The sequence below is a fragment of the Canis aureus genome, chromosome X, assembly GCF_053574225.1.
Source record: "Canis aureus isolate CA01 chromosome X, VMU_Caureus_v.1.0, whole genome shotgun sequence".
NCBI lineage: Eukaryota > Metazoa > Chordata > Mammalia > Carnivora > Canidae > Canis > Canis aureus.
The window spans coordinates 33,064,874-33,318,150 of record NC_135649.1 but is presented as its reverse complement, the minus strand read 5'-3'; the positions used below and the strand labels follow the sequence as shown (position 1 = coordinate 33,318,150).

Below are 253,277 nucleotides of genomic sequence, written 5' to 3'. Positions count from 1 at the left end.
GTGGCTGTGGACCTAGAAATGCCCCTTCTCACCCTAACCCCTGTCTGTTCTGCCCTTCCTGGTAACTCATCGCAGCCACTTGATCTCAGGCCAATCTTTGTTCATCTAATATTACAAGCAGCAAGGATAATATGGGTAACAGAGTTTATAAGTAAGCCAGAGTAAGGCAGAGAAAATGGAGTACTCTCCATGGTGACATTTTCCCTGGTCTCTGGTCCTTTCCTCCCAGCCTGAAATCTTTGTCTTATTCCCCAAAAAATCTTAACTGTCTTCTTTGGGTTAACTCCAGCTTAATAGACACCCCCCCCCTCAACTGCTGTCCTGTTGCCTTCAGTTCTGAAGCTTTGCCTGTTTTGTTCTCTAGATTTGAGTCCGCCATGCTACTGGGGAACTCAGGCTCCCCTTATTAACCACAGCCACTTTTCTGGTATAGATTTATGCACATGAAATACATTCAGGTTGGTGGAGCAGGGCCGATGTGAGGGGATTAAGGGAGATGGGATATAGACTTGAAGGGAAAAAGATCTATCACAGAGTCCCAAACAAATCAAATGCCATCGTGTAAGTTAGCTAGGGTGTTCCAAGCAGATAGTTTGCTCCTATATCCAGCTACCCTGCATTACATTTTTTAAATAAAATTTTCATTTTAAAGTAACTAGATGAACAGAAAGTTGCAAAGAATATATGGGGATCCTATATAGGATTCCCTCAGTTTCTCCTAATGTTAACATCTTATATTACCATGGTGCATTAGTCAAAACTAAGAAACCAACTCTGGTACATTATTATTAAGTAAATTCCAGACTATTCAAATTGTACCAGTTTTTCCACTTAGTGTCTTTTTCAGTTCTAAGATCCAACCCAGAATACCATATTGCATTTAGGCCTATTATGCTTTCTTAATTTAAATACACATTTTATATTAGAATATTAAGGGGCAACTGAGTGACTCAGTAGGTTAAGCATCTGACTGGATTTTTGCCTCAGGTCATGATCCTCAGGCTCGTGGGATTGAGCCTGACATTGGGCTCTGCTGTCCTCAGCGTGGAGTCTGCTGTAGATTCTCTCTCTGACCCTTCCCTCCTCCCAAATATATACATCTTTTTCTTTAAAAAATAGTTTTAGGGGATCCCTGGGTGGCTCAGCGGTTTAGCGCCTGTCTTTGGCCCAGGGCGTGATCCTGGAGACCCGGGATCGAGTTCCGTGTCGGGTTCCCGGCATGGAGCCTGCTTCTCCCTCCTGTGTCTCTGCCTCTCTCTATATATATATGTCTCTCATAAATAAGTTTAAAAAAATAGTTTTAAGTTTTCAGAAAAGTTGGCAAAGAGTTCGTGTAACTCCTGTACCACTTTCTCTGTTAACATCTTACGTTACTGTGGTACATTTTTCACATTAAAAAACCAACATTTGGTACATTATTACTAACTAAACTATATGCTTTCTTCAGATTTCACTGGTTTTTAACCTAATGTCTTTGTTCTGGGATCTAATCCAGGATATGATATTACATGTGGTTGTCAGGTCTCTTTAGGTTCCTCTTAGCCATTATGGTTTTTCAGATTTTTCATGCTTTTGATAACCTCAACAGTTTTGAGAAGTATTGGTCAAGTATTTTGTTGAATGTCCCTGGGTTTGGGTTTGTCTGGTGTTTTCTCATGATTTGACTGGGTTTATGGACTTTTGGAAGGAAGACCACAGAGGTAAATTGCTCTTTTCATTTCATCCTACTAAGGATACATACTATCAACATGACTTAAAACCTGGCTGAGGTAGTAGTGTTTTTCAGGTTTCTCTACTATAGAGTTAATTTTTTCTTTTTTTCTATAAATCTACCCTTTGGAAATGAATCACTAAGCACAGCCCAAACCTCCTTTGGGGCAAGTAACTATACAACTTATTTGGTATTGTTAAGTGTGGGTGATAGGTCTCTTCTCATTCATTCATTCATTCATTTATTTATTTATTTATTTATTTATTTATTTAACTCAACCCTTTATTTACGTTAGCATGGGTTTGTGGGTATTTATTTTATGCTTTGACTTGTAAACCAATACTGTATTATTTTGTTGTTCAGCTTGTTCCAGCCTTGTATTTAGGAATTCTTTCAAGCTGGCTTCTGTGTCCAGTTGGCATCCCCATTTTTTTTTTTTTTTAGCATTTCCTTACTTTCTGTCACTCCAAGATGCTCTAGGATCATCTTGTATCTTTCCTGCCCCAGCCATTTAATCGAGGAGCCCTGGTTCCCTTTATTGGAGAAGGATATTAGAAACCAAGATCTGGGTGTTAGATGTGCTCGTTTCTCCCAGGTGTCATTTCTCTTAGACTTTCTCATCTGGCAGAGCAAAGAAATAAATGTGTGTATGCTAATATATATATATATATATATATATATATATATATAAATATCTAGAAACATTTCTATGTAACCATCAATATTATAAGTTCTTATTGACGTCTCTAATCCATTAATACGTGGATCATTCTAGTTTCCTCTTGCTTATTAATAACCTCCTTCTCCAACAGAGAAACCTGGCTCCCACCATTTACTATCCATTTACTTATTTATTCAATCCCAGCACAACACATTCAATGGTTTTAGAATTGGTAACCTATATCCCCATGAGAAACAACTTTACCAACAGGAGTCCAGTTTTTCTGTATAGTCTTTATCTTTGGTGTCATAGTTCTGGTCACAGAACTGTTTTCCAAAGTTACTTAGGTGAGCACCTTTTCCCCCACCCATATTATCTTTTTAATAATTAGATTATATTATTCTGTCCCTCTAATTAAAATAATTTGGGATTTGATTATGTACATAGCCATCCTTATTTAATAAGCAAGCTGTGGCAGTTTTCTGTAGACCACTTCCTGCGTTGCTTTCAGATGCTAAGCATTTTCTTAAAGCAGTTTTACAGTTCTGTCCTGGTATTGCATGGAGGTTTCACTCATTCAGCAAACATCAAGTGCTTAATCTGTGTCAAGGTCTTGCCAGGAGTCTTAATAGAAACAGGAAAGTGATAATTTTGTTAAGACTATGTTTATATGATTAAAGGGGTCATCTTCTCTTACCTCAGTGCCGAACCATTTATGGGAAGAGAGGGGGGATATATTTATATTCACATATAAATAAGGTAAAAAAAAGAATTTATATATATAAAGTATATAAATCCATATTTATGTATAAAGAATGGTTAGTAAAAAACCCACTTATCTAATTCAACATGCAAACAGGTATTGATTACACTCTGCTTATATATAAGCAGTATTCTGAATTGTCAAAAAACAAATATTTGAGAATACACAGTTTAGTGACATAAAGAATTAGTAATTCATTAGAAGATAGGAAAGCCATTCTTTCAAAGATAGTCATTTCTTAGTTATGAATAATTTAATCATAAATAATTTAATCCTCTCTTAATGAGAGAGGATGCTTTTTTAAAAGTTGAGTATATTGGTGGTTGGGATTCATGCTGTGGATCTTCATAGAGGCTAACCCGACAGCCCATAACTGAGTTGCAAATGAGTCTGCCTGCATTCATTTGCTAGTTCTGTCATAACAAAATACCGCACCCTGAGTGACTTAACACAAATTTGTTTTCTTACAGTTCTGGAAGTTAAAAGTCTAAGATCAAGATGCTGGCAACTTTTGTTTTTTCTGAGGCCTCTCTCCTTGGCTTGCAGATGGCTGCCCTCATGCTGCCTCTTCACATGGGCATCCCTGTGTGCACATGTGCCCCTGATGCCTTTCTTTATGTCCTTATCTCCACTTCTTAAAAGGACACCAATAAAATTGCATTAATCTCACCTTAAGACCTCACTTTAACTTAATCACCTCTTTAAAGGCCCTATCTCCAAATATAGTCATATTCCGTGGTATTAGGGATTAGGGTTTCAACCTATAAATTTGGGAGCAATATAAATCAGTCCATAACATGGTCTCAACAGTCATTTTATTTAAAATCTTAAAAATGATAAAACTATACTAAAAAGAGGAAAAGGGAAATTAGAAATATTAATCAGACTCTGGCTATGTTTTTTTCAGGCCATGCACATAAAGTTATACCTGAAAATCATCTAAAACAAAATCAGGGGCCACCTGGGGTGGCTCAGTGGTTGAGTGTCTGCCTTTGGCTCGGGTCATGGTCCCGGAGTCCTGGGATTGAGTCCTGCATCAGGCTCCCCACAGGGAACCTGCCTCTCCCTCTGCCTATGTTTCTGCCTCTCTCTGTGTGTCTCTCATGAATGGATAAATAAAATCTTTAAAAAATAATAAAACAATCACAAACATGAAACAAACTGATGGTGTAGAATAGAATGTCAAGGCTTATAAGTTTATTTTTTTTTAATTTATTTATTTATGATAGTCACAGAGAGAGGGAGAGAGAGAGAGAGACAGGCAGAGGGAGAAGCAGGCTCCATGCACCGGGAGCCCGATGTGGGATTCGATCCCGGGTCTCCAGGATCGCGCCCTGGGCCAAAGGCAGGCGCCAAACCGCTGCGCCACCCAGGGATCCCGGCTTATAAGTTTATATATATGTGTGTGTATACATTATATATACATGTACATTAATGTACATGTACATTATTATATATACATACACATACATATAATTGGCTCTTAACATGGGAACACAAGTTTGAACTGTGCAGGTCCACATACAAGATTTTCTTTTTTTAAGATTTTATTTATTAATTCATAAGAGACAGAGAGAGAGGCAGGCTCCCTGCAAGGGGCCTGATGTGGGACTCTATCCCAGGACCCTGGGATCAGAACCTGAGCCAAAGGTAGACGTTCAACCACTGAGCTACTCAGGTGCCCCTAGATTTTTTTTTCTTTAAAAACTTTGTTTTTATGTAATCTCTACACCCAGTGTGGGGCTTGAACTCACAACCCTGAAATCAAGAGTCACATGCTCTACCGACCAAGCCAGCCAGGTGCCCCTGTAAGCACAGTAAATACAGTACTATAAATGTATTTTCCTTATGATTTTTATTTTGTTTTTTTCTTCCTGTTTCCATCCTATTTTATAAAAATATATATGTTTATATATTTATTTATTGGTGTTCGATTTGCCAACTTAATAGCACCCAGTGCTCATCCTGTCAAGTGCCTGCCTCAGTGCCCATCACCCAGTCACCCCTTCCCCCCGCCTGCCTCCCCTTCCACTGCCCCTTGTTTGTTTCCCAGAGTTTACCCCAAAGACTGTAATAAGAGATGAAGAGGGACACTATATCATACTTAAAGGGTCTATCCAACAAGAAGACCTAACAACCATGGATATTTATGCCCCTAATGTGAGAGCTGCCAAGTATATCAATTAATAACCAAAGTAAAGAGATACTCAGATAATAATCCTTATGATTTTCTTAACATTTTCTTTTTCCTTTATTGTAAGAAAGTGTAATATATGCAACATAGAAATTGTGTTAATCAACTATTTATTTGATTAACAACTGTATTTATCTTATTAGTAAGGCTTCCAGCCAACAGTGGGCTATTAGTAGTTAAATTTTTAGGGAGTCAAAAATTATAAGTGGATTTTTGACTGCATGGGGGTTCAGCACCCCTAAGCCCTGCATTGTTCAAGGGTCAGGTGTGTGTGTGTATATGTGTGTGGTGTTTAGTCATGTCTAAAATCAAAAGTCATTCTTTCTCATGAACTTTTATTTTTTAAGATTTTATTTATTTACTTGAGAGAAAGAGAGCGAGCACAAGCAGGAGGAGGCAAAGGGAGCTAAGCAGGGAGCCTGATGCAGGGCTCGATCTCAGGATCCTGGGATCATGACCTGAGCTGAAGGCAGTCACTTAATCAACTGAGCCACCCAGGTTCCCCTCGTCTCATGCACTTTTAAACATCTTTATTGATATATAATTCACATACCATAAAATACACCCATTTAGTGTATAACTCAATAGTCTTGGTGGTGGAACCATCACCACCAAGTCTAGAGTATTGTCATCACCCCAATAAAAAATCCTGTACCCATAGCAATCACTTGCCAGTTCCATTCACCAGCTCCAGCTCCACTAATCTACTTCTATTTCTGTGATTTGCTTATTCTAGACATTTTACATAAATGATTAAATATGTGTTCTTTTGTCTCTGGCTTTTTTTAGTTAATATCTTCATCCATGCTGTATCATATATCAGGACTTTATTCCATTTCATTTCTACAACTCCATTGTGCATTTATCTGGATATTTGTTTTCAATTCTCTTGGGTATAAAGCTAGGAATAAAATTGCTGGTCATATGGTAACTTTTTAATTTTTGAGGAACTGCCAAGCTGTTTTCTTCAATGGCTGCACCATTTTGCATTTCCATTAGCAGCGTGTGAGAGTTCCAGTTTCTCCACAACCTTATGAACACTGGTTATTGTCAATTTTTTTATTATAGCTATACTAGTGGGTGTGAAGTCCATTTTCATTATGGTTTTGATCTGCCTTTCTCTAATGACTAATAATGATGAGCATCTTTTCATGTGCCTGCTCAGCATTTGTACATCTTTGGGAAAATTTCTATTCAAATGTTCTGCCCATTTTTAAATTGAGTTATTTTTCTTTTTGTTATTGACTTGTTAGAGGACTTTATTTTTTTTCTTTTTTTTATTGGAGTTCAATTTGCCAACATATAGCATAACACCCAGTGCTCATCCCATCAAGTGCCCCCCTCAGTGCCCGTCACCCAGTCACCCCCACCCCCCACCCACCTCCCTTTCCACCACCCCTTGTTTGTTTCCCAGAGTTAGGAGTCTCTCATGTTCTGTCTCCCTTTCTGATATTTCCTACTCATTTTTTGTTAGAGGACTTTAAAATATTCTGGATACATCGGGATCCCTAGGTGGCTCAGCGGTTTAGCGCCTGCCTTCGGCCCAGGGTGTGATCCTGGAGTCCTGGGATTGAGTCCCACATCGGGCTCCTTGCATGGAGCCTGCTTCTCCCTCTGCCTGTGTCTGTCTGTGTGTCTGTCTGTCTCTCCCTCATGAACAAATAAATAAAATCTTAAAAAATATAAAAATATAAGGTATTCTGGATACAAATCCCTTATCAGATATATGATTTGAAAATATTTTTACCGGGATCCCTGGGTGGTGCAGCGGTTTAGCGCCTGCCTTTGGCCCAGGGCGCGATCCTGGAGACCCAGAATCGAATCCCACATCGGGCTCCCGGTGCATGGAGCCTGCTTCTCCCTCTGCCTATGCCTCTGCCTCTGTGTGTGTGTGTGTGTGTGTGTGTGTGTGTGTGTGTGTGTGACTATATAAATAAATAAATATTTTTAAAAAAAGAAAATATTTTTACCTTGATGTGTCCTTTGAAGCAAAAGTCTTTTTAATTTTGATATTTCAAGGGACGCCTGGGTGGCTCAGTGGTTGAGCGTCTGCTTCGGCTCAGGGCGTGATCCCAGGGTCCGGGGATCAATTCCACATCAAGCTCCATGCGAGGATCCTGCTTCTCCCTCTGCCTGTGTCTCTGCCATTCTCTCTCTCTCTCTCTCTCTCTCTGATGAATAAATAAATAATCTTTAAAAAATTTTTTGATATATCGATTTTTTCTTTTGTCGTTGTTTTTGATGTCATATCTAGCAAACCACTGCTGAATTCGAGATTTATTCCTAAGATTTCTCATTAAAGTCTTATGGTTTTACCTCTTACACTTAGGTCCATGATCTGTTTTGAGTTAATTTTTATGTATGTTGTACATATATTCTCTTGCATATGGATATTCAGTTTTCCCGGCATCATTTCTTGAAAAGATTCTTTCCCCATTGAATTGTTTTGGCATCCTTGTCGAAAGTTACTTGACCATAATGTAAAGGTTAATTCTATTCCATTGATCTATATGCCTATCCATATTTCAGTGCCAAACTGCCTTGATTACTCTACCTTTGTACTAACTTTTGAAACTGGGAACTATAAGTCTTCTATCTTTGTTTCTCCTTTTCAAAATTGTTTTAGCTGTTCTGGGCCAGTTGCATTTCCATGGGAATTTGAAGATCAGCTTGCTGATTTCTGTAAAAACTTTTGGTATTTAATGGCAAACGTAACCCTAATTTCTCTGACAAAATATATTTTTGATGTACTTTTGAAGAGCTCACCAGAATTTCAAAACTGCGTGAACCAAGTTTGAAGCAGCTGGTTGAGGCTAAAACAACACGGGAAAATTTCAAAGCAAATAATTTTCAGATAATCACCTAGGTTGCCTTGAACCATCTATAATATGTATGCTTTGGATCTCAGATACTCATGAAAGAGTTACAATTACAATTTCAGTCATTTTATTGCTTATTTTCTGGGTTCCTACTATACCAGGTACTGGAAAGGATAGAAAGATAATAAGCCACAGCCCTTTCCTTCAAAAGTCACAGTCAGAACACCCTTAATAGAAAGCTTTCCCACTATTAGAATTGATAGTAAAGCCTCTTCAGGTCAATGCAACGACATAAACGACATGAAGATCTGTGACACGTATACTCAACTTTCAGTTTTGTGAGAAACCTAAATCTTAAGAGGATTTGGTAAAAATCTATAAAGAAGCCATGATTTAAGGGCTATTTACATGCAAAATATTACCCTTGGGGCAGCATTTGTGGGAGCAGAGTTGGGTTATATATGCTGATATGCTGGGACTAGTAGCAAGGCTTAGACATTAGAGAGGATTCAGTTGCTGGTGTACCAGATGTATAGGCTGACACAAATTCATAAGAAATCCCTTTTAACTTAAAATTATATTTATTTTACTTTAATACTTTCTCATCATAGAAAACTTGACATATACCAAACAGTATAAATAATCCCCGATAATACTGTAATTCAGAGATAACCAATACTAATATTTTAGTATATTTACTTTATGCATATATATTCTTAAGAGCTAATACAATTATACAAGGTAATTTGAATGATATGCTACATATGTGCAGTTTCCATTTTCTAATGGTATATAAATGTTCCATCATATGGACACAGTTTAAGCAATCTATGGAACATTCAAGATGTACCTGTATTTTATTACTGTAAGTAACAATGGTAGATATAGACATAAATATCTTTGTCAGAATTTCTAATTAGAAAAATGGGGCACTGGAAAATGTTGGAAGAAAGGGAAGCAGATATGGGAGATAGAAATTGCTTCTGGAGGGGTGCCTGGGTGGTTCAGTCAGTTAAGTGTCTGCCTTCAGCTCACGTCATGATCCCAGGGTCGTGGGATCCAGCTCCACTTCGGGCTCCTTGCTCAGTGGGGAGCATGCTTCTCTTCTCCCTCTGCCTGCTGCTCCCCCTGCTTGTGCTCTCTCTCTCTGTCAAATAAATAACTAAAACCCTTAAAAAAAAAAAGGAAAGAAATTGCTTCTGGGGCTGGCTATGCTGGGTCCATAGCAACTAGGAACCCCAATTGAGCCAACCAAACCTGTCACCTACCTGACCCAGCTGCCAGGACAGGTCAGGCTTTGTGCTATTAATGGCTTCTTTGTGTGTGTGGGGGGTATAGCTGACACAGTGTTACATTAGATTTAAGTATACAAGTTAGTGATTTGACAAGTTAATATATTATGCTCTGCTCACAAGTGTAGCTCCCTTCTGTCACCATACAATGCTATTACAATATCATTGACTATATCCCTGTGCTGTGCCTTTTATTCCCATGACTTGTTCATTCCATAAGTGGAAGCTTGTATCTCCTGCTCCCCTTCAACCATTTTATCCATCCGTCTCCCCTCTGGCAACCATCACTTTGTATTTTATAGGTCTGGTCTGCTTTTGTTGGTTTATTCATTTGTTTTTGTTCTTAATGTCTTTATGTTCCTGCTGACATTATAACTTCTTTTTTTTAAGATTTATTTATTTATTCATTCAGAGAGACAGAGAGAGAGAGGCAGAGACACAGGCAGAGGGAGAAGCAGGCTCCATGCAGGGAGCCCAATGTGGGACTTGATCCCAGGTCTCCAGGATCACACCCTAGGCTGAAGGCGGCACTAAACCGCTGCACCACCGGGGCTGCCCGACATTATAACTTCTGACCTGTGGCACCAGAATGGCACAATCAGTGACTGAGTTCTACCCCTAGAATTTCTAATTCAACTGATCATGATCCAAATCAGTATATCGAAAAGCATTTTCTCTAATTTTTTTCCCCAAACATGCATCAGCAGAATCAATAAATAGTCTCCCTAGGTGGTACTCACCATTGCAGTGTATATTATTCATTATCTGGATAAGAAGACCAAAAGCATGACTTAAAATTCCTAGAAGAAAAAAAAAAAATTCCTAGAAGAACAAAGGCTTAGATTTTCACCATCCCTAGTTGAGGGGAATGGGGAGGAATATTGCAGCAGATGGCAGATAGCAATACTGTGCTTCTCCTGGGACCAGACCAAACAGAGGGAGCCAAAATACAGGAATGAACTGTATTAATCTGCTGAACCCCAAAACAAATTTTACATATATTTTAGTGGACCATGAAACTAATCTAAGTTACTTACAAAACGAAGTGTTTAGTAAAGCAGTGCTTTGTAAAAAGAATAAGAACTAAACCTATTTTCTTAAACTGTTGAATATAAGTAAAATTTATTAAAATAATGGCCAAAGACAGCTTAAATTGAATCTCACTTAGGTAAGTCAGAGTCCATACTTAGGAGACTCTTCTAAAGGGTAAGTTTTGGATGAGGCTAAAAATAAAAGTATAGTTGGTCTTAATGAAGCTCTGTGTGTAATAAGAGTGAACCTCCAATAATGAGGCCAGTGGGATGCAGACTGCACAGGCTGCAACACCTGGGACAGACACAGGTGGCAATGGGACTGGAAGGTGGTGAAAAGCCTTAAAACCTGGGAGAAAAAAATAACCCTGGGAGTTGAGGTGAAATAAATACAGAAGACAATGGGGATCCCTGGATGGCTCAGTGGTTTAGTATCTGCCTTTGGCCCACGGCCTGATCCTGGAGTCCTGGTATCGAGTCCCACATTGGGCTCCTGCATGGAGCCTGCTTCTCTGTCTGCCTGTGTCTCTGCCTCCCTCTCTCTGTGTCTCTCATGAATAAATAAATAAAATGTTTTTTAAAAATACAGAAGACAAGAGATCATTCCTCTTCCTTGTTGATTATTATGGATTGACCCCTAGAATGTGTATGAAAATTGATCACAGGGCCTTATAAGTATGAGGTGCTCAACAAATATTCCATCTGATTTTATCTGCTGCATTGCGCAGTACAATGTGGAAAAGGTTGGAATAATAGAAGAGAGATGGGAAATTATGTGTGACTATATTGGTTTGATTTTTGCCTTGACATGAGCATTCACTAAATGAAAGGAATAAACCATTAGAGGCAGGGTTCAGTCAGCCAGGCTCTCATGCATCTCCATTAGGGAAAGGGTTTATTTTAAGCTTATAAACAATTACATGAAAGCATTTTGCTCTCATGCAATCATGTCAAGAACAGGACATTTTGTTTCTCCTTTTTCCTGTTCCTCTTCCTCCAGTCTGATGGGGCAGCGCTTCTCAAATTATGGTCTGTCTGCTTAGTCCATCTTCCTCTGAAGCACCCAGGAGCTTGTTAAATACGCAGACTCCTGGGTCACACTGAAACAGAAATGGGGGCAGGGGTGGATCAGGAATCTATTTTGAAAAACTTTCTACAAGATTGTTTGGACCTTCAAGTTTAAAAATCCCTGAGCTAGGAATGAAAGTTCGACCAGCTAACTCATTTGGGCAAAGGCTAAGAGGCAGACAAGTAAGGCCGTGGATTTTCCCAAGTCCAACAACCAGAGGTGAGTGGCCAGATAAGTGCTTTAACAGAGAGCTCTCTAAAAGAAAGCCAGATTTGTAGCATTTGCCATTTTTGTTGTGCAAATAATGTTCACCATGGCCACTTTCAAGCTATCAGCGTGACTTAACATTAATGGGGACCTGAGGCACAGAGCAGTGCACTTTTCTATGGTATTTCCACCATACAGAGGTAAGAGATATAAATGATCACAAGATCATGACTGACAGTAAAAGGTAAGAAAATAATTAGTGATATGTTTTGAGTATTTTTACCTTTGCTTTTATTATATTTTTATTTGTTGCCGTTTAAATTTTATTTGTTATTTTTGTTCTTTGCAATTTAAATTAGAATTCTTTAACAAATAGCTTGTAAATTTAAGGATGGGCTCTCATAGGTATTATAGGCTGACACCAGCATAACATGGTCCACAGCCATTCCTGAAAGACACACAACCTGACGTTAGCCTGCGGACCCATCATAGCACACTGAGTAATCTCAGAGAAGCTACCATCTGCCCAGTGAGGAAGGAGCAAAGTGTGGGGAGGGTAGAGGATGGGCTATTTAGGGATAGATATTGCCAGTAGCCAACATCCATGAATTGCTATTGGCTTGTCCACTCTCCTGGGGCTTATGTGGCCACACAGAACCCACTAGGTGGCTATTTTAGCCTCATTCAGTGGCCTGCCCTAGACCCTGAGCTGAGAAAAAGAGGCCACAGGTGGTTGGGTATGTGTATATGCCTGCAGCCAAAAGGCAAACTGTCCCTCTGCATCTTATACTATACTCTAGCCCAGGATATCCTGAGTGTCAAGCACAGACAACCTGCACCATTTGGGAAGGAGGAAACGGAGTGTGCTTAGAATGCAGAGTCCTGGGCCCTACCCCAAACCTCCTGAATCAGCATCACAAGCAACTCGCCCCAGAATTTGCTTATTTGCAAACTCGCCAAACAATTCCAATAAGCTAAAATGTGAGAACTCCTGGGTTGCACCTGCTGTAAAGATAAGTACACCTACGTCTGAGGGTACATGAAGATTCTCCAAGGCATGTATAGGCACAGAGTGTTAAAGGAATCAATTTCCATTTTCTCTATTTCCATATGTTCTCACATTTCCTAAAATCCATCTGACTGAGGAAGAGGCAACATGCAGAATCTCCTTTTCTGCCTCCCCTTTCATGAGCGCCTGTATCTCCCCTTGACAGACAAAAGAAAATCCTATTTTTCATCCATCCCAAAATTTACTACAAGGACTAGCCCGAGGATATAAAAAACTCCCTAGAGACAAAGAGAGGGACAATTCAGAATACTAGTGCTGGGGCCACTCGAGTGGTTTCTAATGCTTTGCTCAACGCAAAATTGAAGGAGTACCTCCTCTGGGGCTCCTGGCTGGCTCAGTCAGTAGGGCATGCAACTCTTGATCCCAGGGTTGTGAGTTCGACCCCATGCTGGGTGTGGAGCTTACTTAAAAAAAATAACGATAATAGATCACTGCATTCTTTATATATACTTGGAAAAGGTTCAAAGAATTGAGTGGCATTGCTCTAGCAAAATTGTCACCTACTTAAAATTGTGAATAAGGTTCCTCAGTGCTTATATCTATAAAAGGAAAGAAAAATAAGAATAAAATTGAGGCTTACCCCTGTCTCCTTTTAGCAGTAAGAAATAGTCATACACAGGGGCATCGGGGTGGCTCAGTCAGTTGAGCATCTGCTTTTGGCTCAGGTCATGATCCCAGGATCCTGGGATGGAGCCCCTTTCAGGCCCCCTGCTAAGCAGGGAGTCTGCTTCTCCCTCTGCCGCGCCCCCACAGGCCCAGCAGCTCTCTCTCCCTCTCAAGTAAATAGATAAAATCTTTTAAAAAAATTTTTAAAAGAAATAGTCATCCACAGAAATATGAGCTAATTTAAATATGGTCCCATACACCTTATTTAGAGCTGTATTTCCAATAAAAATTTTCTTTTCATGTTTATTAATTTTTTATTAAAATTGTTACATTTATGTTGATCAAGTGTGCAGCAACATAACTGTATGGCTAACTTATTCAGAAGAGAAGTGTTAAACATTTAGAGCATTAAGGTCACAGAAAATAAAAAATACAAGTTTAATGTGTGTATCTATATGTGCTGCAAGGAGGTATGACAGGATGATCAACATAAACACTTTCAAGAATAAAAATATATTGCATTAGGAGAAAAATCTGAGATAAGAGGAATGGAAGTACAGTTAGTCCCTCCTTAGCCAAGGGGAATATATCCCAAGACCCCCCAGTGGATGCCTGAAAATGCAGTTACTGAACCCTATATATACACTATATTTTCCTATACACACATACCTATGATAAGGTATAATTTATGAATTGGGATCAGTAAGAGATTAAAAACAATAACGAATAAACTAGAATAATTGGTAACAACATACTATAATAAAAGTTATATGAATGTATTCTCTCTCAAATTATCTTACTCTGCTGTACTCGCCCTTCTTGTGATGATATGAGATGATCAAATGCCTACGTGATGAGACGAAGTGAGGAGAATGATGTAGGTGTGGTGACAGCGTTAGGCTACTATTGACCTTCTGATGACCTATCAGGAGGATCATCTGCTTCTGGACTATGTTGACTGCAGGTAACCGAAACCACAGATAAGGGGGGAACTGCTGTATATATTCAAGGAGAAAAGAAAACTAATAATTTTCAACTGGTTTTTAAAAAAGATTTTATTTATTCATGAGAGACACAAACACAGGCAGAGGGGGAAGCAGGCTCCTAACAGGGAGCCCGATGTGGGACTCGATCCCCAGAGTCAGGATCACACCCTGAGCCCAAGGCAGACACTCAACTGCTGAGCCACCCAGGCACCCCATAGCTTTCAACTGTTAAAAGAGAAGCTTGTCTATGTGTTTTTGAAAGAAATGGTGGTAGCTATCAAACTGTTATGGTATGAATCTTATGGTATATGAAATATATCTTAATAAAGCTGTTATTGGGGGATCCCTGGGTAGCTCAGCGGTTTAGCATCTACCTTTGGCTCAGGGTGTGATCCCGACTCTGGGGATCAAGTCCCACGTCAGGCTCCCTGTAAGGAGCCTGCTTCTCCCTCTGCCTGTGTCTCTGCCTCTCTCTCTCTCTCTCTTTCTCTCTCTCTCTCTCCCTGTCTCTCATGAATAAATAAATAAAATCTTTTTTAAAAAGCTGTTATTGAAGAAAAAATTGGAATGGGATCAGATGTATAGTATTTTGGAATAACTACTGACTGTCCCCCCCCCCCATTCCTAAAACTGAATTTCTGGAGGCATCTGGGTGGCTCAGTCAAGTTAAGAGTCCAACTCTTGATTTCAGCTCAGATCTTGTTCTTGGGGTTGTGAGTCCAAGCCCCATGTTAAGCTCTGTGCTGGGCATGGAGCCTACGTTAAAAAAAAAAATTAAAACTGAATTTCTGAAAAATATATATTGGATGACAAAGTACTACAACATTTAAATCAATTCTGCTGGTTCCAAATGGGCTAAGTTTTTTTTTTTTTTTAATAGAAAAGTTTCAAGGATTTCTTTAAAATGATGGTGCATACGAGGAAGCAACATATATTATGGCTCTGCCATTAGCTTTTGACTGAGCAAGTAAGTAGCTTCCTCCCTCCCTGGACCTCAATTTCCCTACCTGCAAAATAAGGGATTGGATGCAGTGATATTTTAAGTCCCCCCAGGTCTAACTGATGATTGCACCACCTAGTTCACCTAGTTGGTTCTTTTTCCTCCAGCAATTGATTTTCAGGCCATTGTATCATTTCAGTTCACCTCCACTAGAGGGTAGCCAGAGAAAGGAGATGAGGCTCCAAACAGTTACTTGTATTCTTTGTGTTTAGTCCTGAGCCCACCCCAGCCCCCAAAGCAGTTGGCACAAAAAATGATCTTACACGGACAAAAACAAAATAGGGATTTCTATTGGTTTCACTTATTTTAGCTGTTGTGCTCCTATATTACACAAGGAAATTATGAGAGAGATGTTTTACATAATGTTCTTTTTATTCAAATAAGGAAATCAAGAATATACCGAATTGTCAGGGTACCTGGCTGGCTCAGTTTGGTGGAGTGGTGGTGCATGAGTCTCTTGATCTTGAGGTTGTGAGTTTGAGCCCCATGTTGGGTATAGAGATGACTTAAAAATAAACTCTTTAGAAAAATAAAAGAATATACTTGTTTGATAATGTCATGTACAGTCTATCCCCAACTTAAAAATTCAATCTTCACGAAATCAACTTTTTACATTCTTTTTACTGGGATTTCCAATTGAGAATTTTGATCGGGGACCTTCATTTATTTCCATTTGCTTACCATAAGAAGTTCCAGCTCTCTAGACAACTTTCTAATCAACTTTGTTTCCCATTACTCCCCAGAAATTATCCTGACCCCTGGAGATACATCTTTCCACAAAAATCTCACAAACATCACCTTGCTTTTGGCAGGGCTGACCCAGCTGTTGTGTGATAGAAAGAGCCACAAACAGGGGTGCCTGGGTGGCTCAGTTGGTTAAGCATCCAACTCTTGGTTTGGGCTCAGGGCATGATCTCAGGGTGGTGAGATTGAGCCCCTGTGCTCAGCAGTGAGTCTGCTTCTCTCCTTCTGCCCCTTCCCCCCCAAATAAACAAGTCAATCTTCAAAAAAAAAAAAAAAAAGGAGGGACTGCAAACTGGTGTCAAAGGGTTGTATTGCACAGAGCTCCTAGGAGAAATGGCTGATTTCAGGACTGAGCAAGGTAGGCATAAGATGAGCCTGGAACATACTGTTATGCCAGAAATTAAGGAAGTGCTCAAAATAAATGACTGGAATATGTCAAAAGGACAGGAACCAGCTTGACAGGGCCGTGGGCCAAATCTGTGACAAATTGAGAATCAAAATAATAAGTACAGTAATAAATTACAAAACATTGAAAAAATAGAAAAGCTGTGAGTCCATACCAGTAAGAAACATAACTAAATAACAACAATAAAATGGATGAGGAGGGAGAGATCTTATTTACTGTGAATATGCAGCTGGTGACGTGAAGGAGTATGGGAGTTAGAAAATCAGCATTTTGCAACCATCATGTTAAATATTAGTCAGACAAGGATCATCGATGGCTTTTGATTAGGAGTAGGAATTTTGCATGGTCTTAAAGTATTACCCTACAAAGTGCTTGTTCATTGCACAGAAAAATATTATACAGGGAAGAAATTGGACAATACTCTCACCAAGTGATCAAAATTAACATCACTAATGTGGCACAGATGGACATGTGTCTCCAGACTCGAGACCCCGAGAAGGACCCAGCATCACCGCCGTAGTATTTCAGCTGAGAACACATAACCCTAATTAATTATGAGGAAACTTCAACCAAAACCCAAATAAGGAATGTTCTGTTGAAGAGGGAAAAGGGGGGGGGGCATGAGGACAGTATTCTTCAAAAATGTCAATGTCATGCAGTGCCTGGCTGACTCAGTTGGTAGAGTATGAGAGTCTTGATCTTGGGGTCGTGAGTTCAAGCCCCATATTGGGGGTAGAGATTACTTAAAACAATTTTTAAAAGCATTAAAAAATGTCAATGTCATAAAAACAAAGAGAGTCTATGAAAATGTTTCCAGATTAAAGGAGATAAGAGAGATATGGCGATTAAATACACACCTGATCCTAGCCTGGAACCTGTATGGGAGGAGTTCTTTACAGAACATCATTGAGAGGACACCTGGGTGGCCCAGAGGTTTAGTGCCTGCCTTCGGCTCAGGTTGTAATCCTGGAGTGCCGGGATCGAGTCGCACGTCGGGCTCCCTGCTTGGCAGTTGCTTCTCCCTCTGCCTGTGTCTCTGCCTCTCTCTGTGTGTGTCTCTCATAAATAAATAAAATCTTTTTTAAAAAAGAGAACATCATTGGGTCAATTGACAAAATTGGAATACAATGACAGATTACATAAAATTGTAAAAAAAATTGTATTAATATTAAATTTACTGAAGTTGGTAACTGTACTGTGGTCAAGTAAAAAGAATATCCCTACTCTTTTTTTTAAAGTTTACTTACTTATTTATTTATTTTAGAGAGAAAGAGCAATGGGGAGAGGCAGACTCAGAACTGAGCATGGAGCCCACCCAATGCAGGGCTCAACCCTGAGATGAAACCAAGAGTTGGATGCCTCACCGACTGCGCCATCCAGGATTCTCCAATAATATCCCTATTCTTAGGAAATAAACAGTGAAGTATTTAGGGTTAATAGGTCAAAAATTATATAACTTATTCTCAAATGGCTCAGAAAAAAATATGTATACACAGAAAGAGAGCAGGTACAAATGAGCTATAACAACAATAATAGGTATTTCCATTCTTATTTTTGCAAGTTTTTGGTAATTTTGAAATTATTTCTATACTTCAAAGCTTAAAATAGAAGACGTGGTTGCCAATTCTAACCACGCACCTTAGATCTCTCTGACCACAGACAACATATATGAATTCACAGCAGAGGCAGTTACCAGCCACTGAGCACTTACCATGGGTCAGGCACTACGGCAAGCATTTTACCTGCATTATCTCAGTTCTTAAAATAGTACTTCAAGGGGTGCCGGGGTGGCTCAGTTGGTTAAGCATCTGCCTTCGGCTCAGGTCATGATCTCAGGGTCCTGGGATGGAGACCCACATGGGGCTCCCTGCTCAGTCGAGAGCCTGCTTCTCCCTCTCCCCATGCTTGTGCTCTGTCAGATAAATAAATTAAAAATCTTTAAATGAATAAACATTTTATAAAATAGCACTTCACGAGAGGTTCTATTTTGGTTGTATGGATTAGGAAACTAAGGCTCAGAGAAGTTAAACAGCTTACACAAAATCACCCAGTTATTGGGACACCTGGGTGGCTCAGTGGTTGGGTGCCTGCCTTCAGCTTGGGTCTTGATCCCCGGATCTGGGATCAGGTCCTGCCTCGGGCTCCCTGCATGGAGCCTGCTTCTCCCTCTGCCTGTGTCTGCCTCTCTCCTAGTCTTGTGTCTCTCATGAATAAGTAATTTTAAAAAAAATCACCCAGTTATTAAGTGGCAGGCTTAGATTTGAACACAGGCCTAAAACTAATACTCCATTTCCAAAGGAGGTAATCATACTTAGTCATATTTTTTTACGTAGTAATTATGATGTTCTGACATATTGTTTAATTAATTTATTAAACATGGTAATTGTTTCTTTTTTGTCTTCCCCCACTGCCCACAAGGGCAGAGATCTTCGTCTGTTTCATTCGATGATATATTCCCAAGCATCTGAAATAATGTCTGGCACATAGTAAGCGCTCAGTTAATGTTTTTCATGAAGACTTACACCTTAGCAGTACTGGGAAGATTAAATAAGATGATGTAAATAACATTTGATATTCTTTACTGTAACTTTCTTTTAAGACTTTTATTTATTTTTAGAGAGAGAAAAAAATGAGTGGGGAGAGGGGCAGAGAGAGAGGGGCAAGCAGACTCCATGCTGAGTGTAGAGCCCAACATGAGGCTTAATCCCACAATCCTCCTGAGATCATGACCTGAGCCAAAACCAAGTCAGACGGTTAAGGGATTGAGCCTCCCAGGCTCCCCTGCTATAACTCTTGAACGAGTTCACAACTTTCGAGCAGAGGCCCTATCAGTTCTATCAAAGCTTCAAGAGTAAGGAAATGTCTCCTCACAGAACAAAGGTGGGAAGGCCTCTAACTTTCATGCTTGGGATCAGCTGGAAAACAGCCAGGCCCTAGGCATACTCTGCTTCCATCATGAAACATCTTGAAGGCACTCAGTTACTGGCAAGTTTTTTACCACTTAAGACAGATTTTCCATGCCATTGGAAATGAAAATGTGAGGGTAATACCTCTGTTCTAGGAGCCCAAAGAAAGGCTAAAAAAATACTGAGGAATTGGTAGGAGGTGGAAACTCAAGACCAGACCAAAAAGCATTGGGATCTCAGGCATGTTCTTGATACATTGTGCTGGCTCCACCTTAAGGAGGAAATAAACAGAACGAATGAGAAACAAATACATGAGCCAAACAAGAGGAAGAGGGAGTTTGTGATTTTCATGAGAACATGGTCAGGTTTTGCTAACTACTTAATCCCAGCCTCTAGCCCAATGCCTGGCATATAGTAGGTACTCAGTAAATATTCATAAACTGATGGACTCTTTCCTTTGCTGCAGTAGCAAGCTCACAAATCTCAGATACTTACAAATCTTGCTCTCTTGCTTGTGGTTGTGTGGGCTGGCTGTGGGCCTCCTAGGCTTAGTGAGCCTAACTTCTTAGGCATGAGTTCAGGACTGTTCCTTGATTCAGGACCCATGCCAAAGAGCAGCAGCTACCAGTAGCCTACTCATCTTTTAGTGGATGGCAAGAACATGAGAAGGAAGCAGAAATACAAGAATACAACAGCAAAAATACAAAAATGCAACACCCCTTAAGGCCTCTGCTCAAAACTTTGAATATGGGCCAAATGGAGTCAGTGGTCAAAAAAGGTCATATGACGAAGCCCAAAGTCCATGGAAAGGGGAAATAGATTCCACTTACTCTACTGGGTGGGATGGCGCTGCAAAGTTGCACAGCAAAGGATGCACATGTATAATCCCATTGTAGGAAGAACATAGAGACAAGAATAATCCCACGTTCTGGGCACTCTTGTCGATATGACAGAGAAAAGTTGAGATGGCTGTGAAGGCCTGTTTATGTTATTCTGATGATAATTATTCATGCATTTGTGGCTTATTTAATTAAGACCTACCTCTTGCACTAGGTAAGAGCTCCTTGAGAGTTAGGTGTCAGGTTTGGCTCATCACTGAATCCCCAGCAACTAGAACAATGCCTAATACATAACAGATGCCTTTTTTTTTTTTTAGAACAACTCAGCAAAATAAAATTCTGGTTTACTTTTGGATACATAGTAGATGCTTAATAAATATTCTTACAATAATGAATGAATAAATGGAATCAATGAATGTGTGTTCCATTAAAGTTTTCACAGGACTCTGACCCTCCACTCCTAAAATCTCAGTGTTTCAGTTTAGCCAGAAATGCTCTGTAATCACTTCAGAGAACAAAGATCACCGTTAGGGTTTGGAGGAAAATATTACAAAAGGACGAAGGTTGGGCAGGCTGGGTGGCTCAGAGGTTTAGCGCCGCCTTCCGCCCAGAGCATGATCCTGGAGACCCAGGATCAAGTCCCACCTTGGGCTCCCTGCATGGAGCCTGTTCCTCCCTCTGCCTGTGTCTCTGCGTCTCTCTCTCTCTGTGTATCTCATGAATGAATAAATAAAATCTTCAAAAAAAAAAAAGGACGAAGGTTTACTTAAGACATTATCAAGAGGAACCTACAAGCTGGAGGTCTGATTCTGCAATCGTACAATGTATCTGGAAAGCCTTGATAACAAAGTCCTCTGTGGTGACACTTGATTTCTGGCACATATTGAGTAAAGTTGAAATAGAGATAACATTGTTATCCAGTCTCACACAAAATTTTAGAACATAAACCAAGTAACAAAAGAAAAACTCTGTGCAACCTTTGAGGAGGAAAAAGAAATCCTTACTATCCATTTACTCGGTTGTGTTGAATTAATCTTTTTTTCCAGTTTTATTTAAAAAAATAATTGGAGCTCCTGGCTGGCTCAGTCACTAGAGCATGCAACTCTTAATCTCCATGTCATGAGTTTGAACCCCACATTGGGCATAGAGCTTACTTTCTCTCTTTTTAAAAATATCTTATTTATTTGTTTGTTTATTTATTTATTTGAGGTGGGGAAGTAGCAGAGAGGGAGGGATGAGCTGACTTCATGCTGAGCCAGACACAGGGCTCAATCCCACAACCCTGAGATCACAACCTGAGTCAGGCACTAACCGACTGAGCCACCCAGGTGCTCTACGTATAGAGCTTACTTTAAAAAATAAAAAGAAAGCAAGAATAAATAATTGATATATGCCACTGTACAAGTTTAAGGCATACAGAATGATGGCTTCATATATATGTATTGTGAGACGATTACCACAATAGGTTCGGCTAACATCCATCTTCTCGAATAGTTACAATAAAAGAAAAGAGGGGCGGGGGCACCTGGATGGCTCAGGCAGTTAAGCATCTGTCTTTGGCTCAGGTAATGATCTCAGGGTCCTGGGATCAAGTCCCGTGTTGGGCTCCTTGCTCATCAGGGAGTCTGCTTCTCCCTCTCCCTCTGTGCTCTCTCTCTCTGTCTTTCTCTTGCTCTTGCTTACTCAGATAAATAAATAAATAAATAAATAAATAAATAAATAAATAAATAATCTTTAAAAAAAGAAGAAGAACAAAAGAGGGGCACCTGGCTGACTTAGATGGTAGAGCATGCAACTCTTGATCTCGGGTTGTAAGTTTGAGCCCCACATTAGGTGTAGAGATCACTTAAAAATTAAAAAAAAAATCTCAAAGAAGAGAATGAGGAAAAGGAAAAAGGAAAAAGAAAAGAAGTTCTACTTATGATGAGAACTCATAGGATTTACCCTTTAACTACTTTCCCATATATCACATAGCAGTGTTAGCTATTCTCATCACACTGAACTGTATCTCTAGTACTTATTTATCTTATAACTGGAAGTTTGTACCTTTTGACCACTTTTCTCCAATTCCCCCTCACCCTTGCCCCCACTTGTAATTACAAGTCTTATCTCTCTCTCTCTCTCTCTCTCTCTAAGTAAGTTCTGCACCCAATGTAGGGCTTGAACTCACGACCCTAAAATCAACAGTTGTGAATTCTACCAACTGAGCCACTCAAGCATCCCTGATCTCTTTTTTTAATTGCTGTATAATTAACAATAAATGGCATGTTAGTTTCAGGAGTGCAATATATTGATCTAACAATTCTATACAATACTCATGTGCTTACCATGATAATTGTAGTCACCATCTGTCACCATACAATGTTACTACAATATTATTTTTTTAAAGATTTATTTATTTTAGAGAGAAAGAGCACATGAGTGAGGGGAGGGACAGAGGAAGGAGAGAAAGGATCTCAAGCCCGATGTGGGGCTCGATCTCATGACCTGAGCTGAAATCAAGAATCAATCGTTTAACTGACTAAGCCACCTAGGGGCCCCTACTACAATATTATTAACTATATTCCCTATTCTATCCTTTTCATCTGATTTTTTTTCTATGAGTTTCCGTTTTCTATGAGAGTGGCACTTGAACTCACAATCCCGAGGTCAGGAGTTGCATGCTTCACTGACTGAGCCAGCCAGGTGCCCTGATGGGTTTGGGTTTGGTTTATTTTAGATTCCACGTGTGAGATCATATAGTGTTTGTCTTTTTTTGTCTGTCTTAGCACAGTGCCTTCAAGGTTTATCCATGTCACAAATGGTAGGATTTCCTCATTTTTAATGGCTGAATAATATTCCATTATATATATACTACAACATTTTTTACTCCAAATAAATCCCAAGTTGTTAAGTAAAATGAGCCTCAGTTACCATCCTTGCCCCCAGACTCCAGACTCCTTGTGGGGAAGGAAAGGGAGCTTGGAGAAAATGAGCAATTACTGGGATGTGGGTCAGTTTGTCACCTGTCACCGTCGGTGTGTTGGCCAATGATGTCGGGAAGGCGGTCCAGGCGGCAGAGAGGTTGTTCAAACTGAGACCTCCAGTTTGGTACCTCCGGTCATTAGTTCAGAACTTGTTATTAATTCAGCGCTTCAAGAAATCCATTACTGAACATTCATCCAGACAAGAATGGCTTAACTTCTGGTTAGATATGATTTTTGAGGCAACAAATGAAGCTACTAATGGATTCAGATTTCCAGTGCTGGTGATAGAACCAACCAAAGTCTACCAGCCTTCGTATGTCTCTATAAATAATGAGGCTGAGGAGAAGACAGTTTCTCTGTGGCATGTCTCACCCACAGAAATGCTCATGTCGTGATCTTGGGATCATGGGATCAGGCTCTGCACTCAGCAGGAAGTCTTCTTGAGATCCTCTGTGTCCCTCCATCCCTGACCCTGCCCCCACTGACTCTCTAAGATCTTTAAAAAAGAAAAAGAAAGGGACGCCTGGGTGGCTCAGCTGTTGAGTGCCTGCCTTTGGCTCAGGGCGTGATCCCGGAGACCTGGGATCGAGTCCCACATTGGGATCCCTGCATGGAGTCTGCTTCTCCCTCTGCCTGTGTCTCTGCCTCTGTGTGTGTGTGTGTGTGTCTCTCATGAATAAATAAATAAAATCTTTTTTTAAAAAAAGAAATTTGATAGATACTAAAGATAAATAAAATTTGAAAGCTTCCTTCCCCCCCAAAAATGTCAGTCAGTCTGCAGTCAGACAGAGATGTTCTGTGAAGAACCATATGGTTCAGATACAGTGAGAAATTGAATACCTACCTAACAGAGAAGCAAAAGTATGCCCTTCTGTCCTTCCACATTTTTCCACAGAAATATTCCAAAGTAGAGGTGTATGAATGCTGAAGCATAACATTTCATTGAAGTCTTGATTTCACTTTAAAAATCCACACAGGGGATCTCTGTGTGGCTCAGCGGTTTAACGCTGCCTTCAGCCCAGGGCGTGATCCTGGAGACCTGGGATCAAGTCCCACATCGGGCTCCCTGCGTGGAGCCTGCTTCTCCCTCTGTCTGTGTCTCTGCCTCTCTCTCTCTCTCTCTGTGTCTCTCATGAATAAATAAAATCTTTAAAAAATCCACACAAATTTTGCTCTTTACTACATAATATATCCAAGTTTGCTATAATATAAAAATGTCATTTGGGGTACCTGGCTGGCTCAGTTAACTGAGCATATGACTCTTGATCTTGGGGTTGTGAGTTCGAACACCATTGCTGGGTATAGAGATTACTTAAAAATAAAATCTTTTTCGAAAAATGCCATTTAGGTGTGCCTGGTTGGCTCAGTGGGTAGAACATGCAACTCTTGATCTCTGAGTCATGAGTTTGAGCCCCAGATTGGGTGTAGAGATTACTTAAAAATAAAATCCTAAAAAATTGTTTTTAAATACCATTTAAAGTTACTCATTATCTAGTAAAAATGTACACTCCAAAAAGATGCATTTTGTTGAAAATGTTAACCAGATTATAATATTTAGATCTGCTTGGCTAGATTTTTCCACGTCGTACAGGAGGGATTCCCAAAAATGATGCCAGAAGGGAGTTAGGGTCCCTCCTAAGCAAATGAAAAAGCAAACAATGAGAATCCATCAAAGTAAGATATTACTTTAAAGGGCTTGGGAGGTATTTCTCCAGAAGTTCTGTTGTTAATGGCATTGAAAGAAGCAGTGAGCTCTTTTATTATTCTTTTCTCATGGCCTGACTTGAGATGTCACTCTAAAATCCCATTCCTACAGGGGCGCCTGGGTGGCAGTCTGTTGAACATCTGCTCTTGTTTTCCATTTGGGTTGCTATCTCAGGGTTGTGGGATTGTCTGCTTCAGATTCTCTCTCCCTCTCCTTCTGCCCCTCTCACTTGGGCTCTCTTTCTAAAATAAATAAATCTTCAAACAAAATAAACAACAAACAAAAAAAAAGTCCCATTCCTATGGAATCCCCACCCCCACAGAAATCACCCAGTTTGTTTGCACAATGTAAATGTGTCTGCCTGGTAGGATATAGATGGTCCAATAGGTTTAGAGAAGAGATTTCTTTTTATGACCACAGCAGCAAACTTATTTATTTATTTACTTACTTATTTATTTATTCATGAGAGACACTGAAAGAGAGGCAGACACACAGGCAGAGGGAAAAGCAGGCTCCCTGCAGGGAGCTCGATGTGGGACTTGATGCCGGGACTGGGATCATGCCCTGAGCCGAAGGCAGATGCTCAACCTCTGAGCCACCCAGGCATCCCAAGAGCAATTTTTAAAAATTTATTTATTAAGTAATCTCTACGCCAAACATGGAGCTCGAACTCACAACCCTGAGATGGAGTCGCAGGCTCCAGCGCTGACCCAGCCAGGCACTCCTACAAGAGTAATTCTTATTCATTGTATAACAAATCAAAAAGTATAAAAGAGCAGGAAAAAAAAGAAGCTGATAACCCAGAGCAATCCCGTTTTGGTATATTTTCTTCCAGCTTTTTTTCCTGCCTTTGTTTCTTTGTTTTCACACAATAAAGATAATTCGACATATGTAAATTTTTATCTTTTGTCCCTTATTATTATAGCATTTTTCCATGTTCTTAAATATTCCTCTAACAATTCCATTTAATGACTGCACAGAGTCCCGATTTCTAAAACTAGATATTATAGGTTTAGATTGTTTCCAGTTTTTTTCAGATTTCTCAAAAACACTTAGATGAACACTCTCGTGCGCAAATTTTCATCCACAGTACAGAGTGCACACTTAAATAAATGTCTTAGGATGGGGACTTAACATGCATTTTTTTAAAGATTGTATTATTTATTTGACAGAAAAAATGTAGGCGCGCGTGCACACAAGCACGGGGAGCTGCGGAGGGAGAGGCAGAGGCAAGGAGTGGGATGTGGGGTTCAGTCCCAGGACCCTGGGATCACATTTCAAGGGGGAGGCGGACACTTAACTGAGCTACCCAGGTGCCCTGTTTATGCATTTTTTAAAAAGATTTTATTTATTTGTTCATGAGAAACACACACACACAGAGAGAGAGAGAGAGAGAGAGAGAGAGAGAGGCAGATGGAGAAGCAGCCTCCATGCAGGGAGCCCGACGTGGGACTCTATCCCGGGTCTCCAGGACCAGGCCCTGGGCTGAGGGCTGCGCTAAACCGCTGAGCCACCCCGGCTGCCCTATGCATGTTTTTAAGGCTCTTGATACATACAGTCTATCAGGCAGGATTTGGGCTTTCTTTAAGACTTTATTTTTAGATAATCTATACATCCAACATGGGGCTAGAATCCACGTCGCACGCTCCACTGCCTGAGCCAGGAAGGCGCCCCAGTCAGCCAGGATTCTTAATCAAGAGCAGTAGATGCTGTCTCTGGAAGGGTAAGCAGAAAAGGAGTTTGCTAAAGAACTTGGAGTTTTTCACAGAATTGTTGGCAGGACTGGATAATCGAGTCCAAACTGCCAGAAATGATGCTCCAAACCAGGTCACTGAACAAGCTTAATGTAAAAGATCATGGCCTAAGTAAATGGCACATCCTAGAATTGTACGTACACAGTGGCTTTGAACCTCACTATAAAAAAACCCCACTGCCCTACACTGTCGCCAGCACCAGAAAAAAGCAGGATCTCTCCTTTCATCATCTATGTCAGCAAAAAGAGAAGCTCCATGCAGAGCCTGGTTTAATTACCACCCTCACTGTCAAGTCTAAGTCTCCTGAAAGCAAAGCTGAGGTCACCCTCTTGCGGGCTAGCTGCAAGATACACTGAGAATCTGAGCTGGGGCCTGTAAGCTTGGAATTTCCACAAATATAAAAATGAAAGTTGCCAGATAAAATACAGGATACCTGGTTAAGTTCAAATTTCAGGTAAGTTATGAATAATATTTAATATAAGTATATCCCAATTACTTATGGGACATAATTACACCTAAAAATTATTCGTTGTTTATCTGAAACTCCCAAGTTAACCGGGTGTCCTATATTTGTATGTGCTAAATCTGGCAACCCTAACAGAAATGCTGTTCAAAAGGTGATGGACCCACAAATGAGTGTTTCAAACGCCCGCTGCACTATCACATTGTTTTACTAAAAAGCTAAAAAGAAGCATCAACAATGAACAGGAGTTTCTAACTCGCCAATGGTCTCACTTCAAAAAAATGTTTGCCAATTTGCTAGGCAAGAAATGAGATTTAATTATTGTTTTATTTTACCTTTCTGGAATTTTGAGTGGGGCTGAACAACTTCTCAAACCTTCATTATTTTTGTCTCCCCCTTTGCGGACAGATCAGTCTTGTGCTCATCATTTCTCTGTTGGGGTCTTTCTGTGTTCATTATCAGCTCTTCATGTAATAAGTACATTATTCCTGTGCCTGGCTTATTGTTCTCTTTTAATTCATGATCCTTTGATTTACAGAGGTTTACATGATCAATCTCTTGCTTCCCCACCCCCATACACAGAACAATTTTCCTCTTCTAGAGATCAGATAAATATTACTTATGCTGTCTTCTAGATTTTTATGGTTTTACTGATTTATTTTTATCCTTTAATGTGCCTGGAGTGGGGTGATAATAAATAGACTTTTTTTCTAAATAGTTAACCAGTGGGTGTGCCTGGTTGGCTCAGTTGGAGCATGTGACTCTTGATCTCAGGGTCGTGAGTTCAAGTCCTACATTGGACCTAGGGCTTACTTTAAAATATATATATATTTAATAATATATAATAAAATAATAAATATATTATTAAAAATAAAAATATATATGTTCAAAAAATATATATGTTCAATTGGATTCTATATAATAAGGATGACTAATCAAAAAATAAAATAGAAAAAAAATCATACTCATAATAGGACAAAAGCTATTAAACAACTAGCTTTTTGTTAAGCAAATTGAATAAAAGATATTTAAAAACTTTTTAGTGAAAATTAGAAGATGACATTACCGAAGAGAGGAGTACACTACATTCAATAGTGGGAAGACACAGTATCATGAAGAGATCAGTTGTCCCCCAACTGATCTGTAAATTCAAGACAATTCCAATAAAAACCCCATAGGTTTGTGTGTGTGTGTGTGTGCATGAAATTTGATAAGTTGGTCCTCCAATTGTATGGAAGTGAAAAGTGTCAATAACTCACACATTCTGAAGAACAGTAAGAGTGAATTTTCCTTACCAGATATGATGACTTTTATAAAAATATAGCAATGAAGACATTGTGGTATTGGACAAAGAATAGGTTAAGAGTTTTAATGGAATGGAACAGAGAAGCCAGGACAGACTCACTCATATATGGAAACTTGTTACTTGACTGAGGTGACTTTATAAATAAGAAAAGAGAGGATAGACTGTTTATTAAATGATTCTGGAAAAAATTGGTTGTCCAAATGGAATACATTGATAATGTTAGATCACTACCACACACCGTGGACAAAAATAAATCCCAGAATAATGAAATACTTAAATAGAACAGAATGTGAATGCTTTTTTAAAAATAAGAGTTTATTTATTTATTTGACAGAAGGAGAGAAAGAGAGCACAATTATCAGGGAGCTGCAGAGGGAGAGGGAGAAGCAGGCTCCCCACTGAGCAGAGAGCTTAATGTAGGGTTTGATCCCAGGACCCCAGGTTCATGACCTGATCTGAAGGCAGACTCTTAACCCACTGAACCACCCAGGTGCCTCCAGAATGTGAATGCATTTAGAAGGAAGTCTGATAATAACAATCATGAGGATGAGAAGAGAAGGGAATTTTCATAAATTGCTAGTTCATGGGAAAGGTGAGGATGGTCCTATATAAACTCCAGAGAAACCTACATGGTTGCACAAGGAAACGTGTACAAGAATGATCTTTCCCCTGCTGACTTGGGCAGCAAAGACACTGAAATTGGAACGATACAGAGAAGATTAGTATGGCCCCATGCAAGGATGACATGTAAATTCATGAAGCGTTCCATATTTTATTTTATTATGTTTTAAAAGATTTTATTTTTAAGTAATCTCTGCACCCAATGTGGAGCTTGAACTCAAACCTGCCCCTGCCCACCCCCCCGCCCCAGATCAAGGACTACATGCTCCACTGACTGAGCCAACCAGGCATCCCGTGTTCCATATTTAAAAAAAAAATGTCGGGACGCCTGGGCGGTTCAGCTGTTGAGTGTCCACCTTTGGCTCAGGGCATGATCCCAGTCCTGGGATCAAGTCCCACATAGGGATCCCTGCACGGAGCCTGCTTCTCCCTCTCCTGTGTCTCTGCCTCTCTCTGTGTGTCTCTCATGAATAAATAAATAAAATCTTTAAAAAAAAAACAAAAGGTCATTCCAGTATGACTAGTGATGGTGAAAACTTGGAAAAACAATTGTACATCAGTAAGATAATGGGTAAATAAATTACAGCATATTCATACAATGGGATTGCTTATAACAGTTCAAAGGAATGAGCTAGGTATGCATGTATTAGTATGAATAATACTCAAAATCATTATTTCGATGGACATAATACTCTGTCCCAGATATTCAATGACAGATGAATGGATAAAGAAGATGTGGCACACACACACACACACACACACACACACACTGCACTGGAATATTACTCAGCCACCAAAAAGAATTAAATCTTGCCATTTGCAATGATATGGTTGGAACTAGAGGGTATTATGCTAAGTGAAATAAGTCAGAGAAAGACAAATATGTGATTTCACTCATATGTGGAATTTAAGAAACAAAACAGGTGAACATAGGGGAAGGGAAGGAAAAATAAAATGAGATAAAAACAAAGAGGTAGACAAACCATAAGAGACTCTTAACTAAGAAACAACTTGAGGGTTGCTGGAGCAGAGGGGGTTGGGGGGATAGGGTAACTGAGTGATGGGCATTAAGGAGGGCACGTGATGTAATGAGCACTGGGTGTGACGTGCAACTGAGGAATCACTAAATTCTACCCGTGAAACTAATAATGCACTATATGTCAACTAAATTGGATTTAAATAAAAAATTTTTAAAAATCATTATGTTGAATTACAAAAGCGATTTGTAGGATGATAGGTACAATATACCATTTCTGTAAAACTTTTAAATATACAAAACAGTATTATATATTATTAATAGATAAATGTATATGTAGTAAGACTATCAAACCTTGCATGGGAAGTTATACACAGAATTCAGATAGTGGTTACCTCTAAGGGAGTGGGGAAGAGGATTGAGGAAAGGGATAGAGGATATTTCAATATATTAACAATGTTTTATTTCTTGAGAAACTCTGAAATTTTTTTTGTAACTATGTGAGGAGATGGATGTTAACTATATTTACTGTGATAATTGTTTTGCAATGTATGTACGTCAAGTCATTGTGCCCTATACTTAAATTTGTACAGAGATGTATGTCAATTATAGTTCAATAAAACTGGAACAAGGGCTCTTGGCTGGCTCAATCAGTAGACCATATGACTCCTGATCTCAGTTTTGTGGGTTTAAGCCCCATGTTGGGTGTAGAGATTATGTAAAGAAACCTAAAGTAAATAAATGAATAAAATATTTGTTCCAGTTTTTTTTTTTTAAGATTTTGTTTCTTTAAGTAATCTCTATACCCAATGCAGGGCTTGAACCCACAACCTCAAGATCGAGAGTTGCACACTCTTCCAACAGAGCCAGCCAGGTGCCCCATGGAACAAAAATTTTGAAGATTAAAGAAAAACTCTGAAGCCCATTTGGCAAAATATTTGGATTTGTCATGTCTGATCCGTGGTCAAATAGGTGTTTATGTTCCTTTCTATATATTTGAAATATTTCATAAATTCAAACTTTTTTTTTAATAATCAGCAAGACTAGATGCGTGTGGGTGTAAAGTCAAGAAAGGAGTCAAAGATGACTCAGGTTTCATGCTTGGTGATGATGTCATGGACAGAAAAAGAGAAGCTAGGGAAGCTGGCTTTGTAGAAGATAAGGAGCTGTATTTCTGGCATGTTCGGCTTAAAGAAACAGCAGAACATCCAGCTAAGAAACACACATAGGATGTGAGAAGCCAGAGATCGGGACTGGAAACTGGCCTGCAAATAGGGAGTGGCAAAGCAGGACATTGGCCCAGGACCCCATCCTTTCATGTCACAGGGACCAGGCCATACCAATCTTTTCTTTTCTTTTTTTTTTTTCATCTTCTCTCCCCCGCCCCCACCATGGGAGCCTTTAATGGAGAAGAGATTCAAGAGGGAGAAAACAAGAAACAGTGCAGAGCCAGGTAGTGAGGATTGGAGAAAGGTTATTGAATGTGGCGAGCACTTGCAGGCAAGATTGTATCAAGCAGTGAAGAGAGTCCAGCTGGCAGGTGGCTATGGACGAAGGGGCAAAGGAGGGGGAAGCAGGAGTAGCCCATTCATTTTAGAAACAGGCAATGAAATGGAGGAGAGATACTATATTTTGTCTATGGACAGGTATAGTCCATGTATATGGAGCAAAAGTAGACAAACTTGCATGGGAAGTATATACATAAACTTTATGTATATGCATACATAATAGTCGCACATACTCGTGTGTATGAATATATGTATATTTGTATGTGTGTGTGTATGCACATGTGTCTTAGTCCATTTGGGCTGCTATAACAAAATACCACAGACAGGGTGGCTCATGAACAACAGAAATTTATTGCTCGCAGTTTTGGGGGCTGGAAGTCTGAGATTAAGATGCCAGCCAGCTTGGTCAGGTGAGGGCCCTCTCCTGGGTAGCAGATCTCTCATTGTATGCTCACATGGAGAAAGGAGTTAGGATGCCTTGTGGGGGGTCTCTTTTTATAAGAACACTAATCCCATTCATGAGGGCTCCACTGTCATACCCAGTCACCCCTCAAAAGCCTCACTTTCTAATACCATCACATGGAACATTAGGATTTCAACATATGAATTTGGGACAAACATTCAGACCATAGCAATATGTATACATAATGGAATATATTTTAATCACTCACAATACTAACATACTACTCAAAATCTGCCACAGTGAACAAATATGTACAAGTATATGCATACATTTGATACATACATAATGATAGGTATATTATACATACATACATAATCTGTATACTTTTCTAGCTTGTGCAAGGAGGGTCTGAGGAAAGAATTTAACATTTAGAAGCACCCCAGCCCCGAAATTTCAAATCAACTACCAGTTAAAATGGCAGAAAAAGAAAATTTCAAGAGGCAACTGGCTGGCTAATGTGACTCTTGACCTCGGGGTTGTGAGTTTGAGTCCCATGTTGGGTGTAGAGATTACATAAATACATACATACAAAATACATACATAAACTTCTTGAAAAGGTGTTTTAAAAAAAGAAAATTCCAGAAAGCTTGTCACATAGACTACTCTGAGGAGGACAAGGAGTCAAAAATACATTAACTCCATAGACATTTTCAGCCATTTCAAGAGAAATATGAAGCCAAAGTCAATAGCCATTAAGGATTAGATACAAAAAATAAATCCTCTCAGAGGGAAAAATTGAATTGCTCCCTCTTAGTGGAAAAGCAATACAATGGCAGAGCCATTGGTGTGGAAAGATTCAGGCTTTCTTACATTGACAAATCAGGAGAGGGGTGCCCAGCTGGCTCAGTCCATGGAGTCTGCAACTCTTGATCTCAGGGTCCTGAATTGAAGCCCCGTGTTGGATGTGAAGCCTACTTAAAATTAAAAAAAATAATTTTTTTTTTAATCAGAAGAAAAACACACAACCATATGAAGTTATCAAGCTGGAGAAACTCCAGGAACTTAAGTAAAGGATCAAGGAGATGAAGTAGTTTTTTTTTTTAATTTTCTTTATTTATTAGAAAGAGGGAGAACATGAGTTGGGGGAGGGAGTGGGGGGAGAGGGAGAAGCAGAGTCCCCGCTGAGCAGGGAGCCCCACGTGGGGCTCAATCTCAGGACCCTGAGATCATGACCTGAGCCAAAGGCAGACGCTTAACCGACTGAACCACCCAGGTGCCCCCTGGAGTAGTTTCTATAATAGACCAAACAGGGGATCCCTGGGTGGCTCAGGGGTTTAGCGCCAGCCTTTGGCCCAAGGCGTGATCCTGGAATCCCGGGATCGAGTCCCACATCTGGCTCCTGGCATGGAGCCTGCTTCTCCCCCCTCCTGTGTCTCTGCCTCTCTCTCTCTCTATGTCTATCATAAATAAATAAATAAATCTTTTTAAAAAAATAGACCAAACAGAATTTTCCACACGTTATTTGAACAAGGAACACTCTTAAATTATGACATGTGGCTGGAACTCCACCAGGAGCTCAAGATATAATATACTCATTTGAATTAAAGTAGACAATCAAACAACAAAAATATTTTCTGGCAAATTAATTGCTACAAGAAAGGATTGATTATGATTTGATTCTCATGCTCTAGAAATTTTATAAGATGCCAAAATACCAATGACTGAATGTTTAGAAGATTAACTTATTTTTATTTTATCTATTATTTTTAAGGATTTTAAAGATTGTATTATTTGGGGGGACCTGGGTGGCTCAGTCAGTTGATTTCGGCTCAGGTCACAATCTCAGGGTCCTGGGAAGGAGCCCCAGATAGGGCTCCATACTCAGCAGGGAATATGCTTCAGGTCTCTCTCTTTCTGTCCCTCCCCCTGCTTGCTCACAAATTCTCTCTCTAAAATAAATAAATAAATATTTTTATAAGTAGAGATTTTATTATTTTTTAAAGTAATCTCTACACCCAACATGGGGCTCAAATTTACAACCCCCAATCAGGAGTCACATGCTCTACCAACTGAGCCAGCCAGGTGCCCCAATTTTTATTTTATTAATAACAAAATATATTAAGCTCAGATATTTTTATTTTTAAGCTTTGCTATTAAATGTGGCATATAGGAGTGTGTTGAGTGGCTCAGTCAGTTAAGTGTCTGCCTTCAGCCCAGGTCAGATCTTAGGGTCCTGGGATTGAGTTGAGACTTGCATCCGACTCCCTGCCCAGTGGGGCATCTGCTTCTCCCTCTGCCACTCTCCCTTCTCACACCCTCTCCATTCATGCTTGTTCACCCTCTGTCAAATAAATAAAATCTTTTAAAAAATGTAACATATAAAATCAATGTTTAAAAATGTTGAAATTAAAAATTTTTAATTAAAAAAGAAATTTTAAGTCTTGTTTAAATACAAGAACAGTGCAGGGTGCCTGGCTGGCTCAGTTGGCGGAGTGCAAGACTCTTGATCTTGAAATTTTAAGTTCGAGCCCCATATTGAGTGTAGAGATTACTTTTTAAAAAATCTTAAAGGGTGCCTGTGTAGCTCAGTAGTTGAGCATCTATTGGTTTCAACTCAAATCCTGATCTCAGGGTCCTGATATCGGAGTCATGGAATTGAGCCCCACATTGCACTCAGCACTTAGTGTGGAGTCCGCTTGAGTTTCTCTCTCCCTCTGCTCCTCCCCGTCCCTAAAAAAAAATAATAATAATAAATCTTAAAAAAAATCTTAAAAAAAAAACAAAACAAGAACAGTGCATTTATGCCTTTTATTGTTGTTTTATTTAAATTCAAGATAGTTAATATATAGTGCATTACTAATTTCAGGGGTAGAATTTAGTGATTCATCAGTTGCATATCACACCCAGTGCTCACTACATCATGTGCCCTCCTTAATCCCCATCACCCAGTTACCTCATCCTTCTTTCCCCTCCAGCAACCCTCAGTTTGTTCTCTATAGTTAAGTGTCTCACATTTGTGTCTTTTTATCACATACTTTCTTCATATTATGAACAATGATACTGGATAGGAATTTTACATCATTTAGTCATTCAACAAATGTTTATTGAGCACCTACCATGTGTCAAACACTGTTCTAAGTACAATGGATACAATGATGAATAAAACAGGCAAAAAACTGCTTGCACAGAGCTTATAATCTACTGGGGAGAGACAGACACAAAACAAAATATATAGATAATGAGTACTTAGGGGAGAAAACAGGAAAGAAAAAGAAAAGAAAGAGTCTGGGGGGTGGGGTGGGTTGCAATTTTAAATAGGATGTTCAGTGAAGGCCTCACTGAGAAAGTGGTGTCTGAGCAAAGCTGGAAAGGGGGGGAGGGCAGGAGCCGCGTGGAAGTCTGGGGCAACAGCATTCCAGACAGAGGAGACAGCAAATGCAAATGCCCTGAGGCTGAAGCTTGCCTGGTGTTTTTGAGAAAAGGCCAGGAAGCCAGTAGGCCTGGTGTGAGCCACCCAGAGGGAGACTACAGAGGAGCACAGAGAGGTCTCAAACTATTATCAGGACTTTAGCTCTTATGGAGTGACATAAGGAGCTGCTAGGGGTTCCGAGCAGACCTGTCTCAATCTGACTTTCATATTACAGTCGACCCTCGAATAGCATGGGTTTCAATTGCACTGGGCCACTTATACATGGATTTTTTTCAATAAACACAGTATAGTACTGTAGATGTATTATCTCTTCCTTATGATTTTCTTTTTTTTAAAAAAAGAGGTTTTATTTGTTTATTTGAGAGACAGAGTGAGAGAGAGGGAGCACATAAGCAGGGGCAGAGGGAGAGGTAGAAGGACAGGGAGAAACAGACTTCTCACAGCAGGGACCCCAATGAGGGGCTTCATCCCAGGAATCTGGGATCATGACCTGAGCCAAAGGCAGATGCTCAACTCACTGAGCCACCCAGGCACCCCTTCCTTATGATTTTCTTAATATTTCCTTTTTTCCAGCTTACATTGTTGTAAGAATATAGTATATAATACATATAACATACAAAGTATGTGTTAATTGACTATTTATGTCATCCGTCAAGCTTGTGGTGAATAGTTGACTATTGGTAGTTCAGTCCTGGGGGACTCAAAAGTTATACATGCATTTTCAACCTTGTGGGGATCAGCACCCCTGGCTTCCACGTTGCTCAAGGGTCAACTGTAACAGGGCCCCCCTGGCTGCTGTGTTATGAACAAACTGAAGGAGCCAAGGCTACCAACAAGACCGACCATTCAGGAGGCTGAGGCATTACCTAGGAAGACATGCTGGTGCTTGGGACCAGGGTAGTGACAACAGAGGTGGTGAGAAATGGTCTTAAATTTTGAAGGTAGAGCCCCCAGGATATGTCGATGCACTCACTGGATGTGGCCTGTAAGAGAGAGGAGTCTAGGCTGGCTCCAAGGTTTTGGGCCTGAACACCTGGAAAAATGGAGTTGCCATTAACTGAGATGTGTAAGCCTCCGAAATGTTTTTGGGAGAAGATGAGAGGCTTCATTTTGGACATATTAAGTTTGAAATGCCTATGCTAAATCTAGGTAGGGTGGTTGAATAGACAATTGGCTGTACTGCAGAGGTAAATTTGGAAGTTTTTAGCATATACATCTGCGCCATCAAGTACAGCAGCCACTGGCTACCTGTGGCTATTGAACCCTTGAAACATGACTGATCTGAATTGAGAAGTGCTGTAAGTGTAAAACACACTGGATTTCAAAGACAATACAGAAAAAGGAAAGTGAAATATCTCATCAATAATTATTTTATGGGCATGTGGCTCAGTCCTTAAGCATCTGCCTTCAGCTCAGGTCATGATCCCGGGGTCATGAGATGGAGCCCTGCGTGCGGCTTCCTGCTCAGCAGGGAGTCTGCTTCTCCCTCAACTTCTGTCCCTGCTCATGTGCTCTCTCTCTCTCACTCTCTCAAATAAATAAATAAAATCTTTAAAAAATTATTTTATATTGGTCACATGTTGACATTACATTTAGGATATACAAATATCTCTTGCTTTTCAAAAGGTCACATCACGCCACTTCACTTTTACTAAAGACCTACATTAGTACCTGCTTTTGCTAAACTGGAAGAAATCCAAGGAAGATTCTCACTTTTACAAAAAAAAAAAAAAAAAAAAAGCAAAAAGCGAAACTAGTGTTTGTTTTGTAGCGGGCTGTTATAGGCAGTGCACCCCAAAGAGCTAGAGCGGCCCTGCCAGCCCTCTTCCCTGGGAACTACACTCAGCATCTCAGCGTCAAGCAGCCATGGCTTTAACCTGTATCTGTGAACATCTGTGATTCATCTCTACTTATTTCTTGCACCCATTAGCAAGATGTGTCCTAAGGTATCAGAAAAGCCCAAGGCAGATTATTTTTAGGTCTGGGAACATTCAAACACTTTTCCATATAAATTAATGGTAATTGCTTCTTTGCTTTATATTATTTTGGCTTATGACAAGTTTCATGGGAATGTTCTACTTTAACATGCTGCGGGCAACCTGTGTTGGGTTAAAGAAAACATCAAAATTAATTTCGCCTATTTTTTAAATAATTTATTCATTTTAATTTATTTTTATTATTTATTTATTTATTTGATAGAGAGAGCGCAATAGAGCACAAGCAGGGGGAGAAGCAGGCTCCCCCCTGAGCAAGGAGCCCAATGCGGGGCTCGATCCAGGACCCTGAGATCATGACCTGAGCCAAGGGCAGATGCTTAACTGACTGAACCACCCGGGCACTCCAAAAGACTTTAAGTAATCTCCACACAACAACCTCAGGCTCAAACTTACAACCCTGAGATCAAGAGTCACATGCTCTACCAACTGAGCCAACCAGGTGTCCCTTGGCTAATAGAAGACTTTATTGTTTATATTTTAAAAGACTTTTATTTATTTATTCATGAAAGACAGAGGGAGAGAGAGAGGCAGAGACATAGGCAGAGAGAGAAGCAAGCTCCATGCAGGAAACCCGATGCGGGACTCGATCCTGGGACTTCAGGATCACGCCCTGAGCCAAAGGCAGATGCTCAACCGCTGAGCCACCCAGGCGACCCGAGAAGATTTTAAGTGATATATGTGGCTCACATTACATTTCTGTTGGACAGCACTGGTACAGATGGTATAAGATGGATCATCAAGGGATAGAAGAGTAGCTAGAGAAGGGGTCCAAAGAGTGAGCCTTCAGGCATGCCAACATTGATACACACACACACACAAATAAATATATAAATAAATATATGTGTGTTCTTATATAAATACATATACATGTATGTAAATATATATTGTATATCTATATACACATTCAACTTTATTGAGCTATAATTATTTTTTTTAATTTTTATTTATTTATGATAGTCACACAGAGAGAGAGAGAGAGAGGCAGAGACATAGGCAGAGGGAGAAGCAGGCTCCATGCACCAGGAGCCCGACGTGGGATTCGATTCCGGGTCTCCAGGATCACGCCCTGGGCCAAAGGCAGGCGCCAAACCGCTGCGCCACCCAGGGATCCCTTGAGCTATAATTATAAACAATAAAGCACACTTGTTATATATATATATGAATAAATATGCATATACATGTAACCATCAGCCCACTATATTTTCTTTTAATTCTAGCTTAATCTAAAGGAACCGTTTTGAGCAGATTCATTGAAGAAAAGGGAAGAACACAAATACGATGTTTTACAATACGTAGGTACTCTTTAATTCAGCTGTTTCAGAAATCATGACTATTTCACTCTAGGTAATTCAGCTTCTGAGTTTTGAGAAATCAAAGGCTCTCATTGTTTACAGTCACTTTTTTAAAAGATTTTAATTATTTATTCATGAGACACAGAAGGAGAGAGAGAGGCAGAGACACAGGCAGAGAGAGAAGCAGGCTCCATGCAGGGAGCCCAACGTGGGACTCGATCCTGGGACCCCAGGATTACTATAACTCTGCCTTGGTGAGATTCAGACCTTATGAAGCCCCATAAGTCTCTGGTTTTGGTTTATTTTGTTTGTTTGCTCATAATTTTTCTCTCAACCCTGGTATCCCTGGGGAGTGAGAAGAATGAGTGGATACAGCACAAGGCCACTTGCAGACAGCTGAACAGACTGTCCCTACATATCTCCAAGGGGGGTGCCATTCATGTGATTTAGGATGTGATTGGTATTCTCTAGAATTGCTCGGTATGGCAGCCCTGGTGGTGCATGTATTTAATAAATATTTCTGAATGTCACGAAAACTGCAGTCACCGGGGAGGACCATATATTTCAGTACGATGTTTAGTTGATAAATGCTGCCTATGCATTAATTCCCTGGCTATCGTGTTTTCATTCTCCTGGTGATCTTCCATGAACTTTCAGTAGTTTCTGGACACAGCAAGCCATTTTTAAAAGGCAGATTATCGCATAATCAGAACAACTATATGAATATGTTACCTTAGACATCATTCTTCCCAATGCTCTCTGGCTTCCTTATCAGCCTATTTATTTATTTATTTATTTAGCCATCGTGGTCACTCCAAACCAGCACACACAACTGGTTTATCAGGGTATGATTGATTTTAGACTTTCAGACTAAGGAAATTTCTGAAAACAGATAATATGTATTATATTGCTACAGTTTTGCAAGCACAATTTCTCTATTTTTAAAAAAAGATCTTATTTATTTATTTGAGAGAGAGAGAGAGAGAGAGTGTGTGTGTGTGTGTGTGTGTGTGTACAGGAGGAGGAACAGAGGCAGAGAGAGAATCCCAAGCTGACTCTGCCCTGAGCGTGGAGCCCCATGCGGGGCTCCATCTCACGACTCTGAGATCATGACCCGAGTTGAAATCAAGTCGGATGCTTAACCAACTGAGCCACCCAGGCACCCCTCAATTTCTCTATTTTTAATTATGGAAAATTTTATACACAATATGCAGAAAGGCAGAAAGAATAGTATAATGAATCCTCATGTACCCATCACCCAGCTTCAACAGATAGTGACTTTTTGCTAGTCTTGTTTCACCTGCCACTCCCCACCATCTCCTTCTCTTCCTCCTCCTCCTTCTTCTTTTTGATGTGCTATTTTTTTATTTATTTTATGTTATTTATATAACATACAATTAATCAATTTTTAAATTAAAAAAATTATTTGTGAGGGGAGCCTAGCTGGCTCAGTCAGTAGAACATGTGACTCCTTTTTTTTAAAGATTTTATTTATTTATTCATGAGAGACACACAGAGAGAGAGAGAGAGAGAGAAACAGAGAGAGGCAGAGACACAGGCAGAGGGAGAAGCAGGCTCCATGCAGGGAGCCTGACTTGGGACTCAATCCCGGGTCTCCAGGATCATGCCCTGGGCTGAAGGCAGGTGCTAAACCGCTGACTCACCCAGGGATCGCCATGACTCTTGATCTCAGGGTCATTGAGTTCAAGCCCCATGTTGGGCATGGAGCCTATTTCAGAAAAAAAAAATCAGTTGTGATAAAGGGCACATAATATAAAATTTATCCTCTTAACCATTTTTACATGTACCGTTCAGCAGTGTTAATTATATTCTCATTGTTGTGAAACAGATTTCTAGAACTTTTTCATCTAGCAAAATTGAAACTCCATACACACTGAACAACTCTCCATTTCTTCCCCCTCACTTCTCAGCCCCTGACAACCACCTTTCTACTTTTTGTTCCCAAAATTTTGACCACTATAGATGTATGTCTCAAATGAGTAGAGTCATATAGCCATTGTTTTTTTGTGGCTGGCTTATTTCACTCCACATCATGTGTTGAGGTTCATCCATATCCATTATAGCAGGTGATAGGATTCCCTTCTTTTTTAAGGTTGAATAATACCTTTTTAAACTTTTTAAAAAGATGTTATTTATTTATTCATGAGAGACACACAGAGAGAGGCAGAGACACAGGCAGAGGGAGAAGCAGCCTCTCCGCAAGGAGCCTGATGTGGGACTCGATCCCAGGACCCCAGGATCCCGACCTGAACCAAAGGCAGATGCTCAACCCCTGAGCCGCCCAGGTCTCCCAAGTTTGAATAATATTCTACAGTTAAATGTCCAATTTGGTACATTCACCACCACCTCTCTCTAGTTGCAAAACTTTTTCATCACCCCAGAAGAACACCTCATACCCACTAAGGAATTCCAACCTATTTCCTTTTCTGCCAGTCCTGGCAACCCCTACTCTCTTCTACCTCAAAAAGTTTGCCTTTTCTGGGCATTTCATATAAAAGGAATCGTATAATAGTTCATCTTTTGTGTCTGGCTTCTTTCATTTAGCACAATTTTTTCAAGGCTCATCCAAGGTATAACATGTAGCAGGAATTCATTCCTTTTTATGGCTGAAAATATTTCACGATGTGGCTATACCATATTTTTTTAGCTGTTCACCTACTGATGGACATTTGGGTTATTTCCATCCTTTGGCTATTAGAAAAAATGCTGCTCCAAACATTCTTGTACAAGTACCCATATGAGGGGATCCCTGGGTGGCTCAGCGGTTTAGCGCCTGCCTTTGGCCCGGGGCGTGATCCTGGAGACCCGAGATGGAGTACTGCATTGATCTCCCTGCATGGAGCCTGCTTCTCCCCCTGCCTGTGTCTCTGCCTCTCTTTCTCTCTGTGTCTCTCATGAATAAAGAAGTAAAATCTTTTTTTTTAAAAAAAAAAAAACAAGTATCCTTATGACATTTGCTTTTATTTCTCTTGGACATATACCTGGGATTGGAATTGCTTGAGCATATGGTAATTCTATCTGGTTGTTTTAAAAAATATTTTGTTTATTTATTTGAGAAAGAAAGTGCAAGTGAGGGAGAGAGCACGAGCAGCAGGGAAGGAAGCAGGGTGAGGGAGAAGGAGAAGGAAGCTCTGCTGAACAGGGAGCTTGATGCAGGGCTCAATCCCAGGATCATGCCCTGAGCCAAAGGCAGATGCTTAACCGCTGAGCCACCCAGGTGTCCCTTTTCTAGGAGTCTTATTGCTTTAGCTCTTATAATTAGATCATCAATTTATTTTAAGTTAATTTTTATATGTGGAGTGAGGTAGGGGACCAATTTCATTCTTTTGCATATGGAAATCTGGTTGTCCAGAACCATTTGGTAAACAGACTATTTTTTTCCCCATTGAATGGTCTTGGCACTTTCTGTGATTTTTTTTTAAAGATTTTATTTCTTTATTTTTATTTTTATTTCTTTATTTACAGAAAAGAGAAAGAGAGAAGGGGTGGTGAGAAACAGAGGGAGAAGGAGAAGCAAACTTCCCACTGAGCAGGGAGCCCAATGCAGGGCTTGATTCCAGGACCTGGAGATCATGACCTGAGCCAAAGGCAGATGCTTAACCATCTGAGCCTCCCAGGTACCCCCCGGTTTTTTTTAAAGATTTATTTATTTATTTTAGAGAGAGAGTGAGAGCACGCACTGGGGAGGGGCAGAGGAAGAGGGAGATAAAGAATCTCAAGCATACTCCTAGTGGAGCACAGAGCCCCATGCAGGGCTCAATCCCATAACCGTGAGATCAAGACCTGAGTGGAAATCAAGAGTCAGGCGCCTGAAGGACTGAACCGCTCAGGTGCCCCAAGTGTCCTACTCTTCATTTCCACTCAGGTCATGGGGCTCTGCACTCAGTGGGGAGTCTGCTTGAGATTCTCTCCCTCTCCCTCTCCTCACGTGTGTGTGTGTGTGTGTGTGTGTGTGTGTGTGTGTGTGCGTGCTCTTTCTCTCTCTCTCCCTCTCAAATAAATATATTTTTCTAAGACTCTGGCTTCTACATGCTGGTAGTCTGTCACTGTCTGGTGTGTTCACTTCGATGAAGCCAGCTGCGATGTTATGAATTGCTTAATGGAGAAGCCATGTGGTAAGGAACCGAGGTCCTCAGTCCAGCAATCTGTAAGGATCCAGATCCTGCCAACAACCACTGAGCAAGCCTGGCAGCAGATCGTGACCCACATGAACCTTGAGATGAGTGAAGTCTCAACTGAAACCCTGATTATAGCCTTGTGAGAGATCCTAGAAACCCTCCTTGATCACAACCTAGTGACAGACCCTCACCTGGAGGCCCAGCTAAGCAATACTCAGACTCCTGATCCACAGAAACCGTGGGATATGATGTGTATGTCGTTTTAAGCTGCTCAATTTCAGGGTAATCTGTTGCATGGCAAGAGATAACCAAGATTTTGGATCTCGTAGGCCATTCTAAGTACAGACTGATCAGAGGGGTTGATTAGAATCACCAACTGGTATGTTACAAATAGACTCTAGGGGGAGACTGGGAGAATGCAGAGGGGCCAGTTGAGACACTGTTAAAATAATGTAGGCAAGAGATGCTGGTAGCTGGGACTAGGGTGGTATTGGTAGAGGTGAGGACACGTGGTTGAATCTTGGATGTACTTTGAAGGCAGAGTCAACAGGATTTGCTATTGGGTTGGATTCAGGGTGTGTAAGAAATGTAAGAGATGACTCTAAGGTTTTTTGACCTAAACAACTTGTAAAGAACTATGATATACTGAGAAGAAATTATAGAAGGGGTAGATTTGTGGAGGAATAATAGGAGTTAGGCTTGGGGCATGCTCAACTTTAGATACCAATGAGACATCCAAGTTTGGATGATGAATTGGATATACAAGTCAGGTGGTTGAAGCCAGGAATACAAATTTGGGGGTCTGCAGCATTTAAATGTTTAAATGTGAAAGTCCCTTCGCCCTTTGCCCTTCACTCGCACTTTCTACCTGTGAGGCCCCCACTGTTAGCTGATGTACGGGAACATAGTTACACACGCACAGATACTATTTTTTGTAAGATTTTATTTTTAAGTAATCTCTACACCCAACTTGGGGCTAGAACTTAGCCCTGAGATCAAGAGTCACATGCTCTACTGACTGAGCCAGCCAGGCACTCCTTTGTGTATATATATTTTTTCACAAATAGAATTATTCTGTAACTTTTTAAAGTACTCTCTACACCCAATATGCGGCTCAAACTCAAGGCCCAGAGATCAAGAATCACATGCTCTATCAACTGAGCCAGCCAGGTGCCTCCTCTGCAACTTGCATTTTATAAATATTTTTGGAGCTTTTTCCATGTAAGGACATACATATATACCTCATTCTTTAGATAACTGTAGAAAATTCCTTAGTATGAATGATGTATGCCTATTCATTCACTCAACAAATATTTTTTGAGCACCTACTACATGCCAGGCACTGGTCTAGGGATTGAGGATAAAGCTGTCCCTTCCGGATGGATATTTCAGTTGTTTCTAATACTTTGCTATTACAAACACTGATACAATGAGCATCTCAGTTCACCTGTGAGAGTTTTTGGCATGAATTCATAGGTGTGGAATTTTTAGGTTAAAGGGCTCAAAGGCATTTCTAGTACTGGAATTTTGGGTTCAATTAGGATAGATAAATTTGTTTTATATTGTTTTATGATTTTATTTATTTATTTTAGAGAGAGACTGAGCGAGCTGGGGGGAGGGGCAGAAGGAGAGAATTAAGCAGACTCCCTGCTGAGCATGGAGCCCAACTGGGGTGGGGTGAGGGGGCTCCATCTCACTACCCTGAGATCATGACCTGAGCCAAAATTAAGAGTCAGACGTTTAGCTGACTGAGCCACCCAGGCGCCCCGAAACTGAAGATATTTAATAAGTTTGGAAAAGAGATCACCCAGTATAATGCCCTATTGGAAGCTTTAGGATTGCCTCTACAATTTCCCTTCACTATGTGAGTAGTTATTTCCAAATCCTCCTCATCCTCAAGGTCCAGATCAAACACCTCCTCCTTCAAGGAGCCTTCCATAGATCCTAATTGGATGTGATCTCACCTGCCTCTTTACCTCAAGCATGGTCTTTACCACATACTACCTTGTATCATAAGTACATTCTTGTTGGGATGAGCACTGGGTGGCATAGGTGAGGGATGAATCGTCAAATTCTACTCCTGAAACCAATCCTACACTATATGTTAATTAACTCGAGTTAAAAAACAAACAAACACAAACAAACAGCATTAGCCAGGATGATCTTGTACGCAACCCACTGCTTTCATATATTTCCCTCAGGAGAAGCTCTTGAGCTACAGAGCAAAATGTTCAAGTCCAGTGACAAAAAACCAGCAAAATAATGTGCTAAAAACCAAAACAAAACAACTTTTACTAGACTTTTTAAATTTAACTTGAATTCCTCCCTCGCCCTCCCTCAGTGCATAGCTCAGTGCTCAACGTTTATGTAACTCAACAGAAGCTCTGAAGCACCCGGTGAAATCTCCCGGCCTCAGGAATGGGTGTGGAGCCCGCGAGAGGACCAGATGGTGTTTGTGCACCATCGGTGTGACAAATGCTCCTGACGGCTCCACAAGGTCCTGGAGAAGCTGCCTACTTGTCATGCTGCATCTCCTAGCACTTCTCTTCCTTCAATGCTCCAGCCACGCTGGCCTTTTTTTCTGCCTTTCAATGCACTGAGTCAGCTCCCTTCTCCGGGCCTTGTACCTGTAGTCTCTTCTACCTGGAGGGCTCTACGTGCTGATCTCTGGTGGCTGCTTCTTTTCCATCAGCACTCACCTCTGTTTTCATTTCCCCAAAGAGGCCTTCCTTGACCATCTATTCTAAAGGAGCTCCCCCAACTCCCTTCCTCTCTAGCAGGTCACCTTAATCCTCGCGTACTATTCATCTCTTTCTGAAGTTCACGAGTCCATTTGCTTGCCGTAGAACAGAAGTGGCAGCAGAAGAGGGACATGGCTTATCTTTTTCAATTCTGCGCACTTTCAGTGGCTACAGCATGTAGTATTGTGGCTGAAAAGTAACAGAATTTCAACTAAAAGTTGCAACTTTTTTGAGTTTTATCGCCTACAAAGGAAATCAGGTGGTGGGCAGGATTAGGGAGGGTTAAATGGTCAGTGCCATCCAGATTGTGGATTGGCTTCTCTGCGGTCATTTTAGCCTTTCCTCTGGCCTTCCCTCAAGGTTGTAAAAAGCCTGTCAAGAGCAGATGCATTTCAAGAAAACATCCCTCAGGAAGAAAAGGGGACAGAGGTCTCCTGGCCCATCCCTTTTTATCAAGGGGGAAATACTTTCTCAGGAGCTTTCGTCTCACATCACTGCTTGCTTGCTTATTTATTATTTATTTATTTGTTTGTTTATTTAAAAAATTTTATTTATTTATTCGTGAAAGACAGAGAGAGAGAGAGAGAGAGGCAGAGACACAGGCAGAGGGAGAAGCAGGCTCCATGCAGGGAACACCATGTGGGACTGCATCCTGGTACTCCAGGATCACGCCCTGAGTTGAAGGCCACCCAGGTGTCCCTATAGGAATGGTCTTGACTCCCATTCAGTTTCGGCCAAAGGAATATAAAAGAGCAGTGTGAGGGGATCCCTGGGTGGCTCACCAGTTTGGTGCCTGCCTTCCAGCTGGGGTGTGATCCTGGAGTACCAGGATGGAGTCCCACATCGCGTTCCCTGCATGGAGCCTGCTTCTCCCTCTGCCTGAGTCTCTGCCTCTCTCTGTGTGTGTGTCTCTCATGAATAAATAAACAAAATCTTTAAAAAAAGACCATTCCTGTAGTAAAAGAAAGTGAGATGAATGTGATTTTTTTTAAACCAATCATGATTCATCAGGAGCTGGGCCTGTCTTCTCCAAGCCCTGTGACTTGGCCCTACACCCAAAGCAAAACTGGGCTTTTAGCAAAGAGAAAGTTATGGCTGTAGGGCATGACGTCCCGCTGATCTACCTGCATTCAAGAGTGAGCACATTTTATAAACATCCACTGTGGAAAGCTCAGATTGCTGATACAAAGCCTCCAGCTTTTTTAAAATAAAGATTTTATTTATTTATTTATTTATGAGGGACACACACAGAGAGAGGCAGAGACATAGGCAGAGGGAGAAGCAGGCTCCTCACAGGGAACCTGATGCAGGACTCGATCCCAGGACCCCGGGGATCACGCCCTGAGCCCAAGGCATCCCCTCGACCACTGAGCCACCAGATGTCCCCAAAGCCTCTACCTTTCTAGGCCTTCCAGGTACCAAGCCCCATTGGACCCTCAGTCTGTGCTTTATTGGGACCAATGGGATGGCTGCTGGAATAGATTTGGTGCTAAGAGACTTGGCCTATTCTGGGTTCCTGGAAACCATCATCCATGTCCTTGTTTTCATAACAAAGTCCTTTATGTAGGTGTCACTGCTTGGTCTCTGAAGTTGGGAAAAGTGAGGCAAGTGCCCCAAGGCAGTGGTAGGAACCTTCTTGGGACCTCTGCCATGGTACCCCAGAAACTGTTGGTCATTTTCAAACTCTCAACACATGAAGTAACCAAACAGAACATTGCCAAGGTCAGTGGGGCTTCTCACTTTACAGCTGGGGAGCTTTTTCCGGGTCCCTAGTATTCCGAGATTCCCATCCTTATTTGTCTTAAGCATGTTTGTTTTACGTCTAGTTAGATGTTCTTTTATTCTTGGAAAAGAATTTCTCGTTAGGTGAAGAGGATAAGGAAAGGAGTAGGAGATGGAGAGGTGACAGCTGGGCACACGTGAAGGCTTCTGGAGGACGGGTCGGTCCCCCAGACTCCAGGCGATGGCCTTCCCAATACCAACCCCACCCCACCCCAGCGCACGGCCAGTGCAGAACTAGACAACCTGCCACAGGCTCAGGCCCCGCCACCCGGCTCTCCCCAGCCCTCGTGGGGGTGGGGTGGAGGGGGTGCAGCCGCGGCGAGTTTCCAGAGTTGGAAAGCCGGCTCCTTCCTTCCTCCCGGGGTCGCCCACTCCAGGGCGCAGGACCCCTGCAGGTCAGAAAGCGGTGCGGGCGGGGAGGGGGGGGGGCGGAGGACCCAGCGGAGCGGCTCCGGCCAGAAACGCTCTCTCCCCCGCCCCCGACGGCCGCGCGACCCCTCCCGGCGGAGCACACAATAGGCGGCCGCTGCACGTTCCTTCCCAGCCCCTCGCCGCCTCGGCCCCGCGGGCTTGCGGGGGGGGGCGGGGGGCGCACGCGACAGTCCCCCGCGCTCCTGCAGGCGCCGCAGCCTCTGGGGCGGGAAAGGAGCACTGGGGTAGAACACGCCCCACACTTGGAGAGATTTCGCTACACCACCCCAGACACACACACACACACACACACACACGCGCGCGCGCGCGCGTGCGCGCGACAAATGAAGCCGCCCGATCTCCCCGATCTCCCCGAAGCAGCCTGATCTCCCCTCCCGGATGCGGCTGCACCAGCAACATCAGCTGCGGGCGGAGCCCGAGCGGTTGCCACTTCCCCCCTCTTCCCTCGTGACCCTCGCCCCCCCCGTCCGCTCGCCCTCCCCCCGCACACACCCTTGCTCGCCGGACACACCCTCCTCCTGGGGCCCGCGGGAGCCGAGCTCGGGCTCTCCAGGGGAGGGAGCGGCCCCGCGGCGGGGCAGGACGGGGAGCGCGCGGGCGAGCCGAGGAGGGAAGGAGGGGGCGAGGGAGGAGCCGCGGCCCGGAGGGAGGAGCCGCGGGAGCCGCGCCGCCGCCGAGCTGCGATGTGGCCGGTCGGCCGGCGGGTAAACAGAGGGAGCAGCCGCGGCCGTGGCCGCCCCGGCCCGGGCCAGTGAGTGAGCCCGCCGCGACCTGCCCGCCGCTGCCATGGCCGAAGTGCGCAAATTCACCAAGCGGCTCAGCAAGCCCGGCACGGCGGCTGAGCTCCGGCAGAGCGTGTCGGAGGCCGTGCGGGGCTCCGTGGTGCTGGTGAGTGGCGGGGCGCCGGGCGCCCCGGGGGACGCGCTCCGGGCGAGAGCGGCGGGGCTGGCTTTCCGCGCGCGGGGACGGGGACGGGGACGGGGACTGGAACGGCGCCGGCGGCGGTGGCGGCCCCCGCTGCGCGCCGCGCTCTCTTTCTCCGCTTCAGTAAGTTTGCGCACCAGCCGCCGCCGGCCGGGGTCCGAGTCCCGGCGCCCGCTGACAGCGCGGCGGAGGCGTGCGCCCGGCGGGACGCCCAGCTGCCCTCGGGGGCTCGGGGGGCTGCGCGGGAGGCGGGGGCTCGGAAGCGGGGCCGGGCCGGCGCTGTGAGCCGGGGAGCGGACCTCGCTGCGCTGGAGCCGGCACAAAGAGCCGGGGACCGGGGCGCGACGAGATCCCCGTTCCCTTCTGCGGGCACCTGAGGCAGCCGCGGCGGAAGGATGCGATGAGCATTTTGCGCGCACACACACACACACACGCACATGCACGCGCGCGCGCGCACACACACACACACACACACACACACACACGTTGTGTACACAAAAAAAGAACCCCACCCAAAAAGCCCCGGGCTCCCAAGCTCGGGCGGGCGGTGAGAACAGAGGAAGCAGAGCGACTTCCTCCCGCTACTGGGGAGAGGGTGGTGATGGGTGTCGAAGGGGTGCTGGGCTGCTGCGGCGGAGGGAGGGAATTGCAAACAACGGGGTTCCGGGGCGAGTGCGCGCGGGGTCGCCCGCCACGGGGCGAGGGTGTCCCCCGGGACCTAGGAGCGCTCCGGAGGCCAGGAGACGGGGCCGTGTTTGGGGGACGATGGCGTGTGCCGGGCCGGGGATGGAGGCCCTGGGGGTCAGAGCCCCTGCGCTCACGGCCGCGGGGGTGGGGGGCTGGGGGCTGGGGACTTGAGAGCGTGTTGACTCCCGGGGAGAGTCCCCCAGGAGCCCTCCACCGCACCCTCAGCCTCGTCCGGATTGTCTGGCGCTGGAGGAAAGCGGACGGTGCTAACGGGCTCTTGGCCCCTTGTGTTTTCGAGACACTCTGGTAGCCAATTTCCTGGGCTAGAGAGCAAACCCTAAATAAGCCATCAGACTGGTTAATTAGTGTTTGTTTTGTTACTTTGAGTTTTTGTTGTTGGTTCCTGTGTCTCCTTTCCCTCTACCTTAGAGTGTCTCGTCTGCTGTGTTTAAATTTCGCTGTTTAAGTGTGGGCTCTTTTTGTTAAAACAACTTATCATTGGAAGGGAACTTCACAGCTTTTCCTTGTAATTTTTCTGTTGATCTTGTAGAATCTGCGATAAAGCCAACATTAAAGGGAGGCCAGGGGCTTGATCCCTACAGTGGAGAAAGTTGACATTAGTGGGAGTTCTGGAGGAGGATCAAAGGTAAAATATGTACCTTTGAGATAAAGATCTGATCCCTAATAGCTACAACTGTGCAAAGCCAAGTGACTTTAAAGAAATCTCTCTGTCGTGGCTGGACCCTTGAAAGTTTAATCCTGCTGTTTAGCAGATCTAAAACCAGACCTTTAATGTTGTTTTAATGGACTTGGCTTATTGTACGTCTCACTGATTTTAGAAAGAGGTCCTGTTAGGGTCAAATTGGAACCTCGACTGTCATCACGGCCAGCTTAGAGAGGAAGGCAAGCTGTGTGCAGGGCATTTATACCCGGGGCTCTCATCTTGGGTGATTGCTAACAAGTGATCCAATCTGCCCAGCACAGGAAATGCTTTCCTAAATTCAGGAAAGAAAAAAACCTTGATTGAGCAGGGGTAGCTGGCCCTCTACTGCATGGTGCGAAGGGAGCCAGTGATGTGGACAGATGGTCTCAAGAGAAGAAATGGGCCTCAGCAAACCTCCCCTGGGATTTGACCAGCATTCGACCTGCCACCCTCAGCAGCAAAAACGTTAACATTAGCATTCTTGCCAAGGCTTTTAGTTTTTTTTTTTTTTATTCAATTTTTTAAAGATTTATTTATTTCAGAGAGAGAGAGAGAGAGAGAAGCAGGGAGGGGCAGAGGAAGAGAGAATCTCCAGCAGACTCCTTATTGAGCTCCCCTCCATGGGGGGACTTGATCCCATAACCCTGAAATCAGGACCTCAGCAGAAATCATGAGTCGGGTGCCTAGCGAACTGAGCCACCCAGGTGCCCCAGGCTTTTTTTTTTTTAAACAACATTTTATTTACTCATGAGAGACACAGAGAGAGGCAGAGACATAGGCAAAGAGAGAGGGAGAAGCAGGGTCTCCACGGGGTGCCAGATATGGGACTCAATCCCAGGACCCTGGGATCATGGCCTGACCCAAAGGCAGCTGCACAACCACTGAGCCACCCAGGTGCCCCAGCTTTTAGGTTTATAAAAGAATTTTGTGTAGCACAGGTGCAGCTGCGCCTTCCTTACCATTGGCTCTGTGGCAAAGCAGGAGAAACTTAGCGGGAGCAGATTTTTCTGGGAGCTGCTGCCAACCTGGTTTACTTGGGACCGAGTGCATGGATATTTACCAGGCGAGGCACAGGAATATTTATTTACTACTCTGGTATGTGATCCACATTGAGATTTTGGGAACTTGGCGGCGGGGCAGGGAGGCGGGAGGAGGACAGATTCTAGGAATCCAAACCAGTGAGTATCTATTGAGCCTCTGCTATGTTCAGGACACAGTAGGGGATCCCTGGGTGGCTCAGCGGTTTAGCACCACCTTCAGCTCAGGGCGTGATCCTGGAGTCTCGGGATTGAGTCCCACATCGGGCTTCCTGCATGGAGCACCCCCCCATGAATAAATAAAAATAAAAAAAAGACACAGTGTTAGGTGCTTACAGTTATATGTGAATGTGGCTGCCATTTTCTTCATTTGTTTTTTTTTTAATTTTTATTTATTTATGATAGTCACAGAGAGAGAGAGAGAGGCAGAGACACAGGCGGAGGGAGAAGCAGGCTCCATGCACGGGGAGCCTGATGTGGGATTCGATTCCGGGTCTCCGGGATCGCGCCCTGGGCCAAATGCAGGCGCCAAACCGCTGCGCCACCCAGGGATCCCTCTTCATTTGTTTTTATTGGTCGCAGCCCGAGTTGGGTCTTTGTTTGTTGATAGGACACCTAGATGATGGACCCAGATCGATTGTAGATTATTCATAACACCTTGGTGAATGCTATTTCTAAGCAGTTCCGTCAATTAAGAAATCAGGAAAGAGCCTTAAGTGGAGTGGATTCTCCTAGCTGGCTCTCTCTTGGCTCCTGCTTTTCTGACACAAAGAGCCAGTAACCAAAGTTAGCAAAGCCATGGGCGGCTGGAGTGCAAGTGGACCATGTTGCAGCTGCCACCATAACTTCTGATTCTTTTCTGGTTTAGCCCCAAAGTGTTTATTAGGGACAGCTGAAGTAGGATTTACACTTGCTGCTGTAAACCCACGACACTTGCATTAGGTCTTCAGTATGGAGCCACACACAGAAATCCCTCAGAGCTACTGAGGGTTCCGTTCCAGATCACCACAGGACAGTGAACCTCACAAGCGAGTCAAATGCAATTTTTGGTTTCCTGGTGCAGAGGAAAGTTATGTTTACACCATACTGTAGTCTGTTAAGTGTGCAACAGCATTGCATCTAAAAAACCTTGTAGATGCCTTAATTAAAAAATACTAAAGCACTTTTAAAAAAAAGGTGAACCATCAACTGGGCTTTCAGTGAGATGTAGTCGCTGATTACAGATCATCATAGCAAATACAACGATAATAAAAAGGTTTGAAATATTGCAGGGAGTAACCAGAACGACACAGATCCAAAATGAGCCCACGTTTTGGGGAAAGATGGTGCCAGTAGACCTGCTCGATGCAGTTGGCAACAAACCTTCAATTTGTAAACCACACTGTCATCAGCAAAGCATGATAAAGTGAAGCAGAATAAAAGGAATTATGCCTGTATTTGGAAGATTTCACTAGGGAGCCATTCCCAGGGCAGGTCACGCTTTCCTCTGGTGTATTTCTTGCCAGAACTTGGAAAACCCCCCTGACTGAACACATATACAGCAAATATACAGTATTTCCTGTTTAGATGTTTTTTTTAAATCTTTTTTTTAACTTTTATTTATTTATGATAGTCACACACACACACACAGAGAGAGAGAGAGAGAGAGAGGCAGAGACACAGGCATAGGGAGAAGCAGGCTCCATGCACCAGGAGCCCGACGTGGGACTCGATCCCGGGTCTCCAGGATCGCGCCCTGGGCCAAAGGCAGGTGCTAAACCGCTGTGCCACCCAGGGATCCCTAGATGGGGTTTTGTTTTTGTTTTGTTTTCTCGGATTATTATTGCTTTTTTTTTTTTTTTTTTTTTTTTTTTTTTTACAATTATACCCTTGTTGGCGTGTTGCTAACATCGTTCAGTTTTGCTCACCGTTTGAAAAAGTCTGAGGGCCTGGGCTGTATAAAGCATGTAGTCACGTATTCATACTTTCATTCAGTTATTACTACTTCCACGACTCCATTCACTAAATAATGAAGCAACGGGGGAAAGAGATTGTCTGGTTGTTGCATTTTCCTTTAAGTTTGGTATTTATATGAAGGTCAGTTTTAGCCGAGGGAAAGACATAATTACAGAATTAACCATTGGCAGAGATTTCCCAGGAGGGGCTTGGGGAGGAATATTATAACCCGAGAGTGTGTGTGATTAAGAGAGAAGTGTTTACATATACACACATTTAAAATGCCGAGTTTTAAAGGTGTTTTTGTTACAGTTCAGGCTCTAGCTATTGGTGCCTGGGTTGGGGGGTGGGTGGCGGTGGAAAGGCATTTGGTAAACCTGTCGCGTTCTGGCTGCCCTTCAGAGGAGGCATTGTGTCAGCCTGGGAAAGTCGCCTGGTAGGTGTTTAAATACTGTTTGCCTGCTGCTACCCAACTCACCCTCAATTCCTTGTATGCAGAAGGATCTGGAAAGAGTTGCTAGCTGTTACTGGGCTTTAGCCCCTTGAGACAGGATATTTCCCTGCCTGGCACCGGCTGGATGTCATCTAAGGACTCTGGTAGAGAGAAACTCTCCAAAAGCCTAGAATGGCTGAAGAGTGGCCACAGCTGTTAAGTCCCCCTGCCTCACCGCACATAACTATCTACCTTTGCTTGGAATGTGTGTTAGGTTCTCATTTAGGGAAGGCCTGAAAACAAACCCACAGTCCTGCTCCCTCTTCCCAGGGGAATTTGTGCAAAGTACCTAATATAGGACCAAACAACCTAACGCAGCGGAGCAAAGCTGGTTGCAATGGGCTTCTTGATCAAGCGTTTCCAGTTCTCAGACCTAGCTAGGCTCTGGATGAACTGAACTGCAGGACTGTTACCTGGAGGGTTGGTGCATCAACCAGACATAGACTCCCTGCTCCTGTGGGCTTCCCAGGTTAGGGGGCCACCAGGGCAAGCCAGTTCTATAGGATCTGTCCAAAAGCCCAGTGCAGAGTTTGCCTTGAACCCTCTTTGAAGAACCAAACAGCAGAATTTGTTTTCTAAGACAAATATGGGAAACAAATCTCTAGATTGACTCTTTTCCTATTCTAAACATCGTTAGGCCTTCCTTTAAAAAAAAAAAAACATTTATTGCATTGTTACGTAGTAAATTTATGTTTGTTGTAGAAAAGTTAAAAAACCAGACAAGAATAATCATCTCATTATTCAGAGGGGCTGTTAAAATTCTAATGTATATATGTCAAAACTCTTTCATCTCTATGTGTGTATATATCTACGAAAACATAGGGGAAACTATGGCACAAACTTGAAAATAATTTTTTTGCTTATTACTATCTTATGAACATTTGTTTCTTCACTTTAGTCAATATAAATCTACATGTTTAATGACTGCCAAAAATTCCACTAGGAGTGTACCGTAGGTAATCATACTTTATTGTGTGATATTTTGATAGTTTCTAATTTTGTGGTGTTACAAACGTGAGTTGTACAGTACAGCGGCTGCTAGACACCTGTGGCCATTTACATTTACATAGAAATGAACTTAACAGGGCAGCCTGGGTGGCTCAGCAGTTTAGTGCTGCCTTCAGCCCAGGGTGTGGTCCTGGAGATGCTGGATTGAGTCCTACATCAGGCTCCCTGCATAGAATGGAGCCTGCTTCTCCCTCTGCCTGTGTCTGTGTCCCCCCCCCTCACCGTGTCTCTCATGAATAAATAAATAAAATCTTTAAAAAAACATCTTTGGAATGGCATTGGTACAAACCTTAATTGGTGAATGTCTTTGAGCAGGCATTTTTCAAACTTGCCCTTTAAGGAGAAATTTCCAGCAATGGGATTGCTTGCTCCAACATTAGACACATTCATTCATTCATTCATTCATTTATAAGATTTATTTATTTATTTATTTAAAAGATTTATTTATTTATTTATGATAGAGAGAGAGGCAGAGACACAGGCAGAGGAACAAGCAGGCTACATGCAGGGAGCCCGACGCGGGACTCGATCCCGTGACTCCAGGATCGCGCCCTGGGCCAAAGGCAGGCGCTAAACCGCTGAGCCACCCAGGGATCCCTTAGACACATTTTTAGCATTAAAAAGCCCTCTGGAGAACAAACTGGTGATTACCAGAGGGGAGGTGGATGGGGGGCTGGGTGAAATCAGTGAATAAAGGGATCAAGAGTACAGGTATTGTGAAGAGCAGTGAGTAATGTATAGAATTGTTGAATCACTGTATTGTACATCTGAAACTAATATAATGCTGTATGGTAATTATACTGGAATTTAAAAACAAATACATTAATTAAAAGGAAAAAAAAGTCCCCTGGAACATACTGTTGAATTGCTCTGCAGAAAGTTGTTGGCATTTACTATTTTATCAGAATATGCACATGTTCATTTCCCCTCTCCCATGCCAACACTGGTTATTAATATTTTTTAATCTTTGCAATCTGATAGGAGGTAAATGGTATAGCACTGTTCTAATTTGCATTTCTTTGGTTGCTCTTGAGTTTTTCATATGTTGATTAGCCACTTGTATTTCTTCTTTTGAGGATTTGAGTGAACCTTCTTACAGACTTATTTCCTTGTTTGTAATTCTTGCAATAACGGTCTTAACCCCAAGATTCTGTTTCGATAAGTCTGGGGTGGGGCCAGGCATCCGTATTTTTAAAAACTACCCAAGGTGATTCTGATGTGCACAGAAACACTGATCTAGACCACTGGCCCACTCAAGGCAGGAATGTCCCCCACATATACCCCTGATAAATGATGATTTTAGCTTCTCCTTACACACTACTTGCCCGTTAAGAGGAGTGTGTTAGAAAATGTTCTTGAGCTGAAATCTGCTCTGTAAATCCTGCCACTGCCAGGCCTAGCTCTGCTGTTTGGAGCCACACAGAATATGTTTGCTTCCTCTTTCACATGACAACCCTTCAAATATTTGGAGACATCCACCATGTCATTTTTTTTTTAGGGGGAGGAGGGGCAGAGGGACAGGAAGAGAGAGCAACTCAAGCAGGTTTCACGCCCAGCACAAGCCTGACACGGGCTCGATCCCAGGACCCCCTGAGATCATGATCTGAGCCGAAATCAAGAGTCAGCTGTTTAACTGACTGAGCCACCCAGGCGCCCCTATACCATGTCATTTTTCACAAAAGCCAGAGACTTCATTTCTTTCCTCTATTTCTCACATGACTTGATTTCAAAATTCTTCACCATCATGGTTATCCTGTTTGGGCCCTTTTCCAGAATTTCAGCATCCTACTTCAAATGTGGGAGGCAAGAGCCCAGTCTCAAGAATCAGACCTGGCCTCTGTCATCTGCTTGCCTTGTGAACCGAGGCAAATAACCAGATCTTATTTTCCTTATCTGTGAAATGGAGATAAATAGTACCTACCTGATGTGGTTCTTATGAAGATTAAAGAGGGTGGTGTATGGATTGTCTGATGTAGAAGTGATTTATAAAGTTTTTTTTTTTTTTTTTTTTTTTTTTTTTTTTTTAAAGAGAGAGATCTGGTGAAACAAAGGTAATCTAGAGGGGTCTATCATGGAAGGGGGAGGGGGCAATGGTTCTTGCCCTTTCTAGATAATTAGCCAAGAAGTCAGGGCCTGTGCATTCATCTCTATGCCCCCACTGCCTCACACAGTGGGGCCTCAGTGGAAAATACACTGGCAGCGGCGTGCACGATGGACAAGGTGTTGGGTGAGTGGAGGCCAGGTCACTAGTTGAAATCTAGTTACATATTTCTGGAGAGAGATAAGCATGGCTTACCTGGGGCGGTGAGAATGGAGATAAGGGGGAGGATGTCTGAAGTGTTTCAGTGATAGAATCAGCAGGATTTGGGGATTCTTGAAGGGGAAGGAAGAAGTGGGAGGAAGAGAGGAGAGGAGGTGGAGTCAAGATGGGGCCGAGGCTTCGGGTGAATGGGAGGAGGAAAAGCGTGCTTGGTGTTTGGTGAAAGGGGAAAGGAAAAGAAAATGAGCAACCTTATCCTGAGACGGTTGTCAGGACAAAACCAGGTTGTAGTTAAGCCGGGCATTCTAGGGAATGACTGAGCATGTCGTGTTATGTTCTGGCAGAAGGCTAGGGTTCCTTTTTTTTAAAAAAAAAAAAAAAAGATTTTATTTTTATTTATTCATGAGAGACACACAGAGAAGCAGAGACACAGGCAGAGGGAGAAGCAGGCTCCATGCAGGGAGCTGGACATGAGACTCTACCCCGGGACCCCAGGATCAGGCCCTGGGCTGAAGGAGGCACTAAACCGCTGAGCCACGTGGGCTGCCCCAGCCTTTTTTTATTTTTTATTTTTTATTTTTATTTTTTAAATTTTTATTTATTTATGATAGTCACAGAGAGAGAGAGAGAGAGAGAGAGGCAGAGACATAGGCAGAGGGAGAAGCAGGCTCCAAGCACCGGGAGCCCGACGTGGGATTCGATCCCGGGTCTCCAGGATCGCGCCCTGGGCCAAAGGCAGGCGCCAAACCGCTGCGCCACCCAGGGATCCCTTTTTTTTTTTTTTAAATACTTATTTTTAAGTCAGCCTTCAGCCCAACATGGGGCTTGAACTCACAACTCTTGACATCAAGCGTCACATGCTCTACCGACTGAGCCAGCCGGGCACCCCAAGACCAGGGTTCTTGAGGGCAGAGACGTGTTCCACATGGGATCAGGGAGGGGAGGAAGAGCCGGGCTGAGATGAGATTGTAGGCAAGATTAGCTGATGAAAGAAGTTTGCACCTTTGGGGGTGATTAGGGAAGTGGGAGGCGGGGCACGGAGGAATGATCTGGAGGCCAGCCCCAGACTTCCAGTTAGAGATGGGAAGTTAGGTCACCCCCTGGGCAGCTCCCCCTCCCAGGGTTTGAAGGGCAGAGAAGAGGGGCTGCATAGGATGTTTCCTGCCCTGAAGGGACTCACAGGTCCTCACAGGTCCAGAAGGGAGATTAGATGTATGCAAATAACCCAAATGGAGAAGACAGAAGTTGGCAGGAGGCTAGCCATCCTGCCTCTGCCTTCGGTTAGTGACATCATCTCTGCCCTCCCCCGCCCCATGTTCTGTTTTTGTGATCCTTCACGTTTTTTCAAGAGTTGGGTCCTTTACGGGTTCAACAATGTTAGATAGGCCTTTGCTAAGGAACAGTGTTCGTGTCTATGGTATTTCCCACAGTTATTTGACTACAGAGGCCTTTTTTTTTTTTTTTTTTTTAATGAGATCGGGGAAAGTAAATGGTAACGTCTAACACTCAAATTCGTGTGTAGTATTCCTGTGTAAGTCACCTTGGCTTTTCTTTACATGACCTCCATGGGCTGAAAGAAGCGCTTGCTACCTTTCCAGATAGATCCTTCATGACTCCACCTCAAGAACACCCACTCCTCCCCACCCTTGCTTGTTTGTGGGAACCCAGTTCAAAGGAGTCATTAACCTACCTGGGTGCTACTTTCTTCTGAGATACAGAATCATTAGTAAGGCATATTGAAGAATTTTTTCGTGTTTTGTTCTGTTTTTGTTTTAAAACACAGAAAGGCAGGCCAGAAACCACAGGGTTGAGAAGGAGCTAGAACTCTTTCTCCTTTTCTGTGAATCCAGCCGTCGTTTTATGATCCACATCTCTGGGATTTAGATCTCTTGGTTTCTTTCAGCGTTTGCAGGGCGCAGAGGGGTTTATGGGTAACGTTGGCCTGCCGCTTCTATCAACCCAGAGCCAGATGCCCTTTTGATTCTCACAGGGCTCCACCCTGGAGGTTCAGGGCAAGGCCTGGGGCAAAGGGGCAATCTCCTTGAGCTCCCTAGCCTGGAAGCTGGGGCTTGTTAGAGCAGCATGATTACAGAGTGCATTGGATCTGGAAGGACGCTGCCTGAGGTTCAGAGTTCAGCTCCGCTACTTGCTGGGTGACCTTGGTTCAGTTATTTGACCTTCTTGTGTCTTGATAGCCTCTCTCATGAGCTTGTGGAAAGGCCTAAGGGAGTCGTGGCTTTTGAAGCACTTAAAACTAGGCTTGGCACAGGGCTCTGCTGAGTGCCATCAGCTCTTGATAGGCCCGGGCTGCGTGGTGGGCAAGGGGTCTTGTGTGTATGCATCACAAGTCACCAGGCCAGAGTAATCCAGCAGAAGGGAAGCTCGCACCCTGGCTTTCTTAGTTCCTTGCTCTGAACCATGCCCCTACAGGTGAGAACTACGTGGTTCAGCCAAGACTCCTGCCCTTCCTGGAAGAATAAACTGGCAGATGTGAGATGGGGCTTTGGGGCTTTGGCAGTTCTTGCCTTCAGACTAGTCTGATGAGTGAGGAGGAAGGCTGGTCTTCTAATAGAAGACCTCAGAGAGGGTCTTGCCCTCGGAGAGAGTCCTCTGGTCTGTGGAACTTGCGTGCGAGGCCTTGGGCCAAAGCACTGACCTTGATGACTGTCCCAAGTGGTTGATGCAAAAGGAGGGGTAGAGGAGGACTGAGTTCTGTATGGAAAAACAGGACTTCAGTGCTTGTTCCTTCCCCTCCCAAAACTTTACTGAGTCCCTTTTGCTCATTAATCTTCACTTTTTTATTTATTTTTTAAATATTTTATTTATTCATTTGAGACACACACAGAGGCAGAGACATAGGCAGAGGGAGAAGCAGGCTCACTTTTTTTTTTTTAAAGTCAGTATTGAAATTCAAATTCCAGTGCTTTTTTAAAGATCTCTTTTGGAAACCTGTATCTTCGTGGAAAACTGTTAGAGCCTAAATGTCTCCTAAGAAATTAATGGACTTTGTATTCAGCAATCTTTCTGGTTTTGTGGTAGCAGGATAGGTTCTGTTAGGAGTAGTGTGGACAGGTTTCCAGGATCGTTGATAAGATGGAAAATCTGGCAGCTGTTCCAGCGACACATGGTTTAGCTGTTGTCTGCGCACAGCCCTGAACAATCAGGCCTAAATTTGCTATCAACGATTTCCTGCAGTTGTTCTGCACCTTATTTTTGTTGCCCGTTGAGTTTCTCATTCCCAGGAAGTTGTAGTTTTGTGTTTCTCGACAGCTTATGTTGGATCATGTACGTTTCCGGTTGCTGAGAAATGTTTGAGGATATTCTGACTTCCCATCCTGATGCTTTCCCTAATGACTGAACTGTTTTAACCAGGTGAGGTTTAACTGAGAAAGTCACGTGTTCTTGCAGGCCTCGGAGACAGGACATCTTCATTTGGAGTGTTTCAGTGAAGTGTGTCAGGAGGCTGGGGAATGTATTTGTATTAAATGTTTTGTTTTGGTTTTAAGATTTTATTTATTCATGAGACACACAGAGAGAGAGGCAGAGACATAGGCAGAGGGAGAAGCAGGCTCCCTGCGGGGAGCCTGATGCAGGACTCGATTCCAGGACCCCGGGATCACGACCTGAGCTGAAGGCAGATGCTAAACCGCTGAGCCACCCAGACGTCCCTAACCAGGTGAGATTTAACTAAGAAAGTCACGTGTTCTTCCAGGCCTCAGACAGGACATCTTCATTTGAAGTGTTTCGGTGAAGTGTGTCAGGAGGCTGGGGAATGCATTTGTATAAAATATTTGTTTTAGATGCTGAGGCCTTGTATTTTTATAGCCCCTGTCGTATGAAGGGTTAAAAACATTGTCATACTCATGACCATGCATGTTTTGCCAGGTCACTATCGGACACTATCGCTCCCCCCTCTGTTGTAGAAGTGGGAAGAGAGAGACACAGGCTGTAGGCTGCCCATATTCACTAAATGAACGGGTGATGAACTCCAGACGTATGGTCTCCTGTGGTACAGTCAGGTAAAGCAGCACTAGCTTCTGGCCTAGATTCCCCCAATAAATCAGGTGGAGGAAGCTCTTTTTGTGTGGTGTCGGTGAGGATCTCCTCCTCTTGGGAGACCGTGTCTATTTCTGAGCGAGCTTAGGTCTCTGTAGCAGCAAGGTGGGAGGTGAGGACCAGAGAGAGAGAGAGAGGTGGGGTTGTTACTGAGAAATCTGGGCAAGATCCGTATAGATTTTCCCTTGTCAAAGTAAGCCCAAGGATTTTGAGAACTGTTTGCAATTGGTCGTTCTTCCTTTCTTTGCTATTTGAATAGCTATATGGAAAAAAAAAATCTCTAGAACATTGGCTCTGCAGAGGTACCTGGGATCATATTCATGGAACTATTAACTGTTTTTATGATTTTTTTTTTTTGGTGTGGATTAGTGCTGCCCCAAAATACCATCAGCATGTCTCTCCAGGCCTTTGATATTAGTAGCTGAGTTTCCCCACTTGAGACACTGCCCGTTTTGCACCTTGCAGGATTCGGTGTCGAAGCTCACGGTGTGCGTAGAAGAATCCTGTGGGCATAACTGGTTTATTTTCCTAGGTTAACAAGTTCCTCATGTTTCACCGCAGTAAATCGTTTCCTAGAGACCCGAAAGAGGGAATACCACCTGTGAGGTGCCTAACTTACCACCAAGAAATAACTTCGGTCCAGGGGGCCACTGAATCAACTGGTGCAAAAATTGAACCACATCAGTATTTTAAAAGCTCCTGGGATCCCTGGGTGGAGCAGCTGTTTGGCGCCTGCCTTTGGCCCAGGGCGCGATCCTGGAGACCTGGGATCGAATCCCATATCAGGCTCCTGGTGCATGGAGCCTGCTTCTCCCTCTGCCTGTGTCTCTGCCTCTCTCTCTCTCTCTCTGTGTGACTATCATAAATAAATAAAAAAAAAAAAAAAAAAAAGCTCCTTGGGGCCAGTTGCTCTCCCTCCGTCCAGCAGAGGGTTTCCATCATGCTTTGTGGCTTATAGAGCCAAGAAGGTTCTCCTGGCTAACCTGAGCCTAGGGAAGAAGTGCTTCTCCACCACTGGGGGGGCCGCCATGACTGCCTGTGGAAGAATTCTGCTTCTGTCCGCCCATTGCAAATGAGCTTTGGGGCAGAAGGCTCACCAGGAGATCTAGAACAGAATTCTGTAAGGCTCCTCACTTTGGTCCTGCATTGGAAGCCTGGCTCTCTCACTGCCTCCCTCCTTCCCTCCTGTCTCTAGAGCTACTCAGATGTCCACTTCTGGCTCAGCACTGTCCCAGGCTCAGAGACCAGCCTGGGCCTAAGCAGGGGACATTAGAGAACTTGAATCCAGAGCTCAAGTCCTGGCTATAGGGCCTCAAAGTCCTATAGGCTGCTGGCTCAGCCCTATATTTGAAATTCATTTCCAGTCACTAGGTTTTATCTTCTTCCTTGTCCCCTTGTGTCACTGTCCCAGTCACGGTGTCCTTGTCTTACCCCATCTCCTGTATCTAACCCCTCTGCCTTGGCTTTCCAGCCAGTTTCCTGAGTCCTCTAGAAGTGAGTTCCAGATTTCTTTTTTTCCTGATTTTTTATTATTATTATTATTATTATTATTAATATTTTAACCATCATTTGTTTTATTTTTATTTTTTAATTTTTATTTTTTATTGGAGTTCAATTTGCCAACATATAGCATAACACCCAGTGCTCATCCTGCCAAGTGCCCCCCTCAGTGCCCACCACCCAGTCACCCCAACCCCCCACTCACCTCCCCTACCACTACCCCTTGTTCATTTCCCAGAGTTAGGCGTCTCTCATGTTTTGTCACCCTCACTTCTTTTTTTTTAAGATTTTATTTTATTTATTTATTCATGAGAGACACACAGAGAGAGGCAGAGACACAGGCAGAGGGAGAAGCAGGCTCCATATGCAGGGAGCCCGATGTGGGACTTGATCCCCGTACTGGGATCATGCCCTGAGCCGAAGGCAGACGCTCAACCACTGAGCCACCCAGGTGTCCCAAGTTCTGGTCGTCTTGCTCATTCTGACTAGCGCTGCCCTCACCCTCATTGGGACCGTAAAACAGTTTGAGCCCAGCATGGTGGGATCAGTGGACTGAAGGGGTGAGCATCTGCTTAGAGAATGCAGGGAAGGCAGAGTGGCCAGGAGGAGGAGCAGGTCCGACCAGTGGCCCTGTTGAGGGTTGAACTAAACACATGGCCTTATTCATTTCCTATGGCTGCTGTGAAAAACTGCCCCAGATTCAGTGTCTCAAAACATACATTTATTCTCCTAGCTCTGGAGGTCAGAAGTCCAAAATGGGTTTCAGTAGCCTGATGCCCAGGTGTCTGTCAGCAGGGCCTCCCTTCCGCCAGAGGCTCCGGGGGAGAATCTGTTATCTTTCCTTTTCCAGCTTCCAGAGGCTGCCTGCATTCTTTGGCTCATGGCCCCTTCCTCTGTCTTCCTGCCAGCAATGGCTGATCAAGTCTTTTGTACATCATGTCACTCTGACGCTGCTCCTGTCATCGCATTCCCGTCTCTGATCCTGACTCTCTCCTTCATTTAGAAGCACCCTTATGATTACACTGGTCCTGCCTGGAGAGGGCAGGAGAATTTCCCATCTCAAAATCCTTAATCACACCTGCAAAGTCCCCCTTGCAATGTAAAAGTAGCACAGGCACAGGTTCCAGGGATTAAGATGTCGGACCTCTTTGGGAAAGCATTCTTCCTACCACACTGGTATTGCTGGAGGTTGAGGCTTGGTGGAATCCCGGGGTTGGGTTCTCTGCGTGGACACCTGACTTGGTGGAGGAGGAGCAGGGATCTGATGGACGGCTAAACTGTTAGCCAGGTGCACAAGTCTTCATAGAATTCAAGTGAAGAAGCACAATCCCTTTTGAGACTTTTGGCTGAAAGGAAAGCCATACCGGTCTGCAGTCTGCAATTTCAATTTGGATGTTTTCGTAAATTCTTCATGATTAAAAAAATTTTTCCCACACAAAACTCCCTCAGTCTGGAGTTCTTGTAAGTGGGCACTGCTCTCAGACTTGAGGTGTTTCAGGATACAAGCTGGCCAGACACTTAGCAGGCACTTAGCCAGCTTAGGCCTATGGAAATTTCCACCACCAGCTAAAGAAAAGAGTGGTGAGGGGTGTAGGGGTGTGTGTGTGTATCTGTGTCTGTGTGTTTTTATAGATTTTATTTATTTATGAGAGACACAGAGAGGGGCAGAGACACAGGCAGAGGGAGAAAAGCAGGCTCCCTGCAAGGAGCCTGATGTGGGACTCGATCCCAGGACCCCGGGATCATGACCTGAGCCAAAGGCAGACACTCAACCATGGAGTCACCCAGGTAGCCTTGTGTGTGTGTTTCAAAGCGAAAGAGATGGTTTCACATTACAGAGAATAAACTCTTCGGCTGACCAAGACACCTCTCATGTGCGACGTGAGAGACTCTTCACTCATCCTGAAGGTCAAGTTAGACCGGGCCTGGCCTGCCTGCGTTTCCAAGGTAACTGCAGAACCCTTTCCCAGAAATGGGAAATGGTTTCTAAAGCACATGATCAGAGAAACAGCGAGAAGGACTGGAAAAATGTCTCTGAACTCTTTCTGGTTTCATGATGATCTCAATTGAGAGGTAAATTGAAACTTCCTCTCTTCACCCAATCCAGTCACTGCCATCTTAGAATCACATCATGAAGACTCACTCACTGGCTGATCACAGGGGCAGCGGCCCTCCTCACCCTGGCGAGGGTTATAGCCCCGATGAGCTGGAGGCAGAGAGCGTTACTGCTCTGAAGGAGCGCTCCATCATAGATGCGGATTGCATTTTCTATTTTTACATCGACTCAAATTGGCCACGGCTATATTTCTCTGAGGCCCAGCCAATCTTTTTTCAGGCCCTTTGGCTCACTGACCTGGCTGTAGTGCATTGAAAATTGTGTAAAAGGCTGGGAGACCCTCCCTGCCACCACTGCCAGATTTGGTTTTAAAAATCTATAGGGACAAAGGCTTGCATTAACCATCTACACCTTTGTCCAGTTACATTTTTTCTTTCTTCCTCCCTTGGTAGGAAAACAGTTCCAGTTCTCCTTATCAGCCATCTCACTGAAAACATTTAGATGTTCTCAGTGGAATTAGCTTAAAAATTTTTTCTAGAGGAGCCTGGGTGGCTCAGTGGTGGAGCATCTGCCTTCATCTCAGAGTGTGATCCCAGGGTCCTGGGATCAAGTCCTGCATCAGGCTCCCTGCATGGAGCCTGCTTCTCCCTCTGCCTGTGTCTCTGCCCCACTCTCTGTGTCTCTCATAAATAAATAAAATAAATAAATAAAATCTTAAATTTTTTTTCTAATGTATTCACGTACTACCAATCTATACTAATCTATAAAAGATGGAAGAGTTGTTAACTGGAGTCCTGTTTAAATATTCTGTAGAAAATTGGTGTTTTCTCTGAATTATAGGCTCTTTCCCTTCAGCCTGGCTTATTGTATTTGATTTTATTTCATATTATTTTCCTGATTCACTGCTGTTTCAGGGGTTTTCGTTTTTTACTGGCCCTCATCTGAACTTCATGGCTTATGGGTGGGGTGCCTTTGATCAATGAGCTGCGTGACAGAGTCGATGCCTTAAAACTCCGGAACGTGTGGGCCTGTGGTATATACCAGAAGGAAGTAGAAACCAAGCATGTTGTTGGAGAGTGAGCTAGAGAGAGAGAGAGAGAGAGAGAGAGAGAGAGATGTGCTGAGCTGTGGAAGGTAACTGCCTTAGCTGAGAGAAAAGATAGATACTTTTAGTTTGTGCTAAAATATCAAGGAAAATGCTTTTGGAATGGATACTTGAACTGAAGCAGAGAATCTGATTCCACTGATTTCTTGTTAGAAGCTTAGATCTACTTAGGGCAAGGTTGGGTTGTGGAGGGATGGGGGAGGGCAAGACAAAGACTTAATCTGAGAAAACTAAAGGATGCAAAAGGTTCAGACCATGGGGAGGATTTTTCCCCATCATTGTAATAGACCAGGGGACCAGAGATTAAAATATTAACAGTAGTTTATGAGCGTAGCAGTATATTTTTTTATTCAGACTGGAAAAACTCAAACCCTTTTGAAACTGTACTAGGTCAATGGAATGGTTTTCTTTTGGGACTGAAGGGGTGAGTAGACGTTTATTCAGGGGATGGAGGCAGTGTACACTGTTAACTCGCATAATTCAGGACCCCAGATTCGTTAGTGAAGGAATGTAGAGGATACTGAGTCAGGGGGAAGTCTAGAGACTTGTGACCACCAGAAACCTGCAGAGGCCAGATTTCTTTCAGGAGACCAGGTTGGAGGAACTCGAGCTGCCAGGCCAGCCTGCCCTCACTTGTTCTACCCTCAGGTGGCAGAGGAACAACAGCTCATCCCCGAGTCAGACCCATGTTTCTCAAGGCAGCCAACCCTCCTTGGCAGGAATGGCAGCAATGGTGGTTGTTCCTTGGAGCCCCTGAGATTTTCTTTGAGACTGGCCCTCTGGGCCTGCCTTCCTCTAACTGGACTCCGTCCTCTCCCTACCATGGTGCTCTCTTCCCCTTTCCTCAGTGCTCTCTTCCCCTTTCCACCTTCTGGTACCCTCTCACTCTTCTTTCCCTCCCGATGATTTTCACCAAGCTGTGCCATGGGTGTTCATCTCTCTGTACTGATGCCTTCTTGGAAAATCTGTATATCTGGCTCCCTGGCCCAGCCCCAACCCCAGCACCAGAGCTCTCCCATAGCCAAGGCCTCTGCTGCTCCCATCTACCATGCTCTGGGGAGCTTCCTTCCATGGCTCCCATTCTCCATTTCTCATATTTTTCTCACCTCCTTACCCCTCTCCTCAGTGTTTGGCCACAAAGTGTCCTCCAGGGGACAGAGCCCTTTTTATTTTTTTTAACCTTTTCTTTAGCCAAGGATGGAAAATTCCAGAGGCCTGAGCTAGTGATGGCTTGGTGCCTTTTCTGGAAATCCAGTGGCCTGGATGCCAAGGAAACGTCGTGGAGCTACACATCTGGCAAGGTTGTCCCCTAAAACGTCCTAGCTTTGGCTCTGGTTCCAACCCAAAGAAGTAGACGTTCTAGCTGCAGAATTGTGGAAGAAGAATGAAGAGTTTAGGAAATGATATAATTTAAAAAAAAGAAATGATATAATTACAGATACAGAGCCCAGTTTACGTCACTTTGAGTTTTTTTTTTTTTTCCTGCTGGATTTAGTTGGGAAAGAGTGGCCTTTGGCTTAGTAGACCTTCCAAAAGTGAAGCATGACAAAGTTCCCGTGGCATAATTTCATGGAGGATTTTGCTCTTTTGGGGTAATCCTTTGGTACATTTCAAAGTGGGTTTCCCAGGTGGAGTGGGGTGGGCAGGCGCATCTTCCCAGTGGACACCAGATGGAATTGAGGACGTCCATCCTATCGTCATGTTTCTTGCTCCCTCCCTGGAGAAATCTTTTAAGCAGGATTTTGTCCACATGTCCCTAGTAGTATGACAAGTCAGAGTGGATCATCCTGACAGTAAGCAACAAAGTCATTGTCTTGAAATAGCTAGAAAGTGACCACCATTCAATGCTGCCTCTCAGGAGAATGAGGGAGAGTAACAGAAACCTCAAACCCAGAAAAATACCAACTCTATCTGCATTGGCTCCATGTTCCTCTAAGTGAAGCAAGCACCCAGATTTCCCAGTGGAGGCTTCTCTCCTCCCCTTCCTGTCTAGCAGTAAGGCCCAGCCCACCTTTGAACTCTGTTCTCTTGCTGCATCCCTTCCCACCATCTGGACATGGGCCATGCTGGGCCACTGCTGCTCCCCAGACACTTGTACCCCTTCTCACCTCCAGTGCCTTTGCATGTGCTGATTCCTCTTCCTGGAATGCCCTTCTGACCCCTTCTCTGCTCAAGAGAATCCTGTCCAGCCTGCAGAGGATAGGTCAGATCACCATCTCCCCCCATGATCCTCACCTCCCCCACTTGCAGCAAATCCCTCCTTCTGCAGGCTTATCGCCAGAAGTCTGAAATCCATCTCCCTGGGCCTCACTGCCTCCGGAGAATTTGGGGAAGGCTGCGTTCCTTGCCTCTCCCAGCTCTGGGAGCTGTCAGCACTCCGTGGCTCGTGGCTTGTGGCTCTATCACTCCTGTCTCTGCCTCTGTGACCACCTTGCCTTCTCTTCACTTGTATCAGATCTCCCTCTGCCTGTTTCCTAGAAGGTCATTTGTGATGGCATTCAGGGCCCAACCCAGGAATCCAGAATGATCTCCTCACCTCATTCATGATCTTTGACTTATGTAAGGACCCTTGTGCCAGAAGGTAACATTGCAGATTCCAAGGGTTAGGTTGGGGGCAGATCTTGGGCTGGGGGGGCATTCTTTTCATCTTCCCATGCTAATTCTTGAGTTTTAGAGAGGATTGATTTCATTCTGCCCCAGAACTACCTGTGACTACTTCTGTCCATTAGAATATAAGCGGGAGCTGGCCGGAGAGTGGGAAAGAGCTCAGGCATACTGGTCAGAGTGCCTGCAGGGCCCAGCAATTCCACTGACAATCTGTGTGGCCTTGGGCACCCAATTTAACTTTGTGGAACTTCCTTGTGCTCATTTGTAAAATGGAGATAATAGGGGGACCCCTGAGTGGCTCAGTCCATTAAGCATCTGCCTTTGGCTCAGGTCATGATCCCGGGGTCCTGGGATTGAGCCCCATGTCAGGCTCCCTGCTCAGTGAGGAGCCTGCTTCTCCTCCCTCTGTACCCCTTTTCCCTCCTCATGCTCACACACTGTCTCTCAAATAAATACATAAAATCTTTAAATAAGAATATGAACAGTACGTATCTCTAGATGGTGAGATTTTAAGTTTTATTCTTGCTTTGCTTTCTGTTTTGCAAACGCTCATTTATTTTGCATGGAGCGTGTATTATTTTTATAATCAGAAAAAATAGAATTCCAGACAAGCTCGATACTAACCTTTCAGGCTTGCTGTATTTATGTGTCCTATGTCATATATATATATATATATATATATATATATATATATATATATATGACATGTAGTAGCTGTATGATAATTAGCATGGTGCTATTAAGATAATTTCACCTCTAATCCTGCAGCTCCTTCCCCAGTGTTTTGTACATCTCGCATTCTCTCTTGTCTGTTGAATCAATAAATTGAGGATGGTCTAGAAATTAGAGACATCCAATTCCCATTTGCTTTTCATTCCTGTCTGCTTCATTATTCCCCAGTTTTTGCTCACAATGCATTCTCTACAAAGTGAGGTTTCAAAAGGTATATGTATATACACTTAAACCCACATGATATATATGCCTGTATGACTATGTATATCTATTTAATGTTTCTTTTTTTATAAAGATTTTATTTATGTATGTGAGATAGAGAAAGAGTGAGCACACAGATGGTGGGGAGGGGAGAGTCAGAGGGAGAGGGAGAAACAGACTCCCCCACTGAGCCAGGAGCCCTGGGGTGGGGGGCGCTTGATCCCAGGACCCTGAGATGGATACCTGAGCCCAAGGCAGACTGCTTAACTGACTGAGCCACCCAGATCCCTGTTTCCTATTTTTTAAATAAACTTCCAGAGGCAGAAATGTCTACCTTGAATTTTCTGAAAAGTAAATTTAAATTGCTCTCACCTTCCTTGCATGTGAAATGTGCCTCAGGTTGTTGGTAATCATAGTCATCCTTTGCTGCCATTAATAATATTAATCACTAGAGGGACTTACATGTCAAGTAAAGCTAATTAATAGGCGATATGCATTGATACTGCAGAGATTTCTGGGTGCAATCTTCCTGATTTTGCACATGCTGTATCCTTGTTCTCTTATTTAAAAATAGTCTTAGGCTTCTTGTGGCTTTAAGAGAAATGGATGGGAGAATTACTGAGAAATTGGGAGCTTTGAAATGGAAGATCTTGTCTCTGACATTTAAGATAATTAGATCACGGAAGGCAGCGTGGTGAACCGGGTCTTCTGCCCTCTGTGCCGCGTGCCTTTCTTCTAGCAGCACACACATACTTGAGTTGTCTCTTCCTTGTCCTCTCTCCCATCTTCTCCCCCTTCTATCGCTCACTTCTTTCCCACCCTCACTCCGATCATTATATGAAACCAATCGATAAGAATGGATTTGTTGTATTTCACCTGGGTTTGGAATGTTTCTTGTTCATCTGTCATAACGTTAAGAGGGTGAGAGGCATGAATAGGCTGCGCAGCGAGGCTTTCCGAGGCACCGGGACTATTTTGTATGTTCTGTAGGACACTCAGTGGTCAATACCTGCCCTTACATGTCTGTTAAAGCCCATAGATTGGCCGCACCAAGAGTGAACCCTAATTTGAACTGCGGACTTGGGGTGATGATGATGGGTGAGCGTAGGTTCGATCGTAACAAATGTACCTCTCCGATGTGGGACGGTGATAATGGGAGAGCTGCGTGCGTGTGTGTGGGCAGAGGGTACACGGGAACGGAACCCTCTGTACTTGCTGCTCAATTTTGCTTTGAACCTAAACCTGCTTGCAAAAAAACAAAACAAAACAAAACAAAAAAAACCTGTCTATTTTTAAAAAGTAAGATGCATGATGTATGGTATTTTTCTTGTTGTGAGAGATAAACTTAAATGCTGTTCTTTTGTGCTTCTGTGGGCCACTCATTTTTCTGCCTGTCAGTGGTCCTCATTTTCTCTCCCATCCCTGCTAGTTTGGAAGGTTGCTTTCCTGGCTCTCTCGCCAACTCCGTTTGGCATAATTACGAAGGCCAGCAAATGTGGATTGAACACTTTGAAGGCTTGGGATGAAAAGTGCTAGGTAAAAGCAAAGCAATTTTATTGTTAGAATGGGGGATAATGAGTCAGAAATTTTAAGGTCGGCTCCTCGCTGTATGACCCTGGAGGCGGTGCATGGCACCTTCTGAGATGGATCTTGGAAGCCGAAATCACCGTGAAGAGGTACCTGCTAATCAAATTCTGGCTTTGGTACAGCTGTGTTTGCTCTGAAGCCCACGTGCAAATCAAATCATTCCGCATACGTTAGGGGAATCTGATTTTTGAATAAACTTGATTGGAATCCTTTGGCACGGCAAAGAATCCTTTTGTCATGCAAATGAACACCCACTAATTTATATCTTTTGGAAGGTAGGATTTAATGGTTTAGGTTTCTCTAGCTCCCGTGCCATTTAAAATCAAATTGAGCCGGGGGTCTGGGAGAGAAGAATTGCTCTGGGAAGTTGCATTAACTCCTTCAGCCCTGAGGAAGCCATTCAGTCAGTTATTGCTTCTGGGAACTAAATAATACCCTTGTCACCTGAAAGATTTAAAATAGCCTTTGTAAGTGGCTCCTTAGTCTCTGAAAGAACATGACTCATTCCCTCATTGTAACCTGAAAGAAATCCAAGTGTCAGAAGACGCTGGGGAATGGACTTGAATTGTACTTGTAAACATCAATACGAGAAGTTTGAAATATTAGGAAAACAATATGATGTGGGTTAAAAGTTGATGGTTGGAATGAGTATATTAGGATGTGGCTGAAAGAGCAAGGGGTGAATTGGCAGCCCTTTCTAGAATATTCCTTGGGGAATTGCTTGCTGGCCACATTAAGGTTCTTGAGCTTTTGCTGTACTCTGGGTACCATAGGTTGTCTTTATTCTTTTGTCCAGGGAGCCCCCCCAACCTCTACCCTCTGCTCCCCAACCCTGACCCCCTGTATTTCTGACTGCCCTGTATTTATACATGGCCTCATAATGGTGCCCCTGCCAGCTTCACTGGGGGTTGCTGCCCCCCTCAAGCAGCCTTTGGATCCGTCTTTCTGCACATGACCAGTGGAAGGAAACTGAGTGTATTTGGAAGAGTCTTGCATTAGTGCTGGGAGATGGATTGTATTCCTGCACCTCTTCAAACCCACGTTCTTGACAATATAAAATGGGGCTGTAGAGGGTGCGGTTCTCCAAGCCTGGGTCAGCCTTTGCCTTTCATTGACCTCAGTGGATGCCACTTAATGGAAAAATATGATCAGGGTTCACCCTATGGAATCATTGCTTAATATTGTAGATGACTCATTGGAACTAGTGTGTTAGAAAATCACTTCCAGATGTGTAGCAGAAGCTTTTCCAAAAGGAAGAAATAAACTCTGGAAAACTGGGTTAGTTTTCTTTTTTCTTTTTATGATCTTAGGGCCAGAATCAAATCTTCCTGTATATGGCTGGCCAACATGTATTTGGAGTTCTAAGTAGCAGGATCAAGTTCACTTACTTTTAGACTGGCACCCATAGAGGTGGGGGGCTGCCTCTAGCCCACCTCCCTGCCCCAACTCAACTGTTCCCTACCCATCTCATAACCATGAATGCTCTGGTAGCCTTACCTGGTCCCTCAGGCACTGACCTCATTCTTTATCAACAGCAGCAAACACTTCTTGAGGCTTCCTGTGTGAAGGCATGTTGCAAGGTACTGGGAAGGATAGAAGGATTGTTCTCCTGTTGGAGGACTGCAGAAGCACAGGTCATGCTGCAAAGGGACTGAGCACGTGTCAGCATCTGGGGAGAAGTGTCACTTTCTGGTTGCGGAATATTGGGAAAGTTACTCAGCCTTCCTAAGCCTCAATTTCGTTGTCTATCACATGGGCGTGCCACTGATAACAATACCTACTTCGTAAGGTAAGTGTGGGCCTACATGAGATGGTCCATGGTAAACACTGGGCGTCAGCTAAGTGTCAGCCATTATTCATGTAATTTGCACCCCCCACCCCTGTGTGTTGTGTGTGTGAATGTGTGAGAGAGAACATGAAACATGAGTTAGTGACTGATGCACTCCAGGAAGAACCAGTGTTTAATTTTTTGAGACTCTCTTTAAATGGATTTCACTCCAGGGTTCTTCCTGGGTGGCTCAGTCAGTTGAGCGTCCAGCTTTTAATTTGGGCTCAGGCCAGGATCTCAGGGTCATGGGATTGCGAGCCCCCTGTCGGGCTCCACTCTGTGGGTGGAACCTGCTTGGGATCTTCTCCCTCCCTCTGCTTCCCAGCCCCCAGCCATGTGCATGGCCGTGTTCTCTCTCTCAAAAAAAAAAAAAATGGATTTCACTCCAGCAAAGAATTCACTGGCTTCTCCTATTCAATGATGTTTCAGTTGGGCCCTCTTAAAAGAGGTAATGTGTTGTCATCTCCTTAGAGGCACCAGATGACAGATCTTGCAGATCATGCCATATAGTCAAAAGGAAAATATTTGTGAGCAGCTCAGCCCAGAGCCCTTGCAAAGGCCAAGCCTGCTTCAACAAGGTGTTTTTGGGAAATACAATTTTTTTGTTTTCCATCCTGCTTATGTTTTCATAGCTTACCTCTTACAATATTATATTAGAGTACATTGCATTTATAATTTTATTAATCACAAAATGTCTTAGTATACTAGAATATGACAAAAACATTTCTGAAATTTGAGAAAGCTATCCCAAAAGGCAAAGATCATAACCGTCACTGTTCAATAGGAATATATGTCTCCATTCTTTTTGAAGAGTTAAAAATGGTTAAGAATTTGTGAAACTGCCAGAGTACGTATGCCAGAGTTAGACGGCATTGCTTGGAATCCTGACTGTGTTAGGTATTGTTTTTTAAGGGATTGCTGGGGAAGCGGGAACAGAAGGAGAATGAGAGAATCCTAAGCACACTCCCTGCAAAGCACTGAGCCCGATGCAGGGCTCCATGTCACGACCCTGAGATCATGACCTGAACTGAAACCAAGGGCCTGATGTTTAATGGTTGGCGCCACCCAGGCACCCCTGACCGTATTAGTTTTCTATTGCTGCACTGCCTATTACCACAACATGAGCAGCTTAAAATAACTTCTTATTTCATAATCTCTCTGGGTCAGAAGTATGGGCAGGGCTCAGCTGGAGTCTTTCCTCGGAGTCTCACAGGTGTTGGCAGGGCTGTCTTGTCATCTGGGAGCTCAGGGGCCTTTTCCAAGCGTGTTCAGGTTGGCACAGCTCGGTTCCTGTGGTTGTAGGACTGACTGGTCCTGCTTTCCTGCTGGCTGTTGGCTACAGGTGGAGGTGGCTGTCAGCTCATAGAAGACACTTTCAGGTCCTAGCCATGTGGGCCTCTCTTACCATGGCAGCCTGCTTCTGAAAAGCCAGCAGCTCTGGGCGCCTGGGTGGCTCAGTCAGTTGAGTGTCACTCCTGGTTTTGGCTCAGGTTGTGATCTCGGGGTTGTGAGATCGAGCCCGGTGAGGGGCTCCATGCTCAATGGGGAGTCTGCTGGAGATTCTCTCCCTTTGCCTCTCCCTCTGCCCCTCTCCTCTCTCTCTCTGTCTCGTCTCTCTCTCTCTCTCTCTCTCTCTCTCTCAATAGATAAATATTTTTTAAGAATAAAAAGCCAGCAGGCAATTTACTCTTTCCAGGAAAAACCTGGTCCCTCTTCTGGGGATCACCTGATTAGGCCAGCCCCTCCCCCCCAGGATCCCTCCCTTTTGATTGACTCAGAGTTAATATACTATTCACACAATCAGGGAAGTGCCACTTCATAATCTTCACAGTTCCACTTACATTCAAGGGGAGGGGATTTTACCAGGCAAGTAGACTGCAGGGAGGAATCTTAAGGGGCAGCTTAGTTTTGGGCCTGCCACATTGACTATATCACTCAATTGGGCAAGATGCCCAACCTCCCTTAGTCTCAGTTTTCTTGCAGATAAAATCTGAGTAATGATAGTATTTTCTACCTCATAGGATTATTGTGAGAATTAAATGAAGTGTAACACATAGCAGCGCAGTTAGCACAGCACCGGATGCTTAACAAACTTGTAGTAAGTGCTAGAATTGTGACAGAAAAGAGCTACTTTTCCTTCTCCCCTCTTACCTTTTCTCAAGAAGGTGAGGGTTCTGTTTTTCTAATGATTTAAGCACAAAGAGGGATTTCCTAAGAATAAAAGTCACTTAACACAAATTTATTTTTTTTAAGATTTTATTTATTTATTTATGAAAGACAGAGAGAGAGAGACACAGAGAGAGGCAGAGACACAGGCAGAGGGAGAAGCAGGCTCCATGCAGGGAGCCTGATGCGGGGCTCCATCCCGGGTCTCCAGGACCACGCCCTGGGCTGAAGGTGGCGCTAAACTGCTGAGCCACGTGGGCTGCCCAACACAAATTTATTATTATTATTAAATTTAATTTTCTGTTTAAAGTTTTGTTTCTTTGAGTGTGCCTGTGTGCACGAGCAGAGGGAGGGGCAGAGGAAGAGAAGAGCCGGATGCTGGGCTGGATTCCAGGACCCCATGACCCTGAGATCACGACCTGAGCTGAAATCAGGAGTTATGTGCTCAACCAACTGAGCCACCTAGGTGCCCCTATTTGTTTTTCTTTTTAAGGATTTTATATATGTATTTGACGGAGAGAGCACACAAGCATGGGGAGCAGCAGGCAGAGGGAGAGGGAGAAGGCTCCCTGCTAAGCAGGGAGCCCCATGTGGGGTTTGATCCCTGGACCTGGGGATCATGATGTGAGCTGAAGGCAGACGCTTAACCGGCTGAGCTACCCAGGCACCCCTAAAGATTTTATTTTTATTTATTTATTTTTAAAGATTTTATTTATTTATTCATGAGAGACACGGAGAGAGAGGCAAAGACACAGGCAGAAGGAGAAGCAGGCTCCCTGCAGGGAGCCCGACGTGGGACTCGATCCCGGGACTCTAGGATCATGCCCTGGGCCAAAGGCGGCGCTAAACTGCTGAGCCACCCGGGCTGCCCCAAGATTTTATTTTTAAAGTAATCTCTATATTTAACGTGGTGCTCGAACTCAACCCTGAAATCCTGAGATCAAGAGTCTCATGCTCCACCGACTGAGCCAGCCAGGCACCCCATAACCCAAATTTCTAAACCAGTTGTTTTGGAATGTCTACGTGGAGGCCTTCCTCCAGATACCCTTCTGACTTGATTCTTTGTTAAATGAATGCATGTGCACTACTGAGTTCAGGCTCTACCCTGCCCTGGGGTTTGAGGTCTGTTTCCTAGTTAAAGGAAAAGTTTCAGACATTCGTCTACTTAGGAAAAAAGCAGTGATCTATATCAGTGATCTAGTGTAGAGAATGCCTTTGATAACAAATACTCACTTTGTAGAGCAGGAAATAGCAATTTACAGGCAGGCCCCACCCTGGGTTTCTAACCTTTAGTCTGAAGCTCTTCAGCAGTTCAGCCTCTGAACAGTCCTGAAATTTAGGGTTAATTTATTGCCAGAAGCTACTGAAGCACAGCTATTTATTTCAGGGGACTCGGGGTATGGTTTCAGGGCCATTCCTAGAAGACAATATGTGTTGCTTCTTCCCCTTGCCTGTAGCAATTGATTATACTTTAGATACTTGCAAAATAAATTCCCACGAGACAAATGGTTTTTGCTTGGTGGGAGGAGGAGTTTGGGGGCGGGGGTAAAGAAACAAGGGCAGAGACCCAAGAATGGCAATACGTGCAATTTACAAACAGTGGGAATCACTTCTGAGTGATTCTTCAGGATGGAACTGAACTTGGATGTCACTTGTCGCAATGATGACTTTAATGTTCCGTTCCATTCAGTAGTAACAACTCTGCCTGTTTCGCTTCTGTGTGACAAGTTCGGAAGTTTGAATGTATGTTGTCCAGAACCAGCCAGCGGAAGGATAGCTTATGAGGTGCCTGCTGGGTGGAACTAGGGAACCTTAAAATTCTACATGGGGGGAATCCCATGTCCCCACCATCCTGCCTGCCTCCACTGGGCTTGCTTACCACACCCAGCCTGAATTCCCTTTCCACCAGGACCTAGCATACAGGTGACCTACAGCATTAGTTGCCCAGGGAGGAGCCACGTCGGAGGAGGAGTTGAGTTGTTACCTCATTGAGAAGATCTCAGGTTTTGTTCCTGTACCCGCCCAGGAATGTCTAAAAAGAGGTATAAGGATTCCCTTCCTTTTGTCTCTACTTTAGGCTGACTGCCTCCTCCCTAATAATTTTACCTGTACATTCTCTTTTTTTAAAAGATTTTTTTTTTAATTCACGAGAGAGACACACAGAGAGAGGCAGACACATAGGCAGAGGGGAGCCTAATGTGAGACTCTATCCCAGGACTCTCGGATCTCGGCCTGAGCCAAAAGCAGATGCTCAACTACTGAGCCACCCAGGCGCCCTTATCTGTGCATTCTTTAAAAAATAAAGTTGATTGAAAACTTTTGTGTGCCAGAGGACACCATCAAGAGAATCAAAGGGAACCCACAGAAAGGAAGAAAATTTTCTCAAAGCATATATCTGATAGGGATTAATACTCCGAATGTATGATTTAAAAAGCCTCAAGCTTGAATAAACATTTCTCCAAAGATGATGTGGCAAATGGCCAATAAGCATAGGAAAAGATGCTCAACATCACTAAGCATTGGATAAATGCAAATCAAAACCACAGTAAGATGCCTCCTCACACCCATCAGGATGGCTGTTATCTCAGAAAAAGAGGGGGGTGTTGCCTGGGTGGCTCAGTCGGTTTAGCATCTGATTCTTGATTTCAGCTCAGATTGTGATCTCTAGGTCCTGGGGTCAAGCTCTGAGTTGGCCTCCCTGCTTGGCAGAGAGTCTGTTTGTCTTCCTCTCCCTCTGCCCCTCCCCCTTCAAATAAATACATCTTTAAAAAATAAAATTAAAAATTAAAAAATGCCTAATAGGGATCCCTGGGTGGCACAGCGGTTTGGCGCCTGCCTTTGGCCCAGGGTGTGATCCTGGAGACCCGGGATCGAATCCCACGTCGGCTCCTGGTGCATGGAGCCTGCTTCTCCCTCTGCCTGTGTCTCTGCCTCTCTCTCTCTCTCTCTCTCTGTGTGACTATCATAAATAAATAAAAATTAAAGAGAAATGCCTAATAACAAGTGTTAGAGAAGATGTGGAGAAATTGGAATCCCTGTGCACTCCTGGTGGTGTGGCCATAGTGGAAAACAGCTTGGCAAGTTCCTCAAAAATTTAAATTTGGAATTACCATATGATTCAGCAGTTCCACTTCTAGGTATATACCCAGAAGAAATGAAAGCAGGAACTTATACAGGTACTTGCACACCCTTGTTCACAGCAGAATTCTTCACAGTAGCCCAAAGACAGAAACAACCCAGATGTCCGTCCACAGAGACATGGTATATGTACAATGGAATATTATTCAGCCTTTAAAGGAATGCAGATCCGACACACACTGCAACATGGACAAGCCTTGAAAACGTCATGCTAAGTGAAATAAGCCAGATGCAAAAGGACAAGTATTGTATGCTTCTGTTTATCTGGGGTACCCGGAACAGGCCAATTCAGAGACAGAAGGCAGATTAGCAGTTACCAGCATTGGGTGGGGTGGGGATGGTGGGAAGGAGGAGTTAGCGATCACTGCATGCAGAGTTTCTGTTTGGGATGGTGAAAAAAATTCAGAGATGGACGGTGGTGCTGTTTGCACAATAATGTGAACGTACCTAATGCTGCTCAAGTGTGCACCTGAAAGTGGTTAAAGTGGTCACTGTTGGGTCATGTATATTTTACGGTAGTAAAAAACAGAAAACAACAACCCAAAACCCTGCAATGTATAAACTTGATTATATGCTTTTGGATTATAACAGCAATACTCATTCGTGCTACAGAACCTGGGGAAAAACAGAAAAGAAAAAGGAAGAAGAAACCTCACCCATAGTTGCACCACTCAGAATTCCTAAAGTTTCCGTGTTTTCATTTGAGCATATTTACTTTCTTCCTTGTCCGCATGGATGATGGTCAAGCTCTACCGATTCCTGTATAGGTGGTTCAGGAACACCTAGTGATTCACCCCCGCCCCCATCCGTGATTTCAGGGCCTTAGGCAATCCACAACCAGAAAGGACATGAAAGAGGCCTCTGGGTGGCAGGAACATCGCTGCGGTGGCAAGCTTTCTGTGGGAAGCCGGTTGTCGGCAGGGCAGTGCATCTGGGGCCGTGACCACATTGTGGGAACAGCTGCTGGCCGGGCCACGGGGACCTCGGGTCAGCAGGTCTGGCTCCCGGCCACAGCTTTATGAAAAGCATACAGCAGGGCTTTCCAGCCAGGGCTCTTTCCCCCTGCTGCACACCAAGCCCCAGAGCGGCACCACAGTTAGACCTCCCTTCATAGAAGAAGCAGTGAGGGTTCTAATCTCTTACCCTCAGTCCTTGTGTCCACCACCTGCCCTGGGGACCTTCCAAAAGGAGCTCTGTCCTCTGGTCCCCGAGAGAGAGGAAGATGCTTGAGGCTTTAGCCAGGGTCTCCCTCTGCCTGATTGCTTGACGACCACGTCCCAGCTAGCTTGAAAGTGACTGCTCTCTGCTTGTGTTTACAAGGTAGCAGGGGCAAGCCTTCGATCTAGCCTGAGGCTGCCACGTCTACACCGCAAAAGCCGGTGTGTTCCAGAGTTCCAGGAAGCTCGCTGGGCTGGACCAGGATGGCTCCCATGGACAACCCTCTGATGGATGGTCGATGGTCGCAGGAAAGAGAAAAGGCCTTGGTGGTTTAGCAAAGGGGGAGGGGGTGACTAAGACGGACAGCTTTTTAAGCATTTCACTTGGGTGCTGTTTTGAAACCCACCAAGAGATTTATTCGCTTTCCCAGGCAAAAATGGGCTATTATTTAAACGCAGGATGGAAATGGCATTGGAGAGAATAGACTCAAATGGCGAGAATTCTTGCAATAGGCCCATCCTCTGCCTATAGATTAAAGTAGAAAAGCAGTAATCCTGTTTTGCCCGAATTGTCTTGTTGGGAAGCATGTCAGCAGTGGCAGGGAAGTAATTACACTGATCTTCCTCCTTAAACACAGTGGAACGCCACATGCAAACAGTGCTGTCCTTTGAATAGTCACCACCGTAGGAGGGCACACTCCCGAACAAACACACGGGATGCTTCTCAGAATGAGTTCATGAGTCATGTGAGACGAACCCCAGCCTTTATTCTGCAGTCCCATCTCACACGTATTTCTTTTCATCGGGTATGTCTTTTTATCATGAGATGAGAGTCTGCGTTTCGGTAAGTAAAGGAAACTTGTCGTTAAAAAAAAAACCTGACTTCGGATGGCTTAATTGTGTTTCATCAATTCTATAATTATAGCATTGTTGCTGGCTGCCCCCCCCTCCCCCCACCCCAGTTGATACAGGTCCAGTTGCTGTGAAAGGTTCCCTCCCTGGGGCACCTGGGTGGCTCAGTTGGTTGGTTGAGCGTGTGATTCTTGATTTCCACTCAGGTCGTGATCTATGGATTGTGAGATGGAGCTCTGTGCTGGGCGTGGAGCCTGCTTAAGAGTCTCTCGCTCTCCCTCTGCCCTCCCCCCACCCAGTCTCTAAATAAATAAGTAAATAAATAATTTTTTTTCTTAAAAAAGGTTCCCTCTGTAAGGCTGGAGCTTCACATTGCCTATTGAAATCCCTAGAATTCTTAACACCTTGAGTGAGAAATCTGGATAAGGATTGATCTCTTTTGGGGTAGTACCTTGTGCACATAGCAGGTGCTCAGTAAATGGTTTATGGGTGGATGTGTCTTGGGAATCAAAGGGATTTTTGAACACTAATCCCCATTTCTCTATACCCTGGGGTTTCTCTTCTGTTATTTGGAAAACCGCAGCTCTCAGAAATCGACAGTAGTAGGACTCCAATTTGGACGGAGAAAAATACAGAAAACAAGTAGAGGAGCATCAAAATGGTGATCGTGGGATTCTAAGTGACTTTTATTTTTTACATTTTTGAATTACAAATTCCTCAATGAACATGCATTGCTTTATAATTACGCAAACCAACAAATCATTTATAAAAATAATGCAACCTGTTCATATGAAGTTAGGAAGGCAGTATATCTTAACCTTTTTTGGGTTACACACTCCTTTGAGGTTCTGGAAAGCTCTGGAGCTTTTTCCCGGGAAAAAGTACATGTAACGTTTTTCCTATAATTTCAGAATATCCCATCCCATCCAAGGATCACTTAAGACCCCAGATTAGGAGCCTGTTTAGGAATGGAGAAAGTGGCACCCAAGTAGGAGTTAGCTGCTAAATAAATGTGGAATGCTGTAGAGTTATATGCGGATTACTATCAGTATGGGAACATCTCTGTAAGTGGTAGAGCCATTGAATCAGGCTATGCAAATCAATCATGATGCCTTTGTGTGAGAGAGGGGATTTCCCTTTGTAAAACCGCAAGTGTCCTGCCTGTTCCTCTATAGGTCACAGGAACTCACTGGGAGTAAGTAAAAAGCCTTCAAGGTGGGGTTGAGAGCCCGCTGAGCCTAGGGTTTGTATCCCTGTAAAGGAAGCCCCTAAACTCTCAGGCAGGATTTTCTCCAGCAGCAGCAAAGAGAAAGAAGCAGGGCGTTTGATCTAGGGCTGGGGAGTGGCCCTGAATGTGGTTCTGAATGACAAGGGGCTAGGGAGGGGGCCGTTGGCCATGGGGGTCCAGGTGGAATCGAAAATGAAAGCAAGGCAGGAAGGAACTGTCTATATTGAGAGGATGGGCAAAGGTTATGCTAGTCTAGTTGAAGAATGTACTGGGGGGAGAAGGTATATAATCTTTCCTGAGAAACCCCTAGTTTTGTCATTGTGATGGTGGTTCGGCCACCTGCTACAGGTAGAGGTCTTTGGAGGCTGTTCTAGGTCTAAAGGCTCAACGATGGCATCTGCGTGGGCTGAGGGCTGGCCGTGCAAAATGGGGGCACTTAGTGAAGAGTGTGGCAGAGTGCTTCTTGCTGGTGCTTCTGGGCATGTGTGACAGGGCATGCACTTTGGATTAGTTTTAGGGGAGGAAGCCCGAAAATAGACGTGTGGGTACACTCAGCTCACAGAGCAATTAATAAATGGGCAGTGAGGGATGGAGAGAGAGGGGTTGTTTAGGAGGAAGTTCGGCCATGGGGACACGGTTACCAGCACAAGTGGACTTTGACTTTTTTTCTTAAGATTTTATTTATTTATTCATGGGAGACACAGAGAGAGACAGAGACACAGGCAGAGGGAGAAGCAGGCTCCATGCAGGGAACCCGACGTGGGACTCGATCCCAGGTCTCCAGGATCACTCCCTGAGCCAAAGGCAGACGCTCAAGCCCTGAGCCACCCAGGTGTCCCTGGAGGCCACATCTTACAAGCGTCGCTAAACAGTTTCAGCTTTTTTTCTGCAAGCTCCGGTGAGCCGCTGAAGACTTTTAAACAAAGGAATACTGTGATCCAACTTATTTTTCATCCAAAGTTTGACCATTTTGGATCAAACTAGCCATTGAAGAGGTGTTGGAAACAAATTAAGGGCAGACTGGCAGCTTATTTTTTTCAAAAGGAAATGTTCAGGCTGATTTAATCCCTGTCACATGAGGAAGATGTAAGGATTTCTCCTTCTCTTTTTAAAAGAAAGTCTTTTCACATAAACAGAGCCCTCACTCTGTTTTTCCTCAGTAGTTTTGTGCGCAACTCTAATGACTAGTTTTCCATAATTCAGTGTATTGCTCCTGGAAAATGTAGACAACAGGGCAAATTTTCAGCCTATGCTGTCATTTTATGGATTAATTTCCATTAGCGCCGACCTTCTGGCTTTCAGTGCATAAATATGAGTAAAACATCTGTTCGTGTCATTCCCCTGCTTCAGAACCTCTGCTGGCTCCCCCTCACCTACACCAGCAAGCAGTCCAACTCATTGCCTTGGCATCCAGGGCCCTTCAAAAACGTGCCTTTCCAGCTCATCTCTGCCATTTGTCCCCTTTCTGTCCATTCCCAGACTTGCCAAACACATGCTTTTACTCCTCCATGCTCTTACTTATTAGGCTCTCTCTCCTTTGCCTCTAGGGTGTTTATCCATCTCGTCTGCCATGGGTATTTTTGCCCAGTGCTGGAGGCTGAGCGCACAGACCACCTCCTCTCTGAGCTTCCCTCCCCAGCAGGATTCATCTCTCCCTCACCTGTGTCCCCACAGCACTCTGTGTCACCCATCCTAGCCCTCACCCCATCATGTTTCAACTCTGTTTTGGGGTCTTTCCCCCAAGCCCATGAGTTAGTTGATGAAGGATAGGGCCCATATCATGCCTGTCTCTGTTTTCTGAGCTTTGTAGCCATGGTCAGGCAGCTGGTTGATGCTCAGTGACTGCTTAGAACTAAGCTGTGTGTCTCGTATTTCTGTTTCTAAGAGTACCAGAAGAGCCCTCAGGGAATGACGGGGCAGCAAGCCTCACTTTTGTAACAGGCCAGTCAGTGGAATCTATGACTGGGATGTAGGATCCTCAGGCATTAACACCTGCCCATTCTAGTGAGGAGCCACATTGTGTTTGTGTACTGGGAACTCAGGTCTTACTAAATATTGGAGGAATTTTTTTAGGTGTAAGGAAGTGAAACTGGGTATGGTATTTTTTCCTTTTTTAGCCTTCTTTTTCATTATTTTTAAAAATTTTAAGTAGCCTCCACATCCCACATGGGGCTCAAACTCCCAACTTAGAGATCAAGAGCTGCGTGCTTTACTGACAGAGCCAGCCAGGCACTCCTCTCTTTTAGCTTTCTTAATAGCTTTGTCGAGATGTAACTCACATACCATACAACTTACCCATTCGAGTGTATTTCAGGGTGGGGGTTTGGGTGGGTGAAGGGGAGTGGGAAATACAGGCTTCCAGTTACAGAATGAAGAAGTCATGGGAATAAAAGGCACAGCATAGGGAATATAGTCCATGATATTGTAATAGCAATATATGGTGACAGATGGGAGCTACGCTTTTAGTGAGCATAACATAATGTATAAACTTGTCAAATCACTATGTTGTACACCGAAAAGTAATATAATGTGGTGTGTCAACTATACTCAAGAAAATGACAAAATAAGATGGGATGCCTGGGTGGCTGAGTCAGCAAAGTGTGTGACTTTGGCTCAGGTCATGGTCTCGGGGTCCTGGAATTGAGCCCTATGTCAGGTTCTGTGCTTGACAGGGAGTCTGCTTGTCCCTATCCCTCTGCCCCTCCCTCAACTTGTGCCCTCTCTCAAATAAATAAATAAATAAATAAATAAATAAATAAATAAATAAATCTTTAAAAATTATTTATTCATTTATTTTATTTATTCGTGAGAGACACACACATACACACACAGAGAGAGAAAGGCAGAGACACAAGTGATGGAACAAATATCCAAGATTGAATATTTTACAGTTAAGAAAATTATATTTTTCAGTAATTTTAAGTGATGTGGAAAATGCTCAGGCAATAGTGTTAAGTGAAAACGTCGGACACAAATTTTACACAAAATGACTATCGTGCATATTATGGGTCACAACTATTTATAATACGCATAGGAAAAAAACAACTACAAATTTACAAACAATATCGGTAGTGAAAAAAAGTATGTATTTCCAAGGCTTTTAGTGTATTTGCAGATAATGTGGGATCATTACTACAATAAATTCTAGAATATTTTTTATCACCTCAAGGTTATTGGCTAAAGACATTCAGAAAACCTTTCATAGGGGTCATCCCCTTTGATTCTTATTGTAAATGATATCTCTGGTGACACAGAATTTGTCATAGGGAGGGAATTGGCTTAAAGAAGGAAACAAAGATTACAGATAAGGCGGGCAGATTTTATTTATTTATTTATTTATTTATTTATTTATTTATTTATTGAAGATGTATAAAACTGAATAGCAAAGGGATGTTTACCCGAGGGATGCTGATATTGACTTAATACTCTTTTCTAGGAGTTGAGAGAGGCCAAGCTTTGGGAGCTGTACAGCAGTGAGATATCCCGTAAGGCTGGACATTGTGGACAGGAAAAGGAGAGATAAATTTCAATAGCTGGGGAAATAATTGAAACATATTAATAGGAGAGTAGGTTCTGAGCTTGATTATACTCAGCTAAAGCAATATGGGAGTGACTGTAGACTGGACACTGAGAACAGTCTGCGCAGGGTATGTTAGAGACAATAGGGCCTTGGCAGCTATCTGTATACTCTTTCCTCACCTCACCAAAAGACAGACTCTAGCTAAAGAAGGTGCATCTGTTTTATCCAAGTGAGGAGAGGATAAATGTGGATCGGGTCACCATATACTGGAATATTATGCCAAGCAGTAGGGCATCTCCTGACATTATTTTATTTTTATTTTATTTTATTTTATTTTATTATTTTATTTTATTTTATTTTAAATTTTAAAGATTTATTTATTCACAAGAGACACAGAGAGAGGCAGAGACACAGGCAGAGGGAGAAGCAGGCTCCATGCAGAAGCAGGCTCCATGTGGGACTCTCCCGGGACTCCAGGACCACACCCTGGGCCGAAGGCAGGCTCTAAACCACTGAGCCACCCAGGGATCCCCTTATTTTATTTTTAAAGATTTTATTCATTCATTCACGAGAAACAGAGAGAGAGAGGCAGAGACATAGAGGGAGAAGCAGGCTCCTTGCAGGGAGTCCGATGTGGGATTCGATTCCCGGACCCTGGGATCACACCCTGAGCTCAAGGCAGACAGATGCTCAACTGCTGAGCCACACATGCATCCCATCTCCTGACGTTTTAAAGATGTAATCTTAAGAAAAAGCAAAGGAGCTATCATTTTATTTACATGAAATAGCTTTTAGAAGACATTATCTCATGAAGTGGTATAGATGGAAAATACTGGTAGGTTTCAAAAAGGCAGAGAGAATTTCAGGTAATGGATAGATCCAATATGACTGATTATGGAGAATGAAAATATTTGGAGGAACATGCAACTTTTTTCCCTTTCAAGGTTGATTATCAGAATGGGGCCTCTCAGTTTTCATTACTCCATTATCAGAAGCAAATTAATGGGATGGGTAGACCAATTGCCAGATCCGAGTCAAAAATGATGTGTGGCTGCTTTATAGATTACTGAAATTTTGTAATGAAAAAGGCTTGCACTGCTGTGTTAAATGGCACAAGCAGGACCTTTATTTTTTTTGAGGATTTTATTTATTTATTTTAGAATGTGCGTGCACACGGGAGCAGGGGGAGGGGCAGAGGGAGAGAGAATCTCAAGCAGACTCTGCACTGAGTGTGGAGCCCCACATGGGGCTCGATCTCATGACCCTGAGATCATGACCTGAGCGGAAACCAAGAGTCTGATGCTTAACTGAGTGAGCTACCCGGGCACCCCTGTATATATTATTTTTAGGTTTATATATATATATATTTTTTTATATTTTTATTGAACCTAAGTAATCTAGCTGGCTAAATCTACATACTTATAGAATATCAACGCACATGATATTTTGTTCTCAACAATGCAAGGTATGTTATAGTTCTGTTTTATGAAACTCAGGGAAAAGTCAAGGATATTTCTTTTTTGTTTTTTTTTCTAAGTTTGCAGTGGGCACCACAATCCAAGGCAGGTTATATTATTTGATGGGCATAGAATGAGGATGGTCTAATTTCTCCTTGCATGAATGATTTTTCTGCAATAATTTTGTGTGTTTATGTGGACTGGTTAAACTCTTTGATTTGTTGGAAAGCCATTATGTATAACGAAGGCACATTTTTTTCTGTCAACAATGGTTTGCTAAAGAACAGAAATAAAATATTCTTCTAGTTTTAAAAAGGTACTCTGCCATTCTCTAAATTTAATCAAGCCTTTCTCTTCATTTTTACTTCTTTTTATCTTCTCTTTGAGTCATTTACATGCTTATTAGCACAAAGTGAACACAAAAAGTCAGAGTGATTGAATTCAAATCAGTTTTCCTAACTGTCAGCCTGCCAATTGAGTCAAGTTATAAATAGTGGTTAAAATGAAGTTATGGAGGGGGCGGGATAGAGTTCATCAAAATTCTGTTTATTCATTTGCAGATAATCTAGATGATTTGCATGATATTTCAGTTGAATGAAAAACACTTGTTAACGGAGTTAACTAATCATATAGTATATATACAGGCCTGTTTATTTCATTATTAAAAATATATAAATTCTTTGTAGGTTTTTAGAAATAGTTGAGTTTACATAAATAGCTAAATAGACTTGGAAAAGGGAAGTGATTTGACATTTAACAGGTTCCTTCCTGGGGTGCCTGGCTGGCTCAATGGGTAGAGCACGGGTTATAAGTTCGAGCCCTATGTTGTGTGTAGAGCTTACTTAAAAATAAAGTCTTCGGGGAGCCTGTCTTAGGGGTGTCTGGGTAGCTTACCTGGTTGAGTGTCTGCCTTTGGCTCAGGTCATGATCCCAGGGTCCTGGGATCAAGCCCCTTGTTGGGCTCCTTGCTCTGTGGGGAGCTTCCTTCTCCCTCTCCTTCTGCCTCTCCCCCTGCTTGTGCTCTCTCTGTCAAATAAGTAAGTAAGTAAAAAAAAAAAACAAAAAACAAAAAACAAAACTTTAAAAAAAAAGTTGTTTTTTAAAAAGTACAAAAATATAAAATGGTTTCTTCCCTATATGAAAACTCTAAGGAGAAAAAAATAAGTTTTTATTTTCCCTCAGTGTTTCTAAATTGGATTAAAATACCTTTAAAATCTCACTTAATGTTAAGTTGTTCTGAAATTAAAGCCAAGATCTGAAAATTCATTCTGAAAGTGGTAGCTTTCCTTGTGTGCTGCCATTTTGGCCGAAGGCATACACATAAGGTCAGTCTCTCTATTGTTCAGCTGGTGATCCCTCCTGAACCACAGAAGCTTCTGGCTTTGTAGTTCTCACGGCTCTCTCCCAGGTTCTGTGGAGCATACTCAGATGAATTAGATATGGTCCCTTGACTACGTCTTACTGTGTGTGTGTGTGTGTGTGTGTGTGTGTGTGTGTGTTTTGTTTTGTTTTTGTAATTTGATTCTTACCCACTTGAAGTTGAACCTGCCAATTCCTTTCCCCAAAGTAAAAGACCTGAGGTGCTAATCCCTATTCATTGATGGCAAATGCTAAATTAGAAGCAGCAGCTCAGAAATGCAAAACTCTTTCTCCAGTTACATTGCCAGATCACCAAGCCAGTCATGCCCACAGCATCATCAGGGCAATGAGAAGGCAAGATCTCACTTTGGTAAAATATAATGTAGGGGCACTTGTGTGGCTCAGTTGGTTAAGTGTCTGCCTTTGGCTAAGGTCATGATCCCGGGGTGCTGGGATGGAGCCCCACATTGGGCTTCCTGCTCAGTGGGGGGAGTCTGCTTCTCCCTCTCTTTCCCTGCTCGTGCTGTCTCTCTCTTTCTCTCTCTCTCTCAAATAAATAAATAAATAAATAAATAAATAAATAAATAAATAGAATTTAAAAACATTAAAAATAGTGTAGTTTCAGTAAGCTTTAGCAAATCCTAAAATGCAAGTCTGTCTAAGGAAATGAAATGTGGTGGGGGGAATGTTTTGTTTTTGTTAAGTTCAGGGCACATAGGTTTATGTGTGTTATGGTTCTGGGCTCCATTGGATAATAGGTCTGAATCCTGTTTCACTAGTGTGAGACTAATGTGGACCTGCCTGTGCCCCAATTTCCTCATCTGTAAAATGGGCATAATAAAAGAACCTCCCTTGCATGGTCTTGGAAAGAATTCAATGAGGTAAGAAGTTGCGAAGGCTTAACTTGGTATATGGTCATGCTCAGTGTAACTGGTAGAGAAAGTACAAGGCACAGTTCCCCATTCCCGGTGTTTCTGATCTTGCTAAGGAGGCACCACAAGCAAAGCACCCACAAAGTAGTTCCGTGCTATGTGTGAGTAAATGCCACCAATGGTTGGTAAAGATCATCAGGGCTGAAGGCCAGAGAGGTCAGAGGTCAGGCTATCAGAAGAATCACGTGAGCCAAGGTGTGGATTGGGAATAAGCATGAGCCAATGATCTCATGAAAAGTAAAGATTTTTCCCTTGGTTGTTTGCTTTAAGAAAGGTTGGTGTCTTGAAAGCAATTTGTATGTGGGTTTTTGTGCCAAGATTTGCCCTGAAAAACAATCTTTGTTAAAATATGTTCATGTCTATTTTGCCAAGTTGGGCTGTATTAACTGGAAAGATGGCCATCCCTCCCCCAACATCGTTGTCAGATTATATTAACTCAAAGCTTCTTCAGCACTTGGAGTTCCTTTTGGGAAAGAAGGGAAGAAACGAACTGGTAAAAGGTAATCGTGGTTTAGAAAAGACAAGGTCATAAAAAAGTCAGCTACTCTTTATTCAAACCTTATCACATTTATTAGAGCTAGGGCTCCTTTGTTCTGTGCCTTGTGGGGCCTTTTAGAAATCTCTAGTCTACAGTGGTGGTGCAGCTGTCACTTCTCTTAGGCACAGCACAACTTTGCCTGCTCTTTGTCCTCATGCATCACCTGTCCACAGTTACCTGTTCTCCAATCTTACAGAGTCTAAAAGTAGAAGATGAGATGAAATGGTCAGGGACCACATATACCCAGACAGGGACATTTTTCTGATTGATACGAATGTGAATATACAGGCTCGCACACTTGAGCATGCAAAAACACTTGTGCAGTCACTTGGTTGGAAGATGTGGCTGTCAGAGGGTGTGGAAGCCAGATGGGGTTTAAGTTACAGTCGCATCTGCGATCACCTTGACTGTCTTGGGTTGATCTACCTCCCCTATTAAACTGTGAACTTCTCAAGGCCAGGGTCTGGTTCTTTTTCACCTCTGCATTACCAGGTGCTGGCACAGGGCCTGGACTTCAGCAGGGATTTGATGAGTGTGCCAGCACAGCAAACTCACTTTGTTTTCTGCGATGCCGGAAGTCGAATGCCCCCAGTGGCCATTTTGAGTGCAAAGTGATATTTTAAGATACTCTCTGGAGAAAGCACTCCAAACTGCTACAAATGTCTGAAACAAAAGAGAAGCTGAATATCTTGGAGAGGGGATCAAGAGAAGTACTGGAAGGAGGGCGATGGGAGGAATGATAGGAGGGAGAGACTCACTGAGTGACCCCTCTTTTGGAGTATGTTACTTCTTTCCTAAGATTATTGTTATTTTCATAGAGAATATGTTCAGGTGTAGTTGAGACAGTAGTCTGATCACAATGCTGTGGAAATGGGCTTCTGACTTTGGGGCTGAATCTATTTCCTGAACCAGGAAATCGATTTTTTTCTACTACTTGAAACTTACCTTGGAGAGTGGGGTGGTAGTGGTGGTAGCTGTGTTGGAATGAGCCCTGTGCTCCACTCCTGAGCTCTCTCTCTTCCTGCTTTCTGGTCTCCCTCCCAGTGCGTTACAGGAGGGATCCTGTGAAGCCTGTGTTCACTTTAGACTTGCAGAAGAGACATTCTTAGAATTCTTAAGGAGAACTAGTTTCTAAAGTAAAAGATTTACCAGTAAACTAATGACCTTTGGTGTAATATCTAAGCAGAAGTGACCCAGGCTGATTTCGCACCATTGCAGAAACATCATGTGATAATTATTGCTTTTTAAATGAAGTTGAAATTATGTGGTTAAGTTGCTAATGATAATATAAATAGGCTTGCTGGTAATATGAGCTTTTAAATACATGAGTGGTTGTATTTACAGAGAATAAACCGGTGGTTGCCAGAGGGCAGGCGGGTGGGGGATGGGTGAAATAGGTAAAGGGGATTAAGAAGTGCACACTTCCAGTTATGGAATAAATAAGACTTGGCGATGGAAGGTATACATTGGGAATATAGTCAATAATAGTGTAGTGCCATTGTGTGGTGACAGATGGTGATGACTGAGTGATGTATAGAATTGAATCACTGTGTTGTATACCTGAAACTAATAGAACGTTGTATGTTAATTACACCTCAATTAAAAAAAATACATGAGTGGTTGGATTGGTGAATACATACATGTGCATACATATTTACATATCTATTTTAGGATTACAAGCATGGTTTTATAATTATACATATGTAGCAAAGATGATCAAAGATCAGTCATCTTGTATAACAGATGTAGAAGAACCACCACAAAAATCATAAAGTCTAAGTATTTGATGCTGTCAGTGATTCCCAATTAGGATCCATTATTTCCTCTCTTTGGACCAAGAGGTAAACCGTAACCATATCTGTACTGATGAATTTCTTTTTTTAATCTCTGTCCTATGTTAGAAATCAAAAAGTCACCTCTTTTTTTTCTTCACTCTTCATTTCTTCACAGTTTTAGGGTTTACTCTGTGGAAGTCTATTTAGATTTGGTCCTAAGTAAACCTGGAAGAGGGTACTATGTCCCAAGCTGTAGTACAAAGATTGATATTTTAAATTTTATCTTTTTGGTGGGGCACCAGACTGGCTCAGTCAGAACATGTGACTCTTGATCTTGGGATAGTGAGTTTGAGCCCCACGTTGGGGTTTATGTTAAAAAAAACAGGAAGAAAAAAAACAGGAAGAAATAGATTTATTTCATTAAAGATTTGAAAAATATGGATTTATTTTCCTTTAGGAGGAGTTTAATGTTTTTTTAAAGACTTTATTTATTTATTTATTTATTTATTTATTTATTTGAGAGAGAGGGAGAGAGCACAAACAGGGGGAGTAGCGGCAGAGGGAGAGGGTGAAGCAGACTCCCCACTGAGCAGGGCGCACGATGGGGGACTTGATCCCAGGACCCTGGGATCATGACCTGAGCCAAAGGCAGATGCTTCGCTAGTCACCCAGGAGCTCCACAGCTTACTGTTTCAGTAAATATATTTCAATGAAGAAGAGATTTGATTTGAAGAAAAGCATGAAGCATATTATAGTGCAGAAGATACGCCAGAGCTTGGCATACAGCTTGGAACTTGTATTGTGAATTAAGTTGAGTTTGGAAAACACTGCTAAACAGAGAATCAGGAGTTGGGATCCCTGGATTTGAACCTGGTTCTACTACTAGAGGTAGACAGCTGAATTTCATCAAGCCTTTGCATCTGTTTCTTCATGTACAAAGTTGAAATGGTGTTTTCCTTGTCTACTTGGCAGGTTGTGGTAAGACACAGGTAGAATGGACATTGAAAGTATTTTCTGAAGTTTTGCCACAAAGTGATCTGCAAGTGAAACGACAAAAAAAAATCAGAAATAGGGCAGCCCGAGTGGCCCAGTGGTTTAGCGCTGCCTTCCGCCCAGGGCCTGATCCTGGAGACCCGGGATCCAGTCCCATGTCGGGCTCCCTGCATGGAGCCTGCTTCTCCTTCTGCCTGTGTCTCTGCCTCTCTCTCTCTGTGTCTCTCATGAATAAAGAAATAAATTCTTTAAAAAAATCAGAAATATTACTAGCCAGTTATTTCAAGAGAGCATCCAAATCCATGAATGAGAACTTTCAAAGGCAAACAGTTTGGGTTTTTTTTTTTTTTTTCCTTTATGGTAAAAACTGAGTAGGTTCCAAATTTAGGTTGACGGTTTTCCTGTTACTGCTTAACGAGAAGGCTAAAACATATGCTTGCTTCCCTCCAGATTGTAGAAAAGCCTTTGCCTTTTGCTGAGCGCTGCCACAGAACTGTGTGGAAGTACCCCGTGGGACGTGCTATTATTTGACTGGTTATAGATACTGTTGGCTGTAACGCAGTTTTCTTGCATTAGGAGAAAGCACCTTCCCTGGCCAGCCAGAGCGCAAAACTGGTGGGAGGGAAGCACGGCGAACCTGGGAGAGAAACCCCTTTTTGTGTGTGAGGGAAGCTTTATCGAGGGAAACCCCGCACGTCTAATAATCACATGGGAAAGCTGAAGAGCCAAGTCAGACCAGGGATGTGTTTGCAACCGCAGGGCAGAGCCACCATGAAATCCTGGTAATTCTCGGTGTCCAAGGTTTTCCTCCTCTCTAATGCCCAGAGAGTTACCACTGAATCTTCCTGGAAGAGAAACTTAGGGTGTGGTTCTTTGGGTCTGACTCCTAATGGAGCCTCTCTGCTCCACTTCCAGTGTGAATTATGCTTTAATGCCTGTGAGGCTGGGGCCTGGAGGCAGCTGGGTGGGGCAGGGTCTGTTCTTCCTCTTTTTCTTCTTGAGAGCAGGAAGCCTGCTTCCGGGGTCCAGGTCTGCTGTTAGGGTAAGCTTTCCGGGACCCGGAACAGCTGCCCCAGCTCTTTGTACAACTGAGCCACCCCTGACCAAGGGTATAGGAGTGAAGACCCAGAATGCTTAGTCGGGTCAGCTTTAAATGAAAAGTGAAACCTCGTTTTCTAGGACATGAATATATGGCCTTCAAAACAGGGAGAGCAGTAGGCTTCATCTGTAGAAGGCTTATATTTTACTGTATGTTTATTTTTTATTATTTTTATATTTTTTAAAGATTTTATTTATGAGAGAGAGAGAGACAGGCAGAGGGAGAAGCAGGCTCCACGCAGGGAGCCCGATGTGGGACTCGATCCTGGGTCTCCAGGATCAGGCCTTGGGCTGAAGGCGGAGCTAAACCTCTGAGCCACCTGGGCTGCCCTCTACTGTATGTTTAAATAAGTGATTCGTTTGGACATATGCTTTTTCCATATTCATTTGACCAACTACGTTAGGAAGCCAAAGGAAGATTTTTTTTTTCTTTTTCAGAGTTACTTGGAGCAGGCACTTGGGAAATTATTGTACAGAGAGATTAGCAGATGCTAATTCAACAGGTTAAACATTGAAATTTGAGGACTGTTTTTGCAATCTGTATTGAAAGGATAGTTGGCACCAAAAGCAAGACTTGGAAATCATTTTCAGTACCTAAGGCTTGCCTCCTTAGATGGGGCTTTATTCACTTGTCTGGAAATTGATCAGACTCTGAATGTCAGATGCAAAGAGGTAGTCAGTTTCCTTTCATTTGGGTCCCTGGAAACATGGTAGATAGAGGACAAGGGGATCTAATTTTACTATCAGAAAACCTCTGAGTTCCCCAAATAAGAATTGTTTCTCCTGCTTGAACTCATTTTGTACTAGTATTCACAGACATGATAGGGGACGATCAGTTAGATTTGATCTTACAGGCCTACAAATTCAAATTTAAGACTTGAAGTATATCTTCATTAGGATCTTTCCCTGCCCCCAAGTTTATTGAGATAAAATTTCAAAAGAAAATTGTATGTATTTAAAGTGTACACTGTGATAATTTTTTGTGATAATTTAATGTATGTTTACATTGTGAAATGACTACCACAGTCAAGTTGATGAACACATTGATCACCTCGCAGACTTTTTTATTTTTGATGAGAATGCTTAAGATCTATCATCTTCAGTAAATTTCAAGTGCACAGTACAGAATTAGTAATTATAGTCACCATGTCGTGCATTAGATCTCTGGAACTTATCTTATAAGTGAAGTTTTTGCCTTTTGACCCATTTCTCCCTATTTCTCTCATCTCCCAGCCCCAGCAAGCACCACTCTACTTTTTTTCTTTTTAGATTTCATGTATAAATGATACCATACAGTATTTTTTTTCTCAGAAGAGTATAATGAAAACCCAGATACTCATCACCCATCTTCAGCTTCAACAATTATCAAGTCTTTGTCCTCCTTTCTGGCCCTACCCCAATGGGAGTTTTTTTTTTTAATAAAAGTATAATTGACACACAACATTATATGAGTTTCAGGTATACAACATAGTGTCTGACATTTATATAAGTTATGAAATGCTCATCATGATAAGTGTAGATAACATCTGTTATTAAACAAAGTTATTACGGTGGCATTAACTGTATTCCCTGTGCTGTAGTGTTCATGCACATGACTTATTTTATAACTCAAGATACCTCTTAATCCCCTTCACCTGTTTCACCCATCCCCCCACCTTTCTCCTCCGTGGCAACCCCCAGTTTGTTCTCTGTATTTATGAATCTGTTTCCATTTTGTTTTGTTTTTTAGGTTGCACATATGAGTGACATCGTATGGTATTTGTCTCTGTCTGACTTGTTTCAATTAGCAGAATACACTCTAGATACATCCATGTTGGGGCAAGTGGCAAGATTTAATTCTTTTTTAAATAGCTGAGTAATATTCTTCCGTGTGTGTGTGTGTGTGTGTGTGTGAGAGAGAGAGAGAGAGAAAGAGAGAGAGAGAGAGAGAGAGAGAGAGATCTTCTTTATCCATGATACCATGTAGTTTTTGTCTTTCTTTGACTTATTTCACTCATAATGCCCTCCAGGTTCATCCATGTTGTTGCAAATGGCAGGATGTCCTTTCTCATGGCTGAATAATATTTCAGCATATGTATATACCACATTTTCTTTATTCATCTGTGGACACTTAAGTTGTTTCTATATCTTGGCTATTGTGAATAACATTGCTATAAATATGGGAGTGCAGGTATCTCTTTGAGATACTGATTTTGTCTTCTTTGGATATATACCCAGAAGAAGGATTGCTGGATCATATGGTAGTTCCATTTTTAATTTCACGAGGAGCTTCCATATTGTTTTTTTTAGGGTCTTTTAGATTTGTTGAATGCTGGTGTTTATTGGTTAGAGAGGTTCCGTTTTTCTAAGTAATCTTAGAGTGAGACTCTGAGATGCTTTTCAGATATAGAGCTCTGGGATATAGCTGTGACTTAATTGTGAGCCATGTATAAAAACTGTTATCATTTATAGCAGCATTATCTACAATAGCCCAATTATGGAAGCAGGCCAAGTGTCCATTGACTGATGAATGGATAAAAAAGATGGAGTATATATACACAATGGAATATTACTCAGCCATCAAAAAGAATGAAATCTTGCTATTTGTAATGATATGGATGGAGCTAGAGAGCATTTTACTTTATTTAAGTAAAATAAGTCAACCAGAGAAAGACAAATATCACATGCTTTCATTCATATATGGAATTTAAGAAACAAAACAATTGAGCTAAGGGGGAAAAAAGACGCAAACCAAGACACAGACTCTTAACTATAGAGAGCACACTGATGGTCACTAGAGGGGAGGGTGGTGGGAGGATGCGGGGGTAATAGGGGATGTGGAGGAAGGAGGGTACTGGTCATGATGAGCACAGGGTGACAAGGAAGTGTTGAATCACTGTATTGTACACCTGAAGCTAATATTACATCATATGTTAACCAACTGGATTTGAAATAAAAACTTAAAAAAAACTGTTCTCAAAGGATTGTGTGGAGACAGTGTACTGGAGACTGCCTCAAGTACTGTGTATACCGTATGACTCCAATTCTATTGTGATACCAAGTTTCAGCGTATCTTCTATTTAAGTTTTCTTTATGTTGTTTTTTTAAATAAAATTTTTAAGTAATTTTAATCTGATTTGGCAAAACACTGTTATTAGAAATCCTTAATCTATCGCCACCTTGGTTTGGAATAGTATGTTGAGACGTAGCTCTGGTTCAATCTGAGTATCTCAGCGTTTATTCAGCAGTTCATGATTGGATACCTGCTACGTGCCAGGTACTGCTCTAGGTGCTGGAGTGATAACAGTGAACAAGTAAAGGGAAAGCTCTGCCCTCAGATAGGCAGAGAGGTAAAGTAGATGGTCTATCTATCACATGGTGATAAGCTCAGTGAAGAAAAAAAGGTTAGGAAGGTAGGTGGTGGGATCCTATTCCATGTTCAGTGTCTTGCATATTAGTATCTTTGTGTAGTTCTGAGGGGAGGAAAGGCTGGATGTGGTAGAGAAAGCAGGGTTGTCATAGTCTCAGACCCAGGTTTGAATTCTAGCTCGGAAGGCAGACCAGTTACTTAGTATGAGTCGAATGCAGAGTCTCCTCATCTGTCAAATGGTGACAAAGATTAAGCCTTTTCTATTTATTTATCTGTGCATGCTCTACTGACTGAGCCAGCCAGGAACCCCAGGTCAAGCCTATTTCATAGGGTGGTTATGAGTATTACATGAGAAAATATATAGAGAGAAAGCACTTGGCACAGTGTCTGGCATATAAAAAGGGCTTGGTAAATGTTCAGTCTTGTTACTCTTATTAATAAATCATGTCCTGGATTTCTCAGACACTGACCCTGCCTCTTGTAACCTTAGCCTTGGGCTAGGGCTCTATTATTAGTGGCCAGGTCAGGGATGTGCCAAGCCTGACAGGGGTCCACTGATTTTGCCACCTAGAACCTCACCCATTTACACCCTGCCCAGTGGATCAAGTACCTTCAAGACCCATACTTGCCCTAGCTATGCCTGTACCAGGCACACGAATGTCGATACTTTCTCTGCTTCAGTTACCCAGTGCATAGAGCCAATTCTATAAAAATCAGCTGACAGGCTTCCAACTATACCACTTTTTGTTTTACCTTACAGTTTTGGAAGGCACATGGAAAAGCAGAGTACAGTGCTAACTCTCCAGAACTCTTGGCTTTAGCAGAGAGATCCGTGTGTGTATCTATATATGTTTGGTGTCTGCGTGTTTAGTTATGGAGTATTTTTCTCTTGTTTAAGTGTCCCAATGCTTACTACTGTCAACAGTTCCTTCTTTAGTGAAATAAGGTATCTTTAGCACATGGAGAGGAATTTATGTCTTATGAGTTTGACCATATTAACTTTGTTGTTTTTTTCTCTTATGAAGGAAAAGACCAAAATTGTTGAGCCCTTGGACTATGAGAATGTTATCACCCAAAGGAAAACCCAGATTTACAGCGACCCCCTCAGAGACCTCCTTATGTTTCCAATGGAAGATATATCTGTGAGTTCACAAGCACTTCTTTAAAGGAAAACACTCACACTTTCCAGGCTAGTTTTTACGGCAAGAATGTTCCCTGTCTTCTAGATCTCAGTGATAAGTCGTCAGCGCAGAACAGTGCAGTCCACCGTACCAGAGGATGCTGAGAAAAGGGCCCAAAGTCTGTTTGTCAAAGAGGTAAGACCCTCAGAGGCCGCAGAGGAACATTTTACATTAAAAAAAATATTCTTCCTTTGGACCAAAGGGGAAATAAAATTACCATAATAACTTAGCAGACCTACATAATAAGTCTAGATGACGTGGTGGAGAGGAGACAGCTTAACTACTGTGACAAATAGCATGGGTTCCTAGTTTTTCTCTTTTGGATTTTAATACTCTGAACATGGAGTCAGAGTGTTCCAAAGTGTGTATGAATTGCGATTTTTTGCTGCCAGTTGGTTTAGGGAGACCATGTTATTCCTCAAAGGAAGATCCCAGTACCAACATTTTCCGAGTGATTTTTAACAGTCTGTCAGCTTACTTGACCAGACTTTAAGAAACTGGATATATGTATACTTGTTTGGTGTTTCAAATGAAAGATTCTTGTTTTCTTTCAGTGTATTAAAACCTATAGCACAGATTGGCATGTGGTAAACTACAAGTATGAAGACTTCTCTGGGGACTTTCGAATGTTGCCATGGTAAGTGGAGAATTCAAGGGAAACCTTCAAGAGGAGAGTTATTCAACATTACATTTTACCTTTTGCTAACTACTTACGAAGCTTCTCAGTTATAGTTTATAATAAAGCAAACCCTGAAGTAACCAGCATGTTTGGTAAATGTATTTTGGACAATTGAATATGTTTTCACTTTGCTCATTGAAATTCTTTCCAACATGTATGAGTTTGCTTTTTGGTTTTGATACATCTGTATTGACCATAAAATCACCTTCTCATAGTTCTAGATAATGTAGTGAGCACTTTCTAGTGGTGTCAATGAAAATGCTAGAAGTGGGGGATGCTTAGATGGGTCAGGCGGTTAAGCATCTGACTTTGGCTCAGGTCATGATCTCATGGTGCTGGGATCAAGCCCTGTGTCCCCGGCTCCCAGCTTGACAGGGAGTCTGCTTGTCCCTCTACCCCTACCCCACTCATGCGTGCATGTGTGTGTGCTCTCTCTTTCTCTCTCTAATAGATAAATAAAATCTTCTTTAAAAAAGAAAATACTAAAAGGTACATGGTTCAGTTCGATGACCCCAGACACCCCTTGACTCACTGCCATGAGTACACTGGCCCAGGAACTAATTCAAATCTTATCTGTTGAGGTTCAAATGTTATTTCTGCCACTTACCATCTGGATGACCTTGGGCCAGTCACTCAATCTCTTTGAGCCTTCCTGTTCTCCATTTCCTCATCTATAGTACTACTCATAGGCTATCATCTGGGAAATGTTTTCGAGAAATAAGACATTGTGTAGCTTCTTGTAGTGTTCAAAAATACCTTCCTAGAGGAGAAAACAGTCCTAAAGATGTCCTTTAAAATTGAATCCCAAGATGGATGACCAAGCCAAGTTCATACAGCAAATGGATGGGAGAGCCAGAATTACACGGTGTTGCTTTCTCTTTTGGGGAAAGATACGTTCCTGCCACCACCGAGAGTCCTGGTATACATTCTTTGGTAATTCTGCCCTCCCTGCTGAAGTATCTGGGCTCAGTTGTAGCTTTGCAACTGGCCGCACATGTGGGAGTCCTTATAGAAAAGGTAATGTAGGTTTACTCAGGGGAAAATCTGACTTTAGAAAGGAAAGAATAATTTATCCTCCTCATGTCTTGGCATTTTCTTGGTTGTAAAAGAATTCTACTCATCTTGCTTGCATTTATGTATGTATGTCTGTTCTCTTCAATATCTGAGATAATTCTCTTGCATTTTCAGCAAATCTCTGCGACCAGAAAAGATTCCCAGTCATGTCTTTGAGATTGACGAGGACTGTGAGAAAGACGAGGTAAAAGTGGGGGCCACTGCATGGGCATCCTCAAGGTCGTGTCTGCTGACAGATTTCCTTAAGATGAGGGACAGAATTGTTTTTTAATGATCCGTGGCCAGCTTTCAAGCTAACGAATGTTTTGAAAAATTTTTAAGGATTGTTGCATTTCCAAATGGAGTTTAGGAAAAAATCAAGCGAAATGGGCTATGATTTATATATAAACATGTTTTCCCACCTGTGGGGCATACTTCTGGAGTTGGTTTTCTTGGTGCTGGGCATGTGGCATGGTGATTCATCTGGACCCTCCTGCCTATTAGATCCCTCTTGGGACAGATGGCCCGGGTATCTGTGACATTTTGAGAGACAGTCTGTTTACTTAATGCAGAAGACTTGCCCAGAAGACTGCCCATAGGATTCAGTAAATATTGAGTACCTACTGTGTGCATGGCACAGAGCCTCTCTTTCCCTAGTTATCAATTTCAGGTTTCCTCAGGCATCCTTGTGGGGGCAAGGGGACCTTATGCTTTAATTAGATAATGGGGCAGGGCCTAGTTCATGAACCCCAAAAGTTTGATTAGATGGCTGGCTGTTTGACTGATGGTTTTTGCCCTATTTCAGGATTCCTCTTCGCTATGTTCTCAGAAGGGTGGTGTGATAAAACAAGGCTGGTTGCATAAGGCAAATGTAAATAGCACCATCACGGTTACCATGAAGGTAAGAAGGAGTTATTATTTCATCCTTTTAAGGATATTGTCATGAGGAGCCTGTCTGGAAAAAATATTTCTTTTAAAAAAATGTTTACAGGGGTACCTAGGTGGCTCAGCTGGTTAAGCATCTGCCTTTGGCTCAGGTCATGATCTTGGGGTCCTGGGATCAAGTCCCATGTCAGTCTCCCTGCTCAGCAGTGAGTCTGCTTCTCCCTCTCCCTCTGCGCCCCACCCCCACTCATTCCCTCTCTCTCCCTCAAATAAATAAATAAATAAATAAATAATCTTAAAAAAATTTACAGTGAGTCCTAGCCAAAAAAAAATCCTTATTAACAGGATTTTCACAGATGTATAGGATTTAAAAAATCTGCAACCTCAGGATAAATTGAGAAGTGTAACTTTTTAAAGAAACATAATTTTTCTGAATCAGGAAGTTTAAAAAGGGGGCTGTCATTCAAGTATACTTCAATTAAAAATTTTAAAAAAGTTCAAAAAGGAGGCTGTCAGTTGAATGAGGAGAATGGCATTGAAACAAAAGGGCATTACAGGTTCTTATGGGGAAATGAATGTAATGAATAGAAGGAGAGGGTAATCCATTTATTTAACAAATATTAATTAGGTGCCTATTACATGCTGGTCACTGGGGCAATCTGTGGATGTCGAAGAAGCCAGGTCCCTGGCTTTCAGTGGTTTCATCTCCAGACTGGATAAGAGACATACCAAATTTACTACTATACAAAGCAGTACCTTAGTGCTGTCAGAGAATTACAGAATTTGTAGTTTGGCCAACATAGTGGGTTTGTGTATGGGGTTTGTAGGAGATAAAGGTAGAAACAGAGAGAGGGAGAAAATTGTGCAGTGTCTCATATGCCTTGGGCATGAAGTTGACTTTTGTTCCAGAGACTGCGAAGAGCCATTAAAATTCAAAGGTGAAACTAAAAAGCTACTTGAAGATTCCGAGCAGAAAAGCAAAATATTCTCATACCAAATATAACTGTTCTTTCAGATACTCAATATAAGATCATGTGGCTTTCCAAGGATGATTCACACTTCCATTAAGTATTGAAGGTCATTCTGTCTTTCAGATAGCCTGCAAGCAGAAACCATGGGTGTCTACCAAGAGAACACTCCAGTTTTATCTTAATTTAATATTTTGCCTGCTGCTTTCTATTTAGTGACTATGTCCGGTTCTCACTTTCATTTTCAAATCCTGAAAATAATGAATCCAAGTTGGAGGATGCTTCTTGCATGTCTCCTGTACCTAACCATGGGCCTTAGCACACGGCCATGAATTGATTTGTTAAAGACTTAATATGTGCCAGACACCATACTGAGTATTTTTTTATTTGGTATCTCCTTTAGTCCTTGTGGCAGCCCTATGATAGAGGGGTCCTATTTTTATTCTTCATTTACAGACATGGAAGGTGAGGCACAAAGAAACTTAATGGTTAACCCAAGGTCACTCAGCCCCGAAGTCAGAAATGGGATTTGAACGTAGGCAGGCTGATGCCCGAGCCAGTACTCTTCACCAGCAGGCCATTAGTGCTGACTAGCCGAGTGAGGGAGACTCGAGTCTTTTTTTTTTTTTTTTTAATTTTTATTTATTTATGATAGTCAGAGAGAGAGAGAGAGAGAGGAGAGAGAGGCAGAGACACAGGCAGAGGGAGAAGCAGGCTCCATGCACCGGGAGCCTGACGTGGGATCTGATCCCGGGTCTCCAGGATCGCGCCCTGGGCCAAAGGCAGGCGCCAAACCGCTGCGCCACCCAGGGATCCCTCGAGTCTTTATTATAAGTTTCCTATCAGAATTGTCAGGTTCAGAAACGCATGTGCGAAGACTAATTCTGTGTGGATTGCCAGAAAGTGGTACTATGGCTTTGAGTCCACTCCTAGCATCCTCAAAATATTGAAGTATTTTATCCATACTGATGTTGTGGCCCAACATTAACATAATGTATGGAGATCTGGATGCCTACCACAAGACATTGGGGAATTAAGGTCTTTACAAAACAATTCACCAGGGGATTCTTTTTCCATAGTGAATTACCCTAATGCCTATAAAGTAGAATTTGCCTTACAAATACAACTTTTTTGGAGCCCATATACATTATAAATCAAAATGCAGCTGCCTGTAAAAGGTACATGCTTTTGGGATGCCCGGGTGGCTCAGCGGTTGAGCAGTTGAGCGTCTGCTTCAGCTCAGGGCGTGATACTGGGGACCCGGGATCGAGTTCCACGTTGTCGGGCTCCCTGCATGGAGCCTGCTTCTCCCTCTGCCTGTGTCTCTGCCTCTCTCTCTCTGGGAGTCTCTCATGAATAAGTAAATAAAATCTTTTAAAAAAGTACATGCTTTAAAAAAAAAAAGTACATGCTTTTAATTTGCCTCCATAATTTGTGAAACAGACTGGTCGATGCAGTGGGCAGAATAATGGCCCCTCAAAGATGGCTGCGTCCTCACCCCCAGAAACTAAATGATTCCTTGCATGGCAAAGAAGAGTTAAGATTGCTAATCAGCACGCTGGGAGAGTAGCCTGGATTATCCAGCTGGGCTCAGTGTCGTCACAGGGTCCTTGTAAATGGGAGAAAGGGGCAGAGGAGGAGAGTCCGGGAAGGAGGAGGGAGGGCTGGAGCAGGGCCAGGGAGAGATGCTTCAGTTGCCGGCTTTGAGGAAGGCAGCAGAAGGAGCCACTGGCCCGGAAATGCAGGCAGCCTCTGGAAGCGGGAAAAGACAAGGAAATGGCTTCTCTTCTAGAGATTCTAGAAAGGAACACAGCTCTGCTACACCCTGGATTTTATTTTATTTTATTTTTTTTACACCCTGGATTTTAGCCCAGGGGACCCACGTTGGACTTCTGATCTGGAGAAACCGTGAGATGGTACATTTTGTTTTAAGCCAGTAAGTTTATGGTAATTTGTTCCAATGACTGTAGAAAACGAATTCAGTCAAGTAGTCAAAGATTAACTGTTTAGCTTAGGCATTGTCTGTCCCCAAGGTTGCAAACTTCATCACTCAACGGGGGCCCAGGCAGGAGCTATAGATTCATGGAGTGGTTGGTGGGGTCTGAGGCAACTTGGTGACCACATGGCCTGGCTGAAGGGGACAGCTGCTGCCTGGCTCCAGCTAATTGTCACTCTGCTGCTGCTGAGCTAGGCTCTTTGCGTTGCCTCTTTTCATCCCTAGCTGTTCATGTTTTGGTTTCTTTTCTTTTCTTTTCTTTTCTTTTCTTTTCTTTTCTTTTCTTTTCTTTTCTTTTCTTTTCTTTTCTTTTCTTCTTTCGATATAATTCAAATACCATGAAAACGCTTCTTTGTAGAACTTCTACTGAACAGTAGGCAAAGAAAGGGAAAGGAAGAATAAATCAAAGTGATCATATATGATACGCAACTCTTGAAAAAAAAAAAACACACCAAATAGGGAATAATGTGACATCGGCCATAATGAGATTTGGGAATTGTGCCTGGTCCTGGATTTCATTTATCCTCTAGCCATCCTCCATTAGGGATTATGGCTCTCCAGTTTGCATTTCTGAGAGAGGAAGCTGCATCCTACACTCTTCCGATTTTACTTCCTATGATAGAGCAGTAGTATTATATTTCAGGACTAATCACAGCTAGAATGGGCATGAGAGGAAGAAGGTTCAGCCAGACACATTTCAAGGTGTCTGAGGGGTTTTGCCAAGATATATACATTTTTGTCCTGTAGGAATTGTGTTTTACCTATTATTTAGTTCAGCATGGTGGAAGTTGGTTGAAAGCTGCAGTGTTCACTGTGCCATCTCTGTGTAAACAGAGGGCGTGTGAACATATGGAGAAGGGGCATGGCAGGGGAGCGTGTTGGGTGTGGGTAGCAGTAATGGCCCAGCCTGGAACTTGGATCGAGGGCCTTAGTGGGTGCAGGCCTATGAACTGTGGCGCACTGGGGGACTCAGGCTTGCACCCTTAGGTGGCAGATCATACATATTCTTCCTGCTGCAGGCCTGGAACTGATGCAGCCATAGGAGAGAGTCTAAATCTAAAGGTGAGGTGAGGGATCCCTGGGTGGTACAGCGGTTTGGCGCCTGCCTTTAGCCCAGGGCGCGATCCTGGAGACCCGGGATCGAATCCCACGTTGGGCTCCTGGTGCATGGAGCCTGCTTCTCCCTCTGCCTGTGTCTCTGCCTCTCTCTCTCTCTCTGTGTGACTATCATAAATAAATTAAAAAAATTAAAAAAAAAATAAAGGTGAGGTGAGCAGCTGACCCAGCTCTTGGAGAGCTGGCGAAGGGCTGACGGTTCATGAGACCATTCTGAGAGGAGAATCGCTTATGTGTTTCTTTCTTTTTGTTTTTTTTTAAAGATTTTATTTATTCATGAGAGACACAGAGAGAGAGGCAGAGACACAGGCTCCTGCAGGGAGCCTGATGCAGGACTCGATCCCAGGACCCCGGGATCACACCCTGAGCCAAAGGCAGACACTCAACCATTGAGCCACCTAGGTGCCCCATGTTTGTTTCTATCATGTTAGCCTTTGAAGTGAAGAGTATTAATGAGCCTCATAAGCAAACAGGAAGAGGAGTCGGGCATGCTATTATCTGATTCATTTTCCTGATAGTGTTGGCAGTCTCACCAGTGGTACCTCTGGAATCTCCTGCCTGCTAGGATGCCCAGTCAGTGCTGGTTAGGAGCTTTGGCAGCTTTAACAGTAAGCACTACAGGCCTAGAGCTTGCAGAATTGAGAGCAAAACCTTTTCTGTCAGAAAATTCAAGCTTTGATAGCCCCTCAAGCTCACAGTAGACTCACCAGGAAGCTACAACAGAAGGATCTCGGTATTAATCATGACTCATTAGCAAATAACAGCCTATGGGAGCCGTGTGCCTTCCCTTCTATTTTATCTGTGTCTCCTTGGTGTGCTATGGCTTGACATTGGCCTGCAGGTCCCACTGGGGTTGACAGGGATCAAAGTAGGGTAGCTAGGTACCTCTTAGAGTGGGGTGTAAATTTCAGGGTCTTTATTCACTTATGGACATCTGGATTGAAAAAATTACATAGGATCAGTCCTTTGGAAAATTTGAAATGTTGGATAGCAACTGAACTGTCTTTTATTTAAAGATGTTATTTATTTATTTGAGAGAGAGTGAGCTAGAGAGAAGGAGAAGGGGAAGGGGCAGGGGAGAGGGAGAAACAGACTCCCTGCTGAGCAGGGAGACCAGCAAGAGGCTCGATCCCTGGACCACCCCCCCATCCCAGGATCATGACCTGAGCTGAAGGCAGATGCCCAACTGACTGAGCCACCCAGGGGTCCCTTAACTGTTGTTATAAACAAGGCTGGGTCCTTCTCCTGGATTCTTTGACTGTCAGAAATAAGGGATTCTAATGGTAAGGAAGGGAGAAATGGAGTCATGGGAGAAAGGTGAGAAGAAAAAAAGCAAAGGACAGAGGATTAGAAAACACTGAGCCAAGTCCAACAGAAAGAAGGGAATCAGAAGACTCCTACTTTATAAGGTCTTTTGAGAAAGCAACCACATGATCTGTAATGTGACATAAATAAAGTAGCCACAGTAATTCATATATAGGCTGCTTTAGAAAGCTAATCCTCCCTAGCTAGCTGCCAGACAGTTTTGCAAGAACATTCAAGTTGATAGTGATGGGCTGTACGGAAAAGGGGCTGGTGAAGGAGCTAAGATGATTTCTTCGTGTGGGAAGACTACCAGATCCCATATTTATGGAATAAAAATTTGCATTTTCCCCCATATACACCTCTCCACCAGCTCCGGTCAGTTGTTAAGAGATAGTCTGTATCATTTTCTGCCATTGTCATGATTTTCCCAAAAATGCTGGCTGAGCCTCTCCATTGTTGGCTGGGAAATATGTCGTGAGGAACCCAGGCTACAGGAAAGCTGATAATGATGTGCATTCCTGCCCACGCCACAGTTCTCGGTGCCCAATCGCTTCCTTTCACCGAGGGGGATGTTGGTGTCATGCAGCTCTTGCAAAAGCTCTGTCAGTTGTCTGTGAGCAGTGACTCTTTTACTTGGAGCTTATAATTTGCTTTGTTCTTGGTGTTCATGTTAAAACAAGACAAGCCTTGTCATAGGTGATTAATTTCCTCAATTTGTATATTCTAGTTAATGAGAACACACCCCATCATCACTCTGCAATTCCCGGAAAAGTTTTGGAGAACAGTTTAAAATCTCCCTAGAGAATAAATGATCCCTTAGACAGAAATGCCAATCTTGACAGAGGCCTGTTCATTTACATTCTCTCTCATATAGCTGCTGGAAACATCTGCTTTTTTCCACTCCTTTCCATATCCATGTAGGAATTGAATGTGGACTAGATAGCTAGGATGTAGGATTGGACCCTCCCCTGGTGTTTAGAGCTATTTTTCCTAAGGGATATAATGATCTATGGAATAAGGAGGAGTCTGATCTTGAGGGTGGGTTTTCCATGAAAAAAAAAAAAAAAGTCTGTTGCAGATTCTTGGCCAAGCCCTGGGACACACACCTTTATGCCTGCCTCTTCTTGGCTCAATTTGGTCACATTCCTCTCGTTTCCTCCTCCCCCTTCCCAGCAATTAAATGTTGAAGTGTCTTGGTATGTTATCGGGGTTGTAAGTTCAACTGCTTGATGTATGACTCACTTCTGCTGCCCCCTCCCCTTTTTGTTTGCACAAAAGAGAGCCATTTGTTATATATCCAGAGTCAAAAAGTCCTCACTTATTCTTTGACTGTTATGGGAGAGTTTTTTTCCCTTCTGTGTTGGGAGAACAACAAATCAAGGAATTTCACCTAGGAAAGCACATATGATATTAAGGTAATTGCTGGGGAGTCCAAGGCCACTATGTTTACTGGAACAAAAGGAAGAGAAAAATTTTAAACATTTTTTATAGGTTAGTGCATTGTGTTCTCAAGTCTGCCAGACTGTCTCTCCCAGCTAACAAACAAGAGTATAGTGATTTCTCACTAATTTGTTTTTTGTTTTTGTTTTTTTATTGTTTGTTGTTGTTGTTTTTTAAGTAGCCCCCATGCTCAGCATGGAGCCCGACATAGGGCTTGAACTCACAACCCTGAGATCAAGACCTGAGCTGAGATCAAGAGTTGGACACTTAACTGACTGAGCCACCCAGGCGCCCCTAATTTGTTTTTTATGTTTAGTTTTTCCTCATTCATTGGTGGCTGCTTAAAACTATTTATTAGGGGGACACCTGAGTGGCTCAGTGGTTGAGCATCTGCCTTTGACTCGGGGCGTGATCCCGGAGTCCCAGGATTGAGTCCCACATCGGGCTTCCTGCATGGAGCCTGCTTCTCCCTCTGCCTCTCTCTCTGTCTCTCATGAATAAATAAAATCTTTAAAAAACCCATTTATTAGGGGCTGCTTATGTTCCAGACACTATGAGGAATCAATGAATTCATCACTCAAATATGTATTGAGTATCTTCTTAATTCAAGGTGTTAGTATTGCAAAGGGTAGGGAGAAGTTTCACATGCAGAACTTAAAACCTATCTGGGGAGATGAGACACAAAATGAAAATGGTTTAGGGATGTGCCATCCCTGTGTGTGCCTGCTGGCTGAATTGGTTGAGTGTGTGACTCTTCATTGTGTGGCCATGAGTTCAAGCCCCATGTTGGGCATACAGTTTACTTAAAAAAAAATAGTATACTGTTTAAAGATAGTACAGGGACTAAGTGCTGTATGAGTCCAGGTCACTGTGATATGAGGTCAGAGAGGCTTCTTGAAGGAGGTGGGGCTTCAAAGAGAGAAAATCAGGAGGTGAGTGTTGCAGGCAGTATGAACGGGGCATCAGGTATGTTAGATGAAGTTGAGTAGTCATGGGAGGATAAATTTGATTTGGTCCATTGGTATCTTCCTGCACCTCAGCTTCTCCTTTGTAACATGGAGATGATAATAGTAATCATCATAAGAGCTCATTATGAAGATTAAATGATATAGTATGAGGAAAGCACTTAGCCAGAGACTGTACGGTAGTAACCACGCCACAGATGCCAGTTATTTGTATTATTTTATATTATTAGTAGGATTGCGGGAGCACCTCGAATGTGGGATCAGTCATGTGAGCCCTGCCATGTGGGTAATTGAGGGTCTTTGAAAATTTGAGCAGGACCATGACATGCTGAAATAAAGCCGATAAAATAGCCTGTCATAATGAGAAGCACGGATTGTAGACCTTTCCTTCTAGATTTTGCTTCCAACTAAATAATTAAAAAGTCTCCAGTGCCCAGATATGGTGGAGTTATTTAAGAAAAGCTATTTGAGGGGTGCCCAGGGGGCTCAGTTAAGCATCCAATTCTGGGTTTTGGCTCAGGTCATGATCTCAGGGAGATCGAGCTCTACATCGGGCTCCCCACATAGAGCTTTGCACTGGGCATGGAGCTGGCTTAGGATTCTCTCTCTCCCTCTCCCCCTGCATCCTCCCCCCTCCATGCTTATGCTCTCTGTCTCTGTCTGTCTCTCAAAAAAAAAAAAAAGCTATTGATTTTTAACCAGTTTACCAGAGTGTAGACCTACATGATATAGTAAAACTTGGTAGGACTGTAAAAAGATATGGTGGAAAGAGGTGAGTGATATAGTAGGTTGCCAATGTACTGGTAGGGGTTCTTCAGCAGGATAACGTTCTTGACATTCTGGTATAATTCTAACTTGGTTTTCTGATAAATCCTGAGGTTTCCTGCTCTATTATTTCTGTCATCTTTGCTTAGAACAACTCTCAGACCCAGTGTGTCTCCTGCTCTCCTACTTTCTCCTTTTCCTTGCCCCCTCTTGTTTTCTGTTCTGAAACACGAGTCAAGTGAGTTTCTCCTGCCCCTATGCCTACATTGCTCCTGGCCCACCTACTTTGCCTGGCTACTTTTGCTAAATCCTGCAGAGCATTCTTTCATGTACTTTAGCGGTGAACACTTACCTGCTAGGTAACACACATAGGTGAACACTCTGGAGATTTGTTATATCCAATGATAAAAGGCTCTCCTAATTTGAGGATACTTGGTGCTCAGGCTTTCCTACCTTCTAACTTGGATTCAATGGAGTGACAGAAAGCCTTTGTTCTTGCTCCAGAAAGGGCCATGTGGTAAATGTTTAAAAGGTTGTCATCCAAACAACTCAGGGTTTTAAGGGGACTTGGCAAGACCTGAGCCAGAGAATTACCTCCTTTGGCTCCCTCTCAGTTTTATTCTTCTGGGTGGTCTGAGTGGGCCACTCATCAGGATCCATGCTTCTCATTGTGTAAGGTAGGGGAATTTTCAGCTGTGTCCATTATCTAGGAAAATTAATAAAGACGAGGAAGAAGGATATGGACGTTACAAAGAAATACCATTCTATTGGATGAAACCAGTGGAGAATCTGTACTGAAGAATGAATTATTCATTCCTTCATCATTTATTTTGCAAAATTTTACTGAGTCTGGGCACTGTTGTTATGTACTGGGGATATAGCAGTGGATGATACATGGACTGTCATAGTCCTAAAGGGACGGACAGCAGATAAATAGACAAATTTTATTTGGATAATGATCACTATATGAAAAAGATAAAATAGTGAGCTGTGGTAGAGGTCAAGTAGTCATAGAAGGCCTCTCAGAGGAGGTGAGATTTCAGCAAAGAGTTGAAAGCAGTAAGTCTTTGGAGGAAGAGCATTCCAGGCCAAGGAAGCAGAAAGTGCAAAGACTGGAAGGCGCTTGCTTGGGGGTGTTTGAGAAGCAGCAGGTGAGCCGGCGTAGCTGGATTAGCATGATTCAAAATACAGTCCAGGAGGTAAGCTGAGGCCAGAACATGCACAGCACCCTAGGCTATGATGGGGATTTATGGTTTTAGATGGGAAGCTGTTGGCAAGTTTGGGCAAGATTCTCTTTGTTATCCTCATCGGGTCCTGATTCTAGTTCCCTCCTTGACTTGCCTCTGTGAACTTGAGTGAGCTCTTGGTTAAGTTAAAATGTGGATAATGATGTTTATCTCCAGTGACATTAGCAGAGTTACCTGTTAGTTACAAAGGACTTGAGGCGTTTAAGATGTGAGGTATGATTCAGAGTCATTGCCATTGTTCTATACGTTCATTATTTTAACAGCTTCCCAGAAAGTGAAGCCCAATGTGTATCCTGGACTATGGGAATGAGAAGAGATCTTCTAGATCTTACAGATCTGTTGTTGGGGCAGACTCTGATTTCTATAGAAATGACCTAAAAGTCCTTAACTGTACAAATTGTGTTTCAAGCCTGTAGGAAATGGCTTGGGGAGAGTGGCCCCTAGCCTAGGAAGAAGGCTGCTGTGTCATTTGTTCAATTGCTGTAAAATTATTTGTAGATCGTGGAAAGAATGGTCTTACAGATCATCTGGCCTGATCCCCTTTTACAAGTGTGGACACAGAGAAGCAGAGTCTTGAGGACAGCTTCACTGCTGGTGGGCAGGAGGGCTGGACAAGAATCCAGATCAGATGACTTTTAGGCATCTGCTTTCTCCCCACATTCATGAGCTACCCACCTCAGTGTTCCATTTAGACATAATTGCAATGTTACAGGAAGTGATTTACTGTAATTTCAGATCCCTTTCCCTCTCTATTGTAATGATGTGCTTTGCTAATATTGGAAGTGGCGGCTGCCACAAAACATCTCTGCTTGGTGAGGCAGCTGTACATGAAAAAAATCTCACAGGCTCGAATTTGACTCTGTGCCACAAATGTTTTGCTCTGTGTTTTCCGTTCTTCTGCCACTCTCTTTGTTGCTGGCTGTGGCCTCTGCAAGTAGATCCTACTTTTATTTTAGGTTTGGTCACTGGTCAGATTCTAATGAGTTGTAACTTTTGCCTGGAAAATGTATCTTAATTTTTGCCATACTGTAATAACTTTCAAAAAGGAGTGTTCTGTTCATTTGGACACAGTATGTAATTTTAGGTCACCTGGTCCCATCATTTAAATAACATGTGAACCAGTGTCAGGAAAACAAGCAAACATATACGGTTGACCTTTGAACATTGTGGGTGTTTAGGGGCGCTGACCCCTGTGCGCAGTTGAAAATCCATATATAAGTTTTGATTCCCCCAAACCTTAATGACTAAGAACCTATTGACCGTAAGTCTTACAGATAACAGAAGCAGTCAACTAACATATTTTGTATGTTGTATGTATGATATACTGTATCCTTACAATAAAGTAAGCTAGAGAAAAAAAATGTTATTATGAAAGTCAAAATGTGGGGTGCCTGGGTGGCTCAGTCAGTTAGGCATCTGCCTTCTGCTCAGGTCAAGATCCCAGGGGCCTGGGATGGAACCCATTCTTGGGCTCCTTGCTCAGCGGGGAGTCTACTTCTACCTCTCCCTCTGCTTCTCCATCCCCTCACCCCACCAATGCTCTCTCTCTCTCTTTTAAAAATATTTTATGTATTTATTTATTTGACAGAGAATGAGGGAGCGAGAGCACAAGCAGGGGGAGTGGCAGGCAGAGGGAGAGGGAGAAACAGGCTACCTTCTGAGCATGGAGCCTGATGCAGGTCTTGATCCCAGGACCCTGGGATCATGACCTGAGCTGAAGACAGATGCTTAACCAGCTGAGCCACCCAGGTGCCCTAAATAAATAAAATCTTTTAAAAAAGAGCCATAAGAAAGAAAATACGTTTGTAGTATTATAATGGATTTTTTAAAAAAAATCCGCATGTAAGTGGACCTGTGCAATTTAAACCCATGTCATTCAGGAGTCAACTGTGTGTATGTATTTTTGTGTTTGTGTGTGTATATAATCCCCACTTTGATTAACATTTTCCTTGTTGTGTAAATCTCGATTTCTTCAGTTATAGTTCCAGTAAACTTAAATGTGGGTGAATCAAATAATGAGGAGTCTATATTCTCGTAATGTGAGATGATACACACACACACACACACACACTTTCTATACCTTTGTAGTAATATTTGCTTGGTTGACATTGCAAAACAAAGTGATATTTTCTATTTGGACTCCTTTCTGTTGATACTATACAAACCCACCCGCTCCCTGAAATAGCAGCCATAGCATTTACCAGTCTGACCTGTTAAGGTGTTCCTCACACTGGTATATTTTTGTCATTTGTTGCAAAATCTGTGATATTGAAGCAAGTCAAAAATAACTACAAGCATATTATTTGTCTTTCCTGGTTTTCCTAAAAAGAAATGCTCCTTAACACGTATATTATTTTGCTTATTCATGCTATGGAAAAATAGATTGTTGATATTTCAGGTACTTTGCCAGAAATTAAGTCATATTCAAGAATGAGCTTGCCAAATAATACTCTTTCCATAATTAAAGTTCTTAAAATAGTCCGACATCATACTGGATAATCAGATGGGTGATTGAAAGTGGCAAGCTTAAATCTTAAAGCCAACTTCTGTAAGATAAGAAGCGTAGGAAAGCACTTCCTCAGTCATCACCCAGAGCCTATGTCCTAGTCCCTTTCCATTCCCACCCTGAAACGATTTTAGATCCATCATCTGGGGGAATTTTACTATAACAGATGCTCGACACAGTCTGCAGTCTGTAGCTTATTTTTTTAAAAGATTTTATTTATTTATTTGAGAGAGAGAGAGCATGAGCAGGGGAGAGGGAATGGCAGAGGGAGAAGCAGACTCCCTGCCAAGCAGGGAGCCTGACTTGGGGCTCAGTCCCAGGACCCTGAGATTATGACCTGAATTGAAGGCAGACACTTAACCCCCTGAGCCATCCAGGTGACTCAGTCTTTGGCTTATTAGAAGCAGCATAGACTCATCAGAGAGCTCCAGATCCCCTGTTTAACCTCTTTGATCAGATCTAAGACTTTTTAGGGGAGCCTAGAAGGGCAGCATGAACGAAGTCCACTGTCTTCCTCCTTTTCCCCTTTCTTGTGGGTTTTGCTGTGAGTTGTAGCAACAGGTTCCTCCTTAACTGTTGTGAATGCCTAATTTCAAATGGATGTCACAATCCCAGGGGGCTCATGACTAAAATTTCAGCATTCAGGGCCCCCAGTAACAACTGGGAGGAAATCAGTGACTCTGGGTGTTGTCATGTGAGTATGTTATTAGCTGGACTTTCAGAAGTGGAGACATGGAACAGCATAAGTGAGTGTAGTGAGGTGTGTAGGTGAAGTGAATATATATGATGGGGGGTATGAGTATGTATATATATTTTGTATTTTTATTTAACTTTAGCTGTGTAGTTTTTTTTTCAAAATTTTAAAACATTTTTCTATTTATACTTGAAGTCGTGGGAATGGGAATGAAACGATAAGAATCCAGTCATGATGGGTGCCTGGGTGGCTCAGTTGGTGAAGTCACTGCCTTCAGCTCAGGTCATGATCCCAAGGTCCTGAGATCAAGCCCTGCATGGGGCTCCCTGCTCAGCGGGGAGCCTACTTCTCCCTCTCCCTCTGCTTGCTGCTTCCCTGCTTGTGCTTTCTCTCTGTGTCAAATAAATACAGTTAAAAACTCTTAAAGGAATCCAGTCATGATTTTGCAGTTAAGGTTTTTTTTTTTTTAATTTTTATGTATTTATGATAGTCATCAGAGAGAGAGAGAGAGAGGCAGAGACACAGGCAGAGGGAGAAGCAGGCTCCATGCACCAGGAGCCGGACGTGGGATTCGATCCCGGGTCTCCAGGATCGCGCCCTGGGCCAAAGGCAGGCGCCAAACCGCTGCGCCACCCAGGGATCCCTGATTTTGCAGTTAAATGGAAAAAGGCACTGGGTGTTATGCTATATGTTGGCAAATTGAACTCCAATAAAAAGAAATTTAAAAAAATTAATGGAAAAAGGACACTATGGTGAAACGGACAGTGATTCACATACAAAAATGCTTTATAAACCTCAAAGGGTTCAAAAGTCATCTTCTCTAGATTAGCTGAGAGGAAATCACTTGACTTCAAATTTTTCATCTTAAAAAAGTGAAGCTCCTAATGACTTCTCAGAGTTGTGTGAAGATTGTCCAGATATAACGGCTGTGGCAAACTTTTCAAGGTTTTTTAATTCAAAGACACTGTTCAAATGTTCAAATTATGTATGTAACAAATATATAACTGCTGGTCTTCCCTCTCTAGGTATTCAAGAGACGGTATTTTTACTTGACTCAGCTTCCTGATGGTTCATATATTCTCAACTCCTATAAAGATGAGAAAAACTCAAAAGAATCTAAAGGTTGCATTTACTTGGACGCCTGCATTGACGTTGTTCAGGTAGGGCTATAGAAGTCACCTTTTCTTCTCTTTTTGGAAGAGGGTTATTGATCAACCGTTAAGAACCTCTGCATTTTTCCGTGTTGGTCAATGGCATCTCCATCCACCAAAACCTTTTGTATCAGGAACATCAGAATCCTCTTCAGTGCCCTGTTCTCGCTCTGCATGAGAATTCAGGTGTTTACCCAGGCCCTTTTGGAGTCTGGCTCCAAAGTACTTCTTGATCACTTACCTTCTTTCCACTCCCACTACCCTTCCTCTGGCTCTCCCTTTCCTTCTCTCTCGCCTAGTCTTGCCTTCCTGCCCTCTGATTTGTTGTCTTGCGGTAATCCATCCTCCTAGGACAGAGATGATGTCCTTCACTTGTCTAACTTAAAGTTTTTGGCTCTTGATTGATTATCTTGCAGAGGGAGAGCCACAGCTCTTACCATGACCTCACAGGTCACGGTGATTTGGCCTTGCCCTACTTTCTACCCTCCTGCCCCGGGCACCCCATAAACGGTGTGTGCTCTAGACACTCCACAGATATTTGCCTCTCTTCCACTTGTCTCTCTGCTTGGCGTACACTTTCCTCGTCTGTTCCTCTTTGAGCCTTATCTTTCAAGACTCTGTTCAAATGGCTCTTCTACCATGAAATGTTTTTCTTTCCTCACCCTCAAGCCCACCATGTGCAATGAAGCTCCCCTTTCCCTGTGCACCACTTTGCTTTTGCCTCTGTCCTAGAACTGAAATCATACTCTAATTTGTGCTTAATTCTGCATATTCCTTTGGGGATTATAGGGACCATGTCTTACTCATGTCCATGTCCCCTGTAATAGTTAGCAGTGTTGTGCACACAGTCGACTCTTAACAGATGCTTGCTGATGTGAGTTACTGAGGGAGCGTGGACGGAGATGCAATGCAGTGAGATGCAGAGCAGAGAGGGGATCTAAACAGGAAGTCAACTGGCTAAGAGATGGAGCCATTACTACAGAGCCAGGTGGCATGGCTGACTTTAAGGAGCATTCAGCTGACGGGGAGGTGGACGGTGCTGGCTCAGTGCCCTCATCCTACCTGAATCTTACTGTTAATTCCACCGAATCCCATTTATTATTTATCCCACTCAAATAAGATTGTCATGCAGATCAAATTAAAAAACACTTAAAAATATAAAGATCTATGTGAACAAAAGAGTGCCTTCATATATATGTGTAATATAAAAATACATATTCTATAAATATATTTAATATATATTAACATATGTAATATACATTTAATATAAAAATATAATAAATATATGTAATATATTACATATATACAAAATTAAATTTATACATAACATATAAATACATATGTAAAAATATAAATAAATAAAAAATATATAAACACTTATCTTATAGAAGAAAGAAGGCACACAATTCCTAGCATTTCTCAATTAGCTCTAGTCCAGATTGCCCTTCCTTTCTCGTGTTCCCAGCCTCTGCTTTCTCCATTTATTTAGGGTTTCCCACTCCCAAATATTTTCAAATACATAAATCTTGAGGACTTGGTACAGCCGTATAATTTCATCCTTTACTATACTTTGAAGATGAGAAGGAGGAACTTTTCTTGGTTCCTTCTTGAATGATGGCCATGTAGTGGGAAATTGTGGATTCACGAGCCTTTCTTGAAATTAATGCTGAGGTATTTGGGAGAGTGGAGAGTGTGTCATTTCTTTTATCACGACAGAGAAAGCGGTAGTACAAAGAAGGTGTCATCACATTTGAGGAAAGGAGGCGGCTTTTGTTTTCCTTATGTGCTAGTGTTCAGCATAGGGCATTTCCCTATTTTTTTACTGAGAGGCACCGTGTAATGTGAACCAACTCTAGGCTTGTATGCTATGCGGATGCACTTCATATTATGCACAGTACTACGAATTAGGTATCAGTTGCGACTATTACGGTGTGATGTGAAACAAGCACCAGGTTTATTTCAAATCCCATTTGAGTTTGTTTTCCAGGACTGATTTTGAAAATCTATAAATATGCAAGAAAAACTTGAAGCATGGTGGAAATAGTTACAAACATTTGCTTATTTTTACGGTGGTAGTTGGATTCTCTGGGGGTGGAGGATGGGAAAACGCATTACATGGTAATACTTGGTCAACAAGTAGTACCTCATGCCAACTCTGTGCATGTACCATGGGCTCAGTTTTGAGGAGAATAAAAAAGATACGTTCAGCATGGTCATTCATTGTCTGGGAGTTTCTATTTCTTATTGAAAGAAGCATTTCTTCCATGACAGTATTGACATACATATGTGCTAAGCTCAGGTAAAAATAAATAAACTAATGAAATCTAATCTTGAAAGGCTAAACTAACTGAACACATGCTTTTTTTTTCTCTAGTGCCCCAAAATGCGCCGTCATGCCTTTGAACTCAAGATGTTAGATAAGTATAGCCATTATCTGGCTGCTGAAACTGAGCAGGAAATGGAGGAATGGTTGTTAACTTTGAAAAAGATTATTCAGATCAATACTGACAGTTTCGTGCAAGAGAAAAAGGAGACAGTAGAAACAACACAAGGTCAGAATTTTTAAATGATTCATTATCAAGGTAAAGCTCTTATCTTTAATCCATGGGAATGTCCTTTGTGTAGGGTGAGTACAGAACTCTTAATCTTGAAGGTTGACCTACTTCCTCATTAAAAGTAACTATGGAGGTTGATAGTTTTTTTTTTTTTTGAGAGTTGATGCTGCCTGGGTTCTGACACATGAAATATAACCAGACTAAAATGGATAGGGAATTCATGGCAGATTGTCAAAAGTCCATTAAAGTTTTCCTTGTGCTTTCATAATCAAAATTCTTTGCAGTAAATCTAGTAGGAGAGGATGGGGTGGGAGAGGTAGTTAGGATATTCTTCTTAGGTGATTAGTAATGGTCTGCATGGTTTGGAACATCTGCTTTTAATGAATTTGCAGAAGATGAAACTAGCAGCCAAGGAAAAGCCGAGAATATCATGGCCAGTTTGGAAAGGAGCATGCATCCGGAATTGATGAAGGTACATCTTTTTTATGGCAACTTGCCTTCAACTGAGACAATGCAGGATTAGCAAAGTTTTAATGCTGGATTCCATTTGGCAATGTTATTTCTAAGTTAAAAACCACAGCAAATTAGTGAAACAGGTAGAGATTGTAAGAGAAAAGTTACAATCCTAAAGTTGAACTTATATAAGGGCTGAGTAACAGTTTGAAAAATCTTGTTTTTTTTTTTTTTTCCTGGATGTCAGGAGGTACTTTTAGATTTTTGTGACTTTATTAATGTTCCTTCTTATTCTGTATAATTACCTCATGTCATTCATAAAATAAGTATTCTTCATTCAAAAGGCTATTGATACAGATGGAACATGATATTCAATCTAATGATTTGCATATGTTAACTTCATATGAAAATCACATATTCTGTCTATATGTAAATACATATGTATATGTATATGCATAATTTCATCAGATATAGGTTTTAGTGATCAGACATCATTCGTGTAAATTACTCTGCTCTTTGGAGTTTGAAATGAGCTAATTTAGAAAGTGTAGAGGCGATTATCATACCTATCTTAGCATAGGTTACATATTTTACTGTATAATAGAAGATTTTGACTCATTTATTCATTTAAATCTTCATTAAACCTATTTACATTTTTTACTTTATTCCTCTTCCTAGACTAAGTTACACAAGCTTAGAAGTTTTTTTCTGCTTTATTTACTTATTTAATCTTATTTTTTTTTCTATTTTAAATTTATCTTTCTCTTAAAAAAAATTACCCTCCTCAAACTTTACAGTTGTTTTCCAAATCTTAGGAACATACTTATGATCCCCTGATCTAGGTTTTCCTATGATTTCGTAGATTTTAACGTATCCTTTCTGAATCTTTGACATTCCAGGCTGTACAGCCCAGTATGTTTTTCCTAAAGTGATGGAATCAGAATTATATATAATATCCCATGGCTAGCACCCTGGCTATGGAAGAGATAGTGTTTTGTCATTTCTTTTTCTTTTGCATTCATATCTCTTGGATTCCTTTTTTGTACTACTGTGGGTTGAACAATATTCTTGATGTTATGGGAGGCACACAGAAAGTATAAGGACCTGATCTATAGCTTATCACGGGTCATAGTGATGGTGATTCTCACCCAGCAAGCTTTTTTAATCTATCTTAAGTAAATGGAGATGGGAGTAGTATATTTTTGAAGATCTGTCAGATGGTAGTTTCCCAGACTAGATATTTTATTTCTAAGTTATCTCTATACCCAAGGTGAGACTCAAGCTCATGATCATGAGATCAAGAGTCACATGTTCTACCAACTGAGCCAGCCAGGCGCCTCACACAAACTAGATATTTAAATGTTATTTAGTACTGCTTTGAAGAAAATGAAGTAATGTTTGGTGTGTGTATTTTTAATTTTAGTATGGCAGAGAAACTGAACAGCTAAACAAACTCAGTAGAGGAGACGGAAGACAGAATCTCTTTTCTTTTGATTCGGAGGTCCAGGTATTAATTATGTATTTTTTTAAATAACCAGAGAATTGTTGCTTATTTAAATAAACAACATCTGTGAAATGTTGAAATCACTGATTTTGTACCACTGGGTGGTGATACCTATTGCTTTATATTTGTCGTGTTCACTTTGAACACGAAGCTTAACTGACTTCCCTCAAGGGGACTGTCACATATGCAAATAGTTTGAGGTTGAATACACAGTTTTCCCCTCCATTCCCTATTTTTCTTTTCACTCCATCTCACTCCTCAAAAGAAATAAATTAAAGACCCTTTAAACTTGGTTCCTGCACTTTTAACCCTTTAAATACAAGTGTGGTCTAGTAGCAGCAAATATCTGCAGTGTAAAGAACACCGAGTCATATGAGAAATGTAGTTTATTTTCCACTCCTGATGAGGCTTTGGAACTGGGTAATGTTCACGTCTGGGTTAATCTCACTTTAAGTGGAAAGTGGTGCAAGGAAGTGCAGGCTTATGTACATTTGTGTATCTCAACCTCTTTCGTGAGAGTGAGGCACTCTTTGTACCTAAGATATATGCAGTTCATATTTAATTCCATATTTTCTGATCGAGTTGCTGATTTGTTTAAATGGAAAAATTCAACAGCATGGAAATATCACACATACTTTTCTTAACATATTTTATGAGAAAATGAAATTATTTGGGGAAAGATGAATTTTTACCCACTTTTTTTCTCCATGAGATTTATAAATAAAATTCTGGGATCTTTTTTTTGAAATAGAAAAGTTTGCATTATATAAGCATTATGTTTTTTTTTTCTCTGTGAAAATAGGTCGTAAATATATAATTGGGGGAAGACTGATTTTGTTTCTTCTTTCTGCTTTGAATGGTTTTCTAATTAAGTTTTTTTTATTTGAAATGGGAAAGTAGATAGTCTTTATATAATACAGACATTTTTCTTTAATAAAAATACCAAATAAGAAAATAAAATTATTTGGGGGAAAAACTTAAAAAAAAGTTTTATCTCCCACTTTTTTCTCATAGCAGTATGATATTGTTTGTGTAAGTTATGGGATTAAAAAAAAAGGAGTATAGCAGGCCTTGAGAGTGTTAGTTCTAAGATACTAATTATCTTAGAAACAAGGAGAAAGCTCCTTGTTCCAAGCAAGTCTGAGCCTTTTATAGAGCATTCCCCCCCATATCCCCCATGATTGGGCTCTAATTGGACATGTCAGGCTCTTTCATTGTATACAAAGAAGCCAATTGACTGTGGTTGAAACTCAATCCAGTGTCTTTAAAAAAATTTGTGGTGTAGTGTTTTTGTGGTCATGGAACTGAACTCAAACATAAAATCAGTTATCAGTGAGCTACAACAGCTAGTGAAGAATTCACAGTCCTGATGAAACTTTTAAGCACAGGACAGTTGAATTTAATGTTGATTCTGGAAGGTGATGTCTTCATGGAGAAATCTCGGCTGTATGTGTTGAGTCTCTTTTCTAAGTAAAATGCTATCCTTGGATGTATCAGCCTTCTCTTTTGACCACAGTATGATGCTTAGAGAGATTTCTCTACAACTGACTGTAGAGAATAAGGAGATGCTGGCTGACCAGAGGGGATGGCTCCAACTCAGAACTACTGAGGCAGGCCCTGTGTCCCAGCATCCCTACTCACAGGCATCAGAAGAGGAAGGATTAGGGGGCTGGAGTGGTTTAGGTCCAGTTTCTCTTCACATTCCACTGTCTGAATAAGATAGAAAGGAGAGCAGATAAATGGGCAGAAATTAGAATTGATCTCCATGGCAATGACTTGCCTCTGCTGGCTCCACAGATAAGTGTTCAAGAGGGAGCTGTCTCGGCCCACACATTTGTATTCGGTTTGTAGATAAATAGACTCGGGGTGGGGGGAATGGTGCTTTCAGGTATGAATATTATACTTAGGCCCCCATAAGGAGGATTTTGACAGTGATGCAGGCTAGGTCAGAACAGCTATAATTATCCGAGACTCTTCCGGCACAATACCTGTTTTGGCTTGAATTACTTAGGCAATTGAGAAAAATTCTTGTGTTTCTTGGCTTGAGTTTTCCATATTGGCAGTATATTCAACTCAGATTCACCTAATCATTTCCCGGCTGCCTTGTCTGAGGTCTTAAAGTACAGTAAGTTGTCCCACAATCTATACTTTTCCTCCCATTTGTGAACAAAACATAAAATCTTTTCCCATATTCAGAATGAACGGATGAACTCAGATTGCCTGAACTGTGTAAGCCGAGGAGGAGGATTTTGGGAGTTTCCTTGAGGAGGGACACATTCCTCCCTTGCTGAGAGGAATCCTTGACTCCCAATATCTGTTTTTAAAACCTAAGAAAAAAATTTAGAAATACCAAGAATTTAAAAAAATATATTTGTGGCCATCAGGGTACATCCCCCAGCTCTGTTAGAAGCTGAGCTCAGTATTTATCACTTTTTGAAGCAGATGCCTCTCCCTCTGTTCATCATTTAAATGTAGGTGGTCCCCAGGGTCCAGTTCCCGCCAACTCCCGAATTCAGATCATCAACCCAGACCTCTGCTGTTTTCCCAGCCACTTAGTAATCTCACCTCAAACTGGACACATCCTGAACTGAGCTTGCCATCTCCACTCACCCTCCTCCATATCTGCTCTGCCTTTGTATCTTGCAACTGAGTTCATAAAACCACAGTCGAATTGTCAGATTATCTAAGTTAGAGACCATCGTGTTATTCTTGATACCTCTCATGTCCATTCACGGCCGTTTTGCCTCCTGCACACCTCATAAAGACGAAATCTATACCATACTGGAACATGTATTTTGTGGAGAAGGCTGATAGCAATGAAGGATGTATGAGAGGGTCATGTTAGAAGACTTAAATCAAGGAAAGGGAGTAGACACTGTCAGAGTGCAGTCCCCTTATGGAGTTAAGGAAGGTCTCTGAGGAAATGCCAGTTGATCGGAGACCTGAATGAAATGAGGGAGTAAGCCATGCATCTGTCTCCTAGAACAGCAAGTGCAAAGGTCCTGAGTTGGGAGTGTACTTGGCATGTTGGAGAAATAACCAAGGAGGCTAGTGTGACTGGAACAGAGAGTGGGGCTGGAGGGGAGGCAAGAGTGGTGGGAGATGAGGTCAGAGGAGTTGAGGGAGGTAGGGACTCATGTCATATAAGGCTTTGTAGGCCATGATGCAGACTTATGACTTTTCCAATGCCTTAGATCAGAGTCTTATCATTTCCCTCTAGGGTTTTTCTGTCAGTGTTTGAGCGTTGGTGTAAGCTCTAGAATGACTTATTGAATGAAAACAAGGATTCAAATGAGGAATGGATAGAGAACTGTCAGATTCTGCAGTTTTTACTTATAGACCTATATTAATATGAATCCTATTTTTCTGGAAATGATTTATTATCATCTGTTTTACAGAGGTTGGACTTTTCAGGAATTGAACCTGATATAAAGCCATTTGAAGAAAAGTGCAATAAACGTTTTCTGGTGAATTGCCATGATTTAACTTTCAATATCTTGGGTCAAGTTGGAGACAATGCAAAAGGACCACTCACAAATGTATGTATGACTTTTCCTTCCACCTCTTAAACCAGTGCATTAAGGAAATGCTTTTCTTTTTTATCACTAGAAGTAATTTACAAAATTCCATTGCTACGTGCCATGATAAATTTGGCAGGAAGACATTTCATACATGCTTTTCTTTTGCCAAAATATGAATATGTTTTCATCTTGAGAGGATTCATGAACCTATTAACCTATTCAAAGTGGCAGAGTAGGCCCTTGACATTCAAAAGGGCCATGTCCCCTGAACCTGCACAATTTTCCAAGTTGCTAATTTTGCCAAAGAATATGACTTCTTCTGTGAGATTGGCTCATCACAATGAATAAGGAACACCAAAACCGGGCAGGGACACGGATGCCGTGCAGCCCGCCAGGCCCACTCCTTCTCATAGAACAAACTCATTTTGTTCTTCACGGAAAATTCAAATTATGAGTTGTCACGGATCATTTGAGTTACTCAGAAACACTTGAAACTATAAATGTGAAATCGCCGAAGAGACTGCATTTTAGGTTCATCTTTCTCTTTTGGTGCTGATTTTGTCTTTGGTGGATACCCACATTGATGATTTATTCTCTCCCCAAGTAGCTAAACTGTGCTAGCAGACTCCCTGCATGGAAAGGGTTAACCTTTATGCCATTTGGCATGAGATTTCTCTTTGTGACCAGCTTTCAAGTGCCATCTGTAGGGAGGAGGAACCATGTCTTCCGAAACTGCTGATGAGGCAGAGCTTTGTCAAGTAATTTGATGTTGACTGATATTAGCTCCTATTAAACGTATAATCTAGTAAACTGAGCCATAGCAAAGGGAAGATTTACTTCTATTCCATAATATCAGCATTATTATTATTATTATTATTATTATTATTATTTATTTTTGTGATTTCAGGAAACCTACAGGGAGTTGCATTTTATTTATAGGACAATTGGTGTTCTTTAACTGTGCCTTCTGATTCCTACTCATTAAAAAAAAGCATAACTGGGAAAATTCTTCATACCTGACAAAAGCGAACATTTGAGTGTGTGTTATTTTACAGTACGCTCTTTTACATGCAAATGAGCCCTAAGGCATTCTAGCTAAATGTCATACTCCGAAAGGAAGGAACCGCAGCGGCAGAAACTTGGAAAATGAAAACATTAATTTGATCATTTTTGCCCCTTTCCCTCCTCCCTTGCTGCCCCTCCCCCCCCAAAAGTCTCCGTTTCCAGATGTCATTTGTTTTCATTCCCAGGTTGAGCCCTTCTTTATCAATCTTGCCTTATTTGATGTAAAGAACAATTGCAAGATTTCAGCTGACTTCCACATCGACCTGAATCCCCCATCTGTCCGTGAAATGCTGTGGGGCGCCTCGGCCCAGCTGGCCAGTGACGGAAACTCGAAAAGCTCGTCCCCAGAGTCTTTTATTCATGGAATTGCTGAGTCTCAGTTACGCTACATAAAGCAGGTAAAGAGTCATCTTGTCGCCTTCTGAGCAAGAAACCAAACACCCTTGGGTTATCTCATCCATACAGCCCGACGTCTCCCCGGGCATTCTGTCTCTCATCGGCTCTGTGTCCAGGTGTCTTGCTGCTGGGCACTGGAGGAGGAGGGACAGAATGGACACCAGCACAGGCCAGTGATGGTCGGCAAAGTAACATTCTCGGTGGGGCCATGATGTGAGTCTTAGAGCAAGGATTTTGTGAGCTGGAAGGCAGGTCACACAGACATATGCAGGCACACTTCCACACTCACGTGTGTACTTGTGAGCAAGGCAGGAGGTCCCTGAAAGGCTTGTTTCTTCCAAGAAAAAAATGGATCCTGCAGGGGTACCTGGATGGGGTGGGGCTCATTCAGTTGAGCATCTGCCTTCAGCTCACTTTGTGACCCTAGGGTCCTGGGATCAAGCCCAGCATCAGGCTCCCTGCTCAGTGGGTAGCCTACTTCTCCTTCTGCCCTACCCCCCCCTTATGATCTCTATCTCACTCCCCTTCTCATAAATAAATAAATTAAATAAATAAATAAATAAATAAATAAATAAATAAATAAATAAATAAATAAATAAATAAATAAATAAATAAATAAATAAATAAATAAATAAATAAATAAATAAATAAATAAATAAATAAATAAATAAATAAATCCTTTAAAAATAAATGGACCCAGCAATAGCCTCCCATCCCTAGTTCCCAGCTCCCATTAGGAGTTGGTAACTTGGTTTGGGTTTTTGTCTTGGTGTGCAGCCTTCAGTTTTAGATCATTGGTTAAAATGCCTTTAGATTTTTCCTTAGCATAAGAGCAAAAATCAGCCCTTGCAGAAACTAGGAGCTATGTACAGAACTTTACAGAACAGAGGACAGCACTTTAGCTGAAGCTGACTGCTGACCAGAGAATGGAGTTCTGAGTGGACTCAAGGAAGAAAAGTAAATGAGGTAGGACAGGGAAAAGGGAGGTGCCTGGCTGAATGAAACTTCAGCCACCATCAGGGCAAGGCTTGTGATGGTCATGGGTTGGAGGCTCTGTTTTTGGAAGGTTAGAGTACGGTACAAGAGTTCCATGTGTCTGTTTGGTTATACTCCTGGCTGAGGTGCCATTGAGTCAATGTCCTTCAGATTCCTGGCCAGCCAAACCCCCATAGCAAAAAGTTCTACAATGATGATCAAATGCCTCCAGAAATCGTTTCTGTCAGTGGCCAAGTGGTAGATGCCCCAGAGCTAAATCTCCCATGTTTTGGGAGCTTCATTTGTGAGCAGGCGGCATTGATGCTGACCCTACATGAATAGGTAGTTTTAATCGAGCATAAAGGCTCTTTATACAAGGAGTTCTGAGTGAAAAGCAGTGGGAGGGAACGGCTTATGTCACATATGTGATGCTGCATTCTCTCCTGTCTGGTGCAAAGAAGCCCCTTTAGAAGGAGCCTGACACTTCCCTGGCATTTTGACCTCTGACCAGACAGGCAGGCTGTGAGAGGTTAGGCCGAACAGAATTGAGGGTCTCCCTTCTCGACTTTTGCAACTGAAAGGAAGCTAGACTGTGGCATAGAATTTAAAGTTGAAAGAAGCACAAGAACAAAGCAACTCATGTTGCAAGGAGATTTATCTTTCCCTAAATAAAAACATGATTCCTTTTTTCCCAATTATGAAGATAAATATATTACCATGTAGAAAATTCAAACAATACAAAAAGCATAAAGCATAGAAAGTCACCGCCCCTGTAGACAATTACTGTCAACATTTTGACGACCATCTTTCTAGACTACTCTGTAAATATATATATATAATATGTATTTTATATATACATACATAGATCTTCTATATATTCTTTTTTAAAAATGATTTTATTTATTCATTAGAGATACAGAGAGGTAGAGACATAGGCAGAGGGAGAAGCAGGCTCCTTGTGGGGAGCCTGATGCAGGACTCGATCCCAGGACCCTAGGATCATGCCCTGAGCCAAAGGCAGATGCTCAACCACTGGGCCACCCAGGCGTCCCAATCTTATGTACATTTTTATACAAACCAGATTCTAGTCATGCTGTTTTATACCTACTGTATTTACTTAATATCATGTTTATTCTACACCAGTATCTCTGGACTATATTCTTTTTTTTAATTTTTATTTTATTTATGATAGAGAGAGAGAGAGAGAGAGAGAGAGGCAGAGACACAGGCAGAGGGAGAAGCAGGCTCCATGCACCAGGAGCCGGACGTGGGATTCGATCCCGGGTCTCCAGGATCGCGCCCTGGGCCAAAGGCAGGCGCCAAACCGCTGCACCACCCAGGGATCCCTCTGGACTATATTCTTAAAGGCTAATGCAGTATTTCATCAACTTAGCTAATCGAGATATTTGTAGTTTGGGGATATCATAACACTGCATTGGACATCGTTGTGCGTGCATGTTAACTCACTTGTTATCTCCTTAGAATAAGTACCGAGCATTGGGATTTTCTGGGTTCAGGATTTTGCTCATTGGTACAGATTGCTGTGGATGGTGGGAGAAGACTTTGCATGTACAGTTACTCCCCTCTTTGGACTATGGATCTGTGGTGGCTTTATGTTGCCTTGTAGTTTGTTACTCAGATAGATTATATTTGTCACCTGTGTGAACATTCACTACTATGGCATATGCTTCTTCCTTTTTTTTTTTTTTAAGATTTTATTTATTCATGAGAGACACAGAGAGAGAGGCAGAGACATAGGCAGAGGGAGAAGCAGGCTCCCTGCAAGGAACCTGATGCGGGGCTGGATCCCAGGACCCTGGGATCATGCCCTGAGCTGAAGGCAAGAGCTCAACATCTGAACCACCCAGGCGCCCTATGGCATATGCTTCTAAAAGAGATTGAGCAAGTATAGTATAAAAGTATTTGAGAACCTGCCACTGAATTGTGTGGAAAATATCCTGCACCATATCAAATAAGCCCTTTTAAGCGAATGATGTATTTACTTTATCTCTTCAATGTACTTAGCTGTATGTTCAAGGCATGGAGTTTAAGTTGTGGTCATGGGCATCATCCCACTTGTAATCTACGTCAGGAAGAAAATCAACAGTTTTTTTTTTTTCCAGTATCTCCGGTATGCCAGAATTTTCCATCGGCATCGCAAGTGATCGTCATGGTCTTAGAAATAGTGTACTCATGGCTGTTTCAGAGGGGAAGAAAGGGCAGATTGGGAGGTGACGGAAGCCTCCCACCATTACACAGCCCATAGCAGTGACAGCAGGATTGGAACCTGGGTCTTTTGGAAAGACCTTAATCAACAATGGCTGGCAGACTGTAATTAAGTGCTGCAGCCTATAACGCAATTTTAGTGGAGGTGTTTGGAATGCAAGGGAGCCTGTAGGGGGGCAGGAGTTAACTTCGAGGGCTGCACAGAAGATGTGGGGCTTGAGAGAAGCCTGAGAAGAATAGATGTGGGGTGGGAAGGTGACCTGATGGGCAGTAACTTTGGATGGCTTTATCATCTTGTAACCCCATCTGTTCATGGGAGTCTTTCTCTCCAGTGGCTTCCTGAATAACAACCTGGTGACCACAGGAAAAGGAGGGAGTTGGGTCCATCGAGTCGTTTTGCCTCCCTGACATCAAGTAGTCACTGTGGCCAGTCACTTTATTCTCAGCTGCCTGGCACTTTCTTCCCAGATGCCCTGACGGAGCTCAGGCCCCTGTGTCTCCCAAGGTCAGACCTGATTGACTTTGGGTTGGGATTGTGGGGGAGATGCTGACTCTTGGGGGTCTGCCTCCTTGTGGCTCTGTGGGCTCCCCAATGGGGTAGTAGTTGTTGGCCTGGTGAAAGAGTACAGAGTCTCCTCACAAAGCCCTGCCATGCTGTGGGCTATGTAAGTGCTGGGTACTGGGATGAGGGGGCTTCCCTCATTCTTCAGAGGGAGAGAGACAGTGAAGTGGGTAAGAGTTACCCTGGCATTGGGAGCAGCTGCATCCGTGCCTCCTAGGTGGGAAAGGATGACCAGGCCAGAGGCCTTGTCTACAAGGGCCAAGTTCCCAGCACACATGGGGATTCCCAGGTGCTCTCTGGCTACCTACCCTTCTGTGTTCTGGGGACAGGGAGAGTGCTAGAAGCTGACTGGGACAAAAGGCAGAACAGCCCAGATAGTGTCCTCCTTGTATACACGGGAATCCCTGGTCATTAAAAGAAATGAACAATTCTATGCTCAGCATCCTCATCTATAAACGGGAGGAAACGATAGTACCTGCATCCAGGGCCAGCTGTAAGGCTCAGACAAGGTATGCCATCCCCAGAAAGCACTTGGCCCGGCAGTAGGCTGCCATGTGTGCTCATTCCGACGTGGCCAGCAGTAGAGCGGCAGTAATGGTGATCACAGATAACCAAGCGAAAAGCACCTTGCTCTTAGTCATTGTCAGAGTTTTCAAAATTACAATATTCATTACTGGCATCACTGTGGGGAAATGCTCAGAGTACTGGGAAAGGAGAGAACAGTCGGTGCTCAGTGAACGTTAGCTGTAGCAAAAATCAGTACTGCTGTTCCCATCCAGCCTCATCGTGTAAGATGTCGGGTGTGTGGGCCTCAGGGCTGAGAGGCAGCATAGCATGGCCTGTATGCATAGTCCAGAAGCCCTGGCTGTGCTCCTTCATCCACTCAGTGTGTAAACTTCTGTAAGCTTGATTTCTTCATCTGTAAAAGGGGTATGTTGTAGTGCTCACATTCGAGACAAAGGAAGATAATGCACAGAACCCATCTAGGACAGTTAGGTGACAGGAGGTGTGCGAGTGTACTTACAGTGCACTGCTCAGCATACCTTCTGCATGGTCAGCAAGGGCCTGGCTGCCAGGTGCATCTCATCACTCGAGCAGTATGTCCCTGGTAATACCAGAAATCAGGTCCTGTGGCCTTGCAGTGCTTTGGGCCCCTCAAGTAATAACTCGGTACCTAGTGTGCAGTACATGGAATCCATACAGGAAGTCTTCGGGATAGCTATTACTGTCATCATCCCCATTTCTTAGATGAGAAACTAAGGTGTAGATACAGGAAGGGACTTGCCTCCACCCCATAAATGGTGAAGCCAGTTTTTGAACCCAGGAAATTTTAACTCCAGAGCAGTTTTTAACCACTTCCTTCCCTGCTCACTGCTCGGGAATTCCACGGTGAATCAGCCATGCTGAGGGATCCTTGCAAGCTGTTGGCTTCTGGGGGGGGGGGGATTATTTGGGGTCTCACACCGAGTTCTCTTCCTTTCTGTATGCTGTGAAGCGTTTGCTCCAGAGCAGATGAGATAATGTCTGAAATGTTTTGAAAACTGGAACGCACGATCTTAACACAGTTGATAATATACCAAAGGAGAAAAATAAAACTTGGTAGAGTCCCAATGATGGATTTTTCCACTTGAATTCATTTGTGTGGTGCTCCTTTAAACAACAGATATAACCAACTAACAGGCTCTTTGGAAGATATTCTATTTGGGAAGGAACTGGACGGGGGATGACATGGCTATTTCACATGCATTCAGAGGAAACATGTAACTTCGGTTGCATCTACGTTAGTCACCCTTAAGCAGAGTGTGCAGGAAAAAAACAAATTTTGGATCCTTTGTCCCCACCTTGAAAGCGCAGGAGCTCTTAAACTGCAGTAAAGTGTTTTCTTCCTCTTAGCTGCAATTAGTATTAATCGTGAGCAAATTGCTCTGGAGTTGCACACAGCTACATTTGAAAATGCACGTCTGGTCCCACTGGAAAGATGCACACCATTTCAGCACATGCTAAGGAAGCCGAACAATACACGTTGTATTAATCAGGCTGAAAAATGCACCTTGCAGACACAGCTGAACAGAAGAGGCCAAGCTGTACCTCAGGGACTAATAGATGTGAAGTTGGGGACAAAATAGAAAATCTCTTTGGAAAGAAGCATCAGGAGTTTTAGAAACTATATGAAAGCAGAGGCCATCTATTTTCAGGATCCTGGATGCAACCCTGTGTTGGATGTCAGCATTTGATGCTAAACACACTACTAGGAATCGTTAACCACGCAACTGTATGTATGAAGTCATCTAGAAATGTCTAACGGAAGTGATTTTTTCCCCCAGGGAATTTTCTCAGTGACGAATCCACATCCTGAAATTTTCCTGGTTGCAAGAATTGAAAAGGTACTCCAGGGAAACATCGCGCATTGTGCCGAACCCTACATCAAAAATTCAGACCCAGCGAAGGTATTTATAAAACTCATTTGTGAATCTTTTGGCTTAATGTAAAATTGGCCTTTTACTGACATTTTAAATGGTACTGTTAATATACCCCTCCGAAGAGCGTTATGCTCTCAGCCTGGAGTATATTCAGAAAATACTGTGTGCTATGTGAGTATGCGGGCTACAGCTTGAGCACAACTCCCCCCCCCCCTTTTCATTTACGTTCTGTTTACACGACAGCCTGATTTCTGCTTGCTTATCAAAATAAGAGCTAAAGGCTTTTAGGCGACATCTGTTCATTGACACTGTATCCTTGGCAATAGCTACTCTTTATTTCCAGCCCTTACATCCAGCCCTAGAATGTCAGAGCTGGGAGGTCCAGCCCTGCCATTCCCAAATGCCAGTCTACACTCAAATTTCTTCCTGTCCATGATAAGAGAAGAAAGACAAGAGAATGAGCGATTCAAGGGGCTAAATGTACTCAATTCGAGGGGCCATCCTTTATTCTGATAGATTTTTGTGCTTCTTACCTTTTGAACATTTCGCCTGTGTATCTTTCTGAAATGTTGGTGTATGACATAGTAGCAACTGCGTTTCCTGTTCAAGGGCTTCGGATGGCAACGTGCAAAAAGTCAGCCACCCATATAACCATCCACGTTTCTGGATCATGAAATTCAGACTTCTGCAAATAGTGACCTGGTCCTCTCCTCTCATTTTATAAATGAGAAATCAGAGGCCCAGAGAGAAAGCATGCGTGGCACAGTTCATTAGCAGCACTCCAGCTACTGAGTACTTATGAGGAGTCAGTCTGTTGTAGGTGGCATTTAGTTATGTGTCCAAATAGTGTTTATTGAGCGAAAGATGTGGAGGAGACATGTGACTAATTTGCGTGGGAGAGAAAAGTCTCAACGATATAGATAAGAGCCTTTAGCATTCTGCATCCCTCCGGCCAAGCATCCAGCCAGCCTCTCACAGCCAGTTTAGACTCTGGGCTGTTAATCTTGTCCGCTCCTAGTCCCTGTGCAAAGAGCAGCTCCTTGCCCAACTAAACTAATTGCATTGACTCTTGGTCACTTGACTTTTTATCTTGGGAGTAAAAAGGTCAACTGTATTCAGAACAAACTTCTCCCAAGAATAACGAGTGCTTGCTTGTGTGTGACAGGAAATACACATTAAAACTGCTCACAGTTTTCCCAGTAGGGGTCTTTGGTACAAAACGTGCCCCATACCTCTTCTTGCCCATCTCTTGAAACCTTGATGAAGATTCTGTTGATGAGAAAACACAAAAATTTTAAGAAGGCTTTGGTCTTGGAAAGCGGGTAGCTGATGTGTGTCATGTTTTTACTGGCAGCTCTTTCTTTATATCTTCTGCTGGACTTTGAGGTTTTACATCGGTAAGTGGGGGGAAACCATTTTGCATGGTGAGCCTCTGGTCATTCGAACAAATATGAGCATGTCTTCTTATTTCTGACTGTAGACGGCCCAGAAGGTGCACAGGACAGCAAGGCAAGTGTGTAGCCGCCTCGGACAATACAGAATGCCCTTTGCTTGGGCTGCCAGGTTCGTACAGATACAATCCTGACCTTTCTGTTTGCTCTCATGTATAAAGTTCGGGGTTGTCGTCCTTGCCGGCAGCATTTAGCGGGCGGTCTCCGACAAGCCAGTTATATCTTGGGACCATGTGGCATGTGTCCGGGTGCATGCGGGCCGCTGTAACCAAGTGCTATAGACTGGGGGGAGGGGGAGGCTTCAACAGCAAACAACATTTCTCTCTCACAGGGCTGGAGGCTGGGAGTCCGAGATCGGGGTGCCAGTATGGCCAGGTTCTGGTGGGAAGGCTCTTTCAAGGTGCAGACACCTTGGCTGCTCCTTTATCTTCTAGGAGCTGAAAGGAAGTGAGCCTGTTCTCTGGCCTCTTCTGCGGTTGCCAGTCCCATTCATGAGGGCTCCACCCTTCTGACCTAATCAGCCCCACCCCTCCTCCTAATCCGATCACCTAGGTGTTTGGACTTCCACATAGGAACTTTGGTGGGAGGGCGCAAATGTGAAATCTGCAACAGGATGTAAGAATCCTTTCTCTTAAAATTTGCTGTGCGTCAAAGAACCTTTCATTTCTTCATACGTGTAGTGCTTCAGGGAAATTTTCTTTGGCTTCGGTTACTGATCTGACTGACACCACTTAATTTTATTGCATTTTAAAAGCAGAGCTTATTTGCTAAGGTAATGGAATTCTCCCCCCTACCCCGAAAACCTGAAATTGTAGTGAATTATGTACACGGTGCCCACTATTTCAGAGTTGGCTAGGTTTATGCTTCAAAAAGCTATCCTAGGATATTTCTGGAAAACATGCTAAAAAGTAGAAGGCAAAAGAATGCAGTGGGTAAGTGCGAGTGGGTCATTAATTAATAGACCTGCTTTCCGATGACAAATGCAGGAAAGCCTCCACCAGTAGTGTATGTGGAAGGGCATTATGTATAGCTCATATCTTATGGTAGATTACACTCCTTTTTTTTTCCCAATTCTTGCAAATGTACATACAGTGATGACTTAAAATGTGTTTCTTGCTTGCCCCCCCCCTTTGAAGTACACGTTCACTGGCTTGTTTGTGGTACAGCTTGTACAGCTCACTGGAACTTCTGGGGAAAGGGCACCATGTTCTGAATAATTCAATCAATTATGTGCAGTGGGTGGTAGGGAGTAGCATAAGGGTAGGAGATTCTAAGTGAATTAACTCTTCTGTCACTATAATCATTTCATTTTGGGGACGGTTTCAAAATGTGTCGTGTGTTGGTGGATGAAAAGGCACACTGTCCTTGTTTTGCGGATTGGTTCAAAACAATTTTATTGCATTTTAAAAGCAGAGCTTATTTGCTAAGGTAATGGAATTCTCCCCCCTACCCAGAAAACCTGAAATTGTAGTGAATTATGTACACGGTGCCCACTATTTCAGAGTTGGCTAGGTTTATGCTTCAAAAAGCTATCCTAGGATATTTCTGGAAAACATGCTAAAAAGTAGAAGGCAAAAGGATGCAGTGGGTAAGCTCAAGGTGGGGTGAATGGCGAAGAGTAGCAGAGGTTGGTCCACTTAGGCATTATAGGAGGTGAAGTATGGCTTGTCAGTGGACGCATACTTACTGCTGCTCCAGCCTGAGAAGTCAGTTGCTGCTGTTATTACTTATAGCTATGTGTTGACCCTGTACCAGGCAGTGGTTTAAGTGCTGCACGTGTACCTTCTTGAGAGATGAGTACTGTGATTCCTACCTTGAGATAAAGGAGATTCAGGCATAAAGCTAGTAGCTGTTTGGTGCTGTTTTGTCAGTAGGAGAACTGAGAAACCTTCAAAGCTAGGAGCTCTGATCCTCAATTCTGATGAGGAATTGTGTTCTTTTCTTTCCTTCCTGAATTGTTTTGGTTGCCAGCAGCAGCAACAGCTCACGCTAAAGGCTTGCCTGGGATATTTTAAAGATGTGTGATAAACCCCTATTTACTGACAATAAAGGAGGTATGCTTAGAAGTAGGAACAGTGGTTAATGCCTGGAACCACATCTTCAGAGGCTCTGCCAGGGGGAATTATGTTTTTGGCTAGAGCTGCTTCCCGTGTGTTGGGTGCTTGTGCATTACTTCCCATTTTAGCAGTAAGTAACTGCTTAAAAACGGAGGAAGGGGAAGGGGGATTGGGAATGATCCAAATTCAGATTTGGAAACTCTACGTATATCTTGTAGACTTTGTATGAATTGACCCTAATCTTATTTAAGGGTCATCAGCTTTGTGACATGCTTCACCTTTGATTCACATGCATGCATTTTATATATCCGGCTTGCTGAATTTTTACAATTTTTTCTGGTCATGTGACTACCACTCCAAGCAAGTTCTGGAACACATCTGTCACTTCAGAAAGTTTCCTCCTGCCTCTGTCCAGTCGGCCATCCCACTCCCATCAGCCAGCCACCAATCTGATGGTTATCACTACAGATGACTTTTTCTATTATGGAATCAGGCAGTGTGTACTCTTGCATTAGGTTTCTTGTGCTCAGTCTAGATTTGAGATTCACCCAAATATTTTATGTATCAGCCCTTCATTTTGAGTAGTATTCCATTGTATGAATACACCACTGTGTATCCATTCACTTGTTGATGAATGTCTGGGCCGTTTCCTTTTGGGGATATAACGTATTCGTTAGGAGTGGACTTGCAGAATCAGAGGGTAGATATGTGCTTAATTTTGTGAGAATTTACCAAACGGGTTCCCAAAGTAGTACTGCCATGTTGTATACACACCAGCACTAAGTTTGCCATAATTTGTCAATACTTCAGAATTTTAAAAAAATTTCTATTGTTCTTTTAGACCTATTTTCAAAGATATTCAAGGTTCTCTGGATCTGGATGGGAGGTTTTCTCCTTTGTATAAACAAGACAGCAGCAAGCTTTCAAATGAAGACATTCTCAAGTTGCTCTCAGAATACAAGAAGTAAGTGTGTCACTGTAGTAAATCAATATAATAGATGAATTATAATTGCTTAAAATGGTGAATGTGAGTCATATATGAGAGAAACCAAATGCTTTGGGGGCATTTTTGGATTTGGAGGCATTTGGAAGTTTGTATGCAGGGTAACCAGTGCACTCAGTAATCACAAATTTTAAGTATCAAATATTCTTATTTTACACCTAGGCCAGAGAAGACCAAATTGCAGGTTATTCCTGGGCAGCTCAACGTCACAGTAGAGTGTGTTCCTGTGGATTTATCAAGTAAGAACTCACATGCTCCAAACCTTCAAGGCCTATGTTTGAATCTCAGGGTTTTTTTTAATCTTTTCAGTGTATTTCTTGAGATTTACATGATGTATTAAGTTCCTAGAGCTGTTGAAAGGAACTAGTACCAACTGGGTGACTTAAGGTGATAGACTCATCTCTCCTGGTTCTGGAAGCTAGAAGTCAAAATCCACGTGTCAGCAGGGCTCTAAGAAAGACTCACCAGTCATTGGATTTAGGGCCTACCTCTCATGGGGTGACCTAATCATAACCAATTACACCTGCAAAGACCCTGTTTCCAACTGAGCTGGTACAGTGCCCCTGCCAAGACCCTATTTCCAAGTATAGTCACCTTCTGAGGTTCTGGGGGACACTATTCAGTCCAGTATGTGTGATGAATAGTTACAAATTAGTAAGGGTATTAAGTTGATTTTATCAGATGCTGTTTCATATCTCATATAGCCTGTTGTGAGTGTTCCCTAGTCAGTTTCTGCTGCTCTTTGCTTTTGATAAGTCCCATCAAGGGATCCAAAAGGAGAAGAGTTTCTTTTCCTTTCTAACGACAAGAATCTAAGATCCCAGATGAAGAATGGACAGAAGACAGAAAAGACACTTGGCAGGAAATAAAATGGAGTGGCAAATAAACACTTGAAAAATGTCCAAATCTTAGTAATAATGCTACTAGTGCAAATTAAAATAGCAAGATGCTTTTGCTTCTCTGTCAAATTTTTACAAAACTCTTTAAAGTGAAACTGTCTAATGCTGGCTAGGTTTAGCCAGGCACCATCACCTGTCATGAGTGAGAACACAGCGTGGCAGTCGATATCCACAGATGTCCAGAACTAAGGCATTTCAATTCTGAGATTCTATCTGCTCATTTGCTGAATAAGCTTTACAATTATGGATATTAAAGTCTAGAAGGAGTGGCAGACAGTAAATAAGATAGATGAGTGTTTTGAGTCTGGGATGGGGGTGGCCTGCTTTAAAAAGAATGGCCAAGGGAAGCCTTGCTCCAGCTCAGGAACTGAAGAGTGAGAAGGAGCTGCCACATGGTGGTTGGGATGGTACATTCCAGACCAAGGGTGTTGCCTACCAAAAGACCATGAGGGGGAGCAAGCTTGGTTCGTATGAGCCCTGAGGAAGCCAATGTGGCTCTAGCGTGGTGTGTGATGGGAACACTGTAGATGGGAATGCAGCAGAAAGAGTTCTGCAGGGAATTATATAGACCATGATAACCCTTTAAAGGGTTGGATTTTATTCTGAGTGCAAGAAGAGGTCACTAAAGGATCATAAATCAGGGAGTGGCATCCGGTTTACATGCTGAAACACCTCTAAGAGTACAGTGGATTATTTTTTCCTAAAGAAATAATTTGAAATGTAGATAGGAGCTTATGCATACTGGTGTTCTTTTCTGCGTTGTTTCTATCAGAGGGAGATTGGAAACACCCTAAGAGTCCATCACTTTCAGTGTGGTTAAGGCATTATGACACACCAGGAAACTTTACGCAGCCCTGAAAAATGATGTTTATAAAGAGCTCACAGAGTAAAACATTAGATAAAATGCCAAAAAACAAATTCCACAAAAACCCAACCCAAGATCAAGTTCTGGATATACAGTAGGAATTTTGTGTTATTATATAAAACATGCATAGAAAGGAGACAAGAAGAGAATATGCCCAAGTACTAACAGTAGTTATCTCCGGATAGTGGAACGGTCCCTTGTTCTGAATGCCTTTATACTCTGTGTCTCCAGATGTTCTATTATAAGTATTCTATTATAAGTATCACTGTAATAATCGGAGAAAACCAAACCCAACAGAGTGTCTCAGGTATGACTCTTCCTGGGTCTTCCTGTTCCATCGATACCGCTGTGCAGCAAGGACAAGTCGTGTTACAGCTCCTTCAGTGTATGAATCACTTCTGCTCTGGTGGCTGCTTCCATAACCCAGGCCGCCACACTTCTCTGAGCCTTTGTGCTTTTCACCTTCAGGAGTATTGAATTTATTCTGGTAACCCATCCTAAGATCTGTCATTTCCAAAGGCCTGCCTTGTTTTTTGGGTGCAAATCGCACCTGCGCCAACTTAGCTTTTTCAGAGTGACTATCCATGAGCTAATTGGAGGCATACATTTACTGTTCCCTGATACCAATAAAAATTTGCAGTGAAAGCTAAATTGCAGTCACAGGAGGAAAAATGTAATGGATTTCTCTGCAGAGTTTAAATTTGTCAAAATTATGATGTGTTATATTTGGCAAATCACTCAACATTGAGAACGAACTAGCAATCATGTCTGGTTTGGATGGTTCCATTAAAATCAGTACCAGGCTAAGCCATCTTGTCCTTCTGGGTTCTTAAAGTGGTTGTATGACTTTTTGTCAGTCACTGAGAATTCTGTTTGTTAAATCACTCTTTGAGAATGCAGTCCATGTATATTTTTATAAATGCAGGAATGTGTTCATGATTGCTAAATTGTATTATCTTTGCCTATTTTCTTTCTTCTGGTATAGATTGTATTACTTCTTCATATGTGCCCCTGAAGCCTTTCGAAAAGAATTGTCAAAATATTACTGTGGAGATTGAAGAGTTTTTTCCAGAAATGACAAAATACTGTTATCCATTTACTATTTACAAAAACCATCTGTATGTATATCCCTTGCAATTAAAATATGATAGCCAGAAAACATTTGCCAAGGTGAGCAGTGTAAATTATACATTTTGGGATATAAAGTGCTATTTATAATTTTCTAGTTTTAGGATTCATGTTGAGTGATTAATCATTTTTAGGCGAGGAACATTGCGGTCTGCGTGGAATTCCGGGATTCAGATGAAAGCGATGCTGGCGCTCTAAAGGTTTGTTTATGATCCTGATAAGCATACACTTTTAGTATAAAAATAAAGATTTGGGGGGGGTACCTGGGTGCTCAGTTGGTTGGGCATCTGCCTTCATTTCAGGTCATCATCCTGGGGTCCTGGGATTGAGTCCCATATCAGGCTCCCTGCTCCAAGGAGTCTGTTTCTTCCTCTCTCTCGGCCCCTCCTCCCACTTGTGCGCGCTCTCTCTCTCAAATAAATAAATAAATAAAATATTTTAAAAAAAGATAAAAATTTTGGCACTTGGTAGTTTCTTGGCTAAGTTTAATATCTTTAAGTGCCACAAAGAAAATGTACTCAAGTGGCAAAGGTAATAGTGCATTTTCTACTCTTGCACATTAAAGGATTAAATATTACAAAATAACAAAATGAGGTAGGGGCATAGGTAGCTTTAAAAATGGGTAAGCTTCACATTCCAGACTTTTTTGCTTTTGCTCTACTTTGATTTTGCACCATTCTGATGTGCAATCACAAGAGCTTTTTCTCCTATGACCTGAGAGTTTCTAATGGTATCATCAGGGGACTCTAAACTCCTGTCTCCTTGAAACCTGAACTGGGCTTTGAGCTAACAGAAGCACAGCATGACTGCTTTGATCTGAGATAGGACTTCTACGCTGGCACTGGCCAAATGGTGCCTCCAAACTTGGGTTCGTGGTGTAGGCAAAGCAGAATCTCAGGATTATCTGATAGAGTAATCCTTAAATACCTTTTCTTTCACAGTGCCTTTATCTTTTCACCCTTTAGTGCATTAATCAGAAGCCTGAAAGAGCAGTTCCGAGAACATCTAGCCATCACGAATTGTTTATCTGGTTCCCCACCTCTCCAGTTTGAGCCTAAATTGGGCAGATGGACTGCTAGTCTTCGCCTCAGACCTCCTGGGGAAAAAGCCTGGAAGCACCCCTCCCCCCCCCCGCCCCCCCCCCGCCCACTAAGTCATTCAATGTTTAATAACCCCTAGCTTTGAAAAGAGGTGTTTTGTTTTGTTTTCCACAGAGAAACCTAGGTTAAGAATTAGCTGGATCAAATTTAGTGTATTTTCAATGATGCCCCCCTCACTGGGGACGAGAATGACTCTTACTTTTTCCCTCTATGCACTATCCTTTTGTACCCTTGAAGTCTCTTAGGGTACCTCTCCGCAGGTCCTGGAAATTGCCTTCAGAACCCATATTTAAAGAGAATTGGCAGTGCATCCACATGGAACTCTCAGTTTCATTTCTCCACTGGCCTAGAGGCTGGCTCTGAAGTAACAGGGTGAGGCAATTAGTACCTTGGCATGCTGACTCCACATTTATCCTTGAGCTCTTTGGGCCCGTGGAAGCCCAGAACTCATACCAGAAATGCAATGGGATCTTTTCACGGAACCATAGACCGCCTCGCATTTATTTTATGGGTCTAACAGAAAGCCCATGACTTTTAAAATGCACCTCATAAAGTGAGCGAACAGTAAGCTTGTCTGTAGCTTAGTGGACATTCAGTTTCTAATTCCTTTAGGCTAGGAAGGTGTCTGCTGGTGTGTGCATGTTTGAGCTCCTCAGCAAATGTTGCTAACTGGCTGCAGGGGAGCTTCTCCTATGAAGAAAGGCAAATAGCATGAGAAGCAAGCTTTCCAGATCTGGTTTAAGAGTGTTCGCTTTCCAAGTGATTAGCTGTATTTGACTTCTTGCTGTCAACTAACTTGGAAGTGTGTTCTTTTGATGGCCGGAAGTCTGGAAGCATCCATGCAGCCAAGTTTGACAATGTCTGGGCTGATAGCTGGAGTGACTGTGAGTGTTTGGGAGTGTCCAAGCTCACGGTGAGAGCCCGGTGGCTTGGCCGTGGCCTTGAGCTCACAGATGCCTCGAACTGAATGTGGTTCCACTGTGTTACGTTTAAAGACCTTCGCTGAGGTGAGTGACTCTGTTTCCTTCTTTTGCAGTGTATTTATGGAAAACCCGCAGGGTCTGTTTTTACCACAAATGCTTATGCTGTTGTCTCACATCACAACCAAAATCCAGAGTTCTATGATGAGGTAAGGATGCATTTTTCTAATGTTTGTACAACGCTGTGATGGCTCTTCTTTTATCTCTTCATTTCCATCATTTTATCTACCTTTGTGATCCCTGAATGTTTTGTCCTATGAAAGTAGGAAGCATCACACCATGACAAAGAGCTTGATGCCCTTTGATGACAGTGGAATTTGCCCACAAATTGAAGGGGCCCTGGCGAGAGGTAACATTGTAGGGAATGAACATGAGACTAGAGCTAGGATTCTAGCCCTAGCTTTGACAACAGCTGGCTCTGGGGACCTTGAGCAAGTCACTTCCCCTTTTCCGAGTCTGTTACCTTAGCTTTCAATTAAGAAACTCAGAGTTTCTAAAGGCTCTTCTAGATCTTTCTTCCTGAGTCTCCCATTTCCTCAGCTTTCAAATAAAAAATTCAGGAAAGATTTTCTGAAGGCCCTTCTGGATCTTTCTTCCTGAGTCTCCCATTTCCTCAGCTTTCAAATAGGAAATTCAGAAGAGATTCTCTGAAGGTCCTTCTAGAACTTTCTTCTAGTGGTTTTACATGGAGTTGGGGGTGCAGCCGTTCTGTAGGTGAAATGCTTTGAGAGACACAGCAGCACGTGAAGGCCACCAGAATCCCATTGGCTGCTCTGACGCCTCAGTGCAGTGTAGACAAAGGGGAATGGCACCGTCTCCCAACTCCATGCTCCCCTCCCCTGCCCAAGTCTATCTCTCTGGCCCTGCCTCTCTTTCCTTCTCCATCTCTATTATCTCTATGTACTTGCCAGTGTCTCTCTTAGTCTCCGTCACAGCCTCTTCCAATTGGTATGTCCCTGGCTTATCCAACTCTGCAGACTGCTTTTGGTTCTGACATGTCTCCGCGAACCTGTATATGCATCCCAGACCAGAAGCATTGCTCTTTCTGCTTCTCAGGTTTCTCTGTCTGAAACCATCCCCACTGCTGTCATGATTTTCCCGAGGTCCACTGCTGTCATATGGAGGCTTTGTACTGCAGCTTTAGGCCTCATCCCTTTCTCTAGTGCTCTTAGTGTTGTAGGGGATGAGGAGGAGCATAGTAGTTTTGCCACCCGGGGAGAGAGCATGCCCATATTTATGTGCAGCAGAGCATTAGACACCCAGATGGTCTGGCTGCTGTGAATAGGCGTGTTCCATGGTGAAATATACCTACAACAGAGATTAGTTCTAATACCTAAACCATGCCTTGTGTGAATGATAATGAGGCCACATGTCCAACACCAAGCTGTTTTTTAAAAAATTTTATTTGTTTGTTTGTTTGTTTGTTTGTTTATTTATTTATTTATTTATTTATTTATTTATTTGAGAGAGAAAGAGAACAGGAGGGGAGGGTGAGGGGGAAGCAGACTTCCCACTAAGCAGGAAGCCTGACATGGGGCTCCATCCCAGGACCTGAGCCCAAGGCAGCCACTTAGCCCGTTGAGCCACCCAGGCGTCCCAGCACCAAGCTGTTTAATTTTTTTTTCCAAGCTGTTTTAATATGTCCCCCTCTCTCATCAACACTAGTCACTCCAGAAAACTTGATCAGGTAGTAAGTCATCCACATGATTTTTAGGATGCCAGAAAGAAAACAGGCTTTTCAGTCATTCAATCTATATTGACCAAGACAGTGAGAGCGAGAGATGGAAAGAGATTGCCTGTGTTTCTCTGCAGGTATATGCATGTGCATCAAATTGGTTAAATCTGTGATATGTCTTTTGCGTTCTTCCGGGAGACAGTAAAGACATTTGGTTGGGTCCTGATTAAAAATCACTTGAGATTGTATTAAAGTATTAATTTCTGAGATTAAGTTCATGTGTCAAGGGTGACAATGTTTATTTGTTAATTTAAGAGTAGTCTTCCATTTTTCTTCAAAAGATAAACTGTAATTGCTGGATACCATAATATCACGGTGACTTTTTGCACATTTATTTGCAGAGCTTTTTTTTTTTTTTTCCACGCAAAGGAAGGCAACAATTTAGAGTAAAAGAAACCTTTCTGGTTCAGTCTGCATTTTAGATCGATTGCATCCACTGACTTGGATTGAGTTACAGAGGATCCCTGGGCTGTGAGGCTGTGGTTTTGATCCAGTGTTTTAGAAAATCCCATTGCAAAGTTGAATCCAGGAGAACCCACTGGGCTCTCCAGTGCAAGTAATGAATCAGCCCTCACTACCCAGGAGACTGTTGTCAAATTGAAACTGACTGGAAAAGCCTTTAGAGTACATTTAAATGATATCTATGATTTGATGACTTGGCTTGTTGTTTAGAAAAATACGTCATTGGAAAAGTATGATGAAACTGAACTAAAGGTCTGACTGTCCAGCTTGACAATGAAAACAAAACAAAATGCTATGTGTAATTTTGCTGTCCTTTCAGATTAAAATTGAGCTTCCCATTCACCTGCATCAAAAACATCATTTGCTTTTTACTTTTTATCATGTAAGTTGTGAAATTAACACAAAAGGAACAACCAAAAAGCAGGACACGGTTGAAACTCCAGGTACGTGTACTCCCTTAAAAGTCTCTTTCTACAGCTATTTGAGATGGAATTGTCTAGAATGTAACCTCTTTTGCCCCAGCTACAAACCACTTCTTCCCCTTCCCCCAAAGTACATTTCTGAGTCAAAAAGTTCATCGGGAAAAGATGAATTATGCGTTCATTTGAACATCATTTCCATCACATGTCCTGTCCAAGTCCTTGCCAGTGCGCTTGGACTACTGCAAGCAACTCAAAGTAATACATACATCACAGAGTAATACTTCTCGTACAGAAACACATCCTGTGGTATATAGTATTTCTTGTAAGTAGGATGGCCCAGCAACCAGAACTTTCCAGTTGGGCTCACTAAGGGAGTGGGAAGTAAGCCCAGAACCAGGGATACATTTGAGCCTGAGGGAGATTGGGGACCACTTGGTTCTAGTGAGAACAGAGCAGATTTAATGAATTCGAATAAACTCTAGTAGTGAAGTGCCAGTCTTGGTCCCATTTGGCAAAGCTTTATTTTTTTTATTTTATTTTTATTTTTTCGGCAAAGCTTTATATATACCAGTGGAAAGCATCCTTAGAGGAACACAGAGGCCCTGTAAACATGGTGTGTACCACTGCCACTAGGTAAATGTCAGCATGCGCTGGGATTCAGATCCAAGCTAGCCCCAATCAGTCTTAAATTCATTCATTTATTCATTCATTCACTAAATACGTCTGCATGTTTATTACGTGCAAGCTGTTTTAGTAGGTACTAAGGAGAATGCAGTGGAGACTCAAACAGATCTCACCTTAAGTGAGCATATGGTCTAGCAGCAGAAATGAGATCTGTATAGACAACTCTAATATAAGATAGAAAGTAGTAGTTACCAAGAGAGTGGTGCTGTGTAATCTCAAGGAAGAGTGAGTTATTACTTTGGCTGGTTGGAGGGACCAGTGGCTGGGAATCTGGGAAGGCTTCCTGGAGGAGATGGTATTTGGGTGAGGCCTTAAAGGGGTAGGGTAGAGTTGGAGAATGCCATGATGGCAGGAAGGTAAATTCCAGGATAATGGAAGAATTTGTGCAGAGGCAGAGTACTGAGGGGTATCGACAGGGAACATGTGTGGTTCAATCCGACCAGAGCACAGGGTGCTGGGAGGGGAAGCCACGGGACGTCAGATTGAAAAGGAGACACCAGATCACAGAAAGCCTTGAACACCAGACCATGGATTTGATTGTATTCTGTGACCAATATGGAAATATTGAAGGGTTGTAAAGGCCGATAAGAGCTGTTCTGCAGGAAGTCTGTCAGACAGTGAGGTGATTACAGAGGGAGCTGGAGCAAGAAGGAAGGAAGAAAAACCAGTTAGGGGCTCCCCCAGAAGTCCAGGAGGAAAGGAGGCTACACGGCAGCAGGAGCAGGGGGACGGAGAAAAAGAGATTATAGAAGAAGAGTATAATTGGGTCTGGCAAATGGTTGGAAACTAGAGAGAGAGACTTCAAAGTTAGCACTGAGGCTTTGAAACTGGGAAGAAGGAATTTGCAAGTAGCAGAATCACAGGTGAGGACCATAGGTTTTGGACTGATGTTGAGTGTGAGTGATGCTCGCCAGGCAGCCAGACTGAAATAACTAGGAAGTTGCCCTTATGGATAGTGTGTTCTCTATGCCCTGTTCTCTAACTCCAAAGAAGTTGCAGTTCGTTCAGGGTAGGGACCTCGAGGGTGGAGAAGAAATCTGGCAGAATGATAGGAACCCAAGACCGTGCATGTCCTAAAAGACAAATTACTATTTCCTTATTTAAATCTTAGACCAGGGACGCCTGGGTGGCTCAGTGGTTGAGCGTCTCTGCCTTTGGCTCAGGGTGTGATTCTGGAGTCCCGGGATCAAGTCCCACATCGAGCTCCCTGCAGGGAGCCTGCTTCTCCCTCTGCCTATGTCTCTGCCTCTCTCTGTATCTCTCATGAATAAATAAATACAATCTTGAAAAAAAGAATAAATCCTAGACCAAACTAGGTAAAGGGCTCGGTGGAGCTTAAGAGGGTTATTCCGTGGGCCACTCATCACTTCTAACTGTCCATCCTTAAGTGGCTTCACGTTTCTGAGCCAGACGGTGTTTGCTTGCCATCATACCTTTCTGTCTTCCAAGTGCTCTATATGAGTTTTGACTGAGAGATACCCTTGGCCATGCTCTGATTTACTCACAGCACAAAAATGTTGCCTAAGCAAATCCATAGAGACAGAAAGTAGATTAGCAGTTGCCAGGGACTGGGGGAAATAGGGAGTGACTACTACTTTTCTTTTATAAGATTTTTTTAATTTGACAGAGAGACACACACAGAGAGACAGAGACAGAGACAGCACAAGCAAGGGGAGCAGCAAGCAGAGGGAGAGGGAGAAGCAGATTCCCCATTGATCAGGGAGCCTGATATGAGGCTCGATCCCAGGACCCTGGGATCATGACCCAAGCAGAAGGCAGATGCTCAACAGATTGAGCCACCGAGGCGCCCCTAGGGAGTGACTTCTAAGGGGTGTGGTGTTTGTTTTTTGGCGTGGTGGAAGAGTTTTGGAATTAGATAGTAGCAGTGGATGATGCCCAGCTTTGTGAATATGCTAAAAACCATCAAATTGTGCGCTTTAAATAGATGAAGCGTATGGTATCTGAATTATAGCTCAATAACAATGTCGACTGGGAAAAATATCACCCAAGAACAAGAAATAGACTTTCCTGTTTTCTGGGCTGGAAACCTTTGGTCGTTTGTCTAATTTTCAGTTAAGTACTTTGACAGAGTCCTTTAGAATGGTTCCTGTGCTCATGTTACTTTTCCTCTGCTCTTTATACAAGAAGAGCTCTGGGTAAAGCATTTCTGAAGTTGTACTAGTAAAGATGCCCTTCAGGCGTGTTTCAGAGTCTGAGAAAGCCATTTAGCTGACTTAGAGAAAGCAACATATTTGTCTTTAAGGAATTAAAGCATTTGCCAAATTAAACACGTGAATGAAAACATTCTAACCAGATTTGTGTTGACTTCTGTGTTCACAGTATAAACATACGCACACTCACGCAAAGAATTTTAAAGAATCTGAAGGCAGCGGCTCTAAAAAGTGCTCTCCAGCCAACACCCTCTCTCATATGCCAAAACTTGGTCCAGAGCAAGCTTTTTTACAGCTGAGTTCTAAACACTTGAAGCCCTGAGTAAGCTCCATAATGGAAATAATGATACTTCTCAACCTGAGGAACACAGATGGCTCTGGCTTTTTTAGCTAGAACATGATGAGTTTTTTAATAGAAACCCAAGAGGCTCTTTTGGGTAGAACTGTTAAGAAATACAGAGACCGGGAGGAAATCTCTCAGTGGATTCAAGTTTAAACACTATGCCCTGTCTGCATTCTGCTCCCCCACCTCTTCCTTCTGTAATCAGGAAAACTGCCCTGTTGAGCACCGCCTTGTATGAATATGGGCTGTAACCTTTACTCGTGACCTTAATTTTCCATAGTTCCTTGTCTTTGGGTTGCCAAAAGACAATTCAGAGCCTGCCAGTTGCTGGTTGAGATTATCCCAGACATGAGACTCCCATATTCTCACTAAGGATAAATGAGAGAGCCCTGAATCTTAAAAAAAAAAAAAAAAATGTCCACCACAAATTATCCCCCGAAGGGTAAAGATAATGATACTGATGAACTTCTAAAATTTTGAAGTATTTTCCTCTATTATCTCTCTTCGGTTTCCCGATAACCATTTGATGGAGACACTACCTGTTTCTGGTCCCAATTTCTGGTCCAGGGAGTGGAGGGAAGAACTCATTCATGGCTAGGCTGGGATTAGGAAGCCATTCCAAGGCAGTGTTCCTTCCCCAGGATTCAGATGCCCCACATGTGCACTCCCATGTACAGATCCCCAGAAATATCACGACCCTGCCCTGCCCCCCAGCACTCTGAGATTTGCGTGGCTAATGGCATTTCTGATTTCATTTCTCATGAGTGATTATTGTCTTGGCAGTTGGCTTTGCCTGGGTTCCTTTGCTGAAGGACGGTAGGATCATTACCTTTGAGCAACAGTTGCCAGTGTCAGCCAATCTTCCCCCGGGCTACTTGAATCTGAATGATGCAGAATCCAGAAGGGTAAGAAAATAACTGCCTTTGCTGAAGTGATCATGATGAAATGCTTAAAAAGTACAGAATTCGGCCTTCTAGTGGGTAGCCCCACAAAGTCTGGTGTGAGGACTGGCCCCCAAGAAAAAGTAGTATGGAAAATAAGCCAGAGCAGTTTGACCAAGTTACCTCGGGTCTGTGGATTCTTTTTTTTTTTTTTTAAACAGTTGACTTCTAAGGAATCCCTCCACCCAACATGGAGCTCAAATTCACAACCCCAAGACCGAGAGTCACATGCTCTTCTGACCGAGCCAGCCAGGCACCGCTCATGTCTGTTGATTCTTTTTTTTAAAAAAGATTTTATTGATTTATTCATGAGAGATAGAGAGAGGCAGAGACATAGGTAGAGGGAGAAGCAGGCTCCCTGCGGGGAGCCTGATGCAGGATTTGATCCCAGAACCCCAGGGTCATGGCCTGAGCCAAAGGCAGGTGTTCGATCACTGAGCCACCCAGGTGTTTTGTGTCTGTTGATCCTAATAACAATTTTAAGAGCTGGGGCTCAGATTCTGGGGCTTCAGATTCCTTTAAAAATGCATTTATTTAGTAATTCATTTTTATTGTAACATAAAAGTATCAGCCTGCAAAGGATAAGAAATTCAAAATGATTTAGGATCCATTTATTCTCAAGGCAGGTTATTATTTCCAATAATTCCCTATGGGTGAAACTAACATATTTGTTTTTTTTGGGGGAAAAAGTTGACATGTTTAAAGGTGTCATGTGCTACTCATCTATCCATAGCTATATTACAGAAACTCCTGTCTGTATTTTCCATTCACAGCAATCTAATGTGGATATTAAGTGGGTAGATGGTGCAAAGCCTTTGTTGAAGATTAAAAGCCACTTAGAGTCTACGATTTATACTCAAGTAAGTTGTATCACGTGAATTTTGTCAATTTTGATATTTGAATTATTTTTTTAAAGTTTATTTTTTAAAAATAAAAAATTCTTTTTTATTAAAAAAATAATTCTTTTTTAAAAAAATTTTATTAATTTATTCATGAGAGACATACAGAGAGAGGCTGAGACATAGGCAGAGGGAGAAGCAGGCTCCCTGTGGGGAGCCCAATACAGAACTCCATCCCAGGACCCCAGGATCATGCCCTGAGCCGAAAGCAGACGCTTACCACTGAGCGACTCAGGCGTTCCATAAAGCTTATTTTTTGAGTAATCTCCATACCCAGCATGGGGCTCGAACTCACAGCCCTGAGGTCAAAGTCGCATGCTCTTCTGACTGAGCCAGCTGGGCACCCCTGAATCTACTTGTTGTTTAGAATAGACTATATTTGATTCCTGCAGCCTTAGAGAAGTTGTGGCCTTAAAGACTTTCTCATTAGTAATAGCATCGTTCTTAATAGTAATAGCTCAAATTTTACAATCCCTTTCAAATCCCCAAATCCATTTATTCCCATTAATAGATTCAAGCCTCACAAAACTGAAAGGATTGTAGAGGCCCTTATCACCTCTTTGAAAAAATAAATTTTAGTTTCTGAGATTTACAGAAAAATAGGACAGTACAGAGAATTCCCATATACCCTGTGTCTAATTTCCCTGTTATTTTTTAAAAAGATTTTCTGTATTTATTTGAGAAAGAGCACAAGCAGGGGGCGGGGCAAAGGGAGAGGGAAAAGCAGGCTCCCTGCTAAGCAGGGAACCCGATGTTGGGCTCAATCCCAGGACTCTGGGATCATGACCTGAGCTGACAGCAGATGCTTAACCAACTGAGCCATCCAGGTGCCCCACCTGATTTCCCTGTTAGTAACCTCTTGCATTCATTAGTATGGCACACTTGTTACAATTAATGAACCAGTAGTGATACCTAATGACTAAGGCTTGTATTTACTCAGATTTCCTTTGTTTTTACCTATTAATGAGCTTTTTATGTTCCACAGTTCTCTCTAGGTTAGCATATTACATTTAGTCGTCACATCTTCGTAGGCTTCTCTTTGCTGAGTTCTTGGACAGTCGTTTTTTTTTTTTTTAAGATTTTATTTAGAGAGAGAGAGAGAGAGAGAGAGAGAGAGAGAAGCAGAGACATAGGCAGAGGGAGAAGTGGGCTCCATGCAGGGAGCCTGATGTGGGACTCAATCCCAGACCCTGGGATCATGCCCTGAGCCGAAGACGGGTGCTCAACCGCTGAGCCACCCAGGCGTCCCATACAATCTTTGTTTTTGATGACCTTGTCCATTTTCATGGGTAGGAATATTTTGTAGGATGCCCCTCTGTTGGAATTTGCCTGGTGTTTTTCTCATGGTTAGACTGGAGTTAAACCCAGAAATTTGAAGTCAATGGATCATGGATGACTAATACAGTTTACTCTTCACCTTATCATCCATGCAGTTAGAATCAGATGTCTGTTGGAAGGCTCAAGCACGTTTGAAAAATCACCAATGGAGAAGGCGAAGTCCACGTTCCTTGATGTGGCCTTAAAAGACCCTTCTTGGCTCACCTTGCCCACCTCACTATTTCATAGATGGAGAAACCAAAACTTGGTCGGGTTAGATGACTTACCCGTGGTCACACAGATAATAATTAGAGGAAGCAGGTCAAAATTCACATCTTATTATCCCAGTTCCTAGTAGAATACATGCTGTCCACAATGCCAGTATATGATTTGTAGATACTATATGGGACAGCTGGACACTTGTCAGCCAAGCGCCATGATAAATTGAACAAGCCTGAGACTTGTCTGGTCCCTTCCTGCTGCTACTTTTTCTTCATCTGTCAATCCAGACCTCTGTTCCTACTCACTTTATTAAAATGTAGAAGCAGTCCAACTTCAGAGGCTACACTCATCAAATAAAAGAATTAAAGAGTGAGTAGTTGCACCAGAATTGTGGCCTACCTGCTGTGCTTAGGTACATGCTCGCTTGGCATGGTTTTGCTGCTGTGTGTGGTGGTCAAGGGGACTAAGGGACATGGCCACTCATGTTGGTAGCTGTGGCTGCTGAGTCTGGGTGCTCGAAGACCCGGATAGGTAGGTTTGCAAGATGTGGGCAGAGGGGGGCACTAGAGAGCAGTGTCCAAGGGTAAGGAATCGAATTTCATGTGGCCAAGGACATCTGTTTTTCAGGATCTCCATGTGCACAAATTCTTCCATCATTGTCAGCTGATTCAGTCAGGCTCCAAAGAAGTTCCGGGGGATCTCATCAAATATTTAAAGGTAAATGAACAGCAGCTTTCTGTGAAAAGGTTTGTTTTTCGTGTCTTTCTTGTTGCCACCTTTTGATGAGGGTGGTGGGGGGGAGAATCAAACTAACCCCTTAAAATACTCTGGACTCTGTATCCTCAAGAGAATACTTTCTTTTATGTGCTCTTCTATCAAGTGCCTGTTAGGAGCAGACAGCAGAGCTACTACATTAGGAAGCAAATGTTATAGCTAGAATGTGTCGACATATTTTTGAAAATCTCGTGAAAATGTTTCTTTAGTTCCATAAATTGATTTTTTCAGGTCTTTTCTCTTCCTGCGGCCTGCCCAGTAAAGGTGTTGTAGGGAAAAGGGGCAGGAGGAATGGATTCCCTTTTGCTTCAAATAAAATGACGATTCCTGTGTCTGGGTGGAAGATGATCAAAAGGATCGACTAAAGATAGAAAAACCTAGTTTTTATGTGTTGCATGGAAAGTCTTAAGAAACACCATATTTTATCAAATGTGTTGAGACCCAAGACTCCCACCTATTCCCTAACATGGTAGGACTGAACTACACATCATGGGACCCAGCTGACAGTGACTCTTTATTTTGGTTGTCCCTTTGGTAGGTCAGCCATGGCAAGTCTGAGGAATTTTTATTTCACATGAAATCTCTACAGGATTTCCCTTTGGACATATGTTACTACTTAATGATAGTCTCAGGAAACAAAAATGTCCCTTTCTTTCAGAGAGGTAGTATGAGATGAGATAATATGTATGGGTTCTGCAATCATTAACTGAGTTTGTGTCCTGGACTTGTCACTCATTAGCTCTGTGATTGACTTTGGCCAAGTTACTAAACTACTCCAGGCCTTTTTTTCTTCATCTGTCAAAGAGGGATAGCTAGTAATACCAATGTGAAGGGTGGCTTTGGGGCTTAAGTGAGTTAGGGCATCTACTGTGTAGTATAGTAATCACTCAGTCTACACTGATTTCTTGAGTGCTTTCTAAGGGCCAGGCATCATTCTAAGCATTTGGAATAGAAATGAAGAAAACAAACACTATCCCTATTGTCAAGGAGCTTATTACTTTCTTGAGGCAGATGGACAATAAGCAAATAAATGAACATATGAATATGTATATTCACCCAGGTGGTAATAAGTGCCACAAAGAAAACCCAAACATATCAAAGAGGAATAAAGAGTGGTAAGGGGTCCCTCTTCTTGATAAAAAAAAAGATGCCAGAAAAGATCTCTGGCAAAGTGATATTTGCCAGAGACCTAAAGGAAATGAGGGCACCAGCATGGTAGACTTCTGGGGGAGCTGGGAACAGCAAACGCAGACTGAGAAGCTAGCTTGGCATGCTCGATGGACAGCGGGAATTCCAGTGCGTGTGACTGGCACACGGAATGAGACGACGTCGTATTGGAAAGGTAGCTAAGGAGCTAGTTGGGTGAGGCCTCATAAGCCATGATGACGAGTTTGAATTGTGCCTTCAGTGAAGTGGGAAGCCTTGCAGGGCTTTGAGCAGAGGAGCTACGTGATGGGATTTGGGTTTTGAAAGTCTCATTCTGCCTACCATATTGAGAAGATACTGTTGGAAGGGTAGAAGCAAGCGGACAGTTGATAAATGGTGGCTATTATTCTTAATTCTCATTAAGAAGTATAATAGTCCCCTAACATTCAAATCCTTTCCTTGGTTAACATCTAGAAAGCCCGATCTCTGTACGAATGCTTAGGCTGTTAAGATCTTTGGCTTTTCTTCCAGTGGGGAAGTTTTGTAAAAGTTTTAACAGAATGGAATGGAACAGAGCATCATTTTCAAATATACTGGTATTCTTAAAATGGAGAAAAAAAATGTACTCATTCGTATTTGTGTTCTTAAGGATGTGAAATTTGTGATATTTATGTGACCTTTGCTTGCCCTCTAGTGGCAGTAAGTGAAATGCCACTCGATTTCAGACCTACTAGCCCAGTTCTCTTAGGGACCCTTAGCACTGAAAGGGCATCTTGAGAGGTTTTTTTTTTTTTACACGTGAGTAAAATGAATGAAGCTCAAGTAGAGGGGATTTGCTTGTGGTCACTCACCTGGTTAGTAGCAGAACCAAACCTGTGACAGGTGTCTCTTGACTCCTGGTCCTGTGTTCTTTCTACCAAATCTTGCTATCTGTTGTCCCTGTAAATGACATCATTTCACCAATTCACTTACCTTTTCCTTGCTGGGCTTTTATGCATGTACTATTTTCCCAGATGCTGTGAGGCTTGCAGAGGAGAATAACTCAGGGTCATTGCCCATGGGGATCTTAAGACCAGTCGGAGAGACAGGACATATAGAAGTGGAATATAAGTGAGCAGTACCAATGAGAGTCCAAAGCAATATGTGATAGATAGCAGATGCACAATACAGGTTATAGTGCTAAGGGTTCAGGGAACTGAGGGATCCCTGAGACTAGTGGCCTCCGATCTTTTATCTTATGCTTTGGTTCCTTAGTTGGGGTAGTGAGGGTAGAAATGAGTAATTTGAGATCAAGATGAATGCCACGAAGAAAATAGAACGGATTAATGGGATCCAACATGACAGGAGTATGTTCTAGATGGAGTTGTCAGGGAAGGCTGTCTGAGGAGATGATGGATCAAGCTAAAAAAAAAAAATCGATGAGAGGAAGACGAGCGTAGGTGCTAAAGCTGTGGCAAAGGAGAACAGAATATTGCAGCGGGTGGAAACACCTTGTGATGGCATTTAAAGGACAGGAAAAAAGAAAAGACAGTATAGCTGGAAGGCAGTGAGCACCTTGGGCGAGGAGTGGGAAGTGGCATGAGGTGAGCTTGCAGAGAGAGGTGGGATACATGTAGGCACAGGAATCCCTGGACAGCCTTTTGTTTGTGATGGTTTGGTTTGTTTGTAATAAGAGGGAAAAAAAAAGAACCCTTTTGCTGTTGCATTGAGAGTGAATCCTGAGGAGCAACACTAGATCAGTTTTGCACTGAATGCCCAGCTCTCCCTTCTACCTGATATTATCCCACTTTACCTTTTACCTGCCTCCTCTCTGAAGCCTTAGTGGACACTCCCTGCCCACGGGAAGACTCAGTTGCTTTTTCCTTCATGCATTTTGTACATACCACTCCTGGGCTGTTGACCATTTGTATTGTAGATTTAGTTCCAGGTCATTCACCCCACAGACTCTGAACCACTTGATGGGAGGAAATGGGGTATTTTTTATATGCTTGGGCCTTGGAAGTTCATTAGGTATGCCTTGGTCAAATGAGTGGCTTCACCGAAGAAGGGGTTTCAACTAGACTTGGAGGGGTGGCTAGGATGTGACTAAAAACTGAGCAAATGCACAAAGGTGGGAATGCATAGCTTCTACTCCCAGAGCAGTCAAGGCACCAGTTGGACCTTGTGAAGAATGATGAGTGTTGAGGCTAGAAATCTAGGTTTGGTCCTAAGTAATCTCGGATCCTAGATAAGAGCTTCTCAACCTTGCGCTGTTGACATTTTGGACGGGTTAATTCTTTGTTGTAAGTGGCTATCTAGTACATGGTAAGGTGTTTAGCAGAAGCCCTGGCCTCTGTCCTCTACAAGTCAGTAGCACCCCTAGTTGTGACAACTCAAAATGCTCCAGACATTGTAGGATGTCCCATTGCATGGGAGGGGGCGGAGGGCAAAGCCAGCCCTGGTTGAGAGCCAATGCCCTGGGTAATGGGGAGGCATCACGGACATTTTGGCAGAAGTTGGTGTGATGGGACCCTATTGGAGGATGATGAATATGGAGATGAGAGGTGGATGTATGGGGAGTAAAGGGAACCTGTGTGGAGACCTTACCAGGAAATGATTAGACTGTTTTGGTTATAGGTTAAGAGTGGTTATGGCAGTAAGGCTAGAAGAGAGGGGACAAAAGGAAGGAAAAGCTGGAAGGATAGACCATGGGTTCCTTGAGCTTGATCTCTTGCTTTCCATCTGGTTGAAGAGAATCTGCCTGAAGGAAGATCTTAGAGGTCAGTGCTGAGATGCTTCACATATAGATGATAGCGTCCTGAGAAGGGATGGTGAGGGTAAGGATAGAGAGACAGAGCAGAAGTAAGAGAAATAGTGAGTTCCTTGTGTACAGAATCCTGTCTTCTCCATCTCTGCATTTCCTATAGCACTGAACCTTGAACTGGTATAGTAGGTGCCCAGTGACATGGCTCATTTTCACCTTTTGGTTGGCTGGCTGATTAAATGATTGAGTGAATGCCTGAGTGAATGAAGGAAGGTGGGGAGAAGGAAAGGAAGAAGAAAGAAATGTTACAGACTTTACTGCTTGGATCATTTCTACGTATATACAAACACATTTCTTTTTTGTGCTGTTGACACGCCTATGGCTAGAGACAGGGCATTAGCACTTCGAAGAAATGTACTCTGGGGATGTCTGAATGCAGTGCTGCCTCAGATTTATATAGATGGTGCCTGTATAAAACCAATTATATAGAGAAGTGCACTTTATTGAATCCCACTTACTTTCTCAGCAGATTAACTGATGGTCTGCATTCTGTAGACACTGTATGCTAGGGGGCAGTCTCCGGAACCTCTAGACACATCTGCTTTCCCACTCCAGTGGAGTGTTGGTTTACCAGGAGTCAGTTGTCTTTATTCCCAAACCCCTTTATCCCAGTTATCCTCTTTATCTTCAGTAGATAAAATATTTAATATGAAACAAAATCTGAGTGCCAAAATAAAGATGTGGATAAAGTAATTAACAAGACAAAGTCCCCTGTCATAGGAAGCTCCCATCAAAGTGGGCTTCTATTCAAATGAATGTATTTCTCATTACTTAATTTTTTTGTTGTTTCACATTTGCAAGTTATATCATATTTATGTTTGTTTTCATAACTAATAATGACTTATTTTAGTGTTTGCATGCCATGGAGATCCAAGTCATGATACAGTTTCTACCTGTAATTCTTATGCAACTCTTCCGGGTTCTCACAAATATGACCCATGAAGATGACGTTCCTATCAACTGCACCATGTGAGTTTCGGTGTTATAATTACAAAGAAGCAAATTTTGTTTCTTTTTGCATTTCTTCATTTTAACTATAAATTTCTTTTCCAAATGAGAACCCAAAAGCCAGATTATCTAATATCCATTTTCTCTTGTTTCATGCTTCTCAGACTGGGGGACTTGTAGCCCCAGGGAGAGATGGTACCAGAAACCATAGGAGAAACTTAATGTGTTTTCCTCAACCAGGGGTTCTAAAACTTGGCTGCATGTTAGAATCACCTAGGGAGCTTTTAAAGAGGTCTGTGCCCAGACCATATTCATACCAATGAAACTGGGATATCTAGGGGTGAAACTGAGCATCAGTATTTTTTTTAAGTTTTCCAGGAGATTCCATAATGCAACAGAGCTTGAGAACCATTGCCCTAGACCAGTGTTGTCTGATAGAACTTTCTCCAGTCATGGAATGTTCTATACTTGTGCTGTCCAATATGGTAGCCATTTGCCACATTTAGCTATCGAACACTTGAAATGTGGCCAGTGTAGCTGAGGAACTGAACTTTTAACTAGAGTTAATTTTAATTAAATAGCCACAAGTGCTGAGTGGCTCTCATGTTGGACAGAGTCACCCTGAGCCATGAATTTTTACTCAAAACAATGAGGGGAGTATTATTTTTATAGAAACAAACAGGGTATATTGTAGAGTAGAGGGCAAAATGCACTGATGTTTGCAATTAAAATTGGATACTTAAAAAAATTGAGAGCTCAATGCTGGATGTTTCTGGCTTTGCTGCTTCTGCTGTTGCCACAACCTCTCCCACTGGGCCTTAACCAATACCCCTGCAACTGTGTACTCATGCTCTGCTGTTGGGGATAGTCCGCTCAAAAACTGACAAAGCATTCCTCTAGCCCTGTGGTTCTCAAACGTGGCTCCTACCCCAGCAGCATCAGTATCACCTGGGAGCTGATGAAAAATGTTCATCATTTGAACTTCACCCCAGACGTCAGAAATCAGAAACTCAGGGAGAGGGGCCGAGCATTCTGTGCTCCAGGTGATTCTGATGCATGATGAAGTTTGAGAACCACTGCTAGTCTTGTATTGGAATTTTAGATTTATTGCCAACTGCAGGTCACGTCGTTATACCTGTCCTGTCTCTCTTCCTTTTGCCCATCTGTTGCCGTGCTTTTCATTTTATCTCTATATTTCCTTTCCTTTTACTCACTGGAGGGGATTTCAGTATTTACCCCACATAGTAGCTGTGACCATACTTGAAACGTGCGTGTGCAGAAATTTAGATCAGAGAAGAGACACCTGGGCTGCCCAAACACAATACCCTTCTTTTGAACCAGGCAATGTTTTTGCAAGGCCCTGAGCACGTTAGATGCTGAAATCTTTGTCAGACCATCCTATTGTATCTTCTGTAGTCCTCTCACTTTTAACACTTCAGGTAGTGTGGGAGGTATTCTTAGGGTTAGACAAACAAACGGTGGAAATTCACGGTAGCCTGACATGCTGACTTTTGCGAATGTGTTTTCAGGGTTCTCTTACACATCGTTTCGAAGTGCCATGAAGAAGGCTTGGATAATTATTTAAGATCCTTCATCAAGGTTTGTGGAGTCAGCTTTCTTTGGGGGCGGTTTCTTTTACATGAGAATTTTGACTGATGGTTAATTTTCCTTCCTTTGTAGTATAGCTTCCGACCTGAAAAACCAAGTGCTCCTCAGACCCAGCTGATACATGAAACTCTGGCTACTACGATGATTGCAATATTGAAACAGTCTGCTGACTTTTTAGCAATAAACAAACTGCTAAAGGTAAGGGAACAGGACAAAATAGGAAACAAAAGCAGCCAGAGATGTTCTCGCTGGGTACCTTCCTATCTGGATTCTGGTCTTTTTGCCATTTGCTCCCTTTCTTCACACCTCCACTCAGGTATCCTTGTCCCTCATGCTGTCCACATAACTTTCTTCATTCTCTTCACCCATCCTGCCCACCCCCTGTTCTCAGTCAAATGTGTAATAGAAAGAATTGTGTGAAAGAAGGATGTGGATTAGAATCCATCCCATAATAGTTCTGTGACCTGGAGCCTGCTATTGACCAGCTCTGAGCGTCCTAATTCCTCATTTTTAAAATATAGGTAGAGTGTTGAACACATGGTTCTGGCACATAGACACTCCAGTGATGGCTCTCATTTTTATCATGATCTTTACCATTTCTGTTAATGGTTGAATTTCAGTTTCAGGCAACTGAGGATATATCTGCTTGAGACTTTTCTCGATCCTTCAGATCTACTCGGGCAAACACCTGTGCTCCTTGGGCTGGCTTCAGGATTGTACCAAGGGCAGAGTTGGGTCCCCCACTGGCTGTAGACATGAGTAAGACTCATTGTCTGTAGAGAATTTAAAAGCAATCATTAAATAAACTAAAAGTTGGTTTGCTTTCAGCACCATGTGTAAGCAAATCAAAACAATGTCAGTGATAAAATCCTTCCCTCCCTGCCTACAACAGAGACAAACATTCCCACCACAGGCCCTTTGCACCTCAACAGCCAGCCCTGAGGTACAATATTACTTTTCTGGCGAGACAATTTGAAAGTATTTTGTGAAACTTCAGTAGTGAATTGTGATCACTTTAAAATGTTAGAGTTCAGAGATAAGATCCATATTGATTTGTCTAACTTTAGTAAGTTTTGGGATTTGGGTAACTATTCAAAATTGATTTTATTTGTTTGTTTATTTTAGTACTCATGGTTTTTCTTTGAAATTATTGCAAAGTCTATGGCCACCTACTTGTTGGAAGAGAATAAAATTAAGGTAAGTAGGCTTAAGAATGATATTTAACATAGGCAAAGAAGACTAATATTATTCACAGGTAGCAGTGACATGCAAATCCTCTTAACCTAAGGGCTCTTAGCCCTTAGCAATTTTTTAATTTTGCCTTAAAAAACAACATTGGATATGTTGCATAAATCTGAGGTCTGACAGTTCATACATTTTCAAAGTCCTCAGAGACTCATCCACATGCATTCTTTCCTATTAGTTATTTGCCATGTAAAGCGCATTTTCTTTGAAGCTTTCTCTTTATCCTGTAGCTTAAAAATGTCTATGTCAAAACATTCATTTGGAAGAACAAGCGCCAAATCAGAAATAACCTTTCTCCTAGAAAGGTCTAAGACATGTATAAAGTTAAAAACACCTTATGTTTTTTAGATATGTTTCTGGAATGTGGTTCATACATATAGTTGTATATTTACATTCTCTTAAAAGTACAGAGGAATTTTCTTAGTTATAGGAATTATAGAATTCAGATTGTGAAGTGAAAGATATTCACCTCATATTTAACTATTTTTTAAAAGATTTTATCCATTTATTTATTTATTTATTTTTGAGAGAGTGAGAGTGAGAAAGCGAGAGAGAGCGTGAGTGGAGGGGAGATGCAGAGGGAGAGAGAGAAGCAGACGCCCTGCTGAGCAGGGACCCAGGGACTATGACATGAGCTCAAGGCAGATGTTTAACTGACTGAGCCACCCAGGAGCCCCTCATATATACCATTTTTATCAGATGTTTCACAAAATGGGTTTGCCAAAACAGAGATGCATGGATATATTCTTTGTGTGTCAGGGGGAAAAAAATGGAATGAAAATCTGGGGTGTGTCTACATCTCAGGAACATAATTCCAAAATTGGTCTGTTGATGATTTCAGTCTGTTGTATTTAGAGATCCAGAGAGGTCCTATAATAATCTGAAGTGTACATTGAACTAGCGATGTCATTTTTAAGTTGGGAGAAAAGTTATACTCCAGTTAAAAAAAGCACATTCATGTCTGGAATGTGTTTGAAAATAAAAACAGCAATTGATTTAGACCTTTTGCAATTCTGACTTTTTGCTATGCCTATTTAATTTAAGCTTCCCAGAGGCCAGAGATTTCCAGAGGCGTATCATCATGTCTTACATTCATTGCTTCTTGCAATAATTCCCCACGTGACTATTCGCTATGCCGAGATTCCCGATGAGTCCCGGAATGTCAATTATAGTTTGGCTAGCTTCCTGAAGGTGAGTTAAAGGCAGCCAGAACATGGTAAGGAATTATTCTTCACCAACATGGTCTTTAAAGCCAAAGAAAAAAATTGCCCACTTTCTAGAGACTCGGCTAGGTCTTGGTAAGCCTGCTGGTGAAACCTCTGACTGAATCGATCCATCAGTTAAACAGCCTAGTCTGATTTTTTTTTTAGGCCCCCCACTGAAATGGCTAATTAATTAAATCAGAGGTCCCACACAGGGGGCGTAGCCAGAAAGCATGTTTTGCTTGTTTCACATGATGTGTTTTCAAATATGTTAATTTGAGTGCCTTTAGATGGGGCATGTACTTTCTGGGTTGCCACAGTCCCCACCACTCCTTAGTACCCCCCCCCACTCTATGTGTTTAAGTCACTTCTCTGACCCCTGCTGGCCTTTGAATTTGCAACTCTGGAACTGAAGCAGCCTGTGTGCTTACATAACCACGGCCTCCATGTTGTGAATCCATGTGAAGGAACATTGTTCATTTCGGTCCCGTGAGATGATTTTGTTTGAGAGAGACCAGAAGTTCCTATCTTGACAAGGAACTGCACGTTTATTGTCATTATGTTTTGTTACTATTTGTACGTAAGGGGCAATGCTAGAGTACAGTTTTTCTATAAAGTAGGTAACAGCAATACTTGATTTGTTGCAGAGAAGGGGTGTGGGTTCGTAATGCACTTGGTCTTTTCCTGCTCCTTAACTACTGCGCCTCTTTTCCTGGTTCTCTATCATTTCTCAACCATATGTGAAGAATCTCATGGTCAAAAATTCATCCAAGCATTTTTAATGTCTCACGTACTCTTATCTTCTTATTCAAAATTCACAACGAGGTTTCAGAACTCCAGAGTATGACTTTCTGATAGAAAGCCTCTCTTGGCCAGAATTAAAATAACATCTTAACACTAGTACAGAAATGTGTGTTTGTGTATCAAAAACCAAACATCCACCTATCTTTTTAAAGTAAACTAAGGATGACACCGTTTGAAATGTAAACTCTCAGTTTCTTCCATGAAGCTGAAGCTTGAAGCTTATTACATATGGGGACTAGAATGTAGTTGATTTCAGAGCAGTGTTTACTTATTCAGGTCAACAAAAATTGGCCTGTCTTCTCTGGGAAGATTCAGAGGTGAGAAGCTATCTCTGAAATCCCATTTCTCATGCATATTCAAGATAGAATATGATTGACTGTTTTGCTGAAAGCAGAAACAAGATCCAGTAGGGAGACCAGAGCAGGAGAGATTATGAGCTGGAACTGTGAGTAGAGCCTAGAAGAGGAATTCCCCCATGATAAGAGTTGAGGGTGCCACAGGTAGCAGATCAGTGAGCAAAAAGAGGAGGAGACAGGTGCATTCAGAAGTTGAGGGATGAAAGAGAGTCATTGTGCAGAGCATTTAGGATGTGTGGAGGTCGGGCCAGGAAGCCCATCTGGTGCCAGGTTATTGAAGGCCCTGAATGTCAGGCTAGGGAATTTTGATTTTGATCTGTATGCAATGGAGAAAGACCAGCGATTTTGGAGGATGTTTGCTGCTGGAATGATGGAAGAAGTGAGGACAGCAGAGTCAGGGTCACCAACTAGAACCTCAGTCCCATCTCCTTGTCTGCCTGGTAGAGTCCATTCATCTTTGAGGCTCAGCTCTTCCCTCACCTTTGCATGGCGTGTTGAGCACCCTTTCTGTCATTCACCTATCCTTCACATACTTCTGTGGTACTTCTTACTGTGCTGTATTTTCGTTATTTATTTGTCTTTACCATTGGACGAGAGTAAAGACCATGTCATATCCATACCTTTGTATTTCTCTAGAACATTGTCTCAATCACCTTGAGAAATGAGATGCAAAAAGCTGGTTAATCAAATATTGACTTCCTCGTATCTCACAAGAATAGTCTGGGCCCTAAGGAGGACATAAAGAGAAAGAGGGACTTCCTGTTGTCCTACCTAGGTAAAAAGACAAGGAACTAATAAAGTACAAGCTAGTGGAGAATAGAATGTTTCACAAGGGGCTTGTGGGCCAAGGTGGCTACAGAAGATGGGATTTCATCAGAACACCAAGGAATAGGTAGGATTTGGCTGAAATAGTGCTAGAATTACTAGCTAGGCCTGGCCTGAACCAAGACCCAGAGGTGGGAAGACACTGTGCATCCTGAGCGGACAATGAGCAGATGAGCTATACTGGGCAGTAAAACGGGAAAAGTAGGTTGGGATGACATTCTAAGTGTCCTTGAATGCCAGGTGAAGGGGTCTGAAATTATATTCAAGGCAATAGGGAAGTGTTGAAAGCTTTTGGGAAAGAAGGTGACATGATTAGGGCTTGCACTTACAGATGAATCTGGAAGCAGATGGATGGAGAGATGATAGGCACGCACTGGTTAGGAGGCTTCCTGTAGTTGAGTAGTGGCCTGGTAATGAGAGTCTTCCCCAGGAGGAGGACAGCGGTTAGGGCCGTCGGGGGCGGGGGGGAGGCATGTTTGAGTAGGCTGAGACTTCAAAGAACAGAGAGACAATCTTCTTTTTGGGTCTAAAACGTTGACATTGCCAAACCCCACTTTTCGTGGCTAATGGACCACCATATGCTTCACTTTGAGCGTTTAGAATTGACCAAAATGAGACAGAGTAGCCAAATAGATTACATATATGTGTATGTGCATACATATTTATTTGTGTGTGTATTTACATACATAAGTACATTTACAGATATACGTGTATGTGCATCTATCTGTCTATATATGAAAATTGTACAGCTGGAACCCGATTCCCACAATAAATCACTTTCCCTCTATCTTCTTCAAGATCACCTACAGTAAAACTCTGAAAACTATTATTCTATTACCTGTAAAATGAGAATGTCATGCCCTTCATGTGGAACAAATTTTACAACTTTAAAAAGCTATGCTTGCCTGACTTGCAGAATTGTGTCACTGTTCATTTTGTTTTGGTTTCTGTAGCGCTGTCTGACACTAATGGACAGAGGATTTGTTTTCAATTTGATAAATGACTATATATCTGGATTCAGCCCCAAAGATCCTAAGGTAAGTTATAAGGATGTAACCGTAGCGGCTGCTGTACATTAGAGCATGAGACCCAGAGTGGTATTCTCTGGAGGATTTGGAGCTGCTCTTTTTGTTTAGGTACTTTGAGTATATCTGTACCTTAAAGCAGGGGATACTGGTTAGCATTTGGGTAGTCCCCAAGATCACCCACATGGAAAGACTCCCAGGACTCAACGTATATGGTTACGGTAGCCTTAGTCACGGCTAAAACTCATTACAGTGACACAGTGAGGCTACCCAGCTGCAACAGTAAAGGAAAAACATATCCAGTGGAGTCCTTGGCAGTTCTCAAGTGGGCTTCCCAAGTGCCCGCCCTCCTTCCCTCCAGTGAAGGCCACATGGACCACACCCTTCTTGCAGCAGTGACAATGCAGCCACTTGTGTGCAACCTTTCTGTTCAGGGAAGCCCATTTGGAACTAGGAGTTTAGGATTTTTCCTGGGGGCCGCTCCTATAGTGGAGGCCAGTCAAAATTCCAGAGTTGGGAAAGGAAAAGAAAGCAGATGTTCACAATAAATCACATTGTTTATACAAAATGGTCTGAGCAGGCCGGCAGAGAAGGCACAACCTTATCATGTAGGGAGCATTTGAAAATCCAATTTCCCAAATGCCAGCCAACAACCAACCTTGCAAGCAGCCAACAACCAACCTTGCAAGTGGGCTTTCTTTAAAAGGAGAGCCTACTCTGTTAACTCTTCCCTGCATGGGTCACATCTCAAGGTATCCTTAAAACACCGAACACTTCTGTTGGGGAAATGAATGCCCTGTATGTAATCATTAAAATTAGTAAATGCCTACTAAAAAGGAGTTCATGTGTTGTTTCCTTCTATTTAGGTTCTGGCTGAATACAAGTTTGAATTTCTGCAGACAATTTGCAATCATGAACATTACATTCCTCTGAATTTACCAATGGCATTTGCAAAACCTAAGCTCCAGCGCGTTCAAGGTATGTATTTGCATTTTCCATCATTCGAAATTGTGTGGTTTTTTTTTTATGGGGGCTAGTGCTAGTGTAGTGTAATGTCTTCTAGATAAATCGTGAGTTTAAAGGTAACCTCAGAAGCATTAACTGTTGGAAGATACGTCCATTAACAGTATTCTGCACTTGTTTCATCGTGTCAGTGATAGTATTCATAGCATGGAGAAATCAGGTGTATTACACTGATGGCTGCTTTAACCAGAGGTGTCAGATACTAGTAAAATTACTTTCTGTAGTAGTGTTTGGACTCTTACTTGAGACCAAGTTAAAAAGAACAACAACAAACAAACCATAGAAATGCATTTCCACTGAAAGGAACGTCAAAAGAGAAGCATAAAGGCAGAGTGGAATTGTAATTCGTTGTATGTATTAAATGTATGAAATGCCTTCAGTTAACTCCATTGCTAGTTTAATTGAATGCTTTGTTGTGTAGCACTATTCTTATGTTACTATGTTTTTTATTTGTCCCTTTTCTTTTCATATATTAATTAGATTTTTTTTCATTTGCTGTGGACCGTTTGACTTCAGTAGGTAGGTTTAACTCGGTTCACTCTAAAGTAGTTAAACTGTCTTTAAAAACAATCTGATGAATGGCTAAGATGGACGGGGTGGGGGGGGCTTTGTTTGCTTTCCAAATCTTCCTGAGCCACAGTGACGCTTTAAGCTGACATTCTCAGACAACCAAGGAGATGGTGTAGGAGTTTTTATGATTTGTTGCCTTTTAAGATAAGCTTTAGCATTAATTGCTAGAGGAATCCACTTGAAAACAAGTTCCTGCTCCAGGCAGCATGGGAACCGGAGGGTATATCTGTTCTTTAAGTGTGTGTCCTCTCTCCCAGGCTTGTCTCCTTCTCTCTGACCCCGTCTAATGACTGCTTGGCTGCAGTTTTGGAGGTCTGGATGAAAGTACCCAATGGGATTTATTCAAATCTCTGAAGTAAAAAACTTACTGCCATTGCAGAACCTGCCCACTAACCCAGCCACCTGGGTTAGTCATTGCTAGCCCTCATGTGTGGACAGTGGTCGGGATTCACAAAAGACAATGACCCAGAGCCAGAAGAAAATCAGCTGTCTTGGTCTCCAGGGGAGTAGCTGCTGAGTGGTGGTGTTAGTCATTGAATCAGAGCCAGCGAAAGAGAAGAAAAAGTCTTTAGGAAACCAAGCATCCCTGCGCAATCACTTCCCAGTTAGATGCTGAGCGTGTGTAGCTCGAATACTTCCCTATTTTTTATTGGTAGCTGTGTGGAAGTGAGAGGAAGGAAGGCGGCATCTACAGATCATCATGATTTAGGATGAAATATGACTACTCACAGCGTTTATGGCTTCCTAACTGGATACGTAGAATTATATGAACTGTTGAAGAGGCAAAAAATAAAAAGACAAAGAAAAGAAAATATATCCTTTAGCTTTATGGCTTAATTAAATTCAAGCATAGAGGAGAGGAAATAAAGATTGTGAAAATGTGCCACAGAAATTATTAAACTTGGTTACCTTCCCTTGTGAGTAGTTACAAGGCAAGTCTCAACCAGGATGTTGTTAGCAGCTGAGATTTAAAATGGACTGAGGTCTAAAAGGGAGTGAAAGACATAGTTCGAAGTGGTGATTTTCTGAAGTCAAAGATCTATATTTGCCTGCTGATGAATTGGAGTGAGATGAGGCCATTTTTCTTACTGTTCTTGGATCCCAATGTATTGGAGCCAGTATGTGACATTTAGACAGTCAGTAGTTAATATCATTAGATTGATTCAGTTGTCCTTGTCTTCCTTTTCCTACTTAAAAAGTGTAAACAGATAAGTAATGCAAGTATTGTATAGAAGCAGTCCAGTTTGTAGTTGTGACTAAATCTTTTCAAGTGTAAAGACGTGTTAAGACACTGCCAAATGTAGTATTCTTTCATTCTGGGTTCTAGCTTAAGACTCCTAAGAGTTAAAAGGAATCTAGGATCTAGGAAAAAGAAATCTAGGAACTGTCTTACTGATTGAAATGATCATTAAGGCTATCATACAGCCCTAATTATGAGCACACCTGTCTTGTAAAAATTTTGCATGCTCATTCTACATGAAAAAAGAATTGTTCACATTAATTAATGACTAAATTATAGTTCTTGCTAGCATGATCATGTTACTAAATAATCAATGCAGTATTTTAATGTTAATGTGATTTGTGATTATTTTTATCAACGGGTTTTAAATTTCATTATGCTGCAGATTCAAATCTTGAATACAGTTTATCAGATGAATATTGCAAGCATCACTTCTTGGTTGGTTTACTTCTGAGGGAAACCTCCATTGCTCTCCAGGATAATTACGAGATCAGATATACAGCTATTTCTGTCATAAAGAATCTTTTGATAAAACATGCATTTGACACTAGATACCAGCACAAGGTAAGGATGTCCTTGTAATCAGTATCACATTAGTCAATTTCTGCTAAGATTTTCCATTAAAGACAAAAGTGTTCAGTAAGGAACATAATAGGAACATTGATGAACTTATTTTTATAAATGAGATTTGTTTCAGTATCAAATGATTCAGTTCTAAAAATACTGTTCAGTTAACTATTGGAGAAAAACACTGGTTTCTCAAATCGTGTAAAGAACAACATACCTCCTTCATGATTTGTTACATAAGCTAAGTAGGTTTTTTTTAAAAAAATCATTTATGGTTATAGCCATGTATACTCTTTCAAATATATATCTCAGTATATATCCTCTAATATATATCCCTAAATGAATTATATTGATTACATGATTAATAGTAAGACGTGTTAGCTGTGCCAAATGTGAAATACATAATACAAAGATTTTCTTCTTACTGAAAAAATTTACAAATGCTATAAACTTTATATCCATTACACATTGTGTGTGTGTGAAGGCCATAGCTGTAGTTACTGTTTGCTCTACCTTTAACATATACATTCAGATCTTATTAACATTAAGCCCTATGGACTTAAAAAAGTAGATTGCAAACTGTGGATTTAGAATAACCTAACTTATGTACCTGAAATCAAATGCCTCAAGGTAACATCATATTATTTCATAATTAATAATTTGTCCCTTGGTTTTTCCATTCAAAGATAAATAAAAATTAGGATATCATTTATTATTGTAATCACTTTGGAAAGCTGACTTGGAGATAGAGTGTATTCTTTCTCTACAGTATTCCCATTTGTCCATGATAAACAGAAGATGCCTGCCCTCTATATCCAGTCATATTTCTTTAATTCCAAAGTTTTGGTGGTTTGTTTGTTTGTTTACTTACAAATTTTGCTGGTTTTCTTCATGTGATTCTATCTTAGAGTGGATTTATTTTATGATTTTTTTAAAGATTGTATTTATTTATTTGACAGAGAACACAAGCAGATAGGGGGAGAGAGAGAAGCAGGTTTCCTGCCGAGCGGGGACCCCAACACGGGGCTGCATGAGCCAAGCCGAAAGTAGACACTTGACCCACTGAGCCACCCAGGCGCCCCTATCTTTTTTTTTTTCTTAGATTTTATTTATTTATTCACGATAGACAGAGAGAGTCAGAGACACAGGCAGAGGGAGAAGCAGGCTCCATGGAGGGAGCCTGATGTGGGACTCGATCCCGGGTCTCCAAGATCGCACCCAGGGCCAAAGGCAGGCGCCAAACCACTGCGCCACCCAGGGATCCCAGCCCCTATCTTAAAGTAGATTTAAACTCAGCTCTAGGATATCATTTGTTACTTACTGCAGTTTGCATTGGTTTTTGTCATGTTATAACTATAATAACATACTCCCTTTGCTCCATGATGTGCTGTTTCCTTCATGAATGTCAATATTGCCTTAATGCAAGTTAACCGGTATAATATATCTAAGCGAAAAGATACCTCAAAAGTCAGCCATTCCACCCAAGCTTTGTCAGACCCTTAAAAATGCCAGGTACCACTGGGTTCTGGTTAACCGCTGCTTATGCCTAGTAGTGCAGAAAAGGATCTCATGCAATGTGGAGGAAAAAGTCTCTAGCCATGATTTCAAAGGATTCATGGGAAAAGCACAAAATGAACTTCCTCTTCTAGAAGCAGGAAGCTTTGCTATTTCCCTCCTACCTCTTCAGATGAAAGTGCAGGAAAATGGGATTTCACTAGTGTCTTATCTAGAGGTGGAATTTTAAATATTTTCTATCACATATTTTGGACATTATTTCTTTTTTGAAATTCTGAGAACGGTACATGTACATACACACATATAACTCTCGTTATCTGTAAAAATTCAACACTATGCCTACTTGAGTATTTGAGGTTTTGGAGTGTGGGAAAGATTGAGATGCCAAGCTCATTATCCTGTCAGTGACTTCTCCAGCAGTAGCTACTATTATTAGCTTCATATACATACTTCTACCTTGTGTAAGCGCAAGCCTAAATGTATTTAAAATGGAAACTATTATGCATTTTTCTTTTTTTTTTAACTTAACAATGCATTCTGAAGGGGCACCTAGGTGGCTCAGTGGTTGAGTGTCTACCTTCGGCTCAGGTCATGATCCCGGGGTCCTGGGATCTAGTCTTGCATCGGGCTCCCCACAGGGAGCCTGCTTCTCCCTCTGCCTATGTCTCTGCCTCTCTGTGTCTCACATGAATAAATAAATAAATAATCTTAAATGCATCCTGAAGACTAGATCTACATTAAAAATATCTGCATATTATTCCATCATATGGATATATCACATTTTATTTTATTTATTTTTTAAGTACGCTCCACACCCAACATGGAGCTTGAACTCATACTCCTAAGATCAAGAGTCTCACACTCCACCAACTGAGCCAGCCAGGCACCCCCGGATAGTGCCTTATTTTTTTTAAGATTTTATTTATTAGAAGGGGGGGCAGAGGGAGAAGCAGGCTCCATGCAGGAAGCCCGACATGGGACTCGATCTCGGGACTCCAGGATAAGGCTGGAGCTGAAGGCGGCACCAAACCACTGGGCCATCCAGGCTGCCTTATTTTAAACCATCTTCTAGTAATAGATTCTCTTTTTTAAAAGATTTATTTATTTTATTCAGAGAGAGAGAGAGAGACTGAGAGGCAGAGACACAGGCAGAGGGAGAAGCAGGCTCCATGCAGGGAGCCCAACATGGGACTCGATCCCAGGTCCCCCGGATCACACCCCAGGCTGCAGGCGGTGCCAAACCGCTGTGCCACTGGGGCTGCCCCTAGTAATAGATTCTTACTTAGGTTGTTTTCTGTCCTTTGTGCAGGCAAAGCTTAATGTATTTTACGCTGACTATGTGTTTTCCTGTATTCCTGTTCCCCCTGAGAGAGTTGTAGTCTCTCCTTCCCTAGTGATCACTATTGAACTAAAGTGGACTCCCTTCTAGAAGCTGTAATATTAATAATAGTAGCTAAAATTTATTGAGGACTCACTACATGTAAGACACTGTATTAAGTATCATTATTATTATCCCCATTTTACAAAAGAGAAAACTGTGGTCAAGTGACTTGTTCACAATGCAGGAACTAGTAGCAGGAGACCTGGAAATCATACATGTATAAAATCCAAAATCTGTGTTCTTAGCCACTAGACTATAGTGACTGTCACATCCAAAGTGGGACACTAAAACCTAGAGAACCACCAAAAAAGGATGACAGCGATGGGGAAATGTCTTGAAACCAAAGTCATGTGAAGAATAAAGGAAAGGAATTAGGGCCATTTAGCTTTGCAAGAAATGAATTAAGCTGATTCATGTTAATGGTCTTTAAATATTTAAAGAGTTGCTGTGTAAAAGTGCTAGTAGCCTTACTCTTTGTAGTTGCAGAGGGCAGAGCTATACTTAGCAGGTAGGACTTAGAAGGAGTAAATCAGCTATAGTACCCTTCTAATGGAACCTAGGAAAAGGCTGGAGTGTTTAAGGAAGAAGTGTAAAAGGAGCCATTTGTCAGGGGTAGGTAAGGGCCATTCCTGCCTTGGGCGGGAAGTTGGACTCGAATGTTGGTTCTCAGACCTCTCTGCACATCAGCATGATATGGGGCAGATTCCCAGAAATAATGAACAGTATGAAAAATTGTTCAACCTGAATAACAAATGCAAATTCAAGCAACAATGAGATAACTATTGATCTGCTGTATTCGGTAGGTTGACTGTTGAGCCCTAGAGGCCTTCTCTAAGTCTCCAGACAAACCTCCCAAAGTCATGAAATGTGAAGGGGGCAACCTTTATGCCATTACATCCACTGTTTTTGCTGACTTGAGTGTATGTACATTTTGGATGAGGAATGTCTAGAGCTGAGAAAAGCAATAAATACATTTTCGTGTAAGAGGTACCACATTAAGACTACTAGTGGCCAGGAGATAAATAAATATATTTATTTACAAATAGATCAATCTCCCAAGTCTTAAAATTGACCCGAGGGGCCAAGATCACATTATCTTAACTGCTTTGATCAAAACAAAACAAGGGTGCCTGGGTGGCTCAGTGGTTGAGCATCTGCCTTCAGCTCAGGTCATGGTCCTGGGGTTGAGTCCCACATTGGACTTGCCACTGGGAGCCTGCTTCTCCCTCTGCCTATGTCTCTGCCTCTCTGTGTCTCTCATGAATAAATAAATACAATCTTTAAAATAAAACAAAAAAATGTTTCTTTAAGGAATAGAGTAACTCACCATTTTTCAAAAAGATTCATTTATTGGAGAGAGAAGGGAAGGGCAGAGGGAGAGAGAATCCTGAAACAGACTTCCTACTGAGTGTGGAGCTCAATGCGGGGCTCAGTCCCAGGACCCCAAGATCCTGATCTGAGCCGAAACCAAGATTCGGCCGCCCAACTGACTGAGTCACCCAGGAGCCCCAGTAACTCACCATCTTTTTTACTTCTTTCGTTTATTCATTCTTTCAGCTGATGTGTATTGACTATCTTCTCTCTGCCCAGGCACTGGGATTGAAGCAGTAAAACAAGACAGACACAATCCCTGTGCTCATGAAAACGCAACCCTCACTGGAGTTAAAGAATGGGACTGATATCTGCTTCCTAGGTCAAGTGCTATTTTTAAAAGAATGAACTTCTGCCTTTTATGTAGTTAACGTCTGAGGGATGTGATTTGACTCTGTATTGTGTCTACATTCAAATACCAAGAAGGTTCTGTGGTAACTAGTTTTGAGACTGAAAGTACAAATAGACTCGTGCTTCACTCATTTGTTGTGGTTATCAGCCTACTTAGAGTCTCAAAACAGATAGATGAGGCCAACTTTGTGATGTAGACATATTATATACCTATTAAGCTTTGGATAATTATTTTTCAGAACCAACAAGCCAAAATAGCACAATTGTACCTCCCATTTGTTGGACTGCTTTTGGAAAATATCCAGCGGTTAGCAGGTCGAGATACTTTGTATTCTTGTGCAGCCATGCCTAATTCTGTAAGTAGTTATGTGTCTCCACTGGTGCTATCCCGTTTTACTGACTTGTTTAGAATTGGGATCGTATGCTGTATGGTCTCTATCTTAATCATTACTTTTCATTCCATTTTTACAGTTAAGACTTTTTCTAGAGCAGTGCTTCTCAAACTCTACTGTGCATGCGAATCACCTGGGGATTTTGTTAAAACAGTGATTCTAATTCTGTAGGCCTGCAGTGGAGTTGGAGACCATGTGTTTCTAACACACTTTTGCCTGATTCTGGTCCAAGGACTACAATTTGAGTAACAAGGTCCAAGAGAACACCAAGAATCCCTTACACCCAGTGTTTTGTTTTTAAGATTTACTGTTGTTATTTGCCATTAATATATGTATTCAACTTGTAAACTGAATGGAAGATTCTTTGCTTCCAAAATGTGAGGCACCAGGGGCTAAGCTGTATTCCTTTGCTTCCCTTTTGCAGGACATCCTCCTTTTGGTTCTTCTTGAAAGTTGCTTTTAGCTCAGCACAATTGATCTGTGCTTTTTTTCTCCCTTTAGAAGCTTAGTGTTAAAAGCAACTTTGGAGGGTGATCAGTCTCCCATTTGGCAAAACCACTTTTTGGCATTGTAATAATTAAAACTTTCCTTCCTTATGTTAGACCTAAAAGGTTTTCTTATCTACTTGTCCTAGTTTTGCCTTCTTAGACATACATAGAACACATCTGTTCCCACCTCTGCATTATGCCCCTTATACAACTGCCTTCTAAATTTTTGTTGAGACCAGATATCTCCGCTTCATCTGCTGTCATTCCAAAACCCTTGACAATCTTGGTTACACTCTTAGATACGCCCCATTTTAGAAGTCACTCTATTAAAATGTGGTGTCCAGAATTCTACACTTTAGAGTCTGCCCAGTGGGACGAGTAAGTCCTGCCCTACCTCCCACTCCATGTTCCATATGGCCCAACATCACTTTCACACTTTCAGTAGCCATGTCATATTGTTGAGTGGCAGGTTAAACTGGGTCATTTACAGCTTCCTTTGGAAATTACCCCTATCAAATGTCGTATCCGATTTGATCAGCCTGCCTTGGGTTCCTGGGAAAGCTGCTTTTAAGCCTCCCTGATGGCTTTATTGCCCATAGCTCCTGATTACATAAATCAGCTCAATGTGGGTGCTACATTATCTACCTGGGCTTTAGGCTGGTCTCTCTTCACAAATACAGTCACTCATGCTTATCCTCACTCCACAACATTTGACAGTGATATTTGGAAGTATTTTACTTATCTGTTCTTTTTTCTGTAGTTCAAATTCATCTAGGGCTTCTGGTCACACCCCTCCTTCTAGCGTTGCACCTAGTTCCAAGGAGGAGAACTGAGCCATGATTGGGCTGCAACCAGTTGCAGCTTTTACCAGCTATCTAGAGTTCTGTTACTTGGCCAGAGGTCATGCTTGCAAAGTATACTAGTCCCCTGTTTTTAAAGAGATGTCACCTAAATACTAATAGTGATAGCTGATTTACACTTTCACAGTGAGCTTTGTTTAAAATTAGGGTACTCTCTCATTCTGTTGATTCCAATTTCTCATCCTTGTGTACAAATGTGTTGAAATGACAGAGGTATCACATTGTGTTACAGGCATCCAGGGATGAGTTTACATGTGGCTTCACTTCACCTACAAATAGAGGGAGTCTGAGCACTGACAAAGACACAGGTAATTAAGTCCTTTAAAGATTATACATTGCATGGTATGTAGAAATGCATCCTTTCTCTGCATTTTTGAAATACTTCATAATAAAAGTCATACATAGCATGTTCTCTACTAAAGTTTAATTAAAATCTGACTCTTGGGGATCCCTGGGTGGCTCAGCGGTTTAGCGCCTGCCTTCGGCCCAGGGCATGGTCCTGGAGTCCTGGGATCGAGTCCCACATCAGGCTCCCTGCGTGGAGCCTGCTTCTCCCTCTACCTGTGTCTCTGCCTCTCTCTCTCTCTGTCTCTCATGAATAAATAAAGAAAATTTAAAAAAAATACAATCTTACTCTCATTTGCAGCCTTTTTTTTTTCCTTAAGTTTCCTTATCTAAGCTTGTTTAAAACGTAGCTTTGGTATACTGACATAATAGAGGCTAATGAGAAAAACACTGGTTTCTGATCCTTTTATCTGTCTCCAGTCTTGAATAAGACACTTCCATTTCCTGGGTCCAAATTTCCTTATCTATAAAATTCTCTCTCAGATTGTGTGGCTTTCATTTATTACTTCCAAGGAACTTCTTGTAGTTTCATACATAGTAAAGTATTTCAAGAGGTTAAAAAAAATCACCCATTGTTAGGCTTTTTTTGGTGTTTTGATATTATATAGAAACTTCAAATTTTAGTTGACCAAGATCTATCCCCTAAAATCTATCTTTACTTAAATTAACCCAGTACCTACTTTTAAAAATATTTTTTGACCATTCTTTTTGTTGTTAACACAAGGACTTGGCTTTATTCCAGCTTATGGGGCTTTTCAAAATGGACATGGAATTAAGAGGGAAGATTCAAGAGGTTCCCTCATCCCAGAGGGAGCAACAGGATTTCCAGATCAGAGCGGAACTGTCGAAAATGTAAGAACCTAAATATATGGGATAACCCTAGGGATGTGTTGGGCTACAACAATCTTTCTTCTCAAAGGCTTTCTACTCTCCTATAGCCTCTCTGGATCTGTAAAAAGCATCCCATAATTCTTGGATATTGCGGTGGTTCCTTCCTATCACAGCAGCTGCTACTTGGATATTTAAAACTGTGGAGGATAAGGCATTCATCATTAAGAGTTCTAACTTTGAATACCTCCCTTAATCCTCACATACTGTAACCTGTTCTAGAGAGGGAAGGTTCAAGTTTAAAATATCTAATGCACCTTGTCATTTAAATCCCTTCATGGCAGGGTTAATTCAGCCTTTCATTCTTTTGTAATAGAATAGTTAACACGGGAGAAAAAAAAATTAGGTCTCCAAATTGATGATCTTGGTGTCTCATCATCACTTAATCAGAATATGTTCTCTAACATTAAAATTTGGGAGATGTGTGCCTTGAGACAGAAACCTCATTTTATTTTTGAGACAGAGAAGAAGCCAGCGGCAGGGGGCAGGCAGCAAGGAGGGGCAGAGGGCAAGGGAGAGAGAATCTTAAGCAGGCTCTATACCCAGTGCAGAGCCCAACGCGGGGCTTAATCTCACCACCCTGATTATCATGACCTAAGCTGAAATCAAGTCAGACACGTAATCAGCTAAGCTACCCTGGCACCTGGGAAACTTATCTTAGGCCAGTAAAGCCTTGTCACACTACTATGTAAAATCACAGTCATATAAAATTAGGGTTGGAAGGGTGCATAAATATAATAAATTCCAACTCAGTTTACAAATGAAAACTGGGTTTGTGGGATCCCTGGGTGGCGCAGCGGTTTAGCGTCTGCCTTTAGCCCAGGGCGCAATCCTGGAGATCCGGGATCGAGTCCCACGTCGGGCTCTCAGTGCATGGAGCCTGCTTCTCTCTCTCTCTCTCTCTCTCTCCCTCTCTGTGTGTGTGTGACTATCATAAAAAATTAAAAAAAAAAAAAGAAAACTGGGTTTGTGACTTAGGACAACCACACAGCTATGGCAGGCCAGACCTGAGCCCAGGTTTCCTGATTCCAGCCATATTTCTCCTTTATCATGGCATTCTTAGTGTGCACCAGAATCACCTGGGGAGGGACCTAATATAAGCAGATAGCTGGGCCCCACCCCAGAGTTTTTTATTCCATCTGGGATGGGGCTTGCTAATTTGTTTTTCTAAGTTCCCAAGTGATGCTGATGCTGCTGGTTGGGAACCACTCCTTGAGGACCACTGGAGTATACTTCATTGAGCTTGGGAGTAAATAGTAATTTATTCACAAAGGTTCCTATTTCATGTCATTTAGAATTCTGTCAACAGACATTATCATAGGTAAGGCAGATAAAGGACAAAGAAGTTAAAGAACTTGTTAATAATCATACAGCTAGCAAGCATTCAGAACCTAGGTGTTTTGCTCAAAATGAAAATTCATTCTTAGTAAATCCTAGTTTAGTAAATGCGTATCTCCAGCCCAATTTAGCTCAACTGTGGAAGTATTGGTTTTTAATAAGGAAAATTCTTTAGATTATTAATACTCTATTCATATAAATTCCCAAATAAGTCAGATCTTGGCATGCTTAATAACTGATATTTTAACAAAACTCCTTAAATAATGGGAACATCACTAGTTTGTAGATGCTCTAGTTTTGAAATATTACTGGAATCTTCATCATATTATCTTGTAATATTAGCCCTTTAAAAAATATAGATTCCCTGACCTATTATTTGTAGGTTGGATTTTAATTAATAAACTTTGAAAGATTCAAATTAAAAGAGCTTAAAATGGCTCTGTGCTTTGATATACCTTAGTTAAGTTCCTCCTCCATGTAAAAGCTATTTTTCCTGGAATAGCCACATATGGTTATATAAGGTTTTTACTACTACTAAAACACAGAACTTATGGGAATGAAACACAGTGTTCATGACTATTATCTTGGTGAAGACCCTCGGATGATTTCTAGTGATACTACTCTGTGCAATAGCAATAAAGAAAGATTCCAGCTCATTTACCTTCCAAGTATGATATAAAATTTGGATTTAGGCTTAGAATTTTCCCAAACAGGACTAATGATACAAATAGTTATTGGGTTAAAGGTTATGGGGAATTATAATATTGTTTCACAAAAGTCCTATCTTTCTATTACAGACCCGACAGAGTTCTACAAGGAGTAGCGTATCCCAGTATAACCGATTGGATCAGTATGAAATCAGAAGCCTCTTAATGTGCTACCTGTATATAGTAAAAATGATTTCTGAAGGTGAGTTACCAGCATATTAGGCCTGGTCTCTACTAGACATTTACCTTCGCAAGTTCATGCAGTAAATATTTGATCATCATTTGTATGTAGAACACGTACACATTAGAGACAAATCTTTGAAGACTCTGACCTTAAAACATTCCTATATTTCTAACTTAAAATAGGTACATTTTGGTCATAGAGGTTTGAGTCTTCTATTTTTTGAATTTAAAACTTGATTTCTAAAATGAAACAATAGTTTCCAAAGTGCTAAACGTTTTTTTTTCATGCAGAGCTTATAATTCAGTAAATGACCGATGTAAATAGGAGGAGGCAATAATAACCAGAAGTCATATTTAATATTTTAGTTTTTATTTAACCCAAGATTTGGAAAACCAGAAGCAAACAAAAAAAGACAGGAAGGGTTCTCTGAGGGTAGGGAGTGCCACTTTTATCTTCGTAGCACCACTGATGGTATTGTGTGGTATCAGATTCTTTTTCAGACTCCAGTTTTTTTCCCTTGGTGTAGAGTTGTACTATTTACTAGTATTAACACTTCTTCATATGATAGAGTAACCAAAGGGTTTTCATAAACTGCATGTCCTCTGGAAGTAAAATCAGGAGGTTATCTAATTCCCAAATACCACATTTATTTATATAATTCCCTCCCTTTTCTTCCTTTTCTCAGTATTTTTACTGAAAAACATGTATGCAGGAATAAAGAACATAAAAGGACCTCAGTTCTGATTATCATTATACATGTTATCATTATATTTTACTTATCTATTTCTTACTTTATTTTTAGTAAATGTTAAAGATTCTTTATAATAATACAGGCTATAAAAACAAAATAATTTGATAGCTAGAGACTAAAAATAGCTAGATATGAATAGTTTAGAATATATTAATAAAACAGTAGAAATATAACTATAATCTTTAAGTTCTAAGATTGTATAATTTAAAGTCAAAGACTATATTGAGACTATATGATGTACCACCCTCTTTTGGGAAAGAAAGAAATAAAGGGAGATCATTTTGAACCCTGGTGGTATTTCATTCTGAGAAATAATGGATCAGTTAACAACTATAGCCACAGCTCACTATTTTTGTCTTCCCACAAGGTGAAAAGTGGGCAGACTTGGAAAGTGATGGTTAATGTATATGGGGTTTCTTTTGAAGGTGATGAAAATATTCTAAAGCTGGGGTGATGGTCTATAACTCTTTGAAAATGCTATAAACTACCGTATTGTGCACTATTTAAATGGTTGAGTTTTATGGTACATGAAATCACTCAATAAATTTGTTTCTTTAAAAAAAGGTCTAAGGGGATCCCTGGGTGGCTCAGTGGCTTAGGGCCTGCCTTTGGCCCAGGGTGTGATGCTGGCGTCCCTGGATCAAGTCCCACGTCGGGCTCCCTGCATGGGGCCTTCTTCTCCCTCTGCCTGTGTCTCTGCCTCTCTCTCTCTCTCTCTCTCTCATGAAAAAATAAAATCTAAAAAAAAAAAAAAGGTCTAAGAGGGACACTTGAGTGGCTCAGTGGTTGAGCATCTGCCTTTGGCTCAGGTCATGATCCCAGGGTCCTGGGATCTAGTTCTTCATTGGGCTCCCCATAGGGAGCCTGCTTCTCTCTCTGCCTTTGTCTCTGCTTCTCTGTGTCTCTCATGAATAAATGACTCTTAAAAAAAAATGGCCTAAGAGACACATGAAAAAAAAACAACAACAACAACAACAACAACAACAAAAAGTAGTTGAAAAAAAAAAGTAGTTGAATACCACCATACCCCAAGGAAAGAAAGTTGGGGGCAGGCAGAGAAAAAAAAAAGGAGGGGGGAGGAAAAAAAAGGAGGGGGGAGGAGAAAAAAGGAGGGGAGGGGAAGAAGGGGAGGGGAAGGAGGAGGGGAGGGGGAGAAAAAGGAGGTGGGGGAGTTGCATTGCTGACTGCTCCTCTCTTCCACATGTGCACACGTGCACACCACACACACACACACACGTGTGCATGTGCACAACCACATACTGTGATAACCAGTGACAAGTCTCTGGCTGTTTTTTTTAGTGTCATGGATAAGACCATAACTGCTTTGTTTCTTGAGAACTTCATAGTTCCTGCTCCTCTTATAAATGTTGACCTCTCTTGCTGAATATTTGGTCTTTGTTCATTAGATTTTTCTTTCTTATGCTCTTTTTGATTTTTAAAAGCACATTTTTAAAGAACTAGTACACAGTCTGTCACATCTCTTTATCTTTTGTACATGTAAAGTCATATTCATTTTATTCTGAAAAAAATCTACTTCTGGATCTTTCTCAATGGATGTATTCTAGTTGCCTGGTCTTGTCTGGTAAATTTTTTAGTCACTCTATGTGCATTTAAATGTTGAACTCTTATAAGTCCACACTCTTCAGGTCCTCTCTTGGCTTTAATTGGTTCATAAACAGTAGCAACTTAATTTCAACAAAAAGATGGTAGACCTCTATCAATGGATGTATTCTAGTTGCCTGGTCTTGTCTGGTAAATTTTTTAGTCATTCTATGTGCATTTAAATGTTGAACTCTTATAAGTCCACACTCTTCAGGTCCTCTCTTGGCTTTAATTGGTTCATAAACAGAGCAACTTAATTTCAACAAAAAGATGGTAGACCTCTATCAATGGATGTATTCTAGTTGCTTGGTCTTGTCTGGTAAATTTTTTAGTCATTCTATGTGCATTTAAATGTTGAACTCTTATAAGTCCACACTCTTCAGGTCCTCTCTTGGCTTTAATTGGTTCATAAACAGTAGCAACTTAATTTCAACAAAAGATGGTAGACCTCTATCAATGGATGTATTCTAGTTGCCTGGTCTTGTCTGGTAAATTTTTTAGTCATTCTATGTGCATTTAAATGTTGAACTCTTATAAGTCCACACTCTTCAGGTCCTCTCTTGGCTTTAATTGGTTCATAAACAGTAGCAACTTAATTTCAACAAAAAGATGGTAGACCTCTACACTTCTGTATGGAAGTAGAGGGATTCTAAATTTCCTTCTCTATTTGTGCTATATTTTATTAACTGGCATTAAGTCATTGTTTCAAAGTCTTAGTCATTTCCCAAACCTTTTTTGTTCTTATTGTCTTGTTTATTATTTACAGAAAAACAGAATCAGAGTCAAGGGTAATCAGTTACACAGTCTGAATGGACAAGAAGACTGTCCTTTGGTAAAAGAAAAGCATTTTCCTTGAGAGGATGAGGGAAAGCTACTTCTCCCTTTTTCCTGACTGTATCTTGGCTTTTCTCTTGATTACAGACTCAAAGATCAAACTTTGGGTATCACTTGGAGGCTTATAGGCACCATACTCTGTACTTGTAGATTCATTACTATTCTTCTTAACGGATTGTTCAGTGGACAGTGTCTGGTTACTGCAATCTCTTACAGAAAACACATTGTTGCAATAAGCAGTACCAGCCTTCAATCTTCTTTTCCCATTAGATTTTAAGGTATAGTCAAAAGGAAATACAGTTAAAGGGGGCTTTTCCTTTCTCGATGTAAAAGGGGAAAGTGAACTTTTGTTATAATCAGGCATATTTTCCTCTGAAGTTTCAGATATGACTTGAGTAGTTGGGTTTTCTGCAGAAATACTGGAAAGGCTCCAAGAGAAGTCAATATGAGTTTCACACTTTTGTGTGGAGGTCTTCTGGGTGATGATATGTTTCCTTTTTGGCTGGCCAAGCTTGTCTTCATGAAGGTCTGAAACATCTTGAAATCCATCCCCACTTTGAGGATCAAGTGTAGATGTTAAAGGAAAAGCTGCAGTTGACTTCTGATTGGTACTGCTCACTGCAGCAGGCTTACTGCTATTAGAAGAAATCTCAGGAGAGATCTGTGGCTCCTCAAAGAGGTCCTGACTGTAAAATGGAATTGCAAACTTTGGACTTTGTCGTCGTTCTTTTTTTCTCCCAGATCTTATCTGTTCAGTATTTGATTGCCTCATTTGGATAGGCAGATGCATCTGAGCACTTGGGGCAGGCTCCTTGACCGAAAAAACTTGCACAGACCTTTGAGTACAGGGAATAAAGTCATCATCATCGCTATCAGAAAAAGAAAAAGAAGGCTGAAACTGTTGCTGATTCAGTCTTAGTTTTTCAGAAAGCTTTTTATTTTCTTCTCTTAACTTATTCCTTTCTGCAGTAAGCTCAGCAATAAACTGAAGATTTTGTTGCTGAATATCATAAAACTCTTGCTGTAGCGTGTTCCTGTACGTTTCATTCATTGAACAGCGGTCACATACTTTTGCGTTTAACTGATTTCGCAAGTCACGAATGGTGCTATTGAGGACTTTCTGTTGTTCGGTCAGCTCTTTAATTTTGGCTATGGAGCCTGTCCACCTCCCGTCTGCCAATCGCTCTTTCCTCAAAGTGGCTAATTTTGCCTGTAAACGGTGTAGCTCTCTATCATGGAGCTCTTTGAGTGCTAGCCAAGTTTTCTTAAACTCGTCAGACGACACATCACAGACACTGAACCGCAATTTATCTTTTACGGAAGGTTTCTTACCACTTCCCCTGTCTCCTCCACCCATGTTCCCTTTCTGCATTCTGTCTCACGGATTTGGGATTTAGAAATGGTGGAGACGGGCTAACGGCTTGACAGCGCTGCCGCCGCTGCCGACAAAGTGGCGGAGGAGCTGCTGACTAGAGCTGGGCCGCGGCAGGGATAAGGCTTTCACCCCTTTTACAGACCTTCTATGAAGCTGCCTCTGGGCACACGGCTGGCACAAGGCTGGCTCAGGGATGGATGGAAAGTCCCAACGTTTTGGCGGAAAGAGGTACGAGTCTTTCGCCAGGAAAAGCCGGTGCGCAGGAGAGGGAAGATGGCGCCTCGGCACCGCGCTTCGACGGGAGGCTGAGAGGCCGGAAACCCGGTGGCTTCTGGGAGATCTGGGCTTCTCTGAGCAAGGCAATAAAAGGCGGGGGGGGGGGGGGAGACCGGAAGTCCCTGCTCGCTTTATTTATTTATTTTTAATCTAATTTGACGCTACTTCTCATTTGTATTCTTGAGGATCAGTGTTTTAGAAAGTATCAATACTCATGGCTTTAAAAACAGTTGGAAGTAAAGTCAAAATCCCTACCTTCCTCCCTCTCCCACCCCCTCCATATAGCCAACATCGCCTAGTCTTCGCAGCCCTCGCTTGCCGGTTGTAACTGGAATGGCAGGTTTGTCATTGGACAGTTCTGTTTTACGTATAAGATGTTTACGTTGAAGAGCTACCGGCACCGCTAGCTATATCTGAGTTGCCTAAAAAGGGGATGGAGAGGGGTGCCTGTCTGACTCAGTGGGTAGAGCATGCGACAGGATCTCGGGGTTGTCAGTCTAGCCCTAACTTTGGGTGTAGAGATTAGTTAAAAATAAAATCTCTTTAAAAAATAAAGGAGCGTTAAGTGGCGGCAGTATTTTTTTTTTCTTTTCATTTTTTCCCCCCACATCTCAATAAGTCACTGTGTTGGAAGCAAAGGAACCAGTCACAAGAGAAGTATATGTGATAGATTTAAGGGACTTTTATATCTGGAATAATTCAATATGTGTGTGTGGACAAATGGTTAAAAGATAAACAGCCATATTTTTAAGAGTTTATTTGAGCAAAAATTGATCAGAATCCGGTAGCATCCAATCTAGCAGATAGAAAAAAAGGCCTGAGGAGCTGTACAAAATGAAAGACATTTAGAGGTAGAAGGGAGCTGGAACAAGGAAGTTAATACAGGGGGGAAAAAGTGGGTTGGATGTGCTTAGCATAAAGTTATTTAACATCGTTTTCGTTCAGCCTGTTGTTTTGTTTTTAACTCTGTGTGTGTTTACATAATACCAGGGCCTCAGAGTTTATAATGCAAAGGCAAAGAGAGAAAAAGAATCTCTCATAAAGTTTAAAGTTCTCAAACTTTTTGGTTCACAGAGCCCCTTGAGTAGCAGGCAAAGGTACTTGACCCTCTGTTTGGAAAAATACACATAAGCACACCATGTTGCATAAAATTTTAAGAAGTTCATTAAAAAACCCCAGGTCTGTTTCCCTTCCTCCATCTTCAGGGACGATATGAAGATTAATGTCAGCCATCCAAAAGAATATTTACAAAGTAAATAATTGTTAAAACAATCACAGATAAACCAATACATTTGGAATTAACTCAAATACAGTGTGTATTGAGCAATGAGATGGGAGAGGAGGAAATAGATGAAACAACTGGCTGTGAGTTGATGGTTGTTGAAGCTAGGTTATTGGTTATTGGTACTTTGGGGTGCACTGTGTTATTTGCTCTACTTATTTCAAGATCCACCACTTTATTCCATTTTCAGATACTCTCTTAACTTACTGGAACAAAGTATCTCCTCAGGAGCTCATAAACATTCTCATACTTCTAGAGTAAGTTATATTAATATATTTTTGTAAATTTTCTTCTTATTTGGGGGATAAAATATTACCTTTTTTCCCAACAGCTTATTTGCTAATAATGTAGGAAATATTCAACTATTTTGGTAGCATCAAGGCTAGCACATAGGTTCTTCACATAGATAGAAGGAAACATGGAGATGGAATACTTAAGATATCAGAGAAATTAGCTAATAATAGACCATCTTTCAGCCCAGCAGCAGTCTTTCTGGACTGGAAAACTAGAAGTGGCATCAGCTGTCCAAAAGCATTCATTTGGAGCAGATGCTGGCTTAATGGAGCAGCGTCAATGACTGGAATTTAGAATTTGTACTCCTCTGTAGAGCTGAGTAACCCTACCAACTTCAGAAATGCATATATATATTCATTTCCATTTCAAGGCAGTTGGGGGAAAACCCAGTCTTATTTCCTAGGTGGAGGTGGGAACTTGCCCTAGATTGTTTGCTGAGCTATTTGTACATCCTTATTGAAAGCTAGAAAAAAAAAATAGAATGAAATGTAAGAAATTTTTAAATAAATAGCACACAGGGGCTCCTGGCTGACTCAGTTGGTAGAGCATGTGACTCTTGATCTCAGGGTCATGAGTTCAAGCCCCACTTTGGGCATAGAACTTACTTTAAAAATAAATAAATAAATAAATTAATTAATTAATTAATTAATAGCACACACAAATGATGCTTTTATGTGCACGTCCTTCAAAACAAAAAGGATAACCAGTACATATTAAAGTCTTTCAAAATTTTACAGAGAGTGTCAGCAAACAAATGACAGTTAAGATATTAAAAAACTATACTGAAATATTTACTGATGAAAATATATGATGTTGGGGATTTGCTTCCAAAAAATACAAGAGATAGGGAGGGTGGAGGGAGAGCATGGAACCTGTTCAGAGTGTAGGATAAACAAGAATGGCCATAAGTTGATAACTGTTGAAGCTGGTGGGTGCTGGGTATGTGGGAGTTTAGTATGCTATTTTCTTTACTTCTGTATGTGTTTGAGATTATGAATAATGGAAGGTATCTTAATGCCATTATAGAAATACAGCAGTTGCTCCAATTTTTAAGGCTTAAGAAACTTTTTATTTAGGTATTAGTGGCTAAGCTGGAGATTTTTGCTATGAAACCTTATAGAGCACGATGTAGAATCATCATTTGCATTGACAACCTTTTTATTTTTTATTTTTAATTTTTTTCACTGACAACCTTTTTAAATGTGGCTAGAATTGTATGTGAAGACATGGAGCTTTTTGTTGCTAATGTTATAGCAAATAAATCTAGAAAGATATAATATGGCAAACCCACAAGTAGTTAATGTGTATATGTCTGTATACCAAAGCATATTATTGTAGTATGATTTAAATAAGCCATTCTTGGGATCCCTGGGTGGCGCAGTGGTTTGGCGCCTGCCTTTGGCCCAGGGCGCGATCCTGGAGATCCGGGATCGAATCCCACGTCAGGCTCCCGGTGCATGGAGCCTGCTTCTCCCTCTGCCTGTGTCTCTGCCTCTCTCTCTCTCTCTCTCTCTCTGACTATCATAAAAAATAATAATAATAAATAAAAAATTAAAAAAAATAAATAAATAAGCCATTCTTTGTAACATGTGAGTTTTCAAATATTACTTGTTAAAATGCAAAGCAAGGCAATATCTTACTAACATGCTGTTGTTTTTCTTTCTAGAGTATGTTTGTTTCACTTTAGGTATATGGGAAAAAGAAACATAGCAAGGTAATTCCCACTGCAATTTCCACTTTTTTCCTTCTCTTCCAACAGAGGGCAGTGTTGATCATGCCATATAAAACCTAGATTCTTCATTTTGTGTTAACATGAGGTTGCTTATGGTTTATTTAATATGTCTGAACTCAAATTGTAAATTAAACTAGTGTGAAATGATATATTTTTAAGTTTTCCAAAGGGTAGTGATTATCCTGATATGCAGAGTTTCTGTTCTAATCCTAGAACAGATGCTTGTCTTTTCTGAAAGAGGTGAGAAAGGGCTTAGATCCAGGAGAAGGCAGGAAATCATAAAGTGGGAACAACTGTAAGGTCTGTACTTTTATCAACAACCTGTCAATATTGACTTCAGTTGCTAAGGTAAATAGAGATCCTCAGCGGCTGGGATGTGCATTCTATATTAGCTCTTTTCTACTTTTTGCCACCTATGTCTTAATGAAATAAATACTTCAAAAATGTTTGTGGGAACCTAAGGAAAAGATTACTTATTCCAGTAAGATCTGTTTTAGGGGTAGAATTAAGGAACTCAAATAGAGTCCTTTTTATTTTAAGTTAAATTCCATGGCACTTCTAAAAACCAAAGGGGCACTTTGGATGGAGGTTATTGCTCGATGTTGGGAACATCCTAATAATGCATAATTCAGGTGACGATTTCCAGTGTCTTTCCCTGTGACTGGAACTGGCATGGTAACTACCACCACGAACCTTACTTAACCTCTACAATTCTGCTCATTCTCCCACTCTGTTCACTAGAGGAAAGACAAACTCTTCCTCAGTTCCCAGACGATCCAGCTGTAATTTTTTTTAAAGGAATCTTAAAATCGAAAGAAAACAAAAGTTGGCCCATCCTAGTAACAGACATGTTTACAGAGTAAAAATTTCTGATCCAGGACTCCAGTCCAGGACTCCAGTCCAGGAACAGATCAAATTGGCATTCTTTTTTGCACACCTAACCCCAGAAATCCTCCCCACCTCATTTTACCTCTGAGTATCCGTCTCATTCTTTCCTGGGACTCTTGCCCTGCCTCACCTTTTGAAGAAAAGCGTGAGCCTTCTGAAGTGTTGGCCACTTGACTCTGATTTTTTGAGGGGAGGGAGGGAAGTAAGAAACTTTTTCTAAATTCCTTAATTATATTCTCATAGCAAAAGCTCTTTTAAATATCCATGAAAACATCATACAATTTCCAGTGCTGCCTCATTTCAGCCAAGTAATAGTAGATAGAGTATTGAACATGGTATGCTGTTGATGTGGAAACCTAGTCATGTATTAGGTTGTTGTTTATTTTTTATTTTTTTGGTTGGTTTTTTTTCAATCTAACATTGAGATCTAGTATTAAAGTACTCCATTTCCTAACTTTAAAATTCACTTTAGGGTGCATGATGCCTGGCTGTCAAAGCACTTTGGAATAGACCGAAAATCACAAACCATGCCAGCTCTACGAAACAGATCAGGAGTAATGCAGGCCCGACTTCAGCATCTTAGTAGCCTGGAAAGTTCGTTTACACTTAATCACAGTAAGTGAAAATGTGGGTAGGATAGCCATTTGAAATATACATGTAATACCATGTAACCTTGAAGAAATTCTAGCTTAAATTGCCAATACGATTGGAAATGCTTTTGCACACGTGAATATCTTTGCATATCTCTGTGTTTATATACAGTCATTTCATCATGCATGAATATCTGACAATACATGCATGGATTTTCCAGCAATTTTTAGGTAATAGTGGTTTTTCTCTTAGTTTGGTATTAAAGAAATTAATTTTTCCCACTGAATTGCTGTTTCCATCATATTATTTTACACTGGATATCCTTCATTCCTACTGTTAAACTCCAATGCAAATAATGGCATCTTAATATAATAATATATATTTGTTTAATATATATATCTGTTCATTTGATGATTTTAAGGGATTACATCTGCTGAACTGACTGCAGAAATGAAAGAACTGTAAATACTATTTTGACCAAGGTATATTTCACATGTGTTGAAATATTGACAAGGAGAATATGACAAGGAGAGAAATGTTGACCAGCGAGGGAAGCTAGAGGGTTATATAAATGGAAGCAGTCCTCTGAAAAGCAAATATTAAAAAGTCAAAGAGAAATCTTTCATTTCCATACTGTCCTCTGGAGGTTGCAGAAAAGGAAGTCAGCCAAACTGGCTTTGTGATAAGGACTAATAATAAAAACAAATGTCTTGAGCGGATGGACCCTGAACTAATAATAGATTCAAAACCTTTTAAAAAATGCAAGTTTTATAGCTGTAGGCTTTGCTCTTGTCACTTGTAAAAAGGTAATGGAGCTACTTCCTTTGGTTGCCCCAGATGCTTTGTTTTTCTTCTGATCTAGAAACAAGTACCCTAACAGAGGCATAATTGGAAACATCTGGCCACAGGGCACCACAGAATGTGATGTCGCTGACTGTCTATGATTTCTCATTTTCGCACACATAATTTCCCATGTTATTTCCCATCCCTGAAATCTTGTCTCCAAAGAAGCAGACACCTAATTATGTGTTGCAGAGTTGTTGATATGGAGCTGAAGTAAGAATGAGTGAAACTGATTAACCAGGATCATATTTGATTAAGGAATAAATGCAAGGAAGCTCATTAGGTCTGTGGATATTGAGAGCCTCCTTTCTTCTTGCTTGTGTCTCTCTGAGTCTTTGGGGGTGGGGAATCATTCAAAACTGATACGTGAATCTCTACATTGGGCAGTTTGCATTTACTTTTTTTTTTTTTTTTTTAATCTTAGGCTCTGCGACAACTGAAGCAGACATTTTCCATCAGGCACTCCTCGAAGGCAATACTGCTACTGAAGTTTCCCTCACAGTGCTGGATACCATCTCGTTTTTCACCCAGTGTTTCAAGGTAAAAATGAAGAGTTAGAATTTAGTTGGTGTCATAAAGAAGACATTATATATAAATTAATTAGAGAAAGCATAGTGTAGGGAAAAAGTCCCTAATAAACTGTCTAGAAACTTAGATGACAGACCTCATTTGGCTACTGTGTGACCTTGGGGATCCACGGAGACTTACCTGCCACATCCATAAAGGGAGGGGTTTGGGGTCATTTGCCCTTATGCTTCCTTCTACCTCTGAACTTCCGTTGTTTGATTTTTTGTGTGTGTTTTAAAAATGTTTTCTGTCACTCTTTTATTAATATATCCAGTAACTTTCAGCTTGAATTAGGATTGAACCAGTTTGCCCAAATACTCGTGGCAATGAGATGTTTTGTCAGGCTTGATGATGTCCAGGCGGGCTGGCTGGCTTCCCCTGACCAGGCATTCAATGCTTTTTTTCTCAGATGTTTGCCTCTGGACACAAATCAGCATTGCTAGGATTTTTAAAAGAAGGTTAAAGCAATGATCTTGCAAGGTTTTTGAGGAAGCAAAATGAGATGATAGGAGGGTGCTTTGAAGAGTAAAAATTATGTTACTGTCAAATAATGTGACATTAGCAGAACTCAAAAGTAAAAAATCTTGTTTGCTTTCCCTTGAGTTACACAGGTCAATTATTTTCATCCATCTTCTCTATGTAATGCATTTAATTGCTTCAGCCCTCCAGGTTTTCCTTCTTTTTTTTTTTTTTTTTGAGAGAGCGTACCACATGTGGTGGGTGGGGGTGGGGAGCAGAGAGAGAGAGAGGGAGCTCCCACGTGGAGCCCAACTCAGGGTTCAGTCTCACAACCTTGAGATCATGACCTGAACTGAAACCCAGAGTTGGATGTGTGACCTCCTGAGCCACTCAGGTGTCCCATAGCCTTCCAGCTTTACTATGGAATCCTGATCTGGGCTTTTCAGAGGCTTATAAGGGAAAATGAAATTAGATATTAATAAGAAATAGGCTACAGAATCTCTTTATCAAGTAATAAGTTTGTTCTAATTAAAATGCAGCCTAAGTTCATTTTTACCGTGCCAATAAATAAGAAGGACATCTTAAGGCTCACATTGTATTCCTTCCTCCTATTCAGATCCTTACTTAACAAATACGTGTCTTGGCAGATGTCAGTCACTATCCCAAGTGCTTTGCAAATATTAACTCACTTTTCTATTGTGAGGCTGGGGGTGAGAAAGGGGAGTGATTGCAAATGAGCACCAGGGATCTTTCTGAGATAAGGAGAGTATACTAAAATTGGACTGTGATGGTTGAAAAACTCTGTAAATTTCATTAAAATAATTAAATCATATACATAAAATGGGTAAATCTTATGGTACACATATTATACCTCAATAAACTAACAAATATGAACTCACTTTTATTTTTAGAAAATTTTTAAAGATTTTATTTGTTTGAGAGAGACAGAGCAAGTGAGTGTATTCCCAGTGAGAGGGAGAAACAGACTCCTGCTGAGCAGGGAGCCTGACATGGGGCTTGTTCCTAGGACGTTGGGATGAAGACCTAAGCCAAAGGCAGACGCTTAACCAACTGGGCCACCCAGGCACCCCTTCACTTTTAATCCTCATAATAGCTCTTTGATACAGATACTATGATTATTCCTCTTTTAAAAATTAGGAAACTGAGGTTCACAGGGGGAAGTTATGTCACATAGCTGGCCAGTAGCAGAACCAGGATTCAGAGCTAGGCCAGTCATTAAAAGAATCCATGCTTTTTTTTAAAGGTTTATTTATTTATTTTAGAGAGAATGAGTGGGAGGAGGGACAGAGGGAGAGAGAGAATCCTCAAGCAGACTCCCTGCGAAGTACAGAGCTGGCCTCAAGGCTCCTGGGACCCAGAGATCATGACCTGAGCCAAAATCAAGAGTCAGATGCTTAACTCGCTGAGCCACCCAGGCACCTCATGAATCCATACTTGTAACCATTACACCCTGAGCCAAAGTAGACTAAAGAAAGAACCAGAAAAGTTTTATACCATTCAGGGATTCTGGGTGTTGATGCTACCATTATACCTAGTCTGTTCAATTGTGATACCTGCTATTGAGCAATATACTGCTTAATATTAATAGATTAAAAAGGGCACCTGGCTGGCTCAGTCAGTGGAGCATGCATCTCTTGATCTCAGGGTGGTATGTTTGAGCTCCATGTTGGGTGGAGAGATTACTTAAAAAGAATAAGCTTTTTGAAGAAAAATATTAATAGGTTAGTAGTGTTTTCTACTAACCTATTAGTAGGTATACTAACCTATAACTAGTTCTGCATTTGCTATGCTACATTGGAAATTTTTTTTCCATCTACTTAAAATGATGGAATTAAGTGCAGTTGGAGTTTATGCAGCGTTTTGAGATTTCCAAGTTGAAAGATGGCACAAATGTTTTTTTTTTTTTGGCACAAATGTTTTTAAGTTATATTTAACTTTTTGTTTTTCTGAAACTTTCAAGCAGTGCTTTGATAAACAGGTATGGCAAAGTTGAGTCTCTCATTTGGGGGAGTGGGGGATGGCATAAACTATTTCTGCAAGATGTATTTTTTAAAGATTTTATTTATTAATTTGAGAGAGAGTGATAGCATGAACAGGAGGCAGGGCAGAGGGAGAGGGAGAACCGGGCTCCCCACTGAGCAGAGAAACTGATGCGGGGCTTGATCCCAGGACCCCAGGATCACAACCTGAGCCGAAGGCAGAAGCTTAACCAACTGAGCCACCCTAGCGCCCCGACGTGTTGTTTGTTTTATGTTTTATAGAGTCAACTTTTAAATAATGATGGCCACAACCCATTAATGAAAAAAGTATTTGATATTCATCTGGCTTTTCTTAAAAACGGACAATCTGAAATGTCGCTGAAACATGTTTTTGCCTCCCTGCGAGCTTTCATCAGTAAGGTAAGGAGAAAATCTTTATAGCTGCTAGCAGGCTCCATCTGTAGCAGGCCGGAAAGACGGCAATGAGACCACCATGTTGATATCCATGAACCTTAGACAGCAAAGCTATTAAGTATTGCCTTTGTAATCCTGGGTACAGAAGAGCAAAAAACACAAAAGGGGCCCAGCCAGGGACCCCTTAAAGTCTAAACATGCTGTTTATTTCACCTTGCCATTCCTTCCCCTTTCCAGCAGGCTCCTTTGAAAAGTATCATTTTCAAATTACCAACTTTGCCAGTTTTACTTCTAGTTTGCTTCTCTTTTTATAAGGTTTTATTTATTTATTCATGAGAGACACAGAGATAGAGGCAGGCTCCCTGTGGGGAGCCTGATGCGGGACTCGATCCCAAGACCCCAGGATCACACCTTGAGCCAAAGGCAGATGCTCAACCACTGAGCCACCCAGGCACCCCCAGTTTGCTTCTCTTGAAAGTCTTCTCATGCTAAGGATACAAACGTTAATCAGTGCATCCATGTATAAGCCCTTGGAAAGCAGAGACCAGGTTTCTTAACCGCAGGGTCTTGTATGATATCCTGCAAATGATAGGCACTCAGTACAGGTTCAGATGAATGAATTCTGCCTCTCATTGCTAATTGTATCTGCTGGCTCTAAATTTTCAGGCTGCTTACCTCATCTCAACAAAACCTCAGACCAGGCTTTTAGGAATAAATCTGACTGAAACTGATAGCAAAAATTTATTTCTGGTCTGTTTTTGATAGCTTTTAAATGTAATAAAAAGCATTATAAACCAGGATGGAGTTAAAATTATGGAAAGCTACAGTCTAGGCCTCTACTCTGGCATGTATAACTCCAACAAGACAAATTCAATTAAATGATTTGTGTAGTGGAATAGCTAAGCATGGAAAACTTTTTTTGTCATCATTATTTGTATGGCAGCTTATTACATTTACTTGATATAGAACTTAAGTGGATTTGAAGGTTGTTTTTAATTGCCATTCCTTGATATAATTTTTGAATAAAGAAGTATGTGGAGAACTGAATTCAACACAAGCATGTTATAAGAAACTAAGGGAAATAGATTCAGAAATAATTCATCAACCAAACAGTTAAAGGGTAGGAACTTATTGGTGTTAGACAATGTGTCAGGGATACAGTCCCAGGGCTTAACGTCCAGTAGAGGGAAACCTACACACATCTGTGGACACACATCCACAAATACCACTAGAATAAGAGAAGTCTGTACAGGGATCTGAGGGTGGGCAGAAGGGGAAATGTTCTAATTTAGCAAAAGTTCCTCTATAGTGGTAGAGATAGAACTTAGTAAGGACTGAGCAAGAGATGAGACTGAAGAGGTTAATGGGGACCAGATGATTATGTACTCATCTTAGGAGTTAGACTTCATCTTTGAGGCCTCAGGGAACATGGAACCAGCAGAATTAGATTTGTATTAAGGGCAGATTGATGTGGGTGGGGGGAAACTCTCTCAAAAGTAGTGTGGAGGGACGCCTGAGCGGCTCAGTGGTTGAGAGTCTGCCTTCGAGTCCCACGTTAGGCTCCTTGCATGGAGCCTGCTTCTCCCTCTGCCTGTATCTGCCTCTCTGTGTGTGTGTCTCTCATGAATAATAAAATCTTTAAAAAAAAGTAGTGTGAAAGGTGGATGGGTGGCAATACCAAATAAAGGCAGGAAAAAGACTTAACTATAGTGAGCTGGATAAGAGATGAGAACCTAGAGTAAAAAAAAAAACAAAAAAAAAAAAACACCCAAAGTAAATGACAGTGACAGTGAAGATGGAAAGTCAAAGTCAGACATAAAACATGGTAAGAAAATTGAATCAATAGGATTTGGTCTTTGGTTCACTGACTGGATGATGGAGTATGGTAGGTAATGTGAAATACAGAGAAAATATTACATTTGGGGTAAAAGTTAATGAGTTCTGTTTTGTGGGCCTGTTGAATTTAAGATGTCTTTAGGACATTCAGTTACAGCTATTAGAATTAGCAGTTGAATATATAGATCTTTGCTTGGGGGAGAGATCTTGGTTAGAGAGCTAGACTTGGAGTCATCACCCATCCACTCATCATCCATCCATCCATTCATCCTGTATTTATTGAACACTGTTTCTCTGTCTGGCATGGTACTAGGTACTAGAGATACAGGATGGGGATACAAAAGAAACAGTCTCTGAAACTTCTCAATGCTCTCATGAAGCTTGTAGGCTAGTGGGGTTGGGGAAAAGAAAATAAACAAGTAAATAAAATAGTAATTATAAGTTCTAGGAAGGAACCAAGGTGCTGAGATAGAGAATAATGATTTTTAGGAGATACCTTAATTTGTTTTATTTTTTTAGAGAGAGCATGTGCACACAAGTGGGGGATGGGGGTGGTAGGTGGTGGCAGGGAGGGGAAGAGGGAGAGGGAGAGAGAAAATCTTAAGCAGGCTCCATGCCCAGTGCAGAGCCCAATGCTGGGCCCAATCTCACAACCCTGAGATCATGACCTGAACCAAAATCAAGAGTTGGACACTTAGCTAACTGAGCCCTCACCCGGTGCCCCAGAGATACCTTACTTTAGATAGGCTTGTACCTTTTAAAATGAAACCTGAAATATAAAAGGGGCCAACTATTTGAAAAGCTCAAGGAAGAACACTCTAGGGAGAAGGACATGCATATGCAAAGACCCAGAATTGGGAAAGAATTGAAAATTCTGGGAACTGAAAGATTCAGTGTAGCTGCAGCATAGTGAACTAGAGAGAGCATCAGCATATGAGCGGTAATTGAAGCCATGGGAGTGGTTTAATTTCCCCTGGAGAGTGTGTAGAGGAAGAACCAAAAAAAAATAAAGGTCAAGAGCAGTACATTGGAGAAAAAACAACCTAGAAGGGGCTGGAAAAGAAATCTTTGGAAATGAGAGGGGAACAGCCAAAGAAGAAAAGTTTCAACATTATGAGGAGGTACAGAGTGGTCTAATGAGATAAAGGGGAAAGGGAGTCCATTGGGATTGATAATGAGGAGGTCATTAATGATTTTGGCCATTGCCCACTCAGAAAAGTATGGTGGAGATAGAGACTAATTTTAGTGGATTAACTACACTACTCCCATGCCCTCCCTTACACCTTTATTTCCATACTAGAGTATCTTGCCCAGCAAGATTTGGTCTAATCTGGTGAATCTATTGATGAGATTTCCCAATTGCCAATCAGAAAACATTCATTATCTGCACAGCATTGCACTTGGTGTTAAGGTGATAAGGAGTGGATTCCTGGGACACTGGCTGGCTCAGTCGATAGAACATGTGACTCTTGATCTCAGGGTCATGAGTTTGAGCCCCACGCTGGGTGTTGAGATGACTACCAAAAAAAAAAAAAAAAGGTTCATGTAACATGGGTTTAAAGTCAAGATTCCCAAGGAATAATTTTGAAAGGGTGGCCCTCTAGCTTCACACTCCCTGAAAAAATCCATGATGCACACTTGAAGCAACTTACTACTTGCTTGCCTAGACAGGTAAGCATAGGCAATTGTAACAAGCCTATGTTGTACAAATAATTTATCTTTCACAAAGCAAACTAAATACATTTTCAAAGTAATAGCCCCTTGGCTGTTTTGAAGACTGAGCATCACTTTTGTACTCTCTAATGCCAAAATATATTTTACTCAACACTATTTATGAGTAGAAGACACACATGCATATGTTTGTGGGTGTACACTTCACCTCTACCTCATTTTGTTAAAAGATCAGCTCTACTTGATGAATACATTCCCACTATAATTTTATCAGCATTTAGGAGTTCATAATGTAAGAAACTGTTTAAATATAAAGCAAAAGAGTAAGCATTGCAGATCATCCCTCCCATTTTCAAAGCCCAAACTGACACCCATCAATCATTCATCATATCAGCCATTCATTGATTTAATACATATTACCAAGAACCTACTTATCTTTTCCAGACCATCGTAAACTCTTCTCAGATCTGTCACATTTATAGGCAGTACTGGACATTTTTACAGTGACCTGTATACAGACTTGAATTGTTCTCATATTTTTAAAAGATTTTATTTATTTACTTGAGAGAGAAAGCAAGCAAGAAAGCACAAGCAGGGGAGGGAGGGGCAGAGGGAGAAGGAGAAGCAGATTCCCCACTGAGTAGGAAGCCCAACAAGGAGCTGGATCCCAGGACCCCAGGATCATGACTTGAGCCAAAGGCAGAGGCTTAACTGACTGAGCCCCCCAGGCACCAGAGCACCCAATCCAGTTTTGAGTGAGAATATAGTAGGCATTTGAGAGTTGATTGATTTTTGTGGTTGGATTTTCAGATACCTATTTGTTTTTCCTATTCTTTAGTTTCCCTCAGCCTTTTTCAAAGGAAGAGTGAACATGTGTGCTGCATTTTGCTATGAGGTTTTAAAGTGCTGCACCTCGAAGATTAGCTCAACCAGGAATGAAGCATCTGCACTTTTGTATCTTCTGATGAGAAACAACTTCGAGTATACCAAAAGGAAAACCTTTTTGAGGACACATCTGCAGGTCTGTGAAAATCAAAGCTCCTTTTCCTTCTTTTTTGAAAAAAAAATATTTTATTTATTTATTTGAGAGAGAAAGAAAGATAGAACATGAGCAAGGGGAAGGGGCAGAGGGAGAAGCAGACTCCCCACTGGGCAGGGAGCCCAACGTGGGGGCTTGATCCTGGCACCCCAGGATCATGACCTGAGCTGAAGGCAGACGCTCAACTGACCGAGCCACCCAGGGGCCCCACTCCTGTTCTTTCTTCTGTTCAATCTTTAGCTTCTAGATTAAGACCTAGAGATATTTGGTCCAATACAATAGCTATTAGCCACATATGGCCAGTTAGCACTTGAAACTTGGCTAGCCCAAATTGAGACATGTTGTAAATATAGAATATACGTTGGCTTCTGACAACCAAGCACAAAAAAAGGTGAAATATCTCAATTGTTTTATATTGACTGTATGCTGAAGTGAAATTTTGGACATTTTGGGTTCAGTGAAATATATGAAATTTCACCTGTGTCTTTTTACTTTTTGATGTGGCTCCTGGAAAATTTAAAGTCACATATGTGGCTCACATCCCATTTCAGTTGGACAGCACTGCTCTAGAGCCAAGATACCAGGAGCCCAGGCTCTAGCTCAGATTCTGGGAGTATCGCTCAAGTACCACTCACTGGGTGATCTTGAGGAGCTTCCTAGTCTTTCAGTGCCTCATTCATCGTATGCAAAATAGCAGTAAATACCTGTGCCTACCTCATAGGGTTTCGTGAGGATTAAAAAAAATGATTAAATACCAAACAAAATATTTGTTAGATAGCACAGCTGGCTAGATACTGTTACCGTAACAAGTAATTTAAGTTTGTTTTTCAAGTTCTGGCCTGCCCAGTTAGCACAAAATGAGAGATGGCTCAGGGTTTAGTGGCAAGCTTGGACTTTGGAATCAGGCCTACCTGGGTTTTTTTTTAAGATTTTATTTATTTATTCATGAGAGACACATAGAGAGAGGCAGAGACATAGGTAGAGGGAGAAGCAGGCTCCCTGTGGGGAGCCTGATGCAGGACTCGATCCCAGGACCCCAGGATCACAACCTGAGCCAAAGGCAGATGCTTAACCACTGAGCCACCTAGGTGCCCGCCCCACCTGGGTTTAAATCCTAGTTCAGCTACTTATTTACCATGTAACCTTACACAAGTTACTCAGTCTGTCTCTAACTCTCTGCCTCATCTGTAAAATGAGGCCAGGTATAGTTCACCTCGCGGAGTTATTGTGAGGGTGAAACAGAAAGTGTGTGTTGTGCCAGGCACCATGCCCAGCATGGATGTAATAGATGCTTAATGTGTGCTAGTTGTCATTTAAAAACTCCATTTCTTTTGCTTGTTGGATGAAACAGTTCTGAGCCAAGACACGCATGGGACTTCTTGACTTACTAGGATCTTTGTACTATGGGAAATCCTTGGTCATATTTCTGTCTTCCCTGCTATGGTCTATTCCACTGGAGTTGTTTATTGGAGGCTGGCTTAGAAGTAGGGAAGCAACTGTAAGTGGCTTTCCAGAAACATCATGGGGAATGGGAAGATCTGATAAAGGTAGATGATAGATGCTTCCTATAAAAATCTGCCACGTACTTCCTTTGGGATACTAGGGCCAGCATTACATGCTAGGGCCTTTGCTATTTGCTTTTCTGAGGCACCATTTAAATAACCACCTTCCCCAAAACATTTCTGCAATAAACGTGCCAGTATGCTCAAAATGTCCTATGAAGGGCCATTCTTCTGGGTCAAAGCATCAGTTCTCTCAAGTCATTTATTGAAATATAAATGCATTAATAAATGTGAGGACTTAAGAGCATCTCTGTCACATAGTCAGTGCTAGTAAAGTGTTAACTAGTATTATGATTATGATCTCTTTCATTCTCATAACAATGCTATCAGGTAGTCTTACCTCCCCCATACTACACATTAGGAAAGTGGGACACAGAAGGGTGAAATAACTTTCCCAAAGCCACACAGTAAATAATTAATAAAGTCAAAAGCTGAATCTAAGGCAGTTTGACTCTAGAGCCTGTGCTCACAGCTCCCACAAAACCCTGCTTTCTGGGAGCTGGAGTGAATTGTCCAGCCATCAACACCTTAGTGTGAATCATGCAGGCAATCATCCAAGGAAGCTTGAGAGATTCCAATCACCACCAAAGGCCCTTAGGTATCCTGCCATCTGACCTGGAGAGACCCGAGTCAGAAACCAGGAAGGGAGCTGAGGGACTGCAGTTGGGAGTCCAGCATGGTGAAATTGACTAGTGAAAGGCAATGAGAAACCACCCAAGAAAAATGTCATTTATTCCCAGCTTTGCCATAGCAACTACCCAACAAGCCTAGTTGGAGTGGAGACCTGGCCACCATCATATCAGTTCATGATTTTATAAACTGTTTTAGATCTAGCTGTGCTATGAGGTTTTTTCTTTTAAAGATTTTATTTATTTATTCATGAGAGATGAGAGATGAGAGAGAGAGAGAGAGAGAGAGAGAGAGAGAGGCAGAGACACAGGCAGAGGGAGAAGCAGACTCCATGCAGGGAGCCCAATGCAGGACTCAATCCCAGGACCCCGGCCGGGAACACGACCTGAGCCAAAGGCAGACTCTCAACCACTGAGCTAACTCGGGTGCCCCTGTGCTATGAGTTTTGAACAGTTGTTCACATCTGACCAGGAAAGGCCAAATACAGTTTGTAATTGGGACCTTTGGAAGTTGCTCTTTCACTAGAAAAATTTAATTTTTTAGGATTTATTTATTTATTCATGGGAGACACACCGAGAGAGGCAGAGACACAGGCAGAGGGAGAAGCAGGCTCCCCATAGGGTACCTGATGCAGGACTCAATCCCGGCTCCTGAGATCACACCCTGAAGGCAGACACTCAACCACTGAGCCACCCAGGCGTCCTTCACTAGAAGAATTTAAAGCCTTTTGTGTATGAAGAAAACATTACGATGGAACAGGGTAGCATTTTTCAACGGAACATTTCATACGGGTGCTTATGGGGTTACACGATGATGAAAATAAGCAGCATTTGTTCAAAAGACATTCGGAAAACAATGTGTGCTTCTTCCTGCAGATCATAATTGCAGTGAGCCAGTTGATAGCTGACGTGGCCCTAAGTGGAGGATCGCGATTTCAGGAGTCTTTATTCATCATCAATAATTTTGCAAATAGTGACAGACCTATGAAGGTATGTTCTCACTCCAAGGAATAAGCTAGAACCACCTTCCCTGTCAGAGAAGTTTACACTCCTATAGTTAAACTGTCATTGGATACACAACTTTTGATAGTATAGAGCATATAGGATATGGGCTTTATCTTATACAGCACTGTGTCTCCAGCACCTAGAACACTGCCTGGTACATAGCAGATCTAAAGAATTATTTGACTGGATGGATGAATGACTATATTGTGTCTCCATAGCTGTTATAGCTAGTAGGATTGGAATTTTTTCCAAGCTTAATTTCTAAACTTTTTCAGAAAACAAATGGCTTCATTTTTGAGAGTCATTATCATTTATAATATTGGCTAATGAAGCACTGAGTTTCAGGAATCCTCTGTTAACTGGTTATGGCTTGCCATAGGTATGTATTGGCAAACCCAAGCCCAGTTGGCTGAGGCCAAGCCCAAGACCCTGATCACCATTCCTCTTTCTTATCTATGTACTCAGAACCTATAACATTATAAAAATTCATTTGTCTTGAGGCATGGGGAACAGGTTCTGATCTCCAGTGATATATGTATGCAAGGGAAGAATCTTTTGCCAGTAGAAGACTTTTCCTCCCAGAGGGATCATCCCCATTCTTGGGAAAGGTCATCCTCCAGGATAATTTGACAATATTGTGTAAAAACTGAAAGAAAAAAAAAGCTCACAGTCACAGCATACTTGATGTTTGGGATATGTAGAATCTATGTACCAAAAAATAATTCCCAGAGGAATGTTGCTTAGACTGAAAAAAAAAAACCAAAAAAACAAAAAACAAAAAACACTGAGTAGTGCCAGCCATTCTCAGGCTGGGAAAGTTTGTTTTTCAGCCAGTTCTGCTGGTTCCCTGGAAGATCAGTATATGCTCCAACTAATCCCATGAGCACAGAAACAATTTATGTCACTTAGGATCTTCTACTCTGAAATTTATTTTACCATTCTTAATTCTATATTATGTAAAAGTTGGATTAGCATCTTTTTCAAAGTAAACGAGGTCTGTTTGGGCTGACCTTGATAATAAATCTTTTTCATGACTTATTTCTTAGTTTTATTCTGGTAGAGCTGTCATTACCAATAAACCTTATTATTACAACAAATGGAATCACTACTGGGGTATAAGAAGGAACTTTATTGTAAATGGAATCACTACTGGGGTATAAGAAGGAACTTTATTGTACATAATTATTATTTTTAGAGAGATTAAGAAAGCACTTTTAATTTTTTTAAAGATTTAATTTCTTTATTTTACAGAGAGAGAGGGAGCCAGAGAGCATAAACAGGGAGAATAGTAGAGGGAGAGGGAGAAGCAGGCTCCCCCACTGAGCAGAGAGCCCAACTCAGAGCTCCATCCCAGGACCCCGGGATCATGACCGGAGCTGAAGGCAAATGCTTAACCCACTGAGCCACCCAGGTCCCCCAAGAAAGTGCTTTTAAAACCCATTTCTCCACATTTGGTTATATTTACATTGGAAAACTCCATAACCCTGTACTTGTCCCTTACTCATCTTCTCTGAATCCTACAGATGATTGTGAGAACTCTACCAGGGTTAAGAGGAAGTGATAGTACTTTCTTAATAGTGGTCAGGATAAAGAGGAAACTGTAACTTAGTGGGTTTGGAGAATAAAACAACACTTTGAGAGAAGCTAGTAAACTCTTTAGAGTGTTCTGTGATTCTTAACCCTTTAGTCATCTAAGTGAAAATGTTAGCAGTATGGTTTTTACCTTCATGGAGATGGTAATTGCTGGAGGGGATAGGTTTGTTTGAATGGAAGAGTGGCTCAGATCACTAGCTCTGGAGCCAGGATGTTGGGGTGTAAATCATGTCTCTACCATTTAACCCACGGTGACACCTGAGTCCAGCTATATTAACTGCTATATGCCTCCATTTAATTCTTGGTTAAATGAATTATAACAGTACTTATTTCAGAGGGTTGCTAGACAAATGAAAACAGGGATGGCACTTAGACTATTGCCTGGTACAGAGTAAGCTGTCAATTTTAGCCATTCCTGTAACCAGAATTACACAATAATGGCAAATAATTCTCATGGCCATAGTATTTACAGTGGACAAGCTGGAGTTCGGAGCCAGGTAGTCTAGTTCCCAAATCCATGCTTTTATGTATTGTGAGTATCCTGCCATCAAGTATAGAGTTTGAAGCCCAAGCTTCATTTTAAAAAGAATTAATTTAAAGCTCTTTGGGGGCACCTGGATGGCTCAGTCAATTAAGCATCCAGTTCTTGATCTGAGCTCAAGTCTTGATCTCAGGATCATGAGTTTAAGCCCTGTCTTGGGCTCCATGCTGTACTTGGAGTCTACTTAAGAAAAAAAAAGTCTCTTTAGACATGTAATATACTAAGAACCAAATACCAAGAACTATAGCAAGGAATATAAATCATGTTATTCTCAGGATTGGATGCCAGGGCTTAGAGCACATTGATAATATTAATGAACATGTCTTTTTTTGTTTGTTTTGAAATTAGGCAACTGCTTTTCCCACAGAAGTCAAAGACTTGACCAAGAGAATCCGTACCGTTCTTATGGCCACTGCTCAAATGAAGGAGCATGAGAAAGATCCCGAAATGCTCATTGATCTCCAGTATAGCTTAGCCAAGTCCTATGCAAGCACCCCAGAGCTCAGGAAAACCTGGCTTGATAGCATGGCCAAGATTCATATAAAAAATGGAGATTTTTCAGAGGTGATGTCTTAAGACTTTGTTCTAGACACCGTCCTGCAAAAGCCCTGGAACAGATGCTGACCATTCTTTCTTTGTCATCCTTTTGCAGGCAGCAATGTGTTATGTTCACGTGGCAGCTTTGGTTGCAGAGTTTCTTCATCGAAAAAGTAAGCTATTTCTGTTCTTAGAGCCAGGGAAGATTTCAGTTTGCACAATAGTTCTTATGTTTGTAGTTTGTGACTATGAATATGATGTAATTGAGCTCTGAAAACCATGTTCACCTTTAGCTCCATTCAGTGTTAAACAGAAATTGGCTACAAAAGAAAACTGGATTATTCATTTTGCCTTCATTATGAGTAGAAGAATAGGTTAGATGGTACAGGGCCAGGCCTGATGCCCAATGTTTATTTTCCAAGACTGTCTCCTTGGAAGACTGCCACAAATTAAATTCTTCTCAGGGCTCATGAGAAGCTCTGGTGAATATAGATCATTTGTTTTCCCCTCATCTCTCTCAACTTCACCAAAAACTGTCCACAGATTATATGCCTGTGGCCACTTTAGTGCACCAGTACCTGGGTATTAAAAGGGAGTCAGCACATCAGCAAGAAGGCCAAATAAGCTATCCCTTTTTGTATACCCCCCCTAACAATTTGGCATCAATCTGGGGGCAAAAATCCCTCTGTGGGAGCCGTGGGATCCAGCACTGTGTGCCAAGGGACCTGGTTGGAATTGGACCCACCTATGCATTGGGTAACAGGCAGACAGACCTTGATCCTGGATGCAGACTCTGTAGTGGCTCATGAACTGGCCCGAGCCCTTCTCACCTGTGTTCTGAGAGCCCCTGGAGAACACTGTCTTAGATAATCATCCACCGATGGGAGAACCTTGGTGGAAGTCAAGGAGTCCAGTTGAAAAGTTCTAGCATGTCTTTGGAGCAAAACAGATACAAGTTCAGATTCCTGGGAGAGGGTAAGAAGAACAGTTGGACTTAACTCGTGTCCCCCATTCCTCAATGTGGCACAGCCCAGTGCCAAGAGAGACCTTCTCGCCCTTGATTTCTTCTGCAGGAAAAAGTGGGAGCATGTGAATGGGCATCTGGTTTTCCCAGCAGTACAAGACCTGCCAAAGAGGCCCATTTCTCTCTCATCCCACCAGACTACTGGATCATGAGCCGCATGACTAGGGGCAGGAAGAAGCGAGGAGTGCTGCAGATAGGACTCTTACAAGGTGTTAAAAAGACACGGATCCTACTAACCAGAAGCCTGCCAACAAGGCACTAGTGACACTTAGCATATGGATCCACCCCCTATCTATCCCACAGGCATTCTCCATGCTCTGTGTATCTAAACCCCACACTCCTTTATCCTATAGTAGGCTCCCTGTGTGTGCTCCTGATAGGCGGCATGAGTAAGCTTTGGCAGATGACCAGAAGCCATCTAGAATCTGAGGGCCACCAAGCAACCACAGACTTGAGCTTTAGTGCCAGCCTTGAGAGAGCAAAAGGGAGCTGTTAGCACCTGGCCTGGTGTGTTACATGATGGAGAGAAGGCATACAAGCTGAAGAAATCTGCCACAAAAGGGAGCAAGAAGTGTGAAGCAAGTATATCCGTAGGAGGTCTAGGAAAGCCACAGACTCCCTAGTAGGGCAGATGGAAGGTACTTCTTTCCCAAAGTCAGTCAGTAAAGGTGGTTGGAGATGACTGCTCCATCAGATACAGGACTTCAGAGAACAGGAAAAACAGAGGAGACCGGACACCACCAAAGGATAACAGTCATCTTCCAGTAACCCACGCCAAAGACCTAGAGCTTTGCAATTTACCTAATCAAGGATTAAAAATAGCTGTTTTAAGGAAGCTTAATGAGCTACAGTAAAACAGAAAGACAATTCAATGAAATCAGGAAAACAATACAAGAACAAAACATGAAGCTAAACATACAAATTTTTAAGAAAACTCAAATTCTGGCATTGAAGAATATAATGAATGAAGTGAAAAATGCAACAGAGAGCATTACCAGCAGAATGGATCAAGCAGAAGAAATAATCTGTGAATTGGAAACCAGGACCTTTGATGGGGCACCTGGGTGGTTCAGTCAGTGAAGCATTCCACTCATATCACGGTAGTGAAGGTGGGCTCCATACTCAGTGGGGAGTCTGCCTGTGATTCTCCTTCTCCCTCTGCTCCTCCCCACTAAAATCAATCAATAAATCTTTAAAAAAAAAAAAAAAAAGAAGAAGCCAGGACCTTAAAAATGATCTCATCATAGGGGAACAAAGGACAAAAGAATGAAAAAGAGTGATGAAGCCTATGTGTGTGATCTTCGGGACAGCATCAAAAGACACAATCTGTGAATTCTTAGATTCCGAAAAGGGGATGGAAAGCTTTTATTTCCAGAAATAGTGGCCAAGAATGTCCCAAATCTAGGGAGAGATTGGACACCCATGTTCACGAGGCTCATAGATCCCAAAAAACACAACAGAAATAGAGCTTCTCTAAGACACATTAAACTGTCAAAAGACAATCCCAAGACAGCAAGAGAAAATAAGTTTGTAACTTACAAGGGAACCTTCATAAGTCTATCAGTGGATTTCTCCCTTGTAGATGAGGAGAGAGTGGGATGATATATTCAGAGCACTGAAAGAATAAAACTGGCAATCAAGAGCACTCTTTCCATCAAAGTTGTCCTTCACAAATGAAGGACAGAGATGTCCCCAGGCAAACAAAGGCTGAAGGATTTCATTGCCGCTAGACCTGCCTTGCAAGAAATGCCAAAAGGAGTTCTTGAAGCTGATATGAAAAGCTGCTAATCAACGTGAAAATGAATGAAATGGATCTATTCAAATGGATGAAGATGTGGCACATATATACATTAGAATGTTACCCGGCCACAAGAAAAAGGAAATCCTGCCAGTTTTAGCAAAATGGATGGACTTTGAGGGGACTAAGTGGAATGAGTCAGAAAGAGAAAGACAAACACCATATGATCTCACTTTCATGTAGCATCTAAAAAAGCCAACTTCAAAAATAAAAATAAATAAAAATAAAAAAGCCAACTTCACAGAAACAGAGAGTGGATGGTAGTTGCCAGGGGCTGGGGAAAAAGGAAGATGTTGGTCAAGGGGTAGAAACTTTCAGTTATAAGATGAATGAGTTCTGGAGATCTAATGCACAGCACAGTGATCTTAGTTAACAATATCATACACTTGAAAGTTGTGGAGAAAGTAAATCTTAAATATTTTCATCTCCCCAAAATGGTAATTATGTGTGGTGGTAATACCATTGTGGTAATCATTTTGCAATATGCACGTATCAAATCAACACACCTTATGCTTACACAATGTTACATATCAATTATGTCAATAGAGCTGGCAAGGAAGTCGGTAGCAAGGGGGAGAGAAAGAAAAAGGGAGTCAAATGGTCTTGGAGAGCTTCAGGATCCAGCAGGTCTAATTCAAGAATCTGCCTGAAAGCTTCCTTTTTTTTAAGATTTTATTTTATTTATTCATAGAGACAGAGAGAGAGAGAGAGAGAGAGGGGCAGAGACACAGGCAGAGGGAGAAGCAGGCACCACACAGAGAGCCCGACGTGGGACTCAATCTCGGGTCTCCAGGATCACGCCCTGGGCTGCAGGCGCTAAACCGCTGCACCTCCGGGGCTGCCCAAAAGCTTCCTTTTCTGAAAACAGTATTGTTAGCTGCTATTGCAAAAACTGCTTAAGTAATCGGGGTGCCTGGGTGATTCAGTCAGTGAAGCATCTGCCTTTGGCTCAGGTCCTGATCGTTAGGTCATGAGATGGAGCCCCGTATCGGGCTCTTTGCTCATCACAGAGTTCTCCTTCTGCTTCTCCCTCTCCCCCACCTCCCTCATGTCCTTGCTTTCTCATTCTCTCTCAAATAAATAATAAATAAAATATTATTTTTAAAAAACTGCTCAAGAAGTAGAAGAGTTGAGCTAGGTTTCAAAAGTGATTGGTGATGGATATTGCTAAGAAACCTTCCACTGTCTATCACAATGGCCAAGCCACTTCTTTTAAGGCAGTTAAATGAGTCACATGAGGCCAAAATGAAGCCTTGTGGGAGTCCTGTCACTCTGGCTTTGGTCTATGAGAACACAGCCATGTTTTGTTTTGTTTTTGTTTCTTAATTCCTACAGTTAACTGTATGGTTTTTATTTCACGTCTAAGGCTCAGTGTTCCATTGCCTCGTATAATACCACTCATGTGAGGAGAATCTTTCTAAAATGAGTCTTCCCAAGCATGGTTTCATGACTAAAATGTAGATTCATTACTTATATTTGAAATGAGCACTTTGTTTGATACTGAATTATTTTTTTAAACAATTCATGGGTTTGAAATTGGCATACTCTAGTTTTCTCCTTTTAGTACACGTGTGGTTTTAAAATAGAAGAATCTTACTTCTCAAAAGAAGGCCCCATTTGAGATTTTTTTTCTCCCATCACTGGTCTGCCCGTGAAATTACAGCCAAAATAAACATTGAAATTGTACACCTGCAATTCCAAATAAACTAATATGAGAACTCTAAACACAGTAATACATTTCTAAGTGTATTTTTAAGATAAGTGAGGTTAATATTATCTCCTCTTTTTTTTTAAAGATTTTATTTATTTATTCATGAGAGACAGAGAGAGGCAGAGACATAGGCAGAGGGAGGAGTAGGCTCCCCACAGGAGCCTTTTGACTTGATCCCTGGACTCCAGGATCACACCCTGGGCCACCCAGGTGTCCCTCTCCTCTTTTTAATTAGAGAAATCTCCAATAAGAGTTTCTTGTCCTTTGAAAATGGTTAAATATATTAAAATACTTCCCTAGAATTTGTTTCCACAAATCCAAAGACCTTAAAATTAAGCAAAAATCAAGAATTATTAATCTCCATTATCAATCCTTAAGCTTTACAAATGTAAAACTGGACAAAATAGCAACTAAAATAAAATATAAATATTGCCGTAGTTTTCTAGACATAGCTTGAGGCAGCTAGCCTGACACCAAACATTGTGACATCTTTCAATATGTGTAAATGGTGCTTTAAAAATTTGAGTATAGTTGACACACAATGTTGAACTATTTTCAGGTATACAGCATAGTGATTCAACTTCTCTGTATATTATGTTCTGCTCACCACAAGTGTAGCTCCCTTCCATCTGTGACCATATAACACTTACAGTACCGATGACTTGAATCCTTATGCTTTGCCTTGTATTTCTGTGACTTCTTCATTCCATAACTGGAAGCCCGTATCTCTCCACTTCCCTTCACCCATTTTGCCCATGACCCCATTTAAATATTTACTTCATAATCCCTTCGAGGTTTTTCAGAGTTTACCCTTCATAGAAATCAAGGCGCCCCTCTCTGAGTTGGAAAAAAATGTTTTGCATTTGTAACAAAAAAGAATGTTAAATTTAGGAGTTTATGTATTTATTTATAGCTGCCATCTATTTTTAAACTCGGAAAATCCTACTTGCTTCAACTTGCAAACCTTATTCTAAAGTGGTGGCAGTGTAAAATCCTCAGGGGTCCCCCTACCCTTGGCTTTAGTCATTCAGAGGATCCAGAATGTCTTCTCTTGGTGATTAGCTGATTAAACTATGCTCATTATACCAGCATGGGCTAATAATTGAAAACACAAGTTAAAAACTGAATCTGTTAACCTATTATCCAGTCTGAGAGCTTGATGATCGAGATAAGAGCTGGATATTTACCAAGTAAATAAAAGTACAGTTGAGTACAGAACTGAAAGAAAAAAAAAGTTTTATCAACAACCCTTTGTTTTCTGCTGTGAAGTGTCCTTTGATCATAAAGACTGAAGGGAAGGAGAGTTAGAATGGATTTTAAATCTCTGACTTATCATTTGCAAAAATTTTGGTTTCTCAGAATCCTGTGCCGTTTCTCTTGAAGTCATTATAAAGAACTTTTAATCAAGATGTAATGAAATACTACTACTGACCAGCTGATGTATTGGAGGCAGATGTTCTACTGTTTAGAGTTTTTAAGGGAGAAAAATTGTTTGTTCCATGGGGTGGTTGCCTAAACAAGCGAAGGCTTGGGCCCCTGCACCCCCCCATGCCGAGTCTGGTGGGGGCTGACTCCAGATCACAAGCAATGGCCTTTTTCTAGATCTTTTTTTCATGTTTCAGGCACTGAACTGAAAGGGGAAGGAGATGTGCACTGCTCCGAGCCACACCCACTGCCCCACTTCTTTCAGTCAGCCAAAGCTCTTGCTCTTCCTACCAGGGAGACCCTAAGGATTGCCATGAGCATTCGTTTACCTAACTTGCCTCTAAGTGATGATGCTTTCTGGGTGTTGGTTACTCCTACCCCCACGGATATAAAATAAAAACCAAGTCTAAATGTCCCTATTTCTCTTTTCTCTGAGAAACCCCCAAAGATTCTAGATCTCATTCTTTGAAGGCTAGACTCTATGTACCTCTCTGTCGTCTCTTCCTGAGGGCAGGCACAACTGTCTACCCACCCCCTTCACCACCACCAGCCCCGGGCAAGATAAGAATCAAGTTTCTGCATTCTTCCACCCCCACGTGGTGTCCAAGGTTCAACAAATCTTCTGTCCTAGAGGGCTCCCCCAACAGCCCAGAAAAAGGAATTTCCTTTCCCATAGAGTCTGTTCTTTTCATTCCTTATAGGGTAATGTTGTTCCCTTTCTCAAGTCTTCATACCCAGAATCTAATAGCTTAAGTTCTGCAGGCTTTTTAATTTCCTGATTACTTGCCAGTCACAGCTTTTCCCCTCTTTTGCCCTCCTCTCAGGACTTTTAATCTCTTATCCTTCTTCTGACCAGCAGTCATATTTTATCAAGGGTTGGACTGCTTCCCCATCCTGCAGACTCCTCCCCGCTTTTTTCCCTGGGATCATTTGTGCTCACGGTAATGGTCTGCCCTTGGATGGCTTGCATCTTGCTTTCACTGGGACAGCAGACAGGAATACAGAAGCTATAGCTATGAAGGGCAAGGTTAGGAATCCAGGTCATATACCAGAAGGATCAATAGCAGTCTCTCAAAAAGCTCCTTCTAGAATACTACACAGCAACTTGCTTCAACTGAAAATCCTTCCAGGACTAAGGGGAATCAGAATTTTCCCCAAGCATTTTAAAGACCCTCACAACTGAAAGGGCCCTCGTATCATTGAATAGTTTGGTGGGTGCTAATAACTTAAGCAAACAGGGGGATATAGTCTCCTCTAGGTAGAGCTATGTCATCAGGCATAAAAATCAAGGTAACAGACTTAGCAAGAATAGTGGACTGAAGCCATTACAGTAATCTTTACACCAGATGAAGCAGACAATAGTCTCCAAGTAGATGTTGACTTGTCAGTTTCTGAGAGGAAAAAAAAACTTAATTTACCCTCCTCCTACTTAAAATATATATCAGGAGACTCTCTCCCAAAGTGCTTTAGCCTCATCTGATCTCAGGCGTAAGACTCTGCCTCTTTTTGTCCTCCTCTTAAATCGCAGCATTCTAGAAAAATTCTAGATTTGGGAATCATTTAATACATCTCAGAGCAGACAAGAATTTCTTCCCTTGACATGGACCTAGCAGCCAGAGGCATTTGGGGGTTGATGCTTTTCTCTGTCGAGGACTATGCTCTACTGCGTCACTCAAATTTTAGGGCCCTCTTCCTCACTGCTCAGCTCTTGACTTCACAGAGGTGATCAAGTAGGATATTTTCTCTTCAATTTCAAAAGAGTTCTTCTAATGCACTGCTCAAAGAGTGGCGGATCGGAGACCTGTTTGTTACTGGTCCACAACAAGATATGGAGTATTGTCCTCAATATAAATCAGCAATGTCACTGGGCATGATACTCAGTTCAGTGGACTTTTTTCCCCCATAGACTCCATCAGAGAAGGAAATGATGTGTTGATTTACATTCTGGTGCAGGTTCCTTATCTTGTGGTCCAGCACTTTGAATAGAATCCTCCTAGAAGTCTATAGCAGACCATTTTAGGCATGCTTATCTTCAGAAATGAAGTGTATCATGCCCTTCAGGGTCTCTTATTACCTAATTTCTTTGAACAAAAACAGCCCTAAAGTCCATTGGGTCCAAGTAGATCTCATTTTCATTTCTGCCTCTCCTTCCTTCACAGAAATCCACTGACTGCTCCCTATGTGTTTCTCCATTCTTGAAAAAAAAAAAACAAAACTTCAGAACAACCCCATCTTCCCTCACCCAAATTCCATCTCCCTCTCTCCCTTACAAGCATGCTTCCTTGATAACTCATGCTCTCTCAAGCATCTTACCAGACAACATATGTCTAATTAGCTTTCATTTAGACAAGCGGAGTTGGCAAAATCCAAGCCCTGATACATGACCTTTTTTCTACCAGAATTCTGAGAAATCTCCTAAATCTCTGGCTCTCTTAAATCTTCCTTCTTTTTCCCCCAGCCTCTAACCTCGGGAAGCTTTCCAGCACTTTGGCTGTGAGTAGATCATGCTTTCTAAGCATCACTATTCCAGAGGTTGTATAATGATAGATTGCAACAGTTTTTGTTCGCTTGCAACCAGCTACTTTTTACTCACCAGCAGATTCTTTTATAAGGAGTCTGGATTTTCTGTGACTCTTAAATTATAGCCCACTTACATAAGGCTAAATAAAGGCAGCCACAACAGGAGTTTTTTGGATGTGTTCTCCTGTCCAGAACGTGTAGGACAGCCACGTGGCCTGCCTCCTATACCTAGACTCTTGCTTGATGGGAACCATTTGGTCTACAATCCTATAGCAGCTGTTCTCAGCTTGAGCTCACTTGCTACTTCCCAGGGGTCCAGCTGTAGACTCACTATACCAGCTGGCAACAGTTGTCCTATCTTGGAAAAGCCCATTTATTTCTTGGTAGCTTTGGTCATTAATAATTGATTCAGCCCTCCCTAAATGCGAAGGTCTGTTCTAAACACTTTGCATTCCTTTCATTCTCATGAAGTAGCCATTATCTCTATTTTACAGCCGATGAAACTTTGTACAGCTCTGGAGAGATGAGTAGGTCTAAATGCACACACTTAGTGATAGACCTGAAGCTATCCAACTGCCAGAAGCTCTGATTCTCCTGGTGCCTGGTCCCTTTTCTCCAAGGATGCTTCAGCCCTGCCATATGTTTTCTTTGTTTGCTTCTCTTACAAATCATAGGCTAGGCTTTCTCCAACAACCCACTTCCTTTTCCAGTTCTACAGTGAAGTTAGGAACTAGAAGTTGTTACAAAAGTTCATTCTCTGGTTACCTGAAAAGCGCATGCCTTCCTTGGTTAGGTACAAACCAGAAACATACAGGATCAAAGTGTTAGATGACACGAGGGGAACATTTACTATACTAGCCATTGAAGATGATGCATAGTCGCAAGTGAAACTTACTTGTTGGTTAGTTGAGCTCATTTTGGGAGGAAAAGACTGGTAAGATGTGTAGGGATGAGAATCATTTGTAAAATTCTCTACAGACTGAATATTGCACTTATGATTTCGATCTGCACAAACAAAAATATCTGTATTTGTTTTTGAGGGTAACCAGTCCCTATAGGGCTGTTATTTACGAAACACTTAAAAAAATAAATTCATTTCACTGCTTTCTATCCATACAGAATTATTCCCTAATGGATGTTCAGCCTTCAAGAAAATTACTCCCAACATAGATGAAGAAGGAGCAATGAAAGAAGATGCTGGAATGATGGATGTCCATTATAGTGAAGTAAGATTCCAGGCCCTGAAATGCCAGTTATATAAATTTAACTTCTTAAAATTTATATTAAAAAATTATTACAGCTAACTTAATTTGGAAGGTAACTAAGGACTGATGAACTGTAAGCATTAAAACTGCCCAGGGCAGAGATGTCCCTATTTGGAATGTGGAGCCCTGCCTCTGGAACTGTTCCTATTGTCTGGTATTAGAGAGGCGATATTTATCATCTTCAAATTACCATCCCAATAACCAGATCGGCGTCAACATACTTTGGGAAAAAACTCCATAAAAAAACATAGCTAACAATGTAACAGTGAAGCAGAGTATACGTAAAAGTAGTTTTAAAAATGGAAAATTTCTGCTGTGAACTTCACATGGATACCAAACAGCTTTGATTGTCAGTCAAAAAAATTTATTGACGTATGAGCAAGGCTCTGGACCTGGTGATGTAGGTGCTATAAAATAATTACCTGGGACTAAACCCTGACCTCCACTGTCTACCTGAACAGCTAATGCACTGACATGGGATGGGGTGGTGGGGAACAAGACCATACCATTTGAATAATATAAACAGTGTGTTCCATGTAGGGTCAAAGGTGAGAGAGATGCCTTTGAGCTGAGATAGAACAGCAAGCTGTGATTAGAGGGGGGTGAAGAAAGAAGACTCTGTGAAGGCAGTCTGACAGAGGAGGAGAGTATCAGGGACAAAAGCTATGAGGTGGGATAGTATAAGGCCTTGGCGCCATGGAATGGATCCTTTTGGCTAAACCCAATGGATTCACCTTAGAGAAGAGAAGTAAGTGAGGTCAGATTTTTTAGAAACTTGGAACATTTGGGCTTTATTCAGCAGAATGTTGAATTGCTCTCAAAGGTTTTGGGGCAGAATAATGGCAGGCTGAAAGCAAGGAAGAAGAGAGGGTAATTTGGTGGTAATATGGGAGACATATTGAAGGCATAGGCTAGAGAGAGTGATGCCTAGGAGTCCAGAGAAGGCAGTCAGGGCCAAAACCCACAGGCTGACAGTCACAAAACACTATGAAGAGGAAGTCCTGCTGGCTGTGGAAGGCAAAGAATCAAAGGTAGCTCTGAGCTTTGGGGTTTGGCTATTCCAGAAAAACCACAGGTGAATGATTTTCCAGGGAAAGCAACAAATTCTGTTTTTGGTGTGTGTTGAATTTGAAATAGAAACTTATCGAGATGGAAATAACCATCAGGCCATTAGAAGTTTGGAACCAAATCTGAGGAGGGAGTTCAGGGTTGGAGATCCACATCTGGAAGTTATCTGTGTGAGAGCCAAAAAGCAAAGAGTGAGGATGGGAGATAACATAGCTAGTGAAGACCAGAGAACCAAAGACTGAACCACAGAGAAGTTTGCAAAGAATAAGAAGATGAAAAAAAGAACAAAAGCAGAACTTCAAGGGGCTATAGTCCTGTTTAAATAAATTTATTTTTTTAAGTTGTGTTAAGAAACCTAAGCAATCAGGTTGAAGTGACAGAGACATACTTTATTATACTTTATGAATTGTTTTTTTTTTTTAATACAAGACAATCTCAAGTTAGCTCTGGCTCATTTAGCTAAAATGACATGCCTAGAAGCTTTGGCTACTCTTTCTATAGGGTCTCTCACCTCATCAGTAACATTAGGACAATACATCATCTCAGTCACTTCAAAATAAATGTGAAGGCTCTTTGTAACTCATTAAGTGCCACATGAACATCAGACTTGATTGCTGGCCTACTTGACAGTGACATTACCTTTTGCCCCAGAACCTAGAAGAGTAGATATTTAGGGCATGTTTGCTAAGTCAATCATAACAGATACTCAAGAAACTTGAATTTTAATTCCAGCTCAATTTTTTATTGTGAAGCTTTGCATAAGTTAATTCACTTATTTATTTATTTATTTTTGGTCCTAGTTGGACCTTGGTGATTTCCCAGAGACCTCCATTTGTTATGGGCTGACAGTGGAAGGTTTCAGGGGAGTTAGTGGAAGATAAAAGGTTCAGCACAACTGAAGTAACATTTTTGTCTTCCAAATAACAGCTTCAACTTATTCACAGAAATAGCCGTGAGCCTGACTCTTTAACTCTCAAGAACAGTAACATTTCTTATTAGTCATAGAACTATGATCTGTTTTCTATGTAAACACATTTGTTGGAATTCTTGTGTGTTCTACAGTAATAATTTAGACATTTCTTTGATACGTATACAGAGAGAATCATGTTCAAAAAGAGCCTTTGCACATTTCAGCTTATGTAAGAAGGGTTCCTCCTCATGCCCAAGCCAATGGAAAAATAACTGACACTGATTTATGAGTTTTATTGAAATGAAAATTACAAACGGTTTTCTATTTAGTGCCTATATTTAAATATGTGAATTAAACCAATGGTAATCAAATCTAATTTGCTTCTGAAACTGCATTTCTGACTTTTGATGTACAGTAGTTTTTTTAAAGATGTAATTAACATACAGTGAAATGCACATTCGTAAGTGAATAGTTTGATAAGTTTTGACAGTTGTGTGCATCCATGTAACATCCCACCAGAAGCAAAAAAAATGAATACATCCATTCTCGCAGAAACTTCTCTCGTGCCCAATCTGCAGCCAGTCTCCCCCCAGCCACTTAATTTCAAGTGCCATATATTAGTTTTGCTTGTACTGGTGTCATAAAAATGGGGTCATTCATTCCATTCAGTACATACCCTTTTGTGTCTGGCTTCTTTTGCTTAACCTAATTTTTTTCAGATACATCCATGTTGTTGAGTTATAGAAAAAGTTTGTTCTTTTTCATCACTAAACAATATACCATTGTGTTGCTAATTGATGTTTTTGAACCCATTCTCCTGTTTATGAATTTTGGATTGTTTCTATTTTGGGGCTGTTTTTAATTAGGCTGCTTTAAACATTCTTATCTGTACCCTTTTGTGGACATCTGCTTTCATTTTTCTTGGATAAATACCTAAGGAGTGAAATTACTGGATTCTAAGGAAGTTGTATATTTAATTTTCTAAGAAGTTGCCAAAGAGTTTTCAGAGTGGTTGGACCACTTTATACTTCCACCAGTAATGGATGAGAATTTCAGCTGCTCCATACCCTCACCGACATCTGATGTTGCTAATCTTTTTTTGATTTTGCCATTCTGTTAGGCATGTATTGGTATCTCATTGTGTTTTTTTTTTTAATTTATATTTTCCTTTTCTTTTTTTAAGCAGGCTCCATGCCCAGTGCAGAGCCCAACATGGGGCTTGAAATCATGACCCCGAGATCAAGACCTGAACTGAGGTCAAGAGTCGGATGCTTAACCGACTGAAGCACCCAGGAGCCCTATTATTTATGTTTTCCTAATAACTAATGACATTGAGCACTTTTTTGTGTGCTTCTTTGCCTTTCATATAGCTTCTCTTGTAAAATGTGTGTTTAAGTCTTTTGCCTAGTTTTAGAAATGACATTGTTCATTTTTTATTGTTTTTTTGCAGGCATTTTTTTTAAATTTATTGTTAAATATTTTCTGGATATCAGTTCTTTGCCAGATATATGGGCTGCAAATTTCTCTTTGATTTGTTTATTCATTTCTTAATTGAGTCTTTTATTGAACCCAAAGTTTTTATTTTGATGAAGTCCAGTTTACCACCTTTAGTGTTTTGTTCTTTTTGTGTCTGGTCTGAGAAAATTTTGCTTAGCTCAAGATTGTAAAGGTATTGTCTTACACTTTTTAAAAAAGATTTTATTCTTAATTTTTTAAAAAGATTTTATTCTTAAGTAATCTCTACACCCAATGTGGGGTTCAAACTCATGACCCCAAGATCAAGAGTCACACACTCCTCCGACTGAGCCAGCCAGGCACACCCCTTACATTTTCTTCTATAAACTTTATCAGTTTTATATTTAGGTCTATAATGTAAAATTCATTTTTGAGCATGGAATTGGATAGAGGTCAAGGCAAGGTTCAAGACAGATTTAGATGATTCACACCATATGGGGAGAAATGAAACTCTCCTTTTGTCTGATTGAATTACTTTGGCACCTTGGTCAAATTTCAGTTCTTTATATGTGTGCAGCCTATTTCTGGACTCTGTTCTGTAGCACTGACCTAGTTGTCCATCTTGATATATTAGATCTTGATTACTCTCTAAGTCTTGAGATCAGATAGTGTGAGCCCTCCAACTTTTTTTTTCAAAGTCATTTTGGCTATTCTACATCCTTTGATTTTCCATATAAAATTGAGAATCCTCTTTTCTGATTTCCTCAAAATAGCCTGCTGAAAGTTTTTTGGAGATTTTGTTAAATTTCTATATCAGCACATGCAGAATGGCGAGCTTAACAATGTTGAATCTTTCAATGAACATTTATTTGGGTCATCGTTAATTTCTCCCAGCAGCATTTTGTGATTTTCAGGGTTGAAGCCTTTCACTGGATTTCTTATTAGATAATTGATGTTCTGCTGCCACAGTAAATAGTGTTGCTTTATTTTTCAGTTTGTTGTTGTTGATATATATCACTACAGTTGATTTTTGTATGTTGGTCTTATAATCTGCAACTTTGCTAAATACGCGTATTAGTTCTAGTAGTTTGTATATTCCTTAGGTTTTTCTATACATACAATCGTGTCATCTGCACAGACAGGCAGTTTTACATTCGCCAGTCTATATGCCTTTTCTCTCTTTTTGTTGCTTTCTTGCACCGGCTAGGACCTTGAGCATAATGTCAAATTCAGGTGGTGAGAGCAGACATCTTGACTCATTCTCAGACTTAGAAGAGTGTTCAGCCCATAGGTTTCTCGTAGATGCTGTTTATCAGATTGAGGAAGGTCTCTTCTAGTTCTTGTTTCCTGAGGGTTCTTTTTTAATATCATGAAGGAATGTTGAGTTTTTTTCAAATGCTTTTTCTGCATCTATTGTTGCAGGTACCATTTTTCTCTTTTATTCTGCTTTGTTCTGTATATTACAGTGATTTTTCTTTTCCTGTTACAAACCAGCTTTATATTCCTGGGACTCACTATTTTGTGGGGAATTTTTGTTTATTTTCGGTTTTTTGTTTTGTTTTGTTTTGTTTTGTTTGAGGGGAACTCACTAATTTGTAACAGATATTTAATTCCCCCAAAGTTCTTCCTTCCCACTGTTGATAGAAATTTTAATTTGACTATTAAATGTTAATATACATTTACTCAAGTAGCAGCATTTAATGAACATCTATCCACTGCCACTGTACTAGTGACAAAAGAAACCAATATAAATGGTTTCACTCATATGTGGAATATAAGAAATAGTGAAAGGGACCATAAGGGATGGGGGGGGCAACTGAGTGGGGAAAAATTAGAGAGGAAAACAAACCATGAGAGACTCTTAACTCTAGGAAACAAACTGAGTGTTGCTGGAGGAGAGGTGGATGGGGGGCTGGGGTAACTGGGTTATGGGCATTATGAAGGGCACATGATGGGATGAGCACTGGGTGTTATAGTATATGTTGGCAAATTTTAATTTAAAAAATACCTCAATAATCATTTTAAAAAGGAAACCAATATAAATAAGATATTGTTACTACTCTTGAAGAGTCACAGCCTATTTGAAAGTCAGATACATAGGCAAGTAGAGTGATATATATCCACTCAGTGAATTCTCAGAATAGGATAAAAGGTATCTAGTGTTTTGCTAGTCTGTGCTGATTAGAAGGATCCCAGAAGAGGTGATACCTTTGCTGTCTTAGAGGGGTTAACCAAGTGAAGGAGGGTAAAGGACAGAGGGCACAGCATACAGTTAAGGCAACACTGGGGTGCTGCAGGAGAACTACTCATGGTTCATTGTTGGAAAAACAAGCACAACGCTGGGCATGATGAATAAGATTACAGAAGTGTCAGCCAGACTATTGGAAGCCTCATGAAAGAACTTGTCCTTTGCTCTATGAACAAAGGGGTAGCCAACATGAGATTTTTCAGAAGGGGAGAGGGTCATGGTCTGATTTACATTGGAATCAGAAGCCTATGGCAGAAGATAGATATTTATAAGTGCTAAGGCTGGAAGCAGGAAGATCAATTAGAAAAAAATAACGAGGTCTTAAACCTTAGCAGTGAGAGGAGAAGTGGAGAGAGAGGGTCAGATTTGAGAAATATTTAGGAAATAAAACTGGCAGAAGTTGGTGATAAGCTGATTAGAGGATGAGTGGAGAGAGTGTACATTGGTTTTCCGGAGCTGCCATAACAAAGTCTGCACATGTCTTGTCTCACAGCTCTAAGCACCTAGAAGTCTGAAATCAAGGTGTCAGTGGCACTGACACTCTGGGGGACGATCTTTTCCTCACCTCTTCTTAGCTGGTTTCTGGCACTCCTTGACTCGCTGCTTTACTCTGCCTCTGTCGTCACAGGGTGTGCTCCCTGAGTCTCTGTCTTTTCATGAGGATCCCAGCCATATTGGATTAAGGGCCTCCCCTACTCCAGTATGACTTTGCCATAACTAATTATACCCACAGTGACCATATTTCCAAAAAGTTCACATTCTGAGCTAACCGGAGGTTAGGATTTCAACGTCTCTTTTTGAGGGACACACTTCAGCCCATCCCAGGGGCTAAATCAAAGCTTCTCTTGGGTTTTCTAGCTAAGGGTTCATAGGGTGTTGCCCCTAATTGGATAGAAAACACAAGTGAAAGAACCAGTTTAGGAAGAAGTTTGAGTTCAGGATTGCCTAAATTTAGGGCACACAGGAAGAACCATTTTAGCATTTAGTTCTCTAAGTCTCGAGAACATCTCTTCAAGATAGAAACAAGCTGTTAAGATTTATGGCTAGCATCAGGAATGGGCTTCATCTTATCGTTGAGAACATGAGATGGTGGTTCATAAAATAATTTATCGCAGCTGTTAGCATTCTGGCAAGGACAGAGATCTCTATCTTGAGCTATTCTCTCACTCTCCTTAGTTTTAGGGCCAACAGTCAGGAAGGAAGCATTCTTGACCAAAATTACTTCATTTTCATAAACACCTGTATCACTAACACAACAGCTTGAAAGTTGTCAAGTCTTTTCAAGACTGTTATATTATGTATAAATATAACTTCAGTATAAAAAAGAAACAATGAACATTCCTAGGCTTAATGGGATTTACCCCATCAGACGTTCAGTCATCCTCAGTTTGGAACAAACAGTGAATCCCCTTTTAAAGATACTCCTTCTTAATGGGTGACATTTTTAAGTAAAGTTCATATCTTCATTGTGTGAGTAAAAAAATAAATAGGTACACTTCACTATTGTCAGTATTACTTTCATATTTTTAAGAAGAGTTTCAATTTCAAATATTCCAAGTATTTGATTTAGAAAATAGAGTTACACAAGCCTCCTCTTTTTTTTTATGATAGTCACAGAGAGAGAGAGAGAGAGAGAGGCAGAGACATAGGCAGAGGGAGAAGCAGGCTCCATGCACTGGGAGCCGATGTGGGATTCGATCCTGGGTCTACAGGATCGCACCCTGGGCCAAAGGCAGGCACCAAACCACTGCACCACCCAGGGATCCCCAAGCCTGCTCTTTCTGTGCACTTTCTATTTGTTCTCTGTGAACTTGAAATGGTTCAAAATTTATTTATTCAAAACTCTCAAACCATCTCTAATTCCTGATTGCATTTTGCTCTTAATGCAGGAAGTTTTGCTGGAGTTGCTAGAACAATGTGTGGATGGCTTATGGAAAGCAGAACGCTATGAAGTAATATCTGAGATTTCCAAGTTGATCATTCCAATTTATGAGAAACGTCGTGAATTTGAGGTAGGTAATTTAAATATTTGCATCATTGGCCTAAAGTGTATTTTTTAAATTAATTTATTTTATTTTATTTATTTTTTTCTAAAGTGTATTTTATTTTGGTCTTGGAAAAATAAGAACAGTCGTGTAGTTATGCCCCTATCCCTCTACCTTGTGTCCTCTGAGAATTAGAAGGTTAATTATATTATGGCATTTGTATTTTATTATAGACTATGGATACTCAGTATATTGTTTTGACACATTTGTCCAATTTGAAAGCTCATATTTTAGAAATCTTGTGAAATCCCAAAATGAGGATCCTACCTTACATTCATTTAAATTTTCCAAATGAAATTAAGGGCTAAACTCCAAAATACAAGTTTAAATTTCGATTATATAAGGGATTCTTGAAACATTTTAATCTAGCAGTCACTCCCCCACCCACCCACTGCCACTTCCCCTCAGGGCATAAAAAATTCACTGTTTTCACCAAATCTTCACTCAAAAAAGCTATTAAATTTCCATGTTGCCCTAGGAAGAGGCATAGACTTATTCTTTGCAATTTCATGGGGAGACTGAAGAGGCTGGCAGATGACAATGGCAGAGGTAATTAAGGCACTAGTAATAGTCCTACCATGACGAGTTTTTTCCAATGTAGTCTGCCAGCCAAAGCTGTTGATAAAGGGTAATTAATAAAGACCAGTACTATAATGAGCACCTGTTGCCACCCACTCTGAACAGGAATGTTTTATATTCAAGTCTCTGAGTCCATATCATAACTCCTACCCCTATTATGCTGGGAAGGGGTGATTTAGGATTCAAGCCCCCCCCCCTTTATTTAAAACATACATACATTTGATATCATCTGCAGAGTGTTCTAATCTCTGCTTCAGACTGGCTCTGATCAAACTCATTTTTTCTTCCCGGGTTCTAAGCCTTTTTCTCTTTGCCATACTTTTGGTGTATATAGGGCATGCCTAAAAAATCATAGTGGAGTTCCAGTGATTCTATTAATAAGCAGGAGTTGAACAATTAAACCTAGGTCATAGAGGTGGCAAAGAATAGCCCATGAGACAAGAAAAGAAATGGCACTGCCCCTTTTATCGAAGGATTATATCCTTAAAACCTTTGTAAAATGTCAATAGTCCCTATTTTCTTACTAACTTGAAGATCAGGCTATTAGAAACCCAGGGAGCATTTTGCTACTCAATCAACTAATAGGGAAGAAAAAATATCTTCTCTACACATGAAAGGAAGCATTTTTTTTATAGGGACACTATCCCTGTTTCCTTGTAGGCTTGTAAAGGTCTATGCAGATCCCCTGGCATTCTATATAAGGTATAGTCATTGTTTCTTTTTTTTTTTAATTTTTTATTTATTTATTTATGATAGTCACAGAGAGAGAGAGAGAGGCAGAGACACAGGCAGAGGGAGAAGCAGGCTCCATGCACCGGGAGCCCGACGTGGGATTTGATCCCGGGTCTCCAGGATCGCGCCCTGGGCCAAAGGCAGGCGCCAAACCTCTGCGCCACCCAGGGATCCCCTATAGTCATTGTTTCTAAGACACCGATGTATAATTTTTTACTCTATGGGATAGGCTGAAAAGTGTCAGAGATAGCAGCCATAAAGATAAGGAAAATTTCCCTCCAATTGAGCTCAACTGTTTCTGTGCTGCCCTTTTTTATGGAGGTGAAATTCATATAACATACAATTAACCATTTTAAAGTATACAGTTCAGGATCACTTAGTGCATTTGTGATACTCCGAACCCACCACCTCTCTCTAGTTTGAAAACATTTTCATCATCCCAGAGAAACCCTTCCTTACCCACGAAGTAATCACTCTCCACTCCACCCGTCATTCCCTGGTAACCACTAATCTGCTTTGTGTCTCTATGGATTTGCCTATTCTGGATGCGTCATAAAGAGGGATTAATAAAGATGTGACCTTTTGTGTCTGGCTTCTTTCACTTAGCATAATATTTAGAGGTTCAACCAAGTCGTAGCATGGATCAGAACTTCATTCCTTTTTATGGCTGAATGATTTTCTATTGCATGGATATGCCACAATTTGTTTATCCATTTATCCTTTGACAGACATTTGGGTTGTTTTCACCTTTTGGCTATTATGAATAGTTGCTGTTGTAGACATTTGTGTATAAGTTTTGGTGTGGCCATATGTTTTCATTTATCTTGGGTATATACCTAGCAATGGGTCATAGGATAATTCGTTAACTTTTTTTTTAAAGATTTTATTTATTTATTCATGAGAGACACAGAGAGAAAGAGAGGCAAAGACACAGGCAGAGGGAGAAGCAGGCTCCATGCAGGGAGCCTGATATGGGACACAATCCCGGGTCTCCAGGATCACACAGTGGGCTGAAGGTGGTGCTAAACTGTTGAGCCACCTGGGCTGCCCCATTGTTTAACTTTTTAAGTAACCACCAAACTGTTTTCCCTTTTCCCTTCCCACCATTCACGTATACATTCCACATTCTCAACACATTTGTTGTTTTGGGTTTTTCATTAAAGCCTTCTTATGTGGCTGTGGATGTGAAGTGTTACCACATTGTGGCATTTGATTTGTATTTCCTTGTGACCAATGATTTTGAACATCTTTTTATGTGCTTGTTAGCCATTTGCATGTCTTCTTTGGAGAAATGTCTATTCAAGACCTTTGCCCATTTTTAAGTTGGGTCGTTGGTCTTTTTGTTCTTGAATTGTGAGAGTTCTTTATTTTTTTTAAAGAATTTATCTATCTATCTATCTATCTATTTATCTATCTATTTAGAGAGAGAGGATATATGTACAAGCGCAGGGAGAGGGAGAAGGAAAGAATCTAAAGCAGACTCCCCACTGAGCAGGGATCCCCGCCACGGGCTCAATCCCACCACCCTGAAATCATGATCTGAGCCAAAATCAAGTTGGAAACCCAACCAGCTTAGCCACCCAGGCACCCCTGAGAGTTCTTTATGTTTTCTGATAGTAAATCTTTATCAAATCTGTAATAGGCAAATATTTTCTTCATTCTATAGGTTGTCTTTTCACATTCTTAATAATGTTCTTTGTACAACGTACTCCCTTTTTGTGGCTATACAGATGAATATGTTATTTGAAAACTTCTGTAAGCTTGTATAAAAGCAGTCCTCACTGAGGCATATATGCTTATTTTTGTATCTGCCTTTTTTTTTTTTTTTGGTTTCCTCTCTTGGTGGTCCACTACATTCCTGGGGCTGCCAATTGGAAGGGTCCAGATCTCTCTAGCATCACTTTGCTGAATCACTCCACCTTGCTTCTTCATCCAAAAATGGGAGAGAGAAACTATTCCCAGCTTCTGCTCTTTCTCTGAGCTTGACTTTATCTGCATTTGTTTTTATCTCCAGAAGTTTTTGCATGAATTTTTATTTCTCATCTCTGTTACAAAGACTCAAGCAAAGCATTTGGCTTCTCTTTCAGTTGAACTAATTCAGACATATAGAAAATAGTAGTCAATAATACAGTATGTTTAAAGTAGACATTACCATTGAGATATGCATGAAATGAAGCATGATATTTATAATTTAGAAATACACAGATACATATACAATAGAAATGATTATTTGACCATTTTCTGTTCTACCCTTAGACCTAATGTGGTTGAGGAATTTTGTCTAATTGTGATAAAGGGATAGGGGAGTGGAGAGTGGCTGACCCCAACAAGACCATTTTGAAAAGGAAATAGTGTTACTTCCCTCTGCCCACCAGCCCGCCACGCGTATATGTTTGCCATTTAGTAATTAACCAAAAGACAAAGCTGATTTGTATATTCTCCTTTTTCAGAAACTTACTCAAGTTTATAGAACTCTTCATGGAGCTTACACAAAAGTTCTAGAGGTTATGCATACAAAAAAGAGACTTTTAGGGACTTTCTTCAGAGTTGCCTTTTATGGCCAAGTAAGTATACTTCCATTCATAAAGTTGTTTTTCTTTTTAAACATTCACCTTTGAATTATCAGATTGCTATAGCAGCGGGTATTGGTTCTTGGAGTCTGCCTGGATAGAGTGCCTATCACAATAGCCAGAAGCCTCTGTAGGTGTAAAGTTCACTTTGGTTTCTGTATCTAGAACCATTAGGTCAGAGTACAGCATAGAAGATTTGAGTTTTTCCCTCAGTTTCACTTTCTGTTGAACTTCTTAAAGTATATATTTAATATGTAGCCCTGAAAGCTTTCAAATAAACAGGTAAGTATGACAGGGAATGAGAAAAACCTAGAGTGGAAATCTTCAGGCCAATGATATGTCCATATGCCTGTGAATATGAAAATTCTTACTTCTTTGAAGTTAAAAAAGGGAACTTTTTTATTTAAATAAAGCCCCCATGGCTTTCAGTATTATTTAAAATGTATTTCGTAAAAAAAAAAAAAACTAAATTAAAATGTATTGCATACATACTATTGCTATTTTGTACATTTTCTTTAAATGCTATGCTTGCTCAGACCATTTATATACGTGATTGTGTGTTTCACTCTATAATAGTCCTTTTTTGAAGAAGAAGATGGGAAAGAGTACATCTATAAAGAACCAAAGCTCACCGGCCTCTCGGAGATTTCCCTGAGACTCGTTAAACTTTATGGTGAAAAATTTGGTACAGAGAATGTTAAAATAATTCAAGATTCTGACAAGGTAACATATGCCCTGCATTTCAAAATCATTGTTTGTGAGTTCCAAGCATGGTATGCTGCTAACTTTTCCCTTTTTAGCTGGTGGAGGAGAAGTATGGAAATGCAGCCTGTCCATATAGTGAAAGAAAGGAATGGGGGTGGGTAGTAGGGTTTGGTGTCAGAACAGGGTTTAAATCTCCATTCTTTGGTGCCATTTGCTAGCTAGGTAACCATAGAAGTTACTTAACTTTGTGCCTCATTTTTCTCACTAGTAAAATGGAGAGGATACTAGTGCCTGTACTTCATTTCCTTCTAAGATATCCTTAGTTCAGTAGTTACATGTGCAGTGAAGCAAGTTTAGGAGAGCTCCCTCATTCTCGTTCTAAAGGCTCTCCATCCCACTAGGTCCTTACAGGGCAGGAGGGAAAAGGTTCCAGTGGGGGTGGCTCTTTCCTAGAGGTGCATCATTTCCTGTAGGCAAACTAGGGAAAGGACAGTAGGAATGCCTGACCATACTGAGTCGCCATAGGTGGGCCCAGAATGAAAGCTGGTTGTTAAGGCATGAAGGACCTACACAGTATACAGGATGTGCAGGCCACAGCAATAGTTACTGAGCGACTATGAGCCAGGCAACACATCAGCTAGTCGGCAGCACTGCCAGAGTGAAAAGCTCATGGTTATGGTAAAGACACTTCCCGGTCTACCATGAAAATGATCGCTTCACCCTGTAGACTTACTTGTCTCTCTTGGAAATGGTTCTACCTTGACCATAATGCCTTAGACATTTGAAAGTGGGCAGGCTGGCAGGTTTGAAATTCCTTACTATTTAGCAAAACCTCTCTGCTTCTTTCCTTATCAGTTTCACTGTTTTGTGTTGTTTTATTAAGACAACAGAATATGTTATCTCCTTGTAGCCAGATAGGCTTGTTGCCCATACAACTAATACTATAAATGGAAAGTTAATGGAAAGCCAGGCTTGCTGAACAAAATGCAGCTTTCTGCTTTTTTTTGTCTCTGAAAAGCCAGCTAACCAGTGCTAGTGACAAACCACCATCAGGCAGCTGGACTCCTGACATAATTTGTATGTACAATAGTTTAGTCATTCTCCATATGCAACAGATATAATAAGCAGTTGCTACTTTTAAAGTCTTTATTTCTTAATGTGTGCAAGTAAGAGTTAAAAACACTCTTTTGCCTTGCCAAAGAACAAAATCTGCTTAAGGGCACAGACAATTTGAAGAGCAGTCTGGCAATGTTTTCCAATATTTTAAACATGTTTCCTCGGACCCAATAATTTCATGCCTAAGGGTTTTTTTTTAAGGGGGGAGGGGCAGTGGGAGAGGGAGGGAGAGAGAGAGAGAGAGAATATCTTAAGCAGGCTCCATGGCCCCAGTGTGGAACCCAAACTGGGACTTGATCTGACAACCCTGAGATCATGACCTGAGCCGAGATCAAGAGTCAGATCCTTAATCTACTGAGCCACCCGGGCACCCCTAATGTTTAAGATTGTATCCTGTAGGTGTGCACTACCATAAAGATGTATAATAAAAGATGTTCATTGAGGCAAAGTTTATATGGCAACCTGGAAGCAATCTAAATGTCCGTATGGCTAAAGAAATGGTATTACCCATATAATAGACATAGTAACCTATGTGTTGAGAAAACTGACATAGATTTATAAGTGTTGATTTGAAACTATCAAGATCTATTATTGAGGGGAAAAAGGGTGAAGTGCAGGAAATCATGGATAGGATGATCACATGTGTAAAATTGATGTTCACAATAACTTGTATATGCTTAGGAAATTTCTGGAATGATACATTCACAACTGTTAACCATGCTTACCCCTGAGGAGAGGGACTAGCGGTCTTACATAGCAAGAAACTTGTTACTTTTCATGTATACTCTTGTGTACTGTTTGAACATTTTACCATATACATATTTTACTTTCATGAGGTGAAAATCAGGATTGACCTCTTTTTCATTTCTGTTCTATAATTTTTCTTAGCCTAGATAATTACCTCAACTATCTCCTGAGATCTCTTAGGAGAAATCTAGTTTTTTTCCCCTAAATACAGTTGACACACAATGTTACATTTGTTATAGGTGTACAACATAGTAATTCAACAAGTTTATACCTTATGCTCTGCTAACCACAGTGTAGCTACCACCTGTCACCATACAACCTACAACACCCACCGTTACAATATCATTGACTACATTCCCTATTTTGTGCCTTTTATTCCCATGATTTATCCATTCTACAACTAGAAGCCTGTATCTCTTGCTCCTCTTCACCCATTTGCCCCTCCCCCAATCCTTCCCCTCTGGCAACCACCAGTGTATTCTCTGTAGAGAAATCTAGCTATTTACTAGGAGAGAAAAGAAGGTTGGGGTTTCTGGATATAGGCTTTTATATTCTTACACAAGAACAAATAGAATGGGTTTGGAGAAGTTAAAAGATGCTAAGAAACTTTCTATCCTCTGGCTGTCCTATATATGTGGAGAAAAAAAAGATACATGGACTGTTCCCCAAAAGGTTTTTGTTGTCTTCTTTTGTTTGTTTCAATTTTTGTTTTCTACACTAAACACAGGAAAAGGCCTGTCATAAATTGCAATGACATTGACAGTCACCAACACCCAAGTCCCAAGTTATATTTAGTTGGGAGAAAACTGAAAGAACGGGACCTGGGCATAGTCTCACATTAATGGGAAGACTGATGGAGGGAAGGGTATCTAGGGCCCACAGATGGAAGGTCCAGCAGGGACAGTTCTAAGATTTGCCTCTAGCAGTGTAGCTTCCTAAAATGGAATTTGGTTCTTCATGAAATGGCCCATAACTACCATAATTTATGTCTCTGAAAGAGAACCATTCTATTTTCCTGTGGTCCCTTTGGAGGACCAGAGGACTTATGATAGGATTAATGTCAAGAGTGCCCACTCTTACAATGTCAATCACTTCTTGTGGATGTCCAAATTGGCAAGCTTTTCTGTAGGATAACTGTGTAATATATATATCAAAATCCGTAAAACCATGTAAATCTTTTAATAGAGCAACTTTGCTTCTAGTAATTTATGCTGAGGAATAAATTAGAAAATAATGCACATAGTTTTAAATGCAAGCATGTTCATCAGAGCATTATTTGTAATAGCAAATAATTTTCATATGTTAAACCATCCTTGCATTCCAGGAATAAATCCTACTTGGTCATGGCATATAGTCCTTTTAATAGGCTGCTGAATTCTGTTTGCCAACATTCTGTTGATGATTTTTGCATCAGTGTTCATAAGGGGTATTGGTCTGTAGTGTTTTTGGACTTTTTCTGGCTTTCAGAGTAATGCTGACATTGTAGAATGAGTCAGAAGTGCGTGGGCGGCTCAGTTGGTTAAGCATCTGTCTTCAGCTCAGGTCATGATCTCAGGGTCCTGGGATCACCCCCTGCTCAGTGGGGAGCCTGCTTCTCCCTCTCCTTCTGCCTGCTACTCCCCCTACTTGTGTTCTCTCTCTCCCTCTGTCAAATAAATCTTAAAAAATAATATGAGTCAGGGTGTGTTCCCTTTTCTTCAGTTTTTCAGAAGAGTTTGAGAAAGGTTGGGGTTACTTCTTACTTAAATGTTTTGTAGACTTCACCAATGAAGGCATCAAATCCAGAGCTTTTCTTCATCAGAAATATTCTTTAAAGATTGACTGGTTGATTGACTGATTTGAGACGGAAAATGGGGAGGGACAGAGGGAGAGAATCTAAAGCAGACTGCACTGAGCACAGAGCCTGATGAGGGACTTGATCCCATGACCCTGATTCATGACCTGAGCCCAAATCAAGAGTCAGTCGCCCAACCAACTGAGCCACCCAGGTGCCCTCATCAGAAAAATTTTGATTACTGATTCAATCTCCTTACTAGCTATAGATCTATTTAGATTTTAAATTTTTTTTTCATGGTTTAGTCTTCATAGGCTTTGTATTTCTAGGAATTTGTTCGTTTCATCTAGGTTATCTAATTTGTTGGCATAGTACTCTCCTATAATTCTTTTTATTTCTATAGAATTGGTAGTAATGTCCTCATTTTCATTTCTGATTTGAGTAATTTTGAGTGTTCTTTTTTCCCCTGGAGTCCGTCTATTTAGATATTTGTCAATTTCACTGATCTTTCCAATGAACCAACCTTTAATTTTATTGCTTTTCTCTATTTTTCTATTCTCTGTTTCATTTATCTCTGCTTAATCTATTTCTTTCCTTTTGCTAGCTTTGGGTTTAGTTCCTCTCTTTGTAATTACTTAAGTTATAAAATTATGTTGTTTTGAGATCTTTTCCGTTTTTAAATGTGTTTTTAACTATAAATCTCTTCCCTAGCATTGCTTTTGCTGTGTCCTTTAAGTTTTGATATGTTTTGATTTCTTTTTTATTAATCTCTAAGTATTTTCTAATTTCCCTTGTGATTTTTCTTGAAACATTGATTTTTTTAAGTGTTTAATTTCCACAAATTTATGAATTTTCTGATTTTATTTCTGTTATTCCTAGCTTTATCCCATTGTGGTCAGAGAAGCTACTTTGTAGGATACTTGTCTTTTTAAATCTATTGAGACTTAATTTGTGGCCTAACATGCAGTCTATCCTGGAAAATGTCCCATGTGCACTTGAGAAAAAAGCATGTTGTTCTTGGGTAGAGTATTCTGTATATGTCTGTGGGATGTAGTTGGTTTATTGTGTTCTTCAGGTCCTCTATTTCCTTACTTACCTTCTGTCTGCCTGCAGTATCTAGTATTGAGAGTGGGGTATTCAGGTCTCTAAGTATTGTAAAACTGTTACTCCTTTGAGTTCTGTCAATTTTTGCTTTATATATTTTGATGGTCTGTTATTAGGTGTGTGGTAGATGTTTATGATTGTTTTGTCTTCTTGCTGTACTGAACCTTTTATCAATATACAATGTCCTTTTTTAGTCTCTTGTCACCTTTTATAATTTTTTTTTTAAGATTTTATATATTTACTCATGAGACACACACACACACACACACACACACTGAGGCAGAGACACGGGCAAAGAGAGAAGCAGGCAGAGGGAGAAATAGGCTCCATGCAGGGAGCCCATCGTGGGACCCAGCCCTGGGTCTCCAGGATCACACCCTGGACTGAAGGCGGCGCCAAACCACTGAGCCACCTGGGCTGCCCTCTTGTGACCTTTTAAAATTATAAATCTATATTTTGTTTAATAGTAGCATATTATATTTTCTATAATAGTTAAATTTGTTTCCCATTTCCTTTTGACTATAGTCTTTAACTCTGTGATTTTCATAGGGATTATATCTAACATCATAAACTTATAACACTCCAATTTGAATTTATACCTATTTAACTTCAATAACATACAGAATATCTGCTTCTTTAACAGCTCCACCCCTGTGCCTTTCAGTTGTTGATATTATAGAATTACATCTTTATACATTGTGTGTCCAAAAAAGTAAGCTAATACTTTTTTAATACATTAGTCTTTAAAAATATGTAAAAAGCAAAAAATGGAGTTACATACAATTGTTACAATAATATTAGCTATTACAATTGCCCATGTATTTATCTTTACTGGGATCTTTATTTCTTCATACAGCTTCCAATTACTACCTGACATCCTTTCATTTCGAGCTGCAGGACTTCCTTTAGCATTTTATGTAGGGCAATTCTAGTGGTAACAGATACCCTCAGATTTTCTTTATCTAGGAGTGTCTCAATTTCTTCTTCACTTTTTTTTTTAATTTTTATTTATTTATGATAGTCACAGAGAGAGAAAGAGAGAGAGGCAGAGACACAGGCAGAGGGAGAAGCAGGCTCCATGCACTGGGAGCCCGATGTGGGATTCGATCCCGGGTCTTCAGGATCGCGCCCTGGGCCAAAGGCAGGCGCCAAACCGCTGCGCCACCCAGGGATCCCTCTTCTTCACTTTTAAGGACAGTTTTGTCAGATACAGAATTCTTGGTTGACAGATTTTTTTCTTTGGCACTTTGAATATGTCCACCCACTGCCTTCTCGCCTCCAGAGTTTCTGATAAGAAATCTGAAAGTCTTATTGAGATTTCCTTATTACATATGATGAGTTGCTTATCTCTTGATTCTTTCAGAATATTCTCTTTGTCCTTGTCTTTTGACAGTTTGATTTCAGTGTGGTTCAGTGTGGGTCCCTTTGACTTTCCATACTTGGAATCTGTTGATCTTTTTGGATGTTTAACGTCATGCCTTTTCTCAAATTTGGGAAGTTTTTACCCATTATTTCTTCAAATATTATCTCTGCCCCTTTCCATCTCTTCTCCTATCAGGAACTCCTACAATGTTTGTGTTGGTCCACAGGGTAATAGTCCACATGATTGTTATATCAAGTTCCTTGACCACTACACTTGTCTGCTCAAATCCACCTTTGAATCCCTCTAGTGAATTTTCATTTTACTTATCATAGTTTTCAGCTCCAAAAATTTGTTTGGTTTCTTTTTAGGTTTTCTACCTCTTTGTTGATATTGACATTTGTTCATACATAATTTTCTTGACTTTCTCCGCATCTCCCTTTAGTTCTTTGGTCATCACAACAGTTGTTTTAAAGTCTTTTTTAGTAGATCTGCTATCAGATCTTTGGGGGGAGGGGAGTTTCCATGGGTTACTTTTTCTCCTTTGTGCCATACTTTCCTGTTTCTTTAGATGCCTTGTGACTTGTTCTTGACAACTGGACATTTGGATCTGATTCTGTGGTCATTCTGGAAATCAGATTCTCTCTCCTTTACCATGGTTTGCTGGGTTTTGTTTTTAATTGTTTTTAATTGTTGTATATTGTCTCTGTGCCATGGATCATGCTGAAATGTAAACTTCGGGTCTTCTCAGGTCTTTTTTGGAACCCACACCTTCCCCTGGGTGTGCATAGTGGGTTTCTAATTTCTAATTTCCCTCCTATATGCAGTTTCTTTTGAGTGTCCTTGTCTTTAACATCTGGTTCTCAAGAGGGGAAAAAGAAAAATAAAGGTGTAATTTATTAATGATTAATTTTAAATCCCGTGGAAGTCACTTCAGTCAGGGGTAGAGAGGTACAACAGAAATGGCCACAGCCTCTTTGTGCCTATATGATCAGAAACAGCAGTCAGAGCACACATCCCCAGTATTTGGAGAACAAGGTATTTCTTGCCCATCCTGACTCCTGCAAGCTGTTCTAGGGACATGTGCACAGCTGCCTGCCATGGGGCCGAGGGGTGGGATATGAGAAGCTGCCATTGCGCCAAGAGCTGAAATTGACCAAAATCAAAATTAACTGCAATTTTCTTTCCAAGCCTTCCCCTACAAGTTGCAAGCTTTCAATAGACTCCAGAGTTCCAGAATAGTTAGATCAGAGAGAGTCTACCAAGATAGATATTGTCTAGGTGGAAGATAGATTTCTGGTGCTCTACCACCTTCTCAGAATCCTCCCATAATATGTTTTTATTGAGGCAGAATTCAAATGTACAGTTAGCCTTTTTAATATATTTTTAAAGAATCAGATTATAGAACAGTGTTTAATATGACCTCAGCTTTGTAAGTGTATGTACATAGAGAATAGACTGGAAGGAAATATATGAAAATGTGAATAATGGCCCTTGCTAAATGGTAGGGTTACAATTTTTATTTTCTTCCCCCATTCCTATAATTGCCAAGTGGGTTTCTGTAACTTCCTTATGATCAGAGGGACATGCTCCTTAAAAAGAGAACAAAGCTCTCCCCTAGGTGTGTATTCAGTTGGGAACACGGTCATAATGACTGTGTTCTTCAGTTGATCTCAGAAGAGTTAGTAGCTTACCTGTACCTCCTTTTTCCTTCCATTGACCAAAAAACAAAACTCTCTTACTTTATAGGTAAACGCCAAAGAACTCGATCCAAAATATGCTCATATCCAAGTCACTTACGTGAAGCCCTACTTTGATGACAAAGAACTCACAGAAAGAAAGACTGAGTTTGAAAGAAACCATAATATCAACAGATTTGTTTTTGAAGCTCCTTATACATTGTCCGGCAAAAAGCAAGGCTGCATAGAAGAACAATGCAAACGCCGTACAATCTTGACCAGTAAGAAGGACTTTGCATGATAACATTTTGTTTGACTTGGTTCTTTTTGATACACACAAGTAGCAGGTGGCCAGCAGGAAAATGCAAACTGCAATTTTAATCACTCATTGTTCTGCTGTTCAGTCACTAGCTGACACAAACATGGCAACGTATAGTTGCCCCATATGTAATTTGTGATTGCTCCAGGGTGTCTCATAAAGAGAATTTTCCCTCAATCCTGAAGTAATAAGGTGCTGTCTGATACCCTAGGGTATTTTCTAGAGAACGCATGGTGGGGGCAGTTAACATAAAGGATTTTTTTTTCTTTGATCTGACTGTTTGAACAAATGATTCTTTTTTAAAGATAACAAATCAGTGTGAACATTTTCACAGCTTCAAACTCCTTTCCATATGTGAAGAAGAGGATCCCCATAAACTATGAACAGCAGATTAATTTAAAGCCAATTGATGTTGCTACTGATGAAATCAAAGATAAGACAGTAGAGCTGAAAAAACTTTGCTCCTCTGCTGACGTGGACATGATTCAGCTTCAGCTGAAATTGCAGGGCTGTGTTTCAGTGCAGGTATGTTGGCTGCTGAATGTGTCTTAAATGGTTCTCGATGTTCTTGCTTTCTTAAGGGCACAGAGCAATCATTAATTGTAATTGTGTGTTCTGCTCTTACTAAGTGCAGAAACTTGTGCATTGTTCTTGATGAACTGAAAGACATTGTGCTCAGCGTCCATACATTTTGCATTGTGGCAGAAGACTCTAGCAGAAACCCCTGTGACGATTAGCCAAGCACTGTATTTACATAGCAGAGGTCATTAAGTAACTTATTAGAATATCGGCTTTGCAGATTATTTGCTTTGGTCATTTTTTTCACGTAAACTTCTAGTAAGAATAGTAAACATGGTCCTCAGATACAGATTTTTAATGTATTTAGGGTTTTTTTTAAAAGGAGAAATGCAGGGGCACCTGGCTAGCTCAGTCTGTGGAACATGCAACTCTTGATCTCAGGGTTGTGAGTTCCAGCCCCATGTTGGGGGTAGAGTGGACTTCAAAAAAATGAAATCTTAAAAAAATAAAAACAAAAAGAGAAAGGCAGAAATTACTTTTTTTAATTTAAAGATTTTATTTATTCATGAAAGACACAGAGAGAGAGGCAGAGATATAGGCAGAGGGAGAAGCAGGCTCCCTGCAGGGAGCACAATGCAGGACTCGATTCCAGGACCCCGGGATCATGACCTGAGCTGAAGGCAGATGCTCAACCGCTGAGCCACCCAGGCGTCCCAGAAATTACTTTTTTGATTACATTCTAACAGCTCTCTCATTTTTCTCCCTTTGTAACTTAGGTAAATGCTGGTCCATTAGCGTATGCAAGGGCTTTCTTAAATGATAGTCAAGCTAGCAAGTATCCACCTAAGAAAGTAAATGAGTTGAAAGACATGTTTAGGTAAGTGCTGTGTCCTTTTTCCTCTATCCTTTTCCTCCTTTTTTGTCATAGAAACCAAGATATTCACCAAATAATATCCCTCCAAAAAAGGACAGTCTTTGTTCTCTTTTACAATATTTAAGTGACCTTCTAATGGTACTTTAAGTAGTGAGGAAATGCATGATCTCTTTCTTGCTGCAGGACAGTAAGGATGTCCTAGTGTCCCAAGAGATTAAATATGCCAGTTTCTTATTCCTTGTGATATTGTGGCACAGATGAAAGCCGACGTTCATTATATGCTTTCCTCCTTCACCTTATCATTCGTTTTGCAGCATTTCAGACTGTTTAGGGTAGGAACAAGAGTTGCACTGGAAGGGTTGAATAGGCCTGGTTCCTATCCTGTGCTCCTAGTTCCACTTGGGATTCTGCTGGTTTAGGGCATGTGATGTCATGGCTCGAGTGAGCATCCCTGTAAGCAAAGACATGTCTGAATGTTCTTACATTAGAAAAAAAAAAAGCTGTTTAATATACAAAAAAGAGTTTACATTCCAAATAAGAGACAGTTGAGTAAAATAGACTAAGGAAAAAGATGATAACTTATCCACTCATTTGCTCCCGACTTATTTCATTTACTTCTTCCGTCTTTGTGTTATCAACAGTTCCAGGTTACAGAGTAACCAGCAGTCATTCATTCACCAATATTTATTAATGCCTGGCATGTGCAGAAAGATTCTACTAGTTGCTATGACAGGGATACCAGCCAAATGGATACTTTGTACCCTAAGACCTATGCTCTAATTATGGACATTACACACAAACCTGTGAATGATGGGGAAATATTTTTATGAAAAGTTATCAACTTTGCTGTCCCCACTTTTTTAAATTATCGAAGTACAGTTGACATACAGTGTTATTAGTTTCAGGTGTATAACATAGTGATTTGACAATTACATATATTATGCAGTGCTCACCACGGTAAGTGTGGCCATACCATCTGTCAGCATACAACATTATTACAGTATTTTTGACTATATTCCCTATGCTGTACTTTTCATCTCATGACTTATTTTATAACAAGAAGTTTGTACCTCTTAATCCCTTTCGCCAATTTCACCTATCCCTCCCCATCTTTGTCCCTACCTAACTCCTACCTATAGTACCCAGGACTGTACAGGATACGTAGTAGCCCCAAATAAATCACTTTTGAATGCACAACCCATTACCTACAGATGCAAATTAATGTTAGCACAACTTTAGCTGATTTATTATCACAAGACTGAGCAAAAGGTCTTTCTAGAAGATAGATGTTTGGAGCCAGGTTTTTTTTTTAATTTATTTTTTTTATTGGAGTTCAATTTGCTAACATATAGTATAACATCCAGTGCTCATCCCGCCAAGTGTCCCCCTCAGTGCCCATCACTCAGTCACCCCAACCCCCCGCCCACCTCCCATACCACTACCCCTTGTTCATTTCCCAGAGTTAGGTGTCTCTCATGTTTTGTCACCCTCACTGATATTTTCACTCATTATCTCTCCTTTCCCTTTTTTTCCTTTCTCACTCTCAAAAAGTCTGTCAAATTTTTATATTCCCCAAATGAATGAGACCATATAATGTTTGTCCTTTTCCGATTGACTTATTTCACTCAGCATAATACCCTCCAGGTCCATCCACGTCGAAGCAAAAGGTGGGTATTTGTCATTTCTAATGGCTGAGTAATATTCCATTGTATACACATACCACATCTTCTTTATCCATTCATCTTTCGATGGACACTGAGGCTACTTCCACAGTTTGACTATTGTGGACATTGTTTGGAGCCAGGTTTTAAAGGAGGTAAGACACCAGAGACGAAAGGTGGGAAAAAAAGGAAAGGTATTCCAGACTTAGGAAGTGGCATTAGCAAAGACATAGCAAGACAATACAGGATTCTGACCTCTCTTCTAGGCAAGCCATGGTTAAAGTGAGTATAAAATTGGTGATCAGTGAGATTTTTCTAGGAATAAATGATGAAAGCCTTATCTTTGCTCATTGTCCACAGGAAATTTATACAGGCTTGCAGCATTGCACTTGAACTAAATGAGCGGCTAATTAAAGAAGATCAAATTGAATATCATGAGGGGCTAAAGTCAAATTTCAGAGACATGGTGAAGGAATTGTCTGACATTATCCACGAGCAGGCAAGTATTGGGGTGGTTGAAAATGGGAACATGATCTGGGGCCCCTGAAGTGTTACTTAGCAGAATCTACTAGTTTGAAATGTATTACCTTGAAATTACTCCGTCTGTATTTTCAAATTTGCTCCTATTATTTTTAATCATTTAAATGATATCATGCAAATCGAATTTGAAATCATTATCTATAGCAATTGCTAAAGCAATTATCAGTAATAAGCCATTTTGTTCTTTGGGCCACGGTGCTATTAAGATAGAAATAACTAGCTGAGCAAATCTAAATTGATCTACTGTAAACATGGGTAAGAGTCTGTCAAGGAAAAAACAAAGAGTCTGTCAAGAAGGGGCCTAAAGAAATGAAATAATTGGCACAGGAGCCAAATCCCTAAAAGAATATTTCTATGTTGGCTGTAAAAAACGATAGATACTATCGTTTAGGTGAGATACCGAGGGACTTCCAAAATTTGAGAATTGTCTTAATGCCCATACAGCCTGCAAAATCTCTTCTTATATAAAATGTCTTAGTGTTTTCATCTATGACTGAGTGTTCATGACTATTGCAGCTAACTTAGTAAAGCCACAACCTGAAAAATATGAAAGCCGAGACCTGTTCACCACTTAAAACCACATTATGTCATAATTAAATAGTCAGGACTTTTATATACCTGAGCCAACCAGATGCCCCAGGACTTCTATATACCTATTTTAAACCTGAGTACTCCTAGGTTATCCTGGTAAACTTCACTTTTATGCCGGGATCCTGACCACTCTATACATGGATTGTCACTCAAGTATTTGAATGTCTTCAATGTGTTTGTAAAAGTCCTAGCACAATGGTGTAGTCCCTCACTGACTGAGCCTATTAAGTAAGCTTCATTTCCTTACTAATGAAAGCACCCAATAAGATAAATATTTGCTTCAGAAACTCTTTAAACTCTGAATTTTTAAGAAAGCAAGGCTTCTTTTTCTTTTTTTTTTAAGATTTTATTTATTTATTTGAGAGAGAGCAAGAGAGAATGTGAGCTGAGAGAGAAGGAGAGGGAGAAGCAAGTTCCCTGCGGTGAGCCTGATGTGGGACTTGATCCCAGGACTCCGGGATTACAACCTTGAGCCTAAGGCAGATGCTTAACTGACTGAGCCACTCAGGTGCCCCTAGAATGCAAGCTTTCTGAAAAGAAACAATAAATGTAGTCCTTTAGAGAACACATTCTTTTTTTAAAGATTTTATTTATTTGAGAGCAAGAACACGCAGGGGGAATAGCAGAGGGAGAGGGAGAAACAGGCTCCCTGCTGAGCAGGGAACCCAATATATGAGGCTCCATCCCAGGACCCTGGGATCATGACCTGAGCTGAAAGCAGATGCTTACCTAACTGAGGACTGAGCAGGCATCCCTAGAGAACACGTTCTTAAAGCTCATTCCAGAACCTTCTCTGTCCTGGTAGCTGTGTTTTCAGTGATTGCTTGATGGGGGCATTCCCCTGTGTGAGACTGTCACACAAAGGGCATACGTATAAATAAGCAGACAGTGGCTAGTGTCCAAAGAAACTGCATGGAAACGATAGCAGAAAGAAAAGAAGAGCCATTTCTAGGAAAACAAGCTCGTTGACTCTGACTCAAGCTCTAGGTCTCTGAATTTACTTTGTATGCTTCCACTCAGGAAAGGCTGTGGGAAATTTAGTTAACAGTTAGTGCAGGGTTGCACTGCATGACCAGGAGCCTCCTTTTCCAACCACTGTCATCTCCATATGAGGAAATCAGTCAGCCAGGCCGTCATCGTCCTATCCGTTCAGGGGAGACTGCTCACCCCAGTCTCCTATTCACCCACTCTCCACGTCCGGGAATCTTGTTGGCCTGAGGAGTCAGGGATCAGTGTTCTATTGCTTCTTTTTGCCATCTTTACTTCTATTAGCCCATTGAGGAGTGAGTGCAAACTGTTCCAAGGCATCCCTCTCCTGTTCAGTTTTTGGACGTCCTTTCTTTGTCTCCTTCCCAAAGCAGCCAGGTAACAGGGACTAGGGAGGTAGGAAATCACTCCATTTCCTTTATTCTCGGCATCTCAAGCTCAGCCCATGAGCGGTGGAGGGGTGTATACCCTTCTGTGCTGTCATGGCTCTGAGGCGAATAGACTACATAACTTGTTCCCAGGAGCTGTCCAATATATGAGATTCTGTCCCTCAGAATCTATAGAAAATCCTATAGAAAATCAGCAAAATCTCCCTCACAAAAGATACAACAATGGCACACGTGGTTTTCAGCCAATGTGCAATATATGATAATTATTCGATTTGCATGCAACTGCAGGACTTAGCCTTAAATTCTGAGTTAGTCAAATAGAAAACAAATCATTCAATCTCCTGCTATTATGCTGATCAATATATATATATATATATATTCATTCATTCATGAGAGACACAGAGAGGCAGAGACACAGGCAGAGGGAGAAGCAAGCACCCTGCGGGGAGCCCAGTGGGGGACTCAATCCCAGAACCCTGGGATCACACCCTGAGATGAAGGCAGACGCTCAACCACTGAGCCACCCCAACATCCCCACTAATCAAGATATTTAGAGCAGCCGTTTTGTAAAGTTCTTTTCCCCCCTGAAGTATGCTGTCCTGTTTCCCAACGATCTCTCTCAGTTGATTCCCATTAGCCATGGCTATTTTAGTGAATTGGAGAGACCAGTAGTATTTTAGACCTTTGATATTATATATTGATAGATAACCAAGAAAATTCTTACTTTATTTTTTAAATTTTATTTTATTTACATTCAGTGAATTAACATATAGTGTATTATTAGTTTCAGAGGTAGAGTTCAGTGATTCATCAGCTGTATATCACACTGAGTGCTTGTTACATCACATACCCTCTTTCGTGCCCTTTACCCCATTACCCCATCCCCCTACTTTCCTCCCCTCTAGCCAACCTCAGTTTGTTTCCTATGGTTAAGAATCTCTTTTGGTTTGTCTCCCTCTCTGATTTAGTCTTGCCTTATTGAAAAATCTTAAGTTTCTATATTGGTATATAGTTATACAAGCTATCCCATCATAATGCATCATATTTCGGTGTACCTTAAATGTTGACTTTATAGTGAAATTTTATAATTCAATATTTCCTATTGGATTTTCACAAAAGAGAGCCTTTATTCAGTCCTACACTTTGAGATACATTATTTCCCAAAGGAAAACAAAATAATACAAAATAAGATAAAGTGTAGCTGTGTAGTGAAACATAAATTATTCGGTTATGGCCCGTAAATGATTACTTGACAAAAGATGTATGGCCTGGATATTCTTTGTCCTTTTCAATGTAATCTGTTCTAGTATACCAAAATACACAGTTCTTTGTAAAACTTCTTCAAGCTTTTGAATTTTAAAAGGGGACTTAAAGAAAACCTTTATTTAAAACCTAAATAAAAATAGAATGGGATTTATATTACCTTAAAATTATTAACTGCAGATTTCTTAATTAGATAGAGTTAGTGGTGGCCACTGTAGGATCTGCTGTATATTTTGTTTTCTGCACAATGAGTCACATATTGTCTTGTCACATCTGACAGGTGTGGATAAACAATTAGTCATTCCTTAAACTTGTTTGGCTTCCAGATTAGTGTCATGAGTTACAATTTTTGTAAGAGGGAATTTCTCTATTATGGACTTACTATAAGACATACTTTCTAACAACACAAATGATATGACTCATTACTGTCACCCTAGACCAGTTTGTGGGCTTCATTCTGAAGTGTTTTGTTGTTGTTGTTGTTGTTGTTATCTACTTTTTTATTTTATTTTTTTTATTGGAGTTCAATTTGCAAACATATAGCATAATACCCAGTGCTCATCCCATCAAGTGCCCCCCTCAGTGCCCATCACCCAGTCACCCCTACCCCCCACCCACCTCCCTATACTGAAGTTTTAAAGCTAACTTGAGAACCAAGTACTGAAAGCTAGAGACCTAAGTTGGTATCATATAGTAAAGAGGTTGGATGTGATGTATATGATACTCTTTTTCTTCCATCTTTTTTTTTTAATTTTTATTTATTTATGATAGTCACACAGGGAGAGAGAGAGAGAGGCAGAGACACAGGCAGAGGGAGAAGCAGGCTCCATGCACCGGGAGCCCGATGTGGGACTCGATCCCGGGTCTCCAGGATCGCGCCCTGGACCAAAGGCAGGCACTAAACCGCTGCGCCACCCAGGGATCCCCCCTTTTTTTTAAGTAGACTCCACACCCAATGTGGGGCTTGAACTCACGACCCCGAGACCAAGAGTTTTATACTCTATGGACCGAGCCAGCCAAGCACCCCTTCTTTTCGTCCATTTAATCCAAGCACAAAATTTCTGTTGCTTTTGATCACACAAAATGGAAAGTTTTTAAAATCTCTATATATCAATATGAACATATATATTTATGTACTTATGGGATATAAAATTTGTATTTTGTGTGAAGTTCTTCATTTCCATGAAAAGCCTTCTGTATCAATTAGCTTATATAGTGATAGTGTGTCTTTAGAATAGAAATAGGCCCTTATGACTTTTTAAAATAATATTTTCCTGGGGCGCCTGGGTAGCTCAGTGGTTGAGCATCTGCCTTTGGCTCAGGGCGTGATCCCAGAGTCCCAGGATCAAGTCCCTTATCGGGCTCCCTACGGGGAGCCTACTTCTCCCTCTGCCTATGTCTCTGCCTCTCTCTGTGTGTCTCTCATGAATAAAAGAAATAAATATTTTTTTAAAATAATATTTTCCAAGTCTCCAGGGAAGGAGCGTGAGTATCTGTTGTTTGAAAAGCCCCACAGGTGATCCCAAGAACTACTGTTTAGAGCTCCTGTTATGATCGTTCATTTAAAAAAAAAAAGATATTTTAAAGATTGCATTGCCTCTCACTTTTTCTTGAATTTTACATTTTACCATCTCTTGTCTGTCTTAATGAGTAACCAGATCTTTTCTGCTTTTTTGCTATGCTGCCTTTGTAATACAGCTTTGAAGACTTAAGTCGGTAATGTTATTCTTTGCTCTTTCTGTTTTATGTCATTTTAAATAGCTACATGTCAGTGACAAATTGAAATATGCCTGCAATTTCATATACACATACTTTTTTGACAGGGGCTATTTTGCTTCATGATAAACATGCAGATTTTTTTTCTCTGTTTTAGATATTACAAGAAGACACAATACATTCTCCCTGGATGAGCAACACATTACATGTATTTTGTGCAATTAGCGGTACATCGAGTGATAGAGGTTATGGTTCTCCAAGATACACTGCTGAAATATGAGGACATGCAGATGCAAAGTGACAACGAGACTGACCTTTCTCAGGAATAATCAGAGCTGTGCAAATGTTGAAATTTAAAGATTTGATATACATGGAGTGTTTCTTCTGACACCAAAATTTTCATGCTTTCAAACAGGGTGCTTACATATTTGTAAATATTGAAGCAACTTGAAAGTGCCTGGAAAATTGCACCACTGTGCTTGGTTTGTACTTTTTTAGGTAACCCTATATACAGAGAAGTAGAGCTCAAAAACATTAATTGAATTTGCTTAATTATTGCTTAAAGTAATAATGGTACTATGTAAAATTGTATAATGGAACACAATAAAAGGTAAAACTTATTTGTAATTAGAAGTGAAGGAAATAATACTTTGAACTTAGCATTTTTCGTGACAGGAAGCTCAAGTCACAATCCTACTGATCTGTGGAGAGAGAAAAAATTGATAAAATTTCCATAAAACATGGATATCTCAAATTGGGGAGGTCATCCGAAATCCCGCCCTGCTAGTCAAGGCGAGGCTAAAGGAAACAAAAGGATTATTTTCAAAGGCAAACTTCACAAGGAAAGGCAATCCCTAGAAATACCAAACTTACCATTCCTTCAAATTTTGATCCTGTGATGCTGCTAGGTGATCAAGTTGATCTCTCTTTGACTTCCAGGACGAGGGATTCATATGTGACCTAGCCCTTCCCTGGGAAGTGGCACTTGGTCTCAGAGCTTCATCATCTGGGGCTCTCCAAAAAGCTAAATAAAACATTTCTGAGAATTTACAGTCAGTACATCCTGTGCAACTTCGAAGCTTTCAAAGTAGCAGAGTCAGGGAGGCAATGGCTTTGTAATGGCTATTTTTTCCCCAGTTTATGATATTAGCAAGTATTTTGATAGAACTGGATGGTTGTTGCATTTTGGGGGTCAGAATAGGTACCCACCGCAGGATTAGCAACTGCTAACTAGGGATTACATTTCTAACTATGAAGACCTCTCAGACTACTGAAATCATTCAGGAAACACCAAGATGTAAAGAACTTTTTTTGCTTGAATTATCCATATAATTTTGGCTGCCTTTCAGGTAAACTTAAGTTCCAGATGTGTTTTCCTTAGGTAGTTTAGCCTATTGTAAGGAGAAAAAAAAGACACTGAAGTGTAAATGAATTTGCATGGAGCCTAGCCTTTTTTAATGCTTTGTGATCAAGTAAATCTTAGAGATGATGCTCCTGGCTTGCCATTTTTCTTTACATGTCTTCTTTAAACTTTTAGGGAAGCATGAAATTATTTATCAAAGGTTAATTTTGTATTTTCATAGGGTATTCAGAAGTATTTCAGAAGCAGTTTGTAATTCCTTAATATCTTGGAGTAACTCTGTAGAGTTTTACCTTTCAAGTGATTAGATTTGGTATGTACGTGTAAGGAGCTGTCACCTAAACAAGTGCTGCCATCTGAGAATGAGGCATTGTGGGAAAATTTTAGTGCTCTGTAGTCAATACCTAGTCCCTCTCATGGCCCCCAGCACAGTGTTACACACTGGGGTGAAGTTTTATAAAAGTATTATAAGCGATCCCCTGTGCTCAAGGAGCTTGCAACGTAGTTGAGGAGGCAAGATAGACACAAAATTAAATAATACAAGAATTGACAACATAAGACAAGAATGGTTGTCTGTGAGCATTGCCAGGTGAATGCTACTGTCCATACCTGTATCACATCCAGGGAATGAGAGGTCACTGGATTGTAGTGTTCAGGGATGGTTCTGGGGACAAAAGGAAGCTCTGAACAGACTTTCAAAGATGAGCAGGTATTCCAGGCAGGAGGAACACAGGGTGCCAAGGCACAAAACAAATTAGCAGAAGTTCCTGGGATGGCAAGGAAATGAATTTTGTCCAAGGGAGTCGTCAATGGTATAAATCTGGAATGTAAACTTGGCCCTAGATGGTGGAAGGCCTTGAATGCCAGGCTAACCGTGTTTGGACTTTACTCAGTAAACATGGAGGAGCCAGGCAAAGGTTTTTAAACAGAGAGATCACTTGATTAAATGTTACTTTTAGGTATTCAGTCCTTTGTGTTGCTGTCAGATGCTTTTGAGGCAGAGAGCGATGGAAATATGGAAACCGATTTGCAGTAATCTAGCTAAGAGACCCAAACCCCTGGGTAAGAACAAGAATAGAGAAGAAATGACCAGTATAAGAGACATTATGTCAGAAGACTGGACCCGAGTTATTGATGACTAAGGAGAAAGAGAAAATGTTAAGACAATTTTGGGTCCTGTGGCCAGTGAGTTCTCTAGGTTGAGACGCAATTTCCCTAGGTTTATTTCTCCAACTAGAGGAAGCCAGGAAAGCCTGTTTGGAAACCTCACTGTTTATATAGTTGAATGATTTCATGAAGTGATTTAGCCTCTACCTCTTTATATTCATATCAAAGAATGCATTTCTGCTATACTGATTGTTTCACAGTTAAGCTTGGATCCAATTTCCCCAGGAGCTTCTGTCTTGGTAGTCTTTGAGCATACTGTAAAACTAGAATAAGTCACTACTGGTGGTGTTTGTTTATCACCACAGTGACAACCCAGAGAGAAAATAAGTCGATCCAAATTTTCCTAGTAACCAGCTGTCACTAGTGGCATCACGTCTATGGACGGGACTGTTATTGTTATCATATTTATGTGACCTGCCTACCTATATAAATATTGTAAACATCTCTTTAAAAACGAAATAGAAAGCAGCTGTGGTAGCAAGAGTTTTGGAACCTTGACCACCGTATCATAGAACTAGAGGTGACTCACTGGTTAATTAACAAACTAAATAGGTCAGCGTAACAACCCAAGGTTTTTATGTATAAATATAGTAGTTTTATCTGAGATAAAGAATCCAAGCAACATATTGGAAAAATAGGAATTTCTTAACTCTTCAAAATATTAATTATCAGATATATATTTTAGGTTTCTCTGACCCACAAAGTGGTGGGCTACTGTCAGCCTCCATCTTGTGCTAAAAGTACATTATTTCAGCTATCAAAACACAAAGGGAAAGGAATAGGATAAAAGTTGGTCAGGGCTGGGAAGTAGGTTTGTATAACAAGGCTCTTCCCCTAGCCTGAGAGTTGACCAATAGGAGTGTTTTGCTTTATCTGGTTCCAGTTACAATAAAGACTTTTTTTCCTACTCCCTTCCTAACTACATAATGGTTGCTCTCTAAGTGTATGTATGTTTATCCAACTCCTGGCTGAAGTCATGATGAAATTCAACAGAGTTTTGCCTCTCTGTACGGCATTTTAAAACTTAGTCCAATAGGTTTTTTTTCTGTTTTCCCTCTTTATCAAGCTATAATTCACATACCATACAAGTCACTCACTGAAAAAATGCACAATTCAGTGGTTTAGTATACCCAGAGTTGTACAACCATCACCAGGATTAATTTTGGAACATTTTATCATCCCCCAAAGAAACCCCATACATCTTAGCAGCCACTCCCCATTGCCTATCAAGCATCCCCTCCCAGTCCTTGACAACCAGTAAAATCTACTTTTCTGTAGCTCTGGCTTTGCCTATTCTGGACATTTCATATGAATGGAGTCATACAATATGTAACCTTTTTTTTTTTGACTGGCTTCTTTCATTAACACGTTTTCAAGTTTTCTTCATGTGGTAGTGTGGATCAGTCTGTCATTCCTTTTTACAGCTGTATAATACTCCTTTGTGTGGATACGCCACCTTTTATCTCTGTTCATCAGTTGATGGACATTTGGGTTATTTCCATTTGGGGGCTATTGTTCTGTGAACACTTGTGTACAAGTTTTTGGGTAGACAGGCTTTCAGGTTTCTTGGGCATATACCTAAGAGCAGAATCACTGGATCAGATGGCAACTCTACATTTAACCTTTTGAAGAACTGCCAGACTGGTTTCTCCAGCAGCAGGTGTATAAGGGTTCCAGTTTCTCATTCTCTACAACATTTGCTATTGTCTGCTGCTTTGGTTATCACTTTCCTGATGGGCGTGAAGTGGTCTCTCATTCTGGTTTTCATTCTCATTTCCCCGATGGCTGATGATATTAAGCATTCTTTCATGTGCTGATGGGCCACTTTGATGTCTTCTCTGGAGATGTGACTATTCAGATTCTTTACTGATTTTTTTTTTTTTGGAAAATTGGGTTGTCTTTTTATTGGTGAGTCATAAGGGTTCTTTATATATGTTCTAGATTCAAGTCCTTTATCGGGTCTAGGATTTCCATATAGCTCCTGTTCTTGGGGCTGCCTTCTCACTTTCATGAGGGTATGCTTTGAAGTGTAAAAGTTTTTAATTTTGATGAAGTCCAACATACCTATGTTTTCTTTGGTTCCCTATGCTTCAATGTTGTATCTAAGAAGTCTTTGCCTAATTCAAGGTCATAGAGATGTACACCTGGGTTTTCTTCTAGTTTTACGGTTTTAACTCTCACTTTCAGGTCTTTGATCCATTTCAAGTTAATTTTTATATAAGGTACGAGGTAGGGGTCCCAATTCATTACTTTGTGTGTGGATATCTGGTTGTCCTTTCACCATTTGTTGAAAAGACTATTCCCCCACTGAATTGTCTTGGCACCCTTATCAAAAATCAATTGGCCCTAAATGCATGGGTTTGCTCTGGGCTCTTAGTTTGCTCTGGGCTCTTAGTTCCAGTACCACATTGTCTTGATTACTATAGCTTTGTGGTAAGTTTTTAAATTGGGAAGTGTGAGTCTTCCAATTTTGTTTGTTTTCAAGAATGTTTTGGATATGCTGGGGCCCTTGAAATTCCATACGAACTGTAAGATCACAGCTTGTCAGTTTCTGCCCAAAAAAGTTGGGGGTGAGGGGGACTGAGATTTTGGTAGGATTTCCTGTGCATCTATAATACAGTCTGGGGAATATTGCCATTTCAACAATATTAAGCCTTTTCTTTAATATCTCTCACTAATGTTTTGGAGTTTTCAGTATACAGGTCTTAGATTTTGTTAATTTGATCCCTAAATATTTTATTCTTTTCAATGCTATTGTGAATGGAGTTGTTTTTTATCTTATTTTCAGATTGTTCACTGCTAGTTTATAGAAATACAACTGATTTGTTATATTGACCTTGTATTCTGAAATCTTGCTGAATTCATTTATTAGCTTTAATATGTTTTTGGTTTTTTTTTTTTTTTAGTGAATTCTTTAGGGCTTTCTACATAAGATCATGTCATCTGAAAATATAGTTTTATAGTCTATCTTTCCTATCTTGATTCTTTTTATTTCATTTTCTTAACTTACAACCCAGCTAGAACTTCAGTAGTATATTGAATAGCAGTGGGGAAAGCAGACAGCCTTGTCTTATTACTGATCGTTCTATGAAAGGGAGGAGGTATATGCAAAACAACCTCCAAAGGCCAAAGGAGCCCTAAGGCTACAGAAATAGGCTGAAAAATCCAGCCTGATAGGAAATGGTTTATTAAGAGGACTTATGGGGCAGCCCGGGTGCCTCAGCGGTTTAGCGCTGCCTTCAGCCCAGGGCCTGATCCTGGAGATCCAGGATCGAGTCCCACGTCAGGCTCCCTGCATGGAGCCTGCTTCTCCCTCTGCCTGTGTTTCTGCCCCCCCCCCGGCCCCCACTCTCTCTGTGTCTCTCATTAATAAGTAAATAAAACATTTAAAAAAAAAAAAAAGAGGACTTATGGTTAGGTCTCTGCAATCCCACCTTCCCATATAAGACCTGCTTTGATAGCCATAGAAGCTAAGGAGGACGTTAGGGGACCATCCAGGAGGAGTCATATCAAGAACATTATGCCCCAAGAGTGTACTTAAGGGGTATGGTTAAACAAAGAATGTAGGAGAACGGAACTTCTCAAGAAAGCTTCAGGTCACAGGTCACTGAGGCAGATTTGTCCAAGATGGCGTTAGTCTGGTTCACACACTAACTTTGAGAAAAAGCTTTCAGTCTTTAACCTTTTTTTAGTTTTTTTTTTTTTTTTTTTTTTTTTTTTAGTTTATTTTTTAGTCATCTCTACACCCATCTTAGGGCTCAAACTCACGATTCCAAAATCAAGAGTCACCTGCTTTTCTGACTGAGCCAGCCAGGTAGCCCCAGTCTTTCACTTTTAAGTATGGTGTTGGCTGTGGGTTTTTCATAGATGCTTTTTATCAGCTTGAGGAAGTTCCCTGCAGCATGATTTGCATCTTTTCTGATCCAATTTTCCCAGTAATCATATGATGTCTATATGGCATATAGGGAAATTGATGACAAATGATTAAGAAATGTACTCAAGATATCTATCAAATTAGGGATGAGGCCAAGGTAGATCATGACTCACAGTCCACAGTGTTTTCAACTATGCTATACTATTTCCTATGGTCTGCTACAACTTCTGCAACTTTCTAAAGAGACCAAAAAGTTTGTATCTTCCTTCCACTTTTTTACTGAAAAGGTAAGCTCCATAAAGGTCAGTCTGTGTCTGATTTTTACCTCTGTTTCCCCAGAACCAAAAAAGTTCCTGGCATGTAGTAAGTGCTTGATCAGCCTCAAAGAAATAAAGCCAGTTTAGATAAGCAGATACTTCTGAAGGCTTCATTATTTGTGAGGCAATGTGGACAGATATCTTAGCCCTCAGAGGGATTGTGGTTGAGGGTGATAAGACTTGGTCACATAAAAAAGATTTTATGAAGAAGTCTGATAATAGCAAATCAGTGGTAATGACAAGTGCTTGAATTAGGGGAAGACAGGTTTTGTGGGGATGCCTGGCTGGCTTCTGATCATGGGCTCACGATCTTGCGGTTGCAAGTTCAAGCCCTAGGTTGAGCATAGAGTTTTAAAAAAATGTTTTTAAAAAGACTTTGTGGAGGAGACAGGGCATGAACATGGCATTGAAGGATGAGTAGGAATTTGTGTGTGTGTGTGTGTGTGTGTGTGTGTGTGTGTGTGTGTGTGTTGAGAAAGTAGAGTGTCTAATAGGAAGCTATGAAATTCACTTCTTCATTTTCATTGTTTTTTTTTTAAAGGTTTTATTTATTTATTCATGAGAGACAGAGGCAGAGGGAGAAGCAGGCTCCATGCAGGGAGCCCGATGTGGGACTCGATCCCAGGACTCCAGGATCACACCCCGGGCTAAAGGCGGTGCTAAACTGCTGAGCCGCTGGGGCTGCCCGTTCATTTTCATTGTTTTCATTGTTATGTGAACCCTGACCATTAAAACCATTCACCACTACAAGGAACGTGCAAATAGTGCATATAAAATCGGGCAACATTCTTCATCTCATTTTTCCCAGATTCCTTTATCCTCTGTTCCGAGACTCAAACTGAACAGATCAGCCTTTTGTTGTTGCTGTTCAGAAATCTCTAGTGCTCAATTTGCATCATTCCCCATAGAGAACTTTTTTAGTCAACCTCAGTTGATTTCTCATCTGCAAGTTTCATTCTTTATGTTCCTTTAGGATTTCATAATAATCACTGCTTCAGTAAATCTCTTAGGGTTGAGTCTTAAAGGCTCTGGACTTATCCTGCATGCCAATGGCATGTGCCTTTGCTAGAAAACCAATGGAAGTTATCATATGAGCAGGTCAGGGCTGCAGTCTGGGAATTGTAGATCATTAATTCCTCACACAATGTGTTTGATAACTCATTGTGAGCCAGGCTTATGAATGATCAAGCAGGAATCCGGGGGCAGATAGGCAGATGGGATATGATGATCTAGTAGATAATCCAAGGGTCATCTTTTTCTGTCAGTAACTGGACTGAGTCTTTGAATTCTTGAAGAGAAAACATGTCTCTTGGAGGGATGTAAAGAACAGTGCCTCACGCTGACAGATTTGGGTATTTAATACAGTGAGGCAAAAACAAAGCCAATACAAATGTGGAGTTATGTTCAATGCAAAGCAGACAAGGTCCTACAGTACTCACACAGTGCATTATTTCAGGATTTTTCCATAGCCAGGTGAGGATCTGAGATGCCTCCAGAGCCACTGTAATAGCACGATAATAGCACCATGTCCTCCTCACCATGAACTAAATTTAGACACATGCACAAAAGAAGAGGGAGGGTGAGAGGAAGAAGGGCCGAGTTGACAAATCTTCCCCATCAGAACAAGTACAATGATAATGAAAAGACTTTCAGAGGGAAACCTTGCTGTACCTCGTTTCCCCACCAGCCCCAAGTAGTTACAGGGTCAGCTGAATACAATTCAAGTCACGTGTAAGAGACTACCCTCACAAGAATAATTGTGGATATTTACACAGAATGCTTTGCTTCTGAAAACAAGGTAACCCCACTACCACCACCTCCTCTTCCTGTATTATAGAAACAACTCAAAGTTCGAGCCCTGGAAAGAGAATCTTAGGGAGGGAAAAATCCCATGGGTTTAACCATCTTGAGATTTCGCTCATTTCTCTTTGAATTGCCACCACCATGATGGCCCCCAGGGATGTTTCATGATGACTGTACTTCCAGAAGAGACTCTTTGTTGGGGGTGGACTAGCTAGTCCAGGGTCCCCACAGCCTACCCTGGAGCTTTGGTTGCTCTCTAATGATGGTTCTCATTTTGAGAGAGTTGGCATTTCTTCCATATAGCACATAGTGGTTAAGTGTGTAGACTCTGAAGCCAACTGGCCAAGAATCCCAGCTTTCATTTACTGAGCTGTGGGACCTTGGACCTGTTAACCCCTCTATGCCTTCATTTTCTCCTCTCTAAAACAGAGGCATGAGTTATATCTACTTCCTAACGTGAAAATTCAACGGAGTTTGTAGGTATGTACATACTTTACAACAAAGTATGTAAAGCATAGAGAATGCTATCTGGCACATAACTGTTACATCTATATATGTGTTAGCTACAACTATAATCTACCCCAAAGCATAGCAGAATTTTGCCAGCCACTACACCTTCTGTATCTCTAGACCCATCCTTCCATTCTAAGTGGAGGTGGGGATAGGGACAATGGATGTGTCAAGGTCAGGCCATTTTTACCATTTGATATTCCACAGATCACCTCTTTCCTCACCAGACTTTGTCATATGATGGAGATCTGTGCCTTCATGCAGGGACCTTATCTCCATGGTACAGGCACCGACAAATACACACAGGTGCTGGCTGTTACCAAGTGCTGCCATATTGGTACATCCTGGCTGAATATCAGCCTTGCCCCTGTGTCCTTCTGAACAGAATCCAGTTATTTATAGGCTCCATACACATCTGAGCACTGATGAGTGGTCCCTTATGCCCCCCCAACTATAGGGCCTCTCTGTTTAGTGGCACCTCCTCCAAACTACTTCCACTATCAGAACTGCACAAAAGTGATTTTGGATTTGAAATTGAACTCATGAGATTTGCTCCCTCCATAATCCCTCTGTAGAGTCTCTAACACACAGCCTCCTTCAATTGAGTTTAATTTATATCTCTCATTTGGATTTCTGCTGTCAACACTCATACATAAATATTCTGCAGCTCTCGGGGCGCCTGGGTGACTCGGTCAGTTGAGTGTCCAACGCTTGATTTCAGCTCAGGTCACCATCTCAGGGTCGTGAGATCCAGTGCCATGTTAGGTCTGCTTGGCGTTCTTTCTCCCTCTCCCTCTGCCCCTCCCCACTGCATGCTTTCTAAATAAAGAAATAAAATCTTAAAACAACAACAAAAAACTCTTATTCTGTAGCTCTCTTGAAATAGATCAGAAAGGTTCTCAGAATTCCCTTTCTCTGTCTCCTACTCATTTCTCTGTAGCTATAGAAACCCTATAGGGGAAGATTTGCCCAACTAACCTTGTTGGAAGACATTTTATTCTCGCTTCGGGTGATGGGGCTTGGAGCTGAGGTCTACTGGTTCCTTCCTGCAATTGACTTTTTTTTTTTAAGTAATCTCAATGCCCAACGTGGGGCTCGAACTCATGGTGGGATCAAGAGCCACATGCTCTACAGACTGAGCCAAGTGCTGGCCCCTACCTCCCAATACCCTCCTCAACTCTGGCATCCCACACTCAGTCCTTTCACTTCAAAGGCACCTCCATACGCCTATGCTGCGCACTCTCTTCACACTAGATTCCCAATGTCCACTGTCTGGATGACCTCATTTCCACAACAATGACTCATAACTCAATGGGTCATAACTCGCTCAGCTCACCTAAGGGCAGTCCAGCTGCTGCAGCCCAGGGACACTGACATTGAGCCAGGATTAGCCAGGTCTTCACGAGGTAAACTTCTTGAGATGGAAATGACTATAATTTCCCTTTCTCTACCCCCAAATCTGAAGCCATTCTCAGAGATGGATACCTTTCTGCCCCCAGGATCCACCACCCACCCACTGCCAAGCATTCCCCAGCAAGGATTTCTCCCTTCCGATGGCCACGAGCAAATCTGTCTCTGCCCCTGCTCTGCTTCTTCCTCCTGCATTGATGATGGGACATCCTTAGGAAGTCAGCTACCTCGCCGTCCCACCCCCTCTACCAGGATGTGGCACAGTGGGGGCAGGCACCTTGAACTTCCCCTTTCCAGGAGGCCAACTGGTGCCTTTGCCATTGGCAGGCACCTTGCTAGCTGACCTCACTTGCTCACTTTGGTTATTAGTTTCCTTCATGGCCTCTTAGATCTTTGAGAAGTGGTTCTGAATTGGGTGTGATGGTGCTCCCCAGGAGACATTTGGCAATGTCTGGGGACATTTTTAGTTGTCATAATAGGAAGTGGGCAGGCTACTGGCATTTTAGCAGGTAGAGACCACCGAGGATGCTGCTAAACATCCTACTATGCACAGGCAGGCAGCACCCCTCCCCCCCAAACAAAAGTTTACCCGGCCCCTCAGGTCAGCAGGGCAGAAGTTGAGAAACACTGTCTGACAAGCACTGCCTGCCTCACTGGACTCCTTGATGGCCACTCCACCAGATGGTTTGTCCTCAAGGACCCTGCAGCTGCTCATCCCCAGCAAGAAGTCCAGTGGGACATCCCTTTCCTACCAGTGACTGTTCTTATCCTCAGTTGCAACCATCTGCCCCCTTGCATACTTGCAGGCCCCAAGTAGTGGCCCTACACCTCACTTTCAGGTGTAACTCTGTGCTCAGTGTGTAGGTTAGCTGTGCTTCCGGTCTGCCTCCCAATCTCTGTAGCTACCCCTTGCCCTTTCTAATGAAGCCTTTCTCGCTACTAGCAAGCCTCCAAACGGTTCCAGTTCTCCTGTGGTTGCCTCCTATGAAGCAATTTAATCCCCCTGATGAAACAAAACCCAAGACCTCTTATATTAGCCCTGAAGGAAAAGCAGTAGGTTGAGAGGACTATCTGCTGAAGGATATGAAAATAAAGTCCTGAATCAATAGAGAAACATACCTTGTTACAATTAATTATAAAGATGCGACTTCCTTCCTAAATACCTGTTGGTTCATCCAGAGCCACCCCAATCAAAATCCCAAAAGGTTTTTTTTAAACTTCACAAAATGATTCTAAAGTAGATCAGAATGAATAAAGATGTAAAAATAGCCAAGAGAATCCCCCTAAAGGAGAGGAAGGCCTATCAGATATTTAAATGAATAATATAGCTAACCAAAGCTGGGCATTTACAGAAGAACGAAGCTGGAGGATTGACATTACCCAATTTCCAGACTTACTCTGAAGTGATAGTAACCAAGACAGTGTGATATTGATGAAAGAAGAGACAAGGAGATCAATAGAACAGAAAAGGGGGCTTAGAAATAGACCCTCATAAATATAGTCAACTGGTCTTTGACAAAGGAGCAACAGTAATACAATGGAGCAAAGACAGTCTTCTCAATAAATTGTTAAGGAATAAGTGGACGTCCACATGCAAAGAAACAAATCTAAACACATACCTTATTTCACTCAGCATAATACCCTCCAGGTCAATCAGAAAAGGACAAACATTATATGGTCTCATTCATTTGGGGAATATAAAAATTAGTGAAAGGGAATAAAGGGAAAGGAGAGAAAATGAGTGAAAATATCAGTGAGGGTGACAAAACATGAGAGACACCTAACTCTGGGAAACGAACAAGGGGTAGTGGAAGGGGAGGTGGGCGGGGGGTTGGGGTGACTGGGTGATGGGCACTGAGGGGGGCACTTGGTGGGATGAGCACTGGGTGTTATGCTATATGTTGGCAAATTGAACTCCAATAAAAATTTTTTAAAAAAATAAACACATACCTTACACCCTTCATAAAAATTAACTCAAAATGGATCACAGATCTAAATTTGAAATGCAAAACTGTAAAACAAAGAAAGTTTAAAACTCTTAGGAGGTAACATAGGAGAAAACCTAGATGGCCTTCAGTAGAGTGTTGCCTTTTTAGATACACCAAGGACAAATCCATGATAGAAATAATTAATAAGCTGGACCTCATTAAAATCAAACACTTCTGCTCTTTGAAAGACAGTGTCAAGAGAATGAGAAAAGCCACTGACTAGGAGAAAATATTTGCAAAAAAAAAAGCATCTACAAAGATATTTCCACACCATATGTCAACAGTAAAATGTAAATTTCAACAGCAATGAGAGAATACTACACACCTATTAGAATGGCCAAAAATCCAGAACACTGACAACACCAAATACTGGCAAGGATGTGGAGCAGCCCGAGTTCCATTTGTTGCTGGTGGGAATGCAAAATGATATAGCCACGTTGAAAGACAGTTTGGCAGTTTCTACAAAGTACACATACTCTTACCATATGATCCAGCGATCACACTCCTTGGTATTTACCCAAAGAAATTGAAAACAAGTCCACACAAAAACCTGTACATGAATATTTTATAGAAGCTTCATTCATCATTACCAAAACTTGGAAGCAACCAAGATGCCCTTCAGTAGGTAAATGGATAAATAAACTGGGACACATCCAGACAATGGAATGTTATTTGGTGCTAAAAAGAAATGAGTTACCAAGCCATGAAAAGACATGAAGAACCTTAAATGCATATTACTAAGTGAAAGAAGCCAATCTGAAAAGGTTGCATGCTGTCCGACCCTACTATGGCATCCTGGAAAAGGCAAAACTATGGAGACAGTAAAAAGATCACTGGCTGCTAGGGGTTGTGGTTGGGGGAAGGGAGGAAGAAGCAGAGCCCAGTGGATTGTTAGGGCAATAAAAATACTCTGTATGGTATAATGATGGGCACATGTTATTATGGATTTGTCCAAACCCATAGGATGTGCAAAACCAAGAGTGAACCCTAATGTAAGCGATGGGCTTTGGGTGACGATGTGTAGGTTTAGCAGCTGTGACAAATGTACTGCTCTGGTGGGGGATGTTGATAATGGGAGAAGCTATGCATGTGTAGGGGCATGGGGTATATCAGTAATCTCTGTACCTTCTCCTCAATTTTGCTGTGAACCTTAAAGTACTCTTTTTAAAAGTAAGTCTTAATAAATGTTTTAAAAACTGGGCATTTACTAATATAGAAATAGGCAGAAGGATGTAACAGGATAGATCCACGTGTATGTAAAAATCTATATGACAAAGGTTGCATTTTAAGAAATAAATCAATAAACAATGTTGACATTATTCAATGAAATCGTGTTGGAATAATTGGCTAAGTATTTGCACGAAATTTAAGGGATCCCTACCTTACCATTTACACAAAAATAAATTTCAAGTTGATCAGAGACTTAAATGTGAAAAACAAGATCCTTAAAGAAATAGAATCGAACATGTATTACTGTGTGTACAATCTTGAGGTTGAGATGTTCTTGCTAAGGAAGGCTCAGAATCCAGAAGCCAAAAAAGGAAAAGCAGCTAATAAATTTGATCACATAAAACTTAAATTAAAAACATAAGTAAAGTCAAAGGAAAATGTCTAAAATATTTGTAGCACATGTGATATATTAAGGATCAATATCCTTAGGATGCCTGGGTGGCTCAGTGGTTGAGTGTCTGCCTTTGGCTCGGGTCATGATCCTGGAGTCCTGGGATCGAGTCCCACATCGGGCTCCTTGCATGGAGCCTGCTTCTCCCTCTGCCTGTGTCTCTGCCTCTCTCTCTCTCTCTCTCTCTCTAGAATAAATAAAAATTAAAGAAAATCTTTTTTTAAAAAAGGAAAAATATCCTTAATATGAAAAGAGCTCTTACAAATCAATGAAATGAATTTCCCAGTAGGAAAATGGGTAAAGGACACGAATAGGCAATTTGCAGAGGAGAAAATGCAAATGCTTGATGAACATCCATGTTTACATCATTTTATTTTTTATTTTTTTAAGATTTATTTATTTATGATAGACATAGAGAGAGAGAGAGAGAGGCAGAGACACAGGAGGAGGAAGAAGCAGGCCCATGCTGGGAGCCTGATGTGGGACTCGATTCCGGGACTCCAGGATCACACCCCAGGCCAAAGGCAGACGCCAAACCGCTGAGCCACCCAGAGATCCCCTGTTTACATCATTTTAGTTCAAGTATTTGACCATATTGCTTTCTGACATGGACAGTTAAGCAAAGGTAAAGACTGTAGGGAAAGATCCTCTACAGCTTTGGCATGTGGAAGTACATGTGCTTCTCATATTTTTTAAGTTCCTCACAGGGTGCAGCATGAACTACAGATCAGTTTGCCTCTTTCCTCATCTGGCACTGGAGACACAATATGTTAACATAAGCCACCATTTTCTGGCGATGGCCTGGGAGAGGAGAGTAAATGGTGCTCTATAATCTACTCCCAGTGAAGGACTACAAAATGAATGGGAAGGACAACCTGGGTGCATGCTGGCTCTGTCTAATCTCAGGGGCTGGCTGGACCAGGTCTGGCCTCTTTTCTTTAGTGGGTTGCAGACTGGACATTCAGATCTGCTTTAACTTGGAACTACACCATCTGCATGTGCCTAGGACCCAGCTAATTGCTAAGGACCTCTGAAACATTCACTCCTCAATTTCTAGTCCTCTGCCCTGTCTCACTGTGGCATTGGGCAGTAGCATTCTTCTCTGGAAACATGACCAGAGGCCAAACATCATGAGTTCACCTTGCCTGCATGACAGACACCAAGTCTTGGTGGGAGCAAGAAACATTAGGTAAATCAGGCTTTGAGGTCACTCCTCCTATGTCAATAAGGGTAAAGCCTTTATTTTATTATTTTATTTTATTTATTTGCTGGACTTTAAGAAACATTTTTAGTATATGTGCTGCTGAAGTGAGGACTGAGAAACATTTTTAGATTTTCAATTGTTCCTTTTTTTTTCTGTGTTGTCTAATAAGTCAATTTCTTAACAAAGCATCTTTTGGCTTATTTTGGATAGGATGATTGTAAGTAGCTACATGCCTTCTAATTTAGAAGGACCTTGGGCTGCCTGAGTGGCTTAGTTGGTTAAGTACCTGACTCATACTTTCAGCTCAGGTCGTAATCTCGGGGTCATGGCATTGAGCCCTGCTTCAGGCTCCGCACCGAGTGCAGAGTCTGCTAGAAATTCCCTCTCCCCCTCTCTCTGCCCCTCTTCCTGCTCATGCACGTGCTCTCTCAATAAATAATTTTTTAAAAAGGATCTTTTCCCTCATAAAAGTAAGCTATGACAGCAAACTACTCACTGGATAATGCAAAACTCCTCCCCACAATAAACACCTACAAATGTTTTACAAAATATAATATTACAAAAAAATTTAAATAAAATATAACATCATTTTATATTGATAAATATAATCAATATATTATTATTGTCAACATGCTCCATCAGTAAA

At 41.5% G+C, this 253,277-nt stretch overlaps 2 protein-coding genes, 1 long non-coding RNA gene and 1 other non-coding gene across 9 annotated transcripts; 2 read left to right on the top strand and 2 right to left on the bottom strand.

Moving 5' to 3' along the window:
* The first annotated feature begins 29,166 nt into the window (after positions 1-29,166).
* On the top strand, positions 29,167-29,272 carry LOC144309259 (U6 spliceosomal RNA). The gene has a single exon (XR_013375318.1). It is a non-coding gene; the product is annotated as a U6 spliceosomal RNA (small nuclear RNA).
* Positions 29,273-48,475: 19,203 nt separating this feature from the next.
* DOCK11 (dedicator of cytokinesis 11) lies at positions 48,476-238,004 on the top strand. 6 transcript variants are annotated; one of them, XM_077888910.1, is made up of 55 exons: positions 48,477-48,706; positions 97,125-97,241; positions 97,326-97,415; positions 97,835-97,917; positions 99,148-99,217; positions 99,818-99,913; positions 113,925-114,059; positions 116,425-116,602; positions 116,998-117,077; positions 118,482-118,565; positions 121,961-122,101; positions 123,334-123,546; positions 129,632-129,754; positions 131,208-131,290; positions 134,077-134,199; positions 134,401-134,477; positions 136,988-137,172; positions 137,265-137,330; positions 139,267-139,359; positions 141,727-141,850; positions 145,811-145,932; positions 146,742-146,828; positions 149,034-149,123; positions 153,980-154,098; positions 155,607-155,676; positions 155,758-155,883; positions 156,811-156,882; positions 157,975-158,121; positions 161,071-161,154; positions 162,009-162,120; positions 162,646-162,684; positions 164,361-164,539; positions 169,400-169,516; positions 171,133-171,208; positions 171,988-172,097; positions 174,269-174,380; positions 180,673-180,739; positions 182,443-182,490; positions 183,869-184,011; positions 185,255-185,370; positions 188,139-188,276; positions 192,616-192,798; positions 195,884-195,997; positions 198,495-198,710; positions 198,799-198,856; positions 208,281-208,387; positions 215,997-216,119; positions 219,914-220,027; positions 220,610-220,756; positions 228,589-228,799; positions 229,172-229,362; positions 230,133-230,233; positions 232,252-232,390; positions 237,360-237,377; positions 237,535-238,004. In XM_077888910.1, exons 1-54 carry the CDS (start codon positions 48,605-48,607, stop codon positions 237,363-237,365), a joined length of 6,147 nt encoding a protein of 2,048 aa, XP_077745036.1. In that variant the 5' UTR covers positions 48,477-48,604; the 3' UTR covers positions 237,366-237,377; positions 237,535-238,004. The 6 variants fall into 6 exon arrangements, 4 of the variants coding, with proteins under 4 accessions (XP_077745036.1, XP_077745034.1, XP_077745035.1 ...); XR_013374911.1 differs by lacking the exon at positions 230,133-230,233 and having other exon boundaries at positions 48,476-48,706; XM_077888908.1 differs by lacking the exon at positions 237,360-237,377 and having other exon boundaries at positions 48,479-48,706.
* LOC144308443 (uncharacterized) lies at positions 174,710-179,067 on the bottom strand. Its single transcript, XM_077888912.1, has 2 exons — positions 176,969-179,067; positions 174,710-176,827 (listed from the first exon to the last, which is right to left on the bottom strand). Exon 1 carries the CDS (start codon positions 178,919-178,921, stop codon positions 177,587-177,589), a length of 1,335 nt encoding a protein of 444 aa, XP_077745038.1. The 5' UTR covers positions 178,922-179,067; the 3' UTR covers positions 174,710-176,827; positions 176,969-177,586.
* LOC144308444 (uncharacterized) lies at positions 174,710-179,239 on the bottom strand. The gene is made up of 2 exons (XR_013374912.1): positions 179,067-179,239; positions 174,710-174,964 (listed from the first exon to the last, which is right to left on the bottom strand). It is a non-coding gene; the product is annotated as an uncharacterized LOC144308444 (long non-coding RNA).
* Positions 238,005-253,277: the final 15,273 nt, after the last annotated feature.

Coding starts and splice junctions, on each gene's coding strand:
- DOCK11 (XM_077888908.1), top strand. CDS start 48,605: ATGGCCGAAGTGCGCAAATTCACCAAGCGGCTCAGCAAGCCCGGCACG. Junction 97,918..99,147: donor GACTTTCGAATGTTGCCATG/GTAAGTGGAGAA, acceptor TTGCATTTTCAG/CAAATCTCTGCGACCAGAAA. Junction 122,102..123,333: donor CAAAAGGACCACTCACAAAT/GTATGTATGACT, acceptor TTTCATTCCCAG/GTTGAGCCCTTCTTTATCAA.
- LOC144308443 (XM_077888912.1), bottom strand. CDS start 178,921: ATGCAGAAAGGGAACATGGGTGGAGGAGACAGGGGAAGTGGTAAGAAA.